Source organism: Pipra filicauda, unplaced genomic scaffold, assembly GCF_003945595.2.
Source record: "Pipra filicauda isolate LSUMZ 115617 unplaced genomic scaffold, ASM394559v2 scaffold80_size11013439_pilon, whole genome shotgun sequence".
Taxonomy (NCBI): Eukaryota; Metazoa; Chordata; class Aves; order Passeriformes; family Pipridae; genus Pipra; species Pipra filicauda.
Genome location: NW_024104987.1, coordinates 3,463,474 through 3,730,597, shown reverse-complemented (window position 1 = coordinate 3,730,597; position 267,124 = coordinate 3,463,474). Strand labels below are relative to the sequence as shown.

The following is a 267,124-nucleotide window of genomic DNA, read 5'->3' as shown; positions in this document are numbered from 1 at the left end:
AGGAGCCTGGGCTTTTAACTAATAACTGATACTTCATGTTAGATAAGCCACACGCCCACCTGTGACTTTTGCCCTTGGAAGGACTCAGATGTGCAGATCTTCACCATGGCGAGTTGGACTCACAGTAACTGATCATTAAATGCTTCCTAGTTCTTTTAGGCTGTTACCCGTTGCTGTTTATAAATGTTACATATACGTGTCTGTAAACAGTTACCACAGTGTTATCTTTTCGAATTCCAAGCAGGGCCAGTAACCCGACTCAAAGGTCACTCGGGGTGCTGCGCTGAGGGGAGGCTGTGCTGGGCAGAGGGCAGATAAAAACATCCAATACCCCCAGTGGACACTGAGTTTTTCACCTGCCCAGCTTTGCCAGGTGAGGAACAACCTCAATGTCCGGGTACCTCAGGCTTTACACACACAGAAGTTGAAGTATAAACACCAGCAGCCACCTGTTCCAGGCAGAGAGGGATGAAAACCAAAACAACATAAGGAAGAACTGCCATAACAACACTCTCCGTTTATATCCTCCCACCTTCTAGCAATCCGTGATATAAGGCTTTTCTGAGACAGAAATAACTGCATTCGATGGCCATTTCTTCACATTTTGGTTCTATTTATGCCCTTAGCTTCTAAGATACCATGACAATGTGTTTCACAGTTTGACTGTACGCAACCTGAAAAACATTTACTTTCATTTTCAACATATTGCCACGTAAGAAAAAAGGACACAAATCAAAATGAGTTATTAGAAATGGTAATAATTTTCTATTTATTTATACCCTTTGTGAACATTAATATCTTGCAAGTCACCTTCTCTACAGACCAAAGCTGTAGTCTAATTTTTCCTCCTTTTAAAGCAATTCCACACTTCTAAGTATCCTTGCCATTTTCTATTTATTGACAAGAAATTCACAGTATTTATGGTCTGGACCCCATATAGATTTACATAATGAAAGTATAAAGATATTTTTGATCTGTTCTGTATTATTTTCTAACAATTTTTTCTTTTTTTTTTTTTTGATTGTTGCTGAGAATAGAGCAAGGTTTGCAAAGACTAGACGTTTCCACGACATCTTCCTCGAACATAACACTTCAGTCAGGCTTATCTTTGTTTATGAATAGCCACAGCTGTTCACCCTTCAGTAATCTGGAATTCCACCTCTTTTTCTTGTAATTAACTTTTTCTCTTAGTAGCACTCCAATTTGACCAGTTTTGTTAATACTATCCTTGCAAATTTCTAATAGAGAAACCTCTCCAGTTTTTTTCAGTATGGACTTACTTATTTAATATGGCTTTTGAAAGATTTTTTCCCCAAAATGCTTCTTTTAACACTCTATGCCTACTGACCCTACAGACTTCCTGTTTCTGAGGAGTCTGAAAAAGGTTTTTGCAAAGGCTGCAAAAATAACAAATTATCTGAGTTTTTCTTGTTCTATTACATTTATTTTAACACAGCTAATTTGATTTTTTTGTTTGTGTATAATGGTGGCTCCTGTTTCTATGCTCTTTAATCTTTCTAAGGTTTTAAAGAATTGAAAAGACTAAACAAAAGCCTCGCCTCTGCCTTGCCTGCAAGCATTTACTCTGCAAGGAACTCCTTTCGATTTCCTTTGTGAAAAACTTCCTCATTTTTCTGTTCCACCCAAGTTAAACACCATCGATTTTCCTGTTTTCTCTTCCTAATTTGAGCCAATATATGGAAACAAAACAGAGCTTTACAGAGCTGTGCGTGTATCAAACTGCAATCCATGTTTAGTTTAGCGTCATAGCACTGATGTGTTTGCTTACCTGCACAAAAGCTCTTTTGTGTTCCTAAGATGATGTGTGGATTTGGATTTATATCTACACACGACACCCGGGGGCTGCTGGAGCTCACATCGCTGAGGTTTATTTGCTGCCGGTCATTGTTCTCACAGCCATAATTGGCATCTCAGCTGCTTCTCTCATGCTCCAGGACTTTAAGGACAAAGGGCACCGTTTTATCCTAGCTTTGCGTGACTTGATGCAACACGGAAATTCCAGAATTCTTAAGAAGCATGTGGAATACTGTTGTTCAGTGAGGAAGATAACACATTTTCACCATCCGGCCTTCCCAAAAACCTGTATGCTAACAGCTAATAAAGTAAGTTTCACTAGGCAAACCGTTCTAAATCTTGTTTTTAATAAAGGTTTTAACACTCTTTCCATGCACAGAAGCCATGAAAACCTGGATCACCTGGCAATTAACACCAAACCCCCGGTAATAGACACACCGGCCGGTAAACGCCCCAGGCCAGGGCCGCAAGGTCAAGTACTGAAACCTTCGCCAGGCCTCTCCCCACCTATTTTCACCGAGAAAACGCCCACAGCCGCCTCGGTTCAGGTGACGGAGGCGGAACCGCCCGGGCACCCCCCACACGCACCGCCGCCATTTTACAGCGGCAGCGCCCTTGGAAGCCAGGGGCGCTCCTGGGGCTGATTGGTCCTGCGCAGAGCGCTCAGGGGGCTGCGGCACCGGCCGGAGGGGATCGGGGGGAGCCGTGAGGAGACTGAAAACACCGCCCGCAGAGCGGGACCGGGACAGGGACAGGAACAGGAACCGGGACCACCCCAGGGACCGGCACAGGGACAGGCACAGGGACAGCTCCCTCCCTTGGCGTACGTGGCGGGTGGCCCCGCCCCTTCCTGCGCCGCCCTCCCAATCAGCGCGCGGGACGCGGTTTAAATGGCGGGGGCGGGGGCCGATGGCCGTTGGTGCCGCCATGGGCAGCGCTGAGGGTACAGGTAGGGCCGCGCTCCGTCGGGACTCCTCGGGGCACTGACCACCGCTCCCCGAGGGTTCCTGAGGGCACCGACTGCCGCTCCCCGGGGCTTGCCGTGTCCCTGTTCGGTCCCTCGCTGCGCGGCCTTGCGGTGGGGCGGGTCCCGGTCCCGCGGCGCCGGGGAGCCGCCTCCTCTCTACCTCGTCGCCCCCCAGCTCCTCGCATCACTGGCACTGTTTTATTCAGTCCCTTGCAGCTGTCTTTTCCTTGTGTTGTGGTTTTTAAAGCTCTTTATGTTAACCTCCCCGTCCTCTCCCCGGTGGCACTTTCAAATTAATAAAGCTGGAGATGAACAATAAGTGGAGTCTTCCAAGACATCAGCCTGAAGTGTAGGGGACGCTACTTTAACCTTTCATGCACCTGAAATTATTAAAATGCTTAAATAAAGTGATGTCTGGAACTGATGGAAGAGTAAATGGATGGAAAAGTAACACTCTCTATGTAAAGAAGAGAAAAAACTATACAAGCTAGTCTCTGTTGTAGTAACTGTAAACTTTTTCCTTCCAAAGATGACTGATCCCTTCTCCAACAATTAAAGTCCTTAATACTTGCTAAAATACCACACTGATTTGCAAAAGCAGCATTGGGGGGGCGGGAATCCAACTCTAAGAGATCACAGGCTAAGGGAGATGGAAGAACTAAAATCTTTAAGTTGATGTTTGAACTGGGTGACAAGGAAGAAAGAAGAGCATACATGTACCTCAAAGCACTTTGAATCCAGGACTCAAAGTTTTGGGAAAATCAGGCTGTTAATGCACATCTCATTGTACTCCTCAGAGCGTGAAGTTGGTGGGACCAGCTCCGTGTTCTTGTAATCCCTAAAAAACTAATAAAAGTAATCCTAGAATCTAGCTTTCCTGGGGAATATTTACATTCGCAGTGATATCATTGCCTAAGAGTATTAGAGAACCTGGGCTTGTAAGAGAAGCTCCTGCTTTTCAAGAGAGTACATGTCATTTCTGATTATTGATAAACAGCATATCAAAGCTTCATAAATTCTTCAAGGATTGGAATTCCTGGCTATGAGGCCACATCCAAATTTGTTTTCCATTATATGAAAGAAAAAAGTAACCTGCCCAGCCTGTGCTACTTTAGTGCCCTTCAGCTCCCAAGTCCAGTTGTGCTGTGACTGTACTTGTACAATATGTTCAATATTTTGGATGATTGGAATGGCCTGGCTGAGTTTGACCACCTCTGGTGGAGTCAAAGACATTTACAGGGGCTCCATCTTTAACTAACCATGTCCTTATTTCTGTGTCTTTCAGTTCTGACATTGATATGTTTTACTTCTTAATAGATTGGGTTGATGTTGCCAATGATCTTTTAAGGAGCTGTCACATAAACCTGCACATAAAGCATCTCTCAGAATGTGGTGCTGATGTGTTTGTTCGTCTTTACGAGTCAATCTTAGGAGAAAAAGTACCAGGTAGGAATGATAATTTTAAAATCTTTTTATTTTTGTCGCTGTGTATTCTGTAATGAAAAAAAAAAAAGTTTGTGTTTCGTATTTATGAAAGATTTCATGTAACCATATGATATTTGGGCTTTTCACCAAGTACAAGGTCCTGAAAAAAATACTAATTTGTAAGCAGAAGTTAGAGTAGTTTAATTAAAGTACCTGCAATAAGCTGGCCATTTGGATAGCCTAAAATCTATTATTTCTTTTAAATAGATTTCATAGCTACTCCCAGGAGCCAAGAGGATGATGCACATAATGTACAAGCAGTAATAGATTCCCTGGCACTGGACTATTTGCAGGTCAGCTTGTCTCACATCACTGGTAAGTATTTGTTTTAATGAGACAAACACCAGCTGAGTATCTGTGTGATTTAATTGGAATAATTTACAAGAACCACGCGTTATACAGCATGCTTTCATACTTGCATGAAGGTCTTTGTCCCATAGTGAATGTCATCAGAACACTGAACCCTTGCCTTGGACATCAGGTTATAAACTGAAACAGCAAGCAGAGAATAAATAAGAGGAAAATATCCCTGAATATTTTTCTTGTGCATGGAAGCAGTTATTGCATCAATAAACTTTCACGTAATAGAACTGAAAATATGCAAATTTAGGATGCTAAAAGATACCTTAAGCTTACGTGTGTAGCCATAAACAAGTGATCAGTTGTCTTCTGAGCTGACACCTTCACAAGAATTCCCAAGCACTCTCCTCCAGAAAACTTGGAGAATTTTTCTTTTGTGAAGTACTAATTATTAATATGTGGCATTACCTTCTCTTCAGGTGAGAACATTGTGAAAGGAGAGAGGGAATCTATCAAAAACCTCCTTGAAATATTTGATGGTTTGTTAGAGTATCTGACAGAAGCCAGTGAATCTTCTTCTGGCACTGGAGGTGAGCAGACATGTAAACCCAAGGTGTTTCCAATGTAGCAAAGATTTATTTGGTGTTTTTCCCTTATTTATAACCTTGACAATGCAGAAAAGGAGAAAGACAAACTGACTATGAGGGAGGAAATTTCAGTGGCCAAACTGAGTGTTTGCATTCCTTATTTTCGTAAACAATAACAAAATAATTTCCCCCAAAACTTGTTAAAAGGCAAGAATTGGAGTACATTATCTTTCTGCTTCATTCTTGTGGCAGAAACCTACTCTAGACAATTCATCCTCTGTTAGCTCCTTTTCAGCCTGTCAGTCAAATGATTTAGGATTAGGATTCAGGGAGGGAAATGTTGGCTTTAATTGGAACAACGAGCAAATGTCCCTTTTACTTACTGGCAGACAAGTGAGGTGGGTCTTGGGAGTAAACCCAGAGCAGGGGTTATTTTGAGGAAAATTCTAAATGGGAAGAGAAGCTGTTCAGCCCTGCAGAGGCATCTTAGTGCAGCCTGAGCACTGGTCTCCCTATCTTAGGGCTGATAAGAACTGTCACCACTGCCTGTTGCACCCTGTGAGAAAAGGGGAGAGCCCTTGGTGGCTGAGACAATTCCCTCCTGTCCTGTTCCACAGTGGATGGCAGGAAAAGGACAGTAGCAATTTTCAGTGCCTGTACTTCTGCTTTTCCCTTCCCTCAGACTGCCACTGCTGTTCCCTGTTAGTGGCTCCAATTTTCTAGCTGTAAGTACAGGACTTAATTCTTTTGAGGAAGAAGGAAGATTTATTTATAATGGGAACAACAGGATATGTGACAGTGCTATAATTTTTCAAAACTCACCATGCAAGTTGTGCCCCTTCCAAGAGGGAGCATTACGTGGCAATTTAGATATTGCCATTGTAATGCTTCATTACTTTAAATTGTTTTGGTGATGTTGGAACTAATAGCTCTTAGTTTATAGGTGGAAGTAGTTTTCCTGAAAATAATCACCTCTTGGTTATTAACAGCTGAGGCAAATGTGCTGTCCAGTAATGAAACTCAAACTGCATCTCAAGAGCAGCTGGAAAGCAATGCTGGTCAACTTACAGAACATTCAATACTCTCATCAGCTGAAGGGTAAGAACACTTCTGAATATTTGCATTGACATAGAGATTGACCATCTCTGTGTACCTGTAGAGAAACTAGTAAGTTTTTAGTAGCGTGGAAACACACTGATTACATATATCAAATGGAATGTGAGGTAACTCCCCTTTGGTCAGGCAACAAGAGGGCTAAAATTAGATCCAGAACTTTTCTTGGAAGAGTGCTGATGGCATTTTGTTTCCCTTAAGTTTACTTTACAAACTTTAATCAGTTCTAAACAATTGTATTTTAGTGACACTGAATTTGGTTTGTCTTGGGCACTCCTACCTTGGTTTGTCCTGTGGAAGGAGGGCTCGTGTCCCACACTGTCACAGCCACTGTCTGGTGTCACAGCTCTTCTGCAGCTCCATCTCGTGGGCTGAAGGGGCAGAGACTTTGAGAGTAAATATTTCATGGCTTTATGTTCCCCTTAGGTCCCAGTCAGAATATTTCATTCTAACCTGTGATACAGATGGCTCAGAATCTACTGGTGAATTGATTAGACTTGGAGACACTGCTCATTCATTTGCCAGGAGAGAGGAAGGTGAGTTTGGGTGAAAAAACATTTAAGACCACTCTCTAGTAACACTTACAGGCTTTTTTTGTTGTTTCTTTTTTTCAAAGTTATTTCTTTCAGGCAAATACTGTTTTAAATTCTTATTTTACCAACACACAATAAACATATACCTGTAGCTGATCTTGCTGAAGTTAAAATTTCTGAAAGTAAGTATTCCACACACTATTTTTCATGACTCCTGAGCTACATTATTTGGATAAAGGTTTGTTGTTTGATTTCTAGTTCAGTTCTGCTCCAAAGGCATTTTGTCTTGTTCAGTAGAATAGGAGAATTCTGAAGACTTGATGTTATTTGATTTATTGCAGTATAAGATTATTTAGGACTTAAAAAGACTTACTAAAGTTCATTCTCAAAGAAGACTTGTTAGGAGTGTGGGTGCCACTTCAAAGCACTATGGGTGGCTCTGAAACAAAAAATATGCAGACAACTTGAAGGGAGGTCATTCTTATTTCCTATTTTCCTGTAACAATATTCCTATTCTTATTGGTGGTTAATCTCTTCAAGTAGAAGCATAAAGGAATATTATGAACTGTGAACATTTCATTGACTGGAATTACAAGTAAGAATTTAACAGACTTATTTTGATCACAGTATGGATTGCTGACACCAAGTAATTAATGTAGCAGACAAGAAAATTGCCCATCTCAAGATGCTTTATAGATCTTAATTTAATCTTTTTCAACATCCACTTCTAGAATTTCAGTTTCCTATACTGTTACTGGCAGAAAAGGACAAGGGGGTGGAAGAATCTAAAAGCTCAGAGGCTTTTGCAACATTGCCCAGGCAGTTCTCTGAAGGTGAGGTTGGAAAGGAAGATGGTGAGTATTGATTGTTCTGACAGCTCATACACCTGATTTTGACTTAGAGGTGTAGGAAACTAAGGTAGTGCAGAGGAGAACTTTAGTAATGGATAGAAACACTTAAAATAAATTCTTCTCAGAAAAATATTTTAGTGTCCCAGAGCATGCAAAGTTTCATTATCCTGGGGTATTTCTGCTTAGCTGGGACTTGGCTTCAGCCAGGATTTTTTTAATTTTGGCTTGTGGTGGTTTTTTTTTCTTTTGTGGTTCAGTAAGAAAAATACTGAAAGTAAAAAGTCCTATGGAATATCCTCACATCCAAAATCATGTTCTTGAGGCATAGAAATGTTACAGTACTGTCCTATGCCATCTAAGATGGCAGCTAACATTACCTATTTAGATACTTCCCCTTAAAATTTATAGACAATACACAAAAGCATGTTCTGCTTTCACAGATAACACCTCAAGTTCTTTGTATGTGTCTCTTCAGGATGGATGGAGTCTGTTCATGCTGCCGAGCCTCACAAAGAGGGTTTGAGTGCCAGTGCTACAAAGCTGGGGGAGCCCATCCAGCAAGCCATTCCTCTGCTCCCCCCCTTCCAGCCTTCACATCCTGGATGGAGAGATTACCACAGCTCAGACAGACAGGCAGCAGCTTTGGCAAGCAGTCAGGGAGTGAAAATTCCTACTGTAAGGAAAAACCTATCCTTTGATTATTTTTTTTATTATTTTTTTTAGTAACCAATACTGCTTTCATTTTAAAACCTAGTTCACTTGCAGAATGGGAGTAGTTGGTCTCTGAAGAACACTTCTGAATGTGTCAGAGTTTATCTCAGTTCAAAGAATTTTGGATTGTGGATTCATTCTTCACTAAGTGTCCAGAGAGGAATTTAATTTGAGGGGTGTGCTTATTTTATACACATATACATACACATCCCCATAATCAATGTAACTGCACAGTTGACAGTATAGCAAACAAAATAATTATGGTGATTTTTATCTACTATAAAGTCAGCATTGGTTTCCATTTGCAGACAAACCTAATGTATGACCTTCCTGTCAGCACTCTCCTGTGAATTTATAGAACACATGTTGCTTTTTATTTCAGCTTGAAAAGTCACCTACTGAAAAATCTGATGATGTTTCTGGTAGTCCCCTTCTATCAAGAAAGACCCCTGGTGAGAGAAAATTTTGCTTCCTATAGGGGAACTCTTAAGTATCAAACATTGCATTTATTTTTACTGGCACTACAAGAAACATGGTTTTGAAACTACTAGTGCATTGCAGCCACAAGTTCATATTTCTATCTCTGTTTTATAGAGAAACAAAAATAGGTTACTTTTAATCTTTTCCCTGTGCTGGAAAAAAGTAATCCATGTCCTCAGTTCAACTCCTTTCTTAGTTAATCCCATTAAGATGGGCCTGCACTACAGAAATCTCTTCCAGCAGATAACTCCCATGGCTGAGCTTATTCTGAGCACAGAAACATGGACCAAACAAGCCAGTTTCAACTCTAAGCAAAAAAACCCCATGAACTGCTATTGTAGAAAAGCTTTAGAAGCTGTTTTTTTTCAGGACTCATTTTCTCTGTTGCCTGGGAAACACTGCTTACCTTTCCAGTTTCCATAGCACTGCCATGACACCGAGCACTGAGGACTCGAGAGATTACCAAAAGGAATGTCACAACTGTGTCACCACCGTTGCTCAGTCATTCTCTTCTCTTTGAGTATCTCTTTGAATATCTCTTTGGATGCAAAAGCCGTGGCTCACACCTTGTTTTACCTTGTTCCCCACATCAGAAGGCACAGGGCAGCCTGAAGCATCACCTCACACTCACCTGTCATCTGCTGCAGTGGGATCAGGTGATGCTGAGGACAATGGGATAAAGGTACATGTTGCATCTTTAGTTATGGAAGTTCATTCAATATTTTTGGATTTCTGCTTAATTCTCCTGGTATCTTGTGGCACTTCTAGGCTTGTTTCAAACCTGCTTTAGTCTTGCTTTCCTCAATATACAATCAGGGTTGATAGACTATGACTATGTGCAGTTTGTAAGTCACATCAGTTCTTAGTTCTTTCTGGAGCTGTTTGCTCCAAAAAGTGCATGAGCCAACACCCAGAGAGTTCTAATTTAACACAACCACTAGTTATCTTGCCTTTTAATCAAAAATACACAAAACACAAGAGTATAGTCACATCCTTTCTCTGAAGTGTATCAGCATTCTAAATTAGTAAGAATTTTAGGATTTTGGGGTTGTTCAACCTCCAATAAAACTTAGCTTTATTTATTCCCTTATAAAGATCATTGTACTGCCTGGTTATATTGTTTCATTTTATTTTATTGCTTTGTCCTTTGCTTTTCAAAAACTGAATAATGCAAAGCCCACAAATGGATCAGCAGATGCCATTCTGTGCCCATAGAAATGTGTCTGCATAGGAAATTTCTTGCTCTGGAAACACTATTTTTGCCTTCTGCAACCACAAGAGGTACTCACAGACTCCACTTGTTCCTGCAGTTTCAACAGCTTTTACTTCTGCATTGTCTGTTTAAAACATTGTCTCTGTTTGAAACTCGTTTTCCATTGGTGCCTGTGCAAGTCCATGCATGGCAACCCCAAATTACTCCTGCTTGAACAGAGAAGTTACCAGGCAGTACCAAACCAGTGTAACTAAGTGGCACAAGGACACAAATGTTCTCTTTTGGCTCTCTGTGAGTTGCAGCTCAGTCTGTACTCAGTGAAATTCAGCTTATTTCCATTGCCTGGCATCAGTCCCAGGCTAATGAGGGGTACTCACCACTTAACCTAGACCTTGTTCTGGTCCACTGGCTGAGCTGTAGATGATCCTTGAACTGATAGTTTACATTTTTGCTGCTCTATTGCTTTAAACATTATTTCTCTAAAGCACACTATCTTCAGTCAGGGACCTGGAAATATAGCTATTTTTATATGTCTGTATCCACAGGGTTTGAGATGATTCTATAAAAGCTGTTGTATCATCTCTCTACTTATGTGATCTATAAGATTTTAATAAAATATCAATTTACTACTTTTCCTAGGTTCCTCTAGTACCTGAGCCTTCTACATCTGTGTCCTCTTTAGATGAAAAATTCTCACTACATGTTGAACAATTAACACAAATTCCAAGACCTGAATCCAGGTACCTGCCTAGAACATCAAGGCAAGTTCAATTTTTTGGTCTTGAACCACACTAGTTCTTTAATTTCCATGGCCATCCAGCCCCACTCTCCTTTTTAAATAAGATCTCTTCTTCCTTGGCTGTGTGACAGTGAAAGATTAATGTTAATAGAAAGATTTCCTGTTTCTCTTGACATATATTCATGTTCTTAAATATAGTTATAGGCACTTACACATTCAGCTTCTACTTAATCCTATAAAAATGTGCTTATGCAAAAAGTGAATGGGAATTGGGTGAGATAATGCTTATCTTCAAGTTTTTAGTATAGAAATGAAATCTGGTTTGGTTTTTTTTTTAGCAGATACAAAAATTCTACCACAGATTCATTTGAAGATTCCCTTTCCCAGGGACCAGCACAGAAGAAGCTTCCTGAGCAAGAGCTTCATGAAGCATCAGAAAAACTGTCTCGCAGGCTCAACGAACTGGATTTAGTAAGTGAAATCTCTTTGTTGGGCTGAGCAGCCTGGCTTTAGTCATGACAGGGGAGAGAAGAATATAAATTTAACATGGATGAAATGAAAATCCACAGCTAACTCTGGCTTTAGTTCATTCAAAATTTAGAACTGTCTGTTGAACCTGACCCCCCTCAAAAAAACGTGTATCCCTTAGATGTTAAAGAGAGCTTTGGGTGAGTGCAGCAGAGAAGAGCTGACAGATGAAGACAACCTGTCCCAGCACAGTGACAGTGTCATGGACTATGGCCACAGGACAGCTGGGAGAGGTAACCATTCTGATGCCAGTTAAGTATTGGGGTGGAAAAGAATATAAAAAACCCCTTTCCATGTAAAGCTGATACACTGAATTACTCAGAGTTAATTACTAAGTTTTGTATTGTTTGTTCACTTATATTTTGTCTCTGATCCAAACCCGAGCAACAGTAACAGAATTACAACCAAGTTCCTATTTAACACTTAAATAGCTATGGTAAAACTGTACCAAAAATACAAGGCAAACACAGCTGCAGTAAAAAACGTACACCAAGTGGGGGGAGGGACAGAAAACAAGCTCCCAGGACTGTGGTTCTGAAATGAGGGCCTGGTCACAATTACACCTCACTGGTTTTTTTGTCTCAAATTAGCTCCAAGGTACCCAAACAGGCCTCGATCCCTTTCTCCACCCTCACATTTATATCAGCACCAGGAAGATAAACTTTGTGGAAATGAACATATAAAGACAATCCGCTGCCAGCTGCAAAAAGAAAGGGACGAAAGAACAAGGAAAGCAAAGGTAATTTTTAGGTTAGACTTTGTGGTAATTCTTACCAACGGTTATGCTAAACCCATGAAAAATGCTCTTACCTGATGGAGAATCTGGCCCCTTTAGTAATCATGTGCTGTTGTATCTGTACCTGCTGAGGAAGAGACTTTAAACCCCAAATTTTGCAAAAAAAGAGAGTTTAAAGTGGAAGAAGCTCCTTTGACCCACGCAGCACACAAGTTAATGAGCTGGTTGTATGGACTGATTATTTCCTCTGACAAGTCCTTCTGTTTTTATTTTCTAGGTGGTCAATAAAGCTTATGAAGATGAACTAAGGATTTATGAAGCCAAGGAGAGGCTTAAACTTTGCAAGCTCAGAGAAGTCCTCAGGGAAATTGTAGGTGATGCACTGTGGGGATTGTTGGTTGTGTTTTGTTTGGTTGGTTTTTTCCCTTTCAAATCTGCCTGGATGATCTGTGCAGGCATTTTGGGTAGAAAAACCCCTTGTAACTTGTCACAGTTACAGCACTGTGTACTACTGAAGTAGTGACTTAGTAGTGTTAAGTGCTGCAGAAGAGCTGAGGTTATGCAACAATGATATTTAACCTTTATTTGAACCCTGACCTGCATTTGGTGAATTCTGGCCTTCTGGAGAACCCAGTGCAATATGTCCAAGTTCTCACTCTAAAGTTTCAAAGACATTTAAGCTCTGATGGCCAAACTGTGTTCTATCAGTCTTTCCCTTCTCATACCTGTTCTCCATCTGTTTTACATCTGCTCCTAAGGAACAAGAATACAAAGAAAACATCTTTAAAGAACCTCCAAAAGTGTCTCAGCCAGTGAAAGTTTATTCTAGAAAAACCACACCTCGGATTCCCAAATACAGCCAGTGGATTCCAAAACGAGGGGCCATGAAGCCAAAGCAAGCAGATCCAAGTAAGAACTGCAAAACTATACTTGGTGGAAAACTGGCATCTTTTGAAAGCATGTGTTGAACTCCAAGAATAAAGGCACCAGTCCAACATATACCAGGCAGCTGCAGCATTTTCCCCTTCTTCTGACCTCTATATGTCTGGATTTTTGTTAGGGAAGATAATGCTCTAAGTAAATGTAAGCCCTCAATGCCCAATCAAACTGTGACCCATTTGCTACTTCCTTAAAATCCTTTGGATTATTTTCAGGGCTTGTTTCCATTACTGCTACTCCTGTGCTTGTTCCACTACAGTCTGAGCTCTCCTTCTGTTCTTTTTCTGAGCATGTATCAGATTTAAAATTGGGCCTCAGATTTAAATTTGAGCCGAGCCACGTGCAGGTAACAGGGGAGGATCTGTCAGGACCATGCCATTGTGCTGTTAATGCTGCCACTGGGTTTGCTGGGCAGGTGATGCTCCAAGAACAGCCAGGATGCAAATCCCAGGCTCAGTTTTGGTAACCAGCACTGTGTGTGCTTATGGATCCTCTACATGCCTGAGTGTTGCTCAGCTACACTGCCTGATTTTTTTTCTAGTTTTTAAAGGGCATGTACTTGGTAAATACCCTTTTGTTTCATCTCCCCATCATCTTTTCCTGCCAGAAAGATCAAAGATGTACTGGGAATGAGCTGGTTGCAAACCAGTTTATTTTGCACTTGTTTACTTGACCTGGATCTGTCATTACTCCTGTGGTGTTGGCATTATTTTAAGTTGCTGCAACCAGAGAGAGAGGGACAGCTAAAGAAATCACTGATTAGTAATGGTCAGAACCAGATGAAGAAAGAGGGGGATACATGTCTTAAATGTATGTGGTGGTGGGAGGGAAATAATTGCTCTAAAAGCAATTCTTCAGAAAAAAACAACAAAAGGTTGGGATTAGTCTCTGCTGCTGGACTGGCAGGATGATGTTATGTCCTGCTGGGTTCAGCCTGACACTGTAACAGCAGGATGGTATTTTATAGAGAATTGAATATAAAATATTTCATAACTTAGTCTGGACAAATTTACCACTAAATGTATTCTGCAGGAATTTATTGCTTGCATCTGTCTTTACCTTACAGTGATGATAAGGGACAATGACCTCCTGGTGAAGCTGCTGGAAGAGTTTCCCTCCCTGCACATTTCCCACCGCACCCTGAATAAAATGTGGGAGCGGCAGCTCGCACAGACAGAGCACCTGCAGGCAGCTCCTGGCAGACCTAGACCCAAACTCCTAAATGAAGTGAGTGTTCTCCTTTTACCTGCTGAGTGTCAGCAGAGAAATCCTGACACAACATCAGCAGCCATGTGCAGCACAGACGGGGCACCTGCACACCGTGAAAGGCTGGATGTCTGAGCTGGGTTAAACAGGGATGTACAAATTCAGAGACATGGATTCAACTTATCAGCCACTGGAATATAATGGTCCTTTTTTATCCTTGTTTCTCTAGCCTGGGGTTGCTATTGCCTTTCTAAAAGCACTTTGTGGTTTCAAGTGCTAGTTCTGAACAATCTTAGTTTAAAGGTTAGTTGTGAGATACAAAAGTTGATTTACTTCTACAAGGTAACTCTCAGCATAAAGACCAAAACAGAGCAGAGGGGCAATGTTTAAACCTCCAATATACAACAGCTTGTCCTGCAGAATGATGGAAGTAATCAGCTTTTTTTTAAACCTCCAGGTTCAACAAGCCCTGAGGAAGCAACAGCTTCTTGCTGCAATTATTAAAAAAGATCAAGAGCACAGCAAGAGACTGGTATGTTCTTTGGAGGGTATTTGTTACATAATACATTCATGGTGAGCTACCTAGAATGCATATTCCTTGGTCAGGAAAGTGGCTTTTTATCTTATGACAGTTTTATGCCTTTTGAGTAGCTGTGGTCTCAAATGCCATGTGATGTTTGTTGTGTGGCTACTGGGGTCATGGGAATGGATTTTTATTTTTATTACAGTGCATTGTTGCTTTAAAAGGTCAAATTCTAGAACTGCAAGGAAGAGAACCTTCAGGCTCTGGGTGTTGCAGCTCCCACGGCAGCACTGACTCCAAAATTCTGTAGTGCCTCTACTGTGCTACACCAGTGGTGACTAAAGCTTTAAACCACAACTGCAGTGTAAAACTGGGGTGTGGGGAAGAACCCTAATTAATTAGCAATGATTAACAAAGCAATACCTGTTGGCAGTTTGGTCTTACAGCTGCTTGTTCTCCTTTTAGCACGAATTCAAGACCCGCATCTCCCGCCAGATCTGGGCTCAGAACAAAGTGACAGAGAAACGGCAGCAAGTGGCTCGAGCCAGGAGGTACTATGAGGATTACAGGGTGCAGCTGAGGGCCAAGCTGATGAGAGCCAGGACACGGGAGGAGAAGGTGAGGACAACATTCCTGCTCTGCAATTCCTTTGTGTTTGCACCCCAGTGCTGAGCACCCTTCATCCGGTAGCTCAACTAATCCTACAAGTAGAGAGCAAGTGAAGTGACCAGAGCAGAGCCAGGATTAAGTGGTTGGTCAGTCACTGATGACACAGTTCCTTCTCTGGAAACATGGATACAGTGTAGGGCAAATCCCTGTGGAACAAGAAAAGCTTCTTCAGGTTAAAAGGAGAGGAAGGTGAAGTATTAGTATGGAAAAACAGGGCTGGTAACGTGAGAAATTGGGGAAATGAGTTTTCAGAAATAGTAGGATTAAGAAGTTGTTCCTATAGTTACTATCCAAAGAAAACAATCTAAATCTTGAGTTAAGATGATGATCAAACAGCAACTTTGTTATTCAGCTGTGTTTGTTAAACAAAGTGGACCTTGTGACAGATATGATCTCTAATTAGGGCTGGACATCAGGGACAAGGAAAGCAAGGAGAGCTGTTAGACTTTGCAAGAGCAGATACAAAACTGTCACCTTTTAAAATAAAAGAAGTTTAGTGCATCACTGTTAGTGATTTGGGAACTGTTTGCCTCAAGCTGTGAGCTACAGCTGGTAAGTGTTCTTGTGTGGAAATGGAAAGCCTGAGTCCAGACTGGATTTCCTGCTGCTGGAAATCTGGATGAAGGTCCTGAAATTAGACTCAGAATGCAGGGTGGGCTGTAAATCACAGTGCATGTTCAAAGGCCCTGGTTTGTGCTGTCGGGTCATATGACTAACCTGACATGAAAAAATGATTTTATCTCCCAGAATTTCAGCTAAATGAGTAATACAAACCCAGCTCAGCTGTATCTGCACCACCATTCCTAGCTGCACAACTGGACTTTTTCCTGGGCAGTGGCCTGTCCTCCTGTGATCACCATTCCAGCAGGAGATGCAGCAGCTGAAAAATGTAACCGTATACTTACAGGTTTCTGGGAAAGTTTCAGGTTTGCTTTTCTTAATTGCTGGCAGATATTTAAAAACTTGTTTGAAGAAGGCTTAGAAATTCAGAAGCAAAGACTGAGGGACCTGAGAGCATACGCTCAGGAGAAGCGTGATGAGCAACGGAGGGAACACCAGAATGAGCTGGAGTCCATGGAGAACTACTACAAGGGTCAGGTAAAGCTTGATCTGCCTCAGGCAGCTCATATTTTTACATTAGAAGTCTTTCTTTTCTTTAATTGGTTCAACTCACACATGTGTTATGCTTAGTTTGCCATGCTAGCAGAAGCTATATCTCAAGAATTCCAAAAAATCCAAACCAGGGAGAAAGCACAAGCACAGGTAAGTCTTCTCAATTTTGTCTCGTTGTGTTTTCTTTTTACATGCTGTGGCTAATGTCAGGGTTTTTTTTTTATAGATGCTACAGAAATCAAAAAGAGAACTAAGATCAAAGATGGAAAAGGAAATACAGCAACTGCAAGCAGCAATCATGCACAATGATGATGACACCTTTTTTCAAGAACTAGAAGCAGACAGACTGAGGTCTAGACTTCAGATGGCTTCCTTCCAGTACAGCCAAGGCCATTTCTTTTAAGACTTAGGTAAATGTCACTGGCTAAGGTGATGAAACTCTTTGAGAGCTGCTGTAATGGGAAGATGATGTGTGGCTGTTTTTTTCTCCAGAACATTTGGTCTGTCATTTTGACCTGTCGGGGGTGTAGCTGCTGGGAACTGGGATCCCCACAGCACTTTTATGGTCACCAATAAAGTTTTTGAAGTACTTTCTACCTTCTTAGCAAGGCTGGGATAATGTTGAGCTCTACCCAAAGGCAGAGGGATGGAGTCAGAGTGCTTTATCCTGGTGGAACAGTTGGATGCTGAGCCTCCTCTGCACCTGTGCTGGGGCTGTTGTTGCTAAGCCACACTAACACCATTAGCCAGAAGTTACTGGATTGGAAAGCTCACAAAGAACAAGAATCTTTAAAAGAACATTAGAGGTTCAAGTTTCCTGTGAAAGGCCAAGTTAGAGAATGGCTGCAGTAAACCTGACATAAAAAAATCAGGAATTCAGATAAACTAAGCGAGGGGGGACTGACTACTTATTCCATTACTTCTTCCATTCAATACTATGTTTGCAGTGTTGGTGTTGCTGGCCTGCACAAAATAAAGGCACATAAAATACTCCCCCCATGCTACAAATGCATTGGGAAAAGCAGTTTGAAATAGAAAACAATGAAGATTCTTCTAAAGCAGTAAAAGATGAGCTTCTGCAAGAGCTGAACCCTGGAAAGGAGCTGTGGCCATTACTGATACAGTCTCCTCTGCCTACTTTTAAGTAGTTTATCTTGGTAATGAGGATGTACTAAAGTTTAATTTTAAACACGAGAGTTCTTGCTTAAAACTGCTGTGTGAGAAGTGACAGAGATATAGTTATTAATTGCATTATACTCACAATATTTGAAGGTTGCCATGAGGTGGTGTCTGATGGAACTGACAACACACTCAGGGAATTCAGACTCATGCACTGAAAGGAAAAATAACTAAACAGGAAAAAAAAAGACCTCAGCAGCTGGAGAAGCTTCTTTTACAGATTAAACACACCAGCCAGCAGTTAGAGCATGAGATACTTCAACTCAAAAATACAGACCCAAAAAACACACAACAAAACCCAGAAACACAAACCCTGCCTTTTACAACCCTTTCCAGGGAGTTGCTTTAAGCCTGGCTGACTTGAAGTCTCTAAGGGACAACACTTACCAGCTAAGCTGATGAAATTTAACAAGTATTTACCAAATTTACCTTTTTTTTCCCCTGAAGGAAGGTGGTTTAGCTTTGCTGAGTTTTGAGAGGAGCCATCTGTTCACCAATGCCAAGATAATGCCAGGACATGAGAGCCAGAAGTGAGACCTCTTGTGCTTGACTAGAACGTTCTTGTTCTAGTCTAGAACATTCTTGTTCTTGAAGAGAGTCCTTTCTGTAGGTACCAGCACACAGAAAGACACCAAGTTTTACATGTTTTCTCCTGAAACAAAGTCGAGTTACTTAAAAATGACATTTTACATTTTAAAGATTTAATTAATAAAAACTTCAAACTTTTAAAACCATTGATGCTGTGACAGTGCAAACAGCATACAATTTATTGCTCAACTTCTGCATGGGTACATACATTAAGTACTTAAAAACCATTTTATACAGATTTTGTTTGTTGTTGTTGTTAAAGCTCATGTAACAGCTGGGTGAAAATACAATGATACCAACGCTAAAACACTCGGTAATAAATACAATGGAAATGATAAACTAAGAACTGTCAGTTTGTGGAGGAGTAATTACACTTGGATAAACTAATTACAACTACAGACAAAGCTCTGAGGATGTGGTAGAGCCAGGACTTACTACATAGTGTAAAGTACAACCAGTGGCACCTGGTAATGGTGTGGTGCTGTTTCAAACCCAAAGCCATCAGAACATGCTACATCCAGCTGGAGGATGACAGAGAAGCAAAGCTTTGACTTCCATCAATGCAGCCAGTTCAAATGCACCAGAAGTTCAATACAGATGTAGTGTTGGAGACCAGCAATTTAAAAAAAAAAAAAAAGTGTGCTCTGGACTTTAGTACAACACAAAAAATTTTGGTACAAATAAATCAGTTTAGGGAAACTGAAACTATGTGCAAAAAAAAAAAAATTAGAATACATACTGTACAAAGCACCATTACAAAACTCTTTACACCGAGAAATTAAATCCTCTGAAACTCAACTGTGTATATTTGAAATCTACAAAAGTCACTGTTCATAATTAAACATTCATCATGAAAAGCAACAGCATAAAACCATGATGTGACATCTCTCTAAAACAACTAAGACTGGATAAAGTAAAACCCAGTAAGAGGGACACATTGAAATAAATATTCACATTAATCATGGGGTGAAAGTCCAAGGTTAAAATGCAATATTAGGCTTAGCACCTTTTTTGAGGGGAAAGTAGCTGACATGATCTTAAAACAAAATTTTGCAAAGGAATCAACCCTTTACCATTTTCAGATGAACATCTGACTGGGTGATGAGGTGCTTTAGTTAAAGCTCTCAGACTTTATGAAGGTAGAAAGGCACTCAAAATACTTGGTATATTCATCCTCATCTGTCAGCTATGGAAAGTCCAATGTAGATTTGTCTAGCTTTGCCTATAATATATTAAATTTAAAATATTTATCTGTGGCAGTTAAAAAAACTCTCTGTGCCATAAGAAAACGTTTGGTAGAAAAACAGATGTACTGCTAAGGCTGCTGTGAGAATGAACGTAACCATCGGCTGGTCTCGGGTCTGTGTTCTGCAGAGCTCATCTCCTCCCTCCTCAAAAATGCTTTCATGACATCAGGGTGGCCATAACTGTGTCCAATAAACCCACCAGGCTCGGGGAGCAGGATCCCGGGAGGGGTCAGGAGACAGGGCAGGGACAGAGCAGGGCTGAGCTGTCTGGCACAAATCCCCTGAGTCACCTCACAGGGCCCCGACTTCTCCCAAAAGCTGGAGCAAACCAGATCTTACATCTGCCATAATGTCTCTCCTGACCAGGGAGCAGCAAGAGCAGGGGAAAATAAAAACAAAACTCACTTCTACAACACTGGAGTGTCCTGTGAAGGCTGGTCACAGGAACCTGTGTCTGTAAAATGCCTGTGAATCCATCGCACCCCAGCACGTGCAGGGGGTGAGCAGAGGCTCTGGGAGGGTCTGGAGCTTGTTCCCAACCACAGGCAGAGTTGTGAGTGAGGAACACACTGGGCAACAACCACCTGCTTTGCTCTCCCAGGCCCCTGGACTGACACAGCAGCAGCTTCTCTGGTACCAGAATTACCTGGAAGTTGTGAATTAGGGAGCCCAACGTGGATGCAAAAACACCACCAGCCCTTCAACAGGAGTGCAAGAGTCCCTTGACATTAAAAAAAAGGTTCTGATCTACCTCAAACCTGGCTGTCAAACCAAGTCTCTTGGCTTTCTGTTCACAGCCCTAAGTAGCCTCACCCTGCAGCCAGCCCGGAATGGGAAACAAGTCCCTCAGAACAACCCTGCCAGCAACAGCCGTACAAAAAAAATAATCCAATGAACATGTGGCTTTGGCTCACCAGATTCTCACCACAAGTCTACAAAAGCAGTCCCTTGCCCACTATTCTAATACACAACATCCAGCAGTAGTGCACTCACTGTGGCAGTCAGACTTGGCAGAACAAAACTGAGCTCAAGCTCCACAGAACAAACAGAAAATGAGCTGGTTCACTGTGACTTCCACTGCAAACATGGAACAGTTGCTTCCATCCCATCCCTTCAGCATTTCCAACACCTCTGACTTTCTTCTCATTGGCCGTGTAAAAATAGTGCAGGTTTGGTGATGAATTGTAACCTGAGTTACGAAACCACAACGCTGATTGGGAAAAAACCCTCTACTTATCCCAAATATCCTCATGGCTGAGAGGAGAATGGCACCGTCTCTTGAGCAGCCTCCTTTATCCACACACCACGAGCAGGTCAGACAGATCTTAACTGAGAATTTCCAAACTAACATCAAAGTTCAGTTCCCTCTACTGGTAGTGCATTTTATTCCCCTTTGAAGAGATCAACCCATGTTATAATTCATATATATACTTACTTCCATCCCTACAATCAATAAATTATGTGCTCTTACAACCCCATTTCCAAAGCACATTACACGTATTTCAGTCAATACACCATTTTTCCTTAGTTGTAACTTAAACCCACATGTCATGAGCAGCTGGACAAAGATTACAACGTGTTTTACCTGATAAATCTTTAGCATCAACAAATACAGAACATGATTTGGCTGCATTCAAACAAACTTTGGTTGACTGGACAGGGTGGGTTCTGAAAGGAACTGCCCAGAGGCTTCTGCTGGCAAAGCCCAGCAGCTCTTCAAGAGCTGAAAAATGCAGTGTTTCAATTTAAAGTCAAAAGCAACGAAAAATACTCTTGACAGACTCGTTAGAAAAAAGGCTGGTTTTAAAAAAAATCCAAACATCTACTGTTCATTAAAAAAGGTTATTCCACATGTTAACACCAGGACTGTACAAACACAGTCTGCGTCACTCCCACTAGAAATTCTGCTGGAGGAATCTGACAAGTGATATAAATAGGACCCCAAAACGTTCAGAATTCATGCTTGAAAAATATAAAAAACCCCCTTGTGGCAACATTTACCTTGAATTTACATTGCAGAATATAATGTTTTACTATAAGAAAATGCAGTTAACATGTAAGTGGCTTTAATTAAAAAGGTTAATGATTCTTTCAGCCAATTTTATGCAAAGTTAGAATAATCCAAAATATTTTTTTTTTCAAAAATAGCAGGTATAGATGCTGTTCAGTATCATACATTTAAAACAGGCTGAAACGTGACTTGTACCGACTGCTGAAGTTGTGTCTTGGTATCTGAGAATAGAAATCAGGTAGGCAAATATAATAGATTACCTCTTACAAAAATAGTAGTAGTCTTTAAGTATAGAATACTGCTTAACTGTTGAAATGTAGGAAAAGTCAGCATTCTGTATGTTCAAGATATTAGTTTTTAATAGCAGCTGAATGATCCTATGGCAGGAACCACAGAACCCATTTTCTTGAAATAAAAAATAATAATAAAAAAAATTAAAAAAAAAAAAAAATCCAAGGTTGTCCTTTCCCTCCCAGTGTCCTAGTGTAGAAAAGGGAAAGTTTCCTGTATTTCAAGCATTTCTTGAGTCTTGGCTGAGGGAAGGAAGGGCTGTCTGGCTGACAGGAGTATAAATAGAGTCTGGGAGAGGCTGGGAAGGGTCATTCCACAGCGAAGCCACAGGTCTCCTCGATGGCCGTGAGCAGCTTCTCGTAGAGCTTCTCGTAGCTCTCGTACGGGGGAATGTCGATCCTGTTGAAGCTGAGGGGGGAACAGAGAGGATTCAGCTGCCTGAGCTCCAAAAACCACCTGCAAAGGTCTGTCCCACCTCATCTAACTGCAAACAGGGGCAGCAGGGCCGAGCGAGGCCAACGCACCTCCAGCTCAACGCCAGCAAGTCGAGTTTTCTCTGCTGCCTAAGGGACAGTTTATGTCACAAAAGGAGGGGATGACAAAGGGAAAAAGAACTAAGACTGCTCAAAATAAACAGACAGCAGATTGGTCTGAATCTACTGATCACAAGAGAGACCTGACAAAGCCTTACCAGGTATGAGCTTTCGGCAAATTGTTAGTGCTGGCATCGATCTGGTGGATTGTGAAGAGTCGTGGGCCTGCAGCACCTGGAATGCAGGAGAGGAGATCTCACTACTGGGAGGCACAACATGAAATGTCTTTGTGGCACTGCAGCAATAAGAAAGGAACTAGAACACTGAGAGAAGCTCTGCACAAAGAAAGGTGAAACCATAAACAGGCAGGAAAACTCCAAACAAACTCCCTCAGTGGTGTGGGACACTCTCCCCTCTGCCCAGACAGACAGCCCTGCAGTTATTTAAACCATGGAAAGATAAAGAACAAAGCACTGATAAGAAGAATAAATCAAATGTTTCACACTGTGCAATGCACAATTCTAAGTTTTTAATTTAACTTCTCTCACTCTTTGTAGACAACAAAACTTGCACAGCTCTACCTGTCCCTGTTTTACAAGAGGTCTTGAATATCACCCAATTCCACTGAAATTCCATAGAGGAGCCACAACACCAATTCCTCATAATTTTGTTAAATTTATCTGACCATTAGAGATCTCTTTAATCTCTCTGCTAAAGAAAGAAGACTGCAGCACAGCAATCCTTCACACTTGGTGTGCACTGGAGATGCCACAAAGGACAGGAGAGGTTACAAATGCCCCAACCTGAGCAGAACAGGAATCCTGGCCCGAGCAGACAGACATTAAAAATACAATTCACAGGGTCTGTGTTTCTCATGGGGACTGCTGTTAAATAAGAGGCTGAGCTTGCGCTGTGTGACTGCATTTCAGCCTAAAAGAAGACTGGTGGTATTATCTGGTCTGTTAGAAGCAGGAGGTGTTATCTGGTCCCAGAGCTGTGCAGGTGATGAGGGCTTGTAGAAGTCAGGAATTAAAAACCAGGCTTGTGGAACAAACCCAAGGAGAACCCCTGTAAGATCTCAGCTGCTCAGAACTCCTGCCAGAGAAGGAAGCACAGAACTGAAACAAAAGAGCCATTTACACCTGAATAACAAGGTAACAGAAAGACACCCAAAAAAGGACTGTTTGTGATTGTAATCAGACCGTTAAAATCGCTCTGAAAAAGCGCCGTTGCAGCCCCCCAGCCCCGTTTCCAGCCGTGCCCGGTGTTACCTTGCAGTGCCTTGAAGCCCTGCAGGGGCACTCGGGAGGAGCCGGTCACGAACTGGAGCAGCCTCGCCCTCCTCTCCTCGTCGAAGAGCTCCACAGCTTTCCAGAACCATTTCACGATGTTGCTGTCTGGGGTACAGTGTTTTAACCTGGTATTTGCCTTCCAGTCATTAACATCAATTTTTCCCAGTCCGCAAATGATGAGCTGTAAATTTTAAAAGGGAATTATTAAGAGTATTTCATCACTGATCAGTATAAAAATGGGTTGGGAGGCAGCTAAATGATGAAGAACTGACTGGGAAAAGCTGGCAGATTTTATACCAAAGGCAAACCTCTCACTCATCTTAAGCAATGCAGAAATAAAACTTTTTTTTTTTTTTAATTTTACCTTTGTACATAAACTATTTTCAAATTAAAAAAATTAAAATTAAAAAAAACCAAACAACCCAAACAGCCATTTCAAGCTTAAACAGAAGTGCCTTGGCCTGTCAGTTTAATAACAGAAGCACAGATTCTACCCCTGAATGAAAATGCAGGAATAATTCATATTTGAACTCAGTATTTCTTTCTGGAGTGTAGCTCAGGGTGTAGTTTGGCTGGTGCCACTCTGGATCCCCAAAGGAATCTTGTTCCTGTGACAGCACACACGTGACATGGATCAGCCTTTCCTGACAGAGCCTTCAGTGCTCCTGGAGATCCACAGTGGATCAGGTTAAACTCAGCAGGGATGTGATTATAATTCTGTAGACATTTGCTTGTGACTAAGGACATTGGCCCTTCCCCTTTCTTATTCTGCAGCTGCAAAATGATTCTGGGTTAGGGGCATGGCTGGCTCACTGCTGGGAATGAGAATATTTGGGATAAAGGAGGAGCAATCACCGACATCCAGGGAACAGAAGCGTAAGTGAATAATTTACCTGTGGCCACTTTACGTGGCAAAACCCTCAGCTCCACAGCTGGCAGACTGTAATGAGATTCCAGTTTAAAGCAAGCTTGGGATCTGTGGATTTGCCTTCAGAAGACATTGTTTAGATGCCAATCCTGACGTTTTGAAGCACATTTGTCTGTGACAGCACCTTCCTTCTGCTGGATTTACAGGGCCAAACCTCAGCTCTGCCAACCCCCCATGTGCCTGGCAGCAGTGAGGGCAGTGCAGGAAGGGCTGGGAGCGAGTGCTGGGAGGGGGGAGGCAGAGACAGACTGTTTTCCTGGCAGCACTGAATTAAATATCCCAAAACTGCACCGTGAGAACTCTGCACCAGAACTCTGCTGCAGCAGCAGAGTCCAAACAACCCGAGGTCACTGCAGGGATCTGCACCTTCAGGAACACCCCACGGCTCTCAGGGAAGGAGACACAGCCTCAGTGGCTGCCTGACCTGGTCACCCTTACACTGCCCCTGTTCCCTGTGGGAGCACACCTGGAGCACTGGGATCACAGCTCTGGGTTCCTCAGGCTCCAAGTGCCTCAGGCTCTCACTTGTTACACTTGACGACACGAGACAACATCGTGCACTGACCTCCAACTCCTTCTCATCAAATGTCTTCAGCAGATGTTGTGGGATTACTTCATTAAATCCCTTCTGGAGTGCCAGGAACTGAGCTTCAATTCCTCGTAAAAACCTCCAGTTCACATAAAGTCTGTGAAAAAGTGCAAATTGGGTTTGGGGAAGATGTTTCACATACAATAAACCTGCAACTTATCCAGCCCCAAAAAACCTGGCCTCGCTGACAGGATCACACACTCCAGCACTGCCCAACCCCTCAGGAAAAACCAACCCCACCAACAATTACTGCAACAAGTAAAATTCCTCCCCACCGCAGGAAATATAAAAAAAAAAAAACAAAACAGGAGAAAGCCCCTGCTGTACCTAACATATTCCTTTTTGTTCTCCTCTGTCACGGGGATGCTCTTCCCGTTGGGTTTGAGCTCGTGCTGGATGATCTCCCCGTACGCGTTGTGCTCCACACAGAACGTGTGGTCCAGCACTCCCGTGATGTCGTTCTCACTGGGGGGAAGGAACGAGCACAGCACTGAGTGAACACACGTTCTGCAAATATATCACAGCCAAATCCACCTGACAGAAGCACAGTCTCATTTTTCAATGGCATTTCAAAGCTCTGCATGGAAGCAAAAGGGGAACGTGCAGTTTTCCTCTGTTGTATTTTAAAACTGTTATCAGAGTTTCAATGTTATATTTTAATAACATGTTATTCAGTGTTATATTTTAATAACATGTTACTGTTATTAAAATATAACATATTTTATAATGGCAAAATTAATAATAGGTAACATTAATAAATTAAAATTTATCAGCTCCCCTCCTGTCCCCCGAATTTGAATGCCTTGATCATTTTTAGCCTTAAAGAAGCTGAATTGTGCAAGAAAGATATTTCTTAAGTCTGCCTGAGCAAGATATTAAAACACACTTCATTTCCACTGGATTTAAGACCATGATCACATAACTGAGAAAGCATTCCAACATCCTGAGGGTCACTACAGAGTACATACAGTATCCAGACTAAGCTGTTGTGAAGATCAGGATCAACCAATTCCATGTCATCCAAAGTGATTGGCTTCCCAAGCAACTGCTTGTAGAAAGGCAAGGTGAAGCCCCCGTCGATGTAGTGCCCGTGGAACACAGCCATGCCCATGATCCGGCCCACGAAGTGGAAATAGGACAAGTGCTCCTGGAAGGGACAGGAGGGACAAAGTCAGACCTCCAGCTCATGGCTGCTGAGCAGGAGAGAAAATTTCAATACAAAGAAAAGAAAAAAAAAAAACAAACCAACTCCAAACCCAACCCAGAGCGTTTGGTTTTGTTTTCACACACATCCTGCTCCCAGCCCAGAAGTCAGACCAGCAAGAATCAAAACAGACTTCATTTCTCCCAAAGGAAACATAAATCGACATCTTACGGAAAATTAAGAACAGATTTGAGAAGTGTCTTTGATCACTACTGAATTATCATGTAATTGTACAAATCCAGTGTCCAGCAACACCAGTGTCAGAATTTGGCTCCTGAGCCTGGAAGCCTCTGCAGATGTGTTTAATTCAGTCCCAAAGCCCTCATCCCCAGGACAGGCACCGCCATACCGGGTTGACGGCGGAGTCGGGGTTGATTTGCAGGGTATAAATATCATCTCGGGAATACTGGAAGAGCCCATAATATGGATTCAACATCTCATGGGACAACAGGTAGAGCCACTCCCTGGAGAAAAGAAAACAATTTATTGGTACTTTGTAGACAAATGCATTCCTACACTGAGAATCTCTGCAACAGAGTTTGATTCTTTTCATCTTAAACATAAATGTGCAGGAAGTTATCTCTGAACACGCTGAGATTAGGCTGAAATCAGAATTATTTTTACTGGCTCAGTAACCACACAGCACCTGACAGCTGATGGATTTGCCAGCTTTCCAAGATTTTTCTCCAGGTTACTTATTTCCCAGAGTTTCCGGCTGTGATTCTCCTTCATCCACTACACACCAAGACAAGACATCACATATTCACTTGACCATATTACACAGAATTTTAGAATCAAACCTTTTAATATAAACCACCTTTAGGTAATGAACATATTTAGTTCAAGTTTTTGTTACATAATCACAAATCAATAAATAATGGTCTGAGAATTGGGAATGTCACTTTTTTTAAGTGAAAAGTAACCTCAGACCATTGACAGACTATCACCCACCAACTGCTGGTTTTTAACATCTTGCTTCAAACTGCAGCGACGATTTGCAAGAAAACGTATTTTTTGGTTAAATTTGTTCCACAAACCTGAACATTTAGTGGTATAAATTCTCAGGCACCCAAACTTTACTAACCAAAGACAGTCATTTCAACAGATACCAAAACCTGTGTCACAGATGTCTGATGTGATCTGTAACTTGTGTTTTGATTTATTTCCAATAAATCAGTGCTTTTTTGATGCAGTTTTTCTTTTAAAAGACTATCTAAAGCTATATATTCCTTTGAAATACAATCTGTTGCAGAAATAAATATAAATAAGGATAATGTCAAAGAACCAGGGCTGACAGCAGGCTGGTTTAGGGTTCAAAGCACAGGGGTTGGCAGCGGGGTTGGGGTGCAGGGAAGAGACAGAGGAGTGACTTTACCTGGCAACTCCTCCATAATCAAGGCCTTCCTCCCCACGGAATTTGATCATTAATCGTTTCCACAGGTCTTTTGGCCTCATCTTCATGACTTGCCTGTAGGACTCCTGTAAACACACAACACTTCCTTTCATTAAACTGCTCCTTACAGGCTGGAAGCTACTGCTGTGTATTGGAAGTGAAGGGAGTCTCAGGATCAGAGTCTGAAAGGGATACTGTTAAAGGGGACACTGTTTTCCTAAATACCAACCAGTTTCTCAAATCACAGATTGTTACTTCATTTTCTAAAAATGTGATAACATTGGACAGTGTAATTTTCAAATAAAACAGAGAGATGAGAAGATCCACCCCCTGTTCAGTATCCAGAGGTGAACAGTGGGCAGAACATTCCCTCTCTCATTCTCATGGAACTTATAAAAAAATTAAAATCTGTGTCAGTAAACTCCTTTTGTTTTGGATAAAGGCTTGTAATATTTGCAGTCTGAAAAGCAACAGAGGAGCTTCTACTCTGGGCATAACACACGTGCCAACCATCAGGAAGCACCTTAAGAACAGCAATGCCATCCCAGTAAATACACAATTACTCCTCTATCAGTAAGAGCTCACCAAGAAAACACAGAAACAAAGCTGAAAGGCAGAACAAATGCTCATTTTTAAAAAGGAATTAAACAATAAAAAAGCTGAGTTCTTATTTATATCCAGTATCAGCTCCAACCTCTGGCTCTGCAGGACAGGAGAGGCAGGTGGGTGTGCTGGGACCCAACACACTGGACTGAGCAAGAACACAAAATTCCCAGCGCTGTCCCCTTCCCTCCCTTGCTTTTTCAGTTGCTTATGAACTGGTCTGACTGTCTCCAAAGGGAAGACCAACACAAATCCTTCTTGGCTGTGAAAAACTGTGACAACACAGAGGGGTGATCAAGTCTGTGGGTGGGGTAAAAATGCAACAGGGATGGGTGGGATGGGTGAAAGTTCTCAAAAGGACAAACTGTTCTCCAGGAAAGGCCAATGAATTATAACTGTGTTTAATCAAGATAACAGAATGATCCTGCTGAATAATGCTCCAAACCCAGAATGCAGATATCCCACAGTGGGCACCTCTGGCCATTCAGATGCCCATACAGTTCATATAATTAGTCTGATTCTGGAGAAAACAACAAAAAGGAAAAAAAAAATCAACTAGAATTGAGATTGATACTAAGTAATCCAAAGGCTGAAGAGGAATCCTATTAAACAGTAATTTTACCTCAGTTACCATATATCACAGAGCACTAATAACTGTTTGGTGTTCAATTTGTAACATCCCCTCTGGAACAGACGTACATCCAAGGAAGAAGTGAGGCAGGATCTTCAGATCCATGAAGTGCCTGAACTCCTTCCTCAGTCCCTGCCACAGGCCCTACATCTCCAGCCACAGAGAAAGCACTCCTTGATTTTATTCTTCTCCATAGGGTAAATACATACTTTGTAGACCAATGCATTCCTACACTGAGAATCTCTGCAATGGAGTCTCATTTTTTTAATCTTAAACACAAGTGTGAAGGAAGTTATCTCTAAACATGCTGAGATAAGGCTGAAATCAGAGTAGTTTTTTACTGGCTCAGTAACCACACACAGCACCTGACAGCTGACAGATTTCCCAGATTTCCAAGATTTTTCTCCAGGTTCCTTATTTAATCTTAAATTTACTTTAATTACACAGCCAACATCCCCTAGAAATGCTTCCTCTTCCATAAAATTCCAGCTTCAGCTGCAGCCTTCGAGATTCCACTCAAGCGAACGCTATGAACAACCCTCCTGCCCTTCCCTCAGCGGTAAGAAAGGGGCCAAAAACCTCCAGTTACCTCAAAAATCTCCTCCCTGGAGACCTCGATGCGACAGTGCCCGGCCTGGGGCTGCTGCTGGGACAGCTCCTGCCTCAGGATCTTCAGCTTCTGCACCAGGTCCCGCTTGTAGCGCGGCACCGTCAGGCACTCGGCCTCGTCCGGGAGCTGGCACAGGGACACCACCTGCTGCTGCTGCTGGTGCTGCTGGTCCTTCAGCTGGTTCTGCCGGCTGCAAACACACACACACTGGCTGCACACACTCAGCTCATACCCCTCTCCTCTCCGAGGGCAAGCTTTGTATCTGAACACTTTCAATTTACTGCGATTATTACGGTGATTGCACTAAAAACGTCCGTCCAGGCCAGTAAAGGATCAATTCAGAGAGATTTTATCCTGACTGAAGACGTGTAGTTCTGTCTTTCTTGGCAAGTATCTGTTGTTTTTAGGGCTTGTTATTTCTCTTAGTGCTACTCTGCAAAGTATGTAAAAGGTTACAGCCCAGACAATAAGGTATTATCCATACAATTTTACTACTGAGCTGCTGACACTGAATTTCTCAGATACCATTTCCATATTTCCTTTGCGTGTTTTCCCTCCCTCCATTTTAAAATTCAGGGATCTGCCAAACACTCTGCCTCTAATCTCCAGTCAATACCATAGTCTGTTTTACATGGCTTGTCTGGAAAAGAGTAAGCTTACAAAAAGATGTTTGTACTGGCAGCTTGGCAAGGACCTTGTCCCTTGTACCTGGCCTAGTCTGGACCACAGGAATGTGGGAGTTCACATGGAACTAATTGGCACAGATAAACAAGTATTTTTACCAGCAATTCGAAGAGATTTTGTAAATCTGTCTTCTTACTAGGAAAAGTAAATGGATCATGTTGCAGAGATGTGCTCTCTGTGTCTTGCACACAGTGAGTGGATATTTTTACAGTTTTTAGTATGGCATTCATAAACAACACAGGATAAAAACTCTATTCTCCTTAAACCACGAGAAGAATATCTCTGCGTGGAGCACATTAGAATATCCTAAATTTACTGCATAAATAAGAAATGCTACAATTCAGAATGCTCTCCGGTGGAACTTCTTTTTTTTTCAACAGAGACTAAAAAATATTAGAGGGAATCAAACAGTTTGAATCTATTTTATAATTTCAGCCTATTGTCTGTTTTGAAACAAGGCTTAGCTGAAAACTCTCCTGGCCAACCAAAAATCACCTCCATCTTAGCAATAATAACACCTCTTTAATCCTGGGCTCTAAGGAGGGAACAATACACTGAAATCCTACTTTGTTCCCATGTCCTGGGATGCAGAACTTCCGAAGTCAGCTCAGTGTTGTTATTTTCAGTGTTCTGTTTGCCTCTGGTGTTGTTTCTTTACATAAGGCTACCTCAACTTTATTTGCAAGCTGAACACATTGGTCTTAACAATGAACTACACTTCTTTTAAATTTTATTTCCTGAAAAACCAAGTCATTACAATAATTTAGAGACACACACTTGCTGTGGTTCCAGACTGTGGCTCTGTGTCATTTGTGCATGGCAATGTTCACTTGGAATTAGGTTTAAATATGAATCTCATTTAAACTGTATTTACTTGATAGACAAATTAAAGCCAAATCTTTATTCTCTGTTCTGAACTTTCTAATTCCATAGGGAGGAATATGGGAAAATATTCCTTGGATATGGCTACCAGAGAAGGTCATATTTCTATCCTAAAGTGAGCATCATCCCTGCTGCCTTTAAGAGTAAAAAGACACAGTCCCCCAAGTACAAAGCCAGTCAGTCTTAAAGGAAATCTAATCTCTGAAATGAGCATAAATTTAGGATTTATGCATCAAATTAAATCATTATGTTTCTCCTCCTAGTACTTCCCAAAATAAGGAAATACAAGGAGTTGAAAAATAAAATGCCATCCTCCATATTAGACTACAAATAATCAGTGCAGTATTAGCTAAACAATCTGCAGTGCTTAAAGTCGTTAAACCTCATTTCTCAGTTTGTTTGCACAGCTGAATGACTTTGCTTGATTCCACACAGTGCTTTAAGGATACAACTAAATACTTTTCAGGTGCTACAACTATCAAAATCTATCACAAACTCTCTCGGTCCATATTTTAAAACAGAACTGGTAAAACAGAACAAGTTTGATTGTTTTCATAACTTACAATGTCATCACTGGAGGAACAAAGGGCTTTACTCAGCTCAGTAGAAAAGTCGGTATCACTGAGGGTAAACTTTTTCTCATGCCTTTGAACCTAAAACACCATCCCACCCAAGTACTACATTATTTCTTAAAAAATTTAAAAAAAATGTCAGGCCCAAGGCAAATTCCTTTTGTTGTTGTTGTTTTTTTTTTGAAGAACAAACAAGGAGGTGGGCTTAAGGCAGGGGAAGCTTTCACATATCCTGTTTGGTGCAATAAAAGAATAAACACCCGAGATGATTTATCAGGCAGCAACTTTGCTGATGACACCGATGGGTGAGTTTCTGAAATCCTCCTCTAATGAAAGACAGATGGACAAATGAAAAAACTTCAGCACACTGCAGGAGCACTTAAAGTTTAAATAAATGCAAAATGGTTCTGTGAGTCTGGAAATCAGAAGTCAAATTGGATTTTCCAGATGACAAAGGCAGCTCTGTGTCTGTCCTCCACAATCCAGGTACAACTGGGCACTGTGACCCTTCTGCCATTTCCCAATGAACCTGCCTGTGAAGTTTGTCAAAGACAGCCCAGCTGGCTGAATTTTCTGCAGTTTAAGAAGAGCACTGCTGTAGCTAAGAGGGTCTGAAGATTTCTTCAAGTAAAATATCTAAATCCGAATTGATTTAAGGAACTTTTCTACGTTTCAAACATGAACATGCTCCTCCAGTGGTAAGTTTTTTTTCAAGATAACCTTCATTTCAAACCACCAGTCCGGATTAAGCTTAAATTAGTAGTGATTTCTTTGTTTTCAATTAAAAAAAAATTGCCAGAGTGGCTGGATGATGGAAGCTTACTGAAGTCCTGTAACATACACATATATAACCACTGGTTTTTCTAAACAAAAATACGTATTTGTCAATATTTAGACTCTTCTCCCTCTTGGGGTGGGGAGTCCAAGTGTATACTGGGCAAAGGCCAGACAGGTTTTGTGTAATGCATAAAGGACATGTTGACTCCTGGATATTACTTTCCATTCCTCGGTTTTGTCTTTTCAGTGCCTGTTGCCATTATTCTTTCCTTCAGCTTTTCTTGCCAATGATTCACTTCCTTAAAGGACTATTCCTCCTACTTACTCCTTGCCCAGGGCTTTCCCTGTAACCAGCTCTTCATTGTTTCTTCCACTTAACACCCACTCAACACTTTACAGGTGTTTCCCAGGAGTATTAAAAGGTGTCAGCAGGAGAAACAAAAGAGTCAAACTCCCAAATAGCTTGGCCAAGCCGATAGTCACGTCTGGGCAAAAAGAGAAGTGTTTGTTTCTTTTTGGTTTCCATTTTTAGTAGAAAATCCCCACTGTGTAACGAGTGCCGAGGGAATAAAACAAGAGCCAGAATTCTTTTTGAGTTTCCCCTTCTCTTTTGAAAACTGAGATATGAAAACGTGATATCGAACCACTAAGGCAGAAAAAATGCAGTGCCTATTCTATTTTATTCTTTTTGTTAAAAAACCGATTTAAATTGTTGGGGTTTTATTTTGAGAGCATCTCAACTAGGCCTGCTCTGAATCTGAAGGGAGGAGCTGAATTATTTATTCCTCCTTTATTCCAGGAGGATGGTTGGGCAGTTGTGCACCAAGTCATCAGTATTTCACACCACCGGCTCCCACGCAACTTCATATTTTAAAACAAGTTCTCCACAACTGAAATAGAATGAAGAATAAAGAAAACAAAGTGTCCCGCTTGCTGGTAGGAAAAAAAGAAATCCACGGGCCAATGTTTCCAATGGGACAGCACTTGCTTCCCTCCCCCTCTGCATCACACCAGCCACATTCCTGCCTAAATGCTCCTTGAGATTTGTTTTCAAGAGCGACCAAACTGGTCTTTGCTGTGGAAGAACACTCCTTAAATCGCCCTGAATGGCAGAATGAATCCTGATATAAACCCGGCACCCCTCAGTGTCACCTTCTCTCCATTGCACTCAACACGTGCAGAGACTTTAGACTGAGTTTAAGACCTGAGACTCACTTTAAGACTAAGTGCAGGTTCGCAGAGAGCCGCGGGTCTGTGAACTGCGTCGTCCTGTTGTTATGGTCAACAAAATAAACTCTGCCTGTGGCTGTATTTCGGATCTCCCATCCAGGAGGCAGTGGACCAAGCTCCTCACAATTGATGTTGCTAAGATCCCTGTGAAAACAAATATAAAATGAAAAATACCTCAGCAATTGGCCTCCGAGCCAAACAAGCGTAAATGTAACAGAACAATTCCATGAAGTCTGAGAAAATGTATTGTTTCAGAAACTTGAGCTGTTCAGCTGGAATCTCTACTCCCAAGGTGCAAGCCCACCACAGCAAAAACACACACCCCAGAACACATGCCGCGGGGAAAAAAGTCCTTATCAAATAACCCTCATTTTTACAAACCAACTTCAGCTGTTAAATTAATACAGGCTTCAAACAAAAATAAAGACCATTGCCATATTTGTCAAAATGGAATTGCAGTTCTGCACCAGTTCTGACAAGAAAGCATTTTTAAAACAACATTAGTCACGTAAGGAACTGTGAATCACACTTTATAATAAACTCCTACAAAACAAAACTATATTTCTGTAGAGTTACAGTTTCCATGAAGAATTACACATGGGATGGGTGTCTATGGCACTGGCAATTTTGCCCCCAGACCCCAAGTGCTGGTGGGAAGCAAAGAGCTCTCTAACAAAGTATTTCAAACCAAGTATTATCTGAACAATGACTCAGCTCTGCCCCAAGCAATGCAGAGGTGGCTCAGTAGGTCTCAAGAAAAATTCTGCTGAAATTGGAAAGATGCAGATTCATTCCAGAGCTTCACTGAAAATAAATACTGGTCTCCAAAAATGTCCACTCACTGATTATTCATGGACATAATTCACACCTCAGATCCCTCACACTGTCCAGGGCAGCTCTTTCTAAAGGTTCAGCTCTCCCAGTGTCCTGGGAGTTGAGGGAGCAAACAGCCAAGGGACAGAATGGCTAAAAAGGTGCCACCTGCAGGGATTCCAGAGACTGGAAAGTCACTGATGGAAACACGAAGCTCTGGGACTGAACTCCTGCTGCTATTCCCCATAAACACACTGCTGCTGGACCACAGGGCTCATTTTTGTTGACTACATGACTGTGGCTATTAGCATAAAAATACAATATTCCCCAGAAATGACATCAATTCCACCCTCATGCAAACAGCCAAATTTTGTTCTCAGACACGCTCACGCAGTTTGTGCTGCCACACCTCAGGGCAGAGCTAACTTAGACTGCACACAGAACTATCACACCCCAGACTTAAGGATTACTCTTCAAATATTTTTTTCCAGCGCCTGGTTTTGGATAATACACAAGCCATGGGCTTCCTAAGGCACAACTGCAGCCTCAGGTCTGCAGGTAACACATCAAAGCAAGGGGATAGTCATGTAACACAGAAACAGGAACAAAAGACTAATTCCAAACACAATGAAGTTGTGGCCATGAGGCATTTCATCCTTCCTGGGACACCCATTTCCATGGGAAGGAACATCAGCAATTGTCAAAGTTACTGCAGTTCTCACAGATGCCAGCACTGGCTGCAAGTTTTAAACCACACACATCTCACACCACCATCCACAGGCTTTAAGAGCCAAGTGTTTTCAACAGGATTTCTTGGTTATATAAAGAACAATCAGAAGCTATCAATAATTTCCATTATTATCCTTTCAAACATGAGAAATAATCCCGTGCACAGTAATGACCAATATGTACATGTGTATCATGTAAATAAGGACATTAAATAAAAAAGACTTCATATTTATCTTCTCCCAAGTGTTGAGAGAATTGCAACAGGAATAGCAGTTTGACTGTTCCAATCCAACCCAGTTTTCACTGAAGTATCTCAATAAAACTTCTTTTGGAAGTGTTCAGATTCTACCTATTGTTTCATTATTTTGCAGAGTATTAAAATCTGGACTTGGCTCTAATTCACATGCAATATCTAGAATCAGTGAACTATACCTGTTTTCAAAACACCACTGTAATTTCTTTCTTCATTTTCCATCTTTCATTAAAATAACAACTTGAAGAACACCAAGGAAGAGACATTAACTGATTTTGATGAATGACTTGTTAAAATGACATATTAAGGGCCAAGAATCAGAAATATAATATTAGACAGAGGAGAGCAGTGCTTAAATGATTTTTATGTGAAACCTTAGGGGTACTTCTATCATTTCTTACCTGGGTACTCTTGGATCGTGCCACGTGCTGACACCAGTCTGAGTATGCAGAAAATAGACCTGACCTTGCTGAGTCGTCCTTTGTTCTGTGAAGTCAAGACAAATTAATAAATGTAAGAACAAAAATACAACATAAAAACTAATGAATTAATCAATGCAAGAACAAAAAAATGCAATATGAAAGCTCACAAAGACCAATTTCCCTAAACTGAGGAATCAAAAGGATCTCGCGTATGAGGAGAAGACTCGCCCCATTTTCCCAGTTTCTGGAGACCCCCCCACATCAAAGAATTCTGATTTTCATACCATATCCTTCAGGTAGATCAGGAGGAGTGTGCAAGTGTGTCCTGCTCATGTAGTTCCTGTGCCTCTGGGACCGGACCCTCCTCTCAGCCAGCCGCGGGTCTGCCGCCTGCCCGCAGGTCGCGCCGTTGGTGCCCGTGATCGGAGTGTTCTCGTCCACAAAGCAGCTCAGTGGCCTGCCCGGGCTGGAGTACTCGGATGCTGGCCTGGGGAAAAGGGGAACATTGCACCCTGACTGGATGTGGGCCACGGGACAAACCTGGTGGGAGCTTCACCTCAAGGCTCTTTGGAAAGCTCTGCGGGAGCCGCTGCCTCGCCGAGCAGGACACCTGGGTTGGAGCAAAGCTGCTGTTCTGGGCTCACCAGAGGAATCACTGAGAATCACAGAATGTGCTGAGCTGGAAGGACCCACAAAGACCATCCAGTCCAACTCCTGGCCCTGCACAGGCCCATCCCCAGGAGTCACATCCTGTGTCCCAGAGGTTCATTCAAACCCTTCTGGAGCTCTGGCAGCCTCAGTGCTGTGCCCACTGCCCTGGGGAGCCTGGTCAGTGCCCAAACAACTCTGGGGGAAGAACCTCTGCCTGAGATCCAACCTGACCCTGTGCCCTGACACAGCTCCAGCCATTCCCTGGGGTCCTGTCCCTGTCCCCACAGAGCAGAGCTCAGGGCCTGCCCTTCCTCTTCCCTCACAAGGAAGCTGGAACTGCAATGAGGTCTCCCCTCAATCTCCTCTTCACCCCCAAACTTTCTCACCTTGCCTTCATATGCCTCAGGAAGTGACCAGGCCTTGTTATTCCTTCTAGTTTTTAAGGAAGGTTATTAGAAGAGGATGCTGAAAAAGGGCTAAGCAAGAGAAAAAGCTGCTGCTCTTGAGAGCTCGACTGCAAGAGGGAACATTGAACTGTGTGATTTCATCTCTCAGTGCTGCTCCCAAAAGGATTTAAAATGGGTTAAAGGGGGATTGACAAGGTCACCTGAAATCCCCAAAACAAATTATACATTTTACATTTACAGTTTCTCCACTGTTAATGTGTCTGGAGCTTAGAGCAGGTATTTTAACATACCAGGAAAAATAAAAATAGGTAAATTAAAAGGCTGTTCAATCCCTTCACTCCAAAACTGCATGAGAGCTGGCAGTGCTAACAGTACAGATTATTTTAAGTCAAATATATCCATGCAGAGACCAGAATAACACTGAGAATGGAAAAGACACTGCAGGCAACAGAGAGTCTGCAGAAGAGTCTGAAAAATCTGCAATGACACTGCCTGCAATTCAGGTAACAACACAAGTGGTTTGAGGAACAGCTTCACAACACACATCTACAGTTATCAGAAAAGGTGACTGAAATGATTTTGAAACATGCTCTGTAACAATCAGCTCTACTAACTATTCTACGTTACATGGTCATGGCATGGACAGAGGCAAATGTCTCACAGCCACTCATGATCTCATTTCTTCAAGAAAACCAAAATTAGAGGAGGAAAAAAATCAACTCTGAATGATCTTGTGAGTTAAATATTAGGCAGACTGAAGGAGTAGGATGCTAAAGAAGGAAAGCACAACCTTGTGCAGAGTGACTTGGAGGAATGGCCAATACCCCTGTTAGAGCCACCTGGAATCACCAGTGCCCAGCAAGCAAAACTCATCCCAGCCTCAGCCTCCCAAAAAATCCCTCACCGTGTCGGTCGCTCCCACTGAGTTGTCCGTGTGATGTGATTTAAGTACTGGATCCTTCCAGAAGCAGTTCTCCGCTCCTCCCACCTGCAATCCAGGCACGGAGAGATAAGGCAATGAGTGGTATTTCCAGGAAACCAGGGCACAAAATGTTTCCAACATAAATGCCAACTCAGGAAGACTTGCACCGTTATGAATCACGGTGGCTGAACAAGGTAACAGGAAACAACTGAAAGCTGAACTCAGAAATGATTTAACATATTCTTCCCTTGGAACCAGGCACATCATTAACAATATCACACCTTCATGTTCCATAACTGCTTGAGTTCTAATTAAATCCAAATAGCCACATAAAGAAACTTCTTGAAAACAGCATGTTTAATAATGCATTTAAGTTGTTTTGACCACTGACTCTAACAAGTGCTTTCACAGCATCTTCACGCACCACTTGCTTTCATTAAAAGGTCAGCTTCAAATAATGTGACTTTTTAATTATTATTAATTTTGCACTCCAAAACACATGAGACTGTACAGGAAGCTTTGCAGTCACACAATTAAGTGAGCAATATTTATGCAAGGAACATTTTGAAGTGAAAATTTAGAAGCATTTTCAAAAATGTTTTTGACTTATCTGGACTCCAAATTAACAAAAGAATGCTGTTTAGGGCTCAGATGCTAATTTGCATTTCAAAATTCATCATCTGAAAACTCCATTTCTCCTGTCTTTACCTGCCAAGAATCACATTTAGAAGGCCTGTGTTTGCTCTGAAGAAGTTGCTGACAGCACCAGAACCTAAACCAGAGCATTTTCCCGCGTTCTCAAAACTGTTTTAGGTGATAATGATGTCATTAACTCTCACAGGGACAAACCAGAACCCCAAACCCAGCCTTTGGCAGGTAAACACAGTGAGAACTCAGGCTGAGTGCAGACCTTTTCTAATCATGTTTTCTTCACTGTGATACCCATGGAATAAAATGTGATCCATGTTTATCACAGTGTATATATGATAAACAGAAGGCAGCCAGGCCCTGTGGTCACTTCCTCGCTAGAAAACTAATATATGGAGAAGTCAATTCTCTGCCTGTGATCTAACATTATATTAATTTATCAATTTTAAAACTTGAAAAACATGTTTTCTTAGCTGAGTGTGTCTTTCAATGCATTTATTCATACAAGCCACGTTCCTATTAACTGATAACTGTTCCGTGTGTCCCAGCTGGCTTAGCTCCTGCTCCTGAATGCAAAACTGCAGAACTCTCAGGGCAAGAACAAAAGCAAAGTGATTTATTTGTACACTGACTTCTCCTTAGTGCAGCAGTGTGTTGGATGAGCTGTATTTGTGTTCACATCACAGTGATCTCTGCTTACCCATCTGGCAAATCATTGTCGAATAACCGACTGCAATCCACAACTTGTCCCCCTGTGCCTATTCGGTCCCTGGACTGGAGACTTACTATTAAGATAACAAAAGAATTATTAAAGATATGACATCTGAATGCAAATGACAGTTTACATTTGAAAGAGAATCGGTACAACTCGGGAGGACTGAGCTGAGCCATGCTCTGGATGGTTTTTTTCCTTTCACAGAAATCAAAGATGGTCATACAGAAACAATGGAGAGGATTCCATGCATGAGAACATACATCTCACTTCCAAAAAAAAGTTAGAATATTAAAAATGAAAGAATATGAATGCAAGTTAAGGCAGAAAAAGAAGTGAAATGTGAAGCTGTCATTAACTTTTCTCCATATGAGGTGGACTCTGACACCTGACCGGTGGCAGGAGAGGGTTCACCTCACGCACGGCTGGGACAGGGCCAACAGGAGAACTGCTAAAATAAGGAATTCTCTCTGTTTTTGGCTCCTCCTTACGTATTTTGTTGCCACATCCACACAAACACAAGAACCAGGCAAAATGTAACTGCTAGAAGCACTGCATGTCTGGTTTATTATTTCTAACACCAGCGGTAAGAAGTCAAATGCAACCCACACAAAGTACCCTGAAAAGCCCTCCCTGCCCTCAGCAAAACTGCTTCAACTGGGGTTTTAATTTAATTTTTATTTTTTTTTTACATGATTCATTGTAATGGATATTTATGCCTGAAGCTTTTGTACTGCAATTATGAAAACAAAGATTTTTATTTTTTTTTAGGCTGCTTTTGTTCCCAATATCACAATTTGCAAGTGTCCAATCTGATAATTTATGACACTCGTGTTCCTGCAGGGTTGGGGTGGTTTTTTGATGTTTTGTTATGCCTTTAACAATAAAACAATTGCTTACAAAGCTCAATACGTGCTGTGGCCCACATTTCTTGAGGTGGCACTAATGTACCTCTGGACAACTGTCTTCAAGTCCTGTTTATAAATGCAGTGAAATGACCTTACAGGCCTTAACCTGGATGCAACCGAACCTTGGTCAAGATCACAAAGTTTCAAAAGTTGGAGCAGAACTGGCAGCTTTTGCCTGAGTCTCCAAATTTTCAACAACAACATGTTTTGAAGCTTAGAATTCAAGAGACCAACCCAGGGAGCCCTGCAGTACCTGCTGCATTCCTAATCCAAATTAACTCTTAGTCTTCCATGTATACTAATGTTATAAAACGGAGAGAAAGACAATTTAATTTCAACCAAATCAAAATTTTAGATGATGTATTTATTCTGCAAGAACCCCACACATTACAAGTTCACATGGTTGCATGTAGGCAAGCACTTGATTTGCAAGGTTATCATCTGCCGAATGTATCAATTACAGTATTGGTTTCAAATCTTGCACAATCACTTAATTTAAGACAGTTTATCCTTTGAAGAACTGAGAGTATTATTTACAACTTATTCTATCTTTTTACTTATTTTTAACCTAGATTTCTCCACCATCTAACAACTGCAGTGGAATTATCTAGTTTTACTCAGGCTCAATTCACCCATTCAACAAACTGCATCCATGAAGAAAGATTAAAATATAAGAAGATTAATAATGACAACTTAAATAAAACAAGACAGGAGTCCCTGGAATCTTACCAAGGATGCATTAAATTAAACCAGAGCCATGACTGAGCAAACCTGACCTTTCTGACGAGAACAGCAGGAAGCAGAACACACAGATTTGCTCTGGGTCTCTGCTGTAACCTGACAAGGTGCTTTTTCCTGGGTTCAGTGCCTGATCGAGCAGCTCCTGCTGCTCAGGGATTTCCTACAGAGCCAGTGCTGCTCTGGCCACACCACTTTGTGTGGGCACAGCAGGTTAAGCCAACCCATCAGTCCAGCCCATGCCCACACTGCTGACTAGCTGTCCCTCCCCAGTTCTCTCTGAAGTCTCTTGGCCATTGCACACTGCAATGCATTTGCCCCAGGCTTCCCATCTGGCATCCCAGTAGCCTTGAGACCTTTCTGCTTTGGGGTGGGGGTTTTGGTTTGGTTTTTTTCTTTCCTTTAATGAATGCCAGCATTCCCAAGCGATGATGATCAGGATGTGTGTTCCATACTCTGGAGGGCAGCATGGGAGCACAGTCCCTGCTCTGTGGTGTGGGCAGAGCAGTTCCCTGCTCCCAGCACACCCTGGACCAGCTCTCCTGTCAGCTGGGCTCAGTCCCCTCTCAAAAGCAACCCCACAACCAAAACCTCATCCACCCACCCTGGCTGCTCAGGGGACCAGAACACTGGAGCAAACCCAAAAAGCAAACCAAACTCACAACACAACACACCCTACAAAAGAGGCTGGTTTATCCTTTACTCTTCTGTGCAAGTTCACATGGAAAATTTAACACTCAAGAACAGCCTGAAGTGTCAGCAATGCACTGACAATTCCACATTTCTACCACCATTTCACTCTCCTGTGCCATCACACTCTTATCTTAGTGCTGTGCAAGCCCTGGCAGATCAGATGAGAGAGATGGATAAAGCAACATAAAGCTGGAAAGTCAGAGGTATTATTCAATAGAGCACGCTGAGGAAAGCAAACAAACATGCTGAAGCCCCTGTTTGCTGGCTGATGTTTCAATGTTTTTACCTGGCTGACGAAAGTGCTGCTTGGACATCATTTGAATTATGAATTGAACATAAAACTGAGCATGAAAATTCACTTTCCTTTGCCCCATGTCTGAACATTCTCATTAGCACCTTGCTTTATGAAAATAAAGACCTTCCTTATCCTGACCAACTTATGTGGCCTGTTAGAAACACTGCCTTCACAAAACTGAGAATGCACCAGAATGTCTCTGAAGTTTTTTGTGGATACCTGTTTTCCAATTTGCCACCCTCTTTTTAATTCTTAAGTTATGAGTTCACAGAATGACAAAGCCCAGCTACTGAGGTTGGTGACAGACTTGTTAATAAGCCGTGAAAACACAAAATGAATTGACCAAGTCACCCCAGACAGCAATTCCCTCCTGTCACAGCAAGATGCTTCACCCTTTTCCAAGAAGCACAGATTTCTGAAGCTCTCAGTGGCCAAGGATTTTGCAGTCAGTTTTCCACAGGGAGTTCAGGCTCAAAATGTTACCACTCTTTACAGTGAAATTAAAAACTTTCAATAATTTTTTTATCATCTATGGTCTTATTTGCCCCAACACTTATTAAAATATTTTTGTTTTGGTTTTTTTTTCTGTGTGTGGTTTGAGCATTTTGGTTTGGATTTTGTTTGTGCTTTTTTTTTTTTAAATTCTGTTCATACATACTTTCAGCCTGAGGTCCAAATGGCTCTGGCAGTGGACACTGAAGAATTCAATACAGAGAAGTGACATCTAGGAAGGGTTATTTCTACAGCTACTATTAAGCTCCAAGAGAATTAAAAGATAAAAACCTCTACTTACCTACTATCTGTCCTCTAACAGTATCATTGTCATTTGGCCCAAGCTTGCACAGATCCAACCTCTGATCTACAAAAGGAGGACACGAAATGTAAATTATACAATAAAACACCACCACAAACTACCAAACCAGCTGGAACACAAAATCCAGCAAAAACTGTCACTCTTCAAAAGTCTGTACATGCAAGTCTGGTCTGAAAGAGAAGAAACAAGTCTTCAGCTTACTTACAACCAGTGTCTTTAAGGCGGTTGATGGCGTTTGAAAGAAGCCTCACACAGCCCAGAAAACCAGCTCCCTGCTTTTTATGGATTTTCTTGTGATTCCACACACTGATTGTTATTGAATCCGACTTTCCAATATACCTGAAAAACGTGGAAAAACAGCCCTGTGAATGGCACTCACTGAATACTTGGACAAGGCTCCAGAAATCACCTTTGGGGGGGTGGGGGAATTATCAACCACTCCATTAAAAATGTCACACAGGGCAAGAGAGAGCAAGTCATCTGCAGGTAAGATGTACACTTCATACTTGGATGGAAGCATGTCTTATGAAGGAGCTCACTGGAATACAGACTGGTCTGAAAGCCTGACTCTGGGAGGAGGCATTCAGGTGACCCAAAGTCTGTGAAATCTGGCTAACACAGCAACACAGCAGGCTGAGGGCTGGCCCTGACACAGCTCTCCAAGCAGCTACAAACATGCTCAGCCTCATGCCCCTGCTCAGCCCGAGCCCAGGGGATGGAATGCTCGTGGCAGCAGGGTCTGGGAGCAGTGGGAGCAGGGACAGCAGCCCAAACACGGGGACAGCAGCTCAGCATCCTCCTGCAGCACTTCAGGGGCTGCTCTTCCAACCCCCAGGGAAGCACCACCCTCTGTCAGAGCCCTTCTGAGCACCAGGAGAAACACAGGGCAAACCTGGGGCCACACCTGCAGCTCCCACAGCTCTGGGGGGGCTGATTTACTGTGAGTAATGTATGCTTGTGACATACATCACATATTAGGACCATGTCAAAAGGTTTTAGCTGACATGTGCCACATTTCCCCCTTGTCTCTGCTCACATGGGACTGACTCCTCACAGCATTCCCACGGCAAAACCTGGATCTGCATCCCACTGGCCTGGGAAAACCTGGACACTGCAGGCTGTTTTATTTGTGCTTTTTTTTTTTTTGTTTGAAGCTTTGTTCTTCAGAGGCAATTACGTTTGTGAGCTAGTTTTTGTTTTCAAAACTTCCAGAGGACAATTTCAAAACACTCCAGATAAATCAGCAATTGCCAATACTGAATTATTACAGTTGTTTCAAGTTGAGGGAAATGAATTTGTAATTGTGGCTTAGATCCCAAGAACTGCTTGTAGTTCTCCCTTCCCAGACCACTAATTCTGGCCTTAGTTTAGTTCCAAGTGCTTTTTTTTTTTGTTTGTTTTTAGATGAAAAGTGATCAAACTCACTCATCAACCCATGTCTAAATACATCTCCCCATTGACTGTGGCTTTACTGGCTTGAAAGCATCTTAATGTTTTCAGAAAGACAGAAATGATACTGTCAAGGTTGGCAAACCAAATAATTGAACTAACTGTCATGGCTTAAAATTCCAGCTGTGATCAGGTTAACACTTCTCCCATTTTTCCTTTTCCAAAAAGCAGAACTTTGACAACTTTTTCCCCCACCTGCAGAGACGGACCAACCCAAGGAGACAGAAAAGCCTGAAGGTTTCAAATAACCACTGCACATTTAAACAACAGCAACAAGAAAAAAAAAACCCAGCACCCAAACAAAACACAAGCTTCATATTAAAAAAAAAAACAACAAGTTTTTTGAATGGTAAACTGATTGTACAATATAGGTCAGATTTTTGGCCTCACAACCTTGACAATGCCAATTTTGCATAAAGAAACGAGATGAGGATGGGGGTTCACGTGCACAGTTGCAGTCTACAATGTTTTATGTACTTAAAATAAATTCTTATGAGAACAAATTAGGTGCACTTAAAAATAGAGACTTATCATCATGACCTGTCTTGAATTTTCCAGTTTTCCTTGTTGCTTTAAGAAAGTCAAAGGTAGATGGTTAAACACAATTTCATAACAGAGCAGTTTGAATAATACGTAGAACAGCTGAATACACAACACAGTTTCCAAGAATTGCTGTTTCAGGGTGAGGTTCCCATGGTTGGGATGCAGAAAATTGCCATCCACACCAAATAGGTGAGGGTTCCATATCCTACTATAACCTACTCTGATTTTTGCATCCTAAAATTTGGCTAGTTCACATATTTAAAAGGAAATAAGCAACACAAGCTGTCTTTTCCAAATAAAAATGCTTTTATATATATATATATTTATATATATATATATAAAGGAAGAAAGAAATAGTTAAGTAACTTCTAGTTGGCTTTATAGCAAAATAATCTACATTTCTGCATAATTTCAGGCATGAAAACCCATGGTTGCATTTAGAGAGTGACAGTAGGACAAGCTGACACTTCCAATTCATTTGGTGGATAAGTTACATTTGTTTTACATCATCTGGCAATAAAGTTCCAACATAAAAGCCTCAGCTAGGAATTTTATTTTTGATTAAAAAAGAATGTTCCAAAAAATAAAAGTGCAACAAACCAAACCAGAAACAAAAACCACACCCCCCTGCTTGGTTGGATGACTCTCTCTTCCTCCTCATAATTAAAGTTTTTGGAGCTTATTTTTCTTTTTTTTTGTCCTCTGTCCTATCAGCAATTTCTATTTCACAGCTTGAGTGCTTCAATAGAGATAACAGCATTAGTATTAATGAAGTGGAAACACAGACATTCAATTTCCATAGACGTTTTCTTAACTTCCATACTTTCTGAATCTGTAAAATATCTGGCTCTGGATAAGAACTGCATGTTCAGAAATTTCAATTTCCCTACTCTTAGCACTTCCACTTCTAAAAAAAAAAAATATCAAGTACATGCCATACTGGAAACCTCTAAAATGTTTTAATAAAATTTAAAACACAGGGGCAATTGTTATTTTTCCTAAACAAGATTCTCTTTGCCGGAGAGATCAGGCTATCACTGAACAGAAGGGGAAGGAAGAGAAAAAGGGGATTTGTTCAGTTGCTGACCTGCTGGTTTTGGTAGTTTAGCTCTGAATGCAAGAAAGTCTGTAAATGTGTTAAACCTGGTTATTTCAAAGCTTTGAGGAAAGGCCTGAACACAATAGGGAAAACACAAACAAGACTGAAAATAAGGAAAGGGAATACATCCAGGGCAAGCATGGTATTTTCCTGACATTAAACTACATCCAGACAGCAACTATTTGGCAATTTCTTTCTGGAAAGCCTCCCAGATTCCCCCCCTCCACACATACCCATCGAGGCTGGAGGATCCAAGCAACTAATCCAACCACTTCCTTTCACACCAAGATCTGAATTAAGAACCACGTCAGGCAAAAGCCAACCCTTTTTTTCTCTTTACAACACCGCAGAAGTGTTTAAAAAAAATTTCTCATACAACAGAACACCTACTCTGCTGAATCAGGTCAGCCAGTCACAAAATTCCATGGGAATTAGCAACTTAACTCAGACATTATTGCATAAATATATCCCAGCAGCTCCACCTGACTGTGCCCTTTGCATCTGCCACCACATGACAGATGAGACTGTTAATTAGCAGCATGTTAACCTGCTAAAAATTCCAGGCTGGGGACACTTCAATCAGCCCAACACAGTGGCAGAGACTGGTGTTCCCATGCAATGCTGTGTTGTGAGGGAAAACATTAAGACATTTAAAATCCCTGTTATTTTCAAAGAATAAGAAGAAGACTTAAGTCCTGTGGTCCCTGAGGTTTGTCATCAGGTGCTTTGCAGTAGGATGGTTACTATCCCTTTTTTTCCCCCCAGAATAAAAGTTAATTATCTTAATATCTGGTGCAGATGGGAAGCTGAGATCTTACACTGGGTATATCACACTAAAAGTTACCTTAAGATAAAAGCCAGGCAGTGAGTTGTTGTACCAAAGAGATCTCAACTTTTACTGCTGTTTTAATTGGAATAACAGGCAAGACTACAGAAAGGGTTAAATGATTATGAAGAAAATTTGGAGAGGGAAAGCATTATTTTCAAATTACAAGGCCTGACATAACTTTTACTTTGGATTAGAAATGTTGGATATACTTCTGTCACCAGGGAATTCAACAGTCAGAATCAAGCAAAGTAGTTTTCCCCTACATGACAAGTAATTTATATTGGAAATAATACACTGATTAAACAAAATCTAATTTTTAAGGGATGTTCTTCCCCAAACAAGAAAAAAAACCATCACCCACAAAAAAATATTTCATGCAGGTCTAAATTCCTTCAGACAATCCAGCAAGAGATGTCCCAAATCTGCTTGAGGAAAACATTCTGCCAGAAACCCCATTGCTATCTCTGCTTTTTATAATGCAATCACAGTCTCACTTCAATGCTGAGACAACTACAGGATCCAGATACAACCACGGCTTGTTCTGTAAAACAACCCAAAAATACCTTCTGTTCATCCTTCCTTAAAAATCATAACCAGAAAGGAATTTTTTTCTAAAGTTTTTACCATTCTTTTCCATTCCTCTGGTTGCACATCAACATCCTCCCTCATTTCCCACGTCCTCTGCTCCTTAGTTTCTCCAGGAGGGAATCAAATCACTGGCCCATGGAGCACCGAGCATCCCTTACAACCCATCCCAGTCAAATCCACTGTCCCACAGCACTGCAAACCCCCAGACAGGACTGGCAGATCCTTGGGAAGACACAGGGAATCGCTGACATTCCCAACACAGAGTTCTGGAGCAGATTAACTCCAAACCATGCCCATCATTCCTTGGGCAGGAGTATCCCTTCCCAGCTGGACAAAGGTTACACAGGGATTTACACTCAGCCACCTTTTATCCCTGTAAAGCTGGGCATTAATGCTCATTAATGGACCCACCTAACTAAAAACCAATCAAAGCCTCTGCTCCCATTTCAGGGCTTTTTCCTTAGCTCTGGACCGACCTTTGGAGAGGACATGGAAGGGCAGAGGTCTGAAATCTCTATTCTATACCAATTAACATTTTGATAGGTTTAATAACATTAAAAAAATCAAAATAACTTAGAATTTTTTAAATATAAAGATCCATTCCTTATACATGAACTTAAAACTTGGTTTATATCCATTTTTCTAATGAATATGAATTACAGTCTCACATGCAGAACCTAAACCTGCACTGAGTTTGGATAATAAAACTATAATTCTATTATTTCACTAAACTGCCACGATATTTTGTTAAGCAGTAATGAAAATGTTCTGTATCCTGCACATTATGAACAATGACTTCACATATTTAGTCTTGGATATTCAGATAAAGAGTAGATCAAGACATGACTTTAAACCAGGCCTTCCACGTTCTGCTGAGAGACCTATCGAGCTGCTTTTCTTCACTTGGAAAAGGAGGGATAAGAAATTCTCTGTGCACAAATAACTGATCTGCTGTAAGTCTGGTGATGGCCAAAGCTCACATAAATATGCTCAAACAGTTTCTAATAACACAGGGTAGGGAATGGAGCCAGGGGAATAAAGTCAGAGATCAGAACAGGAGAATATAATGAATTAAACCAGTTGACTTCTCTTCCTCATCTTCCACCCCAAGAAAAAAGATAAAGAATAAAAGACTAAAAGACAGAGGAAATAAAGCATCCACAAAGAGACCTACATAAAAATAAAAGCTTTAATAAGTTGTATTATACAGAATATTCTATGCTTTAGAAAGACAGAGGAAAACCAGGACATGTACATGCCATACTGATTATATTGCTCAAAAGCACCCAAAGGTGCTCAAGTGATGGTAACAACAATTCCTGGTGAGAAGAACATTTGGGACAGAAAATGATAGAAGAGGAAACTGATACACAGAGAAAAAGACACTGTAGCATCACAACAGACAAAAACAGCACCAAGAGAAGAGGGAAATATTGTCAATTCTTTGCTTCATTTTACAGAAGGGTTAACATGAAAATATTACAATGAAATAACGCTGTGGTACACGTGAAGCACGCTGCAGAAATCACCACTAGGAAAACAAATGTAGGGTTCAGATTTTGAAATGAGAAAGTAGAATTTTGATACATATATTTTTCACTCCAACTAATAAACTCTGGGATCCTTCCCAGAGACACAGGACAGTTCTATGAACATCTGACAGTGCCTGGGTACTTTAGAGGATTTCACTTCAAACCTTTGGTTATCACTGTTACCACCTACAGGTCATAATGCTGATTCCATTTGGGATCAAGTGTATTCTTCACAGTATCTGTAGAATGGCATTGGCCAGATCCATCCACCACAACCTTGGCAAAGGGATCGGGAAGTCCTGAGGGGAGGAAAAGAAAAAAAAAACTCAGGCTCAGGATGCTTTGAAGACCTGCATCATTGCACAATTCAATTTTTAATCTCTTATTTCAAGTTGCCTTTTATTAATAAATGAGCACCATATTTAATGGATGGGAACAACATGACATATTAGGTACAGGGAATGGTAAATTAGCAGATTATTTCACTGATATGGACCAGTAAAAAGTTGTCTGAGTAAAACACACTGGGGAAAAAAAAATCTGAACATCTTAAATCTTCCTAATTCAGGGGTGAGTAAAATCTCAGTATACAAAGAAGTCAGCCAAAGGCAGAGAAAACAGATTTACATTCTTCCTATGTTTAAGATTAATCACAACTACGGTTTTGGCTGATATTGGTATCACAGAAAATTGCCTGTAACAGGTTATTGTTGCTTTTGAGGTGCACTTGGTTTCCTGCTAAGCTTTCTGCTTCACTGTCTGCCAGCTCTGCACCTCAGAAACACTGAACACAGGACCAGGTGAACAACAAAAATCAGTGCTAAGATGGTGCTGGACTGCCCAGCTGGGCATGGAAAAGCAGCAGGAGCAGCCCAGAATCAGCACAACCAACTGATGGATTCCACCCAGGGATTCACTGCCCCCAAGGATGGTCCCACCACTGCTGCCCCCAGGTCAGCCCATCCTGTCCCTTTTCCCCCTCATCCTAATTCCTGCCCTCACCCCAGTGCTCAGTGACTCAGTGGGGGAACTGAGGAGGGAAAACATTAATCCCATTTGCTGTAGAGCAATTTAGGCCCAGTTCCACTTCCTCAGGTGACTCAGGTGGAGCTGGGCAGGACAAGGGCCAGGGAAAGCACGTGGGATAACGACAAGGCACGGGGGGAAGGGGAGGAACAGGACCTTGGGATCTGTGTTTCAGCACTCAGGAGCATCACAGAGCTCAAATCTTGAGTTGGTTTGGGTTTATTTTCAGGCACCATTAAACTGTCAAACACCCAATACAATCAATACAGAAATCTAGATCAAAGACAAGTATCACAAATCACTGTATCATCCCCTCTCCAAGTTGCTTCCCAAGCTCAGGTCTGATATTTGGAATTCCTCCTGCTCCCAGGTGATCTGTGTGAGCAGACACAGAAAATAACATTCCTTTCTGCCTCCTTCATCTACTTCTTAGCACTTCTTTCAAAACATTATTAAAATTAATTAAAATATAATTTCAGAGTAGCTTGGTATTATGAGGTGATTATTAATAATTAAGAAGCACATCTGTTTGCCTGACAAAAAGTTCTTACATGAAAAACATTTTAATAAATATATGACACTAATTGAAAAACATGTCATTTGCCTGAGTGGGTACATTTGTTTCCCACTCCCATAAAACCAGAGAGAGTGTGTCAGTGTTTTAATTATTATTATGAATCTGGTGAGTGTCACTTTAGAAAAAATTAGAAGCCCTGAAATAAAACAGTGTGAAAACATCAAAGCCCTCGCCTCCCTTATTGTAAAATTATCTTAATACAATGATCATGTGCAAACATTGGGCTACAGCACCTGCATAATATTTATCCCATCTATAAATAAATGTATAAAACTTTAACAGCTACTTACGGAAAAAATCCTTTTTCACCAGGTTTTTTGCACACAGTACTGCAAGAAAAACAGAAATACAAAATTAAGTTACTGGTTGCCAACTTGAAAAGAAGAAGTTACTTCACCTGTCCAGCATTCCAGAAAATCCTGCTCAAAATAAAATGAATATAAATGAAAACTGTGCTCCTTCATCATTTATATTGTTCTACAGCCCAGCAAAAGCTTCCCTGGTCATTAAAAGGAGAGTATTAGGCAGCCAAGGCTTTTCTGTTATCCTGCATGGTAATAAATAAAAGGTTTTACCTGAAAAACATCTGGGTGGAGCAGACTAACTTCTAAGGCCAGAATTTTGATGGTTCCAAAGATATCTTTTATTTGTAGAAGTTGATAATTGTTTCAGGCTTTTTTTTTTTTTTGGGTTTGTTTTGCTTTAAAAGGGGAGGAACATTTGCATTTGTCAACCAAAAATACCAAGGGGAAAACAATCTCCTATGAGAATAAATTTAAATAAACAAATAAATAAATAAAAGGTCAAAGGGGACAACTTTCATATGAAGATGCCAAGGCACACAATGAAGGCTTCTCCTCACAAACTGCAATACTCAAGGCTTATCTATTATCACAGGTTTAATAAGCAGGAAATATTAGATTCCCCTGTGAAACATTAAAATATTTACTGATAACACAAAAGGATTCTTGGGGATTGAGTAAAAGCACAAATTCCCACAGCCAGTACAAAAAAAAATTAAAAACAGGGGAGGGGGGAGAGATATTTGGTTGGAACTGATACTGCAGGAGGCTCCTCGCTGTTCAATTCCCTGGGATGCTTTTCCAATGAGGTCGCCAATATTTATTACTGCCAGGAAATGCAAAGACAGAAAAGTGCATCCAATAATCCCATCCCAAAGACATCACCTAAAACCAAACGGAATTGGCCCTGCTTTCCCCTCCAGAGTATCCCCACATCGATCCTGAAGGGCTCCCGATTCCCTAATTTCTTTTGCAGCATCCGAGTGAAAGCAGGCAGAGGTCCATGAACATCCTCGTGGGGATTTCCATGGTCAGGGCACAGAATCACCCCCCTGAAGAGTCTGAATCAATGGAATTCATGTTTTCCCCATTTTTACGTCCATAAAGATGTAGATTTTAATGGAACTTTTTTCCATGGGAACTCAGCACTGTAAAATCCAGCTCAGGTCTAAGGAGTTTGGATCCTCCAGTCAAAACAGAAGGTGACACCTATCAATGGCTGCAGGTAGTCACAGAACAATCCTCTCACTTTGACATATTCCACAGGAAAGGCACACACAAGTTCCCAGGAACTTTGATTCAAGGGGCTGCTAACAATAATACCAGGAAAAAAACTGCCTGGTTCCAGGTTGTCAGCTGTTGGGTTGCTTTAAAGACGATAAAAGTAATAAATAGAATTTCTCTCCATTCAGCAGCAGGGCTCCATTTAAAGGATTTCCACCCAATAATTCCAAACAGTCAACAGCAGTAAAATACTAATGGAGAGCCAAATGTTTTAGGTATTTCTGATACCTGGAGTTCAAGCACATGTAGAAAAGACTGTCACACCACCATCTACTCCACAGAACATTCCAATGAAGTCCTTAGGATGATGTAATAAAAACCCACAGTTACTAAAGAATTCCATGTGTCCAGCAATTTAAAGTCTACTCTATTCATACCATTGAGAACAACTTAAATGTATTTGAAGAAACAGATAAGACAAACCTTGCTTTTGCAGCTCCTGAAGATTTAATTACAAGAATATTCTCAGCCTGAGAATCACCTGCCCAAGAACTGCAAGAGGTTATAGCTCACCAGCAACCTTTCAGGTAGTGGTAAAAAACTTCAAGCAAAATAGATGCTTATATAAATGGCCCCTTTTTTTAAACATCTAAAAAAGATATAATTACTGTCACAATTTCAACCATTACAAGTAATGGGAAGTGTCACACGAAGGTGAAGGCTTTAAATCCAATAGTTAAGTCAAAATTCATCCATAGCACAGTGAGCCATACAGGGTGCTCCTGGGACTGTATAATGTCCAAGACAAAAGAGGTTTGACTAATCTTTTGAGAGACAAATTGCAAGGTTAACTAATTACAACACTCCTTTTCAAAAGTACAGCAAGCCTGCCAGTGTAGTTTAACCCAAGTCCCATTTTTATAAGATCAGGCACATGCACAGCACACAGACTAATAACTGCTCCCCCAGCAATTAGCCAGGAGTGAACAAACTAATATTTTTGGCTCAAGATTTCCCTCTCTAGTAACCACATTTAAGGAAAGTCAGATGTCAACCCACTCTGGCTTTGTCAGGTTAACAAAACAGGAGAGATGCTGAGAAGCCTTCCATTAACAACACCCTCTGTGCCAGGTATTTTAGGTGAAAAAGCCCAGGTCCCAGCTCAGTTTTAAGTGAAACAATCTCCTTCCACACACAGAGCTCTAATCTAGCTCAGGACTTTTTTGCACAACGCTGGTGGGAAAAGCACCAGAGTTTATGCTCCACTTTTCTAACAGTTTCAACACCGTATTTCAACCTATTCTGAATATTCTGATAACCAACTGATTAATAGTTCCTTGAGAATAAAAACTAAGGAAGTTTGGCTTCCTATGGATTTATGTTTTGTGGTTGACTGAGAGCTATAGCTGAGGCTTTTCCCAGCGGTCAGACAGACACTCTCCCACACAGACCCTCCCGTGCTCCGGCAACTCAGGATCTCCTGCTGCAGCTTTTTCCTCTCCCTCCAGGTCACTGCCTGGGTCTCCTCTTTATCCAGGCAATGATTCTCAGAAAACTCATGGGACTTCATTATCTCTGAGTCCTCCATCCTATGTTCCATTTGAGCTAAAGATTCAAAAACCAGAAAGAACCACAAGGAGATTTATTTCCCTGGACAAAGCCAAGTTAAAACGCTGATGATTCTGGACCCAACCCACGTCATTATCAGATCTACCACGAACGGCTCCTCCAGAGGCACAAGGGCACAGGAGGGGGTTATTTGTTATTTGTACGTGCTTGTTTTAAGGCACTTTTTATTGAAATTATTTTAAAACAAGAAGTTAAGCTGTTTAAACTCGCACTGGAACTAGAACACGAACCAATGGCTGGATACACTGACACTGGCTCGGGAAAAAAAGGGGGAGTGTTGTGTTGTAAGTGCATCATCAAATGACATTAATGCCTTCTAGCACACATCTGTAGATAAAGTATTTATTACAGGGTATCAGTGAGTCAGTGGATAGTTATGTTTTGTGTTTATTACAGACTTCCTGGGTAGTCTACAGACAGGAGAACATTAATATTCCAATATGAAGGAACAATACATACGTGCCAAGATAAACAGCACATCAATTGTACATACTATACATACATTAAATATCTTTTTATCGTGCTTTATGATCTCGTTCTAACATATGCTACTCAGGTCAGCTCACAGAAACTTGAAAAGAGCATTATATTATAAGCTACCCAGTCTCCTTCTGTGACAGCTTTGCTACAAAACACTCAAAAATAGGAATTAAGTGAATCACGTTTGCCAACTTCCTTTTTCTGATTTATTATTCCAGTGACTGACAAAGAATGGTTTACTGAAAAGTTATTTAACTATTGCGAATAAATGTAAAATATTTAACATCCCCAAATTCCTGCAATCTGTGTGTTAGCTATCAAAATTTACATGCAATTACAGAGGGGGGTGTGAATAACTAGTTAAACCCACATAAAAATTGACAGGAACTATGAATATTCAAAAGGTGAATTTTACAGGAAGATAAATATTTGTCTCATTTTCTGAACTCTTCTTACTCTTTTTGAAGAACTCTTGTTACAACTGTTTTCTACTTTGGAATCATTTTTAGAGAAAAATCAAATTTTTAACGACATCAAGCTGTTGTTGTGGAAGGCATCCTATGTTATACATTACCACTATTTTATGTCAGTATTAAAAAGTATGCTTATTGCAGAGTAGTAAGTATATCAATAACACCATGTCTCTTGATTTATGACAAATGACCAGGTTTAAATGTGCTTGAGGTAGGAGTACCTCAGGGCTACAGCTGTAGCCAAGCACAATAGAAATATACTGAGTTTAAAATTTCTATGTTAAAAAATAACATTGCTTGAACTATCTTAAGTAAATAATTTTTAAATGTGTGTATATTTGAGACATGATCGGTGAAAGGTAACGAGAAGACAGGTAAGAAAATAAAAAGCAATCAGAAATGTCCATGGAAGCGAGCACAGAAGGAAACCCATAATCAAGACATTTAAAATTGCACAACTTAGTAGGAAACCCCCCATCCCATGTCAGCCATCCATGAGAACCACCACTGTGTCAACAGCCAGCCCTGAGGTTCCAGAGAAGGAAAGGACTCGCTCCAAAGCTAAGATTATGTTTACTAATCTTCTGGCTTTCCACGTGTCATCACCACAGAAGAACAAGCTCAGCCTTCCCAACCCAACCAACAGTTTTGACGTTTTAATTCCTGTTGCTTTTTTTCTTTCCCCAAGGGTTTTTCTCCCAGAAGAAGTGCTTGTTCCAGAACATATGTAACACGTGGGAGAGCGAGCAGAAGGACAGGCTGCCTATCAGTTTTTACCACAAGAGCTCACTTGGAAGACAAGTCTTTCTCCCCCTACAGAAAGAGCATCTTTTAAGGAAAGCCATTAGTGCTGGGTTTGTGATCAGATCCCAGTTGTTTGCATGTTCTGTGCAGTGCAATACAATCACTGAAATCGGTCCCAGCTGTAGAAACACAATGCTGGGCTGTTGCTAATGTGTGTTGTACTGATAATGAATGGTCGTCTATGCTTTAATCTGAATAAAGCTCCCAACTGCTCTGCCTCTCCTTGCCAAAAATTCCCCTTCCTCCTCCAGACTGTGGTTGCATTCCAATTACACTGCTGATTGGAATGAGCCTGCTTGGGGGAGGGAGAGGGAGGGAGGCAAATGAAGGCACACACACACACCCCTCCTGCCTTCGGAGGGTGCCCCTGGGACCCAGAAACCGCCTGGGTGTTTGAACCTATGGCTGACACAACGGACTTTTCCCCACATTGTGCAAAACTCTTTGTAAATTCACTTACTTCTCACAGAATAGCATTTTTGACAGGCACAGGTTCCAGCAGGATGGCTCAATATTTGAACCGTTTCAAACAAATTCCTACTGGTTTCTTCCATTGTTGGCACGCTCCAGAGAAACTTATATTTTTCTGCTTGCATTCCCTCCTTGGACCTGCCTGAATTCCCACATGGGAAGATATAAAACAGGAGGTCTTCAACTGTTCATCGAACAAAGAGCTGTAAATAACACCACACGGATTTGCAAATCCAGCTGTTGAAGTAATAACTTCCTCTATTAAGGTTTTGAAACAAAAATGTTTATCCCAACTATTCACGTTAAGTTTTATTTTACAATTAATCTCTCTGAGCATTTTTTTTAAGGTTTCATTTCCTTAGAAAGGTGCTTTTTCTGCAGAATGAACAGAATAAGCAACAGGACGCGATCGTAAACTAAAGTTTACTTTCACTTAATGAAATTCCTGCATTTTGGAAGATTGCAATGGATTATCGTCAAGAAGGGGCACACAAAGACAGGTAAACCTAACAAATATGTGTTTTACAGGTGTGCAGGGGTTGGAGTAAAGAAGGGTTTGCAGCATGAAACGGGTCAGAACGCAGCAGCTGAGCGTTATTCCAACCAGGATGGGTTTCATATTGCACCCCCCAGGAACGGGGCCGCAGCTGTTCCTCCCTCCAAGCAGGTCCACAATCCCAGGGATGCCAAGGTAGAGCAGGAAGCTGAACTGGCTTAACAGAAAATTAACCTTCTGGGGAGATGGATTAGTTGGCCATTGGCTCCAAGAGCTGCCTGACTTCCCCTGCAGTCACACCATCCCTAAACCTGTGCAGCTGCAGAGGAGGGAGGATCAGCCACTCTGCCCTTCTGATGGCAACACACAGTTGGAGAGGTGCACCCCATACCTTTACATTGTTTTTCAGCTCTAAAAACAAAGTACACCCCCCAATATTTTAATTTTAATATAGACCGATAGTTTTTCCTCTTGCCTCTGTTTTGATTTTGCCCCCAGGACACCAAAATAACCAGCTAACACCCCTCAGGTTTTCAGAGACATCTCTAATTTCTAATCCTCTTTCAGAGACACAATCTTCACCTTAAACATTCGGGTTTTCTATTTCCCAAAGAGCAGAGTTAAACCACAAAAAAGCATTTCTCTTGCAAGTGTACATACAACTGCTGCCAGGCTGCTCTGTTTTAGGGACAGCTGCTCTTCCCCAGGCTCCCAAAGCACCAGAAATTCAGAATAACCCAACGAGCTCTAAACCAGAGTCAGTACAAAACACATGCACAGAGGCTGGATGTGAATTAGGAACCTCACAACATGATCCTTTCTGTCCCTGTGCTGTGGGAGTCAGGACAACTTGGAAGGGATGGCAACTTCTCCAACAGGCACAGCCACCTTACAGGTACATTTAGGCCTCTCAGTGGTAGGAAACAAATTTCTAATTCTCTTTCCGAATTATACACCCCATTTAAACCTAATGCAAATTTACAATCGTGTACTAATTCTACTAAGAATATGTGTTAGAACAATTCAAAAGCACTAATGGATTTTTAAAGGGCTATTTAATACGAACACGTCAGGTTGAAAAAAATTATTCAAACACTAGTTCTAAGTGACATATAAAAGCATCACTGCTAGGCTTATGTCCAAACACAAGGTAGACAGCTTTAAAATAAACTCTATTAAGATATGCATTAGGATAAACATAGTACTAGAAAAGAACTTTTAACAAGAATTTCCTTTAATAATTGTTAAAATTCTAAATTGTCCCATAAACACATTTCTGTAAGTTCAACTTCCAACACAAGCCAGACACTAAATCCTTAATATACTGCATGTAAAATGAAACCCATTTCCAAGGATCACATGCACCTGCTTATAAGCATTGTCAGCTAGAAATCTGTGTCTCAACAACCCAAGATTATTCCTCTGGGACTAAACAAACAAAACCACAATAACCTGCATTCAAACAGCAACACGGATATCCAGAAGTGACAAATGCCTTAATAACACAATATCATTTAAACCACTGCAAAATATGCCAGAAACTAACATAGTAACAGCACATTTTTTCTTTCCAACAGATTCACTCCATTAAATTCCACCTATAAGAACAGGTTGTGCTTTGAGCAGATTTAGAATTCTAGACCCTTATCACTCGCATGGGATACAACTCACAGAGATTAAAATTCCAAACGAAAACACCACACATTTCTCAGGTTCACAAAGATGCATTGCACCACTGAACAGAAACGGTTAAGCCAATAAATCATTCATCTCATGCAATAATAAAATTCTGGGGCAGAGTCTCCAAGGCTATTTTACATTCCCGTAAGGAAGGACGACACGGCAGCGACTCCAGACTCCAACAGTCTGTGCCGGGGACGTCTCGGGGACTCGTGGCCGGGGCCAGCTGGAGCCTGCCTGGATTTGCCATGTTTAGACTCCTGCTTTTACATCACCATGTCTACTTCACAGTATTGTTTTACTGTAAACAAAAGGCTTCCTTTTCCACTTCTCCTCCCTTACTCCACTCCAAGCCAAAAGTAAAACAAAACCCCCAGCTCCCCCCACGCCATTGAATTCCTCCTCCCAGCCACTCGTGCATTCCCATTTCCCAGGTTCACCCAGCGATGGGCTCGGTGCCACACACGTCACCCTCCCTATTCATGTGGCCAGGGTGTCTGACACGCCTGGCAAGAGGTAAAGGCAAGAAATTATGCTGCCACTTCAGCAGTGAAGGTAGCAAATCCTCCCAGGAAGGCCTGCAAGTCTCTTTTCTGGAGATTCACGTTTGAAGCAGTTAAATTGAATAAGGAGGTGCAAAAATAGCTGGGTTTGGTTGGAGGTTTTTTTAGCTATATTATGTTCACATTACAGGTGAATGATACAGGATGAACCATCCCCACCAGGGCTCTGTGTAAATCAGGGTTTCAGCCACAGCTCAGTGAGAAAGGAGCAGAAGTAACACGTGGGAAACTTAAAGAAAACAAAGGCTATTGGGAATATTTGCATTTCCTGGTTCAGCGTGGATGGAGCCTCTCAGACCAGCCAGGATGTTTCTAATGCATAACTTTCATGCACTAGAAATTCCATTTCATTTCTCCACCCTACTCCAAAAGGGCCTAACCCTCCCATCTCGCCCATTTTTCAACATCTGAAAAACCACTGCTGTGCCATGAAGTCATCACCAGACACCACTCACAGAGACCAGGCTGGTCAACTGGGCTGGGGGGAACAACACAATTTTAAATCAACAGCCATTAGAAGACTTTCAAAGCAAGAGTCAGCAGTCAAGGATCAATTTTCAGACCAATTTCAAATATATCCCTTCTGTTTCTCACATTGATAGCAAGCATAAAATTGTATTCCAGTAAACAAAATCAGGATGGGAAACACCAGCTTTGCTGTTGTATTTGCTGTACCATTCTCAATATTTTTACCCTCCTGCAGTATTAAATACATAGTCCGTTAAAAAAGCTTTAATTTAAAGTAACATTACCAAGATTAACTAATCTCAAACCTGCAGAGGTGGTTATTATATTCAAGTGTGAGTAAAGTAAACTCCAATACAAGCATTAACTCGATTATCCAAGAAATACAGGAATAAAATAATTTTGAAGAGCTCAGGCAAAGAAAAGGGGGTTATTCATCTCAAACCCTTAGAATCATTGTTCTTAAAATCTTACCTCAGTCCTTAAAGACTTGTTTGCAATCCCAGCAGTCAGATTTTAACCACAACAGAAGCGACCAATCCAGAATTACCAACTTGCAAAATACTTAAGAGAGCACAGGATCCTTCCTCTGATGGGTAAAAAATAAGCTAACATGGAAATCTGCCCTTGTATTTCTTAGTTTCTTTTGATAGGAACAGGAGTTGAGGGGGAGAAGCTGAGAGGAGAAACAAATTCTATCTCTGCCTGATGTGTTTTGTGCACCTCTGGAAAGGTGCCGGGGGAAAACATGGCAACAGGGAGCAGAGCCCTCGGATTTGTTTCACTGCAGTAAAACTCTCCACCCTCTGAACGAGCCGGAGTAGAGACACCAACAAAAGAAAGCCATGATCTAATTACCAACCAGACAAAAATGCCCCGGATTTCCAAAAGGGCTCAGACAAGAGGCACCTGCAGCTCAGTGGGACTCCTGGGTGCCGGGATTGTGGATCCCAGCAGCGTCCCAGGAGCGCTGCCATCCCTGGCAGGACTCAGCCACACGCCTCATTTACACCAGCAAGTCTCCCAGCTCTGCCTCTGCTGCAGACATGATCCTTGGGGAACGCCACTGCTTTTCTGGGAAGAGGCAGAAGGAAAAGAACCAGGAAAAAAAAAAAAGCCCCCAAAAGCACGAGCATCATTTATTTACCCTCCCTGAGTAATTCCCACTCCTCAGCAAAATGTTGTAAATATTCGTTTTGTCAACACTAACAAAAGGATCGTCAGCTGCTTTGTAAGGAAGACACAACGACAGCTAACGGGAGAACTTCTGTTAGAGGGAAAAAAAATTAATTCTGGCGTTTCAAATCTGTAACTTGAATTATTTCAGTAATTTAAAAAAAAAATAGTTCCTTAATAAATAAAACTTAAAGAGTTCAGGAGGATCATGATTTTGATAGTATCACTAGTAAAAATCACTAATTCAGCATCTGCCCTTAATCTAAACTCCCAGTTCAGCACGATTTACACACCTGATGTACTCAAATCATGTTCTGTGGGGCAATACAGATGAGTGATGGACTCTTACATCCTCCTGCAGGAGCACCAACATCCCCAACCTCAGACATTCTGTCTCCTCGCTAATATGCGGATCCTGCCTTTTTCTCATTTAGTACAGTTGAAACATTCAAACACAATGTCCCTAGATTTACTTTTTTGGGGAAAAATTTTGTTAGAGTGGAATGCTTTCAATTCTGGAAGCTGCCTCTCTCTGGAACTTGGCTTTGGCTTCTGCCAAAAATCCAGCAGGGTCAGCAGGGAGATGTGTGGATTCTGTACACACCTTTCCTGGTTACTAAGCCCCTGATCATGGAATTCTGTCTGTACCTGCAGAAATGCAACACCACGTCAGGGAGGAAAACTCTGGCTGTTTAAAAGCAGCATACATGGAAAATGAAGGCAATGTCACCACTCAAACATCACTCTCATGTCCACTCTTATTCCCCATCAGACACCCCTGAAGCCTCATCTCCAGGAGATTATTGTATCAATAGACGACACAACTTATAAACTGATTTGGCTAAGTTATTGTACTCCTTTAATATGTGTAATATCTGTGTAAACAGATGTGTCCTACAGAACAAATCCTAACAGTTTGAGAAGCTGCTGCTGTTGAACAGAGATGAGATAATTGGATGAACAATCCTATTTATTTCAACTTATAGGAAAGCCTTGTTTTTCTTGTGTTACTTTGGTCTTACACAAGTTGCTTAAATTATTTGGTCAAATCAGTACAATTTATATTGTACTGTAAGAAATAATATAACAGGGATTTTAAAGAAACAGAACACCAAGAGATTCAGATGAAATAGCCCATAGATACGTGAAAATAAAGGATCTTGTGCAACAATTTAAATTAAATTTTAAATTTAATTTAAATTTTACATTTACCATGTAATTTAAACTGCAACTTCAGAAATCTTTTGGGGAGATGCAAAGCTCAAGCAGGGAAAATACAAGAATTTTGTCGAGAAAGAGGAGCACAGAGTAGCAGATATTAAGCAGCAGAGAGTGAAGACTAAGCAAGATAATGGGAAGGAGATGAGACAGGAGGAGTCTAAAAGCTGAGTACATGAATGTAAGAAGTGTAACACTGTGAATCAACACTCCCAGCAGTACAGCAAGTGGGTGAAAATCCAGGGGAATATTCCCAACAAGTTAGAGAACATTGTATTACCAGGCTCCTCCAAAGGCAGAATGGGTGTTGAGCACAAGGAGCACAGAAGTATTTCCACTGACCTCAAACACCAGGTCTGAACTTCAGACAGTCCATGGGGACACGAGGGGGATTTTGGGGGGACACACAAATGGAAAGCCCTCATTTCCCTGGAGCCTTTCACTCTGGAAACCCTCAGCCTCTTGCAGTTCTGCTCACAAAGTGTTACACTAAATATCACTTGTAATTTCTACCATTTCTTACATGGCTGCACATGGAAGATAAGAGCAGGCAGAGTTTTCCAGAGGAATCTTTACATTCATTCCCTAGACACACTGCTCCTTGGATATCTCAAGTGCTAACTGAGTGCTATGCAAGGGCACCCAAATATAATATATTGTTTAGTAAATAATTAACTTACCAAGTACAATATTTTTTCCTCTCACAACTACCTCCTATAACTGTAAAACAATCTCAATTACTTAATACTAAACACCTCCCAATGACTTAATTCCTTTATTGTCTCTATAATCTGTGTACCTTAGACCCAAGAGGACAATTTATACTGAAATAAGATCACAGACACGCTAAAACTCTGATACTATATGAAGAGACAAACATGGTACAAACTTTTTCCTCTTTACATTCCCTCATTTGGCTTTGTAAACTGTACCTCCTTTCTGCATTAACTCAATTTAAGAATTCACAAATATATTTCCTGTTTATCTTTCAGCTGTTTATCATTTGTAAACTACAAATGGCATTACCAAAGTTAAAGTGGTATAAGTTTTTTAAATACTAAAAATCAGAATGCAGCGAGCGCCTTGGAATTGGCATCCTGTGTTAATTTAAATTTTACATTTACCATGTAATTTAAACTGCAACTTCAGAAATCTTTTGGGGAGATGCAAAGCTCAAGCAGGGAAAATACAAGAATTTTGTCGAGAAAGAGGAGCACAGAGTAGCAGATATTAAGCAGCAGAGAGTGAAGACTAAGCAAGATAATGGGAAGGAGATGAGACAGAAAGGAGGAGTCTAAAAGCTGAGTACATGAATGCAAGAAGTGCATCCATCTCCAGCTAATCATGGATTTGCACTAAATATAAGCAAATAAACTATACTAAGCCAGCTCAGGAAGTTGTGCCTGCACCCCTGACAAGAAACAACCCTCACTAAAAGGTGCTATTCCCAAAGGGTCACAGGATGGGAATGTTTTTAGGATGCAAAGTCAAAAAAAACCACCTAAACACGTCCAAACATACAAAAGAGAGATTAGACCAAACAAGTCTCACTGATTTTGACCCTAAACACAGACTTAGGAGACAAGGAAACCCACGGGATTGGGGAAGATAAAGTGTTAATCACATATTTGGTGGTTTATGAGCCAAAGCAGTCTGAGGTTTAAACTGCTTCTGCTCAGTGCTCATCCCATTCAGAGACGATGAATCATTTCCCATTTGGCAACACTTCTGCCTACAAGGCTTGTCTTCTGTGAGATTTCTCCTGGTGCCTTGTAATAGCTTTGCTAATTTAGTACACCTGACTCGAGCAGGGGCTATTGTTGCCAGCTGTCAGACTAGACCTCGTCCTGTTTATCAGACACATCTCGGCCCTCTGTGCTGCCCCACTCGCACAAACACAACACTCTGCTGTTAATCCCGCTGCAGTAAATTACTTTCTAATACCCTTGTTTTTCTTACTCCGCCAAAATACCAACACATCGCGGATTTAAAGCAACAGCAAAAGCAATTTATCCACCGCAGCTGGACTCGGACCAGTTCGTCCAATAACCACATTTTTTTGAAGTCATATTTGCTGTTCTAGTCATTCTGTCCATGGGTTCTCCCGAGTTCCAGCAGCAGAGGTTTGACTGTTTCAAACAAAGGTAATAGAAGCTCCCAGGGAGTGTATTCTAGTTTTTCAGGCAGGCTCCCCAGCACTTTGAAAGATAAAGCAGAGCAAAGCAAAGTATTGAACGCCTCACACATATTAAAACATTTCCTCATTTTCCCCAGGGCTCTGTGCATGCAAAAGAAACTGCATTGCTGGCTGTTTATAAATACTTGTGTGGACAGCAGCTCTGTGCAGGGGCAACAGAGAAAATACGGGGTAGTTGGGCAGATTTGGGTTTTTTTGGTGTTATTTCCGTCGGTTTTGCCTTTTTTTTAAACCTACCTGCAGCGAATCTGGGAAGCATATGAAAAAACAATTTGTGTATGACCAAACAAAATCCACCAGAATTAAGTCTTTACATTCCAGATGCCGTGACTCAGTTACACAGATGCACAAAACCAGACTCCCTCTTTCCAGGTTTCACACACGCTGTGCTCACAGAAACACACGCCCACGGATTAGATGCTCTTGTGATACTTTTATGCTTCTAAAGATTTTAAAACTCAGTATAATGAACGAATTTAGGTGAATGCACACGGCTAACAAAAATAGAGAGTGTTGACACCCCTCTCTTCCATTCTCAGGGGGATGTGGGGCCACTTACTCATCCCTATCACTCAGATCTGGGCGTTTAACTCATGCTGAGCAGCCCAAAAGTACACCTGGACTCTCCCACCTGGGACTGGCCCGGGAGGCCAGACAGAAACTGGGATTCAACAGAAACTGGGATTCAACAGGCAAAGGCCATTTACCATGAGCAGGTTCCACACCACCCTGTGGTTATTTCCTGCTCTGTTCGTTGCCAAAATTAAATTTAACTATATTTGGCTACTTTTAGACTGGCAGAGGATCCCCTCTAACACGTTTTCATGACAATATCCACACAACATTCCACTGAAAACACCCTGTCCTTGCAAAGGGAGCACAGATCTGGACCCTGCTGCAGGGCCAGCACCTGTTCTTCCAGGTGGGACAGAGGAGAGAAACCTGGGAAATAGAACAAGATTTTAGGAAATGGAGATGCACTCAGAGCAAACAGAACTGAGGAAGGACTATATCTTTGCCCTACAACAGCTACACAGCCAGCATATCCCCTTTAAGGGTGCTGTTCCAGCAAGTAAAGAGACCTATATATATAATTTCACAAGGTTTTTCATTGTAACATTATGAATGATGAATCAGATATTGCATTTCAAGTATTATTCATCTGTATAATTTAAGCAAGCCCTGAGTAACCATTAAAGAAAAATATCTGCCAGGAAAAAATAACCCAGAATATATGATTCATTCACTTCTGAAACAATAAAAGGGTTCACTATAACAAAAATAACGATATTGTAAATGCTTCAATTAAAAAGTTAAAAAAACAGCCAAACACAATGAAGAAAGCATGCCCTCCAAATAAAAACAAACCACCAAATGTGTGTATGTGTGCAAACAGCAAAACATCTCGCTAGAAAGAGGTAATTCCATGAAATACAGTAACACCGTATCTGATGGAAATTGTACTCTATTCTTTAGCTATTTAATAGTGTTAGAACAACAAAGATACACCAACCTCTGAAACTCTGACAACTCATTAATAAGCTGATAAACTCATCCTTATTTCAGCACAGAGGTGATGTGTGTAGTGTGTACCTGAAAACCAAACTGATCCTGACCAACCCCCCGGGAAGCAATCAAGGCTCTCACAGACCTTAAATCATGATAAAGGGGATCAGCTGAACAAAATCAACTATTTAACAGCTTTATAATTGCCAAAAGCTTTTTGGAAAACAAGTCCCACAGGGGCAGACTTTTCTTCAGCCTTGTACCAACCACTGGGGAGAAAGAGAAGCAGTTAGGTAGCAACAAATAACACTGTACAAATGTGAAAACGGTTTTAAAAGCTCTTTTTTCCCCACAGTTAGACAATACTAAGTTTATTTAAAATGAAACTTGCAGTTTCACGTTGTTCATTTATTTTTAGTTTACTGAAAAAGAAATCATCCATCTGAATGCACCAGTAACTTCTCCTCACTCTGTCCATACACAGAGATTTTCTGCACAGGCCTCTACAAGAAACTCCACTTAAAATACCTGCCTGTCTCCTGCTGGAGCTACACCTGCCCAGTACAGGGAATTTCTGATTTGTTCTTCACTGTTTAAACTCTTTTGCAGCTCCTGGGTGTGTGTTTAATATACACAGAGAGTGAAGATCAAAGTTTTTCCCTCCACTGGCAACTCAGCGTAAACAAAGGACAGTGTGTTATATCCACCCCCCGACACAGGAAGGTGTAAATCCAGTGGGGACAAACTGTAAAATTACAGAAATCTTCACACAGATCCATCAGAGAACACAAATTGTGCCTGCCACAGCTCGTAGCTTTCTCTGTCCACTCGATACTTAACATATTAACATTGAATAAAAAAAGGTCAAATCTTTCACGCAATGAACTCATCAATAGCAGGCAACACTTCTCTGGAAAATAAAATTATTTGTAATGCCCAGACCTGTGTGAAAAGATGACATATAAATTAGCCAAGGAAACTTAACAACTGCATAATTCAATTATCATAATGAAGAACCAGTTTTCTGAAGAAAATATTAACATTAATGAAGTGATCAAGATATCACATAATTTCTTAGACTCGAGGGTTTTTATAGAAAAAAATTCTCAGGTTTGTTAAAAGCTGAAGAATTCCTTTTGTTCTACACATAAGGAGTAACCCTGATCTTATCTGAGAGCCTTTTCAGAATTCTGCTATGAATCATGGCCACTTAGAAGCCAGTCCTCAATTCCCTATTTCTTCTCTATAGGATCAAGGTGATGAACATGGGGAGCAAAGGAACAGATGGTAGAAGTTCTGGGGAGGGTGTTTTCTCCTGTTTGTTTTTAAACTTGTAGCCTCTCTCCAACTGTGACCACTTACATTCTTTGCATTTATTATGCATCTTTAGTTCTTACAAAGCACCTCTGCTGTCCTGACCCTCCTTCCAAGCAATCCACGCAGTTCACTAATGAAACATCTCATGTGCATCAGCAACATTCCCTGGTTACAAATCCAAGTGTTAAAAAGCCTGGAAGAGGAGAATCCAGGCTGCCTCCGTGACCCTGTGTCATGTTCAGTGCTGCAGCACCACAGCCCAGCACCAACAGATCCCCAGCACCTTGTCCTGCCAAAAAATGTTCTCCACCAGCCGCCCATTTGCCCCAGACAGTTCCTTGTTCCAGGTCACTCCCTTCTCCTCCACCCTCATCCAGCTTTTGAGCCCTCTGCATTCCAGTTAATGCCTCTCTTCACACCGGGAGCACACTGAGCTCAGCATTAACAGGATGAAATCACCTCCTATTTACTAAACCTGCCCCAATCCTTACCTGGCAGACACAGCCACACCTGCCCATTACCGTGTCGCTGCTTGAGCTGCTGCCCAAGAGAAAGGATTCACAAGACCCAAGGATTTCTAAAAGATGTCTAATGTATTTTTAATCCCCTTCTTGAAATTGGTTGAATTTGAACAGAATGTTCCCAAAATAAATTCGGTCTGATTTAGCTCCTCAGCATGAAAACTGTGTTAGGCTGTTACAGCACGGAACAGCGTGTTAGGATGGGAAGTGCTAACTAGAGCTGGCATTGTGAGCTCCAGCTTGGTATTCCAAGTTCAGCTAGAGTTATAAATTCCACTGGTGGCAAATAAAAGGCAAAGATGTTCAGACAAAGCAATTCAAAATTGTGTTCAAACGACACGAAGCAGGAGCAAGTGCAGGACCCAGCACTCCCACAGCACTGAAGGGCCAAAGGGACACTCAAGGGTCAGGGGGACCAGGGACAGTTTTCCTGTGCATTCACTGCCACTCCATCACAGTGACACGAGGGGGTGGAGAACAAGTGCATCTCCAGGCATGGACCACACTGGGAAGAACTGTTGAAATGTTGAGACTTAAGTTCCTAAATTTCCATAAACTTACCAAAAATATAAAGCTTTTGACTGGGTCCAAAGCCCTCTGAGTGCAGATGAAGTTACATTATGCTGATGCACAGGAAATAGCTGACTTATTCTACAGGATGAACAATCCACCAGAGGAAAGGAACTTTCAGGAAAAATGATAAATATTGTAATGAGGAAATCCGAGGCACGTATTCACAATGCCACATTCACATCTCACACATGAACTGAAATCTCTTCATCATCTCTTGGCCTCACGAGCAAGCGAGACACGGACAAATATAAATATATAGTACTACTCCCAGGCAGAATAACTTGCTGTTGGGAGGGGAACCAAGAACTTTACTGTCTGTCCTTGTAGATGGGGCTACAGAACTTTTAACCTCCTTTTACCACCCCCTGTAAGAGCTACTGAGGGAACATTATGAACTGTGGGAACTGCTCAAGGAAGGGAGAGGAGAATCACACAAATATTTTATGACAGGCCAGGCACGACGCACGTACTCCTGAAAAGTACTCCAAGTCACTTTTTCCTTGCAGGCCTTCTCTTTTCCTGCTGCAGGAGGAGGCAGAAGCCAACAGCATTTTAAATCATCTTTCAACACAGTTTTAAAGCAGAAATCCCAAATAGGGAAGATGTTCATGAAAGGGCCACAGTGTTACAGCTTCAGGGTAAGTCTCGCCCTCCTTGTCCCCCTCATTAGGACCATCACAAAGATTTAACCCCTCTGACTTTTAAACAAAAAGCTGATACCCAACTATTTAAGGCAAAACTGGAATTATTGCATAGAATTTACAGCATTTGCTTCTATAAGGAAGCAGGGGCACTTCCTCTGGGCAGCAGCATAAATGAGCTTGAACAGAAGTTTCTTCCTATTCAAACATCCATCCTTGACCATCAATTTATTATAACAGTGTATATATATAAATACACACACACATTTGAAGATTCTGTTCACCAACACCTTGTGCTTCACCAAACACCCAGAATTACTAGTTAGACATTCAGAAATGCCACATACACAACCTGCCTGAAACTATGAAAGATGGCACAACTTCTTAGGGTTGTTCACAAGCTTTAATTACCAAGAAGCTCCACCCTACAAAGTTTCTTATATCATATCTGATACCATCTTTTATAAATTCAGACAGAAGTACTTATTCTGCTGCTAAACAAAGAAGAGGACACCTTAGTATTACTACACTTAAGCACAATTCTATTACTCATTTAGTCCTGCACACAGTCTTCTGTACAGAGCTATAAACTATTATTTTAATAAATCCATCAGGGAACACAGTGAGAGCTTTTTTCTGAAAATAAATAATTCTACGTATCATAAATTAATAATTTCAGAACAATATATAGTGAACATTTTCTGTTAAGAGTTAAACTGAAGAACTCTTTGTCATAAGGACACCTAAATGCTTGGTACAATTAATGCCATGAATTTCTAATCCCAGACAGTTAAGCATGAATGTAATTCTATGAATTTTATTCAGACATGTTTCATTCCTTTTCATTTTTATTTTAATTTTTTTTAATCAGCCATGTCCATAAGTACTCTAACCCAGATACATCTTTCCTCCCCCACCAGTAATAAAAGTGGATTAATTTTAGTACATTTACATATTTTTCATGAAAAATACTTGCATCTGGTAGATTGCATTTCACTAAAATGAAACAGTAAATTACTAAGTACACTCCATCTACTTTCCTCATGTCCTGTGATACACACAAAGCAGTTTTGCCACATGTAATTTCACAAGTGCACAGCCTGGTCTTTATCTGCATTAGAAAGAAATCCCCAAATTGGCTCAAGTTTTCAGCAAATGCCCCTAATATTACCAATGCAGATTCCCACCTTCAATTCAGTTCAACTGCATCTCTAATTGAATTTATGTACTACCTATACATAAACTCCAAATCAAATGGTTAAGCATGTTAAAAAGAAGCATCATGACAGATATAATTAGTTATGACTCCATTTAACTCCATTGGTAATATTAAAATCTGGGTCAAGGCAGAAGGAAAATGAGTATATGTCACTTGTTTCAAACTATTCCACGTGACCAGCCAAGGGCCCTCTGTTGTGCACACACCTGAAAAAGGGGGATGAGAGGAAGAGGTGGATTTTTAACTTGGATATATCGCTCAGCCCACCCCATGGGACAGCACAGGATGGAGCAGAGGGACATGTCCATCCCTAACAACGGTGCTGTGGGTTGGAAAGCTTTCCCATGGCATTGTCACTCCAGTGTTTGTGGCAAGATGGCATCACACACACTAATTTAAGCATGAATGGTAGAATCTGGGTGCATAGTTTTGCTGTGACCTGGAAATTACATAGTCTGGACATTCTCTGCATATTTGAAAGAACTCAAATGAGTGTGTTGCAGAAAGGACCCACTGAACCCGTTACACTGACAATGCCATGGCTGGAGTCACTCTCCCTTCCTGCAAGAAAACAAGCCCTGGAAGTTGGGTTAAATATGTGCTGTCCAAGACTCATCCCAGAAAATTACCACCAGGATACAGCCACATAAACTCCCTGACTGCTGCTTTTTCTTTCACTTTCAGAATTTTGAAAATGTGAGTAACACTTCAACTAAGCAATACTTTATACTCATTTGGGGGGGTATCAGTCCTCCTGCTCTGCTCTGCCCCAGCAACAACAAAACCAGTATTCTGAGGTAGAAAAAAGGTAATTGTCAAAAGTCTGCAGGATGCTGAAGCACAGCTGATAGTGCAAATCTGGCACGTAAGAGATAACTGAACCCAAATCACCTCAAATGCGGTCTCAGAAGGCCCAAAACAGATCCATGTTTTCTGTGGGTTTAAACTCAAGGGAAACAACGTCCACGGGCAGAAAGTCAAAAGGTAGTGGCACTAAATCCCAGCTTTACTTGGTTTATCCTTTTTATGATCTTGAGCATGTCTATTCTCCATCCTGTGTCAGCCTCCCCCTTAACCTCAGAGGATAATGCTCAGCCAGTTTTGTCCTGAGCTTTGTTACCTACCCATGAAGATTTCTTTAAAGTTACAAGCAATCTTATCTATGCTTTCATTGAAAGTATTTAAAGATTAAGCAGCAAGAAAAAGTCAACAGTTTGCTTCCTTGAATATGTTACTGACAAATGTCCCTCGGGATTCTGATCCTCTTTCCCAACCAGGAACATGCTTTGCTAATAGCAGACACACACAGGAGCTGCTTTTATAAGCATTGTCTGACATCACTGAGATGAATCTTTCCCACCTCTGAGAAGCCACCAGAATGATGTCAGACACTGCACGTGCTGTGGGCATTTACACTCTGTACATTAAACCTGCACGTAACAGCTGGGTAGTAACTGTGTAGTAACCTACTCGTGCCATTCAGCAGAGTCAGAATCCAGGGAATGGCTCTGTTGTGAGGAGAGAAAACACCCAAAGAAATCACCCACCTTTCTAAACACTGCAAGGAAACTCTGGCCCAGTGGTGAGATGTCATTTTAAAGTGATATGGCAAAGCAAGGAAACACTTCAAAGGCCATGAGACAAACCAGAACAAAACATTAAAAGCTTTCTTCTGTCAGGCATCAACCCATTCACCTTATGGGCATAAAGGCAAAATGTCTTCATCTGGGGCCTGATCAGATTTTTCAGTGTGATTAACAAAGAAAACAGAAAATAATTTGTCCCCACTAGCTGAGTTTCTCAGACAGACCTTCTGGGGCAGCTTAAACTCTTTAAACGCGACTGAAAAGAACAATTCTAAATATCACTCCTTATTTTTCCTCCCCTGGGATTTCTCTTATTTTTTTCGCCCAAGAGCTTTATTTTTTTAAACACTACCATTAGGACTGCCTGTAGATTTCCCATATGTTTCCTTCATATGCCCCACATGTTCCCTACACATGTAAAACCTCCACTCTCTCCTATGTGATGCTCTACTGATTGTACAGCCAAAGGTGAAGATTTTTTAAATTGAATTTGAATCTTTCCATTGAAGGCCCCACAGAACTGTTTTCCCACTATGACTCCCTCTCCCAAATCCTCTCTGACATTCGTTTCCCTTGCCATGATACCCCATTACGTACCCTTGAACACACATACTTAATTTTATACCCAGATGAATAAAACTTTGTCACATAAGCTGATTTCATAGAAACAAACAGCTGAAAGTGCTCCATGCAGCTGCTCAGATGTTTATTACAATTCTTTGGCATCTGTATGCTCCACAACTGATTTATATGTATATAAATATCTATAACTATATACTATGTACATAAAAAGCATATATTTACACGCACACACTGCATACTTTGATGAAAATATTGAGGGCCAAGCAGCCATCAATCAATCCCTGCACCTCTGATCAGAGACATCTATTGACTTTGTTATGACTGCACCAGTTTAATCCACCTACTATGTAATTTATTGATTGGGACTTCTTAATGACACATGGCTCACTAAAAACCAGCACTTAAGTCAAATATACCTTACATGAAGGAACCCCATTGTTTTATTGTTGACCAAAGCCTATCTAAGTACAGGCTGCTGGTAAAAGAGGCAGTCCTGCCCTCTTTTCAGCTTCTTGTCTGCATCCCTCTTCTCCAATACAAAAAACCATTTTTATTCCTGGTAGGATTAGCTTTCAGCTCATCCCAGAGTTGCTGGAGTCAACACAAGGGAGGGCCCAGAAAGTGAAGCCAGGGACTACAAAGAGAAAGAAGAAACAGCAGATTTTAAGATCAGATTTTAAGCTGACCTAAAATGGCACTAAGATTTCAGTCAACTATAAAAACACTGCCTTGCTCCTTAAAAATACAGGGATCTACTTTATCAATCAATCAGACTGCTGTTCCTACTATGAGGCTCTGCTATCCATGAACTTCAGTCCTGCTTCCTGATGAAAATTTTTCATCCTACAACTGATGAAAATTTAGGATTCAGGTTAACTGCTGTCTTCAATTCTATTAATTTAGCAGGCAGACTCACCCACTGCAAAAAAACAGGTCTGAGGATTCCACACTGTTTTGCAAAACTCAAGAATATTCTGGCTTTTTCCAAACAATACGTATGTTTCTCAAGAAGTATTATTTGCATCCCAACAAGAGCTTCTATGGACTGACAAAACAGCAGCACTTTCTTCCTTCGACACTGTAACTTTACTGGAAAGTCCCACCTTGGCAGAGTGAGGGCTGAAGAAACAGCAAACCAGCAAGACAGAGGGACAGCAGAGGAGATGCTGATCCATTTTCTACACCACAACACCCAGTGCTTTTATTTCCCTGAGCAGCAAACCCTGCAGGAAAGCTGCAATCCTATAGTAAGGAGGAGGAAAAACAAATGTAACACCACTTCGGTCCTACCTCTCATTCTGCACCAGCAAAACTCTTCCAGTTCATTCCAGTTTTATCCCTGGGATATTTGTTACCACTTTTTCCAGCCCAGTGTGACTGTGCTTTGTGGCTGTGGAAGTATCTTTCCTTGTTAACTGTTCTCACACAAACACTACCTGGAACTAAATAAACTGCACTTTTTACCCAACTCTGTATGTTGTAGCACTCACACCTTTGCAGACTTCAAACTGATTTTAAAAACTATCTCCTTGATAAAAACAACTTCATGGGCTTCATTCAGACACCTGCCATTGATCTCCTAAGTGAAAGCAATAAAATGCAGCTCTTTTAACATTAGATAATTCACAAATTAGGACTTAAAATATTCACTGAAAGCAATACTCCTCAATTTTTTTAAGAATACGAGATCAACATAATATAACATTTTGAGAGAAAATGTGGAAGAAATAATGGCATGTTCTGTCTGACAGGGTATTGACAAATCCACAAATTCAACGTAAGACTGAGAAAAATCACAAGTAAGAATGAAAGGAGGTGACAGCACTTGCAGCTTTTGGAGAACTCAGATGTACTCAGGACTAGATCAAGTGGGGGTAAATATGTGAGAGCTGAAGAATTTTCCTTACACTACAGCTTCCCTGGATATTGTTATTACAAGCTGCTAAGAAGACTGGTGCAATACCAGACTTCAGCTAATTTAACTTACATTGCCTATATTTTAATCAGAAACAATGATTTACACCTTCTGCTAGAAGGATCATCAGAAACCATAACATCTGGATTTTAACAATTATGCAGTGATTTTCCAGCTCGAGATAAGGCAAATGTATTGACCTGTGTATCCCTAAAGAGTCAGGTGACATTTGCAACAGACAACTGAACCTCAGAGCAGAAGAATAACCTTTCAGAAGAAATGTATAACACAGATGCACCGCAAACTAAATAAAAACTTACTCGAAGTGTGCCACCGCTGTGGTTTGTGTCTGTTATGGAACCCAGACCTAAATAAACTGTTAAACACTTAGTGTAAAGGTATGCCAAACATTTCTCAGAACTTTCTTAAGGTCCCAACAAAGAATCAACCTTTTTTGCAAAATGAGGCCTAGGTTAAATATTTTATTTGGCTCCTCAAGATGGACTGAGAAGTTGGGCACCAGCTCCAGATCAGTTCTTGGACTCACATCAAACATTACCCTGTCATTTATCCAGTCAGTCAAAACAATGTTTTCCATCTAAACCTTTAATGTTTATGTCCTGAAAAACTGCTAATTGAATCCAGTTCTTGAAATCCATTTTTTAATCTATACCATCTAATTTAGAGATAATGAACAGAAAAGATAAGCATTAAAACAATGATTGCAGAATTAATCCTATAAACATTCGAGCCAAAACAGAAGACTGCTGGTTTCATAGAGCCAAAGAAAATTAAGATTAAATAGCATTTGTCAGTTCGAGAATAAACTTTTAAAAACACTGGATATACAGATTCTTCTAATTCCAAACAGTTTCAGAATTCAAGAGCCCTCAAACTGCTTTTCCAATCAAAAAGGGTAATCAAAACCACACAGAACACTTAAAACTATTCCTAGGCAAGAAGTGACAACATGTAAGCTGAATTAATAAGATTCAGTGTTTTCCTTAAACATGTAAAGCTTCCTTACAACAAATGACCTTATGTGAAACAACTCACAATTACCTACAGCAGAAAACACCTCAAGCTGTTCAGCTCCAGAAACAGGCCAATGTTTCCTATAAACTTCCAATAACAGAACCGGTCCTCAGCGACTGCAAGAGCTGCTGACCCTGGAACAGCCCCTAGAAAGACCATTTTATCTTCATCCTGAGCTCAAGATGCCAAAAACCTCAAAAACATTCCTTAGGATTGTACCTGCCTGCTTTGGGGACCGACCACAGAGTGAAACTCAGTGTCTAAAACTCAGTTCTGGTACAATCCCACTCCCCACAGCACACTGATATTGCCACAGGCACGATTTCATTAGATGCTTAATCCTCAATAAAAATGAAATATGAAACAAATTTGAACACAAAACACAGAGGTGAGAAAGACAACTCCCCAGACAGTATTTTCCATGCTCTTAAATAAGGCTACAGACCATGTTTAATGTTCCAAAGATAAGCAAGTCTGAGCACTCACTGCTCAGGGAAGAAAAGTATTAAAGCACTGCATCAATACAGCAATAACCTGAGGAGAAGGCTACAAAACACTCTGTAAAAACAAGGCACCACTGTTCATGCAGCAGCTCATTTTAAGAGTTTTATTTCCAACTGTAATATATAGACACTCACAAATCTCTCTGAAAACTGGATTACAAATCTAGTCCAAGTATTTCCAAAGTTAAGCATAAGCAGACACATTTTACTTTCCCTGTAAAAACAACACACTTGGAAAAATCAGTATGAAAACACCTCTCTTTATTAGGCATTAAACTGGAGATATTTCTCATTCACCTAAAGTAAATGTATCAACTCTTTTAGTATTTTTAAAAACATTTGCTTTGCAAGCTGGTTAAATGCCCTGTATGTAGAGATAAGTATTTACAGTGTTATCTATTCTTTCCTAATTCCTTACCTTCATGTACTGATGCTTCAAAACACAAAATATCGCTTATCTGCTGCAGGACTTACAATACTTTAAAGAAAAGAGCTAGTTCAAAGTGTCCTGTATTTTTAATATAGAAAGCTCTAGCAGGACTTCTAATATTTGTTTTTCGTCTAAACCCATTTCCCTGGGTTCTTATCCGGGAAAGGATATAGTTTCAAGTATTTAAAACCAGACTGTTTTCCTCCCCAGCAAGCAGGTGAAGCGTTTTTATGGTATTTTGAAATATCAGGGGTCAAGTGGTCTTGTGGAAGAGGGCAGCACAAGGCACTGCGAACCACCACAGGACCGGGGAATACGCTGAGCTGGAAGGGACCCACCAGGATCATCCATCCCAAGTCCTGGCCCTGCCCAGGACACCCCAAAACCCCTCCATGTGCGTTGCCCAAACTCCCCGAGCTCCGGCAGGGCCGGGGCCGTGCCCGCTGCCCTGGGGAGCCTCTTCGGTGCCCGGCGACCTCAGCCCAGCAAGTCGGTTAAAAATCCCCAACGGCACAACAACAACAACAACAAAGAGACCAAAACAAAGACCGTGACAGTTTCTCCCGAGTTCACGCCGCGCAGAGGAGGCAGAATGACCCCCGAGTTGGGGTGCGGTGCCCGAAGTTCGCCCAGGCGGCGGCGGGGCCGGGCCCGGGCGGGCGGCGGAGCCCGGACACGCCGAGCCCGGGCCGAGCGAGGGAGCCTCGCCCTGCCCTTCCCTCCCCTTCCCCCCGAGGCCCGGGGGCCGCTCCGGCCCCAGGTTCAACCTCAACGCCACCCGGAGCCGCCGCTGCCGCCCCAGCCCCGGCCCCGGCCCGGCCTCACCTGTCAGCCGCAGCTTGACGGGCCCGTTCCGCCGGGCCCCCGGGTTGGACATGGCCCCGGCCGGGGCTCCCCCGCCGCTGCTCCGCCAAGGGCTCGGGGGAGGCGCGAATGGAGCCGGGCCGGGCGCTCAGGGCAGCGGCGGCCGCCGGAGGAGGAGGAGGAGGATGAGGAGAGGCCCGGATGTGCCCAGCGTCGCCATGAGCGGGGCCGGGGCCGCGGAGGAGGAGCGGAGCCTTCCCCGCTTCCCTCCGCTCCCCTGCGCTTCCCGGCGCTTCCCCGCCCCCGAGCGCAACAAAGCCGGGACGGGGCCGCACGGACGGACGGCGGGATGGGATGGGACCGGCGCGGCTCCCGGCCCTCCCTCCGGCCCCGGGGACGCCCTGCCCGCCCCCCGCCCCGCCTCGGGCCGGCCCGGCGGGATGGAGGGGGAACCGCGGCAGGTGGCGGCGGGGATTGGGGCGATCCAGGGCAGGGATGGGGACGGGCAGGATCGGGGGAATGGCCGTGAGCTGGGAGAGCTGGAGGTCGGGAAGGATGGGGGGGAACGGCCATGAACTGGAGTTCGGGAAGGATGGGGGGAACGGCCATGTCCTGGGGGGGAGCTGGAGGTTGGGAAGGAGTGGGGGGAATGACCATGTCCTGGGGGGGAGCTGGAGGTTGGGAAGGAGTGGGGGGAATGACCATGTCCTGGGGTTCAGGAAGGGCAGAGGGAATGGCCATGTCCTGGGGGAGAGAGCTGGGGGTCGGGAAGGACGGGGAGAATGGCCGTGGTGGAGAGGAGGGAGTGGGAAAGGGGGGCGACAATGAAGTTGTGTGGGGAGTTGGGACAAGGAGAATCAAGGGTACAGACGTGGGGGCAGAATTCGAAGCCAGGCTGAAATGCGTGGTCACACTCAGGGGTGCTGTGAGCCGGGGCAGTATTCCACATGGGCAGGGTGTGACAGACCAGCCCTGGAAGCTGTTAAACTTTGGACCAATGTAGTTCTTATCTGCACTGTGTAGAAATCAGCAGCCCGGTTCTGTGAACTGCCGTTCTCAGAATAATAATAAAAAGTACAAAAATGCCTTGTATCCATGTGGCCTAGTTTAACTCCCATCCTGCAGGAAAGGGACTCTTTCCAGAGTTTTCCCAGCACTGCAACACACTTCCCATGAGGGGAGCTCCACGCTGCAGCAGAGTCATGGACAGCTTTCTGCAGGGCCAAAGGGGCCTCAAGGGTGGGAAAAGCTCCTGGAAAAGCTGGGAAGGTTGGCACAGTAAAGGTTCCCTTAGGAGTCTGAGCTAATACACCTCTCACCTTTCCTTACGAACAACCCCACTAATATCTGTACTCGTTCAGATGTGTCACTGCTCTGGCACCTTCCTGCTGAGGTCACCTCTAAGGTATTATCACATGGGCAGTCAGAGATTAGGATCCACCCTATGGATCAGGATCCACATGTGGGATGAGATGACCTGTGCTTCACGCAGCTCGTGATGTGGCTTCCACACAGCCCAGGAGGTTTCCTTCCTGCAGTGACACAAAGCTGAGCTGTAACATGTCTGGGGTTATCCCATCCTGACAGAGCTCAGAGTTGGGCCTTGTTAGTTCAAACCTGCAGTGAGGAACTGGTTTTTTCCCTCTGAAGGCCTTCGAAGTGGGATGTGGTTCTTAAAGCTTTCCCTCCACAGAATGGGACACCTCCCCACAGTGGGTACCTGTAGACTCACATCCCTTTCCCCCCAAAGTGTCTGCAGTGCCAGGTTCTTCCAGGTGGAAATTTCCAAAGCTTCCTGCTGTGGTGCCAGTGTCTGGGAAGCAAAATAGTCCTGGGATCAGCACCTGGGATCCTTTCCTTACCCAGGCCTATGTCTGTTGCCTTTGCCATCACCTGTTTAACACAAAACTAGCAAATATTAGACACCAACCTCCTTCACAGCACAGACAGAGCACAAGAGAAAACAGTGATTCGTTGCTTCTCCACTATTTCAAAAAAAGAGAATTTGAAACCACGTCTAAACTTCATTTAGTATGAAACACAGGCACAATATGTCTACTGATTTTATGGCTTTATGTTGCACTGAAACAGTTAAAAAGTTACTTTGTCGTCACACACACCTCAAAGACATTCCAGGTGTCCTGATTCCTGCACTGAAAAAAAAAATCAGAAGAAAAATCAGCCTTTGTAATTGAAGGTCATACTATTAAATTCCAATCTGTTACAAATTCACATAGACAGGTCATTATCCTTTCCTCAAAGCAAGTATATAAAGCAAGTGGCTGATGGTTTGCAAATATTGCAACATTACCTGGCCACTGCTGAACTGAATAGAAAAACAAAATATAAAGCTACTTTTCACATACTTCACATATTTCTAGGTTATTCTAGATTTTTCCTAACATGTGATGATTATTCATTTCTGAGGTCTTGCAGTGCTCTCTGGACCCAGCATTCAATAATTCTGACATAATTTGACAAAAGTATTTAATGTTATGTTAAACACAGAACTCTTACTAATGATTTCTTTCTAATGGATAACTAGTGTGTCAGACATTAATTGCAATGCCAATATTAAAAAAAAAAAACTTTGGGATTAAGTACAGTATTTCATTGTTCAGTAGTTTTATGAACATTTAATGCTTTCATTAAAAGCGGGTTTTAGAGGTCATGAAGCACACTTAGTTTCATACTGCTTTTCAGAGAACTATAAATTTTTCTGAGATTTTGGGACACGCTGCTCACCTTTGAGTGAAAACACTGTGATTTATTGCAAGTGTGAGAGCATTAACTGACAGTCCCTGCATTTGGGTCACTGTATAAAATGTGCTGCCTGCAAGATTGCTGCTACTGCTGGGCTCTTTTTTTTTTAAGAGATAGGATATTTGATTTTATTTATTTATTTATTTATTTTTAAACAGCCAACGTGACTTGAGGGTTTTTACTGATACATCCAGGATGTATCAGTGACAGTCCTGACAGTAGGTGTGTATTTAACAAGGTGAGAGAAGAGGGGTTCCAGCTCTCATCAGCCCAGCAGGCAGGTCTGTGTCCCAGTTAGGTCAGGACTGGGTCCTAACAGGGGTAGAACCACCTAGGTTAGGCTGCACTTGGACACACAGAGGCACCAGAAGAGTTCACTTTTCCCTTCTCTATATCAGCATTACAATGACAGTGCCTTGGGTGTCCCACAGATGTTTGTGTCCCAATCCTGTTGGGAAACGAGGATTTTTACCCATTGCTCCCCTTCCCTTAGTAGAAGTGCCAAGCAGGATTTGAGATGAGCAGCTCCATGAGGGATTCAGTGCAAGATCTGCAGTGAGCAGAGGTCAGGAAGCCTCTCAAAGCACCAGGAACTGCAGCAAATGTGGGGGACCAAACATGCTGACAGCAGCTGATGGTTCAAAGCGCTGCTTTCCCAAGGGAATTCTACAGGAATGTCATGATCCACAGGTTCTTGTGCCAGTGCTGTCCCCCAAGTTCTCAAAATACTCTCAAATTAACCAATATGTTGCTGATCCTGCTTTAGGTTTCAGAAGCCAAGAGCTTAAGGTGAATTTTGTGTTTATGCAGTTCCATTCTAGGGGTGAGAGGAGGTTTCATCCTGTGAGATCCTATGAGAGGGACAAGCAAAAACCATCATTAGCTGCTGACAAGTGCTCCAGGTTTCACTCCAGGCTGATATCACTGAACAACAAATCTTTTCAAGCTGAGGTAGCCAGCTGGGATCCAGAGGGATGGGAGTGCCTTGCATCACCCCACAGCTCACTGTTGGATAACAGCCTTGCTGCTGGGCTCAGGAGGGAGTTCCATCCAGCCTTCCTCAGCCAGGAGTTCACAGCTGAGGCTCCATCTAAAGGATTGGAGGAAACACAGAGAAGGGGCAGGTGGAGGCATCTTTAGGACACCAACAGGGCTGTTGAGGAGTCCATGAGGACAAAGTAAAGCGATAGTTGGTGTCCCATGAGTGAAACTTCTGAAGAAGTGTTTAGAAATACAAAAATTTCTTCTATGGCTGCACAAAAAAAAGGGCTTTGATTTCTTGAATTTCCCAAGAGGAAGAAAAAGAAGGTTTTGCACTCACAGATAGTCCTCAAAGGATTCAGTGGGTTTGGACACTGGGAAATGTGAATAAACACCTTCAACCAGGTAGCGTTCATTTCCAGAAGAGGAATTTTTTGGAGAAGTTAATTTTTTGGAGATGAGGTCCTCCCCATCTTTAGAAACTGAAAGAATATACTGGAAACTCGTTGCTCAGCATGTGGTATGTGTTCAAAGCAAATCAACGTTTAAGAATTACATTCCATTTCTTTCTGTATAGAGGTTTAATCACAGCACATTCCTTCAGCAGTAACGAGAGCTGGCTGGTGTTATGTCACATTCTTCCCCAGCTTCTGTAATGTTATCAAGAGAGCAAGAGAGTTCTGCCCCTATTATTAAGCTTTTGTGAGTAAATTGAAAGATTAAAACTATTTTCCTGAGGCAGTTTTTAAAAATAAAGATATTTAAAATTACCTGGATTGTATTTCATTCTACTTGTCTTCATTTACTAAAATTTCCCAGAGCCTGTCATGGTTGAAATTATATAGACACCACCCCTAGAGATCATGGAGCTAAAGATTAATTGATCAGAAGAGAATTACACTTCCATTTTCTTTTTCTCTACAAGGTCTTTCCATTGTATGTGCAACCGTCAATGCTAAATGCCTATTTTGCCACCTAATGGTGTAGTTCTGAGAAGTGTTACAGCAGAATACACCTAAGCAGCCCCACGAAGATTTATATATCTAACAGGTTCAATTTAATTTAAAAATAAATACATTTGAAATGTTTACAAAATTATTTCCCCTTTCTTATCATATTTTTTGTAAAGCTTTGTTAATGTGGCAAAAACAAGATATAAATTCTTTAAAAAATTGTGAAGAATGAGGAACATTTTTACCACCAGTGTTCCCTGCCTCTTTCTTAATTTGCCTGATTAACTCATTCCCTTTCAAGGCATTCCTGCTCCATCAACACCTTTACTTGCAATGGGCATTGTTCTCCCAGTCTGCCTCTTTGGCACAGGTTTTCATTCTAAGCCTTCTCTGAGCCAATCATAACTTCTCACCATCGCTAAAGTACTTCCTAAACTCATTGCAGATCCATCACATTTTTGTCCTGTTCCCGAATGGAATTCTGTCCTCTGTGGGGATGCCTTTTCTGCTGCCTTCCCTGTACAAAAGGATCAAACCCCACTGCGGTCACGTATAAAGTGCTCCTGCATTTCGGGAATAAAGACTGGGAACAGAAAGTTTCCCTTTGTACAAGATTCCTTTTTTCCCCTTTGCAGATTATGAAAATTGTCAGACTGGAGCATTGTCTGCACTGCTGGTGAACAGGACAAACTGCACTAAAGCACTGAGGTGCACATGTTTAAAAGTCTGCTTTTACTCCGTCCCTGTGGCTGCTCTGAGACCAGGAGAGTTAACCCGCAGTGGAAGACATACCTACCGGAGTGCTGGGATGAAGAAACATGTCTAGACAGGGGCTCTGGTTCTCACTAAGGCTCCCTTTGGCACGCAGAGACAATGTTTATGCAAGAGGTCAAGATTCAATCCATTCCTCAAGCTGGAGCTGGAGATGAAGCTTTTCAGGAGAAGAAACTAGGAAGGAAATCTCCACCCATACTCTGGCTCCTGCGACAGGGGACAGAGCTTGGAGCAGAGACACCGTGGCCCTCTGAGACAGGATGTGTCTTGGGGAAATGATGTGTCTCTGAAGGGAAATGACTGCAGCTGTGGCTACAGAAAAATGCATGAGCTCCCATATCACAGGATTTTCCAGTGGTTAGTCACTAAGATAACTTCTAAGTCCATCCATCCAGAACGGATTAGTAACTGATGCACAGATATTCCATGCAGTCCCTTTAGCCACGTTGTTTCCTCATCACGTCCTGCAGGACAGTGCTATCCCAGTGCAATTTTAGAAAGAAGAAAAGGCAGATTTTAGAGACAGGCATTGAACACAACATGAATAGACTTTGTCAAGTGCTTTGAGAACAACATGCTAAATATTCCAACTGAAATTGCCAAGGTTTCCTGAGGAACCACACGTTCCCTCGTGTGATTGCTCTGCAGGACTTTCTCATGTTGCTTTGTGACTGAAGCAACTGGAGAATCTCATCCTTAGGTTTACTGGGCTGCTACAAGGAGGTTCCTAGAAGACTTTATAGGACAAGACAGTTGGAGGCAGTCTCCTCTGAGTGACATGTACCAAGAATTTGCTTCGCTGCTGTACTACAACATCTGTCTGCAGAAAGTGCCTGATTCAACTGGTCACGGTGTGTGTTGTCCCAGTGGAACACAGCTCAGACAAATGAAGTGTTATTGGGAAGACTCTCAGCCCAAACAAGTATTTAGAAGAGGCAACAGCACTGTTTTTGACCAAGCCATATTATTTAGCCACTAAAGGAATATCAAACCTTCTCTAATCTTTCTTATCCCCCATGGCCCAGCATCAGTTTGAAATTATGACTTTATAGTCTGCCAGAGATGAGCTGTAAAATGTCCTATACTATCTCTCTGAGTTTTAATTATGGTGGTGATGCAGAGAGCAAGGGGTGCCAGGAGCTGACTCAGTCCTGCTGCTGTAAACTCACCCCTCAGGTACCTGATCAACAGTGATACTCTGGAATTAGCTGCCTTCTTAAAGCAGCCTCTTGTCCAGTTAACACCCTGCTTGGGCCACAGCCACTATTTAATGCTTTGGAAGAAGTAAAAAATGTTCTGTGATGCACCTTCCATCCATGCAGCCATGGAAAGCAGAGATGCTTTCCTGGCTCCCCAAAAACCCTAGAGCATTATCTGATAAGCCTTAATACTTTGGCACAATTAGCTGGTTCTCATTGGCCATCGTTACTTATCTAAATATTCAGGGATTAACATTTCCAGCTTTACAGAATTCCACATGTCAGGGGTTATGATGAGGTTTAAGAGGACTAAATTATCTCATTCCAATCTGTTGCAGGGACTGTGGCTGTCAGAGATAAATACAAATATAGATAAGCAGCAGGCTCCTCTGGCCATATAATGTTTGCAGAGAAAGCACCTTGGGGCAGCACAAGTCACTTGAAACAGCCCTCACCTGGTAATGCTGATTTTCTCTGTTTTTTCAAGCAAGTGGAAGTTTTTCCATGTGTCTCATACAAGTTGCTTCCAAAGGTTTCCATTCAAGAGGCAAGATTAATTCCAGGAAACTTATCAAATTATGGCAATATCGTGTACTTCTACAGGTAGCTGAATCTGCAAGGTTCAAAGACAAAAATAGCTCACAAAGCCTTAACCCCATGGGATGGTTATTTTCTGCCAGGGGGAAGCAGCCACTCAGAGTCAGATGAGCTGTCCCAGACTGTGCAAACCACATCTCCCCACAGTTCTGGGAATTGCTGAAAGGAGCCCAGGCTATCTGGCTTTGGAAACACTCTGCTTTGTCTTACATGAGTTCTGGAGACATTTATAAACATGCTACGTGAAAACTAAGTCCATAAATAAGCTCAATCACAACACAAAAGCGTTTGCAGGTTCAATAAACGCAGCAATCTCTCTTTAAAAAACCCCACTAATTCCTAATACTTTCTGAAGTGCAGAAATATTTAACCTGTCCACAGGCTGTACTGGCTTTTTTTGTGCTTTCTTTTAACAGTCACCAACGAGTCCACTGTGAAATCAATGTGGGAGGATTTAAGATAAAGTTTTCTCTAAAAATACCTCTGAAATATTTCATTCTAGAAATTACAAAGCAGTGTTTCATGGCAGATAAGAACAGCACAGGTATTTAAGTAGGTTAGCGGGTCTAGCGAAGTGCTAAAAGTAACCTAAAGCAAAATCTGTCACCATGTGTCTTGAATCAGTCTTTTATTCTACACTTGAAACCCTTTAAAAGAGAACTGGAGGAAAGATGGATTTCTCCTTTTCTTTTTAGCAGTAGAATTGAGGGACAACATGTCTAATTAGGCAATGTGTCTAATGAAAGATGTGATATAATCAAATATAATCATCCTGCAAGCAGACACATCCAGCCCCTCTGTGCACACGTAACTTATTCACTGAGGGCAAAATTTAGGGTTTCTTTGAGTAAATGTCATCTCTCATTTGTTCTGCAAAGCTCATTGCACACTTTGGCTGCTACAAATTTAACAAACATTTGGATTATGTTGCTAGAAAGACATTATGTTCCAATTTGGGTCTAATACACAGTGGGCTGGCTACGAGGAAGTAAGCTTTCCATTTAGTTAAAATGGGTTTTCTTGGGGTTTTTTCCTGTCATGTTTGTTCCTGGTGTATTTTTTTCTGTCTGTAACTACAGCACACTGAACTCTGTTGACAGCTGCAAATCCACTGTGCAACCCAGCAGATCGAGTTTTGTGTTCTGCAGCACTGTGGGATACCTGCAGATGCTCTTGGTTGCACCAAATAGAAAAGTTTTTAAAGGTAGTCTGGACAAAAGCTGGTTGCAGGACTGAGCTAAGCTGATTTTTTTTAAGTAATTCTTATGATAATTTGCTGTTAAAATTGGGGTTTTTTTAGAAATTATTAGATCCCCATTGTTAGGTTTCCTCAATTCCCTCTGTTTTTCCTTTCTGACTTCATTTACATCTTGTAAAGTTGTTACCATTCCCCCTCTACTTATGTTTTCCTTCCCTAATCCATGTCTGGCCCCAGACTGCAGGTGTTGATATACTCTTAGGTACAGATGGGTAATAGCTTCAGTTTTAGGAACTACATAAAACAATATTTCTACAAGGAAGAAAAATTCCTGCTCAGTTCAAGTCCAACTTTCCAAAGCAGTTCTTCAGAAGTGGAATGTGGATGTCCTGTCTGCCCCATCCCCCTGCCCTGATTTCCCTGTATTGGGAATGTTCTCTCTATTGTAAGTTATACTGCAGCAATGGGGTTTTTTTTTTAGCCATTAGGGGAAAGGAAATGACATATGGAGAGAATTCAAGTCCCTCCTCATTCCTAGAGAGTCTATCCAGAAAGTCAGAGTGCTGAGCTCCATCCAAGTGTCGTTTCCTGCTCAGAATTGGGAAGGGGAGCTGGGGGTGGGAGGAGAGACGGATACGTAACATTAAATTGCTGCTTCTGATTAACAGCACATTCTGCAAATGATTTCACAGCGTTGCTTTGAACAGAACTGAGCCTCTGCAGCCCAAATATGTGTAGCAATCCACTGATGAAAGAGCTATTTTTACATCTGTTTCATATAGTGGGTAAAAATGAAGTGATTGGGACGGTGGAAATGTGCTTTGGAGATTTCTCAAGATTTTCTGATAACTTTGTACCTCCAGTCTTCCACATGCCCACAGAGCACTGTTACACACTCCTACTGGTACAGCTATTTCACCACTGTGAACCTGCACACAAAGTAACCTGGAACAGAGAACAAATTAGGCAGCTTTCCACTCTTTTATATGTATTTATGTGTATGACCCCACAACTTATAAATATATAAAAGTATATAAACACCACCTTTGAAAGATGACCCCATGATTTCCATTTCACATTGCTATGCAAATTAGAGAAAGATAGGAAATAAAGGAGAACAATTCCTCACTACACTGCACCTCTTTTGTTGAGCTCATAAGTTGCTCCAACCTCCTCCCCAGTGAAACCAGTGCCATTGATTTTGCTTTCAGCGTGTCAGTCCCTCCCTGATCCGTGATTTACACATCACTTCTGGAGCTGGCTCATTGTTTTATTTAGATGATCAGCACAACATTTTAATGTGGTCAAGCAAGTGTCAAACCTTCGTAAGGATTGACAGGATTTTTCTCCATCCTGCTGTCATTTTTCTTTCCTCTCCTCATGCCTTTAAATCCCAACTCCACTTCCCTCCCACTAATGACACTCCCCAGGGCAGTGGGTGAACTGCAACCTGGAAACAGGCCACGGCTCTTCCACGAAATCTTCTGGCTTCTGCGGAATAGCATCCATTTCCTGGAGCCAGTCTGAGACAGACAGTGCTCTGCAGTCAGAAACAGGAATCCAGTGACCCCTAATCCAGAGGAAGTGCTACGAAACTCCCAGCAAATCAATTCTCTCTTAGCTGTGTCCACACAGGAGTTTCTACCTAACTCATGTCAGTGCCATTCCCTGAATCAATGAGGTTTTCCAAACACACAGTGAACAACTTTGCACACCTGTAGCTGAAATTCTGAAGTTTTCTGAAATTTCCAATTGCCTGGAGTACACCACTCCCAACCTGAGGAGGGGTCCCCTAATTCCCTGTTAGACTTTTCTCCTATTGTGTTCCTCTGAAGGCCAAAGGGTTAATGAAAGTCCCAACATTTTCCATTATAGGTCAAGTATCACCAGACACAATTAACCTTCATTAATTACTTCTGTTTTGACTAACAGTGCTTCTTCTCCAAATTGCACGCTCTTCCAAAGTTTAGACTGTACTTAAGTCTATATCATACCTTTTCATAGAAGAGCTTCAATACTCCTGGGATAATCCTATAGTCAGGAAAAGGATAACTGTGACCAGAGGTGCTGTGGGTTAACTGGAGGAACGGACATCAGGATTCCCAGGCTCCAGGTGAATTCTGCCAGCTGCTTTCTGAACGCCTGTGGATAACTTTATGTCTCAGTTTGCTCTGCTGTAAAATAAATTTAGGAACAGGAGAGAGCTGTGAAATGTTGTTGGCTAGTGAATTCCTCCTCCTGCAGACTTACAGCTGTTCCTTTTTGCTGGTATTCCCGTAGTTCTGTGCAATTTATATCATTCTGGATAGAATAGCAGGAAGCAGCTTTGCTTAAGAGAATATTTCAGTCTAATTTCTGCTAATTTAACCACTTCTGGCTTAAACAGTTTAACTGTTTAAACTGCTCTTCCTCTAGTGGACGAACAGACTTGCTACTGAACGACAGGACTGCAAAGCCTCTGCCCTTCTTCCAAAGCCTGGCACCTCTGGGAACAGCAAGTGGAAGCAACCACCCAGAAGCATCTGCTGGCATCAGAGTTTCAGAGGTGGTTACGTTTGAGATCTCAGACTAAAATCTTGCCATCCCTGCACAGATAAAGCAGCATTAGCAACAACTGCATTCCAAGGCAGTTGATGTCAGCAGGGGTCTGTTACTGTTGCTCTCAGCACAGAGGAGTTGGCAGACTGACACACAGGCCCCCAGACATTTATTTCAGCCCTTGTCCTGAATTAGATATTTGACAAATGAAGAGGACACAAGTTCTTAAATCTGACCAAAAAAAACCCCAAACCCAACAAACTAAGAACCAGGAGCTACAATAATTCTCCTCTCCCTTTTTTGCTCCTACCACTTTTTTAAAGCTCGAGATGCAGCCTCATGGGTGACTGTGATCCCAACCTCAGAAATAGTTTGCATTTTCTTAGAATAAGGAGTGACTCACCCCAGTCACTTACTCATAATCACTGTAGATTGATGCTTGTGGAAATTGGTGCTGCCAACAGGGCTCATTGGTGGACAGGCTGAACACATTTTTCTTGGATAAAAACAGTGTCTCAGTCCCCAGAAAGTTAATTATTAAGCCACTGAGCTGTCAGGCATCTGGAGAAGAATTTGCAATGTTCTATTCTTAACTCAATATACTAGATAAATCTGAAACAATTAATTCAGAGGGAAAAAAAAAAAAAGAGATAATACTATTGAACAAGTGTCCTGCACTCTCAGATATATACACACAGAGACAGAAAAGCCAAAGTTACTGCACATATGCTAAAGAGCAATTAAATCAAGGATTGGGGTTTTAAAGTAACAGTACCCTGACTTTAAAGGGGTTTTTAAAAGGTTATATCTTATATTCAATATTTAATCTGTTTAAATATTTGGAAGTTAGCACATTGTAGTCACACAAACATCTAAGATTTTATCTCTGTGTTTTTAACAGGAAAAGGGAGCAGATCCCACCTGAGTATTCCAGGCGGGATTATCCCACCTCATGCAGCAGCAAACGGGACTGGGAGGCGCCGGCACCGCCCTCTGCCGGCACAGGCCGTGTTTTACAGCTGCAAAAATTCGGAATTCCGAATTCGCAAGCCATTATGTCATTGCCCGTATAAACCCACAAACATGAAGCGTGGGGAAGGAATGATTCACTGATTAAAGCTGACTTTGCAAAATTTGTTTTCTATAGGTTAATTCTTTCCGTTCCCTACAGTTACACAGAACATCATGATTTTACAACTGATGATTTTAGGTCAGGGCTGGAGGTTTGACAACAAAGCAAAGGACAGAGGAGGCTTCATGGCAGATGTGTAGATGCCCTATTTGATTTCCTTGTGGATTTTCCTCTCAGAACATCAAAGGATTAAGCATTGCAAGGAAGGTGGATCTTTCCCCTTAGCAGTACTTGTGTAAATACCAAACCCTAGTTCCAAAGATGCTGCAGTATCTGTGGTGTCAGACCATTCTCCTCATTTTGGCACTGTCCAGCTGCTTCCAGAGGTTCTGGGTGCCACCGGCAGCTCATCCCTCAGTACAGGGGTCAGGCAGGGTTGGGAACACCCCACAGCCACAGTTCCATCTCTTTAGAGACAGCTGCAGCTTTTTTTGGGTGTAAAGAAAAACATGGTTAACATGGTACAGTCCAAAGTACAAAGATCACTATTAATCAGCCCAGGATAGTGGGGTTTTTGCAAGGCAGTCTCCTTTGTGACAGGTAAAATCTGCAACCCCTGTGTGTCACCAAGGCCACCCTCTGAGCTGGATGGAGGATCACACCTTAAATAGCCCAGCAGAACTATCATTAGGGCAGTGACTCAGGAGTGATGGCCCTGCACAAAACCCTACCTTGCTAACAAAGAGATCTATATGACTGTAGATGCAGACAAATTATCTGCTGCCCTTTGTAACATTGTCACAGTCCAACAATAGCCAAGATCCACAGAGGGCACATGGTCCAGATGTCATCACCAGCCTCCAGTTAGGGAGGGGGTCATTTGCCAGCAAGTGTGGGATAGGGAGCAAGTTGTGGGAGAGGATAGATCTGCCCCACACTAATGAAAGCAGGAGTGACACCATCCACAGTAACTCAAAAGAAATCTTTGTTAGCAATACACAGGAATTAATCCTTCATGAAGCACACCTGATCCTACATGGATTGCCAAAGAGTTACACCCAGATCCACTTTTCTATGCTTGTGCACTTCAAAACAGACTTGGAAGCACTCAACAGGTGACTAACGCACAAGACAAAACCAGATTTTTTCATCAGGTTCATTTAGGAGAATAAAAGAGGGTTTTATTTTGTATTTGGGGTTTTTATTCCCCTCCTGCATCAAGGCAGAAGCCAATGGGAATTCTGGGAGAAGTGTCTACATATTAGGTTTTTCCCCCTCTACATTTTAATAATAAAACTGCATGCTATGGTCCAATTAAGTCATGCCTATAAAACATCTACCCCAAACTCTGACCTCTCCTGCACCATCATTGGAGCTAAAGAAGCTCAGAGAGCTGAGACAATACAGTTATTCTAATGCATTTGACTCCTGGGAGATTCCAGTTAAATAGCTCAATCCAAGTTTTTCCAAAAAGCTGGAAAACAGAACTACAGTTCTTCCTCTCCACTCACCACCCACCCTGCACAACCACCTCTAGAGAGAGAATGGGTTCCTGTGAGTAATGATTTTAGAAATGAAAGGACAACAAATTCCAAGAAAATACCATCATTTTTGCCCTCTAGAGCAGGAAACAGCTTCAAAGCCCTTCCTAAGCTCTATCCTGAACATCTGTACAGTTGGTTAAACTGCTGTACTTACCCCTCCTCCACACTATTACCTGCAGTTAAGTAGCACTTCTGGTCTTTAAATATTTCTCCAAAAGGCAGGAGCTAATTTAGCTCAATTATGAACAGGGTAAGATGAATCAGATTTCTATAGGAAATATCTAGAGAGAAGTAGCAATTCCTTGGTCCTGCAATAATAGAAGGCAGGTGTATGTAGAAGTCAGAGCTTGGAGTGCCCAGGCTGTTCTAAACTCACCATCTTCAGCATTGAATCTCTCACAATTTAGACTTGCCTTCATGCCATTATCTACTTTTGACCAATTCTACTTACCCTATCAAAATCAGCCCTTGAAAGAGCAAGTGACACAGCTGAATTGGATGTACTGATAACACTTTATTGAACTTCAAGTAAAATCCTCTTTAAAAGCCTGTTGTGTGTTGTACAGCAACAGGTCAGGTAGAAGGTTAGAGGCCTGCAGAGTGGTGGCTCATGCTCTGTGAGAGGCCTGTATTGCTCCACTTGCATTCTTACCCCTGACAAGGACAGAAAGAGGAAGTATTTACAAGCAGACCTCAGAGAAGGACATTTACAGTTGGGAATTCACAGATATATATAGTTTGAACTGTTCAAGTATGTTTCAGTTGGATAAAGTGCTACAGGACACAGAAAAGGCAGTAAAAACAAGAGGAATTATTAAGACAAAGAGGTGGCAGTCATTTATGTGCTAAAACCACTTCTAGGTGGCTGCAGTATCTACAAGATCTAGAAGTTGAAAGAATTGGGGGTGTTGCCCTGGATTTGGAAAGTGTAGCTGTCAGCAGTAGAGTCTGGTACAACATTCTGGTCTTCCTCCTCCTAGAAGGAAAAGAAGAGAGTGTTGAAATAGCAGTAGCATTTTAACCTAGTAGCCAGTGCTAGAATAGAAAATGAAAGTGGAAAAAAACCAACCCTGCAGCCACTTACTTCTGCTGAGAAATATTTCTCAATGATGGTGGATGAGGCTCTGTACACTTGTTCATTTTCATGTGATTGAAGAGCTTCAATTTTGTCTAGACCCCCACACTCCTCAATCATGAGGCAAAGCTTTTCAGTCTCATTAATCTTCTCAGCAGCCTGTGAGAGAAAAGCGTGGAATCACCTCGGGAAGGATCTGTGGCAGCAGTACTGGAGAGCCAATAGCAACAGCTTGGACAACAATCAAGTAAACTGCACCCACATACCAGGAAGATATTGGAAACAGCATCCAGGATAACCAGCACAGTTTTGCTGTCCTTAGTCGTGAGAAGATTCAGTAGTGGTTCAAGAACACCAGCCTGAACAAGATACACGATCTGGTCAATTGTCCCACCGCTCGTGTAGTTTGTCACAGCCCACGCGGCTTCCTTCTGAGACTTGAAATCCCCCTGCAGAGGTAAAAGCAGAGTGTTTGAACATGGTAATAAGAAGAAAAGCTTCAACATGGTAAATATAGGTTTTGCTTACCTTCCTCAGAATGCCAATGAGATAAGGCACCAGGCCATGGTCCACCACTCGCTGGATCTGATCCTGACGCCCGGCAGTGATGTTGGACATGGTCCAGGCTGCTTCTTTCTGAATGTTGTTTTTATGGTGGGAAAGGAGACTTGGAAAGACAGCAAGTGCTCCTGAGTCAATAACAAGCTGTGTCTGCTCATCAGTACCAGTGACAATATTTCCTATGGCTCTTAATGAAGGAGTCTGAAACAAAGACAAAAGTAGTACTTAGGAAACTCATTCAAAACTAGATTATATTATACCAGATACAGCCATACTTGTTGCCCATCCACTCTAACCTTCCTAGTTAACAGATGATATGCTCTGTACAAGGGGTTCCAGGTTCCTACTCAGCATTACACAGGCAGACATTAACAATGCTAAGACTGCACACCTTCCAAGGCCCATCTGCAAACAACCACCCAGGACAGAGCTCAGGAAAACTACCTGCTAAGTACTAATGCAGCTTTATTATACTGTAATTACAAGTGGGCGCTGTGCACACTGTAAACACTGTCCCTAGAAGTTGGATTTGCAACAGCAGTTTAAAGGCAAGCTTTAAAGAATGTTGACTGCTGTGCTGGGCTGTGAGTTGAATCCATGATTACAGAAAGCAGTTTAATAGTCACCACCACAAAGCTGGCTGCCCTGTGTGGAGCAGTCTCTACACAAGGCAGAACTCAAGTCTCACCAATGCAAAACCTAGAACAAGGATCTGACTTATGTATGAAAGGAATCATTCAGTTATGTGGATGCTACTTGTTTTATCCATGATTCAAAGAAAGCAACAGCAACCTGCACATCCAATAACTTACCATTATTGGCAGTTCACTACACCCCAGGAGTCTCACAAGTTGTGGCACCAACCCGGTTTTCACAACAACTTCTATCCTGTCATTGGAACCGTCTGTTAGGTAGGAAATGGCCCAGCAGGTGTCTGCCAGCACCTCGGGGTCGTCGTGGTGCAGGAGGCGGACCAGGGTGGGCAGGATCTGCTGGATGGCTTCGATGGGAGGGGCAGGGTTCTTGTTGCGACACAGGTTTGAGAGGGTCCAGGTAACGTTGCGCAGATATCCCGACTGCAGGGGTTGAAATAAAGGGTTAGAAATGGTTTAATTTGCTTTTACTGACTTAAGTCGTTGTAATGTGAATCCCACTGCACACTTACAGCCAGGGAGGAGAGGTCAGGAACAGCGAGGAGACTCAGCAGCGGCTCAATTGCACCGTATTTAATAACCAGATCTCTGTAGGCAGAGCCATCCCCTGGGAAAACACAAAAAACAGCCAAGTGAAGACCAGAACAGAGGGACATGTGCACACAATCATTATGTGTTAGAGGATTAGTTCTTCTCCTGCTTCAGAAAGGCTAGAAGAAATAAGATGACAAAGGGACTGCTGCCATGGTTAAATCACATGACAAGCATGTGTTTTTCTAATCAAGCCACTGAGCTTGATTTTTTTCTGTAGGAAGAAGAGGTAAATGTTTTCTATACATCTTTTCTTAGGAGTTCATAAACATGTACATCTCTGTTTAGTTATTTGGAAACATACCTCAGCCCTACCGCTAGATCAGTGCTTCCCCCACAATATGGGACTTGAAATGCATTATAATCCTCTGTTGCATGATTGCCTGCTGCAGTATAATGCTGATGCAATGTCAGTTTGACTGAAAGGTCAGTATTGCAAGGTATAAAAAATACTTCACAATTGAGTTTAAAGCTTTAAGGACAAGTTTTAAGAAAACTCCAATCAAACGTGGCTTTTAATCAAGCTCATTTTCTCTGTGTGAGGATTCACTGTTGTCTCTAAGGCTCAGCTGTTGGACCACAATACAGCAAATACAATATTTAACTACATTATTTATTTTGACTATGTTTTTGAAGAATAGATCCAACACTAGCAGATCAAGTAATCTTGAAAGGAGCACGAGAAACTTCAGGATATAAATACTTTCCCCACCAGCAAGCAGCTGTTTCAAAGCAGGGAATATTGGCCATTACATACACAATTATGAGTCACCTGGTTCCTCCCTTCCCCCTTCCAGTCAACACACAGAGCACAGCTCATTGATAAATCACAAAAACATTAAGTGAGAGACACGAAAAAGGCTTGTGTTGTAGCACATTTAAAGATCTCTCAAACCTGGACTGAAATCTGGAAGCAATGCCCACAGTACCACCCACAGGTTGCCAGGCATTGCATGAGCCACCTCACACCAGGTCTGAAGACAAAGAGGTGCTCTGAAGAGCAGAGCATGTCATTACTTGAACACCACTGGGGCAGAGCTCCCAAGCAGCTCAGCCCTGCACAGCAGGGGTGATGAATCAGAGCTGTGCAGCACGTGGACATACCTGCGATGTTCCCCAGTGCCCACACAGCCTGCTCACTGATGTGGGTGTGGGGGGAGGCCAGCAGGGAAATGAAGGCTGGAATGGCCCCTCCATCCACCACTGCCTTGGTTTGCTCCGAGGTGCCGGATGCGATGTTGGTGAGAGCCCAGGCAGACTCAAACTGGATGGGGCTGCACTCTGCTCTGCCCAGGAAGGACACGAGCTTGGGAATCAAACCAGCTCGGATTATGTTGTCTATTGGGGGCTGCTTCTCTCTTGAGAGGAGTTTCCTAGGGAGGAAGGCAAACAGAAAACATTATTTTACCTTGCTGTTCAGATCTCTGCTAGCAAAACAGTCTTAAAACAAGCATATTTAAAAAAAAAAGTTTAGCATTGTCTTAACATTCAGAGAAGGCAACACAACACAGCATAAAGGACAAATGCAGAGAAGCTGAACACCAGCTTCCTAAGACTCTGCTAACATAGAATTTGGCATGTCTTTACTACTTGAGAGGTTCTGTTCAGACTCTGAAATAAAGCAGACCTGCAAGAGTCATAATACATCTGAATTGCTGAAGGTTTCTCAGCAGAGGTTAATGACTGCCAGAAGCAGCACTGCAGCAATACTCAAGCTTGCTAAAGGATATTTTAGATCTGGAAAGAGAAATGAAACTTGGTATACTTCAAGTCCCAGTCATCTTACAGTTCACAGTATTCTAAGGTGGAATATGCATATGCAGCCACTTAATCAATGCTCTCCCCTTGCCTAGTTACTGGCATGCACAGCTGAGTTAGGTCCCTCTTAACTACTTACCTGGCAGCTTGAGTAGCCTGTAGCTGCAGCTCCATATTATTACTATTAACTCCTTTGACTATTTCTTCAACTGACCAGTGTGCCAAAACCTGTACAATAAAATAATAATAAATTTAATAATAATAATAATAATAATAAAAAGTTAATGCTTTGTTGGGAGAGAAATGTGTATTCCCAATCACAGAGGGCTTTTACACAATGGCACGAATGTGCCCCAGTTTGCAACCAATTTGCTTATTATCACCACCATGTGATACTCCAAAAGCCTGTTAGCTACAGCTTTACCTGCAGTTATCTGAACTGCTGAAAGCTTTCTTAATCAAGTGTTTCACACCAGTTACACTGAGCTTAAAGTGTAGCTTCAGCCAGTTGTGTTTGAGTGCTTTCCATCAGAGTTGATAGTACAGACACTTCAGTAGTTAGTACACATGTAGTAGTGCTGTCCCCTCCAAGAAGGGATTCACACTGGCCTGGCTGCAGGAGCTCCTATTGAAAGACTCCAAGTGTGTCCATTCCAAGTACCTGCTTACCTGATTGCCCTTGTTTTCCTGAAGGGGAGAAGTGGCATCGTCTGGTAAAGTGCTCACATTTCTTCTTTTAAGCATCTGGTCGTCTTTCTTAGCTTTCCTCAGCTCCACATTGACTTCAATACGCCGCCTTCTCATTTCCTGGAGGACACACATTGAGTAAGTTCTTGGCTTTTGCAATTCATGTTTAAAGAGATAATGGCTGGCTAAAGCACTAATTGCACCAGAATACTCACTGTGCTGTCCTTTCCTTTGTTCTTGAACCTGTTCAGTCGAGCAGGTGTATTGGCATTCTCATTAGTAGACATCTTGCTTGCTAGATTTTTGAGAGGAGCAGATAAAGACAAGCCTGAAAACAGAGCAAATAAACAGCAAGTTTACTCCACGAAAGTAAATTAAAAATTTAGATCAATACTCGAGAATGAGAGGCACTTGTTTGTATTAGATACAATAGCAGCCTCTGACTTGGACAACAGCTGCCTCTTTAAACAGCCCGATGTTACAGAAAAGCTTTAGCATCAACACAGAAGCAGAAGACACACTTACATTGTTAAGACAATTTCAACCACAAATATTATCAGAGTCGTTATTTTTGGGAGCAAGATAGATCTTCCATCCCTCGGAGAGCACACACACATTTAAATGCTATTTGAACGCTTTTTTCGCTGTGTCACGTACTCGTGCCGCACAGGATCCCACCCAGCCCCACCCCGACCCTTCTGGGAGAGAACAGCGAGCGTTCGGGCGAGCACAGGGAGCACAGGGGCGTTTGTAAGCCGGTGCAGCCAGCAGCAAACAGCAACGGCTACACGGGTAACGAGGCAAACCCCTGCCCCTCGGCCAGCCCCAGCCTGACCCACTGCGGCCACAACCCCGCTGGAGCAACAGCCCGCACAAGGATACAGCAAGATACACCGGCTCTGTCAGCATAGCAGAGACACGAGAGGCTCCGGAGGGAGCCCCGGCAGGGATTGCCGGCGGAGCACGGCTCTTCCTGACAGAGCAGCGCACGGCCCGCGCCCCCCCGACCCACACCCGTGTCCCGGTGTCCAGCCCAGGCCCGCACCTGTCCCGCGGTGCCGCCGGTCCCGCTGCCTGAGCCGCACGCCGCTGGCACTGCCCCGGCCGCCCCACGCGGCGTTTAAATTTCCCGCGGCCGCGCGCCGCCATTGGCCAGTTCGAGCCAAAGCAGCGCTCTGATTGGCCGGTTTGAAAGCAGCTCGCCTCGCGTAGACGGGGCGGGCCCGGCCGGATGTCACGTGGTCACACGTCCCGGTGCCGCTGCGTGAGGGCGCGGGGCACGCCGGGAGTTGTAGTGCCGGGGCCCGGCCCGGCGGGAGCGGGATGGGGAGGGGCGGTGTTTGTACCCCTGAAGGGGTTTGGGGCAGAAACACCCACCCACTGCCTCGCGCAAGGCCCAGGTTCTGCCTCAGTGACCGACAGGCACCACAGGCTGCTCCTGAGACAAGGGCATGGAGTGGCGGGATGGGGGGAATGGCTTCCCACTGACAGAGGCTAGGGTTGGATGGGATATTGGGAAGGAATTCTTCCCTATGAGGGTGGGGAGACCCTGGCACAGGTTGCCCAGAGAAGCTGTGGCTGCCCCATCCCTGCAAGTGTCCAAGGCCAGGTTGGAGCAACCTGGGCTAGTGGAAGGTGTCCCTGCCCATGGCAGGACGTGGACTTGAATCATCCTTAAGGTCCCCTCTCAATCCACTCTGTGATTCCACGATTCCATGACCCCCTGTGTCTCCTGGAAGCACAGCGCATAGAAATTTAGGTGTGAGGCTGCAGCTGAGGGCAATTCCACAGCCATCAAGGTAGATAAAACTAAATCAGACAGAATAACAAAAGGATTCCTGCCCTTGTGGCTTGGCCTGAAAAGGAACAGGTCTGGGATTGTTTCCCATGGGTTTGGCCTGCTCATGAGGGATGGAATACAAAAGAATACTCTGTTTCGCAGGAGATGTATTTCAAATCATAAAACCTGGGGAAAAATCTGACTCTGACAGCAACTCCATCATCTCAATATACCTGTAAAGTACAACTCAGATAGAGAAGTGTCAGGGATGTACATCGATACATCTGTGTGCTAAACCATTACATTATACCACTTTATACTGGTCTGTAGGTGCACACAGTGGAGGATTTATGCAGAGGAGGGGGAATTACCAGTGACACCTCACACAGTGTTTTGGTTTTGGGCCTTACATTTCTGAGCTTTGTAAAGAAAATCACAAAAAACAGTTAAGTAAGAGCAGGGAGTCAAGAGAGGAGAAAGCACGTTACTCAGAAAGGGAGATATTTAAAAGGACTATTTTGACAGAAAAAAAGGTAGTTCAAAAATAGAAATCGAGGTAAAACACCTGCTCTCCTGAAGGATCGGAGGGTTGGCATGAAGGAATCCCACTGGGTCATGGATCGCTGGCAGTGCAGGGTCCGGAGCAGTGAAACCTGGGCACAGGGATGGGTGTTGAGGGCAGGGAGAGAGCCGGGAGTGCCTGGGACACTGAGGGGGCTGTGTGAGGTGCTGCAGGCGGTATGGGGGTGTGAGGGAGGTGTCCCAGCTCCAAGGGCTGTTACTGGCACAGCCAAGCCATGGAGAGGCGGAGGGAGGCCAGAGAGAGGTCAAGGTGGGACTGAGGTAATGGGGCTGCAGAGGGTGTGAGGTGAGAAAAAGGGCTGTGAGGGGAGACTGAGCTGTGAGGGGTGAGAGCTGTGAGGGGAGAAGGGTCCCTGAGTAAAGAAGAAGGCCGAGTAGTAGTAGAGAAGATCGCCTGCACGGGATGCAGCCAACAGCCACAACACAGGAACCACGGCCGGGACGGGACAGTGTCAGGAAACCGAACGTCGGGAGCCCGTGAGGGGAAGAGTTTCGGGACAAGGATAACGGGGGTAACGCGCTCCCGCCGGGGGCTCGAACGGGCTCTGAGGCGCGGGCGGGGCCTCGGGGGCGGGGCCTCGAGGGCACCGCGGCCAATGGCGTGCGAGAAGGGCGGGGCGGGAGAGCGGCAGGGCCCGCGGGGGGCGGGGCCAGCGGCGCCGGGCGGGGCTCTTATTGGGCGGCGCGCGCAGGCTCCAGCGGGTGACCCAGTGGCCTAATGGATAAGGCATCAGCCTCCGGAGCTGGGGATTGTGGGTTCGAGTCCCATCTGGGTCGGGCCGTTACTATTTTGTGTCTCCGTGGCGGGTCCATCGCCCACCCGGGACCTTCCGACTCTTTTACCGCCCCCAGGGCCCCTTCCCGCTCTTCCTGCAGCCGCCTCCATCCCGCCGGGGTCCCGCGGCCGCCCCCCTCCCTGCCGGGATGTGGCCCCGGCGCTGCAGATCCCTGTTTTCCTCAGCCCCGCTGGAAAAGCTTTCCCATGTTTGCTGCTCGGGCGTCCTGGAACGGTGGGAATGCTCCAAGCGTTACTGGAGCTGCTGGAATGGTGGGAATACTCCAAACGCCACTCCTTCTAATGGGGGTCCTGTCCAGGTAAAGAGGCCGGAGGAACTCAACACCAGCACAGGCACAGTAAGGGTTGAGTGACAGCACCGCCTAATTCAGCAGGAAAATCCCTGGAGCACAGGGCTGTGGGATGCTCCCGTGTCCATCCATCCATCCAAGTGTTCACACTCCTGCTTCTCTCGGTCGGTCGCTGCAGGTACGAGCAGGACACGAGGTACAACAGGAATGCAGGAGCTCTCCTCTCCCTCATCCTTAGTTTACATTCCTATTCCCACACTAGCTCTCTTGGGATATTTCTGGACTTAAAATGGTAAAAGTAACAAAGGAAATTAAGGATTAATAAATGCTGCAGTAGAAATGTAACTCACTGTGTTAAAATGTCCTTTATTTTGCACATTATTTTAGTTAATTTTCTGTATCTTCAGCCATTGCTGCTCGAGGTAAAGCCCTGAGCTTTTAAGAATCTTATTGAACTGCTTAATTAAGGCAGGACAAAACAGACTGCTTAAACTGGACAACCATCCATGCCCCAGGCACTGCCAAAGGGGAGATTTTCTGTCAGAGGTGGGTTCCAGGAGCCTTTATGGGGTTTATAAGTTGTTTGTTGCACCTTGAGCGAGTTCACAGACTTCCACAACACCCGGGAGAAGCCGGTGAGAGACGCTGTCACAATGGAAATGTTGTGTGGCAATAAGGTCACATAGAAATAAGCCCCCTTAATTCAGTAATCCAAATCAGGGCTGGCTTGGTGTGTGAAAACTTGCAGAGTTCTTCTTGTTAGCAAAGGGAGATTTCAAAATAAAGCTGTGTCGGATCAGCAGAGCTTTGCCTTGGGCTGGACAGTCACTACTGCGTTTTTCAGTCTGAAGAGAATCACTGGAACTGGTTCCTTAAACTGAAAGAGGAGATTACCAGCTGTGTAAGTGGAGGTGGCCAGAAATCCCCAAATATGTTCCACTGCAATGCACATCCTTCACAGATGCAGTGAGGCTGTTCCAGCACCTTCCAATTCCAATATGAATTCTCCATATCCAATAAACCCTGACCTGTTCTGTATGGTTTTTCTCTACAAAGTGCCATAAGAGGCAAGACTGTCCCCCAAATAAAAAATCTGTTGCTAAAAACATATCATTCCCAGCACACAGGGGACAGCAGCAGCGCAGAGTTATTCCCGATGGGAAGAGGTGCTGGAGCACATCCCTCCTGGGCAGGGGTGGTGGAGGGACGGCAGCAGCTTGGTCTTGCTCCAGTGGGTTGTCCAGTGAGTGATTCCCGTTTCCCCTAAGGCTGCCTCTCATTAGCATGAAACGGGGGAAGGGCATAAAAGACTCCAGTTCATTTTGAGTCTGGAAAAATACTTCAAAATGACAACCCAAGTGTTCTGGCTCCTCTGCTTTGCCATTAGATCATCCTCTGGTAAGTCTGTTGCATTCGGAGCGGGGCTGGGGCAGCTTTGCCTTTGGAATCAGGGGAGGCTGAAGACATTCCTGCAAGTCCTTGCCCTCCAGGCTGTAGCCTTTTCAGCAAGTTATATGTAAGGGCTCAGGAAAGAAACATTTCAACCTGTTTGTGGGATGGGAATGCAAATTGTAATATTTGATTTGTCAGATTTGGAGGAACTGAGAGCACCTGGCAGGAGCAGGCAGGGAGCTGGTGCCATGAGCTCTCAGTGGCAGGTGAGGTTTGACTTGCTTCTGCATATGGGATTTTTATAACTTATATCTCTTTTAGTCCCCTTCACCTGTAAATACCATGTTTCTGACTGACTGCAGCTCTGTGCTGCCATGAGTGCCTGCAGCAAGCTGTCCTGAACTGATTTATTTGGAGTTTAGTACATCACTCACAGAAAATAAATAAGATTTACATCTGTTCCATTGGGAATTAGTTATGTTGCAGTCATATGTCTTATGCTGCAACAGCCAGACAGGAATATGCTGGTACAGGAGCAGGAACCTCAAGGTCCTGAATGGATTGAGTAGAGAAAAATGAACTATTTCTTGTTGCACTCCGTGACTGAGAGAGCGTGATGAACTGGCAGGAGAGTGTTCTTACACACCCAAGTGTGAAACACCTGTTCAGAGTGCACAGCTCATATTGAACCATCTCCAAAACACCCTTCCCTGCTGCTCCCTTCAGCTTGGACTCCTTCCACCCCGCTCTCCATGGACATTCTTTTGACTTTACGTGTGGCCAGCCCGAATATCAGGGAATCTTTCCCATGACAGCAGCTGGTGAGAGCAAAGGGGGAGAAGTGGCAAGGTCAGCAGTTGAGTCAGTCAGAGGAGATAAACCAGGACGTTGTTCATCTGTGGATGTCAAACCTCTCTTTTCACACAGGGATTGGGATCTGCCTCCTACACAGAGTAACCACAGCCACGAACACCCCGACGGCGGCTGTGTGGGGGTGAGCTGTGTGAAAACTCTGCTGGCTCACTCAGGGCATGCACTGAGGGGCTAAAGGAACAGGAAAATGGACTGCAAGGGGAAATTTCTCTCTTCCCAGGCTAAACAGAAGGCCATTTTGCTTTTTGAGGTCCAAGTGATTGAGGTGAAGGTATAAACAAAAGCGTAGGTGACTGCCCAGCTTGTGTGAACAGTGTCAGTAAGTCATTTCTCACTGTATTCCCAGACATTTCCTCTCTTTCTCAACCCTTGTCCTCTCAAATTAAGAAAAGCCTTGAAATAACTGTTTCTCAGCAGCAATAACCTAATTACCAGTTAGAAATCCAAAAGTGTGGATAAAGATCTTTCCAGTAATGTCCACAGCCCAAAGCTGCTGAAAAGTCCGGATGACACTGTCAATAAGGCATCCCATGGATGGGAAAACCAAATAGTTCTGCTGTCATGGTCTTTTAAACAAGCATCCCAAATGGCAACGTGAACCTTGTTTCCTCAGATGCTCCCCGGAGACTCAGGGGTTTGAGAAAAGGGTTTGTTTTTAATTTGCAACAATAATAAAGTAAAAATGCGAACCTCCCGTTCTGCTCACACAGCTGCATTCCCTGTGCTGGGCCTGCCACGTCTGAGCACAGAGGAATGAGCTGCTCTACTGTATTTCATCTGTTCAGCTATTTATCAGTTATATATTTATCAGTTATTAGTATATCAGTTATACATTGTTGAGGGACTTATGGGCTAGAACCTCAAATCCTCCCATTGAGAAGAACATATAAAATAACTATGTAATAACATATAAAAAACTGAAAGTGCTGATTTTCTCTCTCCTTTTGATGTAGGATCCCTGCCCTATGCTGAGAAAGCTGGCCAGGCTCTCAGCAAAGATGCTTTTAGTTCAGCAGCTGCTGCACCTGGGCAGGTGAAGCTGCCAGCCCGTGGCACCAGCAGTGCCAGTGGGAATTCCAGGGAACACTGGATCCTGCCTCCCACCCACCTGCAGCTGCCAAAGCCTCCTGAAATCACCTCCCTGCCCTGGGACAAGAAGAAACGCACCAAACCTTCCCTGGAGAACAGCACAGGGCTGAGGAAACACCTCTGGCAGCCTCTGGAGAGCCCGGCTGAGGGGCCTTTTCCCAGCTCCCCCGACTCCAGCCAGGCCAACAGGAAGCACACGGACCGGCGCCGGGCCGGCGCTGCCAACAGCGTGTCCGCCCGCTCCCACCACGGCACAGCCTCCCAGCAACAGGGGACACCCACCCGGGGAGCTCGTCCTCCCCCAGACTCAGGGGAGTCAGGGGATCCCAACACGCTGCACTTGAACCGCCCGGGCCAGACAATCCCCTACAAACACCCCGATCCCATCACGAGGATCCCCAAACCCTCCTGGGTCACCAACCGCTGGTCCCTCGGCCCCCCCAACCCCCTGGGAGTGCTGAGGAAAGGTAAGGACAGGCTGCTCTGGAAAGGGGAACCCAGAAATTCCAAAGGCTGGGCGGCATAACTGGGATGAAAAATATCCCCAAAGGCCCATTTCTGTCCCTCAGTGTGTGTTCCCGTTCCAGATGGTGACAAGGACAAGGAGTGTCTGGCCCAGTGCAGGGGAGAGCGGGATGAAGTGGAGGCCTTTTGTGCCAGTGAATTTGGTAGGTTGTGTCCTCCCCAACCCACACAGAGCACAGGCCCTGCTGTTCACCTGCTGCACTTCCAAAATACTGTTAAAAGATACCATAAGTATGTTAAATAATTACCAAGTACACTAAGAGTCCCCATCACAGCTCCTTATAAATGTACTTATGTTGCGCTTTCCCTACCTTGGGCTAGTATTGATCTTTTTTTCTGTTCCCTCTACTTTCCACTCCTGGCAGGAAAAGTGTCCTTGGGACTGGTCAACGGAACTGAAAAGACCAATTGTTTTAGATAGTCTCAGATTAAACACTGTAGCTGGGTTACTTACCTCCTACTACTTGGAGCGAGTTTGATTTTGGGGGCTGAAGTTTGAAATGAAAATATAATGGTGAACCAAACAGAACTAAAACTGTGATCCTCTCTCTAGAGAGGATTCTTCCTGAAGTTCCTTAGGATTCAGTGTCTTTAGTCCTTGTGTCCACACTGATGTGACTAAAGATGGCAGGAAACAGGCTGGCATTTCTGTAGGGACTGTTTAAGGACAAGCATTTTCTGACTGAAATCCTGCCTTGTGCTCACGAAGTTGTGAAACAGATACCAACTTTTTCTCACAGTATTTTAAGAGATAAGGAAAATACAACCCCAGTGGTAACAGATGTTTCCATTTGTAGAACATAAACACGTTAGGAGACATCTGTTTTCTCTAAATGGAGAAGTCAGGAAGTGCTTTCTGCAAATGCTGCCTGTTTTGGTTTTTACCACTCTCACGCATTCCTGTGCAACGGGGGCTTTACAGTGTGTGCTTTAGCCTTTAACCAACAGCAGCCTCACTCTTCTCTCAAATCAAAAAGACAGGTAGGAAAAAGGAAAAAGTCTGAGCAACAGCTGAGCCAAGGTTCCATTGCAGTGATCAGAGAGCTTCCCATTTCTTTACATTTCCAGTGCTGAGCAGAGCTCTCCCCACCAAGGCAGGTGTAACACCAGCTGTAACAGCCCCCTTTGCCTTTCCCACCTGACACGGTGCTGTTTTCCCATTCCTGGAGTCAGCTCAGCACTTGTCAGAACCAGGAACTGGGAGCACAGCAAGAAGTGATTGTCTGAACACACAACACAGCCTACTTGGTGCCTTTTCTTCCAAGTGTTTCATTTCCAGCTCACCTTTGTACTTCAGTGGGAAGTTTTACATTTGACCATTTGACTTTGTTAGACAAACACATCCACTTTTTATGTATTGGGATAGAAAATGGTACTAAACCCATCCCTGTCTTTTGGAACATTCTATAAACGCCACTAAGAAACATCTCAGGCCTGTAAAGCACAAGGTTAGTAAGGCAGCAGAAACTCAGGCAATGACCTCACCAAAGGTGACTTGAAACAACTCCCACTGCCCACCGAATCCAAGGATTTCTGCTGACACTTCCTTTGAGCATTTTAAATAAGAGCCTTCACGCATACCCTGAGCTGCCACCATATATACAATCTGATCCTTGCTTTTTTTCCCCCCTCTCTCCCTTAAAACAGCAGTGAATGGAATTGTTTATAACATGGAAAGCCTGGGGAATGGAGTCCACTGGATTACCCTCCTGGTGAACGGTGATGGATTGTACAAGATGAGTCGCCTGTACGTCGTTCCCGATGCCGCCTTCTTCCGAGTCCACATCCTACTTGTGGATACTTTGAACTGCAGTAAACCCTGTCCAGACTTTAAACTTGGTAAATAATTCCAGCTAAATCCATTCTGCTATTCCTCTGCATGCAGTGCCGTCTTAGTCTGCCCTAGTTTAATAGGCTTACCCTGGTTTGTCAGGAAAATCTGGAAAAAAAGCATTTCCTCAAAGTGAAGGGCTTTTTCCATCCCAGTTTCTTGAAACTTCCAGAAGAGAAGCTGGAAGAAGTCAGGTATCAGTATAGTCCTTTCTTAACTTTATCCGGTTCCAAAATGATTGCAAGCTTTCAGGATTGCCAAAGCAGTTTGAGCAGGAGCTTAAGCTGCTGTCTTTATCAGCAGTCCAGTTTTCCTTCTAAATGCAAGTTAACCAAACCACTATTTGCCCCAGCAGTAAATCATCATGTCTGTGCAAGAACCACCCACAGGTCCCAGGGGAGCTCCGGGTGCCGTGGTACGTTCGGGATGTTTCCAAAGGGCACAACTTCCCACCTGTTCCCACCCCCCTGGGAGCGCAGGGAGTGATCCCACATTCCCTCGTTTGCTTTGCAGGGAGCAGGTACATCGTGATGGGGCGGATCTTCCACAAGCGCCGGGAGCTGCCGGCGGAGCTGCTGCCGGCCCTGCGCGGGCGGCTCCGGCCGGGCGACGGCTGGATCGGGAGCAGCAGCAGCTACGTGAGGAGGTTCAACAGGAAAAGGGATCACAAGGTGCAGGCGGCGCGTTCCAAGTGTCCGTAAGGTCCGGTGGCTCCGTCCGGGACACGGGGAGCAGTGGGAGTCACCCCCCAGGGCACACCTGGCCAGGGCACCTCACGCCGGGCACCGGCTGCGATCGGACACTGCTTTGTGCTTCAGCAAACACGGAATGCCCTCACCAGGCACCTCGGGTGGGGTTTAGCACAGAAGTCAGGCTAGGGAATGTTAACTGGTCATGGATTTGCTCCAGCTTTTTCAGAGCCACAGGTTATTGTAGCCTCCCCTGCTGCAGTGCACCCCTAATAATCTGTAGTAAATGTACAGTTCTGGAGGCTTCATCCTCAGTGCTCAGCAACTGCACTTTAGAACCTCTCACCTTGAACACGTTAGATCTGTACACAGCTTTGTCTGCCCAGGATGTCACACAGTTCTGCCTGAAGTATCACATGCATTTGATTCAAGAGAAACCAACAGCACTAAGTATCACTTGTATTGTTTTGGTCTCCTCAAATGTGTCTTTCGTGCTACTTCTAAAAATCACATCATTCCTCAACCAGAGCTGGATGTTCACAGGAAGCACACGGAATGGAGGATAACTATTTGAGTGTATGAACACACTGACTGAAAGCACATCAAGAACTGCACAACACAAATGCCCAATTTGGCTCATGAGTAATGGCACAAGTTCATTCCAAGGAATGCAGAATGAGCATGGACTGCACAGTGTGTGCCTGGTTACACGGGCAGTTCCTCCTGAATGCCATTCCCCTTCAGAAATATCACCCAGCTTGTACTTGCACATCAGTAAAGTTACTTTTAAAATCAAAGATACAATCTTTTAGTACCTTTAATGTGGTGGGACGGAAGAACCTGTGAAAGGGCTGCAGAGGGAATCAAATGTTTGCTGTTCCCAGTCAGTCTTTGCAGGTCTTAAGTCTGTAAAAGAAACTAATAAAATGTTCGTGAGGTTCTGGTTTCACCATCTCCTGGGTTCTGGAAGACCCAAAAAGCTTATGTTATCATAACAAACAAAGGCATCTCCTTGTTTGACAAGTTGGGGATTTGACAATACATATTTATATTAAGAAATGGAAAAAAGCAGCGGAGCTTAAAAAAAAATACATATACAGTGGTATGACGTGACCTGCAACAGGAAGTAGTGGTTTCTCTAAGCACTTTCTGTCTTGAAACAAAGGTAGTTCTGGCACATTCTACCTGTCACACACCTCTGCAGCTTCATTTAGTGTCACTGAAAAGTCACAGAGCAAGGGATGGGTGACAGGTCACACTGCATCAAGCATGTCTTGATATGGAGCCAAGTACCAAGAGCAAACATCACACATTTGGGACCCAAAGGCTGAGAAATTTACTCATAGTGTGGGTCTACCTAAAAAGTAAATTGTCTCACTTCTGCTCTGTGAAAGCCTTTGCATGGAGCACACCATGGATAGATGGAATTTTCCTGAGAGACTCTGAGGGGGCTTTGATTTGGCAGCAGGAGTGTTCTGGCAGCAAATTCGAGCACTGGAGTGACTGGGAGGGACAGGAGGAAGGAGGAGGAAGGGTTACATGAGCATCTCAAATTTCTGTTTCTATTTCCAGCCAAGTCCAGGGACCAACCAGCAACTCCTCCAGGCATCCCCCCTCCCAGAGCAGCATCCAAGCCCTGTTCCCACTACTGTAACCTAACCCAGGGAAGTGTGGGTACAAACCCAACACTGTGACTGTCCCTGGGAAGGGATAAGCACAGGACACCAGTGCTAAGCCCGAGTTCCATGCCAATAACTGACACAAAACACTCTTGGATAGAGCTGCTGCTCTGGGAGCCCGAAGAACAATTTATCCTGTGTTCCCTTTTTTTGTCCTCTTACCTTTCCCTTCTTTCTTGGAAGATCCCTCCTTAAAATGTTCCCACACCAGCTGAGCAAGAAGCCACTGCATGTCCCAGCCCAGCTGAGATAGAGCTGGAGCAGGACTGTTGATACCAGGCTCATCACACACCAAAGGTACATACTCAATAAAAAGATTTCTTAGGTCAAAAGTCTTTCACTCACTATTCCAAAACCCTCACAGCAATAACCACAATGAGAAGACAGAACTCAAAGTCCAGCAGCTGCCACAGTAATTTTGGTACCTTACAGTTGATAGTTTTCTCCCCAGCAGGATCAGCAGGAGAATTCTGCAGCCAACACACAGAAATCCAGGTGTACAGGAATGTTGTCATCTTCTTGTCTTTCTGGGGTTTACTTGAGGCTTTTGGCTCAGCTCAACTTTTCACTCTAAACCTCCATTAACTTCTGCATGAACTAAACCAGGACCGAGGGTAATGGCTTCAAATTTGAGGAGACAGAAAGGAAAATCAGGCTGGTACAGCTCACATTATCAGTGTTACAACACAGGCCATTTCAAAACAACTGTTGCAATAATTTATAAAATACAAAGAGGAGGAAGACTGACCAGAGACCACAAACCTTATGAACTTTATGCTTTAAGGCAGGTGGGGATTAATCACGAGTGATTTATTTCCAATAACACCCTTTAACTGTAAAAGTTCACCACTAATAAATTGTGAGAAGTATCTTGACCTACACTCCATGGCAATTGAAGACACTAAAACAGGATCATATGGAATCACAATGGTTTGGGTTGGACAATTAATCAGCAGGATTAAACTGCATGTATTGATTATATATGATCTGGCAATGCCAAGACCTATATCCCATAACATCATCAAATGTTTCATTAGAAACACCACCAAATCCATGTCAAACACATTACTTTATTTTGTCTAGGATGATGTGTCCTATAAGGTACAAAAAGGTACTGTTCAGTTTGCCACAATTTGTTAAAAACAGCAATCTATTGCCTACAGGTAGGAAAGGTTTAAACCATGTCATATGGATTTAAGTATGAATAAATAGTCCAGAAATACTGAGGAGTTTGGATGAGATGCAGGATATTCCCAGTGCTGTGAACGGGGAGGTTTTTCCTTGTTGCATTATAACACAATGCTTACAATATGCAGCATTTTTTAAAAAAACTTCAAAGGACAACATAACCTAAATGCAACTACTCTTCTTTGACTTTCAGAAGCATAAACGGATTATTGTTTCCACACTGAACAATTAGTAATTTTCACATATAGGTTAAATGACAACATTTGTATGTACAAAAACACACGAGTTTTTAGTAGATAAAATCCCCCCAGAAGAACCTGAACACCTGAGCTGAAGTGTAAGAAAGGGTGGTGAGCAGCAACACCTTTGTAAGAAAAATAACAGACGAGGTTCTTGCATAGCAAGGTGTGAGGTGAAACCCAAAAGGAGCTTATCCATGAATCAGGTAAATCCCAGACCACTGTGGAACAAAAGTTGACTGTGAATTAGTGCAAAAGGTGGTCGAGGAGCTGCAGAGAAACCAGGGCTGGGAACTACAGACAGGTACCATGAGCAGGTCACTTGCAGGGGGGAGATGGGAAAGAAAACCTCCTCATCTGCAATTTGCATCTTCTTGGACTCCAGTTTATCCCACAGGAAACACGGAGGCAGCCCAGGACGCCTCCCAGGGATACAGTTACACGTGGTACTGCACATTCCCAGAGCACTTGGCAAACACCCCTGAATTCAGCAGTGGGCAGGGACACTTCACAAGATACTTCCTTACCCCGTTCCATCTGTTACAGTCATTCTGGCACCACTGGAGTGATGTTACAATGGGATAACAGGTGCTTAGGAATGAACCGTGGTATCCACAACCTTGGGAGCAGTGGGATCCGACCTCCCTGGCCATTCCCACCCCTGTTCCCTGCAATACCTGCAGTCCTGCACAGAGCCCACGTGTCAGCGCACACTCAGACACACCTCCGGCTGTGGGGAGAACAATGATCTCCATTTATTTTGTTTCATATACATCCATATTTTGAATTTTAATACAAAAGAAAAAAAAAATTAGAATCTGACAAATGTTTACAAACAAGATACCTTCAAATAGATTTTACTCAGTTCAGTCTGGTGCAGAGTAAATGACAAATTGTACTGTTATATTCAAGGCAACAGAGTCTGTAGTCCATGACCACTCAGCCCAACTTCTATGCAAGCTTGTTTTTATCTACCATGAATGATAAACTCCTTGTTGATTCCCAGTCCTGTGTGTGTGCACATGTGTACATAGCAGCTCCTTTCATAGAAAGAAAAGACATCTAGAGGTCTTCTTGTACTTTTACCTACAGGAATCATGTTAAGATACAGAATGGATTACATGGAACCGGGGCTGGATTTTATAAGAAAAAATAATTAGCTGACAAATGAGGGCAGCAATAAAAAAGCGTCTTTTTTGCAACAATAAATAAATACAGTCAAAGTTTTCTGTGTGGACTTTAAACCAGCTTCTTCACTGAAGAACAGACGTGGCATTTCCATGGAGTTAAACGTGACCCCATTTACTGTATCTTTTTTTCTTGCTCTCTTTCTCTCTCTCCTCCACCAAAACAAAGTTTTCCCGCTTCTGCCACAATAGTACAACAATTTGATCTTGACAAGAAAGTGGTGCTGCTGATTTTTTTATTTCTTTGTCCTTTGGACAAAATAAGCCAAGAATATAATTTGACTGTTGTGACCAATAAAAACGCAGTTTACATCAAGTCTTGTCAGGACAACCTGACTAAAAACATCTGGCTCCTTAATTAAAAATTGTCAGACAACCAGATCCTTGCTCGTGTGTTTGGTAACACGCTGAACTCTAAGAAGCTGTAGACTGCAGTTTGTTGTTATGGGACCTGCAGAATACAGAAGAAAGTGAACAATTAAGCACCCTTCAGTTTGGAGAACACAAAGTGTTGCCAAGGGTAAACCACAATAAAGGAATTACCACCACGTTGCTTCCATTTAGTTTTTTCCCCTTCAGAAAAAAAAAAAAAAAAAAGAACACTTAAAATAATTCTCTCTGAATATTAAGCACGTTTTCTCCTACAGAATAAAAATATTTCAGTACTTGGAAAATGCAGTGTGTCTCTGGAATATTCCAAAATGCCTGCCATCAGTTTTACTCACATATTTACATAATAGTAGTCCATCAAAAGGAAAGCAAAAAAGACATTTTTAGTTCTGAATATTTAAAATAAGATCTACTCTGCTTAAATTTATTCAAGAAGTCTTTGGATTAACTTAATAGAAAAAACTGAACAGGCATGTTAAAATCACATTTTTGCTAAGCAGAGTTCAGCAAAACTCCTCTTTGACATTCACAGTTTTATTAGTGACTTAAAATAAAACAATAAAATACAAGGTTTCCAAGATGAATTTTTCATTTTTCTCCATACAGTATTTGAGGAACGGGACAATTGGTGTTAATACAGTTACTTTCACCAGTGTGACTGCTGGCAACAAAAACAACAGTTACTGTTTAGACAAGTGAGCTGGATTTTTAGGGCAGTTTAATGTCATTGAATTGTACAAGAAAAGAAAGTGACCCCAACATCCAGTTCTGATTCCAGTTAAAAAGGTCAGACTAAAGATATCACAATCTGCAAGAAAAGAAAGAACATGGATGGTATAAATGAAAAACAATAACAAATAAGATGCAGCAATGAAATCAGTGTGCAAGTGCTGGGTACCAGCTATGACAGTGACAGAAACATGGGCTGAAAACTACCTGACAAAAATCACTAATATGGTATTAAACTGAAAAGAAAAATGCTGGACCAGATCATTTGACTCTTCCCTTCTTATCAATCCTACTCTCATTCCATGTGAAAATCAGCTTCCACAGGAATGGAGAGAAAGTGAAGCTTTCCAAGAGATGTAACTCCCATGGATGTGCTATTGGGTAGGACAGGCAAGCAACAGCAATGTGTGGTAAGGCTGCATGGTTTTTTTAGGAATGTTTGTGTAAGGGAAATGCTCTACAGTGGCCCTTCTACAGAAAAAAAAAGAAAGGTAAGTTTAATTTTGAAAGGTAAATTTTGAATTAGGTTCATTTTTCGTCTACTACTTTAAACTGCACTTATTCCCTCTGTTTCAAAGGTGGTGAGTTGTAAAAAGATGAGAGAAGGAGTAAAACTGAAGTATTTTAATTTCTTCCATTGGATTTTAAGCTTCACAGCAGGATTGTCTCTTATTAGCATGAGAAGTATTTGCTGCAGAGTAGAACATCATCAGAACTCAGACACAGCATTTGTCCTGATCAGAAATCATTAAGTTTTCTGCAGGAATGAGTTAAAGTGTCATTCAAATTTTGTACATTTCTGATACTGCCCTAATTTCTATGTCACAACTCCTTTTGAACAAACATTCCAAAGTAACCTCCCCAAAATCATCTTTAAACCTTAATTTTAACCAAAAAAATGACAGCTGGCTATTATAGATTGATTTCCCTTTAAAAGCAAGTTGTCCAGGAAAGTGCAGGGGGCAGCAGATCCCTGTATAAACGTGAGCTTAGAAAGGAGATTTTAGGGGAGAACACCCAAACTTACCTGCTTGCCTTAAATCCTTTTAGTTTCTGTACAAAGAAAGACTCGAGAACTTCTGCACACTGGTAGAAAGGGGAGTCACTGGGATTGTAGTAACGGCAGTTATCAAAAATTTTGGTCATATCTGCCACAAACTCCGTGACCTTTTTGTAGTAGCGTTTCAGGATCCGTTCCTCCATGGTGGCCAGGTCTTTAAAGAAACCAAAGATTGCTTAAATGAGACATTTTCATCCTAAACAGAAGTCTACACTGTCAAGGCTGTGGGAGACAAAGCCTTATCCAGGTTAGTTGCTGTCCCAGGGGTGCTGGTTGTGATGGTGGCACCAGGAGATCTCCCTCATAATAAACACTTGTGCATGAATGTGTTGTGTGCAGCTGAATTAAATCAAATGCAAGTATCAGAATGACCTTGGAAAACCTGGGTCTCTTGCAGGAAGCTCCCTGCTTTTTCTGAAGAAATTAAGGGGGGAAAAAAAAAGGTCAGATAATCTGGATTCAGTTTCTGGTCCTGTACCTTCTGATTATTTTTTTAATTGCCGACTTGCTCTGAATGAACTATCAATTCTCGTGGGCATGTGCACATTACACATGGCACAGAGGAAAGATTTCAAGTGCAGGATCATGCAAAATACCAGAGCTCTCATCCTTCCTGACCAGACACTTTAAAGAGCCAGGAATGGTGAAGTGAGCAGTAACTGTCCTATTTTAATGCAAATATCCATTAAAAGAGGGAGAAGAATGAGAACTGCCAAATATAAATATAACTATGTAAATGTCTAGTGGCACTTTTAGGCAGAAAAACAACTTATCTACCCTTGGGAAAAGCCCTTGAAGTGCTTATTTTTAAATGCCAGTAACGCCAGAAAGTGTGAAAGCAATTGCAGATGGGCCTGGATTACCTGGTGCATTTTACTCAGATTTATACTTACAAGTGTCTTTTCCTCCTAGTTAAGTCAGAAAGAGCTAAATGCACTTTTTATTTCATTCAATCATCATATGCTTAATGATATTGTTATTTGAGCTTTCCTTATAAACTTTAACCCATCAACTATGAAACATGTTAAGCATTTTCCTAACAGCACAATCCAAAAGCAGAAAAGGAGATAATTTCTAAACAAAAATATTATTTTCAGTCAACATACTACAATTTTGCCAAGATAGTAATTTACCTTTCCTATTTCTAGGGTGAGTAAGGAGTAGGTGGGAAAGCTCAAATGATGCCCTGGCTCTCATTTAGAGATATGAAAAGTTACTGGTCCCATAATGGAAGGAAAGGAATAACATTCCCAACAGCATTTCCCTCAGGAGGTGGATCTTCCCAGGTTTCACATTCAAGTGCTTATCCAGATTATTCCCAACTACCTGCTAAACTCTAATGAGAAAAGAGTAAAGCACCATAAAGTTGCAGCATCTCCCTCTCCTCTTGCCCCACATGCACAACATCTGAATCCATTTTGTTCCTACAGACAAATTACGTGGAATACAAAATTTAGTGCTCTATCAAGTCAGATGAAGATGATTTTAAACTCCATCTTAAGCTGCATGTCACACTTCCCTGTGTTAGCACCACCTTCTCCTCAGCCTCTGGAGTAATATCCCAAACTTTGTAGGAGCTGATGCACAAAGACATAAAAAACCCAGCAAAAAGAAAACATAACAAAATTGTCCTCTTTAAATAAAGCAACTTAAAAACAAGAATTCTGTTCCATTGCTGCACTGACTTCCACATTTCATCTGTTAGACTGACAGGCTGAAGGAGACAGCCAGAAGTAGGTATCTTAACCCCCATGAACTTCTAAATACATCAGTGGGAAATCACATTGTTTCACCTGCCTCACTGCAAAAACTGGGTATTTTACAACACATGGCCAGAACTGGTCAGCAGGGAATTAATTTGATATCCAAAAGCCCGAATCCCCTCACTCAGGCTCTTCTCACCAACACTTACCCATTGGTTCTTTAATGACACCATAATAATCTGGTGCATCGTTGGGATCTACTGGTTCTAGGAAGGGCCATGCCATCTTGTGAGCCTGGCAGGGAAACAGGAGAGAATTAAAAACAAAATTAAATTAGCACTATTAATAGCTAAATATTTTCATCATCCTTTTATCTGTTGGGGTCTAGAGTTGAATTTAAGGAAGAAGTGCAGCATTATATGAAAAAGTGACTAGTTGTCATCTGATGTTTTAAATGTCAATGACCGAGTAGTTGGGCTTCAAAACAGGAAACAATGTGAAATTCAGACATAACAGGATATTGTGCTGAACAGGCTGCATGGAAAAGTATGGAATGAATTTACTGAGAGTGCTTTCAAGTACTCAAAAAATTAATTTGTTTCCATAAATGTATGTAAAATATAGGACAACAAAAATATTACTTACAGGATTTCTGTTACCATAATTTTAAGAATTTTAAGAATTCTTAAAAATTCTTTACAGCTGTAGCAGAAAAAGCCTATTTGGGAGTGACAGACAAACCAGAAATATACTGTATCAGACAGTGATGTTATTCTTATTATCAGGATGCCATCATTTACATGCTGATAACGACCCCCTGTAGAACGCTGCTGAAATCTGGTAACTCTGAATTACAGTACAGAAATATAGAATAGAAACCACAGAAAAGTGATCTGAGAACAGAGCAATGCACCTTGTACAGAAGAGAACACTGCACCTTCTACACCCTGTGCAGTTGGGCTTCCACTCTGCTCTTTGGGATTCTGAACCTGCTTCCTCTAAAAGCCTCTCAGTGAAGACATTGCTTGGTTTCACCCACTCAGAAGCACTGATATAGTAATTCTTGTAAATATTCTTCAGCACAGTAAGGTCAAGCAAGTTTGCAGCTGACACAGTGGCATTTCTCACCAAAGAGCAAAGCTTTGCTACTCCCTCTTCATGAAGAGTTACTACAGAGAAATCAAACCCTCCTCCAAGGCTCACGAGGGAGTGAAGCGCTCCAAGGTGCTGCCATGCACTCCAAGGTGCTGCCACCCTTCTCCTCACCTGCAAGGAGCGCAGGACTCTCCTTAACCCTTCATAGTCCTTGTCAGTGAGGGGGCTGAGCACAGTCATGGCATCCTCTGTGGACTGGCACTGGGGACACACGTACTCGTCGATGAGATCGGCCTCGCTCTGCAAAATGCCAACGCAGCGCCCGTGATACCAGTTCTGACACCGGTCACAGCCAATGTAGAATCTGCAAGAGCCAAACCAAGTGTCAGTGCCTTCACCTCTTCAATATCAACTTTGCATTTAACACATAAACCTGCAATCCCCAAGCAGATAACTTGGCTCGATTCGATACAACAGTGCAATGTGATATTTCAGAGTGACAAATTCTAACGACACTATTCCGGCTGCTCTCGTGTTTACAAACAGGCTAAATTACAGACCATTGCAAAACAAGCTCCTCAATTTTATAATAGGCACTTTCAAGCAATTGAGATTGCAAAAATCATTCTTCTGCTTTAGAGATGAAAGGAACAGTGGAAAGCCAGAAGTCTCACCCAGCCAGTATCCAAACCAATTCAAGATGCATTTTGCACAAACTGGACTAAAACTAGGGCTTGGTTCACTCCATACAAGCATTTTTCATATGGGAGCTTCAGTCTTGTAATTGAATACAGGAGGGGTATTCTATGACACAAAGCCTTACAGTAAAAGATGTATATTTATACATACATATATCATATACCAACCATACACCCCCATACTAAAATTATGTTTTCTAGCCAGATCAAAGCACAAAAAAATCCACTCAATACAGCATTTGTCATTTAATCTAACCATCCCTTGTTTAAAAAAAAAAAAAAAAAAGTAAAATAAATCCCAATTTAAATTCACGGTGTTTTGGCATAAAAACTACAACACATTTTGACCACCCTGAAAACTCCACTTTTCCTAAACATTTACCGAACAGAAACATTTGGGGGACCGGGGAGGGGAGGGGAAGACAATTACCAGAGAGCAATTTTGTATTACGAATGAATACAATATATGCAGAATAACCGGTTGGATTTTTTTTTTATGCTTGGCAAGGAACAGGAAAGCACAGTCAGAGCAGTTTGCTACCTAAACATGGAATAAGAGGTTCTGATCCGAACTCACTGCGACTCATCATAAGGTGTTCTGCAGATACAGTACAACTCCTCACTGCTGCCCTCTTGTGCCCGTTTACACTCATTACAGATGTACACATCCATTTTCTTAGCCTCCTTTTCTGTGATTCCAACACATTCTCCATGATACCAGTTAGTACAAAGATCACAGCCAATATAGAACCTAAAAGTGTTCACAATGAAAATGACAATGTAATTGTCATTTCAAATGGCATGGCACTTTTCCCTGCACTTCTCTCTGATGTACTTGCTGCTGGCCTGCTTTCTGTCTCAGTTTCCCTGCTCCCTGCCCTTACAAAATATCTCATGCTGCAGCTAGACTGGCAGTAAGGTCACTTGGGTCAATTTTAAATTCAAATGCACATGTATTAATATGTACATATTAATACGTAACCAGAATGGGCTAAAAATCTCCTGTCTTCAGTGTGCGTGTGGAAAAACTACCAAAGGCACAAAAAGACAAGGCCAAAGAAAAAGGTTTACATTTTCAAAATTGCAGCTCAAAAGCCACTGAAACGTTTCCTTAAGGTTTGAAAATGTAGGTCTCAGTTAATTTAAAAAAACAAAAGCAAAGCGCAAACACCAACTAGGAGTTACAAGTACACTACAAGAACATGCAACCAGCCATGTGTAGGTACTACTGGTACAACATGATACGAAAGAAAATGGGGTCAGGGCATGGTTGTCAATTTTAAATCTTGGTGGGGTACTTTTTGGGGAGGAATGTGCACTGAAAAACTGATAATAAAGTACTTAAAATTGCGACAAAGTGGAATGTGGACCGTTCTCGAGTGAATAATGTCTCCTCTCAGACACAGCTGTGTGACAGAACCAGGTATGGTATGACACAAAGTGAAGGGAACCAGGGACAGAACCATGGGGATGGGACCTTGCACAGAATGATGTGACAAAACTGTAAAATATTATGCAAGGATGTTTGTAACTCGTGTATGGACATCTCAGGACACACCTGTGACTCGTGACAACCAGATGGGGACGGTGCACATCCATTCTCTCTGCCTAAGCAAAAGCAAGCGGACTGGGAACCTCCATCTTCCTGGATTTTGGAGAACACAACCCCCTGCCACGTGCTGCTGGAGGAATTCCTGCCATCCTGTCAGTCTGCAACACCCCTGGGACACCACACCAGCACCAGGGCAGTGCCTACCCCATGTTCCACAAAACAATCTCTAATTCCCTGGGCCTCTGCACACACCCTGGACACCCAGATCCTGCCTTTTCTCTTATATTTAACAGTCAGGAAAATCCTAAAAGCAATATCACAAAACCCAACTTCCATAAAGAACGGGCAGACAGAGGTTCTGACAACTCTCAACAACTCAGCCTGTGTTCCCTTCCCAAGAGGGGCTGTGGCTGCTCCTGGTGATGTGGAAGCACATTTACATCCAGGTGTGGATGCCAAACCTTGCACTGGACTGTGGAACAGGTGTCACACTGTGCTTTAACAAATAACTTGGAATCTAAACAGGAATCTTAGAAAGATATCCTTACTGACCATCCTCAAAAACAATACCAGCAAATCCCTATAGCCCTGGAGTATCACAAATGAGAGCTAAACATAAGAAATGTGCAGTAAAATAAGCAGCAGAATTTACTGCACATCGAAAAAAATGCACAGGGTATTCATAAAATACCACAAATTTGCTCTTCAAGTAGCACATGTATCTTTTCTGAAGTAGAAAAGAGACACCAGCACAAAGAGGAAGATCTGATGCCTACGTATAGATGAAAACAAAAAAAAATGTTTCCCACAAAATTGTTTTAAAACTTGACTAATTCCTTTCCGAATAGGGAAAGGATTAAGGAGTTCAACGGTACAGCCATCATTTGTAAGAACATCAAATTTAAAACTCACAAAAAGCAGAGCAGCAGAGCTGAATCATATTGGTGAGGATACTACTGAGTTATTAACCTTTCATTTTCTTCAAGTTTTATTCAGTGCACTGAAGCACATGATCCAGGCTATCAAAATTCAGTCTATGACCATAGAGTTAGTCTGACAATCAAATCCCTTTGCTCATAGAATTTATTCCTCTCATTTTTGTGCCAGTTGTACCCCTCACTAACTGGAGGTAGTAACACATCTCTGTTCAGGATCACACCAAAGAACAGGGTCCCCTAAATGCACTGGGTGACAAAGCCTGACACAGACAACATTCCTTAAGTGATATTCCTTAGAAATCACAGTGAATTCACAGCCAGGGCATCCCTCTGCCCTTCCTGCAGGACTGGCAGCACGGGGAGCAGCCCCATTCCCCCCGCTGAAGGACTGGTGGAATGGGCAGAGCCACTCAACAACCAAGATGAAAATAATCCCTAAGACTTCAACTTCTTTTAAAAAATAATTAAAATCCACAAAAGGCTAGAGGGAACCTCAAGAGATCCCCTAGTCCTGGCCCTAAACTTGGAAGGAAGAACCACTTCTGGAGTGAAAGCACCACTCCAGCTCTATGGTTTTCTCTCTGTTATCAGCATTTGATCCACCACCAAATGGCACCAATTCATACCACTGGGTGTGAATCTGCTCACTTGTTGAGCAGATAAATACTCACTTGGAATTGTCTGAAGTCAGATTTATTTTACACACATCTCTACACAGCTCTCAGAAATCAACCATTACTAACTGCTGCTGTTAAGCAGGAATCCATAACACTATTCCCTGGAATCCATTGGATCTCCCACTCCACCACTTACAACATTTCTTCACAAACTCTGTACGTAGCATAAATATTTGTCCTCATTCACAATCAGAATCAAACTACAGAGAACTGCAGTTTTCACTTTGTCAAATGCTTAAATGTTCATTTTATTTTTATCAACCCTGGGATGCAAATTCTAATACATGGAAACCATTTCTACCCGAAACATTGTCCAAAGTGAACTGCAGTCCAGTGGCTCAGAGCCCCCTTTACTGGCTATTGACTTACAAAAAAAAGTCTTTTATACTGGAAGACGGTACCAAAGCTACTTATCCACAAGAAACTGCCCAAACCAAGTTGTCACTTGCTTCTGAGGCAGAGGCAAAACAGCAAAAGAAAGAGTAACAGAGTGGAGGGAAAAAAAGAAAAGAGTATGTGCATGTGAAACAGGAAGGTCACACAATGGAGACATGCAAACGAGGAAATATAAACCACGAACAGTAACAGCATAACTCAGGTATGTTAATATTTGTAACTGCTAGTGGAAAATAGAGACTTTATTCTCTATGCTTCAGTGATCACTGCAACGACCTGCCACTATCTCCAGCTCTAGCACTGCCTGGCACTAACACTGACACTAAGCCTACACTAAGAACATGCAGGAGGGGGCTGTGGCACCTCTACTCACTTGGACTCGTCGTAAGGCGTTTTACAGATGCAGTAAAGCTTTGTGTCCTTCTTCGTTTCCTTTGAGGTAGTAGAAATCATTTTCTTTTTCTTGGACTTGGAAGCCGAGGAATCCTTCTCCTCCTCTCGTTTCCTCTTCTGGGAGGACACTGGCACTGGGACAGTGGTGGAGGAGCAGGAGGTGACGCTGGCTGCCTGCTGTGGTGGTGGCACTGGTGGCACTGGTGGTGGTGGTGGTGGGGCAGCGGCTGCGGCTGCGGCGGCTGCGGCTGCTGCTGCAGCAGCTGCTGCCTGGGCCTTTTCCTTTTCTTTCTTAATTTTAGTCAAGTCTCTCTTTAGCTCCTCCTGAAGTGTATTAAATGAATAAATAGAGAGGGAGGCACTTCATATGATTATTTCAAGACAGCACGACAGTCTAGGCAAAAATCCCCACACTTAAAGAAAACAATTAAATCCATTTAAATATGCATTTTTTTCATGTTCTTAAACTATAATTCACACAACATTAAGGGATGATACTCTTGGGCTACTCTGGCCCACTGGCTGTAAAAACAAGGTGACTTCAGTCCACAAGAAAACCAAGAAGCATCCAAAGGACATAAAGTAGGTCGGCAGAGGATCCATAACCAGAGCTTCTTCCTGCAAGTATCCTTAAAATCTCACTGAGCAAACAAAGGTTAACACACAAATGTTCTCCCCAGCTTAAAATCAAATTAGTCTTTGAGACTCTGCCCTTACCTGCACTTCAATCTGTAGATCTTTGTCCAGAAGTGCTCTTTTCTTCAGTATTTCAGCTTTCAGCTGTTCTTTGTGCTTGAAGAGCAGAGCTGAGAGCTTGGTGGCGTTCTGTTTGCTGCGCTTCTGCTCCACGCTCTCCTCTCGCTTCCGCTTCTTAGCTGCCTGTTTTTCTTCCTTGTCTATCTTATCCAGAATATATTTCATCACTTGGTTGCACACAATCATCCTGGGGAAGGAATAAAGAAAAGGGACATTGTGCTGAGCTGCCTGTTAACTCCCAGTTGAGAAAGCAGGATCAGGTCTCCAGTCACTGCAAGCTAAATTATTGTATTTCTTAAGATGCACAAGGTAAATTTAGTAACACACAGTGCTCCCACTCCTGCTTATTTACTACAACACTGCTGGGAGAGATCCAGACCCTTGTTAGGCTCAAGAGGGCCTTAACTGATCTGAGTACTAATTGCTCCACAACTCCCTGCAAAGCTTTGGCTTTAATATAATTAAAGACATTTTCACTCAATCCAGTTTCCACAACCTTCTTTGAAAGAGCTGGATGTTTATTCTGATTCAGGATGAAAGTGAGTTGGAAGCCTGTAACTCCTAAAGCAGACATTTCCTCACTCCAGTGACCACCAAATCCTACCAGGATTTTGTGTTTTGGCACAAGGACTGACAAATAGTTTTCACTGTATAAAATTCACAATAAAACAGTTCCCAATTTCTTCACTAATGACAGCTCAGGATTAATTTTTCATCTGCTTGCTGTACACTCAACTGTAAATCTATTTTCCTGCTCACTTGTTCTGCAATTTTTATTTATTTTTGGAGAAGAATAAATCAGTGAGATGGAAAGACAGCTGCACCATGAACCAGGCTAGTTAGAGCCCTTTTCTCCCCCCTTGTTTTAAATTGGACTTCTATCAGTCGAAATACCACTGTGGCTGTCTGACACCATTAAATGAGGAGAATATCCAACACACCTTATTCCTTATGCAATTGTCCACACTAAATAAGTAGCAGCCAGTGATAGTGTTGTAATCACCTGAGCTTGTGATTTGATGATTAAAATCTTATAAAACACACTATTCTTTTTCTTAGTATCTGACACACACACTTGTGATTATCTAATTGAAGCAACTGCAGGAGTGAAAAGGAGTCCCAAGACAAATGACACACACTTCAAATTTCTGTTTAGCAGCTTCCAGCATAAAATCTCACAGTTTGTCAAACTGTCTCCCAACTCTTCAGCTCCTTCTGTAGAGTGGGATGTGCAGAGGACAAGAATGGAAACAAATGGCCACGATAAAGGACAAACAAAAACCAGGCTTTTTTTTTTTGCAGCAGAACCATTAACTTCCATTCCGTGCTCGTTCAAGGATGGGTTTTACCTTGAGTTTAAAAACTGTGGCCAGCTCCAAACACATGATACATAACATCACTTAAATAACATATAATCAAAATAAAATTGAGATTACCCAGGATTCAACCAAAGTTAAGATCATTATAAGTGTTACTTGAAGCAATTTTGAACCAGCAACATTTCTTTAAGCAGGTTTTTACAAACCAGTGTTTTGTTATGCCACCATTAAAAGATGTTATAAATGTAAAGCTTTCACATCTAGAGATTCACTGTGTTCTACATTCACCTCTGATTTTCTTCCCTCTCAGCTGGAGTAAGCATCTTCTTCTGTTTCAGGTGTTCTATGACAGCATTCTGCTTCATAACCACCTGCAGGATGATACAGAATCCAAAATAAAAGATGAACACTTTAGCCAGTATTTCACAGTATTACTGGGAGAACCAGGACATTTCCTAAGTTAAAGAAAAGGAGTGTTATTTATTTCACTCAGTGACAAAATAAAGCTGATTTTATCAGGGGAGCAGTGCTAGTTTAAAACAGTTATTTGAAACTTGAAAAAGAAATAGAAAATTAACATCCCACCCCCAGAGTAGGATATTTTGCTTATGTCAACTTTAAACCCAGGGTCTAAATGTAAATTGACTGTATTTCCTCAGTGACTGGTTGTTTCATTTTAAAAATGGTAAGAGCCTGATATTTCTATTTTTTTGGTTTTAAGCCCTGCAGCCATCCAACAGCTTTACATCTCAGATACCTCTTCGGAACCTCAGTTTTCAGGTAATGAAAGTACTGCACATGTGTTCTGACCATCAGCTCTCCTGGCTATGACCTGCCTTCCCTGAACTGAGAATAAAGATGGATTGTCCCAGCAGCCAGTGGTAAGTTGAATCCAGGTGACAGAGGAATGCAAACATGGTACAAGTGACTTGATGCGCTGAATTAACTCAGAATATTTAATTAAATGGCCAAAAGCAATCCTGCACTAACTTTGAAAGAATCAAATTAACTGCCTATCAAATGTATTAACATTGTTAACAAGAACAGGCATTTAAAATGAGCTTTGTTTCATTCATTAAGGTTCAATTTCCTTCTGTTAACTTTACCTGTTTCTGGATAATGTCACTTTGATTAGAAGCCTGAAGGGTGTGCTCACGTTTAATTTCTATCTGTTGCTGCTTTTTCTTCTGTTGCTGCTCCCTGAGCTGCTGAACTCTGTGCAGCTGCTCCTGAACACTAGCTGCTTGCACTGTCACCACATTCTGAATCTGGTGAGCCTGCCCTGGGCTGCTTTGGTGGATGTGAAGGGGTAACTGCAGCTTGATCTGCTGGGGCAAACTGCCTTGTATCTGAGCCACCACCTGGGACTGCAGCTGGGAGAGAACTTGCACTCGCTGCTGAAGCTGAGGCACTGCAATAACTTTTGTTGGAGGCTGCTGAAGTTGCAGCTGAGGACGAGCTGGGGATTGCACAGGAACCTGATTTAAACTCGGAAGGGTTGAGACCTGCTGCAGCTGAGCTGGAATTTGGATGGGAGCAGGGGGCTGCATCGGGCTCGGTTGGTGGGTTGGAGTCTGCACCTGAGCTGGTTGCTGAGCCTGGGCTTGGGACTGGCCTTGGGGCAGGACCGCGGGCTGTGGCTGGATCGGGACTGGCGCTGGAGAGAGCCCTGGAGCCTGGGCTGGAGACTGAGCCGGAGATTTGGATGGTTGTGCTTCAGGAGGGACTGGAGAGTCACCAGGAGCTGGAGTCTGAGCCTCGGGCTGGCCCTGAGCCTCGGGCTGGGGCAAAGGCGGGATCTGCGCCGGAGCCTGGGACTGCTGCTGGCTCTGAGGCTGTCCCTGAACTGGTGGCAGTGCTGATGCTGGCTGGGCCTGCAGAGCCTGCTTCTGCTCCCCTGTACCTGGCAACGAGGAAAACAAGCATTCCATTAACTTCAAATGGCACATCTATGAGCCTGACACATTCAAACCTCTCAGAACTACTGTAAAGCTCCATGCAGAAATCCAACAGACTTTGCAATACACTTCCAACGAATTTACTGTAATAACAGACCCTCTCCAACTGCATGAAAACTCCCATACAACTGTAACTGAAGCTTTTTTCTGCTGAGCAGAGCGATGCTTACCCGAGGTCGAAGTAGAAACCGTGGTTGTAGTTGTGCTGGCTGTAGTAGCAGCTGCTGGGAGTGGGGTGAAAAGGAACCTCTGAATTGTACCATTTGGCATAGCTGCTTGCATTAGCTGCTGTCCTGGGCCAGGTATTACAGTCACACCCTGAGGGATTAATTGTAGCTGACCAGTAGTTTGACCTTGTCCCTGAATTACCACAGTTAAGCCTTGACTGCCACCCTGGAAAAAAAGTTAATATTGATGTATTAGTGACAGAATTCTAAAACAGACTTTGCTGGAAATCAGAACAATTAGGCCTTTGGATTTCAGAATTCAATACTTTTACCACATAGCATATTCCTAAAACCCAAAACTAGCATTTGAGATCATGAAATACTAAAATACACTTTCAACAATTCTATCATCAACAGATGACTGGGGTGGAGTTAGTTACACATTTTGTGAACCTATAGTAGAGAGTAAGGTCCCTACAAAAATTCTTCTATGTCTTTAGTGTAGAAACTCACAGAATCCCAGAATGGTTTGGGTTGGAAGGGACCTTAAAGATCATCTTCTTCCACCCCCTGCCATGGGCAGGGACACCTTCCACTAGCCCAGGTTGCTCCAAGCCCTGTCCAGCCTGGCCTTGGACACTTCCAGGGATGGGGCAGCCACAGCTTCTCTGGGTAACCTGTGCCAGGGCCTCCCCACCCTCCCAGGGAAGGATTTCTTCCTAATGTCTAATCTAAACCTGCCCTCCTTCAGCTCAGAGTCTTGCTCCACATAAAAAAAAAATGTTACCTAGCAACCAGCAGCCTGTACATTACAATCATTCATACACATTATTTATAATTTGTGGAACAGGTATTGTGATAACTCAATGAAGTCTATTTTTAGCCTATGCTCAATTCTCAACTTATTTTTTGCTGACAGATCCTCATGATCTCAGCAAAAGCTTAAAGAACCTTTTCCTCCTTCACTTCCAGCTACTGTAATTTTTCCTCTGAGACTCTGAATAACACGAATGGAAACCAAATCTTCACATAAAATCAGAAGACAAGGAACGAACATTCTGATCTGAAGGTCTAGGAAACAGGTCATCTGGAATAATTATGTCCCTTACTGCTATTAAACACTTTTTTCCACACTGCTAAACAATCCTGATGCCAGTCACCTTACTGGGGAACCCCACAGGAAGCAACAGTTAAAACTTTCCAGACACTATTCAAGCTTCTTTCAGTCTGTAATTATGCCAATGGTCACCCCAAATGAAGGTGACCCACAGATTTAAGAGCAGATGCACTGCACTGCTGGAATCCAAAGGCTTGGGAGGTGTTGGCACAGTTGCACAGCCAGGGCTGGACAATGTTTTACCTGTCCTTGGGTGAGCTGGGTGAGCTGGGCCATGGTGAGCTTCACCTGCCCCTGCTGAGGGCGAGGGGGCTGCGAGGGGGTCTGTGGCTGCACTGGCTGAGGGGGAGTTCCAGAACTTGTGACTGTTTTCTGCCCAGCACTGGAAGAAGCTGTGCTGGTACTGGAAACTGCTGTTGAGACAGGCTGCCCCCTGATTATCTGAGTCACCACTTGCTGTGTCTGACCTGTAAGGGAATAATTTGAGATAAGAAACATGTTTCCAGCATTTGAATCATAAGCACAGCAAACCTCCCAGGCCCAACCTGCAACGGGGTGTGATGGTGATCAGACAGGTGAAGCAGACACTGCAGTTTGCACATAAATTTTCTTCACAAACTATTTGTCTGGGTGACTGACTGAAAAAAGTCTGCAAAATGTTTTCTATTTTATTCAAATTTGCATACATAGGGAGCACTTCAGACACTTAGCTTCTTTTTTTTTTTTTCTTAAAGGCAAGCTTTCTCAATGCAGAATTACCCTAAATGTTTTTAGCTTTTTTCAGTTGTTTTTTTCTTTTTCCCCCAAATGAATAGACTTATAAGTACTAGATTTCCCAGTGTCAATGATGAAACACAGTGACAAAGCCTGCAACCAACACATTGAAAAGCCAAAAAAAAAAAAGGCATGAGTTAAAAGTCAAGAATCAAAATGAGGGACATAATGATACAGAAGGAGTTTATGAAGAAACAAACCATGGATTTGACACTGGAAATTTAAATATTAAAGTGAACCTACTGGCTGGAAGAATACCTTGTTGCACCACTACAGGTGTTCTGATGATGGTCTTCCCAAGGGTTGACTGCTGGAGTGGTGTCCGGATCACTGTCATTCCAGGGCGGAGCGGTGTCCCTGGCACTACCTACGGACACCAGAGTGGAGACCACGTGTAAACTTGGGAAAAAAAACCCTGGGATGTGCCCTGCATCTTTTTTTGTGTGTGGGTTGTTTTTGTTTTGTTTTGGTTTTTTTTTAAATATAGTAAGAAATAATAAGATAGAAGCAGATCCAATATTTTGTCACCTATGCCCACACTGGTTTACCAAGCTCAATTAGTTTTTCCAACTGGAGAGAACTGTTGTACCTCCTTGGAAAAAACATTGAAAAGCGATTAGACAGAACTTTTGATATCTGCCAATAACTTAAAAAATCTCGGCACCCACATTTTTTTGGAGTTAAATAATCAGAAGGACATCTTACTTGTGAAGTGCTTGTTGTTCCTAATGTCCCTGTGGTGTTTGGCCTAATGGTTACAGTTGCTGTCCTTGGCTGGAATGAAGTAAAGGTTTGACTTGCACCTGTAGTTGATGGAATGATACCCAATACCTTTTGCTGAACTTGAACCACACCTAATTAAAGAAAAATTGAGAAGTCATTAATGACAGAATGGCCAGCAAAGGAAGTCAATGCAACTCCAGGGTGGCATTTAGAACTCAGTCTGCAGGTTTCTAGAACACCTTTGAGCATTCCCTGGGAGAGACTTTGTCATATCGTAAAAAGAAGCAGCATGATACTTTGTCAACAGTCCAACTACATTTTAAGTTAAGAAACAGATATTTTAGATAAGATTAAGGAAAGTGTGAATCTTCACAAAGATCAGTTTGATGGTAACTGCAAAGAAGCCCTTGCATTGACAGGGTGCCACAAATTAGTGTTATACAACCATTAAAAGCTATAATCTGATTAATTTCAAATGCAGGAGACCAGTTTAAACACCTTCCATCTACAAACTTGTGGTGTTGAAGAAAATGGGCAGTTTTTCTCCTGTCACCTAAGAAATTTCAATACAAAACCAGCAGCCTTCATGATTTGCTCAGATATAAAGTATAATGGAGACAGAGAATTGAGCTTTTCTGTCCAATACACATACACAAATATCAAAATATTAAGTCCTCTTCTTGAGCTAAGATGAAAAAATGCTAATCTTAGTCTGGATCCAAACTCCTGCTCATCAGTGAAGAGCAGCTGTAAGCATTAATAACTAAAAACAGCAGGGTTTTCTTATGAAGAAAGTTGTTTCGTTGATTTAGATAACAAAAAAAAAAAGCATGCTTCATTCCACATTTCAAAATAAAGCTCTTAATTTTGCACTAAGAAATGCAGAATAATTTACAGGCAAAAAACCTTGCATTTTTCCCCTTACAGACACAAATATGCAACATGGCGGGGGGGGGGGTGGGAACAAGCTCTAGAAACTTGTAATTATCTACATAATTTTTCCCCCTTCAAGTCACAGTTGGGAAAATAGTGTCAATGGAGAATTAATCAGCAAGCTGGAATACATTTGAATTCAGTTCCCTTTCCCTACCTCCTTGAGTTGATGGCACATTGACGGCAACAATCTTGCTGTTTGCAGGGAGTGGCAGCTTAGTTATCACTTTCCCTGCCATCGTTACTGGGCTGCCTGAGAGCTGGAAGGTCTGCCCTGTGCTGGCAATGGTTGTGGCTGAGGTGGCAGCTGTGCTAGTGGCTAGTGAGGCACACAGAACAGGCAGGTTTAGAGCAGAACAATTAGTCAGTGAAATGACTGGTTTTTTTTCAAGTATGAAACAGCAAACTACAGGATGGTTGTTACTGTATTTATTTACTGTATTTATTTTTTTTTTTGAATGTGTCATGCTTTCTTTGGTAAAGATTCTGTTTAGGAAACAGTATGGTACACCACAGAATGATTGCATTAATGGTTACTAGGACAACTGTTGGGAGTTAATGAGACAGGTCAGAAATAAGACTACCTAGCAAAGAAAAATGAGACAGGTATAATCTCAGAAATGTTCTTGTGGCATAGCAAGAGTTAAGAGCAAAGATAACCAGAAATGTAATAATGCTGTGTACTTTGGAGGAGATGTGGAGTTTATAGGATGAGATGTTATAGGATGAACTCCAGCACATGTTCTTCCCATGCTAAATGGCCACTTACCTGTTGAAGATTGGCCTTGTTTAACCCAAGTAGCAAAAGTCTGATGGAAGTTCTTGTTCTGTTGGAATGTTACTGTAGCTGGAGAACCCACTTTAGTAGTCAGCACTACTTTGGTTCCCGTGGGGACTGGGCCTGCCAAGGGGCCCACCACGACTTTCTGAGGAGTGGACACAGTGGTGGCAGTGCTGCTGGACGTGGTGGCTGCAGCCACCACCCCTCCTGCAGGGATCTGCTTCTGCTGCTCCAGCCGTTTCTGTGGGATTTAGAAAGAAAATTGAATAAAGGCATAATTAGCATCTTTGGATTTTGCAACATAAACGCTGTCTCTACCCAGTATTGAAAAACAAAGGGCTCTGGTAGGATTTTAGTTCAAACTGTAGAGGATTGAAGAACAGGCTCCCTGCAGAACTCCAGCTCTGCTCAGAATACACAGCCAGAAACTTTCCTTACAGCACCTTTAAAATCCTTGCCTTATGCTAATTCCACTGGACATTTTACTTAAAAGAAAACCCAAAATATTAGTCTCAAATTAATCAGAAAGGTCAAAACTTTGAAAAAATATCCATTTATATTTGACTTTGACCATGTGTGTACATCTATGTCAGTAAGTGGTACCTCATCATCAACACAGAGTTTACCATTTACATTCCTGAATTTAGAGCTTCCTGCACTTTACAGGAAAACACGGATTGTATCATTCTACCTCACCATTAAGAATGCAATTTTAAAAAATATTCTTTTAAATGTAAATCCACTTTGCAGCCTGCTCAAAAAAATTAGGTTCAAAATCCCTTACCTTACCCAGACACCTTGTGTGCTGTAACTGTTGAGAATTTACATTTAATTCAGAGAGTCCCTTTGTGAAGGGATTGTATCAGTAAACTCTTCTAAAATTTCAACTAATCTCACATTTTCCCCTTTGTTACTGGAATTATCTCTGTATTTATTAATTTAAATTCCAGTGTTCGGTTAGTAGTGCAGTAATGCCCATTAATTTCTTCAGGAAGATGAAATGAAAAGGAGTGAGTTGGAAAAAAGCACAGTTCTTAATAATGTATGTGAAATACCAACATGGGGTTGGGTTCTCTAATTTTAATTGCACACATTTATATATAAATACATATACATATCCCCATATATTTAAATAAAATTATCAAGGGGCTTCATCCAGCCAACTTAAGACAGAATAAAATCAAAGGATTCAATTTGACTGAAGCATGAAATGCAGTTGTATTCCCAAGCCAGCTGTATTCCAAGGCAGCTTTCCATTGCACACTGATGACCTTACCTGGAGACTGGTGCTTCTCAGCCTTCTTTAAAATGGAAACAAACTAAACCTTTTTAAAGCGTTATAAATTAGGCAGGGAAAAAAAAAAAGGCAATCCAAGACAAATCTTTGCTTTAAACCTGTTTCAAAATAACAAATGTACAGCGGGAGCAGCATTGTTTGATGTTAGTTTGCAGTTTGCACTATGTGAAAAATGGTGTAAGGTAAGGGTAAAGTTAATTCCCCGTTTGTAACACATGTGGTGACCAGTTGCTGACAGGTGGAACACCAACAGCTCCCCACCTGCTGGGCAGCCAAACGTTGGTGTTTTAGCTGAGCCTCCAATTGGGCCTTGAATTCCTCTGCCTTCTTCTGTTCACTAACCTTAGCCTGTTGTTCGACTGCCTGTGCCTTTTCCTTCTCCACCCTGCCAAAGACACAACCAAAAGTAAGTTATACCACCACAGAAAATCCCACCATCAAACTGGATTTTGTTTCATCCAGCTTAATTCTCTTAAAAGCAGAACTGTCAAGACTGAAGAGTACTGACAAACTAGTCATGGCTTCAAAACTGGCTTTTATAATTGCATCTGAGACTGCACACAACCCATGTAATACCATTCATTTAAAATTACTCTTTTCCAAGAGACTCAAAAAGGTTATTCCAACTCTTAGTACAAAATACTTAAAATATCTTATAACTTGTATATTCTCAGGCTGAATTTACCTTCACTTTACTTGTACATATTCATTTTCTTTGGATTATGGAAGTATTTAACATGTATGTAAAAAGTCATGCCAAAAGCAGCCTAATGCCTTTCCAGGCATTACAGTAAAAACCCTTTAGCATAAACAGTGATGAGTTCATAAGCATGGGAAAATTAAGGTAATATTACTTCTAACAAATCTGTAATATCTGCATAAATTAGTTTTAGTACCAGCAAACAGTTCAGCTTTACAACTTAAAGCCTGACTATCAAAAGGCACAGTAAAAATACAACAGAGATGTGCTTTTACTGATCACAGTGACCAAGTTCGTGTTCTCTAGTGGGAACTTTGATTTAACAATCACACAAATTAAAACTGCTTTCTCTAAAAGCTCACTTGAGTTCATTTACCTTTCAGCAAATGCCCTGATCTCCCACAGCTCCAACTCCTCCTCTGCTACCCAAGTTTCCATTATTACAGGGCCTGTTTGCTTGGGTGTTTCTGGCCTTTTTGGCCTGAGGGCACTTGATCGAAGTCCCTTCCTCTGGGGTGTTGGAGTTTCTTTAGAGAACAGTCAAAACACACACATTAAGCTCAATGGTAAAACCAAATAAAAGTGTAAACCAAGATTTAGTGTCTTTTTCAGTCCCATTTTATGAACAGGGAGGCCTTTCAGCTTCAGATAAATCACATCCCTTTGTTAAAGGCATCATTTGTTTCCCACAGGTGAATGAATAGCTCATGTCAAGCTGTGTTTGCTCCCTGGATGGTCTGAATTAACATAAAGATCCAGTTACCTTAATTTCTGTGGGAGATTACAGGGAAAGGGAAAATGTCTAAACAAACATACCTTTTGGAGCCTCTGGGACACCAATGGGACAAATAATTTTTCTTATACAGTACTCTGACCGGATTCCATAGGGACCAACGTCTCTCCTCTTGATTATTTCTGTCGTCGTAATTTCAGTTTCAGTTGTTTCTACAACACATTAGTAACAGCAACAAATAAAGCTAAATCTCCAATCAACCCAATCAACCCAAGGTAAAGAAACAGAAACTAGTAAGAACTGTTGACTAAAGAAATTCAAATGCCACAGCTGACTTTGAGCCCTTACAGAAATACTCCAAATTAACAGCAAGAGCTTTACAGAAATACTCAAAATTATGAGCTGCATTAAGAAACCCAGAAATTTAAAGTAATAATACCTGTCCTTGTGGTTCCTCCTCCAGGTGGAGCTTTTGCTGCCATATCATCCCACTTGAGACATGCCCAGAGCAATCTCAACATCAGGCTCACCCCAGCCAAAGATTTGACAGTTTGGAGTCGGTACCTAAAAGACAGAGTATGAATTATATCTTAAAATCAAAATGTATTTAAAAACACCCACCCAAACTAAAGGGACAAAGGTTTTCCATTGTACTTTTAGTGAACAATATAGGAAATTACTAAATAACAAAATTTGCGTGTCTTGGACACAAACACGTATTTCACTCGTATTTTAAAATTCAATTAATTTCATCGCGTCCTTAACTTTTCCTCAAAACTGTAAAGTATGTACCTCCAAGTGATCCCAAAAGTTGGTCTTGGGGATGGATATGGCCAGATATCCAAGGCAGGCTTTGCATTGTAATTGAAATAGGGAACCTCTCTGATCCCCCCTCTCCTGGCCAGCTTTTTTAAGTCATCATTGGGTAAAACAAATATGCTTTTTTTACTGCTTTTGGTAACAAATTTTCTATAGGATGGTAAGGCAGTTCCAGAACGAGTTTTTTTGGGTCTTGCAAACTTCATTAGCTTCACTTTGTCTTTTGTGGAATATTCCTTGCTGACAGTCATGGAAGTCACCAGTGTGCCCTCCGGGGTGGTCAGGGAGTCGGTGACTGTTGTTGTCACCACTGTTTTACTGTGCTCCTGGACAGAAATGACATCAGTGTTGCTGTCTGTGGCTGGAGTGGTGAGCTTGGTTACAGTGGTGGTGGTGGTTACAGTGGATATGGCACAATTTTCTGTAGATGAAACTACCGTGGTTTTCTCCTCACTGGCAGCTCCGGTCTCTGCCACCTTAAACACCGTTTTGGATTCCGTGGACACAGTTGAAGTCGTGGTAGTCACCTCAGTAATAACAGTTTTTACTTTACTTTCCCCATTCATGTTTTCCATCTGATATGCCTGGACACCGTTCCGGGCAGCGAAGGGACCGCCCAGGCTGGATTCCTCACATGGGGTTACAGGCGAGGGAGCGACTTTGTTCTCCTCAGTGACCTCAGTTTCCATGGATTCTGTCTCACTGCTCAGGGTGTTTTCTTTACAGACAGTCTGTGTTGGTGGGGAAGCAGAGCCAACACTGGCAGATCTCTCAGGAGAAAGCTGGTTTTCTTCAGTTTTCTGCACATACTTGGGAACTTCATCTGGTGGCTGAAGACTCTCTCCAGACTCAGACTCAGGTGAACTCTGTAGACGTGACTTTGAGTCCACATTATTTTTGTCCTTTGAGTCCTCTACCATGATGTCACCATTCATGAATGGTTTCACTGAAGATTCCTTAAAAGTCAATGGTTTTATTTCATGTTCTGGAATGGATTTATTAATATTATTAACTTTTGGTTCAATATCACCCCCTGCCTTAGCTTCACAGGTATCTTTCACTGAGCACTCATCATTTGATAAACCTTTAATGTCACTGTCTTTTCCATTCATTTGAAATGATGATTTTTCTTTTTCTACATTTGCCTCAGTTTCATCACCATTATTATTCTTTTTGTCAGTATTTACATTTGTCTGATCATGATATTTGTTTATGGTACTTGTTTCCACTTTCAGTTCCTGCCCTTTCTTTTGACCATTAGCCTCAGTTAGTTTGGAGCTCAGTAAATCCTCATTAACATCTACCCCATCCATGTGCTCCACAGTTTGACTTTCCAGGTTTCTTTCAGAAATCAGCCCTGATTTAAGTGGTTCTAGGTCTTTATTAGCTGATTTTTGGTGAAATACGATCTTCTTTTCAGATTTACTTTCAGTCTTTACAGGAGGAATTTCTTCCTCCATTTCACTTTCTTGAGAGGACGTCGTTTCCACATGGCTTTTTGTCATACAATTGTTTTCTGGATCTTTGCTCTGCTGCTCAGAATTCCCTTCTGAATCTGGTTTTTCAGGAGTGGCCACAGTATCTCTTCGACAGCCACTTTCAGGTACTACTGGCCCTAAGTTTTCAAGTTCTCGCTGAGATACTCTGGTAACAGGTAGTTTTTGTTCCAAAGGTTCTTCATTTGTTTCTGAAATGTCCCATTTGATTTTGCCTTCTGCACTGGTTTGCTTCAAACCATCCACTAAAGAACTCTCAGACTCTCCAAGAGCCTCTTGTCTTTGACACTTATCAGCAGTTGTAGGTTCAGGGTTGTTTTCTTTACCATCATTGTGAATGGAGCTTTCTCCTTCAGAGGACTGAGGTGAGTCTTCATCCAGTAGCTGCCCTTCTCCTTTTGACAGCCTGTTTGTCAAAGGTTCCTCCTCCTCACCAGTTTTGGTAGAGCAGATGCTGCTGATGGGCAAAGAGTCCTGTTCTGCATCTTCAGGCTGGGTCTTATCTGACATGTAGGTCTGATCTTGGGAGGAAATGTCAAACTGGCCTCCTTCTTTTCCTTTCCTCTGTAGCTCATCTGTGTTTTTCTGGGGGCTCACAGATCGAATGCCCCCAGTTTTAGCACCAGCCTCCAGCTTCATCTTCTCCAGGCGCTGTTTTTCCTCCAGCGTGAACTGTTTTATTCTCCGCTCCAGAAGTCCGTCTAATTTGGATGATTTTACTTTCCTTTTGTAGCAAGTCCTTAAATGAAAGCCCTCGCTGACATTGATTATATCCAGCTTACAGTGACTGTCCTCATCTTTCAGGGAGGATTCAATTTTCACATCATCTACATCCATAGGTTCTTCCTTGATGACTTTATCATTTTCACCATCGATTTCCTTCTCCGCTGTGAAGAAGAAACAACTCCAAGTCAGTGAGTCCCCAACAACAGACACCAAACTCTATTTTTACATAAAGTACTAAGAAATAAACAGAACTTTGAGCATATTAATAGATTTCGAGGAAAAAAAGAACAAAAACTTCAGACACCATTACAATGGATAATAAGCACTGAGACACTTTGATGTCTTGACAAAACGTGTTACACAGATTTTCAACAGTTATTTCTGAGGTTCTGGGCTTTCAGTTGTGTAATGATCAGGTAGTTTTACAATAACAAAAGATTATCACCTGTGTCTTTTGTCTGATCCAAGTTTTCAGAAATTGTATCAACTTCTACTTTTTCTTCAGGCAACTTTTCTTCTTTCACTTTCTCCAAGGTTTCTGAAACATCTGCTTTGTCTTTTGCTTGCACATCACGAGAGTCCTTTGCTCTGTCTTTCTCTGTTTTTACCTTAGTGGGCCCTTTTCGTTTGTCCAAGTTGCATTTTTCATCTTCGCTCTTTGCTATTAACAAATTCATTAAATTATTTCAATCATTCAGAATATTTTTTTGTACTCTGCCACATTGTCATGTATGTTAATTTAACCTCTCAAATCATTTGCACATCATTAGTGAAACTCAGAAAGAGAATTAAGCATGCAGTGGTAACACCACAGGTTAAACTTAGTGCAATACTGAATATATATACACACCCCAACACTTTAGATGGTACTTTTTGGTTTTGATTATCTACACAATTTTTATCTACCTTTAATTTGGATAAGCCTATACAAAGCTGTACAAATATTACACACAACTTTATAATTGAAACAATTTAATGTAGCTGAAAATATCTGTGACAACTGAATGTGTTACACTGACAAAGATTAGCAAATATCCACTAAAACTTCCCTGGAACATTATTCCTAAAGTCTGCACAAGAAATATCACATACAGATAATTAACTGTAAATAAAAAAAATGTGTAAGCAATGCAAACACTTACTTGATAGCAATTTTCTGTAATTTGCATTAGTATTTCCTGGCAGTTTGGGCATAAACCTGTGCACATGGGTTTTACTAATCCAGCTCCAGCCACCATATCCTGTTACTCTGTATTCCTCTCCTTTTTGCTTCCAAACCTGTCAATATTTTTAAAATAGTAGCATTAATGATGCTATTTGCTGCATTATTTACATTTAAAAACCAAAGATGAATAAAAAAAAACAAACCAAAAACTTTATTTTACAGACTTTTGAAGTACACTTGTGAAATAATGTACTATCTAAAATTAAAGATATATCTGCTGATAATTCAATTGATTGAATTTTCCTTGTTCTTCCCAGAAGAAAACCTCACCTGGTGTTTGACAGGAAATGTGTACTTCACCCACGTAGCTTGCTGCATGGTTTCTTCTTCCTCTTGTTTCCTCTCTTTTTTTTTCACTTTCTCCTTTTCTTCTCTTTCTATTGCTGTCATTCTGCGTAATCTAACCCACACAGATTTCAGTGCATTTAAGTACAGGATCTTGTAAGCAAATATAAGAATCCAACAGCACATAGTGCCCCTTTAAGTAACTTTAAATATCTGAAGTTAAGAGGAATGCCCAGAATCAGGTTTTATGTATTACTTGCAACAGTGACACCACTTTTTTTGGCTATTCCAGTAAAGCAAACACAGCTGCCTGCAACTGTGTCTAACATCAGACACATCCATTTTCTGCTCCTATGACACCAATGAGAGACAAAAACCAGACTCCACTGAACTTAAGAGTGTTGAAATTTGCTTTTCTACTGCCCCAAAGTTTTGGCACTTTCAGACTGTGGCTCAGATAAAACAAACACAGGAGCAATGACACTATAAAAATGCTGTCATGCTTGTCAGTGTTTCTGGTTGAGAAAAAGCACTTCAAGGGCTGAATGACGACTCAATTTAAACATAATTCTTACAGGCTTAGAGGAACTAGTAATTGTAAACCAAAGGAAGTTCTCATATTCAAAAATATTTTAATACGTATTAATTTTACCTTGTGTGCCCCAAGGATTCCCTCCAGATGGGCAGCATGACAACTGGTTTAATTGCACACTCCAATATAGCCAGTGCTAGTGCAAATTCTCTGGGCTTGCTGCACATCTGAACAGCCTTAATCCAGTTAGACCTAAAGTGGAAAACAGAGCAAAACCTGAAACATATACATCACTAATACAGTATACTGTGTCAATAGGTTTAATGGTAGGATAAAGACTCCTATACTTCAATATTTTAGTCAAATGTACAATTCTTTTAGCCATCTACCATAAACTCACATTATCTTATATTTCAATATACTGAAGCACTGACTTGAAAAAACAAAGATCATTGCTTATTAACACTGTCAGCAAAAATGCAAGTAAAATAAGAGAATATGTATTCTCATGTCTTAATTTACCTGTGGGAAGCCCAGTTAGGGTGAAGGAATGATGCTGGGATGTTGTTTTCCAGCTGAATAATAGTGAGCCTCAAGGTGGAGATGGTCAGGACTTTGGAGCCATGCACAGACCCGTTCCACTTGAACTCCCCAGCTGGGGTCAGGCAGAATTTATGGGAGAGGTGTCGTCTCTTGTCGTGGTCCTCCCTGTGCTGGTGCTTGTTCAATGCAAAGGAATTGGTGGCATATTGGTTGTGATAAACCCTGTACTTCCCCTCCTGCCCCAACTTGAAATAATTGTTCATATTTCCTTTAATCACAACGTCCTTCTTGGTGTTCACTCGGGAGACTTCGCCTTGAGAGTTCACCACCAGAACCTTATGGAAGAAACAATGATTTTAAAGATGCACATTTAAGTTTCCAATATTTCTATTTGCTTATTTATGATTATTTACTTATGATTTAGGCTTCAATTGTCTATCTGTAAAAGAATAAAAATATCCTGCCTCAGTTTGTAGAAGCAAATAACTGTTTATCCAACATATGTACTCCATCACTGATTGTAAACAGAGTTAGGATATTCCCAGGATCAACTTTAACATTAAAAAAGAGCACTATCCAGGCTCCACAGTCCAAACAGGAACCTGGTTTTCTGCTCTGAATTATGCCTATGGAGGGAGAGAGAGCTTTGGGAAAACAGCTTCACTAAACTCACTCAAGCTTTCTGTGAACCCCCTCCTTGGTACATCACACAATTCAGACACAGAGCAAAGCAAACAATTATCTTGGACTTTGAAAACATGGCATGGATAAAGTCACTGGTCCAATTTGTTTCTCAACAAATACACTAAATGCTAACTTCCTTTGGAAAATCAGTTAACAAAAATAAAATTAATACACCAAACAATATGCAACGAACTGCAACAAACTCCCAACAGTCAAACACTTCCTTCCTGGACAAACTGGGCTACTTGAAAAAACCAGAACCAAAACAAACCACCAAAACCCCAACAAACAGTGATACAAAACATTTATACCAGTGCATTGGGTCACTGTCAGATCACTCTGTAGAGAGCAACCAAGAGAGCACAGACAAAGGACAAGGAGAAATAAAAGCTTGCTGTGACAGTACAATCTCACCATTTGCTAAATCTATTATTACTGCTTTTTAGGTACCTCCACTGCCTGCCAAAATCACTTTTTTATTTTTAAATAAAAGTTTATTCTTATTTAAATAAATTAGCATTTCTTAGAACATTTTTTTGTACTCCTTTGAGTTTTCCAAGATGTGCACAAACCTCTCTGGCTTCTTTATATAACTTATTTGCTTCCTGTGCTGCAGCAGCAACCTGCTGGTTTTTCATCTGGCTCAGTTTGCTGTCTGGATTCCTCAACCTGGTGAGCATTCGTGTCGAGCCTGGTGTGCCTCTTCCTGCTCCTGGAGAATCACTTCTTTCACCATTAGATTTCTCTCCTGCCCAAGAAAAAAAAAGAAGGCTTTTAAAACAAACTTAAAAACTGGGAGTTTTCTGTTGATGTACAGAAGTTACGACATGAAGGAAAAGAAGTACAGTGAAAAGATGCATAAAATGAAAGTTGGGAGACATTATTATTATTATTATTATTATTACCTATGTCCTCTGAAGTCTGGGATCCCCTCTCTGCATTTTCAGCATCATCCAGAGTCCTGATGGAGTCATTCTGCTCACTGCCACTGCTGTTTTCAACATCTGGCTGTGGAGGTGCAGCAGACCCACTGCTGCTGTTGCTGGGGATCATCTGACCAGTTTCTTCTACAAAAGAACAACTTCCTTTTTAGTTTGGGGTTTTTTTCCTTTTAAATTAGATCAATGCAATTTTTTTAAGCTTTAAAGTTTTCACCAGAAAAAGTCAGATGAACATGTTTTGCTGGATTGGAGGGAAACACTCATAAAATATTCATTCCCTTCAGAGCACTGTATCCTGAAAGTACTTTTTGTTCTGTTTTGAGCAGTTTCAACTTTTACAGCTCTGAAGAACTGAAATTCATACTGGTGTTTAAGACACATTCATATTTCATCCAAGACAATTTTTTTCCTACAGATGCACACACAGAGAATCCTCTACTGAGGCTTTGTTTTGCATTTAGAATTCAGATTTCATAAAATCTGGTCTTCCTGCAGCTCCTATGATTTTCCCTCTTTTGGCTTTCTTGTGTGTTACCTGTCCCTCAAAGCACAGACCTTTCAGTTCCCCTTGTTTACCACAGAGTCTTTGATTGTCTCGTCTTCAGCTCATTAATTCTGAGGAATCCCCCAGATTTCGGTTCAATTGGCACCACTGGAAATATCAGCCCACTTCAAATATCAGCCCCTTCCTCACAGTCTGATGGGTCTCCAGGTGGGTTCCTGCTCCCCAGTTGTCCTTGTTAGTGTGTCTTGACACTGGGGGATTATTGTCACCTCACCTGTTGTGCTGCCCCAGTAGGACCTTTGGACTAAACATCAGTGACTTGCAGCTACCTCCAAATAAACCACATTCCCAGCAGGAACAACCCCCTGTCCCTCAAACCAGCCATTTCTTCTGGATTTTGTGCTAAAGAGGCACAGTTCAGCTGGTTAAAAACTACAAGACTTTCTGTTTCCAGAATCCTCCCAAAACATCAGGAATTCTGCTGTTGTTAAGAAAGGTGAGAGAATAAAAACCTGCTTTTTGTGCAATATTCACTCCTAGCAGCAAGATTAATATTCTGGGATTCTTAGAGGATCCTTAACCTGAAAGCATCTTCAATTCTGGCTTTGCCCAGTGGGTGACCACCCCTGTTTGACCCACTTCCCTTTCTACTATGAGAAAAGATGGAACTGTTTTCATGCCTGTTTATAGAATGGAAGCACCCAAACCAGACCTTAATTAATAAAGACTAATATCCAAATTACATTTAACAAGGATGGTGACAGACATTCTTGTCTAACTTTGCATTTTACTCTTATTTTCCTCCTCTTTGGGGGGAACTGCCTCACTGATCCTAGTTCAGTATCCTTCCCTCCCTCTGAAAGGACAGTCTCAATCTGGAATTTCATAGTAGGAATACAAGCATCATGGTGAATATAGTAAATTAGACACAAGGAAAAACTCTCTCCACACACACTTTCCTACAAAAAAATAACCCACTAATTTAACTTCCAGAAGCTCTGGAAGGAGAAAAGTACTTGTGAAAGTATAATAAATAATGATAAATACATAAGCGAATCTTTAAAATAAAATACAAACCCAGAAATGTGTCTGAAACAAAATTATAGGATATGTATCTTTCCAATTAAACCTCAATTTAACAACTTTAAAAGGGAATAAAAAATATGAGAACAGGTAAAAATATTTGGCCAAGTATCTAAAATATATGGTGTTTGTCTCATGCACTAAGACATTTTCTGTACTAAAAGGGTATTATGAGGCTTCCAGATTACAGATTAATCTTAATTTTCATTTTGTCCTCCTGTTAAGAAAGTCTATTACAAGGTTTGGATGCACTGACTTCCACAAGTTCAAGGACTACAATCTGTCCCTGCTTGGAAAACTATTTCTGTAGGAAGGAAAACATTTACCATCACTTTTTAAAACATAACACACTGAGTATGGCTACAACACAGATTAGACATGTTTAGATTTTGAAGAACTAAAAATAAAATCCTCATCATTTGAACAGTAATCAGCTGTTTAGAACAACACTTGGTTATTTGGTAAACCTTGTACAGAATATAATTCTAAATGTAATAGAAAATAATTCTGAAATAGTGCACTGATAATTTAAGTTACGTTCAGTCAAGTCCCGTTTATTCCTAAAGCAAAAGTTTGGTTAGGTTTTTTTAATTCAATAATATATATTATGTCATTTGAATCATGACATGGCAGAAGAAAACACATTAAAACACAAGAGCCCCTGTGCTTATAACTCTTCAATCTGTTTAAAATTCCTACCGTGACAATTTTAACCTTGAATGAAACTGCTTTCACACTGAATGAAAATGCTTTGTTTGTTAGTCATTTATACAGTAAATGAGAGGTTAAAATAAAAACGAGCCAGCAGCAAATTAGAATTTGAAATAAACTCTGAGAGGACGCTAACAATCATCATGGATCACTATGGAAAAAATAAAATATAAGGAAAATAGAAAATAAAAAGCTTAGCCATAGTCATCTTCAGAAGGCATGGAAACAATGCTCTTGTCACAGAGGATCACGGATTTCAAGCACCAGTTGCAAGAAAATTAACTCTGAAATGTTAATAATGACAACGTAGCAGTAAGGATGGCACTGCAAGCAAACAGCATGAGTGATATACACTGGGAATGGTTTTAGTGGACAAATCAGAGAGAAAAACTTCACAGATTCCCCAAATTACAGAGGCATCGGTAACAGTGCCCTCTGTACCTGAGAGTTCCAGGGGGAGCTCTGGTGCCACCTTCTTCTCTGCCACGTTGTTGCTATCAAGGGTTTCTGACTGACACCCCACGTTCTTCCCTTCAGGGCAACTACTGTCTCCTGCAGAAGGATTTGTGGTGTTGTCATCAGTGCTTGGTGTCACAGAGTTACTTTTATCCCCAACGACTGTTGCCTCTACAGTAAAACCACAACAAAACTTTAGGGATATTCTTTATTATGCCTTAGGATGTCATTTGGCATCATCCACAGAAAGCAACTGCAGCAGCTTTTTGGTTGGTTGATAATGCTGAAAAATATTGAGCTTTTTCCTTTTCTTTCCTTTTGCTATGAGACAGTATTGTCTCAGAATCAGAGAACAAACCCCCTGTGATGAGGAAAAAGTTAAAAATGATGTAATATGGCTTACTATAAACCTGTTGATCACAACCTGTAAGTGCCTCCTGTACCTCAAGGCAGGGGATCTAGAAGCTGTATAGGAGTAGGAAAATTGGTGCAATTACTTAACAAGAAAAACAACTACAACATGCAAGCACAAAGGAACTGTCAAATATCACCTATTACAAAAATATCTTAGAGAATCATACCAAAAAAAGGCATCACATTAACACTTAAAGAAAAGTGAAGCTCTTAACTAAAGATTCACTTCACTGAAATGGAGCTGTTAAAGCACAGTCAAATTTGTTTTACCTTCTGTTTTCTCTTTTTCCACATCTTGCTCATTCTGTGTTTCCTCAATTTTATCTTGGTCTCCAGATTCTTCCTTGTCTCTCTCAGCATCTGTCTGGTCATTATCACCATCACTTTTGGCCTTTTCTCCTTCATCATCTCCTGTGTTTTTATCTTCCACTATTTCTCCTTTTCTTGCTCTGATGATGTCCAAAATTTCATCTACAACAGAAAGTATGTTGTCATCAATAAATAAACAACCACCTGCAGAGCCACAGAGCACAAATAACACAACATAAATCCTGCTTCTGATATAAAATAAATTCAAAGTGTAGCATTTATTCCCACTAAAGAAAATATTCTTACCATTTGCTGCAGAAAGGAAAGACTTGTTGTTGCCCCTTGCTTTGTTTGTGAGGTCTTCTGTCACATCCATGTGCCGATGAACCTCCTCACGCATTTCATCCAGGGTTTTGCATAGGTCAGCTTCCCAGTAATCTTTGTCCAGGCATTCAATCAACTCTGCCAGCTGGATCTTTGTGCTGTAGTACCAGATTTTCTTATCCTTCTCACTTTCTGAATCTTCCTCTCTGTAGGAGTATTTAAAAAAAATATTCATTTTAAAATATCTAGATAAATGACAAGGATTAGTATCAGTCTGCTTTCTGCAGGGAACTATTAAATGCCAATACCTGATTGTGAACAAACATGTGGACACTTGTATGCACCCAGTTTAATACTCAGTATTCATTTTTGCTTCCCTCCCTGTCTTCATTCCCTCAGTTCTCCTGACAGCTTCCTTGGGAAAGCTTCTGAAGAGTCTCCTCAAAACCTGTTAGTCCAATCTGACAACAAGATTTATTCTCATTATATTTAGTATTACTGTAACCAGTAATTTACTACTAAGTCTCAAACAGTTTGCAATGAAAGAGGGTATGGGTTCAGAATCCCTAATAGGTGGTTTTGTAACTGCATGTTCAGGAAAGAGCACAGTTAGAAAATTCAAAGAGTAGAATGTCACATCCATAAAATATTTTATATTGGCATCTCTACAACATCCACCTGTGAAGCACCAGGAAGGGACAAGAGTCATAATACTCTCCTTTGAAAAGATCATAGGATTTCCACTGTTTTTATCTGGGTTATTCCATGACCCCACAAGCCCAAACAGAACTACTGGAGGTCCACAGTGCCAAAAGCACCTCAGCAGGGCCACCAGATCTGAGGGAGCTCCATAAATATCTCAGGTAACAGGCTCTCCTGGAGCACCTGAGAGCACGAGGAGAACACTCTGGACTTCAGCCTGGCTTGTTCCGCCCTGTTGAGCAGCAGCAGCAGCTCCAGGCTGGCCCTGAGCCCAACCATTCACCTCCACACCACATCCCAGTGCTCCCAACACCGAGGGGGTGACGCTCATTTACCCCCCGGCCTTCACTGTGCAAAGGAATTAAACTCCTGCTGCACCTGCACCACCTGTCAGAGCACTGCAGGCCTGTGGCTCATGGATAATCCTAATCCAAAGTGTCCAAAGGAATGGAAAGCTGAGGGCAGTTTGAGAGACTGATCCTTGTGAGAATCATTGCAGGTTCCTCTCTCCTGGCTGCCTCCCTGTGGCTTATAAAGATGGTAAAAATTGGCCTCAGGGACTCAGAAACACAAACAACCCTAAGGCAACTTCCACAAGGTATTTCTGAAACAACGAATATTTGCAACCCAATCAGGATACTACTGAAATAAGGTGGTTATCAAGCTAATAATGGCAATACTGCTCAAAATTCAACTACTCACTTGTCACAACCATTACTACAAAACAGACTTTTGGTTTTGATGAAAAAAACTGGTTTATTGCAAAGAAATACTCTCATCTCTCTCATAAAGGCATTTGCTCATGAAAAGCAACTCATTCTACTTTACCCATTCATTCCTCTAAACTGCCAATATTCCCTTTGTTTTAACCACACCAACCTGTTACACTTGACAAGTTTTGTCAGAAAACAGCTCATTTCAAGAAGACTGTCCACATACAACACCAAAAAGTAACAGTTGAACACTGACAATCTTTTGACTCTATGGAATATTCTGGGCCTGTGAACTTCCATGTTAAAGAAAAATTACTGTTTAAACCATGTTTCCTCTAAACCAAGAGTTATTTACTAACAACAATAGGAATGACAGCACTTTTATTATTGGTGGTGAACAAAAGCCACAGCAAAGGAAGATAAAGGCAAACACCCAAAAACCGAGATGGAAGGGGGGATGAGAATGCAAGAATAGAGCTTTATACAGCCAGAGAAAATAAAAGGATGAAACAAAATGGGAATGTATCCCTTCTGAGCTTTCCCTGGCAAATTTCCAAGGGAAGTGGCAAGTGCAAGACCCTGGTTGAGTGGGGATTGTAAGGCTGCCCTGCTCCTGACAAAGGGGACTGCAGAATATGAGGCTGTTTATTTCTTAACTCACCAAAAGGGGAACTTTAACCTTTCATTTTGAACGCCTACAGGATTATTTGCTAGAGAAATAATGCCATTTATGCATCTTCTTATATGACCTAGATATGCAACAATGTGAATGCTTTATATGGAATCACAGAGTCACTCGAGTTGGAAAAAAACATATAAGATTAAATCTGACCGTATATTCCCATCACTCCATGAGGGCAGGCTGTGCCTAGACCCATTTCCCAGACAAGCAGCTCAGGCACAGAGGCTCGTACACCTTGCCTCAATTTTGATGGGGATCATCCAGGTGTTTTCTGATTTTCATCCTTCTCCCCCCGTCCAGCAAACCCATGCTAATGCATCCAGGATGTGTGTTTGTGTCACCTGAACAGCCCAAGCAGCATCTGGCTTTTCCTGTTCCTTCAGACCTCTCTATTCTAGTGTTGCAAGGTTCCATTGGATTGCAAAGCAATTAGCTGCTGTCTTCAGTTTCCCTGGATAACTCAAGAGAAAGCCTTCAGCACCAGGAAAGGTTTGCAGGCCAATAAACCCCGGGGCTCATGAGAAGAGCAGAGACACCAGAGCACCAAGAGTGTCCTGCAGAAAGCACCTGGAGCCAATCCTTCCATGTGTGATTCCAGTCCTGCCCTTAAAGAACTACTCAGACAACGTTCTAGAAACAGACAATGAGGTTACCCAAGAGTATTTTAATACCCTTCTGCTTCATTTATCTCGGGGTTTGAGCAGAGAGTTTGTTTTGAACTGAAGGCTCTCACAATCTTAGCAGGAGAATTTCAGGAATTAGTTTTCTCTTGAAAAAGCACAGGCAGAAAATGAAATGGCACAAGCTGGCTGGTCTGTGCTTCCACCAAACTCATCTCTGGCCAGACGTCTTGTCAAGACTCAGATGCCTGCCAGGGGAAGCCTTGGAGGATGCAGCAGAAATCATTCCACGCAATCCATTCTGGCCGAGGTAGTTAAGATTTAAATTAACAATTAAATGATTTATGCTAACTTTCCCTGACCATCTTGCTGCATTTGCTAAAGGGACACTACTTTTGCCCCCGGAGGAAATCAGAGGGGCTGTCACAAAGAGAAGCTGGAAAGATCCAGGGCTGCACAAGGACCGATTCCCACTGTTTTTCTCGGACGAGCCAGACGGTGCTGCACAGGTCCAGTGAGTCTCCAGGGGACTCAGCTGAGTCACATACAATGTGTGAGGCCAAGGAGGGAGAAAAGGATCACATGAGCATTTCCTACCTCTTTCAGCCTCCTTGGCTGCCAGGAACTATTCCCCAGCAGGCTGCAGAGACTGATAAAAACAACACCACAGAAGATGCTCGGACTTTCAAGTAATAATGAAACATTATTATTAGTAGTAGATACAGCCCTTCCTAAACTCCATGCTGATACAATTAGAAACTGAGGAATTCAGTTAATTGTTTAAAGCAATCTATTCAAATGAAGACCCGAACCCTTGTAATTAACTGGAAAAAACAGAGGAGGACCCACTAAGAACATAAACAGCATGACAAATCTTGCTGCAAAAACGCTGAAGCTGCTTTTGACTGTCGAGGAAGATCCACACAACTCAGGAATAACAATGTGTGCCCTATTTCTGCTATCAAAATGAAAGCCACACACTGTTTCATTATCTTCTTTCACAGACACTTGATAAATCCAAAGCATCTCAATATTTATAGAAAGATAACTGGTTAAAACGCTGCAGGAGTTTACTGGGACAATGCAAGTCCAAGTCCTAAATTTCCAGAGCTGTTAACTTGCAGAAATAATCTTCACAAGTAAAACAAATACAATTGACCCAGAGGCATCAGCCTTAATTTGTAAACAGCTTGAAACAAAAACCTCAGGAATTTTCTCTTGCCCTTTTTTTTTTGGTTTGTTTTAATCTTGTTGATATTTGTTCATGGGCATTTATGAGGAGAACCCCCTCAATGGGCACTTCTCCATCTTTGCAAAAGAGAAGAGGTGGAAAAGAGAAACAAAAACACAATGAAGGGCTTAAACAAGGCTTATTACCCTCAGCAAGTAATAGAAATAAATGTATCAGGGAACAAGTCTACAAAACCCTTTAAAAGGTGACAAAACCAGTGGTATGATGGATCTATGATATTTATAGGGGGAGAGGGGAGAAGAAGTAAAAAGCCCTAAAAACCCTACTGAAAAACAAGCCCACCAAGAATTTAGGATTTCAGCTCTTTAATCCCCCTGGGCAAGATATCAAATGGGTATTTGTGCAGATTATTTTTAGATCTATTAGTTTCCCCTGATATATTTGATCACATGGCACTGGGGAATACATTCTATTCATTTTAATAAAGTTGATATGATAATATTACTTCATGAATCTCAGGTTTTAGCATTTGGCAGTCATCCTTTAAGTTATTCTTCAGTTATCCAAGACATCAGGGGTGGTTTGATCTTTTTCAGTGTGTAACTATATATATATATGTGTCTATATGTGCAAAATACAAAGTGCTTACTGAATTTAAAGGGTATTAAAAACTGCAAGTACAGAGTTTAATATCCATATGAGTTACTAATGTTGAATTTCCCTGGAAATTAGTTGTGTAGTACACACTTTTGTCCCCCAAGAACTGGTTTTAGTACAGTTTTAAGGCACATTGTCCATTAATTTAATTCTGTCAAAGTTCCCTGAGAAGTCCAGAGGAATTGGCTGATTCTGTTCATCCCACACTGCCCTGTTCAAGCACTGCTGCTGCACATCTGTCAGAACCAGCTTCATCAAACCTGACTTATTATTTCTGAAACAAATAACTCCTAACAGGAATGCCAAAATGCTGTTTTTTTAAAAACTCAATACATTTAACCTTTGAAGATGCCTCTTCTAGTGCAGTTAAAATTACTACCAATGTGAGAAACAACCCTCACATGTGCAAATATCAAAGGATCACGAAGCACCTGCAAGATTTATTTTAGTTTAAAACATGTTCAGGTATTGCCTGTATCAAAATCCTCTGAATATCAAACACTCCACTTCACTGGGAAAAAAAAATATTGTTTCACAGATCAAGTTTAGTTAAAAATAATTACCAATCTGCTACATATAGGGAGGAAACAAAGTCTGCCTATTTATCTTAAAATCACCTCCTGAGTGACTCTGGATTTTTTTATGTGAATTCCCAGACCTCTGCCAGCACAGTAGAGTAGTGAAGGCAAACCCATCTTTAGAACAGCTTTGCCCTCAAGAGTTTGAGAGGAGAGACACAAAAAACATACACAGAGGAGACCATAAGTTATTAAAGCACAAGTAAGTAGAGCAAAAATAATCCCAGCTCTGTGTCCTTCACAACCAGGCTTTTTGTGGGGAAAAAAAAAAATAAAAAAAATCAAACTTTCAACACATTTTCTGGAAACAGAAGGTAGAAAATTCTGTCTGAGGCAAAGAATTGGGATCTCAACAGCTCCAGGCTGCCCATCACATCCTGGGGAACCATGTGAATGATCCACCACTTACTGCAGAGCAGGTGACTGAGTACAAACATGAAGTGTAGAGATAAAAATAAGGTAAGAGTATAAAAGATGCCTTGCCTCCTTCAAAAGATCACTTGAAACTACTGTGGCATTTATAGCCCAGAGAAACTAAAAATGATCAAACGTTCACTCTTTTTGTACAAGTGTGAAAGGAGAACACAGGGAACAAAGAGCAGCAATAATTAATACTTAAAGCATCAGAGCCCCACATTTTGAAGGACTACCATGAGACCCTTAGAAGTGTCTTCTTTGCAAGATGTAACACCATCAACAGTCCCTTTTAAAGACACTGGCTACTGTCTTAACATTCCCTGTGACCTGTTTGGTATGAAATTCTGTCAAGGTACCCAGTTGTGGCTTATTTTCTGCACACTGAATGGAAAGCTTTTAAGAAATCTAGTAAAATCTCTATTTCTCATGAAGTAACAATACCAGTGATTTCACTTAAACATTATTTCTCCCCTGTTATGAGAACAATTAGATAATAACTGTCTTTTATTAAAAAAAACCCCAATCTTCAGCTATTTTCTTGTGAAACTCCAGAAGTGCTTTTATAATTTCAGATTCAACTTTTTGGGTAAAAAATAACAGGGCACAATGCCCTCACTAAGAAGGGTTTGATTACTCATAATGTTTTGAGATACATTTGTATATGAAGATAAACCAATAAGAGTAAAGTGTGTGAAACACAGGAAGCAGTTCCCTTGAAGACAGGTATGTCTTGCTATTTTGACTTTGTTTACACTGCAGAAGTGTTCAGTGCAGCATTTCCTGCATTTCTTTGGTGAATATCTTGGAGTGCCTCTAAAAAATTCAGGTTCAAAAGCATCAAACCAGTAGCTGGCAGCCAAACACCACCCAAGCAGTGATACACCACAACTTGTCATAGAAAGGGTTCAACTTCTCTCCAGTAACTTCTGCAAGAAACTGGAGGGTTCTCATGAAAATTCCCTTCCTTTTCCTCACATTCATGTGTTTTAAGCACATTAATATTAAGCATGAGGCCTTGGTTTTTCTTCCTTTTGATATATGGATTATGAGAATATTAATTTTGGATAAATATGGATTAATTACACAGTCTTTAGCAACCTGCTAACAGAACAGCAAGCAATGGATTTACCTAAAGAAAGAACAGCTTTAAGATGGCAATAGCAACCTACAGTATATATTGAAACACATCCAACACAATATGACTGTTCAGAAATTACTAGTTTACTCACATGATGATCCTCCTGTTCAGGAACCAGTATTTCCTCCTGTGCCTGTCGTATCCAATGGGTTCATGTCGGATGTAGGGCTTGTTTTTTTGGATTTCAGCAACACAGTCAGTCACTCCAGGCACCTTGTGTGCCACACAGACCTCACACTGCCACTCGTCCTCGGGCACCTCCTCCAGAGGGGGTTTCACACACTCCAGGTGATACACGGCCGAGCAGGTCTCACAGCACAGCAAATCCCCGAGCTTGTGACAGACCCTACAATGATCATCGTACTGAATGACACCTTCTGACATTAACTCCTCCCGGGCAATGTTTGTGGTAAGGAACTGATCCACTAAGAACTGCAGGACTTTGATTTTATTCTCTACTGGTCCATAAGGATAGTCCTCTGTCTCTTGGTAAGGAAGAACATGATGGTATTCCTTGTCACTCTCACAATAAACCCGCAGGACCTCTGGCCACGTCATTCCATCTATGAAATACAAAGTGGAATTAACGCTATCTTTGAGGTCAGCAGGTCCAAAGGTAGTATTTGAAGTGTCTTCTTCACGTAAAACTGCTTTTAAAAGCACTATGTGCATCTCTGCCATAAGTGTGCACTGCTCTTGACTTACCAGAGCAGCACAGAAGTCCTCAAAACGAAAAGGAGAGAGGCGTAAAACAGTGCCAAAGTTCCTTAGTACCTCATAGATGGCAATAACATTCATTATATGCTCACTAGGCACCATTAAGTCCTCTGAGGATTTAGGAAACTCCAAGGGTGGGATATCTTTTTCTTCCAGTATCGGAGAGCGAGGACGATGTGCTCTTTGTCTTCTCCTACCTGGAAAAGAAACCAAACCAACAGTCAGGATTTTGCTCTTCACAGGTCAACATGCTTAAACATCAGTGACTGTCTCACACTGTAAGCTATTGCAAATTAAGGATTCACAATCTTCACAGTTACATAAGTGTGACAACCAGCCAATAATCTCATATGGAAATAAAATCCCAGATATCTGAAGTTTTGCCTTAGACACCAAGAGCAGTTGCATTTCCTTTACAATATACATCTACTAAATCTTTAACATGACACCTAGAAATTTAATTGTTGGAATTACTTAGAACGATTCTGGCCAACAACTGAACTTCAGAATTACCCCCATAAATACAGGAAATAAGTCTAATGAGGGGAGAAGACCTGCTAAGGCAGATCCTGCTGAACCTTAAACACCTTAAACTTTAATGCATTGAAAAAGGGAAAAAAAAAGTTACCAGAAAGAAAAGCTACCTTTAAGAAACACCTTGATGCATAACAAATGATTCCAGAAGAAAAATAAATTAATTCCTGAGCTGATATGGCAAAAGGATCCCAGATAAACTCTCCCTTTCCAATTTTAAAGAATTAAATCTTATGCAACAAGTTACACACTATGGATGAATTGCCAGATGTTTCCACTGCAGAAGTAATGGGTCAACATCATCTGAGGGTAAAAATAACTTTCCAAGTTTAGTGAAGTTGGAGTTGTGACTGTGGAAAATGAAAGAATGCTTCTATGACTGTCTTCCAACATGCATTAATCAGTGGAAAATGTTTAATCATGGCAAACGCACCAAGACACAGGAGTTTCACAGCCAGCCCCAAAGCAAGAGTTCTCCAGATGAAACTCAGCTTTTCTATCACCAAGATCCAAAATCACAGATTAATTAAACCAGCTGTGGTTTGTGCAAAGACCACAAAGCAAAAATCACACACACACACACAAAACTCCTTCAGGGCCCTGAACTTTCCTTCAGTATTGTGTGGGACCAGCCCCAGCTGGCCATGCAGGACATCAACAACACAGAGCAGATACTCTGAGATCACTGATGGTCCTCACAGAGTCCAAATATCACAAAGCCAGCAGAGTTATCAACTAGGATTCTTTCCAGTGTTTGCAACTGTAGCAGAAAAATGTATCTGTCACACAGCAAAGCCACAAAACGGCCCTTCAAGAGCAACAAGGACCTTCCCCCTGCTTTATCCAAATTCATCAAGAGTGACAAATCCCCGTAATTTCAGACAAACTGCAATGAAGGACCACTGCTGAAAGAACCAAAGGCTCCTGATTTCTTCTCATGGGTTGAGATTTTTCCCCTCCAACAAAATTCTGCTTGTTCTATGCACGGTTTTTTCCCCCTCATTAAAGAACCAGACTCCCAACACACCCCCTTTGCTGATGTCTCTGCCAAGAGATAACCACAGGTATGGAATCACAGAATAACTGAGGTTGGAAAAGACCTTTAAGATCATCAAGTGCAACTGTCAACCCATCCATGTTCACCACTAAACCACGTCCTCAAGTGCCACATCCTCTGAACACTTCCAGGGGTGGCGACTCCACCACTTCCCTGGGCAGCTGTTCCAGTGCTTTACAACCCTTGCAGTGAAAAAAAATGTCTTACTAACTAATCTGAACATCCCCTGTTGCAAATTAAGGCCACTGTATTTGTCACATCAAAAAAGAACCCTAAAACAAGGCATTCCTGGTATGTTCTGAAAAAACTAATCCCTAACACTTCCTCTGTTGCAATCAGTTTATGTGTTTGCACAGAAATTTTAAAAGTAATAAGAAAACTAATAGTTGGGACAGTAAGAAACACACAGTGCATTATAAAACATGTGCTTCCTTTGTCCACTACTTTGTGTTACACCTCACAGTTGCAGCACATTAAGATACTCCCCATCCACACTGTAAATCACACACCACAGCTCAAGAGCTCCAATCATTTCTCTTTTCAGACACTGAACTGCCTTGAAGAATTCTGAACTGCATATGAACTGGTTTCCAGAGCTAAAAAAGGAAAGTATTCAGAGATGTAGAATGTCTTAGAAAGAAACTGTATTTTTCTTGAATGAGTTGGTGGCACAGTATTTCAGATCTTTCTGTGCCGGCTTTTTTTCTTTCTAATTTCACTTTCCATTTGTTATTAACATTTGGTGTACCCAGGCTGAACAGAATTTGAAGTTCAGAAGGGAATCACAAAGTGTGATTTGGAAATTCAGAAGTTCCAAGCAATTTGTGCTTATACTTATTACTGATCAGTGCATCAACTGTGAGCTCAAGGAACACTCCAGACACCTCCAAAAAACCAACAAAAACCTGCCCAAAACCCCAACCCAACCAACCCAAGCAGTCTAATAATCTCCAGTGAAAAGGATGGACATTCTCTGCCAAGGTGCTCAGAAATCTTGAAGCATCTCTAAGTGGCCACTGAACTGAAATTAAAAGTGCAGGTCACTGGAATATCAGATAATGATGTCAAAGTGCTACAGCCTCTTTTTTTGAGTTGAAATGTTTGTGTTCTACTGGTTGGGTGGACAACCTTCTTTCTTCACTGCTGACTATCTGCATGTGCTCACACCCCACCCAGCTCACCCCGCTTTGCAGCAGTTTCATTTCTGTGAAGGTTTTTGAAGATCACAGTCCATGTTTATCCAACTGTGCCTCAGAAACACATAAAAAAAAAAATCCCTCAAACCTTGAAAAATGCTTTCCTACCATAAACACACCCAACTTTTCAAGCTCTTCACTTTCAAGGACAATTTTCTTTTCCACAAAGCAAATTGTCCAGTGTTGGAATTTGACATTCACTGGCAGACACAGCCCAGCAGAAAACTTGGGTCTCTTCATTTTGACTTTAAATTACTTTACAGATTCTAGGAGTTGACAACTTTCTTTTTTTACTTGTCATTTGTCAAAGATTTTGGCCTCCACAGGGAATGTTTGTTTCAAGGAAAAATTGCAGTTTGTACTGTTTTGCCTGAAAGAAAAACCACCAAGAGGATTCCAGAGCAGGTGCATGAGCAGGTTCCTTCTGCTTTGAGCACCACCTGACTGAGCAGATTTTAAACTGAATCCACATGAATTTACTCTCAATTAAAGACTCTCCATTTACACACACTGCAGTCTCCCAAAACGTACTCAAGTTTTATTACATGCAAATTGGATACTTTTAAGATGGTTTTTGCATATTAACTAAGTCTCTGAATCAAATTTCACCTCCAAGTTTGAGGCAGCACAAAGGGAGAAAACATCCACTTCTGCACCACTCAAATTCCACAGCTTTATTTGGAAGGACAAATGGATTTGCCAATAGTCTCCTGCTGCCACAACTGGGCTATTGACAGGATCCAGATCACCTTTAGTGTCTCAGCATTATATTTTTATCCAGCACAAATTTCTTTTAAATGGCATTCCTTCACTAGTTGTCTCCCAAAGTGCCCAAGCAGCCTGCACTGGTTACCTGTCCCTACTTTGAATTCTCTAGTTGAAGATCAAACTAAATCTGTAATTAAGATTAAAGAGTAAACAATTTTATTCCCATGGCAAATTTAATTATAGATATTGATAATTACAGCCTACACTTACAATGATCTACTAAAATAATTTATATTACAAATATTTAAACAAACACCCTAATGATATTTGAAATAAAATGAAGTTACTGAACTAACAGTCTGAACACCCAGAACCAGAATTTACTTAAAAAACCCAAACACTTGCTTTATTTTTTTTTCCATCTATTCAACTTATTTGGTTCAAATGCTGACCTTTCCAAAATTTAGAAATGAAAAGGAGCTTGAAAGGACCAAAAAGCTTGACTCTACTTTCATTCACAGACTGAGAGAAGAAAAGGGAAAGTCACATCTATTCTTAACCACAGAAGAATATAGAACTTAAAACTACTTTAACCATCTTTAACGTCATCTTATGTAGAATTTTAAAACAGAGTATCTCAATGAACTATTGACAGTGTCCAGAATACAGAAAGGTTGGATCAGGACTAAATATGACTTTCATGCACTTCAGTTATTCCAATCACATGCAGCCTAAAAAAAAAATCCCAAAAATCCACTTTTGCCTTGTCTCAGTGATGTTACACATCCCTCCTCTCCAGATGTACAGGACCAGTAAAGAGCCTTCCAGCCCAACATATTCCAAGTACTGGACTGGTGGATGGGATCCTACAGGACAAATGCTCTGCCAGAACCACTGTGTTGTTAGAACAGGGACAGAGTGGTGGCTGCACTGGGATGACCTGAAAAATACACACTTGGCCCACCCTTTCTTGGTCTGAAAAGACTTTCAATTCTCCCCCAAGAAGAGATTATGAGTTTTTGGCTTCAAGTTCCACGAGTCAAGTCAAACCTCACCACTCTCACATAAAAGTCCATCTTCAGTAAAGCAGAACTGGGTTGGTTTTGTTTTCCAGATCATGAGTCACTGAAAAAACTTCTCAGCATAAAGACCAACTGGCAGTTCTATATGATGCCCTGGAAGCAGAGTGCTCCTTAGAGAAGACGCCCTCTCCTACGTTTTCCTTCCTCCTGCAAACTCCTGAACTCCCTGTTTTGGTTTGGTTTTAATAAACACACACTTCTTGTTACTGCTTTGCACCAGCCACATTTCAAACGGGACTGAACAGCAACACAGCTCCTGCTGGATATCACTGAGAAAACTGGGAACAGTCGATGAAAATGCATAAGAAAAGGTTTTTTGGGGTTTTTCTTTCCTTTCACAGCAGAATGCAGAAACTGGAGAGAGCTGCATGTTTGTCACAGCAATATCCAAGCTGGTTCCTTAATTAAAAGTCAACCCCTTGGGAGAACATTTGCTCAACTTACACCAAAGAAGAAAAAGCAGTAAAATGAATGAGTTTAACATAAAATAAGAATATATTATGAAAAGCAGCACTGAAATAGAAGAATCTAAATCTTTTTCTTGGGATGGGCCAAAATTAAAGGCTTTGACTTCTACAAAACACTTTTTTTTCCCTTTAAAAATGCCAACCTGATAATCAACATGTTTCTAATATTCACAAGTTGAACAGTCTCTTCCAGAAAAAAATTTTGAAAGAATAAGATGTGTTTGTAACTACTCGTAGGTGCAGCTCCAATTTGAGCATTGTTCTGCAATAATCACACCTAACCCAATTTATTTCTTTTGCCTGGAAAAAAGAAAAGTAAACAACACCAAACATAAACCAGATTAAACTTAATCTAAACCAACATTAAAAATGAGACATTTCAAGCACCACAAAAGCTTTGGAAGTTGAAACACAAATGGAAAAATAACTAGTTATGGGACTACATCCTGAGTGGACCCCTGTCACACAAATTCTCACATGTTAAGTCTGACTCCTGCCTTGCCCTGTACAAAAATAGGTCTTGATGTTCTTTTAAAACCTTAAAACTTTTGGTTGCTTTTTCTCAGTTTGTACACCTGTCAGCAGTGCATTTTTAAATTAAACTAGGGTTCTCTACAGATTTTATATTAGGAATTTAATTTCCCACCTTTATGGCCATCAGCAGTCTCCCAGCAGGAGCCAGGAATACAAACCCACTGAGTTCTGTGGCATCACTTGAACATTTGGAGAACTAATGCAAGACAAGTAACAGATGAGGTCCCACACTGTCATCCTGAGAAGGACTCAGAGGCACAACCCTTTCATGCCTTGAACCCAGGCAAAAAAACCTACCCAAAAATACAGGTAGCGCTGACTTAATGATTGTCAGGAACAATTTGACAGTTTCTTAGGAACCACACTGGGGATGAGCTGTAACTCATTTCAGAAGTTAGAGAGAGCCCTGAGAGCCAGCCCCAGTCTAAAATCCACCTTTATTCACCTTCCACCAGTCCTACGCAAAACAACGATCAATTACGGGATTTTACTGCAGATCTACACAAAAAAGTTTGCACAATAAACTCATCAGCAGCCCATCAAACTATCCTCCCTTTTACAACACACATATTTGACAAGGGTGAGGCACCTGCAGCACAGAGCTCCGACCCAAGTGACAAACACCCTCTTCAGATAAACTGCCAATTTACGAGTCAATACAGGAGGATCAGCCCCAGATTTACTCCTCTGGCCTTCACAGTTTCTTTGTTGGGACTCTCTCCTACGTTTTCCATGACTGGCACGATGAACTAGTGATCATTCCCTCTAGAGCACAAATCAAAGTGCAGATCACTAAGTGGTAAAATAAGAGCATGCCAGGTTTAATTTAGAGAAGAGGGTACCCCAGGTAAGGTGTCTGGGAGGCTGGTAAATCTTCTCTCCCGGCACACAAAAGAGGCTGCATATCTTACTGTCCTATCTCAATGTCTCCACTTAAACAACTCCTCAAGAGCAGAAAAACGTTAAGATAAAAAAATCACTACAGACACACCGAATGCTGCTTTCCAGCTACCTTCTTTCACTCTGAAGAAAAAGGAGAAGTAACCGGATAACAGAAGCAATGGTCAAGTCCTGCAAGTGCTCAGACTAACAAAATCCACCTAAAAGTATTATTTAATGTATTCTAGGACAAATATTTTGGCTCCCAACTCGAGCTTGTTCAACAGATTGATGATGATGATCTCAGCCAAAATCTAGACGTACAGCTCTTCCTAAAGGTAGTTTTTCTAGGTTTTGAGGAAGAAAAATCAAAAAACAAAAAATGAAGGAGTTCCAGGCACCTTGATTAACCCCTTCTCTTAAAAGTCTGCAACATATGGAAAATACTTGGTAACTATAATGCAAGGGTGACAAGCCTAAAGTAGAATTTTTAGTGGACAGGGAATGGCAAAAATGTTTAGTGATCCAAGATACACAGGATACCTGTCCTAAGAGTACATCCACCTGCTGGGAATGCCAAGGGGTAAGAGACATCACACACACAAAATCTGTGTGAAATTATAAGTGTCATATGCTTTTACTGTACCATTATTAAGTAGTATATTAAAGGCATTTTACCTTTCCCAAGATTTTGCTTCTTTAAATACTTATAATAACAACAACGTAGTAAAAAGGTATCCTTACATCCAAGCTCAAGATAAATCAAACTCCCCATCAGAGCATAAAAACTGAGCCTTTCTTGGCTTGAGACATTGCTCTGTGATCTTTTAATTCATTGTTCAATGAAGTTTGAAAAGACTGTAGAAAGAGTCACCCGTTTAACTGGGATGTGATTTATGTGTAAAAGCTTGGTTGGCAGGGGAGTTTGACTGGGAGGGCAATTTTTTAATATCCCGCTCTCAAAAAATAAACTCCTCAGCCCCTAAGACTATATCCTGAGAGTGGCTGTAATTCAGGTTGCAAATGACTGAGGGAAGATAAAAGGAGAAGGATTGTTCATCATCTCCTCTGGTAAAAAACTGCAGGATTCTGTCAGGAGAGAGTTTAAACCAAGGGAAGAGACACTCCTTCAAGGCCTCCAGTACACCAGGAACCCTGTCACTGTCTTACAATTTGTCTGGTTTGAAGACAAAGATCTGAAAGGAAAAACCCCATATCTAAACACAGCTACAGACCAGCTCTGGCTCAGGGTGCACCTGAGTCAAACAGCTCTGGAGCCCCTGAAGGAACATTTAATTCAGACACATCTGTGCTTTAACTCCCCTCTGCACTGGCCACTGTCAGACACAGGTCCTGATGTTGGATGAACCTTTTCCTTGCCTATTAATGCTGGATCTCCATCTCCCCCTGGATTATGACAAGACTGGGATCTCCATCAGTGCCACCACAGCACAGCCGTGCTCCCCACACAGAGATATGTCCCGGAGAGGAACAGACTGAGCTGAGTGAATGAAAAGTTTATATTTTCTTTGCAAAAGGGCAACAGAATGTCTGGGAGAGAGGGGAGGAGGCAGGGAGACCTTTAGGCAAATACTGAACTAATGGGAACCACCAGAAAATCACCAAAACAACAACATAGATGTTTCAACTCTCGAAAACTCGGCATAAAAAAAAAAACACCTAAGAGTGAAAATGCTTACACTTGCACTTGTCCGAAAGAAGTTAACTGAAGTCATCCTGACCAGGTGAGGAATAAACATATAAATGATCAAAATGGTTTCTGATACACCTCAATACCACATAAAACCTGTCTCTGCTTGTACAACAATGCACACAGAGCTGTCCTGGGATTTGCCAAAACACTGAGCACATTTCAAAAACTGCATCCACCCATTCTCTGCACAACTCACTTGAAACCTGGATGTTCATGTGAAAAATATTTTCCTGACCTAGCCAGTTACAATCATAAATATATTACTTTCCTGACATAAGCACACCCAAAAAGTAATAAAAACTAAAGTTACCACAACTAAGCAGAAAATGAAGAGTTAAAAGTCAAGAGAGTGCTTTAAAGCTTTTTTCTTCTGCGAAGGCAGATCTCAACCTTTAAAGTAAAAAATATTCCAAAAATTTCAATTTGATTGCAGGACACCCCTGCAACAGGTAAACTAACTTCTTAAAAATTATCTCCAAATTAATTTAATTCAGCAATGCATGTATTTAGTTCGATTCGTTTACATTTTTGAGCATATGGATATAGGTTAAAAAATATATAGACAAACACATAAAGTCTTTTAAAGGACTATTATGAAGTCACAGAATGAGCTGATACCCTGAACTCACCAAAATAAAAACAAATGACACATTTAGCAGCCAGTACTTCCCCCTTTCAAGAAGTCATCAGATAATTACTCGAAACTTACTACTTAACTTTCAGTTTAGATGCAATGCATTTACACCAACAACCTGTTCCTTCCCTCTTACAAAGTGGCCAAACACTTGTACACCAGCAGTGTCTGCTATTCTGGAGCCCAAATCACCAGAGGTGCTTAACTACTCTCCTGGTTCAGACACTTTAAAAAAAATTTCAAAAATAAAATATTCTAAGCTTGGACTCCATTCTAGAATGAGTTCAAAAAAATCCAAAGTGCTTAAGTTTAAATAAAAGAATTTTTGAAGGTTGAAACCCACATGGTTAATGAACCAATTAAGGACACACGGAAGAGTAGGCCTTAAAAAATTGTGCCCAAATTTGCCACTAGAATTAAAAAAAAAATAACCACAATGATGTTTAACGAGTTGTAATCCCAGCACAAGTTTTAAAGGTTGCTATATCTTAAGATAAACGCAGCATTTAAACCCAAGACTTTTGACTCGACCTCCACCTTTTAATCTTCGAGCTTAACTAAAACAAGGTTTACACCCTTGCAATGAGGCCCTGTGCACTTTTCCCTAAACTATAACAATGCAATCTCCATTTTGAACAATGCACCTCATTTCCCTCCTTGGAAAGCTACTTTTGTCTTAAAGCCAGTAAATGCTGGATCCAGTTATAGCTCTGATTTCAAGAGCCTGAAAATTTTCAGTGTTTCTGGGGTTTTCGGGTTTTTTTAAGGCCACTTCCAAGTTGCATGTGCCTCCTTTCCTTTCAACATCAAGTTACATTTGCAAGCACAAGCCATCTCTTCCTGTGTTTAATTGAAAGGACCTCTTTGCAAGGCGTGCCTGTCGCTTCCCTTGTTTTTAAATTTAAAGAGAAATGCTCCACGCACTTTTGACATCGTTTGCAACACGTTCAGGTGGATCATTTCTGCAGGCACCACAATCCACGCGCATATTTGCAAAGCATCCCCTTGTTACAGCCGGTCCTGCCCGCCCTCCTCCCTCCTCTCGGTGCATGTGTTTGGGAGCATCTTCCAATGCTCCCGCATCCGTGGGGTTGCCACCGGTTATTTGCAACCCCCTGTCCCCGGGAGCGCTCGCAGAAATCCCTCACACCGCGCCTGGGAGCGCGGACTGGATCTGCAAACCTAGAGGGAGCGTGTGGGGGACCCCTCGACTTGTTTGAGTTCGCCCACGGGCTCTCTACCTGGGGTGCTGCTGTAGGTGCTGTGGCTCCTGAAGCTGCTCTCAGTGCAATAACTGGCGTCGTCCTCATCCTCCATCTCCTCGGGGTAGTCGGAGTCGTCGTCGTCCTCCTCCTCCATTATCTCCTCCTCCTCTTCCTCCTCGGAGTTCTGGTTATCCTCGGGGTCTCCCTCCTCCTCCTCCTCGGACACCATGCTCTCCTCCTCCTCCTCGCTCTCATGATCGTCGTACACCACTTTGCTGATGCTCCTCCTGGACGAGGCAGCCCTGCCTTGGCTGTTGCAGCTGCCTCCTGCGCCTCCTCCTCCTCCCCCTGCTCCTGCCGCCCCGGCCCTGCCCCTGCCCTTACCGCCGCTGCCTCCCCCACCGGGGGTGCCGCCGCCGCCGCCCGCCTTCCTCTTGCCGCCCCCCCTGGGCGAGGCGGCGGCGGGCGGCGAGGCCTGGGCAGCGCCGGCTCCCTTCTGCTTGGGCCCCGCCGTCTCCGGCTGGGCCGCGGCCGCCCACCTGCCGCGGCTGCTGCCGCGCTGCCGGGAGCGCAGCCCGCCGATGGGGCCCGCCGGGGCCGGGGCGCTCGCCGGAGCGGCGGCCGCCGCCGGCTGCTGCTGCTTGGGCGGCCTCCCGCGCCGGCCCCGCATCGCTGGGCGCTGGCCGAGGGAAGGGGGAAGGGAGGCGGGGGGGGGTGGTGGAAAGGGCGGCTCGGGAGGGCGCTCGGAAGTCCGGACAGGCGGCTACGGGGAGGCTCCGCGCCCCGCTCGGGCGCGGGGCCGGGCCGGGGGGGGCCGGGCCGGGAGGGCCGCGGCTCAGCGCGAATCGCCGGCGCCCCGCTCCGGATCGCCGCCGGCCGCCATCTTGTTTCCCCGCCTGCGCCTCGGCCGCTCGCGCTGACTGGGGGAAGCGGCACCAGGCCCTGAGCGCGCTCACGTGACCGCCCGCGCGCGCTGCGCGCCGCCGCCGCCAGGGGGCGCTCCCGGCGCGGCTGAGGGGGAACCGCCGAGGGACGGGGCGAGAGCCGGGACCCACCGGGACACACCGGGATACACCGGGACACACCGAGATACACCGGGACACACCGGGACCGGCACTGACACTGACACACGGCACTGACCCCCGGCACTGACACAGACCCCCAGCAGCGCCACCGACCGCTGGCACTGCCACCGAACCCCGACCCCGATCCCCGACTCGCGCTGCCTCTGGTACCGACCCCCGGCACCGACTGCCCCTGACACTGCCCCGGGCACCGCCGCCGGCCCCAGCTGCCCCCGGCTCCGACCCCGCTCGGCTCGCCCCTGTCCCCCCGCTGGCCCCAGCCGCCCCCGCGGGGCTCCCTCAGCCGGGCGGCCCCGCTGTGCCCCCACGGCCGGACCTGCCCCGGGCTCACCGTGTGCCCACCCCCGACCCGCGGTGCCCGAGCCCAGCGTGTCCCTCTCCCGAGGGACCCCCGGGCTGTGCCCGCCCTCAGCCCCGAATCCCCCGGGCACAGCCGTGAGCGAAGTGGGCCCCGGGCAGGGGCTCCACACAAGGCACTTCACCCCCCACCAAGACCAGAGCCCGTGGATGTTCCCTCGGGAGAGGTTTCCCTCCTCCGCCACCCGCACTAAGCAGCTCCCCTGTCGTACTTTAAATCCTCACCCACTAAACCCCTCTTACAGCTCACCTTTACACAGCCAGTCACTGTAAAGCACAGACTGAGATCACATATGGACCCACCATTAGCATTTTCATCCATCTACTCTGTGTCCACAGTTCACTGGATCACTACATCATCTATTTTGTGCTCCCTCTGGTTTTCCCATTTGCCAGAGCCCCCAAAGGGCTAAAAAATCGACAGTTGCACTGTTGGGTTTCCAACAGCATCGCTTGAATTCAAGGTATCAGTTTCAGTACAAACAGAGCTGGCCCAAGGCACACAAACATCTTGCATTTCTGACAACCAGCCTTCTTGTCATTGCTAAATCGACACAGCTCTGGGATTCCAGAGAGCCTGAAGCTTTATCATTAGCAAATCAATCCACTCACATGTTAATTTTCTCTCAGTCCCTTGCTTATGGTTCTGAGCAAGGTAAACCCCAACCCTGGCCATGCCACAAGCGTGGCAGCTCCATGTCCAATGTGTCATTTCATTTCCGTCCTTCCAGAGTAATTTTTTGAAGTGCCTTTTGTTCATTAACCTGTTGCTCAAGCCAAGCACCTCATTAAACCCACAAACCTGCAAGTATGCAACAATGGCAGCAGGGTTTAGCCCAGTTTGCACTCTTACATCCAGCTTTTTATCTGCACCTCTCTTACATAGTGTTGCAGCTGCACAGGCTGAACCTTGGTCTAAGCACAGTATGATACACACAGCAACAGCAATATTGTTGCCCAACCCCATTTACACCTTTAGACTCAATTTGCATTCCAAACCTTCCAAATTACTTTTAGATTGCTTATGTCAGGCTAATTTTTGCAACCTCTTACAAGATTGCAAAGGATTGTGGTAACTCTTCAAAAACATGAATACACAGATACACATTTTGAGGGAGGTTATTTCACTGTCTCCCTTTGTGATCTTGGAAAAACCATCTGTGCATTCTGCCCTCTATACACTGAGAATCCAGCAAGGGTATGTAGTGCATCTACTGCACTAACCACACAGCCTGCAGCACTATGAGAGCATTATTATCTCTGAAATTCTGTGTATTTTGTGTACCTGGAGGAGATCAAAGGTGCTAAGAAACATTTGCTTCTGAACTATGAATCCGAATACCTTGTCTCTCAATCCCATCTCTTATTTAGCAGTTGGTGACGTAGAAGTGCTTACTGAACAGGACATAATTTTATAGGTGGAGCAATGGATGCATAGAGAGGTACATTAACTTTCAGGGTCAGGACTATAAATCAGTCCTTTCCAACACACAGCTCAGTGCAGAGAAATCAACCCTGACCCCTTAACCCACTCACATCCACTCAGAATAGAACATATTGATTAGGAACTTGAAGTTCCTTTTTGCTAGTATGGTTAAATGAGCATATTTATTACTGAATTGAATATAGCAGGAAGAGGAATTTTTGGTTGGAGGCCCTACCCTGCCTCCCTGCTCAGGACAGATGGAGAAAAAGCCTCCTTTCACAAGGCACTTTGGAGAAGATGAATAGCCCAGTTGTTCCAAGCTGTTGTCTGGATGGGTTCCTCTCTCCAAGGATAAGGGAAAGAACCTACAGCTGGATGGCATTCAGAACAAACAGCAAATGCTCTTGCTTAAATTATTGAGACACTTTTGTCCAGTCCTTCCCTCCAGTTATTTCATAACTTGTATTAGGAATTGAATTTAGGTGTTCACCTCTCAAATCAGTTCCATGTACATTTTTCTAAGACACCAGGGTGTTGCTCAGTAACGTTACACCAGAGCTCAGCTGCAGACTAAAAGTCAGTCCTAAGAAGCAAGGGCTTGCATGACTTTTGCTGGGGTAATTCAATGTATTTCCAATTGCCATTTTCATCAAGAGTATAATTCAACAGATGCTTATACCTGTAAAAACCTTCATCAAATGTTGTTTTCATAAAACTTCATCACTTTTTATTTTAAAGAGAGTCAAACCCAATCTAAAACTATGATATACTTTGAAATGCAAGAATTGAAGCAGTATAGATGAGGTTAACTAATTGAGGTGTTCACTAGTTGAAAAAGTACTTGGAGAAAACAGATTGATGTAGTTAAGAATGTTATTTTAAATTCTGAGTTTTCTTATTCAGAAAATGGAAAACAACTGCTACCAGTGCCAACAAGTCCCCCTCTATATGAATCTTCAGCTGCCATTGCAGTGGGTTTTTTTAAAAATTTTACTTTTATATACATTTGGTACTGACAAACAGTGTATAAACACAACTGGAACAGGTCAACTTCCAAAGTGTCTTAAGGCTTTCAACTGTGGGAGCAGCTCTTTCAAAGTTCCACAGCCCAAGTCCAGCAAGTGCCCTCAGCATTTCTGCCACAACCATCTTGTGTTTGGCCAAGAATCATGGGGGATTTTAGGATGTTCTTATGATTGAGTATCAAAATGCGACATGAAAATACAATCAAGCATCCAGCTTCTCATCCAGTCTAAAAGAGAGCTTTTAATACATGAGTTTCAAACTTACAACCCCCATGTAGCTACAGAGTAACCGGGCTCCTCCTATGTAGAAAACAACTTTTCACATCCCCAATATGGAGTGCTAATACATCCCTGTCATAAAAGGAATCAATAAAAAATAAATGTGTTAATAGTGAATTTCCAATTCAAATGATTTCCAGCACTTCAATAGAATAGGTCTGAGAGTCTCTCAGGTGGTTAAGTCTTTGTAATTCCCTCAAACTTCCTTCAATCTTGTTGAGTTCAGAGTAGAACCTCACCTAAAAAACAGAAAACATAGATATTTAAAGTAAAATACATTTTAATTCTTTTCATACATCGTTATCCTGTGGAACTATCTGTGGTTCTGCACAGTTTCACATATTTAAACCAAACAAACACAGCAGCTTTTGAAATCACAATGAGACAGAAGCAACTGCCATTTCCTGCTCAGGAAGGAGCACACAGAGGAGGACAGACATTGTTTAATTCACTATATAATTTGCTGCTGTCTGCTTTCACCCTCCTCAGTGATTCCAAACCCAATTGAAAATTAAATAATCATCCCAGAAGATGCAACTTACTTGGGCTCTCACAAACTTATGCAGGTTTGAAAGCAACTCTCTTGCTTCTGGCAGTATCACCATGACTGTGAAATGAGCATCAAGTAACAGGCACATCCAATCCATGATCTGAAGATAAACCAAGAAAAGAACACTTACACCTCACAATCTGCAAATGACACAGATTTTGCTTTAAAAGCTCAACTCTGAAACATTAATTTCTAATGCAAAATGCAGGGGCTCATATTGTAAGGCAATATATTTGGGTTTTCATTGTTTCAAGCGTTACATCTGACAATACAGGTTGTATTAATACTTTCTAAAATGAATGTAGATGTCAGTTGATTTCAGATATTCACAACTACTCACAAATTTACACACCACAGAAAGAGAAGGAAATACAAGTCTTAGAATGAATTTCTCACCTGATTTATAGTGGGAGAGCGAACTCCAGGAAGAGTGGTATTCACTTTTTCACTGCATTTCACATACAGGTAATACAAATACCTGAGAAACAGCTAAAAGTAGAAAAGTCAGAGCATTTTTAAAGGGCAAACATTTAACAGACTGAGGCGTTTTGTCCTGCTCACAGTAATACTCATGAAGGTTTTTTTAATTTGTTTGTTAAAGCAACATAGATATCTGTATACTACACATTAAAAACAAGTTTTATGGTTCTCTTACACCACCCACAGCTGGATGCTTGAAAATTCTCAGCAATATTCACTGTAAATTACAGCCAGGGGTAATCATTGTTCCAGTGATCGTGCCAGTGCAATGTAATTCAGACAAAGACCCTTCTAGGAACTTTCCTAAAACCTGTATTGACATTAATAACCTTAGTCCCATTTTCACTTTCAGTACCCCAAAATAAATTGCTACTGGTCAGAATAAGGTCAATGAGGAGATGTGTCAGTTCTGAGATGGTTTTTCTGAAATCACTGGAAAGCCACATATACACTCAGGTACATGCAGTTCTTGAAGTTAAATTTCAGGTTTTGAGGAACAGGGGAGTTTAGTGGGTTTTTCCTTCAACAGAGATGTTTTGAGAAGATCTTGATTTGTATTACATTTGACATTACACAGAGTGTACAGTTTGTTTCTTATATTTTCTAAATTTCTGTTGCTGATGGAACTGACTAAATCAACGTGTCTTGTTCCTTTTTTAAGAAGCATCTAAATCAAGCAAAAGCACCATTACTTTCTAACAAAATATAAACAACATTTTCCAAGTAGGCTGGGTCATAAAGAGGGTTTCTTACTTATGTTCTAAAATAAGCAAGGACTACAAAAATTAGTAAAATTTCCATACATATGTGGAAAACTGTGACATTCCTTAACATTAAATCTTATGAGGCACCTCAATTTAATTTTGATGCATTAATTTGTTATTCAGACTCCACTAAGAGTGGTGAGTTTCTCACATAGAATTGAAAAACTCTCTCTTTTCTTTCTCTCCCCACAAAATAACAAGGGTTTTTACACTTTTCAAAGTCAACATACTTACAATAACTTGTTGAGCTGGGAGGTTTTTCAGGTGAGGCAAAAGAAACGTTTCACTGTAAGCTGAATGGAGAACAGCATTTCTGGGCAGTGCTATTAAGGGAATAAAACTGCAGGAAAAATACCAGTTTCTACAAACCAGAGTGAATTCTAAATATAATATTTCTCCACGTTCTTTTGAGACAAGTCCTACTTGAATCATCCTTATTTCTATCATGAAATACTGACAGCAACTAAACCATCACAAAACAGTTACCTTGAACAGTTGTGTTCACTGCAAGGATGTAACTGCCTCGTGTTTCAACAGGCAAACATCCAAATCACTGATACCATTTTCTCTTGAATAGAGAACAGTTTTGCAATAATGTAAGTTTAAATCGGTGTAGATGCTTTCTAAAAGTTATATGTTTCTATACCTGTAGCTTGTTAAAAATTTTCTAGTTCCTATACATTTTCTATTTATATAACTCAAACTGAAAGAGGGGAAATTCAGGTTAGATGTTAGGAAGGAATTTTCCTCTGTGAGGGTGGGGAGGCCCTGGCACAGGTTGCCCAGAGAAGCTGTGCCTGCCCCATCTCTGGAAGTGTCCCAGGCCAGGTTGGACAGGGCTTGGAGCAACCTGGGCTGGTGGAAGGTGTCCCTGCCCATGGCACGGGGTGGGACTGGATGAGCTTTAAGATCCCTTCCAACCCAAACCATTGTATGATTCCATATCCTAAACCATTTTTCTACTGAGTAAGAACTTCTCTTATCCAAAATTTTCAGCAATAATAGAAGATGTGTCAAATAAAAGCATCCACAGCACATACAGTGCACTGGCTTCCCTTCACTGCCCAGAGGATACAACAGTGCTGCCCTGTGAGGTCCAATGGGGCAGGATTCACCATCGCTCTTGGAATGGGTTTGCCTTGGGATTTTGGTATCACACGTGTCCTGGTCCAGCTCTGCATTGAAACCATTTTCTACAATTTCAGTCTTAACTCCCTTATTGTTGAATTCAACATCAATGTAACAGATGACAGAGTCCAGATCCACATCTGTCATTCGAAGATAGGCATCACTAATGCTGCAGGAGAAAATGCCACACGTTTAAGACTTTTAATCATTAGCTTTAAAAATCAGCAATGCCATCAACCCACCGGCAGTACACACTCTTTGAAGCTTACTATGAAAGTAAAAACATATACTAAAAGTTGGTGAAGAAAAAAAGAAGTGATTTCAAGTTACCTTAAAAATGTTTTCAAGCAAGCATAGGTCATTTGTTCAGGAATATCTGGAAACCGTTGTAGGCAGATTTGTAAGAGATAGAAATCTCTTTTTTCCAAAGCAATGGGCATTAAATCTGGACATAAACTGTAAAAATAAGCAATTAATAGGTTGCACAGTTCACACCCACTGAGAACTACATTTACAACTAAGGCAGTGGTACTAATCTTGCTCCCCCAGCTGGATTTTTACATAAAACATCAGCTTCATCAGAAAATAAGCACTTTTGACAGTAAATTCTGATAATTCAAGAGTGCTTTATGAAGAAAGGGATTTCCACTTTTTTAATTTTATAGTTAAAGACTACTCCCCACAGTTTAAAAAGAGCAGAGTCATTCATTACCTGTAGGACAAGTCTCTGGTTTCCACTATCTGCAGCAGGAAACTTTGAGGGTAGTACCTTGGGTTTGCTTTACATCTGTTTGTCAGGGCAGTGACCACACTCCCAATGGCAGCTTGTAAATCTGGTGTCTGTGTTTTTGACATCAGTTGTTTCAGTTCCTTTTCTAACACGTTTGTAGGAGCATCCTGGAAAAGACAAATATTGCACAACTCAGAAACACAAGGCACAGGTTGGAGAACTGTCCTGGTACTCATTAGACCAAGTAGAAACAGCCTTAGTTTTGATCTCAAGCTAAAAATATTTACAGAAAAATCCCTGGCCACTCTGTGTTTTGATAATCAATCAAGCATGAAAGAGCCAAATGAGGTAATTACTGTCTTTGAACTCAGGTAACTGTATCTTTCAGCTACTCATGGATTAATCACCTTTTACTTCAGGAACATTCCCAAGGTGTTCAGCCACAGGTGAAATACAGGTACATTCACAGGAGAGTGGAAACTTAACCTCCCACAACACTGGCAGCCAGTTCCAGAAAGGAACTGAACAGCTTATTCCTGCATTTGCAGTGGATTTCCCAGCATTCAGACTTCATAGAGCCAAACTGCCTTCAACAAAATTAAACCCATAAATAAGAACGTAAAAAAGCAGAGTTCAGGTAAAATATCCTCCCACCTTATTTACTGTAAGAGGTTGTCATCAAAAATGAACAAATTTGTGCAAGTTTTCAGAACTCAGCTGTTATAAGCACTGCACTGTACAGTTCTCAAACACCCTCCTATGACAAAACTGAATTTCATCAAGCCCAAATTCTGTTCTTGCACAATTAATAACATCCTTCAACTCACCTGTTCAAGGCAGCCTTGTCAACCTGATGTGTGCAAGAGGACACAGAAAAAGATAACAGCTTAAGAGACACCTGGAATACTCTCAGTGTCTAAACACTGCTTGAGGATATTTGGTTTACTTACTTTGAGATTTAGTAAGAGCTGCCCAACTGAGAAGTTCTCTGGCTGTACTTTGGCAACATTGCTCCTTCTTGATCTTAACTATGGCAAAGAAAAACAGTTACTATTCAGTGACTGTTCACTTAAGGATTTCAGGCAAGACAACCAGGAACTTCATGTGTCAAATTACTGCACAGATTACAACCAGTAACCCAAATTCCAGGAACAGTGTTAGAAACAATGAGCAACACAACGTGAAATTTCCTTCTGCTACAACAGCTAAAAGGGATTAGCAGCATGGGGAAGAGACAAGACAAACAAAAACCTCACATGACCCTGATGCCAACTTACATTCATTCTGGACTCAGATTTTAGAGCTACAGACTCCTGGGACTGGAAGGAAACCACCAGGTCCTCACCTTCCAGGGTGTCCCAGTTTACAAAGGAAGACACACCTGTGAACACACCAATGAAACGATATGAAGGTAACACTTAAAGCACGTTTATTAAAGTATCAATATTGCAGTAACTTCTTATGCTAGTAGATAACTTTCTGAAATATAACCTAAGTGATTTTATGCCAAGGAAGTTGCCAGTTTTATCTCAGCAGCATACTTTTTTCTCATCCTGTTTCTTCATTCTGCCTCTGGGAGGAAAAGAAGTTATTACACAATTTATTCTGAGCACTACTTGCAAGAACATTTTCCCAATGCAATGTTCAATGAAAACCACTATGACAGAACAATTTTAAACTGCAGTTCACATACTAAGGTTTGACATTGCTCTATCTAATCACAAAAACCTTGAAAATATATTTTAGGAAAGAGCACTTCCTTTTGTTTTCAGTATTCAGCACCAGCATTCCAATATTTTCAGTAATTTTCCAGTACCTGAATGACAACCCAGGTTAAGTGAAGTCACAAAAATTCAAACATTTGTGTGCTTTGGCATTCCCAGCAGCAGTAAATTTAACAGCCAGGAACACAATACAGGGTTAGGTAACTTCAAGCTGTTCAGAATCAACTGATTTTTATAGGACTGCATTAAAATAACTTTTACACAAATTCAGAAGTCTTTCTTTTACAAGAGTTTTCCCCTGTAATTATAAAAAGATCTTACCAGGGGTTTGACTGTCCTTGAGCTTTCCCACAGCAGCTGCCAGGGATGATGTTTCACACTTGTACATAATCACAGTCAGCACTTTGCCATGAGTTAAAAAAAACTTTTCCTCATAACACCACAACTGCAAAATATTAAAATGTACCATTAATGAGGTGAGCAGAGAAGTCCGTTCTGCACAAGCTGACAGGGAACTCCTTACTATAAAATTCAGATAAAAGGCAGTGATCAGATTATATTAAACTACTTTCAGTAGGTTTAACACTTGTTAGCAGATCTTCATTACCTGCTGATTTTAAATACAGAAATTAGAAGTTTTCTGTTGGGTATTTTTATAGAGATGTTTTAAAGCACAGTGGCTGCTCTGAGGCATTAAGTCCACTGATAGTTTTTCTTTTTAGGTTCCCTCTTGTTCAATATTAAGACAAAACCAGTCAGCTGTTCCAGTTCACTGGTGCATTTATTACTTAGGTGTTGTTTTAATTGACACTTGAAATTACCTTGAAATACTGTTCAGGGAGATCATAGAATCATTTAGGCCATCAAATGCAAATTGTCTGAACAGAACAATTGGCTGGGTTTTGTATTTAATTAGTGATTTCGTTTGCACCAAACAATCAAGACCATCAGAAGTGAGAAGGTACTAAATTAATCAAAGAAATTGCCAAAAGCCACTCCTCTCCTGCTAAATATTCCAACAGAAACAACCCATTGACTGGTCAATATTAATTTTGCTTCAGGAGTTGGCCCCCACTGCTCCTCAGCAGAGCTCTGCAGCCCCACACTCCCTTCCCTGCTGTCAAACACACAAAGCCTGGGGACAAATCCAGACTGAACTTACCTGGCCACTGGTCCCCAGGGGCAGCTCCTTCGAGGTTTGCAACGTCTGAAATTTTGTATTCCATATGGTCAAGCACTCTAAGGAAAAGGACAGGAGTTACAAACCCAAAAAGCAACACAAATGCTACACTTGCCTTTGCTACTTTCCGTTACAAGCATTTGTGGAAACAGAAATAACTGTTTCCAAACCAAGTATCCAGCATTGGGAATTATGTCACTGAGGTCAGAGCTCAAGGTTCAAAGGTGAGCTGGTTTTCCAGTGAAGAGCTTTAAACAAGAGGGGCAGCACAATTTCCCTGCTTAGTGCTTTGCTTAAGAAAATTTTAGATCTCATGACATCTTACTGTGATTTTTCAAGTTACCTTTGGGTTCTCTGTCAGGTGCAGCCAGACTGCCCAGCACTGCCACGTGGTCTTTATCCAGGACTACCAAAGATGCTCCTTTCAGAACACTTCCAGACACTGAAAGGTTTAGTAGCAGTGACTTGGGCAAAATTTGTTCTTCCTCTTCAGTATCTTGCTGCAGAGGTATCAGAACCTGGTACACAGAGTCATTGGAATCTGTCCAAAAAAAGTGATTACTCTTTTTTATCATCTGCTCTCGTGGAAAAATTATTTGATACAATATGGCAAAGGTACATCTAAAAAGAACAAAATCCAGTGAATGCTCAAGGAAGAAATCACACAGGATATTAAAAGGACACATTGTGATGCAAAGCAGCAAAATAAAGGTACAGCAGGAGATCTACAAAGTACAAGTGATAACAGGTAGGAACAGTTAAAGTAGTAGGAAGGTTTAATTACCACTTCTAGCTGGTTTAGAAAGTTTAAAGAGCTAAAAATATTAAACAACTATTCATAAATATCAACATTTCATGTCCTTTCATATAAGTCTTTGCTTCATTATTACATCCTGCTAGAAAAGGTAACTTACACAAACACAGAAGTGTGACAGTTTGGTTTTTTAGATATGCTGTGAAATTCAGTGGTTTAGATGATTCCTCTGGTTCCAGCCTGTACTTGTGGACACTGTCCAGCTTGGGTTTCTGCACATAGACAAAAAAGTCCCCATCCTAAAACAAAAAAAGAAAATAACGTGTTCCTTTAATTTACACAAAGAAGACAGAACAGAAATTCAGATATTAGTACTGCTTAACTTTGAATGTTATGCAAAATTAGGAATTTGTGGCACGTAAAGAAAATTCTAATTTGATGTAACAAATGGATTCACAGAAAGAAGCATTTGAATAAAGACAGATTCATGTATAATTCCTTTACAAAAAATATAATTCCTACTAAATAGGATCTTCACAATGAGCAATGAAGTGTCTCACAATGTCTGCTGCGTTTCATCTTAATTGTTCTCTGAAGTTCTAAGAGCCCAGCCCTAAAAGCAACACAACTTCCATTTAACCGCTGCATTGATTAAATCAGGATAATGATTTCACTAAAAGTTCTTAAAATCAAATGAAACAAGTGATGGATTTTGTAGAAAGCACTAAGATCTGCTGCTATGGAAGTTTTTAAAAGGGAAAAGTATTTGACTCACTTTCTCAGTAGCGAAAACTACGACAGGTTGTTGACTTTCCATAAAAGCTCCACTCCACCTAAAACCAGAAAACTGCATGAGCATGTTCCAAATTCTAGGTTTATACCTAAAGTCAGAGCACTATTCTTTAGGCAGCTTCTTATTTTTAGGATACTTATATACATGATTCTAAGATTTGAAAACCGATGTGCCCCGAGATCTTGGTCCTTGATTTCTCCCCATCCCCTCCAAAAGGGAACAACTTCCATCCTCGTGGGCAAGTTCCTCCAAGTGAGAATTGCCATAAAATTCATCACTCACCTGATGGCTTCATCTGAGATAATGTTTTCAATCTCTTGTTGTGGGGCTTCCAAAAGCACGTCCAGAGTTCGGACACCCCCTCCCTTGAACAGCACCACGGGCCCTCCCTGGGGCAGGGAATGTATCCTGTGCACATCTGCTGAGAGCTGCAGAGAACCAAAATAAATCAGGGGTCTTCAGTCCATCACCTTGAAAGGCAAATGCTTTATTCGTTTTTTTTTTTTTTAAAGTTCTTCCAATAAACTTTTAACAGAGGAATGATGAAACTTTAAGATTCCTAACAATGTAGATCTACTATAAGTAATGCAAGTCACTGCCCAGCAAAAAGCCAGGATGAGCATCACATCCCTGAATCACATCAGAAAAACCATAACTGAGGGTCAGGAGTTCACACAAAGTGCTGTTTAACACATCAATCAGCAGAAGACAAAGATCTACATTTGAATACAATTCACCATCTTTAAAGAAAGTCCTCAGAAACTTTGGCCTTGGAATACGAATCGTTTTAAGAGCAATATTTTGATGATAAAGTCAGTCCAAGGGGATTCCTGCAATACTCCACAACATCCTGGAGCACAAATTAAAACATTGGTCAGCTAAATATGATCAATACTATGAAAATTAGAGCATCTCTTCCCTCCAAAACATTCCCATAAGAGCAAACACAAGGAAGAGACTTACTGTTGCTTTAAAGGCCTTGTCCAAGTTAATATCTTCATTCTTCCATATTCTTAAAACCTTTAAGAAAAGCATCATTTTTAAGCCCAATAAAACAGTAGCAAACAGACTTCTCAGCACCCAAAATATCAGCAAATTGCACCAGGAGGAAAATACACAGGAAGTAGTCACGGGGATCTGAGTGGGAACTGCCCCAGGGGGGTGGTTTGTGTGAGAAGAAGCTGAAGCAGAGACAACTGGAATAGAAACCAAGCTCAGAAATCCTGAACTGGAAAGAAAAGATGGGAAAGAATAAGGAAAAAGATAAAGCAGAACTCTAAACTCTAAATCTGGAGACAGATTAAGACAGAGAAAAGAATGTTGCAGGTAAAATGAAAGGTCAGGAAAGATATTTCCTCAACAACAACAAGGAAAAGCCAAAGGCTCAGCACGATCTAAGCCAATGCTATGTGTGCACAGAGAAATGTTTAACTGTGAAACAAGAGCAGAAAAATAATGCTGGAGGTCTGAACTGTTACAACCATTTCAGTACAATGGTCATGCAGCTGTAACTGGAGACACAAGAGGAGAAATAACTCCTCCTGAGGGAATGAATGCATCAGGCACTGAGAATGCTTTAGAGGGCCACCAGATTGCTGCTCAGGACAATGACCCTCATGTCACTGCTGTGCTGTGAGGGCTCCACACCTTTACATTCCACCAAAAACTGCCAGTTTCCTCCCCACACTCCCTCAGAGGACCCACCATATCCTCTTTTCCCCCACAGAAGGATAAAGGCTCTCACCCTGTCGTCATGAACAGCGATGTACTCGTGAGTCTCAAAGTTGCACACGACAGGACAGGTGAGAACCTGCCCATGTTTCACTGACCAACAGCCCAGAGGCTTCTGATCTGAGATCTGGAAGAGTCAGAACAAAGGCACTGTCACTAAAATATAACATATAACAGATGACTCTGGGGACTTTTCTCATCCCAGAAAGGAAATGCAAGGCAGCAACATCTGATCTGAATGAGAATAGCAAAATATGGAAACTGCTACACTCCAATTCCTCTGGAGCATTCCTGTTCTGACTTTAACACCAGCGATTGCAGAATAACAGGAAAGAACTCTACATCAATTAGAATTCTTTCTTTTCACATAAGAAAGAACTTTGACCTGTAACAGTCTGAAGGGTTCATCCCATGAGCACAGGTGTGAGGAAGAGCTGTTCCAAAGGGCAGGTACTAATTTTAATCACTAGTGAATGTGGTTTTCCTCACTAATACAATCATGTGGGTTTTCTCTTCCTATTTCAAGGTGAGTTAGTGAGACCAAGAGCAATGGATGGTACTGTCTGAGCTCCTGTTCTGTGTGATTTACAGACTGTTGTGAGGGCACTCAACCCCCTCTCCTCGCTCCAGAGCTACACAGGGTGTATTTATAACATAGTTCTGTTCTTACATTTAGTCTTGGCAGTGGGAATAAACAACTCAAAGGGAGTTGTATCATCAATCCACTCAGATCATGGAATGGTTTGGAAGGTATCTTAAAGCTGATCTCATTCCACCCCCTGCCATGGGCAGGGACACCTTCCACTGGCCCAGGTTGCTCCAAGCCCTGTCCAATGTGGTCTTGAACACTTCCAGGGATGGGGCAGCCACAGCTTCTCTGGGCAACCTGTGCCAGGGCCTCACCAACCTCACAGTCAACATTTTCTTCCCAATATCTTATCTAAATCTACTGCCTCTCAGTTTAAACCCATTCTCCTTTATCCCGTCACTACAACCCCCAAACCCATGGATGTGAAAGCCACTTACAGAAAGAGACTCAAATATTTGCCTCGTTTTCTTATTACGGTCACCGAAATAATCAACATAGACCAGGACATACTTTCAGTTCCAAGCGCTGCAAACTAAACCCTTTCCTCCTCCAGCCGCCAGCCCCGCACCTGACACAGCGCCGAGCCCGGAGCTCCGCGGGCTCCGGGAGGGAGGTGATTATTGCGATGGGGAATGGGGAGAGAACATCGGCAAAGGGAGAAATAACCTGAACAATCGGGCAGAGGGACGGGGGTGGCGCGTCAGGCCTGGAGGGAATGAAGGGGGGAATGAGGGAGGGAGGGAGCGCGGCCCGTGCCCCGCGCGGGGTCCTCGCAGGCCGGGGCCGCCCCCCGAGGAGGCGCGGGCGGTACCTTGAAGAGCGTGGCGGCTCGGCCGCGCTCGGTGAGCAGCACGAGGTCGGGGCCCGGGCCCGGCTCGAGGCTCATCCCGGGGCCGCCGCCCGGGCCGGGCCCGCGCAGCGTGAAGCTCTCGCACAGCGCCGCCATCTTGGCTGGGCCCGCCTCTCGCGAGACCCGGCGCGGCGCGCGCGTCCGGGCGTGACCCGGCGGGGGCGGGGCCGGTGGGAGGGGCCGCGAGCGTCGCGACAGGGACGGCGAATGTCGCGACCGGAGCGCGGCTGTGGCCCGGCCCGGCCCGGCCGGCACTGCCCGCCTGCCCCTGCCCTGAGCGGCGGGGAGGCTCTGCAGCCGCCTCCGGCACAGGGTGTACGGGCACGGTGCTGTCCCAACGTGTAAATATTGTAAATGCCGTAAAATCAATGACTGTTCTCAGAACAGTCGGGATCAGTCAGGATTCAGCGCCTTATTCACTTGTCCCCAGTGGGCATCCCGCACGGCATCGGCCATTCCCACGGCCATTCCCACGGGAGCGTCCCGGCGTGCCGCGCTGTCACGTGTACGCTAATGAGGGAGGGCACGTGTACGCTAATGAGGAGTGATGCATATGCTAATTGGGTCACGTGTATGCTAATAAAGGGTCACGTATATGCTAATGAGATGGGCTTCTTGTATATGTATGTTAATGAGAGGGGTCCTTGTATGTTAATGAGAAGTGTCATGCCTACGTTAATGGAGGGGTTAATTGTATGTTAATGAGAGGGGTTAATTGTATGTTAATGAGAGAGGTCACGTGTGTGCCAATTAGCATGGCATCAGGTAAAAGGCTTCGCTGGGGTTTGATCTCCGCAATAAAAATCGCTGGGTTCCGGACAATGCAATGAACTCCTGCCCCTGCGGTGTCCCCTATGCGGGTGGGACTGTCCCCTCTGCGGGTGGGATTGTCCCCTATGCAGGTGGGACTGTCCCCGCTGCACCCGCCCAGCCCGGCCCCGAGGGCTGCGGGGGCCGCGGTCCGGTGTGTCACCGCTCTGGGAGGCGTTTGCAGGTGTAGGATTCTGAGTGTGTTCATATTCCACCGCAGCCCCGCCCAAACTGTAAAACACACCCGATCAACCCAATGCCCGCCAGGTCAGCTCTGGGCACTGGGGATCACTGGGGATCAGTGGGGATCACTGGGGGTCCAGTCCTCTCCTTGTTCCCACTGTCCTGTCCCAGCTGCTCTGAAGCGTTTCCCTCCTGACCCTGCACTGCCGTTCCTCTGGAGCAGGGAAAGCTGCGTTTCTATGGAGAAAGACTCTCCTGAAATGCTCCAAGAGCCGCTGTACGGAGAAAATGTTTTTGACTAAAATGAACTGACTTGGAGATAAGTTTGAGAGTGGTCTCTTTTCCAGTATTTTCCAGTTGTTTGGTACGACACTGGGCTGCCAAAATCTTGCATAGGGAATTAGATTCCTCACTGCAAAAACTTCCTTGTCAACCCAATGGTCATTTACAAGTGAATGGACCAATGCCAGACTGGTGGGGCACCTGCCCTGGTAAAATCCTTACAGAGCTGAGGTACAACAGGACCAAGGAGAGGTTGGAAGTGCTTTAAATTTTCCTTTCAAAGCCAATTCTTTGTGCTATTTAATTCTGAGGAAGTGGCTTGCAGAGCTGGGGGTAGAAATGTTAATGGGTAAATGTTAATGAGGAGGTTCCTGCCCAGAGGAGACCCAGTAAGAGAAAACAGTCCCCATTGTAAAGAATAGTTGTTGGTAGTTTATTTACAACAAAATGCAAGGGAAAATACAATATTAAAAATAATAAATAACTCGGAAAAAACCAGAAACTAAGTGATATGAATGAGAAAAATGACAGTCAAATTCTCCCGCTGAGCCTTGCACTCTTTAACATGCAGAGCAAATCAAGACTTGGTCCTTCTTGGATGGTGGTGATGCATTGCCTGATGTTGCCATCAGCACTCTAAATTAAAGAAATGGATTACTGGACATACAGAAATTATCACAGAAATGAAATAAACCAATGAAAACCTGTTTTAGTGACACCACAAAACTACAGGAGATCGTAATTCAATGACCATGCTGTTCATTTAAAGCAAAACATTGTTAGACTTATTTAGCAATTTTAACTTACACATAGAAAACCAAGTCCAAACAATGGCAACAGAAAATCTCCTATCGACAAGATCATGAATTCTCTCTTACTGCACTCACTATTTGATAAAAAGCATATACATTTGGCTTATTTCAAAGGATAACACATCAGTTTGAAGTTATAGTGCAGCAAGCTTCAAAGCAGTTTTAACAAAGTACAGCGGTCTTGTTACAAACTGAAATTCAAGGAACAAATATTTCAGTTTCAAAGTCTCTACAGCAGCAATTAATGCAAATTGGCTACTAGATGTCACAAAATCACCTTCCAGAATAATCAAAAAAAGCCAAAGAATAAGGTCAAATAGTTTCTTTCCATAGGATTTATCCAGTCATTTACAAAATTGACCATTACATTCATAAGAAGTCCCATTAAGTACGTGTTTCAGGAACGTGCTGCTCCTCACAGCCTTTCTGGGTCCCTCCCTTTTTGATTTATTAGGAGATCAACCCTTCTGAAGCTGCACTGAATTGCCAGTTGTTTTGCCACGATTGTTCTATCCCAAATACACAAAGCACAAGCAGAGCTGGGAGCAGGTTTTCATAGAAACCCGAACAAACTAAGCACATTTTTTCCTCTGAACTGTATCCTTGATAAAAAATTCCTTGCCAAGTCCTAGCAGAGCTGTATCCTGGAATTCCTGTCCCCGTGGCAGAGAACAGGAACACGGCTGTGGTGCCTGGCACCATGCTCTGAAGATGTACTCAGAAAATAATCACAGCTTGTACTTTTGCAAAAGAAGTGAGGAACACCTGCAAAACTCTCTCTATTTTAATCCTAATAAACATGTTGGAAAATACAACAGAAAGCTGAGAAAAGTCAGTATTGAAAACAACCCCTTTGCCTCAAGGTGTTGCACTGAAGTACTCAGACCTTCCTCCTCATTTCAATGTTCCAATCGTGATATTAATTAATAATGATAAAAACAGGATTAGAGCAGTTATAATCATGATTGTATAATCTGCACCCTTGTTAAAGTGAAATCATAAACCAAAGCAGGAAAGTTTTGTTTGCATCATTACAGCAGCTGCTTTTTAAACAAACCAACCATCACCCATCAGGTACCAATCCCTCAGAATTCCCAGCTTTGGGAAGAAAAGCAAAGCCGAGCATGGACAGGACTGGGAGAACACAGGAAGTCAAACCCACAGAGAGCTCCTGGATTTTGCTGGCTACAGGATTGTCACTATCAGACAAACATACACCTGTTTGCAGTGCAAGTTGGCAATGGAATTACTTCTCCTGCTACTAAAACTACCCCCTAAATGCCACACATTCCACGTAACTTGGACTGCAGCTGCATCTATCCAGGAGTTCTTGCATTCCAGCCACTGTGACCTCCTGCCCAGGTGAGGGGCCCCCCCCAAACTGATTGTTCAATATTCAGTGACAGCTCAGCTCTGCAGGACTCTCTTGTTTCAATGCCCCAGGTCAGCAGTGGTACAAAACATCCCCTGCTCTGGCCATGATCCAGGTGGGAGCTGTCATTCCCTGGGGATTGAACAGCAGCTTGTTGAACAGCTACCAGGAGACAGGTCCTGCCAGCAGCCACCAAACAGCAACTTGTGTGGGAGAGAGCAAAGTGCCCCAAATCAGGGTCAGCAGGGAAAGGGTCTCACCGAGTTCACACTTTGAATTGGAAGGAAGGAAGAGAACCCTCCTGCCACTCCTTTTACTCCTCCTTTCACAACCTACACTTCCCTCTGGGAAACATCCTTGTCTACATTTGAATTCCTGAGATTGAAGAATGATTGCACAGCCAGACCAAGAGGAACACTCCTGATTCCTCAAGGTCACCCATGGTTCGTTTGCTTCTTAAAGTGACTGATTTTGTCCCCCCCTTCCCCAGATGATCCAGGAGATTGTGCTGTTTAGGAAAGATGTGAGGCAGGAAAGAAAACAGAGCCTCATATTTTCTTTCCTTTACATCCAAGGTTTCACAGCCTGACTACTACTCTTCTTCCAGCAAGGAAAAGACAGAATTCATTGGTTTGGCTTCTCAACTGGCACATTTTAGCTGCTCTTTGTCAACCTCAAGCACAGAACACCATTGATGAACACCACACGGACTCTGAGCTCACAAAGGGACAGGGCAGAGCTAGTAAAATACATTATCTACAAGAAATAGGTGGTTTCTTTTACAAATTCTGTGCAAGATAGAAATAGTTCAATGGCCTCAAAGTCAGTATAATTAATTACAATTGGGGCTTTGATACAGTGATACTTTAGGTTTGAAAAGATTTGTGTTTTGTGTTTTAGGCCCCAAATCCTGAGTCATATTGAGAGAAATGTGAATCTGTTGGTGTTCCAGTACAATGAGTTACAGGTCAAAGGTTTATAAACACACAGGAGAAGCCTGAGAGTAGGAAGGATTTTAAAATCAGCTATAAAAGAAGAAAATGGGAAGGTTTTTTTTTCCTGTTAACCCTGCGTTTGAGTTGGCACTAATTTGCCTCAGAAGTCCTTGGCAGCTTTACTAAATACCTACTCCTAATTATAAATGCTGTGACCTAGATGAGGGTTTGCAGGCAGGACTCTGCTACAGGAGGATTGATTTTCATTTAGAGCATCCCCTCAGACTTTTCCATGGATGTCAGTAAGATGCACCATATGGCTTGAAACACTACTTTAGGAATATATAAACTATGTTCTCTTGCATGCACTTCTCAGAAGGTTTTAAGGATCGAGTCTGAGGAAAGAAGTCACCTTTCCACACCGGGAAGATTATTTTAAGCAAGAAAAAAAAAAAAAAAACAACCAACAAATCACCACGACCTTTGTAGCAATTGAGTTATGTCACTCTTGCTGTGGCAGACATGGCTTATCAGGAGGAAACATGCAGGGTTAATTTAAAAGGTTTTTTTGGATGGATCTGGAAGGGTGAGAGTTTCTGGAGCAGACTTTTTCCGAGGCCGGTCTTTGGGAACTGTTAGGAAGTCAGGAGCATCTGTGGAGAGAGGAGTTGATGGAGCACTAGATGGAGCACTGCGGGTTGAGGAAGGCATGGAAATGTTAGAGATAGATATTGCCGGTGGGAAAATCCCGATCTTCTTGTTGGTGGCTTCCTGAGTGGCTCGTTCAAACTCTCGGACTTCATCCATTGTCATGTCTTCAGCGAGAGGGAATGAAATACAAAGGCACGTTAGAATAATTTCAAATGATCGTTTCACTAGCTCAGTTAAACTACTTCCATCCAAATTCTAAATCAGAGAATGATTGCTTATCATGCATCTCATTAAGTGATTCTCCACATGAATGCCTCCCCATTGTAATGCACTGACTGGAGCACGATAAGCACAACTAAAGGAAACAAAGTTTTAAGTCCATTAATCACATCCTAATGGTTCTTCTGCGTGGGTCTGAGCTGAATAAAGATTGCTGCCTCTGGAATCGCTGGGAAAATCCAGCTATTGCACAGTGGGTAAACAGTCAGCAGGTAGAATTTTTCAGAACTTCAAGCAAAATAAAACTGAAAGGGGTTTTGAGGTTTTCATTTAGGTTATGAACCCAAATGGGTAAAGGGTTCTCATGAGTTTGTTCATCTGCTTTAATTATCAAGGGATGAAAAATCCTCTCTCCTTCCACTGACTTGTAGCTGCAGCTTCATGCACAGAACTGAGCCCCTTTTGCTTTTCCACTATTAAAGCCTGAAGAATTCCCTCTCACTTGACAAAGCCACAACGTGCCTTCCAACTTTCCATCCAGAAACTGCACTTAAACCCCGATGGCCGAGTGACAAATCCACTGCTCCATTCCCTGCAAAACGGAGGCGAAAGGAGCTGAGAGATTAAAGCCAGTGTGCAATGGATAATGGGATCCCAGGAATTCTCGTCCTGCAGGTGCCAGAGGTGTCCCGGTGCCGTCGAACCCCACAAGAGGGCAGAGCGACCCCAGCATGGACGGGCTCTGCCTGAGCCCAGCCCTGCAAAACTTTCCCGATGCGATCCCAAAGGAGTGACATCTGCTACAAACTGGGAAGTTGAACAGAAAATCAGGAAGGCTCTTCTGGAACCTGCTGCTCCACGCCTGCAGTGCCTGCAAGACGCCCACCGAGCCAACTGAAGGTTTGCACTGAATGTCACATTAAATTCGTGAATTCGAAATATTTCATTAAACCATTTATAGATCGAGCCCTGAAAGCTCAAAAAACCCCAGAAATAAACTAGGCTTTTAATCAATTTAGAATTCTTGCCCATTTGGGTGTCTGAGGCACTGGACTGGCAGTGGTGATGACCAAATGTGACAAAACCCTGGACTACCAGGGCATCCACACTTTTTAACAGCACCCAGCTGCAGGCACGTGTAACCTTGGCTGCAAATGTTATGTAAAAGCAGCTTTATGCTGTATTACAAATAAACAAAAGCATGCACGTTGCCAGCTGCCTTCCCTCTCCCCTGCACCGACATTCCAGGGAGCTCTCCAGCCACAGTCATTAGGAGTGAGATCGAAGCTGTTTTCAGACCTGAGAAGTGGTGGCAATAAACAGATGGTCTCAGAGGGGCTGTACCTGCTCGTGCTGGAGAGAGATCTGAACGTTTTGCTGGTCTACATTTCATTTCACACCCTGTAACAGTGTGGGAGTGTTCCTGCACTCAAGGGGTCCCAAATCCCCCCCGGCAGGGAGCCGGTGCAGGCACGGCAGCGATTCCGATGGAGGAATTCTGGACAAGGGGAACCAAAAGCTGCCTTGGAAACACGGGAGGGGACAAGGCAGGTTTCTCAGAGCACTGACCATTTAAGTGCAATCTTGTTGAGTGGAGCCTCCAAGACTCTTCATTTCCAATGCAGACATGAACAACCTGATGCCCCCTCAGTTGACTTCTGCTTTTTGGCTCCTACTTGCTTTAACTCCCCTCTGCTCTGACCCACAGTCCAGTAAAACAGCCCTTCCCCTGAGCTAAGGAGGCTCAGATCCTTTTTTATAAATTCCATTAATGACAACTTCTGTTCTGACCTCAGTGACAATTATTCCACAGGGGAACTACGGATGGCAGACGTTGCTCAGAGCCAAATCCTGAAGTGTGGAGCCAAAATCCAAACTAATTCTCAACTACGGAGGGTAACCTTGATGTCAGTGGAGCTGCTGCATTACAAACACAAGAATTACCTTCCTGGTGACTACTCAGACAACACCTTTCTCAGGCTGGTGACAACTGGCACTGAGTAAAAACCAAGGAAAGACTTGGAGCCCTTCAGACCTTGCCCCAATTCGTTACACGAGTAAAACCATCACTGAGTTTGACAGAGCAGTGAGTAGAAATAAAGGAATAATGACATTCAAAAGCAAAGACCACTGCATCTTTTCTATCTGCAGGGAGTAACAATCTCTAATTTTAGACCTCTGCATGTGGTGCTCAAGTTAGCAAATAAAATACTTCATGAAATTTCCAGAATTTCAATCAAAGAACATACACAGAAACCTGCCCTTCTCCACAAACTGCTGTTAAATACTTCTGAAAATACTTCCCACCTTGTTGGTAGTCAATCAATGACAACATTAAAATTACTTAGAAAAGAGTGAATAATTCATTGGATTCTTTTTTTCCTGGTGAAACAAAGAATTTTAGCAGTCCCATAGCAATTTTCCACTCCCCCCATTCCTGGCTTTTTGACTGAAGCACTGTGAACTCCTGCATTTTTTAACTATTTAAAGACTAGGAGTAAAACTCCTCTTTAACTTCCTCTTTATGCATCCAACTGAAATTTGAGCATTGTGTTTTCCTGGAGGACAGGGAGCCCAACCCCACCCTTCCTTACACCAGTGGCAGGTTTAAAGTGCAAACCAAGGGGAGGATTGCACTTCATGGAGAAAGATTCTGTTCCTGCTGAAGCAAAACCTCCCCAAAACTCCACTGGCTGGTCAGCAAGATCAGCTGGTTGCTCTCCTATGGTCTGTGTATATGGATGTTTTAAAAATTGACCTACTCTGGCTTTGGCATGGCTCTCTATTTCATCCACAGTAGATGAATGTTGGTTGCAAACTTTAATGTTGGTTTTTTCATGCATATTTTTCTCGTATTCTCGAACATCATCCATAGTCATATCTGTAAAAAGTTCAAAATTGTTGGCATTTTCCATTGATTCAGGGCAAACTTAATTTTTTTTAATTAATTTTTTTTTTTAAGGAGAAGGTTCTAGGAACACAAAGTCTTTCAGCGGAAGCCAACAAAGGGTTTTTTTAAAAAGCAAGGAGCAACTAGCTTTATGAAAATTGCCTCATAAAGGTAGTTGTGTCAGCCAAGGAAGGTGCAAGGAGGTTAAGTCAAAGGGAGCCAGAGAACAGGAAGGAGTGGAAATTGTTTAGGAGTGTCTGTGTAATGTAAGGTAGGCAGGAAGCACTGAAGAGCAGGCCTTGCCAAAGGCCAAGATCTTCTAAGCAGATTTTAGAAGATCCCTTGGAAAAAAGGATAGAAAACATTATAAACACTATAAATATTTACTTACCTTTCCAGCACTGGCAAAAAGATTTCATGTTATCTTTGCACTGTACAGCTCATAACCAGCAAATTAAGTGCTAGAACCCCCCCAGCTTAGATTGCAGCAACTAACATTTACTTACATAGGGAAGTAAATTAATAGTGACTACATTAGTGACTACAAGTTGTGGAGCCTGAAGCAATTTATAAGAATTAGAAATATCCTACAAATCAGGTTGATCCCCCCAGCAGGATCATTTCCCACTGCCCTGGCCTGGCTCTGGTGTCCAACCAGCTCAGTCTGTCTCGTAACACCAGGCAATAATTACAGATTTAACAGGATTTGTCATCAACCACAACTCCAGTAAAAACATAAAGAATCCAATAATTGACTTGTGACCTTACTCTTCTGAGTATTCCCATGATCTCAATAAATCCACTTGGGAGTCAGGAGTCAGAACAGGAATGGTGTCAGGATTTTGGTCTGTTCTTTACAAGGGTTTGGTAACTTTGGAGCCTCATAAAAACAGCCATCAACTTTTTACTCCTGACACTTAAAAGAGCATTTTATTGGCACAGTCAACTTGCAAATGGGTGCCCCTTTGGTCCTGCACAGTGTGATCTACTCTTGAGGCTCCCATTTTTCTCAGGTTTATTATGTGCCACCAGGACTTGCAAATTCTTGTATCACACCACTCCTTGTTCCGTGCCAGGAGGCTCCTGCTGCATTTTATGAGGCAGCTTTTAAGGAAAGACACAACCTCACCCATTGTATTTGCAGCACAGTGTCAGAATTCATCAGTAAAAAGAAATGCAGTCTAAAATTCTGATCAAAAGGAAACCTGGAATACCACTAACTCCTGCTTTTTCAGTCTTTTAGTGTTATCTGGAAAGAAAAACAAGCTCAGAAGCTGTGTCAGTAACATGCTGGGATGCACTTTGCCAAGCAGAGAACATGCTCTTTATTAGTAAACAACACTGAGAGAATAGAATTTCTTCATAATAAAGCTAAATATAGTTCAGTAAATTTAATGACAAGACATTCATACTTACAGTGTCAGTAACAGCAACCAGCCACTAATATCCACAACAGAACACATTGTTTATCACACTGATTATTTCATTCACTTCAGCTTTATGCAAACCTGAAGGAGGTTCTTCTGGCAGGGGCAGCTCCTCCCTGCCTGCAGTGCAGGGAGAGGGCACTGGGGCAGGTACATTCAGATTTTGGGATGGAAAGGCATCCCTGGATGCTGCTTCCTGGCTGCCTAAATCCAGCCTGCTCTGGTTAAAGAGAACCTGCAGCAAATGAGGTCCAAGAGGATCAGAGAAACTGCACAGAGTTCCACCTCCTGGAACTGTGAACATCTCATAGTTCATTGTTCATGAACAACTTACAGGAGGACCTGATGACCACAGAATCATGGAATGGTTTGGATTGGAAGGGACCTTAAAGACCATCTCATTCCAACCCCCTGCCATGGGCTGGGACACCTTCCACTAGACCAGGTTGCTCCAAGCCCCGTCCAACCTGGCCTGGAACATTTCCAGGGATGGGAGTCCACAACCTTTCTGGACATGATGGTCCAGGAAATCAAATGGAAATCTGCTGTTAATTGTCCTGAGCTTTGCATGAGCCCTTAGAAATGGGCCAAGCTTGGAGCACACTCACCATACCACTCATCCACCCAGGCAAACGCCTGCCGGTGACCGATCAACAGGATGTCTCTGACCACCTGCAAACAGGGAAAGGGTTAAATAGCAACAAAACACCTCAGAAAAGTAACACCCTTGTCTTTCAACACCACTGAAAGTGAAAATCACTGTGACAGTTTTGGGTCTAAGAGGTCATGCCCTGCAGAGTCAGAGGTGCTGGCTCAGAAGGGCTCAAAGTCCAGTCTCCCACTAGAAATGGATCTGTTGCCAACACTGGATCACTTCAGCATGGCCTTGACTAGCATGTAATCCATTGGGAATGTGCATATAATCCATTAATCTTTGGGCAGTTAGACATTCTGCATCAGTTCTTTTTCCTTCTTAGTTTTTTTAAACACGTGGAAGGTCAATACTTTGAAAAATCTTATCATTTGGCTGTTATGCCATTCATTAATTCATTGTTTAATAGACTGGAAAACTTTCCCACTACCTGTTGTAAGGAATTCTGCACCTCACTGCTACATGTCCAGCGCTCATATATACTCACAAATACTTTAGCTCACATATTTGTCCCAGTACTGAGAATGTTATGGATAGTTGTTCTCATCCTTAGCCCTGAGCAGCTCCAGGCTTTCTCAAGTCTGTACCCAGAGATGAACTCCCTGGCTCTGCTCCAGATCTTTCAGACCTTGAGAGAGGTCTGAAGTGGACTCAGCTGAGCTCCCAGGCCTCTCCAAAACCAGAGCCACATTCCTGTGTGTGCTCAAGTTCTGCTTATGTGAAGGGTAAGAAACAGCTCCCATTTCACTGACCTTGTGTACGAATTGCTCTACTCTGGTTTGAAGTCCCCAGACTTCAAATTTCACAGTCACAAGTTTGTAGGAGCACATAATTGGCTGGTGGGTCTCTCTCCAGCCTTCTTTCAATTGGCCTCTCCCAGTCTTCTGTGACTTGAAATATTTGGGATCCTGCAAAACAAAGAAAACAAACAGGGAAATGCAGGCGGGGAAGTCGTGTTTGTCAGCTTGCTAAAGTAAATGTTTTGGTAAGACATAAAATATTAAACCATGCTAACAAACATCTTGAAAAATGAACAGGGAATTGAGTTAAACAAGCACTAGGATATCCTGTAATCCAACCCTGGCAGTGAGTTGATGGCAGAGTATTCCTGGAGGTGCACTGACAGTGGTATCAGCTGGGACGTTTTCTGCTATAGGAAAATCTGTTTTTGCAAGTCATTACAATGCAGTGCTCTCCAAGGGTTATTTATGGCCTTTGGAAACAAAAAGTGGCTTCTTCAGAGCTTGCTTTTCCACTCTCCCTCAGTGTGAGTGACTCTTTACTTTCCACCCGCTCCCATCTTCCTGAAATCGTGGCCAACTGGGGCTTTGACACCTCAGCACTGATGTGACCCTGACAATGTCATTCCCCATTTGAAGGGAATTTGTACAGCCACGTGGGCACCTCAGTAGGAAAGTCCTCCAGTTTAGCCTTCTCTGGTTATGGGCCAACACTAATTCCAACTCTGCCTCTCTTTCACAACCCAAAAAATCAAAGAAATTGGTGTTGAAATCACAACATAATTTCATAAAACCATTAAAGACATTAGTTCATCTTTAAAGTTTACTTTTATCTGTAGAAGATGCAGTTTTATCTATCAAAGTGTTATTTTCCATATTGGTATAATCCCATTTCCCTTTATGTCCAATCCTGCTAATTATATCTTGTAAATAGAAATAATTTACAGTTAAGCACTGCTTTTCAGAACTTGAAAATAATGTCATTTTAGAAAATTCACAGTGGAGTTTCTAAAATCTCTTCTCAAGAATAACCACCAGTGCTCAGCTGTGTTCCTTCCCCAAAGCTGAGGTCTGGGAAGATCCTTTGCTATAAAAGCAGTTAAACATGTATTTAAATATCTGCTTTAATTATGTGCTATATTGAAGATAATCAGGACAAAAACTAACAAAAAATTGATAAGACTACTCTGACCTTAATTTTCTTTCATCCAGTGTGAGTTTATGTATCATTCAGCATTCCTGTTCCCTGATGTTCATCTCCTGACTTGGCTTCTGGTTTTACCCATAAACTGAAGCTCTGCCATTAAAGCTCCTCTACAAACCCCTAATGAGGTGAAGAGTCTTTCCCCTCTGTGAAAGTCATTCCTTTTATTGCTGACACAGGCTTTGCTAAGTGGAGACTTGAGGCTCACAGTCTAATAAGGTTTCAATGTTAAATCACCATAAAAACTATTCAGTGTCATCGTATTACAGAGCAACACCCCCCTGTGCAGCACAGCTCATGGTCACATCATGCTGCCAATCTTCTCACCCAACACAGCTCGACCTCAGATGGATATGGATATTTTCTGGCTGAAAGAGTTGTTTTCTAATTGATCTGAAGCAATCAACAGAAAAATAATACGAATAGAAAAGAAAAAAAAAGGGAAGAAGTAAGACATGATATTCAGAAAGATGTAACATTCTAGTAGGTGGTTCCTTGAATAAAGAAATAATTACAGAAAATATGATTTCAAACAGCCCTGTAAAATATTCCAAGTGTAAAATAAGTATTTCTGAAAGGGAAAATAGTTTCCTACAAGGCAGGGTCTGCTGTTCCTTACACACACACAGTGCCTTGATTCAGCATTTCAGACACACTCTTTAATAATTCTGAGTGTTGTACTTTATATCCTTTCAGAGGTAACCAGATCTGTAATGGAATAACTTCAGTGCAGTCCAAAGGGATATAATGTAATCAACTTGAGTCAGGATCAAGGATTGAGACTTTATAAATAAAAATGAAATCAGGAGGAACTGCCCTGTCCCACTGCTCAGTCACAGCTTTTGTACCTCGGGGCTGGTTTGCTTTGCTGAGTTTAACCCAGACAAGGGGACACATGGGGGGGATCACCCTCAACTTGGTGGCCCACAAGTCAGTGCAGCTCATCCCTGACATCACTCTCCTGTCACAGCACCCAGAGATGGCACCTTTGTGTCCCTTCATCACGTCCCTTTCTCTTGAAGGACACGAAGATTAGTCACAAATTGGCTGCACAGCTCCAAGCCAAGAGCCAGGCGATGACGGACCGTCCGGGCAACTCACATCCCAGAGCTTTTAGGGAAATTCCTGCCTCTCTGAAAGCATTAACATATTGGTACTGTGGAACTGCAGACTGATGAATGGAAGCCAGGACTCGGGGGGGCAGATTTCCAGATCTGCTGTGGGAAAGATCAAGGTGTTTATAATTTTTTACTGAGCTCAGGGGGCTGAGGCTCAAAGGCTGCACAGAAGCCAAGCAGTGGGACAAGAGGCATGAGGCAAAGTGAACTTGAGGGTTCAACCTCTAGGCCATCAATTTGAAGGGCACAAATGTTTGACAGAGGGGAGATATTATTGTTATCATCGCTAAAGCGAACATCACTGGGCTCATCTACCCAGATGCTGAAAAATTAGGTGTTTAAAAACATCTTGGACTGGTTCAGAAAGACACAAATTCTGTCTCAACAATTGCTTCAGCTACAGTTCATACCAGGAAGTGTTTAGGAGAAGAATCTCTACATTCTTCTCTATATTTTGCATGTATTTCCACTTTTCCCAGGCCTGTGCTGTTGGTCACAGCCATGGAGAACATGCCATGCCAGAGGGACATGCTGGGACCAGGACTGCTCATCTTCTGCTCTTCAGATGATGCTGTTCCAAAGCCCCCTGAAATCAGTGAAAACTCAGACATGAATGATTTTTTGTGCCTAACTTGTGGGGTCAAATTACCACAGTAGGATTACAGCCTGGAATCCTTTCTGCAATTAGGCCTGTAAGGTCCTTCTAAACCAAAAACATGAAGCAATAAAGCAGGGCTGAACATTAAAACCAAGCAGAAATGATATTGGTACCCAGCACTGCTTCTCTAGGCAGGACTCGTGACACAGTGTTTGAAACAATTCTGTCCATGACTAGAAACTGGGCAAGCTGAGCTTTGCTCTGGCCCCAGTTTTATGTTATTCTTTAGATAATTAATTTTGTGTGTGCCTTATTTTTGCTTTTAGCCACCCATGCCTTCCTTCCTAGAGAAGCCATCATCCAAAGAATACTGAGTCTATCCACTATTTTCCCCTTAATTTATCTACTGGCAAAATCCTCAATCTGTTTCAAATGTAATGGCATAGCTAAAATCTTTTTGTTTAAATAACCTTCTCGTCCTTTTATCAGACACAATTTATTAGGAAAGCCCATCTGGCAAATCCTTTTGCTAGAGGAGCAAAACCTACTCTGTATTTGCAATACATTATTGCCAGGTGCAGAGTGATTTAAAAATAGCACTTCTGCCAACAGAGCAGAAACATCATAACCCACGAGCTGGGCTTAGCTGAGAATAAAATGTAAAATTACAATGAAATAAAAGCCCCAATGTGCTGGATATGGTTTCAAACCTAGCACTCTCATTATTTAAGGGTTTATTACTTAGACCACAAGTCCTGGCTCAACATGGTCTTTGTTGGAGTGTCTATTATTTAACATTTAGCATTTATTTACTTCACTTTCCTCGTGGACTGTGGACGTCACGGGCATCAGACATGGAATCCTCACCCCCCTTTCCAGGAAGCAAACACCAACACTGGGTTGTTGCAATGACTTTTCAGTATTAATTCTGTTAAATGTCACTTTGTACTTCAAGTTAAACAATGAACTACATTTGTTGTTCACAGAAAACCTCCAAACCTGCAGGGGCACCTTTGCCCCTGGCTCTGTCCCGCTCTCAGACATGATGTGAAGATGCAGCTGATAACACCCCTCTGTCCACACCCTGGAAGCCTCTGTGGGACACCTTGGGAGCCTTGTCACCCACTTGCCTCGACAGCCCCTTGGTGCTTGGGTGGCCATTTCAGCCTGGGCAAAGGTCCCCAAGCTGAACATGCTGCTCATGCCATGCATCCTGTTTTCTCACTGGAAGTACCCAGATGTCCCTGAAAGAGATCCTTCCTTCCTTCCTTTTAATGCCTGGGTTAATTTTTTCAGACTCCTATTGCAATATCACGGTGCTTTTGAAGTGCAGTCAATTTTTTCCCCCCTTTAAGCTGAAGACCATTTTGTTTGATCTTGAATTTCAGCACCAACCTTTCATGGGTTTAATACCTGTGATCTGGCATTTCAGCATCAGCTGGAGTTGTTAGGTTTTGGATTTCAGCTTTTATAGCCAGGGCTCAGGAAAGATTTGTTGATGTAAAGATGTTACTACAGACATTTATGGAGAGTCATTTTTTTAAGGGCTCCTTTAAAAATTTCCATTAAAATGTATTTTCTGGAAGAGCCAGCTAAATACTTCAGAATTGTAAATATTGGGACAGTTCTGAGGCATTAAAATATGATAATCCAGCCAGGTTTATATAAACTCAGAACTGAAGAGAGTAAGGAAAAGGAAATGTTCATGTTTTTGCAACATCCTGCACTGAACTCCTGTGCTGACACGGTGCCCACACTCACTGGGGGGCTGAGGCAGCTGGATTACTTCAGCTACTGTCACTCTGTGATGTGACAGAGGTTGTGTCACTCTGAAAGCACCTGGACTGTGCTAAGCTGGACAGTGCTGCTGTGCTAGAGGAAAAAAAGCCAGCAATGGCAGAAGAAAACTGCAGCAGCTGCACGAAATCCCTGTGTTTGGAGGTAGCCTGAAAAAGTTTATTCCATTTGTCCAGCTCTCCGTTGCTTTGTTATAAACAGGAAATGAAACATTGTTAATTCTGAGAACTGGAATATGTTTGCACAGAACATTTCGCTCAGTGGCTCCCAGCTCCGGTCAATGTTTCATTGCAGGAATGATTCACTGGAGGCTCTCGCTCCTCAGCTCAGCTCAGCTCCATTCTTCTCTGTAATTCAGATAAATATGTCTGTCTATATGGGGAACACAGGATGGCTGGTGATACATATTCATGGACGGTAAAGCCACAAGGAAATGACTTTACAAAATGTACAACTACTCTCACCTGCAGGCTCTGTAGAGAAACACAAAATTCTGTATTCAGTGCAGTAAGTACATTCAGATTTGGGAACACACGTGGCTCCTTACAAACAGGCGAACCTGTCAGCTTGGATCCACACTCGAGCTTGCTCCATTTGGAACCTCCAATTTAAACTTCTTCAAAGTTTAAGGATTTTTAGCACCGTGCTTGTAAAAAACACATCTTGTATTTCAGACGTGGCTGCTTCACGGTGGAGTCCGTAGATGGTCATGAAGTTAAAATGAAGTCGTGCTTTGGGACCCATGAATTGCTGCCTTCTACAGCCTTCTGCAAGGGCAGAAATGAGTCCTCCACAGAAGACAGAACTGGACTCTGTAAGTGTTTGTAATAGCTCACAAAACTGCCTTCTGATTCACTGTTGACTCGGTGATTTCGGTCCTTCTGTGCTCACGCTGCCAGATAAGCCCTCCATCCTTAAGGGAATTCCAATCACTTGGATGATTCTGTTCAAGAGATCCCTCGGTATCACTGGCAGAGGTTCCCTTAAAGTGTTCTTCAATGAAACAACAGCTCTCCTTAAGCCTCCAGCTAACTACATTCTTCACTTTTCAATTTTAGTTAATATTTAGAAGGAGAGAAAAGCAAATATGCACAAAGTCGAATTCAATCATTTCCCTTCAACAGCCAGGACATTTTCATGGAACACTTTTCCTCTCTCATCAGTACCAGCACCAGTCAAAATGAGCTGTGCAATTCAAATGGAATATTACATTTATGAGGGTGTTTTATACATTTTGTCTTTTTGGGTGTGAATCATTAAAATGGAAAGTGGTGACTGTCCCTTTACAATCAGGCTCATAAGCACCAACACAGAGCAAGCAGTGCAAGTAGTGTGGGAAGGGTTTAAATTATTTAAGCCACTCTCTAATATACAGTAATACAGCTAAATAATGACATTTGCTGTTAAAAACTGAAGTATATTTATAATTGAAGAGGGCTGAGCTTTCGTCAGGATGTAAAGCAATTTAAAGCTCATTTCTAGAAGCTGCCAAACACGCTGACCCTGATACAGAACTTGCTTTATTTTAAGCCTGTGAAAGAGCCCCTGAAATGGAGAGATTACTGCCATGCCTGAAGTTAAAATCATTCCCACTGGTCTTTCTGGGCGGGAGTCAGGACATTTATCCTGTTGGATCTAATTGGTAAATCCTGAGGATTGCACTTTGCCTTTAATCTTTAAACTTAGTATCAGTTCAGATTACATGACCTAAAAGCAGCCAAATTGTTGTTATTAGTGCAACTAAAATACATTTCAAAAGCTTGCACTAACTGGTTTTAGTTATCTCTGAAGCTGCTACTTGGGAAACACAAACCCTTTCTCATTTGCATGGAATTACTTTTTCATGCTGTTCTGATTGAAAACAGCCGGAAATTACATTTACAAACATTAAAAACCTTTTTACAGTGCCTAAATTATGTAAGAGGCCTCATCAGAAATGGGGATTTGGCTTCATGTTCATCATAGGGTAGGATAAAACCCCATAGTTGGTAAACTTTGGAAGAGACACTATTTTCAAGTATTATTAACTCACTCTCAATTACAGCATGTGCACAGTTAAATGCTAAAGGTGTTCTTACTGTTCTGTATGAATTCTGAAACAGAATTTGGTAGTCAACAGACAAATCATCCATCAGTACAGAAAAAACAACAGATGCTGGGCTATTTTTGTTGTTTCAACCCATATAAAATTCCATTTTGCTTGGAATCAGGTCTCTAGATTTGTCTTCGAAATAACAACACAAAGACACTGAAATTCTTTTCTCCCTCAAGCTGAGGCTGGTTTTCTATACCATGAGATTAATCATATGGAAATTATGCTTAATAGATGGCTATCAAAAACGGGCAGGAAAGTTGCAAAACTGGATGTTACCTTTGTGTTTATAATTTCTGGATTTGCACAGGCTGAGATGAAAACTCTCACATAAAGTTCTTTAAAGCACAGCCAAATGCTGACCCATTGCATAGCAGCTCATTCCTAAATGGAGCGAGAATCCTTGGAGTTCTGATAAGATGATGGGACCAATAAGCTGTTTGATGAGGTGTTATATAATTTTTGGTACTAAACAGATGGGTTTCATTATCTAAGGAAACTAATAGAACTACTTTTCATTCTACTGGAGACCCAATTTTGGTTTATGACCTGTACATAACATTTGAAATAGGATCTATAAATGGAAGATAACAAGTACTCGACTTTTTTAGTCTGAAAATCGTGTCTCCTACAGTATAGAAATACATTTATTGGCAAGTCTTCACTTTTTATCCTAAAAATGATTCTGTAGTCTCGTTTTATATAGTCAAACAGCTGCCATACTCACTGCCAGCTATGAATATAGACTTGGCTCCAGAGACAAATCATATCTCCAAAATTAAATGTGAGCACAGATCCCATCACTCCTCTCGAGCTGCTTGTTGTGAACCATCATTTTTCAACCCTGAGATTAAAACACTGAGAGACCTCATCTTCATCTGCATGGTGGCTGCTGATTCCAAACAGTGAAGTGCATTGACCCAGAAGAAACGGGCTCTTCAAAGATGGGCTCCATCAAATATACATGGGAGCAACTTCCAAGGGAATTTTCGGAGAGTGGCTTTGCCTGCTGCCATTGATGCTTTTTGGCAGATCTGCTGCAGTCTGCAGTTTGCTTCAGTCCCTCTTGGTCTTGTGTCATCACTGTGCACCAGCCCCGTTGTCACTGCAGCACATCTGCCCTTTGCTGGGCTTGGGCACTTGGCAGGACTTAACAGTTGGGGTGGGATGCAAATAAGGCCAACAGGGAAGTTTCAAACTGCTCAGACCTGCAAACTTCTCCCTGAGCCTCACAATTCAGAGAAAAGGCCTTTTCTATTTTGGATTAATTCAACTGAATATCAAAGGTCTGGCACAGGATGTTTCCTGATAATGGCAGGGAAGCATTTCAAAAGGAATCATCTGCAAAGGAACGTGTCAGGCAATCCAGACAGAGAGGCTGCTGCTGCTTCCCCTCTGCTGGATAGCTTTTGGAATACTACTGACCAGCAAGATTTCAGACCAAAATAAAAATAGTTCTGATTCCTAGCCAGGCTTTTCTGCAGCCTCTTACACTCCCTTCCTCACCACTTCACAACCAGGCTGTCTCTTACCTCTGATTCCTTGTAGTAGCGCTCGGGAATTTCGTCGCTGGCAATGTCAATAAAGCAAACCTCTCGCTCCAGGTCTTTCGCTTCTTTGTCAAAAATCTGCAAGAGTTAAAGAAATTCAAGGCTGTGACAGAACAACACCCTCACAAAATCCACCTGGAGTCGTGGTTACAAGCAGTTTCAATGACCTGCAACAGAATGTATTTTAGGCTTGTGCCTGAACAGCTTCGTGTAAGACACTCAGGGTTTTGCAGGGACACGGTCACGTTCTCCAGCCTCCTGCACACACTGTGTTCAGCACCTCCTGCTCCCACTGCTGTTCTTCCCTGGGCTTTCTGGATGGAGACTTTGGCTCCAAACAGTAAAGTCACCAGCTCAGATTGGTTTTACCATGTTCTCCAATGTTTGCCCTAGAGCCCATCACTGTGTAAAACCCCAGCTCTCTGCACTCGGGGTGTTTCTGACCTTCTCACTCTGAGGACAGCAAGGTGCAGGTGTTTGCTGTGAACACTCAGCCTAAGCTGCTGTTATACCGAGACTCCAAATGTTGGTTGAACTGCCTCAGTGGAAGCTGCAAGCTCCTCCTATCCATCTGTGCACACACAGAGCCCATCTTCATTTCAATCCTTCAGGACCTGCTTCGGAACCCCAAGTCTCTTGTTCTATGCCAGGCAAACGATGGGGATATTTTGAAAATCCAGGTCATTTGCAGCTGCAGCACAGTCTCCTTCTGTGCCTCTGTCCATAATTTAATTATTTAGGCATCTCAGTGACCCATGTGACTTACACTGTGTCTGCAATATGTTTCTCTCATAATTCTGAGGCGTGGAAATAGTGCTGAGTTAAAGGCTGCCGTGAATTAGTGCCATGAAATTCAGGGAAGTTGTGCAGCCACTGTCAGGATCAGTAACAAGCTCATGATGTGCTTTTTCCTTTGGGGCACAATGTTCTATAGCTGACATTTCCAGGAAGCATAAATATTTTTGTTTTCCTTTTTTTTTTCCCCCCTCTTTAAATAAATGCAGCGAACGCTCTGCTGATTTAATTTCATTTAATTTCATCCTGGAGGAACAGTTAAAAATACAAAATGCCAGCAACTCTTTAGGAACAAGAATGCTACTTTATTATTTCTGAAAGCAAAGCAGCTGCCCATTTAAAGAATTTGAAGTGAGCAATGGACTCCAGTGAACACAGGAACCAGCTGATAAGAAGAACATTGCTCAGGAAATCATAATTCAAATAGAGGAAAAGCTGAAGTTTTGACTCTAAAATTTTAACTTGTCTTGGTAGTGAATGAAATAGGCAGCACTGCATGTTCATTGAGCTGGATGTTAACATGTTCACACATCTGACACTGCAGAAAAACTGAAAAAGAGAAACTACAGCCTAGTTTTATTTGTGTGCCTGTCCTCCTTCTCCAATCGCTGCTTTGCAAAAAATTGTGCTGATTATTTGAACAAACTGGAGCTGGGAGGTCCTTCCCCTGTAGTGCTCCTTCCCTGAATTGGGCACACTGATGTAAATCACTGCTGGCTTTATATATATAATATAGGTCGCTTTTCCTAAGCTTCTTCCCTTGCTTTTTTTCCTAAACAAATTCAGAAATACAGAGCAGCTCACAACGAAATAAGTTGGACTATTTCTGGAACAAGATCCTTTCCACCATAATCTCTACAAAATAATGGAGATTGCTCTTAAATGGACATTACCAGGTCAGCTGAGGCTCTGAATCTGTCCATGGTTTAGGTACAAGCCTCATAAATTTAAGCACATGCAAATCTCTGCACATTTGCAAGGCTCTAAATGGGGATTATTACCCAGTATCTTACCCAAAGAAATGTGCCCTGCTCTGTCCCAGGCTTGATCCATGTATTTCACCTCATTTAGAATATAGCTCTAAATTCCTTTCCTCTCTTTAAAGTGCTGTGATGGAAGTGGGGATGACAGATGCCTTTGCCAATCTGTCAAAACCAGGAGGAATTTTTCAACCATTTCAATGATGCCTCATTTGCTGCCCAGGCTGTCTCTGACCATTCCCTCTACTCCAGAGCTTTGCTGAATGACATTTTCACTTCCCTTTGCCAGCAGAACTTGTTGTCTAATCATTTATGCTTCTCCCCTTCTCAGATTGTCCTCCCAAGATTTGCAGTTTGAGATTTAATCTTCTCATTCTATCAGCAGTGGAAAATAAGAAGTCATTAGAGAACAAGACTGATTTCTTTCTTAGCTCTAATTCTCTTATTGCCTCTCGTAGCCACAGAATGTGGGATTGCCTGAAACCCTGTAGGGAGGATGGGTTTATTGTGGTTGTGATCAAAGAGACTGGAGAAATTTAAAAGTTTTAAGGGAAAAGATTAAAGGCCACAAAAAGAAGCAGAAGGCTCCCAATCTGTGCAACTGTCTTTGCAAATGTGCAGAAACTGAACGGTGAGAACAATCTGTATCCTTAAGGAGATGATGTAGAAAGGCAGAATATTAAATATTATATTGGAAAGAACTGGACAGGCTTTACATTTGGAAGCCAAGTAATTAACTGAGATTGAAATACACAATCAAATGGAAAACAAAGAGCAACATTCAGGCTGAAGTGTCCTTTTTGCTGTGGGTTTTGGGTTTATTTGGGAGGGGGGGGAGGAATGTGACAGCTTTTCTAAAACAAACATTTATACACTTCCTCTTCCTAAGAGGAATGGATCTCAGCACGTCACAGAGTGATAGAAAGTGGAAGAAAGGTTTCAACTGGGTCTTTATGATCGTCAGTAGTTTCTCCTGGTGAAAATAAAAAAAAAACAACAACAAAACCAACCAACCAAAGCACACAAAAAACCCCTGTGGCAGATGATGCTGGCACCTCAGGAAAGAGAGCTCACACAGGACACTGCAGAAACTGTAAAACCTGAGGTATTTAAATTTCTCTCATGCCCTTCAATAACATATCCTGGCACACCCTTGGCTAGTGACTCTCTTTCCCAGGTGGCCACAGCCAGAATAAAAACTCAGGTTAGGAGATGACGGGAAGTAAGAGCAAATCTAACATCATCTTTGCTACAAGCTTCTCTCCCATTTTGCTTCTTTTTCCTATTTTTTCAGGCTAAGTTGCTGGCTTCGATTCCACTCAGATGTAGTCAATCCAAAATTTAACTTTCATGGCCAATCCCCAAAGCTAACCTGGGTTGGATATAAACAGTATAAAGGCAGATCCTGCTGAATCCATCGATTCCACCCACTCTGGCAAACTCCTCGCTCCTCTGCACTACCAGGAGGGTCACATCCCTGCCTCTGGCTGGGCTTTATTTCATAATACATGATCCTCTCTTGTGATGTTGGTTTTTGTGCCCTCAAGAGCAGAAGAGCCATCCAAGGATTACCAGCTGGAAAAGGTGTTCAGCTCTGTTCATTACCACAAAATGGTTTCTTTTTTTACCAGCCCAGACACAAGGAGTTTGTGGTCAGAAGCCTGTAATGAGGCAGCTAATTCGTGTTAGGGGTGTAATTGCAGCAAGGACTGCAAGAATAATCCTTTTTTTTCTACCAAAAAAAAGGCACAAAATATACTCTCCACCTTGAAATTCTGATCTCCTCAGATTGCCAGGGCCAGAACCCCTGAGCAGGTTGTGTCACCTGGGGCACTGCAGCTCTCGTTTTTCTGAAGGAAAATTTGCTCTAAGCCAAAAGAACTTCCACTCAGAACTTTATCCATGGAGTTTATTGTGTAACTTTTCAGTAAGTCATGCCCCAACCTCTTTTACCTCCAAAGTCCCTTAATTTGCTTTTTTTTTGGGCAAAGATTACAGGAATTGACCAATTTCAGACCTGTTTGCTGGCTAAAACTATTTCTGTGGACACACATAATTGGGAGCAATTCTTCTATGGGAAAAGGCTGAATCCCTCTGTGAGAGCAGAAAATTTGGCTCCCTGAACTGCAAGGGAATATCCCTGTCTGCTGCAGAGAGGGAGAGGCACTCACATATTTATCTGCAGCCTTGCTCCCTGCTCCTTTTGATCTCCATGTCACGACTCCCCTCTTATTCCATCTCCTACAAAATATCTCATTTAGATTTGTACTTTCCGGACACAGAAATGGATTTTTATGCCCTTATGTCAAAGTAGCTATGCTTCCAAGACCATGATACACTATCTATAATATTTACTGGGATTAGGTTTTTTTAAGTCACATCTAGTTCAAGTGCCAGATTTACTAACTCACTTCGGCAGTTCATTTAGAAAAATCAAAATGTAGAGGCACAACCACAGCACTTGTTCACACTCCCTGTCAGTGTGGGCCCTGTCATATGTTCTGTGAGAGCCATATGTGCTTGGGACACACGATCTGGAGTTCAACAAAGAGACAGCTCTTCACACAGGAGGAATTTCAGGCTAACCTCTCCTCTGGTTGGCTTGTATTTTTTGAGAATTATTAGAGGGGGGAAAGCTTTAAAAAATCAGGATTTTTCACTGCAAATTACACAGGAGACGATGGATATTTAATACCAAAATACAGGGAAAGTCCAGGTGCAAATAAAAGCACCCTCAGAGTGCCCCTGGCTTTGACTTTGCCATGTTTTGAGTGATGCCCAGCAATCCTTTTGACAGTCTCCAGAATGAGATCCTGCTGTGCAGTGAGGCTAAACCAGGGCACAGCTGAATCCTTTTCAGCTTAAATCAGTGTTTCATGGCAGTTGCTTTAAATAGTGAATTTACATTTAATTTCCATGTGCTATATTCAAGTTTGTTACAACCTACTTCCATGTTACTAAGACAGGAGATAAAACTATGGAAAAAAAACCCACCCTAAATCAAGCCAAACTAGAAATGGATTTTCTTGTGAGCTGCCATACCTAAAATTTATTTTACTTCAGTTTAATAATCAAGACCCAGCCATGGAGCTTTCCAGAGAAAAATGTTATGCTACAAAGAGCAAGGCACTGGAAGTTTTATATACAGTGAATTTCCATTATTGACAACTTTTGGATTATTTTACAAGCTGTACTTTTTTGCTTTCCTTAGACACTGTCAGATGGCAAAGATTCACTGCCCAAATATCAGCAGCAATTAATTCTGTGACTAAAAAACAAATCAAAACAAACCAACAGCAATCAGTCAAACATAATGACCCTTCTGCAACAAACAGGAAAATTGAGTGTCTCTGTGATTCAGTGATTTGTTTGAACAGTGTCTGTCCTCACTCTGCCTTTCTCTACCTTCAGCTACAAACTGCTTTTCAAACCTTTTCCCCATGACTAGAGTGTGGCATCCAAGGAAAACAGGGAGCTGTGTGAGATCACTGTGCATTGATTACAGCATCCACTGGAGCCATATGGTGGATCCTTTGGAATCAACACAGCTCATTGTCATGCACAGTTGGTGCATTCCTCCCTAAAACTAAAAAACCCAAAATGTGTGTCTGTAGTGTACATGGAAATAGTGAGAACAGGAGATGGGGGAAAGTGAGAGCAAGATACCAATTAGATTAAAATGAGCCCTGTGTGACACAAATACTGACCATGCAATGGACTGGGTAAAGAAAAGACCTGGCCAAATAAAAGCACAGATTAAGGAAGTCTGTTCCTAGGAAGCACACACCCCAGTCACTCCCAAACGAGCAGCAACTCACACCCCTCCTGCCCGGATTTGGGACCATTTCAATCCTTGGGCAACCTCAGGGATTCTCCTGGATGTGCCCTACGGTTTTAATATTCAAAACACAGACTTTCTGTCTCTACATTCCGATTCCCAAAGTGCTGATTTTTCCTTATGGTAAGAGAAGTGTGTGATTACTCTGCACTTTCCCCCTGGTCTGTGCTCACTGAGGCTCTGCTGCTGCACCTGCAGCTCCCTCTGCGGCCCCGACCGACGTCACGGGCTGGGGATGCAAGGGGAAGCAATATTTTCATGTGCCCTGCAGATCCCACCTCCTGTGGCATTTACATGACAGAAAACATTCTAATTTTTTAGATATTCCATTTTGTAATTTCGAACAAAAGTCAAATAAAAAAATAAAATTTCTCTTTAAATCAAGAACTCGGCTTTTTAAAAGGAAAAAGAGGAAACACTGCCTGACTCCTTGGTCCAGTTTCTCACAGTTACCAAAGCTATAAACTGCAAGGTAGCAGGGACAATATTTGATGTACTAACGTGTTCATCCAGCACTGGCTCTGTTTTTCCAAGGAGAGAGTTGCCATGGAACATCTCGTGTGATAAAGCAAAATCAGCTGCACTGGGCACTGAAATCACAGCTGGATGGATTTATGGTTCTGCACCACTACACAAGGTTTTACCTCAATAAAGGACTTTATTATTGTCCACTGTTCTTTCTGTCAGTGTTTATATTTGTGCAAATCAAGTTCAAACTTTAACAGATCAGAACAATAGTGCTTTAACACATTTAAAATAGGTTAAGATGATAACAAAGTTAAAGACATAAAAAAATCAAGTTCTGGAGGAGTGATCATTATGGATCACCAGTATCTTCTGTCAGGACAATTAGGAAGGAAAATCAGGAGGAATTTTGCATCAAGATATACTGCAGTAATTTGGTAGAATTATACCAGACAATGCCACATGTTAAATAAAATAATTCCAATAACATACCAGCCTGCTAAATGACACCAGGAACCTGAGAGCATTTATATTGCTTTCTTCCATTCATCAGTGGAATTAGTTTTAGAGTTTTAGTATCCTTATATCTAATTATTGCTTTTCACAATCAATATCTACTTTACCAGACAGAATGGAAATGAAGAAGAGATAAAAGATTTCAAAAAACCTGTATGATCTCAAAAAAAAGAGAAATAGCTGAGTTAAAATCAGACATGCATTATTACCCTCATTACCATAACATTAATATTCATTCAGTCTATTTTGCACTACAACTGCAAAATTTACAGAAGTATTTTTTGGATTAATTATTTCTTCATCAGCCAAGGTTGATAGTTGCAATGAAGGAATATATAGTGTATCTAAGGAGATCTATAGGAATGGATGCTGCTTCCTTTTGTTTTCTAGCCAGACAAACATTGTGAAATTTAATCTAAACTTGTCTGACACGAAGGACAAATACACTTTGTGTGCTCTTAAGAGAAGTTTAAGCCTGTTCAGTGAGTAATGGAAACAAAATGGACCCCAGTTCCAAGGTTTGGATTAACGGAAGTCTCTCCATATTTATGAACCTTTCAGCATTTCAGGGCTGTACCAGCCATGTCTGTGTCACCAGATCAAGGGCATTGGATCAACAGCACAAAAATGTAGATATTCCACTGGTTTACTGTGTCCACACCCATGAATAGCACAGCTCACAGAATTACAAAACCAGGGAAATTAGGGCTGCAGTGCAACTCTCTAATTCAGTTTCTCTTTCTCCTCCTCAGTTCAAGTAAGGGTCAATGAAATCTCTTAATCTAGGTAAACACTTGCCTAGTCTGTGACTCAGGTGCTGCAATATAAAGGTAATATGATATTACCCCCCTGGCACTCCGGGAAAAATGACATTGGGAGAGCTGGATTCAAGCAGAGTAGAGACTCTTTGATTTACATCACCCGAGTATCCCACCTCTGTGTCCCTTTCATCTTAAATTCCCTGGCTGGGAACTGTTCAGGGCTCGATTTACAGGGGTTCAGCCACAAGCTGACACCCTGAAAACTCACTGATTCAACAGCTTCAGTTTTCCCTCTGTCAGGCAGCAGCACAGAACGTGTCTGCTCACTGCTGACATTATGATGTACCAGAAGACAAGTCTGCACCCTCCCAAAGCCAAAGGTGTGGGCTTGCTCTGAATGAAAGTGCTGCCAAAAAGCAGAAGGTGAACATTAAACAGTGCATAAATTACATAATGCTCACATAGCTGGTAATGGAACACACTTCTTTCTGACTCGCTCACTGCACTGGCTCAGAGCAGCACTGACTGAGGGCTGTGGGTATCTGGTGGGTAATAGATGATCCCTGTCATGTTCCCAGTGGGAAAGTGTCTGTATGCCAAAAGCATTATTCCAAATGATACCTTGTTCTTGTACATGTAATTACCCTGCCATGAGCAGCCCAGCAGCTGTCAGCCTCCTTAACAGCAAGGCTGAGGGAAATGTGCCTCCCACCTGCAGAACAGAAAACACCTTCCCCTCACCAAGGCTGCAGGAGGGACACCTCCAGGACACTGGAAGGCTGTGTCTCAGAACCCTTAAAACCTGCTTTACTGCCTTCTTCCTTCTCAAGAACGGGTTCAAACACTCCTTCATTGGGATCTCTGTATTACAGATCACTTTTCCGGACACTGTAACTTGTATTTCATGCCTACAAGAAACTTCTTCCCCTAAGTCTGCAGCCAATGGCTGTTTAAAGCAAACCAAAATGAAACACAGAGGAACGTGTTTGTGTGTGAATCCAAGGGCTGCAACTTTAAATGTTGGGCTTTATTGGAAGTTACTCTTTTTTGGCAAGGTGTAGGACTCTGCTTTGCTCCCTGAGCAACAAAGCCCCACTGAGCTCCTGCCCTCTGCTCCTGAGCCCCCCGGATCAGCAGCTGCTGGATATCCCATCCCTCCCTAGAGAGGATTTAAAATAGTTAGTTGTCCTCTCATTTTTAAGCTGTAACTCCGAAACCTTTTTAATTTTGGCTAAATGACTGCGAAAAGCATCACCTCGGTCCCCACCCACTGTTCCCCTGAAGCTGTTTACTGAGATCTCTGACCATTGTTTAGTTTCCTGTTTGCTCTTCCTGACACCTCCTTGGAATTCGACCCCCTTTACCCACAGAGAATTACGTGAAACTGGAATACAATTACACCAAAAAAAAAGTAATCTTTTCTTTACTCTGCATAAAGGTTCACCATGTGTAACTTGTGTTCAGAGAAGTAACAAGTAGAAGGGGACAGGCAGAAGGGACAGTGTGTACACGGATCTTTCATCTCCTGCTGGTTTAGAGGCAACTCCTGCAAACTTAGAAGCTCCTCATGACCAGGTCACCCGGGGGGGGGGCAAAGGCACAAACTGATGGGGCTTTTCCCCAAACTGAGACCCACAACCCCCAGACACAGACCAGGGTAACTAAGAGGATTAAATCTAATGTTGCACAAGCCATTGTACTTACACTGTCGTTGCTTCCTTTGTTGTCCTCGTACTTCGTCTCTATATGAATGGAGAATTTAGGCAAAAAGGAACACTGCAACAGAAGAAAGATATGTTTAACATAAAAAAATGCACCTTGTTTCATCAGCTGACATATTCAGTACAACCCTTTCGGTATCAGCTTTCTTATTTTTTGCAGGTGACTTCAAGAAAAAAATGTGAAAGTTCACAGAACATAAAAGCAAAGGGTTTTATGATACTGGAGGGATGTAGAGATTTTACCTAAAAGCTGAATACTATAATGAAGGTATAAATAAATTAGTAAAGGCACTCTGGAATTACTAGATACAATTGTTTCCATGCTCACTATGCCAAAGAGTTTGAATGTACTGAATGCCTTGTTATAAATTTAATTCACTAAGATCTTGAGAGCAATTTGATATTCCTCATCATGGATCAGTCTATCCCTCCTATAAAATAAGCCAAGGACACTTCACTACCTGCAGGTCCTGACCAAACAGACAGCAATGCTTTCATGTGTGAGGGCTTTTTACAATTTTCAGTGAGAAACGAATTTTAGTGTAATTTCCTATTCATGAAATTAAGATGGATTATGAGCTGCTGGGGAAATTCCTTTACACTAAACCCAAATAAATTTTCAATAACGCAAAAAAATTAAGAATACAAAAATGGTTTTTCTATTAAAGATAGTATTTCTGTATTTACATGGGAATAAATTTATTTTTCTGAGGATTGCTTAGCTTAGCTGTCTTACGAAGACTAGAATTTATAACAGTAGGCAACATAATTCGAGTGGAAAAAATACTTCAAGTATCTTTTATTTAGCATTTCACAGTTTTTCTTTCAAAGCAACTTTGCAGGCAGGCAGACAGAGCAGCTGTGTAACCAACCCTGAGGGACTCCAGTTCAGCATCTTTACCATTAGTCACCGAGTCTTTTCTTGCATTAACTGCCAGTTCCTCGTGTGATGCAGCACAAATCCCCTACAGCAAATGGCTCTTTAAGGTGCTGGACATACAGGTTATACAATGAGGACACGGTGCCTCAGTGGCCACGGTGCTGTTGGCCCAAGTTTGGGCTTGATAACAGCGGGAGAGCTCTGAGGGAGGGGCTGATGACTAAGGGAGAGGTGATTTAGGAGGCCAGGTGGAGTTGCAGCACAACTGAAATGAGGAGCCAGCTCCCCGCAGGCTGCGGAAAATATGTCCCTTCTTCCACGGATATCACCCAACAAGTCATTGCTCAACCTTCTTCTGAGCACAGGATATCCAGGACTCAACCAGCACATCCACAGTCAATCCTTAAAAAACAAGGGAGAGAGTTTTCCCAAAATGAGGTGCCGTGAAAGGCAACCCCCTCCCTTTGTGCCGTTGATCTGAGGCGTGGCTGCAGTTGCAGATGAAATTATGAATAAAGCCAAATGCCAGATTTCCCTTTCCCCTTGCTACTAAAAAAACCCCTGCTGTTTTCAGTCACTGCCTGGAGGTCACCAGCCATGAGTCAGGTCATGACACTGAAATGGTGCTGTCCCAAATATTAACTGTAGCAGTTCACCAAGACACTGCTTGAATCTAGTTGTTGATTCCTGTGACCCAGGATCTCAACTCTAATTAAAAGATGAGATCTTCTAACCTTGTATTTAAAAAAAAAAAAAATCACTAAGGATAAAGACCAAGGATCCTTAGAGTAGTACAGAAGAATCATAAGTGCCTTTTACCTCAAGCCACCTCATTAGAGAGCAGAGTCACCCTGTGTAAACCCACCCACAGTCAGCCTCCCTTGTGTTAGGCATGGAGGACTGTAACAACCTAATTTGAGATTATAAATGGTAACATGGGTTTACCCCAAGTGAAAAATTCACCCAAAAGTAACTGCACTGCAAATATATCTCCCAGAAACTCAAGTGACTGGCAGCCACTGCTCCAGCAGCCGTGGGGGGTCTCGCTGGCTTTCAGGAACACGCTTAAGCAGGGCCCAAATTTTTGAACATTTCACAGAATGTGTCTCATGATTCATCAGCTGTGCTCTGACTAATTGGCAGAGGGCTCTGGCAGAACCAGAACACTGTTTATGCATCATTCAAAAGACTATTATTCATCATGCAAAAAGTTGTTGGGTTTTTTCCCCCCTCCTAAAGTGGCCTCGTATTTACTTAGCCGGGGATTAAAATTGTTATGCAACAGTCAGAATCAAACTGGGGAGTGAATAATAGGTAATAAACCCTTGAGCAGATTTTTTTTCTTCCAAGCACTACTCCCTTCCTGCTCTGCCTCTCCTGGGGCCCATGTTCTTCTAGCACAGACCTGGAGGTCATCAATCCCCAGCACACTCAGGAATGCACAAGGTACTGTTTTCAGCTCTCCATCTCACTGTATCTACAGCTTGCAAGGTTCCTCTTTGGAATAAAATAGTGGCAAATTCAATCTTTAACTTGAAATTAGACTTAAGTTCTACGAAATAGTACAAAATCTTCAGTGTCTTCAATGGTAAGGTGTAAAGCTCTCAAAGCAAGTGTCTTCTATATTGTCACCTCCAGGCTTTCTAGATGTCTTATAAACCCCTTAAAAATTGTTATACCCCAGTATACCTGTGACACTCAAAAACAAACAAGGGGAATATTCTCAGGGGTTTATTTGCTTGTTTTCTTAAACTTTCTATATTTGGCACCTCAATTTTGGATGAGCTGAGAGAGGTTTAAGGCTCGTGAGAGCACTCAGTGCAATAACCGGCCTGTAACAGTAATTACCACACACGAGAAGGGGCATTTCCTCATGAAAATGAAGGGAATGAATGCAGGATACAGGGGCATTTCCTCATGAAAATGAAGGGAATGAATGCAGGATACTGGGGCATTTCCTCATGAAAATGAAGGGAATGAATGCAGGATAGAGGGGCATTTCCTCATGAAAATGAAGGGAATGAATGCAGCACATGGAAAGCACAGCCTGCACTTGCATTTGCAATTCCCCACATATAACCTCTTGAAAAACGAAAAGGCCTATTTTTAGCACGGTGATTGATTAGCGTTGCCATGGCAATAAGCAACACTTACAAGAACAGGGTAGAACCCAAGTGTGCCAAAACACTGCCAAAGTCTTAAAGAGACAGTCAAACACACGGTGTGTGACAATGGTTTTATGGACAGGGCTGTCAGATTAACCTTTGCATGGTAATTACACCCGAGGTGGCTGCAGGAATTACTGGAGTTGTCAGTAAATATGTTCGTCTGAGAGAGGTTTCTTTACCCTCTGGAACCTGCTTTGTGTGAGTGATGCCAGTTCATCAGTGCCATTGCAGCTGACATTTTCCACATTTCATTTTCCACATGTTTCTGTCTGCAGAGTGTTCAAAGACCTGCTAGAGACCTCACCCTTGCACTTCACTTCTCCTGCTCCTTGGGAATATTAATCCACAATCCTTGGCAGTTATTTTTGTACAGTAAGAATTAATCCCACTTTTTATTTAAGCAGCAGAAGCACATTCCCCTAAATCTTAACATAAAAGCCTAGCCAGGCAGACATTTCATATAAATGTCTTCTCAGACACTTCTCAGCACTTCTTGGACTGATGATTTTTTCTATATGGTCACATATACATTATACTGGCAACACAGGTGGAACTGGATCCTTTACAGAGCAATCTCCATGGAACCTCCAGGTAAAGAACCCAGTGACTGCTACAGTGAGGTGAGACTGGCCAAGCCAAATTAAATCTTTTTTAACAGGGTCATTTCCAGATACCACACCCTTTGAATTAAAAAATTTTGGGCACTATTTTGGTACTCAGTGGGTGACAACAGCATTTCTTTGCGGAAGATCAAAAAACTGGGAAAGGCAAATGGAGTCCCTGCTTCTCTATAACAGACAAAGGGGATGTGACGTTAGGGGGTAGTGGAAGGTGGAATATCCAAAGTTCCTTGGAAAATGGCCATCATGTTACTGAGTAGCCTCAGACTGCTCCAGACAGCACTGCCTGTGACCCCCCAGGGCTGCTGAGGGATACAGGTCACCCAGGGCACAGACCAGCAGCCATCAGGATGACAAGGGTGGAAGAGAACGGACGGAAAGGGCTGGGCAGGGGGATGGCAGGAGCGGGGAGATGTGACTCCACGAGAGGGAGGAGAATTTGGACAGCAAGATAAACACAGGAAGGTGGCAAACAGCAAAACAAAAGTGCTGTTGAGCGGAAAGGGTAGAGAACAATATAAAAGCAGGGCTTGAAAATAAACCAGGGAGCAAAACTCATAAACAAGCTGAGAAAGAAACCCACTGTTTGTATTACATACAATAACTTGGAGATGAAACAGTGACTAACAAGATGCCTCCAACCACTGTGAAACTCTCCTCTCTGGCTTTGCCTTCCCTTAGGATCTCTCTCTTTGATGCATGGGAGCAGTAACCTGCTTATTGAGGAGGAACAGCAGGGAGGAGCTGCGTGCACAAGTGGAAATGACAGTCCCATCAATCAGGGGGGTTTGGATTGCTTCACAATCAGCCAGTGCTGGAAAAAGGGAATTCTCTAAGCAGTTTTGATTTACTTGTTTCAATGGGATTAAGCTATTAGATGAGAACACAGGTTTGAAGCTTTCTAAAAATATGTTATTTGGGTTTTATAAATACTACAGAGGTCCTTCCTGTTGCTGGAACCTCTAAGGGACACAAATCCGTGTTTTTTTAGAGCAGTGGCACCAGCCTGTCTTCTGAGTTGGAGGTGAGAGGGGAGGAATTCTGGTAGTGACTTTGCATTAGGGTCTAATCCTTCAGTAAGAGTCTATTACACTTTTCATGCAGGCTCTTTATCTACTCAAACTGGAGAAAAGTTTATGCACTGAAGAGTGATGGGTTACATCCAAATCTCAAGGGCTGGTAATCAGACCAAGCGAACACAGGAAAAAACTCTACAGCCATGTTTATCTGAAACAACTATTTTCCTTCTCAAGTCATCTCATTATAAAAATAACAGTTACAAAACCCTTCCTTCCAGATAATTTACTTCACAGATAAACCAGCAGCAAAGTGAAGCACAAAACATGCCTATTCTCAAAAGTAATCAGAAACCAGCAGGTCAGTAATGGACCATTTAGCAACTCTCACTCTGGGGCCTTGACACATACCAGATGACATAATTTTATTTTCCTCAGTCATTTGCTGTGGAAGAATTAATGTCATTGTGATAAATCATCAAAGGAATTGTTGTCTCCTGCTTTCTGTTCCATAACTGTTTTTCATAAACATTCTGAATTTATATCCCATTCCTAAGTTAATTTGAGACATTGGCATCTTGAAGGAATCCTCCTCCTCACAGGGAGTAAACCATGTCATTTCAGTGTTTATTTTGCTTTACATAATTATGAAACCAACAACTGGCCATAAATTATGCACAAAAAAAAATTTGTCCAGCTGTTTTTTTTTTAATTACAGCCCCAGAAGTGAAATATTGCTAACAACACTGAAGCTGTTCGGGTCAGGCAGCAAATCTATTTGAAATGCTCCCTGGTAAACACTTGAACTGCTCCTTCAAACTCAAAAGAGTTTGCTTCAATTCTGTTTGTACTTTTCCAAAGCTCTTTGTGCTCCAACTTGAGAGCTAAACTTTGTTTGGCTCATTCTCACTGCACTTCGATCATATGAAGTTTTTGTACCACGGTTTAGTCACCAAACATTCGTGATCTGATTATTTGTTTGCTTGAGGGCTCCTCTCTTTTTTTTTTTGTCCAGAATCTCCACTGTCACTTGAGCAGCTCAAATGGATATTTGCTCTGTGCTGTTTATTTTCCAACAATATCCCAGTGCAGGCAAAGAAACTCAGTTCTACACAATTCCTTTTCGTTTGGTTTGCAAGAGACACAGGTTTGCTTTCTAGTTAATTATTTCTAATCCAGAAAGAAAAATAACAAAGCCTCCTGCAAGTTCCCTCGTTCTTGCCCCCCAAGAATAGCATAAATATTTTCCACTCAAGAGATGTATTTGCCAAGGCTGTGATAAGCTGGCACATAAGGGGTTGTTGAGAGCTGCAAGGCATCTTTCCTCCATCCTCCAAGGGACAAAGGGCCCAGCCTGTGACTAGCAAAGGAATTCTTTCCCAAGACAGCAGCTTTCCCCCTGGGAATGCAGGTGTAGCTGGGCAGGAGGCACTTGCTGATTCCCAAGTCCTGGAATCCCTTATGGAATGGAATCCATAGGGCTCCCTTTCTGCTGTGCCCCAGATACAGTATCCCAACTTTATCATCTTAATATCAACCTAATCACAACATTAAATGAACTCCTAGATAAAAATTAATCACGTATTTTGGCAAGGTATCTTGTCAGGTTTCTAATGACAAGATCAAAATCAAAGCAGCTCCTGAATAACCTGAAAGACTTTCTCACACAGCCACCTAAACTGAACTTTACAGGGACATCTTACTCCCAAAATAGCACCCCCAAATCTGCCTGACTTCCTTTGGCTTCAGCTCCCAAAGTATTTTTTTCGACTTCCTTCTCCCTCTCAATGTCAGCGGGAAGCTTTCAAGGATTATCTCCAGCTCTGAGACAGCATTTCTTGGGACAGTAGCCATGTGTCATCTTCCTGGTAGGAAGCCTTTTGTGTGGCAGCTTTAACGAGGTACATCTGCAGATGCTCCCCTGACACGCCACGATTTCACATCTTACACACCACAAAGGCATTGCTTGTGCAATAGTTCTGCTCAGCTCATTATCTCAAGTGTGTCAGCTGCTTTCCATACTTTTAATATGGCTGTCAGGACTTGGGAGCAGACAAGCTGTTTGCTGTCAAATTTATCCATAACTGGCCCCAGATTATTAAGGACTAACATCATGACAGTAGAATTTCCATTCCTGTTTTCATGCATCCAATCACTCTTGGCTTTTTATACAGCCATTGCAGAGAGCAATATTCTGAAAATTATTTTCAATGCCCAGCGAGCCTTTTTTTTCTTAGGTGTCCTAATTTCAGGCCCCTAAGAAGGTCATATTTATGAATTCCATAATATTCCACAGAAGAACCAGGTTGAGAGAATATGGGCTTGAATGTTTCTCACCAGCCTTCGTATTTTACAAATGAAAAAGCCTTCAGACCATCAGCAAGATTCAGTCTGTTGTTCATCCTCTTCCAAATCACTGACAGACACTGAAATAACATCCTAAACCTTTAAGGTCCTTCCCTCTGTTTAGAGTGGAACTTGAAGGTTAATAAGGTGTGAACACACCACAGAGCAGTATGTACTTGATAAGATTATGCTTTATTTATCCAATTATTGGCCTGCCTTTAGAATCAGCTTTCCTTGAAGTGAGGCTCAATTTAACTCTTACCCCGGCCCACAGACCCTTTGGAGGGAATTTGCTGTCTCTAAGAAAAGGGTTTCCAAGCTATCTTACATATTTTGGGCAATGCCTGTGGGCTTATTCTTTCTTTCAGAATTCTCTAATGACTACGGAAGATCATAATTTAGAGAAATATTCCAGACAGGGATAGGAATTATTCCCAGTGGTACATTTAACATTTTTGTTCTAGATTCAACAGTTTGAGGCAAAGGCACTGTCTCTGTTTTCCGTGAAGATAAATTCACAGTCTATCAGCTGCATTAAAACATAGTTTAGATTTTTGTCTGCAGTAGTTTCCCTCATCTCATCCCAGTATTTCTAGTTCTGTTTCCTTGCACCATGGTGAGTAATTAGTCCCCAGCTCCCCCAGGCAGTTATACTGTCACTTGTGACTGCTCTGCCTACCTTCTACACTTGGAGACCAATTTAGTTTTACTTTACAAGTCTCTCCAGCCCTGCAATCATTTCTGCTGATGCTCCTGAACATCTCTGTAGCTGTTCACCTTCCACCAACCTGCACTGAAATGTGTCCCAGCTGTGGTTTCATGGGATTACACAGAGATCACCTCCTGGTTCAGGTTCTTTGAGCACAGCATTGCTGTTTGGTTTTGAGAATGTGTTGCATTTCAAATTCAGACATATATATTTCTGTCTGCTACCATCCCTTTTCACTCGTCTCTTTCAGTTAAAGAAAAAAAAAGATTCACATAAAAAAATTCAGATTTACTTTCAAATATCCAATGGAGAGACATCAGTGCAACACAGCAAATGTCACCTTCCCAGCCTAAAACTAAATGTGCTCTCAAAGGTAAACCCTTAATTAATGTGAACTGAAAACATCTTCAGGCAAAAAGCTGAGAATTTGTCCCTCATTACTACTGTCCCTTTTGGGGCATTTGTGTTTCCTCTGACAATCAAATGAACTTTAAACATGAAATAAAGCAGAAAAAGAAAGAAATATCTACAGCACATATTGAAAAGCACAGTTTGGTGCTTTGGGTTTTCAAATCTGGTCATTACAGTTTCAGCTCTTGGTCTCCACCTTTCAGATCTGAGCCTTTAAATCCCTTTATGTTCCCTCTTCCACATTTATCACCCTGAAATCTCTTTCCTCTCTTTATGCTTTATGAGGTTTTTAAAAAATCTGCACAAACATTTTGAGCACTGCAGAGTTAAGAAAAACAAGTGGATTATGTTTTATCCACCACTCAGAAGTTCAGACTAAATCAAAGCAGGAGTTTCCAGAAGGTCCCTTCACCTGGAATTTCCTCACCATCTCCTCCTCATCTTCCAAAGGCTGCTGAAAACTTACTGTACATTATTGAGGCCAGCACATTTAAAACAATTTTTCTCATGATTTATGTGCTATATTTTGCCTTAGCTCTGCTAGAGAGAATAGCTGATTTTTCTGGGCACTGTGCCCAGATTATGTTTAATTTTGTCTACAGATTGTACAGTTTCCCAGATACTATACCAGAGACGAGCATTTTATAAGTTAATAAAACAATAAATAAAATAAAATCTGTTCTCATGTCTCCACGTAATAACAGGAACCTTAAAAGCCTTGCCCTGTTTTACAGAAGCTTCTCTTTGTTACAGTCAGTAACTACAAATATATCAAATTATTTCGAAGTGATAAAAAAATAAGGTAAATAATTTATAGGATCTCCATAGAAACACTTCAAATTTCCCCTTAAATTTCTTAAACAAATAGCTGAAATAAAGTTACACTACTGAATCCATTATGAATTAGTTATATTAGAAAGGAATCAGTTTGGATTCTACTACTATATTTTACATATTTTTTCTATTTTTAGAATAAAAAGAGGAAGAAAAACTTACTGTGTATTCTGATTTCCAGTTGTCCATTTGTAAAAAAAAGAACGATGAAGGAAAAGAAAAAAAAAGAAGAAATGTGAAATAAAACAATGATGCAAGATCCTTACAGTAAACATACATTAATAATAAAGATTATCGGGTCAGATAGTCTGCTGATTTATTTGACTCAAGTCTATGGGACAATAAATTTAGGACACAAGTCACACAGAACTCAAGCACCTGATGTTTTCTTTGCAAGGATGAAACTGCATAGATACAACTCTCCAGTTTTTACCTGTCCTTATAGACATATAATAAATAATCTTTATTTTCTGATATTAGTAAATATAAGGTGGAAAAATATATGCAGTTCAACAGGAGTTATTACAGAAACTTGGCATCTATTGCTCAGGATGTAACTTGGAGCTTCTGAAGATAAACTCAACTATCCCAAAATCACAACCCACTCATCATTTCTGCTTTAATCCTTACCTGTGATTGTGTAAGGATAATAATTCCAGGCCTTCTCTGTAACATAAAATATTTTGGGAACGACTGCTCTAGCCCAGCTAGGCAGCTTGCTGAAAGGAAGAAGAAAACATAAAATTAGAAGAATTTATGACTTCTGAGCCTTGCAGAAAAGAAGGTGCTCGTTTCCTGGCAGGTGTTTTAGGGGCCACAGCAATGGCTGGACTTCACGGGAGTATTTTCATTTTTCATGCCTCAGCTTTCCCCACAGCACAGGTGAAAGCAAGGCTGGCTGCCCTCCCCGGGGGAGCAGGTCGGTGCCAGTGCAATGATCCCTGAGCAGATTGAACCCAGGCTGCAGATTTGGGGAATTCCTGGCAGATTTGGGGAATTCCTGGCAGATTTGGGGAATTGTTGGCCCCAGCCCTTTGGCCATGGCTGGACTCAACAGGTTGGTCCACCCCAGGTGTAACCAGGGCACCACACCCTTAACCACAGGGAGGCACCCTCCGACAAGAGCTCGTGAGGAAACACGGATTTCAGTCCACTTCCATCCCAAATCCACGATTTCTTCTCCGTAGAGGCTGTTTTTTCTCCCTCCATATTCTCTGCCAGCGCTCCAACCCTCATGTTCAGCTCACCTGGCACGCAGCTGTTCCCACACTACCAACACCAACTCCCAGGTGGGAGGGTTTTCTATTAAAATTAACAAATCACTCAAAACACCTCGTGAGGCTGGCAGGCAGCGTTTGCCCCTCTCTGCTGATGGGAAAAGTAAATAACAAAAGGGAAGGGAATTAATGGAACTGATGTCACAGCTCAGAGCTCACTCTGTCAACAGAACTCACCAGCATGGTGGTACAACAGCAGCAGGACCAGAAATTAATGGATACAGCATCATTAAAGGATAATTAAATAATACTATGGCAGAGGGGGAGCATCCTTTTACCACGGCTCTTGGGTCTCTTATTTCCGGCACTCTGGTCACAAAAACTGATGAGCAAAGAAACATTTTAAAAAGGCAAGTTCACTGTAATTCCTCTTTCAAGCCTTTCTTAATGACTTCAGCTATAAGCACTGAGGCTGCCAGGACTGGTCACTCCAAGGCACCTTGGAGACCACAAATATCCTTGTTCTTGAGGGACTCAGTTCCAATTGTTGGTCTGGCCAAGCCTTGAGAAAGTCACCTGGACCAAGACTGAATCTTTACTGAACTGGAGGCTTTCAAACCTCCATTTTCCAAGTGGAAATGTTTGAAACAGTTCTGTTTGGATAACTGTGTGCAGAAAGTAAATTAACTTTCCACGTTAGCAAATTTCTGAAGAAAATACAGTTCGGATCATTAGGGTTTATTTAACTACGGTCTAGCTACACATAAATATTTTATCTGTCCAGAGGCAAAATGCAGAGTTAGTACATTATCTACAGATCCAAAGCCAAGTGCATTGACTTTTGCTCTTTGATGACATTGCTCAAAACTCGATTCTTTTCTTTACATAAACCTTTCTTGTGTACAGACTTTTAAGCAGCATTTTACATCCTGCATAATAGACTTCCCTGTATCAGATCTGTTTATTTTGTCAGCCTCTGTCAGTGTTTTTATGACTGCCTCCCTTACCCCTGCTAAACTTTACTCTGATGCCTAAATTATAAATACCAGAGGATGCAGAGACTTTCAGCTTCTGAAAACATTGTTCCAGCAGGAGAGAAGAGGCAGTAAACAATTCTAAATATAACTAAGGTTACACTGACACTCGAAAACATACATCTGCTCATTTTGCAGGTTTTTTGGTTATTGTTTTTAGCATATTTGCCTGTCTACCTATCCTCACTGGTACAGCACATCTTGTAAAAAATAATTTTATGAGCAAAACACATATTATACTCAGAATTGCCAGTAAGTCCCAGTCACAGGCACACATGAATTGTTCCAAGGGTCCACTCAGAGAATGAAAGGATAATATTTCTATTTCAGCAGCACAGGTATCTGTGGATCACATTATCTCTTTTATTTTTCTTATTTTTATTCTTATTATTATTCCCCAGGTGAAGTTGAGTCTCTCAGCACACAGGGAGAATGTGTTTCTTAAAGGCAGTGCAGCTGAAACCACTGGTGAGCAAGAAGACCCTCTGCAAGAATTAAAGGATTGGCAGGTAAGAGAAGACAACACAAAAAATGCACAAGTATTTGCAAGAAACCATCCCTGAAATACAGAAGCTCAAATTTCTTCAAGAGAGATCAGTCCAGAAGAAAACAGAGTGAAGCAAAGTTTATTAGGGCAGTGGGCCCTGGAAGGAGAAAAGCTGAGGCAGAGAAAAGCTGGTGTGGGGAGTCCTGTTCCTCAAGGAAGGCAGGCAGAGCAGTTTGCAGCACATCTTGTACTGAAGCACATCTCCTGGAGTGAAGCTTTCCAGGGATATTTTGGCCTCCAGGCACAATCCACAGTGGCCTGAAAACCTGCTGATCCCTCCCACAAATAGCACTGCAATATCTGGTGGCACTGTGACACCAAACCCAGATTAAAATGGCAAATCTAGAGATGGAGGATTCACAGTTATTATCAAACTTGGTCAGCCTGATTTCAAACACCCACCACAGCTGGAGGTTGTGGATGTTCTGAAAAGATTTGAGTGGGCACTCAGATCTTCTTTGTCAGTCTTTGTACCCATCTTTGGCTGAAAGATCCTTTGTCCCACTGCCTGCACTACCAGGAACCACTTCCCAAGTATGGTTTGTACATGTTTTCTAGGTCCTCGTGGTCGTTCTGAATCACCCTCAAGTGGCAATTCTGAAATGCTCTTCAGTGCTTAAAGCCTTATTGCTGTTTAACATGCTGGAAAGAAATATCCAGAAACATTTAAAAAACCACACAAATTCTGGGAGCTCTACAGTGGGAACACATTTATTGATTTTTTTCCAAGTCCTGTATCTAGCCTGTGAGAGAACAGTTACAATTACAATAATATTAAATGTTGGCAAGATATATATTATTGGACTCCTATGTTATGTGTGTGTGTGTGCAACATCACTGGTGATTGAATTTGGCCTGAGTTAAGGTCAGAGATGTCAGAGGTTTGCAGTGCAGGAGTCACCTGCAATGTAAAAACAATAGCTGGAGTGTTTCTATGCCCACTCCAAAAATGCTGCAGAGCAAAAGTTTAATAAAATGAAACAGGCCCAGGGGAAAAGAAGAACTTCAAAAAAGCAGGGATATTCAATTAGATCAGCAGTAGTGCAAACGGGAACAGATTGAGCAATATATTTCACAGGACACAAATCTATATATAAACATCTCTGGCCTGGGAGTGTGGAGGAATCGATGCCTCAGCAGCATCATTTCACCACAGGTCTAAGAAATGATGGAACTTCGGGGGGAACAAAAGCAAATTGTCCACCAGGTCTTTAAGCCTGATGGTCCAGAAGGTTGTCATTGTAGGAGCCCAACGATCATTTATAATGCAAATTAACTTCGCCGAGGCAAACTCCAGCACCAAAAATGTTGGCTTTGGGACACGATTATGAGGTGAGAAAAACTTAAAAAAAATATTTTAATGGTTTGGTTTTGGTTTTCTTGGAGGGGTGGGGCGTTTGTGGGTTTTGGTTTTTAGTTTTGGCTCCCCCTCCCCAACAATTTTAGAAAACGAAATGACAAACAGTTCAGTGTAAAAGAAAACAAACGTTCTGAGTTTCAGGACATCCTTAACTTCAAGTTATAATTCCTTCTCTTGGAAGAGATTCTCTAGAAGGAGTAGCAATAACCCCTCTATTTCAAGCCACTGAACTATCCCATCTTCCTCTGGCTCTCAGGAAGCAGCAGGTATTCCTGGGAACACGTTCCACTGAAACGAAAGGCTCTCTCTTTGCCTGCAAGGGGCATTCCTTGCAAATTTTTATTGCAGCCCACGCTGGGAGAAAACAGTTTTATTGCACTTGCCTGTTGAGATAGACACGTTTCTCTGTCAGCTGCCCATTGCCATGGTTGGGGTCTTCAAAGGGCTCGTTCTGCACCACTTCCACCCCCTCCCCTCGGTCACTCTGCTCATGGCTGTGCTTGCTGATCATGTACAGCTGGCCAATCCTGTACTGCAGAGCAAAACCAAGACAAAAAGATTAGTTTGATGTAATGATGTAATTTTATGTGCAAATAAAAGGTAGTTTAAAGGCAAAACACGCTATTTTTGGGGTCCTCCCGTTGTCTTATTAAGTCCAGGGCACCACTTGAGAAAAAAAAAAACAAAATCTGTGTGCATGCACATGTAAAGAATTATGCTGTAAGTATATAAAGGAAGAATAAATAAACAATTAATCTAGTGCTTCTATGTGCTGACAAGGGATTTTAACCAGCAGCTGAACTCTAAAAGTTCTGTGGGACAGGATTCTCCTGTCCTGCCCTGCAAAAAGATTCTGGGTAACTATTGCTGGTGCACAGAAACAGAAAAAAAAAACAAACCACGAGACTCTAAGCCCTTTGAAAAAAGAAGTTTGAGATGAGTGATTTGGCAATATTATTAAAATTAATTTAAGCACTTCAATGATTCTTTTTCTATAGGCTCTTGAGTTACTCAGGAAGCCAAACCACAGGAGGATTGGCCCAACTTTGCTATTACAGAAAAATAAATTGTTGCACCAGCAATTGATTTTTTTCTCACTATGTCTTGCATGTACACCAGGGCTTTTGTCTTCAGAGAAATATAACAAAAAGTACATCCTTGAACCTTCGTTAACAAAGATTTTGGAATAAAACTGTACTTTCCCATTCATTTTCTGGTCTGAAATTTTATTCTCTAGTCCTTTACACATTCTTGAACGTACCAGGGTTCTTATAACAAACTGTCTTTGGACCTGTCCAGTTTGCTCCACTTGGATCCCTCTCTCTCCCCCAGAACAATTTGTTTGGGCATATACATGCCAATAACTTCAATCACATCAATCCCTTCCAATACAAAGAACAACCTGTTAATTTAGGGACTGGCTGAGCTGCCACACAGGCTGCCAAGGACCAGCTCAGCATAAGCAAACAAAAGCACAGTGACAGTCTGACCTCGGAAAACTCCATGAGATTCTTGTGGTTATTGCATCTTATAAACAGCAATCCTATCACATACTTGAAAAAGCCCAAATCAAAAGAGCAATTAGCCTGGGAAAAAAAAAACCCAAACCATCACAGACTTTATTAGCAACTGGTAACAGGACAGTCTTAATAAACACAATGACAAGGAATAGGATGATGGAGGAATAACTCCAGTTTATTCCTCTGCAGCAGGCAGGCCACAAGAAGGTAAGAAATTTAGAACTTGCATCTTGCAGGATCATTAAATCCTAACATTTTTTACTTGCTAATCCAGTTATCTACCTTTGTCTCTACTGAATCTTTCCCCCCCCCATCTCATCATATTTGAACATTTTGCCCTAACCTCCAAAGCTCTGAAGAGCTGCAGACCTCACACGTACCCTTTAACAAGATCCATGACAAATTGTCTTCTCTTTTTCACTAACAATAAATGAATGCACTGGTGCACAGGCAAGGCAGAGTTTGTACACAGAGGTTGTGTATTTGATCTGATCAACAAGTACAGTTGGAAAAAGAGTAACTTTCAGGCACATGAAGCTGTTCTTCAGGTCTGAAATCAAAGCACCACACTTCAAAGCCGAATGCAAGTTGAGAAAAACTGCTTTGCCTTTAATTAGATATGTATCAATTAGACCCCCTGAGAACAAAGATGAGTGCCTGGGGAGTGACAAGGATGGCAGAAGAGAGGAAAGGTGATAAGGTTCTTATCTTCTAATGGAAAGGAAGAGGTCAGTAATTTATATCCTGTGCCATATGAAAAGGTCGGGTGAGCAGAGGGCAGATAAATTACAGTTTGCCATAAAGTCAATATTTCGATTGAGATCTCTCTTGGGATTTTTGTTACCCCATAAAGTCATGACTTTTAGTTGCCATGGACACTTCTGGAAAGTGTTTCATAATTGCACATATCAATTTCCTATTTCCATGTAGTCCTTTGTAATTCTGCTCCCAGCTTGAATGGTCAAACACAAACACCTCAGTTTCTGCTGGAAATTCTGTCTCAGAAACATCCAGATGAAGGTACATTCACACTGACAGCTAACAGTGGGCTTGTACTAAAGCCTTCATTTGCTCCAGCATCATGAATCAGAGATACCCACAGAGGTGGTTGTTCTTTCAAGGACCTACACTACCATAAAACGCTTGCAAAATATCAAACCCCAAAGCCTGCAAATCAATCTGAGCAAACTCTGCACTCTGTACACCAGGAGCAGGGCTGTCAAGGAGCAGCTGCTTTACAGGTGCTGCCCAGTCAGTGCTTAAAGGAAGGTTCTCCTTCTCCCATGAGGCTCAAAATCCCCCCCATTCCAATGACACCCCAGATCTCCCAGAAGGGACCCAAGGCAGCTCAGCAGGTGCCTCTCACTTGGAAGATGCTGAAGGGAACAGAAGGCACCAGGAGCAGTGCTGGACAGCTCTCCTGCAGGAATCCCTCTGCTCCTGCCTCTCCACAGGCCATGGCTTTCCAGACCTATGGATCTGACACCAGGCAAGGAGAAATATCCCCCTCCAAAGCCAGGTTGGATGGGGCCCTGAGCAACCTGATCCAGTGAGTGGCATCCCTGTCCCTGGCAGGGGGTTGGAATGAGGTGAGCATTAAGGTCCTTTCCAACCAAACCATTCTATGACCTTTCCCAGCTGGAATTCTACAAAACATACTTTAAAGTAGCTAACTTAGCTCTTTTGTGTGCTATTCGTTTGTTTTTATCTGCTTCATAATATTTCAAAATCGTTCTGGAGCAGGATGGAAAATGTTAACTTCCAAAATAATAGTACTTCACCAAACCAGAGAGTACAAAACTATTATTTCAGATAAAATAACATGTTTTAAAGCAACTGTTTCTATTTACATGAATAAAATCCAAAGCAAAGATGTGTCTTTTAGAACTTGCTGGAATTCAAATGCCTGAATAAAAAGTCACAGCTTTTTCAAAGTTCCTACTGATATTGTGGAGAAACAGCACTTAAGGACCATTTTACAGCAGCAAATGATACTCATTATTCCTGCAAGGGTAAACTGATGTACCACTATTATTTATGTTGCTCTATCACAGGCTGAATTTACATGTTCTTAGCTGTAAGATAATTTGCCACGACCATCTACTGTTCCAAGGAATTCAGTAAAAGTTCACATGGTGGCACCTGACCTGAATTTGGATCTGGACAAAAGGTCTTTGTTCGAAAATTCTTCTGTTTAACAGAGGAAAATTTATTCAATCTCAGAGGAAGAACTTCAAAAAACAAGTGCACAGAACATGGATTTCGAGGGTTTCTAAGGGTATTGCTATGTAGTTTTTGTAGCAGACTTGATGTTTTCCAACCCCAACGAGTGAGACATTGTCTGGGTGGTGACTCCTCTTCTCCTTCAACAGGCAGATGGTGTTTGCTGTTGGGAGTTTAGTCAGACAAGAAACAAGGCTTCTGTTAGCAACAGCATGATGGTGGTCAATCTGATTTTGTTTAAAATTATAAGTGAAACCAGAAGCTTTCTCATCCTCCAGATAGGAGGGGGAAAAAAAAAAGAAAAAAGAAAAAATGAAAAAAGGGGTCCACCCTCCCCATCTCTCATTTGTCGAGCTCCCACTGTCTTTAGCAGAAGCTGCACAAGAAATCTTTGCACAAACATGTCTGAATTTTTTTCAGCCTGACTGACTGTCGCTCAGGGTTTCATCTAATACAAGTCTCAGAGTGCAAACTTTCCAACTTCGTGTGGAATGTAAAAAAGAAACTCTCTCAAAGGAGAAATTATGCCCCAAACTATCTCTTATCTGAAATTTTCATACCACTCCTTGAAGCTCTTATCTGAATGCTCACAGAAAATGTAACAGATTTATCACTGGCTTCGTCTTACGAGTCAATTCTCACATTCAAAAGAATGGTTGAACCCTTTCATCTGCATTTACTTTTCTATAACTAAACTAAACCATTGGGGATGGTGCTGCCTTTTCAATTCCTGCAATTTTTTGTTCTAAGCCAGCAGTGAGATCCCTCCCTGCAGACAAAAGCTGGAGGCCAGAAGACACTGAGTGTCTTTTCTACCTATTCAAGGTAAGGATTGTTCAGCTGCATTTCCACAATGGAAAGTATTTCTCACGCAGTGATTCATGCTAAAACACGCCAGTGGCTTCTACTCCCATTCCCAGAAAACTGCAGTGGTAAAACAGAAAAAAAATGAAGAAAACCAGCACCCACCGAACTGCAACAGATCTGAACTTGTGCACGAGGGCAGCTCGAAAGGGCACAGTCCTGCCTCCACTGATGGCAGGAGTTGTTTTGTCATTGATCTCAATTTAGTAAAGATTTATTTGCAGCAAGAAAATACCATGAATCAGCTTCACCTTTAGTTCCAGCTGCCCAGCTACACTGAACCCAAGGGCACTGGTTATGGCAAAACAGTAGCAATTTGATTATGGAATTCTGATTTACAGAATGCTGTCTCGTTCATAGAAAACAATCTTAAAACTGACACATTTCTGATCTATTTTCAAGTCACAGTCTTTGAAGACTCTTTGTGTGCTCCTTGTGAACGTGTTCCAGAACTTCAGATTTTTTTTTAATTAAAAATATTAATAGGAATATTATTCATCGCTTGTCCGTGTTTAGAATGATTTAAAACAATTTCTGATTATTCCTCAAAGGACCACCACGAGACAAGCACGGTGATCCCAGGGAAGTTCCCTGTCCAAACATGCACAGCCTTGTCACTCTGAGCAACCTCTTCCCAGCAGCTTCCCAGAGATATTTTACCTCTGGAATAACTTGTTTGGAAATGTACTTGCTTGAGTAAATATTTTTGTTTAGGAGGATACACTGAGGTTTCCTATTCTGTTTGTTTTGATGTTGAAGGCATTGTTTTCAGGTCTGGATGAAGACCTAAGCCTGCTATAAACACGAAAAGCTTGCAGTTAAGATATTGAAGACAGGCAAAGAAAGCATCATCCTTACTTTATACTTGATTAATTGGAACAGAAATTAATATCTCAACCTGAAAAGAGATGTCTGTGGTAGGACAGGGAATTTAGCCTCAATCTAGTGATTTCCAGCTCAGTGCTGTTACCACAACACACACCTGTAATTTCTTTTTAATTCTAAGCGGTAATTACTGAAACAGAAGTGGTTCCTCTTATCTCACTCACTAACCATAAATCCTTCATGTTAACACTGTTAGACATCATTTTAATCTGCCTTCTGAGGTGGGTGAAGCCTGATGCATCCTCATGCTCATCTGGAGGTTGGAGCAGAGCCCTCACATGTGGGCAATTCCAGCCCTGGCTGATGGAGCTCCCAGGCTGTGCCCTCTGATCCCCAAACTCCTGCACATGATGATTCACAGCTATGAACAATCATTTCAGAAAATCTTGTCCTGACACAAGCCCCAGGTTCTGACAAGGTGATTTGTTTCCCCCTGTTATTAACATTCCTACATGGGTTTTAACAAGAACGGAGGAATGTGCAATGTGCTGGTGTTTGAGGGGTTTGTGTTGGCTCCTCCTTGGCTGCTTTTTGCAGTTGGGTTTTGGTTTGGTTTCCTTTCAGTTTGGTTTTGGTTTCCTTTCTACTCTGCAAGCAGTGGAGGTGAGGATGTCTTGACAAACACCACCCTCAAGGTTTTTACTGCAGGACATTGCTATGGAGGGAAACTAGTCAAACTGAGAACCACTGCAGAGTTAGAAAACGTCTTGCCACTGAAATGATCCTTGTTTTTTACATGCAGGAAGAAAACAAACTCAAACTTGGAAGTCTCTGTTATGTAGCAGAACTTACCAGTGTGAAGTAGTGGTTTGTATTTCTAAAATAGTGATTTTCCTGGTGAAATAACTACACTGTGGGTTAGGGGCCTGTGAAAAGAGTACTGCTGGGTTTGACTGCTTGGGAAATTCTGCAAGGAAAGCATGAATAATAAACAGAGAAGGCAGAAGGGAGGGGTTCTTCCAGTTCTGTGCAGAGATCCCAGACTACCCCTGAACTGACAGTAAATCTCCTTTAGCCTGGCCAAACAGCAGTGTGGACTCTACACTAATCCACCATTTGACTTCTTGTTTCCAAGCTAAGCTGTCAAGAGCAAACCAGGCACCTCTGCACTGCACTCCCTTTGTCAGGCAGAAATATCCTTGGTGCAAAGAAGTTTCTCTGAACTGGTGTTTCACGTGTTCCTGAGGCACAAACGGGAGAGAGCAGCTCCAGAAGCAGAGGCAGCTTTCTAAACTACCCTCTTCAAAAGCAAATCTGTTTTTATCTACACAAAAGATCAATCAACTCTCCGAAAAACCCAGAAGGAATAACCCCAAACATCTGGATCCATATGATGCACTGTTGGGATTCGAGGCCCTAGAAAGTCATTTAGAGGTATAAATGTCACTTCCCCCAGTGATACATAAAGAATCCGACCAGTCAGAGTTTAGAGTTGAGCTTGAAATTTTTCTTTCAGCTAATTCCTGCACGCATCTGTGAGTCACAAAGCACCACACATCTGCTGACTTGCATCAGCAGTATTCTTTGCTGCTGCCCAAATTCATGGGAACAAGCTTTTGTAGCCTCACAAACAAACAGTTGCAGCAGGAACAGTTGACTTTTGCACGCTGTGAAGTGCCATTCTTACTGCTTTCATGCTGCTTTGCCTTTTCAGGGAAGAAATTACATCCTTTAGATACTTTATCTGTCTAAATTCCCGTGAATGACAGTTCAGCAACAACACACTGGATGTTCAGAAAGTCACTATCCTCTGGTACTTCCAGCTAAAAAACCACGGCCTACCCTAAATCTCCAGTATCCTGGCACATCGTGGCTTACAACCAAACAAGTGAGACTGAAATCAATGGCAGCAGGTCCAGATCTGTGGTTAACAGGTGTACAATGAAACCCAAAATTAAAATAAATGAAAATTAAGTTGCAAATGTTCTGCTTGCATGCAAATGGTTTGCCAAATATAGCTCATGTCCTGTTCAAATTGTAGTCATTTTATGCTTCTACACCAGCTGTGCTATTGAAAACAGCCAGCTGTTTATCTGCAGTGTACGAGCTCATAGATTTTTAAGAATGAGTTTTCATTAACAATATTTTACAGTGAGTCAGCTGGTTACATTTTTTCCACCATTTACACTATGTTCTTTGGACATAAATACCAATAATGTTCTATTATGTAGATTTACACATGTATTTCCAGCAAAGGATGCAGACACATTTTCCAGCGTCTCCAATGTCCTCTGTCCACATGGAGAACAGCTAAAAGGGACTTACTGTGTCTCTGGACCATTGATAACCAGTTTGTCCTGCATACTGGGACACTCTTCACTTCTCCTCAGCTCTGTTTATCAGGACCTGTCTCTGATTATCTGCAAACATGCCATGTCTTAATTACACCTTATTGCTTTTCATGCCCAGTTCACTCTGCCTTACAGTGCACAACTGCTTTGATAATTAACACTTTTTCCAAGTCACTACAAAAGCACATTTTATTTGTTAGCCACAATTCATTCATGAGATTGTAGTTAATTTAAAGGCTGAAGTTCAAGGAGCTGTTCAGTAAATATCTTATAATTTTAACTTAGAATGCAGTAAAATGAAGTAAAATGACAACATCATATTTGTAGAGGTTACTAAAGGGTTTTTAGTAACGTAAACTCTTCTCCTGGTATTCCAGGAAAATGCTATTTCCATTTCAGACATTCCAAGAAAAGTCAGACTGGACAAGCGCAGCTTCCTTCTCCATCCCTGTCACTGATCTTTTTCCAGCAGCTCACAGGGGGTGACACACACAGGAATTTGTTTGAATCCCAGTGAAAAGGAACATCCTCCATGGACTGGGGATGGGGATGGAGGAGTTTGCTCTATTAAACCGGGCAGCAAAAGCTCTTATCTATTTTTTTATTAATATAAACAGGATCTGAGGTGGGGGGGGGAGATAAGAAACCACCTCGTGTGCCTTGTGTATTAAACACAGTTTTGTTGGCCAGGCAGGTAATGCAGCAAAGGGTTGGGCTGCAAAGCTGGGTTTGAACATGAAGGTTCACTCCTGTAAGTGCAGGATTTTTAAAAATGTATTTATTTGAATTCAGCTCAGTTTAAGCTGGGAGTATTCTAAGTTGCAGACAGCCCCTGAGCCTCTCAAAATTCAACAGACTGGGGAGCTGGGTTTATCTTTAACTCTAAATGGACCAAACACGTGTGCATCTATTCATGCTTTCAGAAATTATTTTCTCTTTTTTTGCATGGCTAATGGTGTTTGCTTAATGTTTAAGTAGAACTTCTTTCCCCTCAGGCTTCTTTTCTCTAATTACTCTTCTTCAGTAATTACTCATTTTTATGACTTACAAGGATCTCTCTCACACCAACACCATCAACTTTCAACTACGGAGAATTCAGTGCTTTCAGAAAGAAATATTTGCCTGTAAACTTTCAGTTTAGAAGCACCAAAGAGACTACAAAGGATTCCATAAACTTTGTCAGAATCACAGAAGGGAATAGTTCTGCTATTAGATTTTTTAGCAAGCAAGTTTCTTACAATGCATTTCAAGCAATATAACTCTGCTCATAAATATGAAAAAAGGAAAACTTCCTTAGGATACACAATCTAAAATGAATAAAACAGCATCAGAATTTAGTACTTAGTACTTACAAGCAGAACAAGACAAATCCAATCTGCCTTCTGATAACTTATTCAGAACAAAGTGCAATTTTGCTTGCTACTTACAATGAAACAAAAATACACCCACGGTCCAGAATGTTTCATTTGATTATTACAAATACTTCATCCTACTTTCTGATCTTCGAAAATAAAACTGACTTCAATTTAATTTTTCAAATGCACATGTTTTATGCCTGCATCCCGTAGATAAAAATAATGTTATATACAATCTAATGTCTGTAAATAGTTGAGGTCACTCCTGTGTCTCTCCATCTAACCCAGAGCTCAGGGTGATGAAGATTTTAATGTTATCTAAAGTCATCTGATGAAAGGAAGCACGAGAGCAAGACTTGAGTTGCATAAGAAGGAAATGAAGACATAACTTTCCTCGCCACTCCCTGATTTTTAAGATACACTGAAATCTCAAAATTAATACGAAAAGAAGATATAATTTTTTTCCATTTTACTTCATTAGAACAACCCTTTGCAATTTAATACCTACTCTGTAAATCTGTGACAGAATCCCCCCACGTTGCAATGAGTCACTGCTGGGGCACCTTTGCCTTCATTACACGCAATGTCCTAATAAATGTCCTGAGCGTAGTTAGGGAAGAAATCTCTTTTCCTGACACTTATGGAAAACCCAAACTGCAGCCAAATAAACTCCTGGGCAGGAACCCCCCAAGTTTGCTGCAGAAGGCAGTGCAGGGTGACACCTTTGGGTGCACACCGGGAGAATGAGGGTGCTGGGGACAGAATGTGCTGCCACCTCATGTCTCTGTCCAGAGCAATTCCAGGCTACACAACCTTTCCTTTCAAACTTTCCACCTTGAGGGTGCAAGTTCTGTGACAATGTACAGATGGGTGGAATTGCAGCTTTCCAGCACAACACAGAACAGAAGCTCTTACGTAAGTACAAGCAAAATTTCCAGGAAGGACCACATTCCTGACTGACTGACAGGCTACAAAGCTTCCAGAGCAGACATTCCTACAATACCACATGTAGAATGAAAGGAAGATGAAGGCAAAGAATTCCTGCCAAGGAACTCTATGGGCTTAATTCAATTTTATCATAATCCAGAAATGTGAAGCTATATGGTCTCCAGATGTTTTGGAGAGGTGGTGTTCCAGCAATTAGGCATTCCAGCAGTGCTTATCTGTTCTTAGTGTCCTGTAAGGGGAGTGTAGAACATGATACAAACACAACCTGGAAACAGTACAGAGGGAGGTACAGAAAACTGCCACAAATGTGCAGATTTTAACCAATAAAGAAAAATTACACTGATTCATCATACTTAGGAAGATTAGAGAAAGTGATAATGTTTGGGTTGAATGGGATTTCATTTCTTGAGCTTATACAGCAAATAAATATCTTCATATTCCACAGGGATAACAACAGTTACCCAGGGGCTGTAAGTCATAGCTGGCAATTTCTCAGTGCAGATATGCAACATGTCAGAGCATCCAATGATACAAATGGAGCCTTGACCATACACCAGAGAACTAAAAAACTCTTCTGGGACTTCCAGGTACAGAGAAGTTTCCAAAAGGCCACTTGAGCTGGAACAGCCCCTGTTGAGCTCCATGGAAAGACTCTCCTGTTGACTTTGGAGAGCTTTGTCTGTAAGTGAGCAAACAGCTTCCCTGCACTCCCCACTCCCAAGTTAACCACTTCCTCATTAGCTGGAGCGGCTGCGTCACTTGGAAGGGATCCTTTGGGGATAAGAGTTCAGGGTGTACAGTAGCACCAGGGAATAGAGCTGAAAACCATAACAACCAAATGTATAAATAGATAAGAATTCTTTATAGAGAACCTGGTTTTCCTCCTCCAGCCCCTCAGACCAGCACAGTGCACTGAGACAGCTGTGAGAGCACCATTTCTCCGAGGCTGGAATCTGCTGTCTAAGACACATGTTTGAAATGGAAAACATGTAGCTCGAAGACCTTAAATGCACACACCCTGCAAAAGGCTGGGTTTGGAAAAAGTCAAGAGAATTAACACGAAAACATTCTGCTGCAGACCTCAATAATTGAAAAAAACCCCCCACAAAAACCACAGGCACAGAAGCTGAACAAAAAAACCCTCCTCGCCATAGTCTAAAAATACAGTTAAAAAGAGATCCTCGCTTCCCTCCCTGCCACCCCAGGGCCTTGTGCTGCCCAAACGACAAGCACTGAAGTCAGGGCTTCAAACTCAGGGAGGAAGTGGTTGCTGCAGCAATGGCAACCCAAAGAAAGCTCTTTATCTCCTACATCTTTGATTTTTTTATAGCATGCAGAAAGTGCAGACAGCAAGAACAGAAACTTGTTGCGTGGCAACACGGCTTGACCTTCCTCTAGTTCGTCGTCTTGATAAACTTATTACTTTTCATAAAACTAAAGAATTCAGACAAGTTTATAGAATTCTTTCACATGTAAATTATTCCTTGGGAAATGCAAAAAGGTGTAATTAAGGAAAAAGATGGAAGAAAATGTTAAAACATGAATGAAACTCACTAAAAAGGTCTATGGCCCAACAGGCTGGTGGGTAATCAAATTTTAGTCTAACATACTTTTAAGTGCATGTGCTTCAGTCAAATATTTATAAGATATCTCTATATCATATTTATAAGATATGTTCTATACTCAACCATACTAAACCTGTTGTGTGCCCATTCTTTTGTCATGACTCTGAATTAACAGCCACCTGATATAACTGGATCTCCAGCTACTCACACCAAATAAACGACTAACACACATAAATGAAGTTACTTCAGAAAAGAGGAAGCACCCCAGTGTTACAATAAAATAGAACAGATAATGCAGCGGTCTCAAAAATAGTATTTAATGTCAAAAAGAGGGGTGGGGAAATGAAAAATCAAACCAAACTTTAGATTCCAACTTGGTTTTCTAAATTTAAATTGCAAAATCAGTACACACTACTGAAAAATATTTAAGATGTTTAAAGTGAGGCCTAAACACAGAAGAGGAGTGAGCGTTGTAAACAAAGCTCTTTTGGGGAAAGGAAAGCTGCAGGGCTGCATTCAGGGCTCTGGATGACAAGTGTTTTCATGTCATTTTCCCATGGCACTTAGTGTCATTAAAACTACAGAGTCTGGGAAGCATGACTGATTATTGCTTTATTTTCTCATTCTTCCAATAATTTCTAACACACAAACACATAATGACCATCAACAGAGAACACAAAAGCTCAGATCCCACAGCCAAACAGGCCTTTCAAAAGGGCAAACAGTGTGTTTGACTCAACTGGAGTTAGTGACGGGTCAGAGCTCTTCTTTCACAACTCAGAGGATTCCTATTGCCCAGTTCTTCCTGAGTTACTGAGGACAAATAAAAGATTTGCATTACAGTACCTGAATTACAAAGTGTGGAAGGGAGAAAATGAAGTCAGAGTTTCAACCCTGGCTGCCTTTGCTAGGTTCTCCCATATTACCCAGCACTGCTGCCTGTCTCTTTGCTTAAAAAAGACCTTGTGCTTCTCCTCCCAGCCCTGATGTGCCACAGACAGACACACAACATGCTCTTCCATAGCCAGGAGGTTTGAATTTGAGGCTTGCTATTAATATAGTCATTCTAGTCCTCTGCTCTGCCACAGAGCCCTGACAGCCCCAATTATTCAACAACTGACTTCCCTGTCACAAAGACAGCCAGAATGACTAAGGATTCATTCATATGAATAAATGCCTATGAGGCATCAAGTTTCCCAATTTTATTTATTTTTTTTTTTGACCTGTGGACATGAAAGGATAATTCAGTAATTTCATTACATCAGGAGGATAAAACTAGCATTGGTTTTCCACTTACTATTAAAGGCAATCCTGCAGGGTTGGAACACTACACTATTCTTTGCCATTCCATTTTTAGTTCCTTTTCTTTCCCCTTCCATTGGGGAGATTCATATCACAAAACTCTCCACCTTTACAAAATGGATGCTTTTATCTTTGCAGCTGAGGTGCTTGTGAAGTCAGTATGATGCAAAAGGGTTTTTGCATTATAATCCCTTTGCCATGTGATTAACTAGAAGATGTCACTGTGGTGTCACTGTGAAGAGCTTTTGGGCAATGACAGAGCACAAGATGTACTTTTTCAAGCCTAGAAATGCAATCCCAGAGGGAAACTTGCAGAGACACATCTGCCTCTCCTCCTCATACCAAACATTTCATTAGGGCCATCTGACATTTCTTCTTCCAATGACATCAGAGGGAAGAAGTGACATTAAATGAATCCTCAGGTTACCACAGGATATTGGCCTCAAAACCATTTTCTTCACGTCACAACAACTTCATGGAAATTCCTAAAATTGCAATTGCCCCTGCAACAACAGAAATCCATGGACAAAAATGTAACATTTTACCTTTTCAGAAATACATTAAAACATAGAAGAAATTCATCTTAGCTTCTCAGAGAACACCACCAGCTTTAAGATTTGTATGAATAGCTACTGAGAAGCTCAAAGAGGTGGAACTACTTTAAATTTTCTTGAAATGACAGCTGAGAGATGGTTTAGAAGGTTACATGCAGAGGATGCTGAAAGAAGATAAGTTTTAAGGGCTAGGAGATAATTAATCTGTGAAACAAGATGAAAATAACACAGAATAAAACAGACATGTCCTGCAGTGCAGGCTCAGCAAGGGCTAATTTGTTTGGCTGAACTGCTCTGTGCTCCCATGGACAGACTGTTGCCAACACCCAGGCCAACATGTGCAGGTAACCCAGGTGTATATGTATATATATATGTAACCCAGCTGCAATATTGCCCTCAGGAGTGTCCCTGTACTCTTTAGCTCCTTCTTCATTTTTGCTGACTTTGACTTTTGGTTTATCACCATTTTTTTGGAAGAAAAGATAAAGGAGCTTAAAACTGAAGCCAAATAACCCTTCTCATCTCCTGCTGATCTGTATTTGACTTGAGGACGGCCACTGTCTTGCTGAATCTGGCCTCAAATATCATAAGCAGCTGGAAATTTCACTTAATCCAGCCTTGCTCTGAGGATAATTCCAATGAAGCACTTTAGTGCAATGTGTTGTGTATTTACCAGCTGTCTGTCTATATTACTCCCAATGATGCTGATACTGCAGCAGGTCATTGCCAGGTAAGTAAAACACCAGTTTATGTTACCATCAGCTATTTATTTTAACACTGACATAAGCACAATATTGTGTAAATATGTAGAGGTATTTTTCTCTTAACGGAATTGTATTTAAAATTTATGCCATCAGTAACAGTAAAACGAAAATGAACCACTTACATTGAAGAGATTTGTATCTAAAGTATGAGCTGAGAAAGTAAGAGATCACCTGTCATTAAGCTTGCTAACAAATTCCATTAGAGATTGTTCTCTTCTTGGTAACAACTCTGCCGAATTTTAGTTCCACGGATGTTTTACTGTGTCTACTTTGGGCTCAGAAAGCCACAATCAAAATGGCTCAGGAATGTTTCAGTTGCTGCTAAGAATAATAGCAATTATTAAATAAAAATGAGTCATTGTATTGGAAATAAATGTCAGATTTTTTTTCCTTTGGAAGGCTCTTATGCCTACAGCAAACTAGGGAAGGGACTTGAAATTCAACAGACATGTAGTCTTTGCATAAATACTCATCTTGTGCATGAAAATCCCCTGGCTAAATATAAACCTTTAAATTTAAGTCTTTGCAAATACAGCTCCATATTCTCAACAGAAGCTTTATAGGGCTTTTCAGAGGAATTATCAAAATACTGTGTTCTTCCTGCACGCTCTCAAGCCTCTCGCTATATTTAGGATATATGATTTTCATGTACTTTATCACACATTTTTCTCTATGGCTTATTCCCTTCTCTCATATGTCATTGTGTACATTTCCAATGCTCATTTTATCCATTCCCCTCCATTATCTCCAGTGCAGCAGCCTGTGCAGAGCATCCCAAGGTTCCAGCACTGGTGATAAGAGCCCGTGGCTCACATGAGTGATCACACATCATGTGATGTCCCTGCCCACGGCAAGGGGTGGCACCAGATGACCTTTAAAGGTCCTTTCCAACCCAAACCATTCCATGATTCTATGAGAGTCAAGCTTTTTTTTTTTTTTCCCCCTCTGAAGTTTTCCAAAGCCCCCAAAATAATTACAACCAAAAGCTGTGCTTAAGGAAATGGAATCCAGGCTGGAAAGGCAGGCACTGAGGAGCTCCAGAAAGGATGGCTGGTGATTGGATATTAATGCACTTGGGGACCTAAAGGCTGTGGCACAATTAAATAATCACGTAGCACTTTTTCTCCCTGTTGGAGGCAGTTGCATACTAATGGGGATGATTTTACGTAGGGCTTCTGCTCTGTTTGCTGGAGTGCTGAAAAACACGCTGGGAAGGGCAAACAGAGCCAGCTCAAGGTCACAGAACTGAAGATCCACAGCGTGTCCTCTGGACATCACCAGCACAACACGATGGAAGGATGAGGAATCACAAAACTGCAGCAATGTAGGGGCACAAAGCAAATCACTTCATCCTAAATCTTCCCAAGAAATCGCTATTCCCTTGTTCCTCGTCATCTGGGTGCTCCACTCGACACGAGAGATCTGATTCAGAGAAATGCTCAATATTTACCACGTTGCTAAAGTCAATGAGAACTGTGTTTTCAATGGGCTATGGAATTCCACTCTGAAAAAGCAGGTTCCAAGTGTTAAATATTCCAAAAAGTGACTATTTTCAACTATTATGCCCCAAATACAGACGTTTGTCATCTGTAAAATTAGAAAATTTGTCCATTTTACGAAAGTGTAATGAGAATAAATTGATTAATGTTGCCTAATATTTAGTAAACATTCAGAAACTTTAGTGATAAGCACCACTGAAAACCATGATAGACATTGCTTCCAACTTCAGGGATAGGTAATAAGCTACTGGAAAAAGACCAAAAAATTATATAATGAAAAAATGGTGTTCACTTGAGCCTCACCCAGCCCTTCCAGGGACCAGTTTTGTGGCAAACACATTCAAAAAGCAGGCAAACCAAAACTGTATGGGCAACAATAATTTTGTCACCTCCTAATTCTAAGTGTCCTTGAACTCTTAAATAATGATTTTTAAATCAGTCTGCGTTGCTAAAACACAAAATTATATCTTCCTTGCTGTTTTGGAATCTGTGCAAAAGGACACAGGTGCTGAAACCTTTGCAGACAGGTTACAGATGAGGGGAGGTGGGGACGAGCTCAGAGTGGCACCTTGCAGATGTACTTTTTCCTGCTTTTACTGCTTTTTTTTTTCTTTTTGGAAAAGAAAAACCGGTTAAATAGAAGCATTCAGCTCTCAGTTCTTATCTTTTCGATGTGTTACATTCACACTCCAGGAAACAAAGAGCAGTATTTTGACCCTGTGGGGTTTTTCTCTGCAAACAAGACATTAATACCGGGCGGAGCAAGCAAGAGCAAAACTTTGGTTTTTTAAATCAGAGAAGCAGCAAAATTAATTTTGAAAGCTTCTTCGTTCACAGCTGAAAGGCTCTGTACAAAACTTCATCCTGGAGTGATATTTCCAGCTGTAATATAGGGGTTAGGAATGGAAATGCTGACAGGCCCATAATTATGGAAGTGCAGCGGGCACCACTATCCCAGTATATCAGATAGGGAACTGCTTGAATTCAGTACAAGGTATCAAAAGATGTTCCTGTCTGTCCTCATTAGAGCAGCTCTTGAAATTCCTTTTAACCTCTGTGACTCAAACTATTAATTTGATGTTCAGAAAGACAGATACACCAGGGTAATACTTGCATGAGTACACCCCATTTTGTGCTTCCAACCAAACTGGAGAATCATCCTAAATGTTTAAGCTCATAAGAAACTGAAAAAAGTAAGTGGTCAGGATCAGAACCTTTTATTTTACAGGACACAAAGTGGAGCCATGTAAAGTAACATCACAATGCCACACTGTTTCCTGGGTTCTACGAGATTTTAAAGCTTTTCTTTATATCCAAATATTCTGTGATGTATCTGTGATGCAATTACACTGCTGGATACCGAGGGGGGGAAGTTTTATCACCTCTCTTCACTGCATCTTGCTTGACATCAGTTCATAGATTAGTGTGAAATTCTTGATGCCTGCACAAACTCCATGCATGCAGAGAAAAGAAGATCATGCCTGAAGATCCAGGAGGGCAACTGGGTGAATAATATGTTTATAGCCTATATAGATTTTAATTTTATGCTGTTAATCCCATAAAAAACCCATTCAATAAATTGGTAGCATGATTATAATATGCACAGTATATTCTACTTCTGTGATACATCAATTATGAAATTTCACCTGAGGCTTGTGTGCCATAATAATGTTCTTCTTTTCAACAGAGCAATACTAGTGGGAGGTTACTTTTGAATTATTTCTAACCATATACTCTATTTCATGACTGCAACCAACCTATTTCCTTCCCTGCATTAAGGTGCTTGAAAACCAAAGAGAGAGTGAATTTACCTTTCCTGCATATAGCCAAAAAATCAATTTTTTGGGGGAGCAACTTTTCCTGGATGAGTCCTTTTTCAAGCATTAAAAAAAAAAAATTAAATTAAAAAGAAAAGTATGTGTTGCATTCTGAACAAATCTAGGTCTACACTCTTATCAGGTAAGGGAAATAACAAATGTCACATTCCACAGAAGCTTGCCTCACTGGAAATGGGATTGATGGTGTTTTTGATGACTAGGTAGAGAAAGAAAACATCTCACTGAACAGAAAGTACTTTCCCATGGAAAGCTGGAATAGTACTATTTTGAGTAATGCCCTACTTAAGCACAGGGACACCCTCACTGTGTCACTCACACAAACGTGATTTGCATGTTTTGATGGCTTGTAACTCTGCCTCAGATCCAGCAGTGCCTTACAGAGATGATTCACAAGATTATTCTATTTGCATATTTCCCCCATTCCCGGCGGCCAAAGCTTCCACGGGCCAGCAATCCCAGGGCTGCAGCCATCCCAGGGCTGCAGCAATCCCAGGGCTGCAGCCATCCCGGGGCTGCAGCAATCCCAGGGCTGCAGCAATCCCAGGGCTGCAGCAATCCCGGGGCTGCAGCCATCCCGGGGCTGCAGCAATCCCGGGGCAGCAGCCACTCCAGGAGAGCAGGAGCAGCGAAACAAAGAGGGCCCAACCATCCACTGATGTCATTCCTAATTGGAAGTGGAGCACAACTAAGACTGCCAGGATTCCTGCACTTGTGGTCATGGGATGCTTCAGGTTTTCTGAGGAGCAAAACACGTTTTCTGCTGAAGAGGACAGGTTTTCATGTATCAACAGCAGACAATTAAACTGTTGAAGTTCCAGAACAAAGGAGAACACATGAAGAACTTTTTTCACTATTAAGTCACTTGCTGAGGATGCTGAGGCAGTAAAGCAACAAGTGCCAGAACAGAAAAATGTACTGGCTTACCAAGCCAGGCTTATCCCTCCCAGAAATCCACTGGCCAGACAAAAAAACTTGCTTCTTCCTCTGCCATTTTATCCATATTATGCATCGTTTATCAAATTATCAGTTTCACAATTTTATTAGAAGTCTCTCAGAAACAGTTTGAATTTTCCAACGTAATTTGGTCCTCTGACAGCACAGAGTTAAAGAAAACATAAATGTGAACGTCACATGCAAAAATGACCTGTAGTAACTTCGTGGGAGAGGAAGACAAAGAGCACTTGACCTGAAGTGACAGAGTTCTAGAGTGCAGCTCAGGACAGAACTGTCTTGTATGTCATACACAGCTCCTCATTCAATGAATTCCCTCTCAGGTTCATATTTTTCCATTCTTAATGCAAAAGGAGAGAAATTCCCACTGACTTCCCATGTAAAGGTGGGCCTGGGAAGAGCATTAATCCTGCCTAGCAGCACATACAGGAACGCTGTCAATTAATTACAACCATATCAAATGCTTGACTGCAGCTCATGGACGTGGTGTGCTTTTCCCTTACTGATTTACAGTCAGGGGGAGGAGGTCAGAGCCAAAGTGTAACAACAAATCAAAGTTAAACACGGCCATGGAAGTTTATCTCCGTTTCCCAGACGGACAGCTGGGTGTGCACTGGGCAGGAACGGTGGGGATGACACAGCAGCACAGCAGAGTTTGCTCCTGGCAGTGCCAAAGCAAGGAACAGGATCTGTTAGTTTGGATGCTGTGCATCCTGCAAGAGCTGAGATCTAAAAGAAAGCAAATGTTAACTCCTTTCAGAGATAAAATGACCAGAAGAGTTCTCAGCTCCAAATGGAATCCAAGGAACATGACATACTGCCAAGCAGCACTTGGCAAAACAACTTCTACTGTAAGATGGAAACACTGGTGCACAGCACTGACAAATATTACTTGCCAAACATATCAATAAAGTGCCTGAAATCCTTATTGTTTGCATTATTGCTACCTCTGTGGTTCTCAGCAGTCCCCAAAGAGTCAATGATTTAAATGAATAAGAATTAAAAAACAGTCATCAAAAATCTTCTACTGAGGTTTCATTCTTAAATGCAGTAAAGCAGACAGTTATGGTAAAAACAAAATATTAGTTGGTACTCTAATTGAAATTTGGTATCTTTGCACTTACAGTTCATTCAGTATATTGTGCTGGCATGAAATTAAAATTCTATACTTTCACCAACTAGGACAGGAGTTGTATTGATTTGCTTTTCATATGCTTTTCATTTGCTATCATCCATTCAATGTATTGAACAGAAAACTGAGAAAGAGTGCATGAGGGTGGTTCCTATTACTCAAGAAAAATAAAAAAAAGTGTGTGAATAGCACAGCTTGGATTCATAAATATAGAGGGAAAGTTAACACAGCTTTAGTGAGGAAAATCATGTCTTAGTTTGTCTCTGAAGAGGTCACAGGTGAAGCAGCCAGAGCAGACCCAGCTGATATGAAGCAATTCAATACCAAAACCCCATTTTGCTGAGGTCATTGCCCAGATGTTCTAAAAGAAACAAATTTGCCATAAGAAAGGTCCTTATATGGACAAATCAGTGTTTAAAAGATGCAATAAAAAAGTAAAATAAATAGATAAGTTTTAACACTGGAGAGAGGACAGTGAAACCCAGAGGAATCTGAGCTGGGTCTGAGAAAGTGTCCGACTCGCTCATTAACAATGGTTGTGGCAACTTATTAAAAAAAATCCCCAATGAACAATATATAAAAAGAACAAATGATAACTAGAAGCCAACAAGGATGGAAAGCTACATTTTTGTAATTAACCTCCTACAAAAAGGATTTAAAAGAGGGAGTGGGAGGCGTATATTACTGAGAGTACAAAGAGAAAAAAGGAGAGAACAGAGGATACAGTTACAGTGATCACTGGCAGCCTGCAAGGCTCAGAGAGCAACTCTTGATTAGATGGAAAGCAGAGTAACTTTATCTCCTTGACCTTAGTGGCAGTGAACACCTGGAACACCAGCTTAAAATTCTTTAGCCCAAATTCCCCACGGGGTCACCTCGGAAGAATTCAGGGATGAAAAACTGAGGCTCCACCACCCGGAGGAACAGAGCAGCCCCAGGTTCCTGCTAGTCAGGCTGTACCACAGAGCTGCTGGTCCTGCTGCCACTGAGGAACACAGGGACAGTGGGGACACAGGGCTGAGCAGTGTGACAGTGCAGAGAACACCTCGGAGGGGCACGGAGAGGAAACCAGAGCTCCCCTGAGAGCAGGGCACGGTCCCTCGGGAATGCAGGACACGACGACGAGTTATTTCTCATCCTTGTGAAAACACTGCACATCCCAGTGCATCCCACCTCCAGGGAATGGTCAGTTTGTAAAGTTGTTGGGAGTGTGCTCAGGATGTCACCTTTTCTGTCACCCACAGGTCTCTGCATTTTCACGACAGAGACTCCCCAGTGGGAACCTGCTCAGCATTTCATTAGACAGACACGCTGAGACGCTGCTTTCTGTCAAGAAATGCTTCACAGGAGAGCTTGTATATTTTTTGAGCTTATAAAAAATGCTAAAGATTTAACAGGAGCAAAGCCAGCAACTCTTTACCTCATCGGCATAAATGCAAACTAGGAAGAAATGTTTGATATAAGGAAAATACTTTTAAGTTGGTATCAATGTGCAGGTATGGGAAATGGTAAAAAAATACCTACTGATGCTCCACATATTTTAAAGTTTGATCATATAATTTTTCTTTCCATGCTGTCTTGAATATCATAAGCAGATGCAATGCATTAATTTACTACAAAAAGGACACAAGGGACCAAATCTTCAGTAGGATTTACCGAGGTGAACTTTATATGTCAACTTGCAAAGTTTACTGCGCCTCCAAAACAGTATATGTTTCAATCTGACATACACAAACAATCTGCACACATAAATCAGTGGGGTGTTGAACTGTTGATGGAGTGAAAAATCCTTTCTCTTTCAAACTCTTGACTGGAAAGGGTCAAAAGTGCAAAAGAAAAATCAGGGTTTGCAAGATAAGAAAGGCAAAAATGTACCCCAACAGCTCTGTCATTATTTTTATGTCAGTGATTACACAACAAAATATTTAAAGAATGACAAAGCTTTCATTAATCAGCAAGTGTATTTCTTTTCCTACATGGCTTCCTTATATTTCCAGTTGCTAAAAAATGGAAAATGCTTTTAAATGTCACCTGGCTGAGCAAGTGAATTCTCTCTATTGCTGTACAACCTGACTACTTATTAAATTCTTTCCCTGAAAAATGCCTTCTGTACAGTTCCTTCTTCTCTTATTTTTCACTTATTGTCACCTTTAACTGGGTAAAAATCCTATTTTAGACCAGGAATCAAGGAGCATTTGCACTGCAGTGTAACCTGGAGTTATGAAACAAGACACCAGAGAAATGAATACTCGGGGCAGGAGGGGGGAGTATCAGGAACCACCTATCAACACTCAGAGAAAAATTCACGCTACAATTTCACACAGAGAATCGTGACTGTTCAGGATGAATATTCATAGAGAACTGTTTAAGAGAAGTGTGGAATAACCCGATATAAACTCAACAAAATGAAGCCTGGGAGAGCACAATGGCAAATCTCTCCCAAACAGCAAGACTGGTTTGGGATTGATGAAGACTTTGCTAGACCAGCAGCCCGACTCAAGACTCTCACTCTTGCACCCACATGGGCTGCTCTGGTTAGAAAGGCCAGTTAGTTATTTCCCAGGTCAATGGTCTACTTTAGAGGAGATTTAGGCAGCTCCAGGACACCACAGGTTCACACAAGGGCTCTGGGACTTTCAGACTTTGAACAGCACTGAAATGAAGCAGAGATCCTACCCCTCCAAAAAGCCCAGGCTGAGCAGGGATATCTCAGCAAGGCCATCCAAACCCCAAGTTGGAGAGTGAATTTCCATTGGATGGGTGAATTTATGACATGGGATGTATTAATCTACATCAATCACCTTCAGCAATGCGTTTTTTAATTCATTTGATCAAAACCGTCTTGCAAACTCAATTTTTTTTCCATAACTCATTGTTCTTATCAAAGGTTCAGATTGGCTGCAATGCTGAGTTCTTCCCTCACCATTAAATATGCATGAATACTTCAAAGCCTAATGCTTTCCTGCACACTTACTCTGACATGGAAGTTTGGTAGTGGCCCCAGGGAATGTCCTCAGCCTTTCTGTAACAATAAACTCAATCAAGTGCTACCTATAACATAAGCCTAGAGAGCCAAAGTAGCTCACTTAATTTGCAAGTCTAACTTCCAAAATTGTGGAAAAGGCCTGCAAACAAAGATATTAAACAGAACAACCTGTGGAAAGGAATGCAATTGCCAGAAGCTTGGAAAAGGCCTTAAGGACCTCCTTGCAAAGCTTTAAGATGCAAACTCCGGCTCTCTTGGTCTTGTGTACAAAGGAAGTGATATTGGTTTCAATAGCATGAACCTTTCCAGCCAATGTAAACCAGGTTAAAACTAAAATATGACAAATCCTACCATCTATGAACCACTGTTTAGTTTGGCTTTGCTTTACAAAATGGCAAAATGTGAAAGGAAAACTGAGGAACAACCTCGAACAGAGTTCAAGAGAAAACTCTGTGTGTGCACACAACATCTCCTGCTGCTGAGAATTCATTTGACATCCTATAGCTGTAGGAAAAATTGGAGGACCCAATTAGGCTTTGGTTGATACAAGCTTAATAAAGACCAAAGTCTGACAGCTGCTTCTAAAAAAGGTCCAGAAATCCTCCCCAGGAGAACTGCTGTGCAGAACTCAGGCAACGGGCTCCTCTCTGCCCTTCACTGCTCACACAACTGCACCAAGGAGGTACCTTTGCTCTGGTTCTATGAACAGGGATTTTACAAATGCCTCTGACAATAACCACACCATCCTGGCTGAAGTGTTTGCACCTGGTTACTTAATCCTCCTGGGCATCTTAACTTTTTGCAGTATACAGAGAGTGCGAGACAATCTTGCTATGTTTGAGTTATTTCATTTTCACATTTTAGAATATCTTTGAGAGAAAAAATCTACAACACTTTTCCCCCCACCACCTAAATATTAATGAGAATTTAGGATAATATCCATATGTTTCTGTCCTTCTACTCTGAAAAATGGAAAAAAAATATACATATATTTATGTATTATATGATTCATGTTTTATAGAGATAATATTTAACTGATGTTATGGGAGTTGACAAAACTTAATCAAAAGCTATTTCTTATGGTTGTGAGAGGGGGATGCTTTGAATAGGTTTGCTAGGAGGATGTGCCCACATGGAAAAACTGGAAAACTTCAGTGGAAAACTGAAGGAAATGAAGAGGTGAGATGGGGTTAGAGGGCTAACATGAGGAAACACAAGGAAACAGTAATTGCTGTTGCTCAGATGCTCATAAGGAATTAGGGCTTTGCCCAGACTGTGGTCCCCAGAAGGATACAGAGCTCCCCACACACATCAGAGCAGCTCCTTTTCTCCTGGATAAGAACATTTGCTTCCTGAAGTCTGAAGTGGAGGATGCTCCTTGATTGCCACTGACATTCCTTGGCCTGTCACAAGGCAAATCACTCACGTTGTTTACTCCAGTCCTGGCCACTGAAGACAAACTGGCATGTCTGAAAATGTCTTGGCAGAGAGGCAGGGGTAGAGGTATCCACATTTAACTTGTAATATGCTTTCAGCATGATTAAATAAAAACATAACCACCTGTTACCCTTAATTCAGTGGGAGTATCTATTTTCAATTATAGCATTTACTATCCACCCTCAAGTATGGCAAGGAACACCATGGCAACATAAACACAGTCGTGGCTGCTTGAGAAAGTTAAATTATAAATAGCAATGTATAGCCCATGAAGTCCTGGAAATAAACTAACTAATCCATAGGCATTTGTTACTATGACATAACATTTCCACTCAAAGGCTGTTTGCCTCATCTCAAACCCCCTCAGAACACATTTAGAAGTTCACCATCACTTGACTCTAAGAGAGTTCAAGTTCAGACATGAAAGAAAGCAGAGACAGTGGAGAAAATAAGTATAGCAAAACACTGGAGAACAAATGAATAAAAAAAAAAGTCCCCATTGTAGGCTTTATTCTGTTTTCACTGAAGTTAATATGGAAAAAAACACACCAACATATCCTAAATGTATAACAGAGTCCCCTCAATATACACAAACATGTTTTTATACTGAATCGTCCCTGGGGGGGGGGGGAGAAAAAAAGCAAAAAAAAAAAGAAAGCAAAAAAACCTGGGCTTCACTGAGTAGCAAACAGTTTGGAAATGCAAATAAACTCAGCAACCCTGGAAGACACTGAAGAGATTTCAGAACTCGGTGCTCTCTTCAGCTTCAGCCTGGGAGAAAGATCCATGGTAACTGAGGGAATACAGGGATTCAAGCCCGAGCTGAGCACTCAAGAGGGAGCTGAATTATCAATTGTTCTGCTCTGCTGTGCAGTTCCTTATTCCCTGCAAGCCCCAGGCCCAGCAAGAGCAGCAGCTTTTTGCCAGCTGGCCACAGGCCTGCTGGGCTTGGAGAGGCTCCTTCCTTGGGAGCATGACCAAGGACTCCAGCATGGGAGAAGGGAAAGGGAATCAAAGCCTCTGTAAAGCCAGGACTGAAAACTGACAGCAGAGAGGTGACTGACAAGTTTGGGGGATGAGGACAGCAATAACTTCATTCCACGTGGAACGACAGATTCCAGAAATTTATATTTTCTTTTAGTTTATGGCCATTGGTTCAAGTCAACTTTTGTTCAGACTGAGAGAAATCTGCAATGGATCTCCTGAGGGCAGGGGAATTATTTCACATTTGCACCATGCAACTGGATTGGAATTTAAATTCCCAACATTTCTGTTCTATAAATATGCTGTGTTTTATGACACATATTTGGTGAAATCTTGGCCTCTTTAGCACCAGTGACAGAACTCATTGGTATCACTACGGTGGAAATGTCACTGAATGATTTTCCTTTCACACAGAGAGAAGCAAAATAAAAACTGATCCACTGAAGGAAGACTTACATCAATTTTATATCAAGCCTATGTAATAACAGAAGCAGGCAGGCTACTTAAGAGTGTAATTATGTGTAAAGGTCAGGTGTTTCATTTGGCTTATTGCAGTCATTGTACAATTACTTTATTAAATGGAAATATTACTTAAAGGTCAGCTAAGCTGCACTTTCAAAGAAAACCTGACCAAAAAAACCCCCAAAACACAAAAAAACCAACTATCTCTGTATGGCCAGGACTAATACAAGCTTGGCCTGTGTAAGAACTTAATGCTTCTCAATAGAATTATCATTGTCTTTATCCTTCTGGTAAACACAATTTTTTGGTTCACAGTGAACTTCTGTATTTAGGGAACCTTTCAAGTAACGTGGTGACACAAGCACAAATGGTTATTTTTATACTTTTAATGGCTTTTACAGAAAATGAGAGCAAAAAGCTGAAAATATATTCAACAATTAGTTGTGTTTGTCATCAGTGACTGATTGTTAATCAAGCAATCGAGCAACAGTGTGTGTCACACTGGAGTGTCATTATCACACAATTACTTTGTCATGCATTGTAATAATATTTTTACTGAAAGAAACCCTGAACATAGTCATTAATTGGTGAACACATTAAACCCAAGATGACATTTAGTGTGATGAAATGGAAAATAAGGCATACTCAGCATGCCCACAGAAAACAATTCCCACAGAGCTTAAGTATTCCTAAATCACTTGGGCAAGACTAATCTTAGAACAGACACGTAAAAACTCCTAAATTAAGACCATGGTTTTTCTGGAGAGCAGATGAACCAGTCTTTTCCTAAATCCAGGAAGAGACTGGTTCATCCCCAAACGTTCCTGTGTGTGACTCACATGACTCCTCGTGCTTTAAATTAAGGACGTGCCCAAGCTCAGGATGTGCCAGAGCTCAGAGTGTGCAAAACCAGCTTTGGAACTGCAAAAGTACAAAACTAACGGAGCCCAAAACCGCCTCAGAGTTTTCTGACCACAAACAAAGAAAAAAGATGGAAGATGCATATTTTTTTTATGCCAAGAAGAGCCATTAAAATGTCATTCCTGCAATTTAGCACCCTGCGTTATGCTTTATAAAAACGGTATTTTGATACATATCCAAGCATTCAAAATTGGCTGATCATTTATAGCCAAAATTGGGAAGAAATGGTGAACTGAGAAGGAGATAAACAAGATTAAGACTAGACTAAAAGCATTATATATAAACACAGGTGAAGTTCAAGTCTGGTTTCCACCACCTACAGACTGCAAACCCATCTGTTAACACAACTTGAAATCTATATTACCTTTTCTTGGCTCCTTTTTAAACACAGTCAATAATCCTGGGGAGCACCTTTCCTTGCTTTCTAGATGCCTGCAGACATCGATAATTACACTTGAATATGTGCACAATATGCCCACACAGAGCTCTTCAGGCTGCACTGGAGGGCTCTCAGAGCAAATCTGCATGAAATGTCACTATTGGCTTTATTTTGGTAGAAAATCTTACAAAATATACTGCTGGTCACAAGAGATGCTCTAGGAAAAAAGAAGGTAAAGAACAGAATATAAGGAAAATTATAACTATTTGAAAAAAAATATATTTAAATTACAAGTAAGTTTTCCATGAGTAAGGATACAAAGGGTTACTCCTCACCCACAATGACTATTTCAAGGGGTTTCATGTGTGTACCATCCATCTCCATCCTTAGAGTGTCTAATGGTTGCCTCTGTGGTAGGTTGGACAGTAAGATGGAAAGCCTGCATGGATTTTAGCATCCACAACTGCCTCAGCTCTGTAAGGACAGCCTGGGGAACGTATTTGTCAGCTCACCACTCACAAAGAAGGATACAGTGAATGAATCATTGTTATATACTATGGGTTTTCCATTATCTGCCTAGGCAGCCTTTTGTACCCAAGAACAGGATCTCTAATAGATTTTAACAATACAAATGTCTATCAGAATAAAATGAATACTCATAAAGGAAAATATAATTTGTAATCTTTCCTAGTTATTACAGAAATCTTTCTCTTCCTCTAATCTAAAGGGCTTTATAGACTTTAAGGGCCATAAATCACCTAAATTTTTTTGGCAGTCAGGCAAAAATCACATAAAAATAGATATAACTATATTATTTCTAACCTTAAAAGAAGACAGATGAAGAAATTAAACAGACTGGACTAAGGGAAAATGTATTTGACATATCAGAGCTATCAAACTTCAAGCTGCCAATACAGACATCTACATTCATTATTAGGTACATAAACAGAAGTGGTCTCAATTTCTAAAGAGCTGATCACTCAGCTTTCACATCAACTCTTACGAGAACCTCGTGTTCTCAGCAAGTCAAAGTTCATCCCAAAATACCAAAGAAATAATTAAAGCGCTGAGTTTTAAAAGCCAGTACTGACATTCCGTGTGTTTCTTTCCCAGTTCTTTTCTTTCCAAGCCTGCATTATGCTTCAAAGACAAAGAGAGCTCAAGGAGTCCTTGATGGCATCAAAGCTCTGTAGAGTGCCTTAGCTCAAAAATGTCCTAAAACACTGACAAGCTGCATTTTCTTTTACGGGAAATGCAAAACTGGGCCCTGCATTTTGCTAAAAAAGTCCTCAAATCAACTGTGTGGTATTATTTGATATATATATATACACCTTGGGGAAAACAAGTGTTGACAGGGAGAGACAGAGCAAGGGAGATAAAGAGAGATGTATGTCAGAGCCTGGTGTTCCTTGGGTAATATCTAATCCTTTCCACTGCCAGATTTTTTTAATGATTTACACTGAAACTTGGAGAGCAAAGGTTGTCTTGTTCCCTTCACAGGGTTTTATTGAAAAGTGCAAACAGGAGTAAGGGAGAAAATTGGGTATTTTTGGTCTTCTCTTTGCAGTGGGGTTCAGTAAAGATTTGACATGTGCTCTGCATTGCTGTGCTTTGGAGCTGACCACACCTAGCACGGGAAGGCCAAGCTAAAAAAGGGGTTTATTTTTCCCCGGGGTAAAACACAGCTCTCACTTTTCATCCAGTCATTCTCACAGCTGGACAGTGCACCAAAAGAAAACGTAATAGGTGATTTTTGGGTATAATAGTTAACTTGTGGTGCTTTCCCTCACCTGTTTTACCTGTCACAGTGACTCTCCCCAGGCCAGAAGCTCTCAGGTCAATGTGAGGTCACGCTGTGTGAGCCAAGGCCTTGTGATGTGAGCAGACATGATTGCCCACCAAAGGCCAGATCCCTCTGCTAACAAGAGACTTACACAAGGATTTCTTTTGAAGGGTAAAAAAATGGTGTAAAGAGGCTTCCTAGATCAATAATTAACTCTGAATGCCCCTCAGACAAACGTGGCAGTGCCCCTGCGGTGCTGAATGCAGAAGGCAGGTATGGCTGATGTTCTCTAAGGCACATCCAGACACAATGATTAACTACTGCAAAAGGTCCTTTATGTCTCACAGCAGTTTAGTGCCTTGTAAAGGAATTGGTGCAAGATGCATTTACAGCTGTTGATAGTTTCAATTAAAATTGCACAGCAAGGCTCCATTTTTGCTGGACAACTTCAGCTCCAAACTGCCAGAGAAACTTTTTCGCCATTACCGGGTGCAGCTATTATTTCATTTACAAGTAATAAACTGAATTAAATTTGAAAACTTGACTTCACCTTCTGTTTGCTTATAGTCCTCTTGCTTACAACCAACATACTGCTTTTACAAATGTTTCATACATTAAGGTACTTCTGAAAACATGTTCTGTGGCTACAGCTGGGAAATGAAAGCAGCACACACAGTTGATCATTATTTATTCTATCTGTATTAACTGGAGGACAAGTTGGTGTAGTTTGTCCTGCAGTAGATCACTGTACTTATGAAAAAAAATTTTTTTACACTTTATACCCTACTAAAGGCTTTGTTGTACTACAGACACATAGTTATGTCTAAATATCATAACACCTGCTGACTCTCAGGGCATAACACCACCTTCTCAAATGCTTTCAATGAGCTTGAAATCTGTCTGAATAAAACATGTTATAACAAGTACCCTCTGTGCACAAAACAGAAGACTATGAAACCTGTTAAAGAAGAAATGTACCCAAGATTCAGAGAATACAAATACTGTTTACACAGATGTTGTTGAAATAATTTTACGTAAATAATCCACACTGGGAGAATTCATAATGTTTGAAACAAGAGCTAAACGATGGGTATTTTTATAAAGGGGTAAGGATAACACTTCTAAACCCAGAATTTGGGAATGCTGAGAGGACTTTTTGTTGAAAAACCATGATCTCCATTTATGGACATTTTGCAGGTCTCTGCTTGTTTGTATTCATGACAATACAGCTGTTCCTCCACACCTCATGCAGGCAGAGCTCCCCACAGATCCAACCTGGCTTTTATTTAAAGCACAGAGTGGGAGCAATTCCACCAGGCTCAGCAGAGATAATCTTGGTTGAAATAAAGAAACAAAGCAAAGGAAAACCTGTTAGGAATTCAGGGATTGGCCGTGCACGTAGAGTTCAGAACTAACAGAAATGCTAATGGGCATCCCTGTTTCCGAGGAAAGAACCCTGTGATTCCTGTACTTTATTTGATGTTTAGCTTTCAAACATACACAGCCCAGCTTCACATCTTTCACAGCATTTTACAGCAGTAACAACTCCATTTTCAACAGGATCCAGCAAAAATGTCTTTTGGCCTCTTCCCTTAAAGAAGAATCGGTTTCCACACAAATCAGGAACTTCACTGGACTTTGCCTCTCCCCAAAGAGTTCAGTACCATGCTAACCTGTCACATTTGGTTTACATTTTCAGATAAAGGCATCTCAAAAGCACAAAGCCATGTAATCTTTCCTGTGACAAATTGTGGAATTGTGATTTGCAACGAGACCCAAGTCTGAGAATTTTTTAGCATCTCTGCTCTTTTCCATTGCTTGGTGCTCTTTTCACTTGCTTAGGAATGTGCTTTTTTAACTGATGATATTTAAAAACCCACAATGCAGCCTATTATAATATTCTCCCATATGATGTAACAAGCTATTTGTAAGAATGAACTAACACATGAAAATGCAAGGGGAAAAATAACTGAGGCAGGCTCGTTTATTAATTGCAGCTGGGATGAGGATTGGTAACATATCTTATGCAATTACTGAACAGATTTTACTTGCTTTATATATTAATGCTAAGAAACGGCTTTTTTTCCTAATTTTTAAGATCTTGGTGTTAACAAAAGCATTGAATTTGCATGGGTCCCTCCCAAAAGTACCACGAATGAGGTAAAGAATGACTTCTAATTGGCAATCATATTGGCTTTGTCAACCAACAGCTCTATTCTGACCTAGTTTACAAAGTTCTTACAGCAGTTGTTATTACTTTGCTTAGAAATTAAATTTAATTTCCTAAATTATTTTAAAGCTGATCAGGCAGCTTGTGACCATACATATGTAACAGACCTAAACAGCTGCCAATGAAAATTCAGTTTATTGACTTAGGCTCAGCTTTAAATAAGAACTGTAGTGTGGTGCCACAGCATCCCAGCAAGGACTCTTGGAACAACCTGTCTTTCCTGGTGTTTATGGCCAAGACACAAAGATGCATGTCCAGCTCCTCTATCCCAGCTCAAAATACACCAGAGCAGCTCAGTTTGGAGCAAACAGCGTTTCTCAGGAAATGTTTTCTTTGCAAGAAAGCATTTGGCCTTCAAGCTGACAGGTAGGTAAACAAAACTCCTATAAATATTTGGGTATCTTATCTAATAAGGGCATCAAGGAAAGCACGACTCAGGAACAGGATCTACAGTAGCTCATGAAGGCTTTCCTACCCACAACAATGCCAGAAACTCTTCCAACCTGGAGACAGCGCTGCTGTTACACTGATGTATCAGTTCTTTACTCTTCTCTAGAGATAAATTTAGTTCATAACAGTCATCCAGAGCAGCACTAACTGCTCCCTGCTGCGTGCATAGGAATTTACACACAAGGTAATGACTTGCCTGGACATTACACAACATTTTACAGCACATTTTTTCACATTACACACAAAATCCGACTCCAGAAGATTGGGTACAGGTGCTTGGCCGGCAGACTTAACACTCCATTTTGCTCCCTGTGCCAGATTATCCTCCCAGGAATGACATGGGAACCACTGTGGTGTTGGTGACAACACACCACCACAGACTAAAGAGACAGTTCTTTCTCATTCACGCTGTGAGACTTCTGTGGAAGGGTAACTGGCAGGGCAGTGCTAAAAAAGGAAAACTGCTCAAGGAGATACTTTTGGATTTATGTCTAAAGTGCACAGGCCAAAAGCCAGAGCATCAACCATGGAAAAGCAGCATTGTAAAGTCTAAGTAAGAAAAACAGCACAAAAGGGGGAGCCAGGCTGTTGCATAAGAACTGCATTTTTCCCATACCTGTTGAAACACAGAACCTCAAAAACCCTTCTTGGATGCTTAAGTGCCAGCAGTGTCCATGTGAGTCAGGATCCCAAGTGCCACTGCAGACCAGGGCCCAACATCCCAGCCCCCTGGGAAATTGGTTCTGAGAGGCCCAAACTGCCTCCTGCAAGGTGCAAAGTCACTCTGAACCTCAGTGGGCTTTGAGGGAAAGGTAGTTTCCAAAGGATGTCCAAAGTGCTCCTGGTATTTGAAGGGTGAGCATCGCCCCAGGATGTTCTCCTGCTGACTGAACCAACCCATCACCTTGTGGCAAAAACCATCACATGTTGTTGGCAGTTAATGTGCAACTGAGGGTATAAAAGTAGGATAACACCACTTCATAAGACTGTAGGAATGTCACAAGGATGAACCACTACGAGAAACACAGTGTGGGACTTTTTTAGTATGTAAATACTGTAACAAAAATAAGATATCTGCTAATTTTACAATTTTGTCCCAGTTCATTTTATAATTAGTAATTAAATTGATGCTAAATATCAGACATGTTCTAGGTTCCTCATTAAGGCATCTCAGCTGCAGCACTTGGATTAAATAATGGATGATTCAACATAAGAGAAACTACAAGATAGAGTATCTGTACTAATTCTGATAACATTCTAGAGAAAAAAAATGACATCCAACATTTTCTTCTGCCTCATCATGAATCGACCGTTCCTGTTTGGGGAGATTTTTGAACTTTTCTGCGTCTGGAAGTCTTGTTTAATAACAATGTTTCAAAATAAATTAGATCTGCTCCCTTCTGATGATGTAGTGAACTGTCATTAACTAAGTGTAGTAGTCTGAGGGCATCAGGAACTGGCTTGGATAAAATGTTGTCTACAGTAGGGTAATGCAATAAACAAAGAAAATTATGTATTAAAAGAATAATGCCATCCAATATGCATAGTAGAATAATGCAAAATATTCTATATTTGCATAATAGAATATGCAAAAGAATAATGCCAGGATACGATATAACTTGGATGGAAAAGGGCTAGAATTAAACCTATACCTGTTTAACTATATGTATGTGGTGGCTTTGGGTCCTGCTCCCTGCAGAAGGAATTTCCTGAGCAGCCCGAAGTAAATATTTGGCAGTTCCAATCCTCAGTTTCAGAAAACTGTTTAATTTGCCAGAACTGAAGACACGGACAAAAAGACCATTGAAATGACCACCCTGCCGTACTCCTGAAGACTCCTCCACGCATATATTGCAGAAAATAAAAGTGTGCAGCAAAACACCGTCCTGGACGGACTCAAAGAACAAACGTGTAACTCAATTAGCGAGTTAATTATCCATTAATTAGCGAATTAAGCCCCTCCTGAGGGACCCTGGGCCAGGGCGCCCCCTGGCGGCGCCGCCGGCGGCACAGGCGGAACTTTGGGCGCAGCTCAAGCGCAAGATCCGCGCCCAGCGCGGGCTCAGCCCCGTCCGCGCCACAAGTGGCTCCATAAAACAGCATCTTTGCACACTTGCAGGGCACCGAACCATAAAACAGCGCCTCTGTTTCGTATTCCAGCAGGCCTTTAGGCACCTACTGCACCCGCAAACACTTCCCAAGTAACTCCAGAGCACGTGTGCTCCGTGGGGGTGTTACGGTCCTACTGAAAACTGTCCGCACACAAATAAAACCAATGGTCCTAACACGGAGTTGAGAGCACTCGACAAAGAGCAGTTTGACTTTCAGTCGTTTCTTTAAATGACAACAAAGTTTTACTAATAAATGATCGCCTCTTTTCCCTACCTGTGCAGGAGGGAGTTTCAGGCCATGTTCAGCTACGAGGGTATTTTAAGCAAAGGTGAAATATATTTAGAAACTGGGTTTTGGACAAACGCTTTATCAGATAGAAATTTCAGCACAAAAGCAATGCCTTGCAAACATGCATAAGATTCCTCCGAAAAGTCTAGTTGGAAAACCTTTATAAGCAATATTTTGACGACACAGTGCTTTTGATACACTTAAGTTACCTTCGTTCCTGCAGGATTCCTTTATTTTCCAATAAAAACATTCCTCTCTAACCAATCATCTCCGACTAAGTTCATTACACGAAGAAGAAATATTCAGTAAAACAAATACAACCTCAAGACGCCTGGCAAGAGAAAACCCTGGGTAAGGAAGAGCGTCTCCGGTACGAGCGCGGATCTTACCTCTTCAACTGTCAGAGGCATGCAGATCCGGTACTCCTTCATGAGCATATTCCTGCTGCTCAGTGCGGACCGGCGAACTGGGAGAAAAGTGCGGATTTCTGCACAGAGATCACGACGAAAACCAAACACGGGGGGAAATAATCAAGCCTCTTTCTCTGTGCGCGCTTGACAATGTGTCCACAAGACAGTAGTGCAACCATCCAGGAAGGCTGACCCAGCAAGAAGAGAAACCAACACAACCGCTTCTTTCTTCCCGTCCTTCCTCCTTCACACCGCGATCATGGGAATCTCACGGACGCTCGCACCCAGATACGCTACCAAGTCTCAAACCCCCACCGCTCTCGCCCCAGCCGAAGACATCCGTCGGAAGTGCACGGAAACGCCGGGCTCTCTCGCGGCTGTGTCAAGACATGCCTGGGGCGGCGAAAAGAACAAACGAGCCGAAAATGTGGCTCTCGCCCCCGCCGGCAGCACGTCGGGCGGCAGGAGAGAGATGCGATGCTGAGTCCCGAGACAAAGGCTTTTTATAACGTTCCCTCTCCCGGCTGCCAAGCGCGGCTCCCACCTCCCCGCCGCAACGCGGCTGCGGCCGCCGCGGCTCCCGCTGCGCTCGGGGCGGGGGCACGGGGGGGCAGCGGCGGACGGGCGGCCGCGGGTCCCCGCGCAGCCGCGGGCGGGCGGTGGTCACGGGCGGGCGGTATCGGCGGCGGCCCCGGCGGGGCTGGGCTGACATCAGCGGGGCGGCAGGAAGGACGGAGGGAGGGAGGGAGGGAGGGAGCGAAGGAGGGGGGGGGGACCGGGCGGGCTCAGCGGGGCCGGGCCGCGGGGGCTCCGCGCTGCGCCCGCCGGAGCCTCCCGGGAGGGGGAACGGGCAGCGCCGAGCACGGAGAAACGGCGATTTTGGTTTATTCTTCCGCGAGGAGCTGTCGGGTTTTGGAAGTTTATTGCCCTGCGTGTGACCAGGCACCTTGCGAAGCGTTTGCGCCCCGTGAGCCCCGGGCTCGCAGCCGCCCCCCGGTACAAAGGAAAGGACAAGCGTGCGCTCGGTGCGGACACAGCACAGGATGTGGAGGCCTCACCCATTTCCCTTCTGGTCAGCCCTTTCGTTATCAGCCAGCACATTTTGCAGCACAAATAAAACCGCCCTTTTTTTTTTTTTCGGTATCGGGTTTTTTACTTTTAGATGCCACGCAGAAAGTTCAGTGAGAAAGCGCCTCCTTCCCAGTTGGACAATAAAGCCAGAGCCGTTTCAGGAGGGCTCCCCCCCTCCGTTAGTGTCAATTTGTTGTTGAAATCGGCTTTTAATGTGCTTGGGGGTTGTGTTTTTCAGAGACATTTACCTGTCATTAAGTTACACTTGAAATGCACTGGAACCTAATTCTGAAACTAGCTGAGAACCCCGAACTGTTACACAACCTCAGCATTTTATGCTTAAAATGCTCATCCTGCTGTTTCTCCTGTGCTCCCAGTGGCTCTAAAGCCATTCTCTGGATTGCAGAGAAGCGCTGTGACAGTAAGAGGAAAATACAAGGCACTGCACAGATAGTGGTAAAATATCCATCTGCATTTATGTATCAATTATTTGCAAAAAAAAAAAAAAAGTGATGAAATGCCGTATTTGGGACAGCTAAAGATGAATTTATGTCTACAGTGAAATGTGTGTTTCATAACAAGAAAGAGCAAAAACCCCTCAGAATTTTACTGGTTCTGGATGTACATTTCGGAGCTGTGGGTATAATTCTTAGCCCAGAGGACACAGTGCCATCTCCTGGAGCCAACTATGTCGCTTTGCCAGCCCCTTGCAATAATGGCACAATATTTCACATCCCTGCTTTCCCAGGGAAGTGCAAACACCTACACAAAGAAATAAAAAATCTGGGAGCTCTATTAACAGTCTGCATTTTCAACTGAGGTATGAACAATGTGTTTAATGAGACTTCTGTCTCAAATGTGACACAGCCATTTATAAATATGGAAACTGTGGCTATAATTGATAATGTTGGTACTGTATGTTCCTGAAATTCCAGGCAAAATAGCCAAGACAAGGCAATACCTTGTGATTCTCACTGCGAGAAGGACGTCGAGCTGCTGGAGTGAGTCCAGAGAAAGGAATGGAGCTGGGAAAAGGTCTGGAGCACAAGTCTTGTGAGGAGCTGGCAGGGTTCAGCCTGGAGAAAAGGAGGCTCAGGGGGAACCTTCTCACTCTCTATACCTCCCTGACAGGAGGCTGTGGCCACGTGAGGGTCAGGCTCTGCTCCCAGGGAACAAGGGCCAGGATGAGAGGAAATGGCCTCAGGCTGCCAGGGGAGGTTTAGATTGGACACTGGGAAAAATCTCTTCACAGCAGTGGAACAAGCTGTCCAGGGAAGTGGGGGAGTCACCATCCCTGGAAGCGTTAAAAAAGTGTGTGGATGTGGCACTTGAGGACATTGTGGTGCTGCTGGGTTGACAGTTGGACTTGATGATCTCAAAGGTCTTTTACAACCTTAACGATTGTGTGATTCTGTGATATTACCCAGAGAGGAGAGTTAATCCAAATTCAGATCTAAAACACCCACTTCAGTTTTAAGTGATTTGCTGGTGGCTTCATACATTGGGAACAATATTTCTGTGTTTCTGCTGAAAAGCAGCATAAAAACCTGAACTTCTTTACATGGGGCCTTGATGCTACCCAGTTACAGGCAGGGACACTGATTTCAATAAAACCTTGAGAAAGACTTAAACCAGTTTATCACCTATTACGTGCTTTCAACGTAAACCAAACCTTATAGCTCTGTGTACAATAACAAAGTCTGCAGATCTGTGGAAAGCAGTGTATCAAATCCAGAAGCTGCTTAAAAAGGAAAACAAAACTACTTCCTATACCTGCAGTCACCCCAAACTTACTGCCAGAGGCACAGCTCAGTCTTGTGCTGGCTGCACATGCACATTGGATAAAAGCAGTGACCTAAGGATGTCCCTTACCACTCCCCACTGTGATGACTGTCCCCAGCCTCTCTACATGCACCATTTCCCAGGAGATATGCTAAGACAGAAAACTTCCAGCTCCCACTGGCCAGGCAGTGCCTGCCTCAATTTTGGGTCTTTGATTTCCACGAACTGGCAGAAATTACTACTCTTAACACCCTCTCTACGCTCAGTTGTGAAAATGAGACATTTTTCACTCATCTTTCATTTCTGCCCTGAGGGGAAAAAGCCCATATGTTAAATCATGCTGAGTATGAACTCCAGATGGACTCGTGTCAGCAAAGTGTTGCTTCAGAATAAGAGACAGCAAAAGCCGAGCTGTTTTTTGCGTGTTTTGCTAAGGACTTTTGAATAAAAATTTAGAGGATTTTTTAGCCGTCCAGGAAGTCTGCATTGGAGGCAAAAGCTGCCTCCTTGTCCCCCAGCAAACCCATATAGGTAAAGGAAAACAACAGTTGCAGTATGGATTCATTCTCTTCCTCTTTCACTCGCTGTCTGAACCAAATTACAGTGTATGGGACTACGCTCAATTAGATTAGTGTGTGACTTTCAACTTCCCTGGAAGGCATAGCTCACAATCCGTGAGCTGTAAAATTATACTAATATTACAGTGAGCTAAAGGAATGAGATTTTAAAAATCAAAAGCTCTGTAAAAATTTGTAAATGGCCAGTTAAGAAAGAACAACTGATACACTCCGAGTGACACGTGCATGTATTTTCAGTACTTAGGTCAATTAAAATCAGCTAACAATGATTAAAGATAATGGATAAATTGTGTTAGGGGACTTTTAAAATCAAGTTTGAGTTCAAACAGAAAGTGATTCATGGCCCACGGTCTGTGCTGTGCTAATTGGAAGGCATGCATCAGACACAGTTGCAAAATACAATATTAGAGCTCTGAATCCATTTAATTGAATTACTCTGAATTTACAACAGTTCAGCAGATGTAGGAACTCAGTCTTAATTCTGTCAACTAAAGATTCAAAACAGTTATGTCAAACACCCCTTTGGCACATTGTATTGGTCCATGTGCAGCATAGTCTCAAAGTAACACAATGCAAAATGTAATTTTGTGGTAACTTATTCTTTCTGGGAATCTTAAATAACATCCAAAGATTCCCATGGTAGGGGGTCGGAACAAGATGATTTTAAGGTCCCTTCCAACCCAACCCTTTCTGTGATTCTGATTCAGGGCATTCACTGCTCAGTGTTTCTTTCTGAGTTGTTTGCTTGCAAACACGAGGGAGTTTTTCTGAATTTCTTCAGGGAATGAAACTTCTGTAGTGTGTGACAGTGCGTTGGGAGCTGATGGCAACCTACCTGCACAGGCATGGCTTCAACATCTCACAGACGGGTGCGGGGGGTTTCAGATCCCCTCAGAGGGGTGGATTGAGCGGGGAATCCCCTCAGAGGGGAGTGCTTATAGGGGCAGATTCCCTCAGAGAGTAGGGGGTTTTAGATCGGCTCGGGTGGATCTCAGATCCCCTCAGAGGTGGGTGGCGATCCGTGTCCCTTCAGAGGGTTGGGGGGGTCTCCGATCCCCTCAGGGGCTCGGGAGGTCTCGGATTCCCTCAGGGGGTCTCAGGTCCCCTCAGGGGGTCTCCGATCCCCCACAGGCTCGTGAGGGGCGGTTCCCTCAGCTGTGGCTCCGCCCCCTCAGCTGTGGCTCCTCCCCCTCCGCGGGTCCTGGTGCGCCCGGGGGTGTCCTCGGCAGCGCCTGCCTGGCGCGGCGCGGGGCCCTTGTTGGGGCTGCCCCCGGCGCGCCTGCGCGCGGGCCCGGCCGGTTCCGGTGGGCGCTGAGGCGGCGGAGCGCGGCCATGGCGGAGGGCGGCGCGGAGCGGGCCGACGGCCGCATCGTCAAGATGGAGGTGGATTACAGCGCCACCGTGGACCAGCGCCTGCCCGAGTGCGAGCGGCTGGCGCAGGTGAGGCGGGAGGCGAGCCCGGCGCGGCGGACGGGCTGAGTCATGGCGCGCTAGGCCGCGCGGGGCAGAGCTGCGGCCGCGTCCTGCCCCCCCGGAGCGGTGCTGAGGGGGCCCAGAGAGGGACCTCCGTGCCGGGCTGGGGAAGGGGAGGAGAGGGACGGCTCCGCTGTTTCAGGGCTCTGTGGGAGGTTGGTGCCCAGCAGAGGGTGGTGGGGCACTGAACAGGCTCCCCAGGGCAGTGGTCACGGCCCCAAGGCTGCCAGAGCTCAGGGAATGTTTGGACAACGCTGTGAGGCACAGAGTGGGCTTGTTGGGGTGACCTGTGCAGGGCCAGGAGTTGGACTTCGATGGTCCTTTGGGTCCCTTCCAACTCGGGATATTCTGTGATTCTCAGGCGGGAGGAGCTGTCGGGTGAGGGGAGGGCCTGAGTCCCTCACAAGGGGTACAGCCCTTCCCTCTGCCCCTGCCCGGGCACACGCGGGCTTGGTTGCTCATCCTGCGCCACCGCTGCCTTCCTGTGACTGGTCCCGGGTCAGGCTGGCCAGGCAGCGCTTGGCATCCCTAAACTCGGGGATGTGCGAGCCCTGAAAGGCTGGAATGCAGGGGCAGGGCCAGGGCAGGCTCTGGGGTGCCTCGCTCGGCTCAGCAGCCGTGTCTGTGCCCCCGCCTGTGACCGCAGGGTGTGTTACCGGTGGGGTCGTAGCGGTGATCGTGCACACGGTGTGTCTTAAGGACTTTTTTATAAAGGACTTGTTCTGTAGCTTGGAGATTCCTGTGCATCTCAGACCTCAGAACAGACAGAGTCACAGAATCAGAATGGATTGGGTTAGAAGGGGCCTTCAAGACCATCCCGTTCCACCCCCTGCTGTGAGCAGGGACACCTTCCACTAGACCAGGTTGCTCAGAGCTCGATCCAGCCTGGCCTTGGACACTTCCAGGGATGGGGCAGCCACAGCTTCCCTGGTGTTGCAGTTTGCTGTCCCAGTAGGATGGATCTGACTCTTTATGTGCTGCAAATGCTCCACTCCATCCCTGCATCTTGTGAAAGCTGCTGTCCTGTGCAGCAGTTGTACTTATCTTAAGGCTTAGACTGTCCTGAGACCACTGTGTGGAGAGCAGGCACAGGGGTTTTGTGCCACGGGCCCAGCTCTGTGTAGGAATGGACTCCATGGCCATGTTTCATCCTGCACAACAGGTAAATTCCGTGGCAGTAAGAGCACATCCCTCACAAACATTGTGTGTAAAAAGATTTCAGTAGGGTAGCTACATTTCAGAAACAAATATGATTTTCTCTGGTTTTTTACTCATTTTCTACTTCTAACCTTTTTGAGTTTTTTGCAGCCCCGCCATTGCCATGGACTGATACAAAGTCAGCCATACTAAAATTTTTGCAAGATGTTCTCTAGGAATTACAATTTAGGACTAAAAGTACACTCTGATATCTTTAACTCCCCTAAGCAAAGGCATATATAGTTCTCAACCCCCTGCCAAAAAGGCAGGACTACTGTAATTCCATGTAGTTTATGCTTTGTGTAATACTCTGTAATTAAGATATGATGGATGTGGATGAAAGTAATAGTAGAACAATTTTTTTGGTCGAGGTGTTTAATTGCATTTCTGTTCTCACTTAAAGCTCCGTTTTGGCCAGGGAAGAAATGAGTGAATGTGAGCTCACCAAACCTGTCTGGAACCTGCCAGGTTTCTCTCTCAAGGCAGACAACTCAGAGCATGTGTTGTGCAAAAATGAAACTGTTATTATTTATTCTTTGTGTAGAACCCTGGATTTAAAGTTGGTGCTGTGTGTGTTTCCTGAGAAATGAAAAATGAACGTACAGGCTGGTCTGTTGTTTTTACTTAGATGAGAATTAGAGCTGCTCTCAGTTTAAACTGAATTATGTTCTTCATTCGTGGCGTTGATTCTTTGCCTGTCTTATTAGGAAGGAAGATTGCAAGAAGTCATTGAAAACCTTCTCTCCTTGGAAAAGCAAACACGGACGGTGAGTAGGACGTGGTGATTCTGGGATGTCCTACACAGCCCTTGTTCCTGTGTTAAAGTCAGGAGGGGACTTGGAGTCTCAGTCTTGCATTTCTTTAGAAAGCAAATCACTGAGGCCAGACACAGTGATTATTGCCTTTGTGTGGCAGAAGTGCAGGTGCTGGAGGGGCTGCAGGTCCACCCCACCTCTGACGTGCTCTTGGTTTGTTCCAGGCGTCTGACATGGTCTCCACATCCCGCATCCTGGTTGCCATAGTGAAAATGTGTTACGAAGCAAAAGACTGGGATGCTCTTAATGAAAATATTATTCTTCTATCAAAGAGGAGAAGTCAGTTAAAACAGGTGAGTTTAATCCTTTGAGACAAAGAATAAAACTCCGTTTGGAGCTGTATTATGTATCTGATTCCCCCTGTGTGTAGGGACTTTGTGTTTAAAGATGATGATTCATCTTTATACTCTTCTACACTCTTATTTTTTCATGTTCAGATGTACATTAAACAGAATTACTGCAGTTTGTTGTGATCAGATAAGGTGTGTGCTTCACATGCTTCCTTTTGTAACTGTCATACTTTGGCATTCAGTCCTGTGTGAGAAATCAGCTGTCAGGATGGCTGAAAGCACTTGCATTTAGAAAAGTGCAAAGTTTATTGCACTCTGTGTTTAGAGTGGCTCAATTAGAAGTCAGCAACAGGCAATTTTAATGGCATTGTTTAGGAAGAAAAAGGTTACTTATCAATGTGCAGAAACATTAGGAGTGTATATAAAAGCATCAGTGAGAAATAATCACCCCTCTTCCTTCCCTTCCTGAGGAATCTGCAGGTGCCCTAAGGAGAAGGGTTGGTGTACACAGTTAAGAGAAGATACATCTCTCAGCCATGCAGGTCTTAGGGCGAACAGAAGTTCTGCCAGTGCATGTGAGAATTGTGTGGATTTGGCAGAGGAGGAGGAGCTGCTTTTCAGGAGAGAACTGAATGCAGTGGATTATTTTGAATATCATTGGAAAAACTGAGATGAAGGAGATGACAGAACAGCATCACATTTGACCTGTAGCATCAGTCACTGGTGTCATTTAACAGCTCTTTGTGAACCAAAGGCAGGAGATGGATCTTGGGTGCTTTTTGTTGAAATGAGTCTCCTCAGTTCGAAATGACATTATTACTTACCTGAGTGTTACAGTTTGACTCCATTTGGGAAATCTAAAACCACAGTGTGTTTTTCCTTTCTCTTTTCATACCAGGCAGTTGCTAAAATGGTCCAGCAGTGCTGCACTTACGTCGAAGAAATCACAGACTTGCCAGTCAAACTGCGCTTAATCGACACGTTGCGAATGGTGACAGAAGGAAAAGTAAGAGTTTGTTTTAAGACTGCATGTCTGAAAGGTAGAATAAAAATGTTCACCTTCTTTAAAAGCGTAGCTCCTTAACATTATTTGGTCCAAATATCAACTATGCATAGTATTTTTTCAGTGTGTATTGTGGATAATGCCAGTGTGGAGTATGGATACACAACAAATTAATTGGTTGTGTGACACATCAAATACATTTCTTGGTGGGGCTGCAGGCTTAGAGTTTGCACTCTGCTTTAGAGAATTCCAGTAAAGTTTAAACTTTATTTATGATGTCAGATCTACGTGGAGATTGAACGCGCTCGCCTGACAAAGACTCTGGCAACAATAAAGGAGCAGAACGGGGAAGTGAAAGAAGCTGCCTCCATTCTGCAAGAACTGCAGGTAATACCTTGGAACTTAAAATTGCATCAGCACCAGCAATTAATTCTGACTGTTCTGAGATGAGTGTTTAGAAACTGCATCAGGTACGTCTGCAGAAGTGCCTGGAATGAGATGAACTGTTATTGGTGAAGGTGTAATTCAGCTGTAACTGCTTTTGTTACTCTCATGGGTTGAGTTCCATAGAGTATTTTCTACTTGGAAAGTAGAGTTCAGTTCTCTAGCTAGTGCATTGAGTTTAGCCTTAGTGGATTCTTTGGTATAAATGGGGCCCATAATTAAAATGAAATAACATTTATTCCATTTTCACCTGCTCTATAATAGCTTTTTTCTGTTGTTTTCTTTTGGTGTGTCCCCCCTCCAAACAACTCCCACCCTTCTGGCACAGCTAAGACTTGATTTGACTTTGAGTGTTAAATAGTTACATTTTCATTTCAGGTGGAAACCTATGGTTCAATGGAAAAGAAAGAACGTGTAGAATTTATCTTGGAGCAGATGAGACTCTGTCTAGCTGTAAAAGACTATATTCGGACTCAAATTATCAGCAAAAAAATTAATACAAAGTTTTTCCAAGAAGAAAACACAGAAGTAAGTCATGGGAGGATTTCTTTTTCTCCCTCCCCAACTCCAATTTTTATCTGACTTACCTCTCTTCAGGACCAAGTGTATTTCTGGGATCCAGTTGAATTTCCTTTACGTGTATTAATTTGACTCTTTGATACTGTTTCAGAAACTAAAGTTGAAATACTACAACCTAATGATCCAGCTGGATCAACATGAAGGCTCCTACCTCTCCATCTGCAAGCACTACAGAGCCATTTATGACACTCCCTGTATCCAGGCTGAAAGTGAAAAGTGGCAACAGGTAAAAAACTTCACATACCAAATATCTGTATTTCCATGTGGCAAATCCTCATTTCTTACCAGATCAATGTGCAGCAGATGAAATAACTCCCCAGTCTGTTCTGAGTTTGGTTTTCTTTAATGGCTGTACTAACAAATTGGCTAGTTGAAAACAGATATGATAAAGTTGATTTCAAAAGAATATTTATGACCAGCATCTTCATTATATTGTCTTTGAAATCTCCAGAAAGTCTTGTGTGTTTTATAGAAGTGCAGAGATTATATAAAACTGTGCTAGTGTGGTCTGAATGGTACAGTTGTGTGTGCAGTACAGATATCACATGTTTGAAAAGGGTTTTTTTTTCATATATTAAATACTAGAATTTTAGTTGACCTGTATCAATTAAAATGCATCACTGTGAGTAAGGATTTGTTTCTGCAGATGGCATCACTTTCCTCTTAACTTAATGGGCAAAACCCACTTTTTTCTCTTAAACAGGCACTGAAGAGTGTTGTTCTTTATGTTATTCTTTCACCTTATGACAATGAACAATCTGATCTGGTGCACAGAATTAGTAGTGACAAAAAGCTAGAAGAAATCCCCAAGTATAAGTAAGTGTTTCTAATAAACAATTCTTAGATGAAAGAAAAATGTCTCTCTCTAACAGTGCAAGTGAAATCTCTTTAAGCAACTCAGAATTTAAGGGTGCGTGAAAAATACTGTAAAAATGTCATGATTGTGCAACTTGTACATGAACATAGATATCTCTTTATAAGAGATTTTTTTTTATTAGAAATACAGTCTGATTTGAGCTGTCTCCTGACAGCATGAAGTATCAGAGAACATTCAAGAACAATGAATATTCATGTTAATAAAAATAAAACATTTCAAATCATGCCTTTGATCTATTGTAAGTATGAACTAAGCCTTATTAATACAGGATTGTAATCCAACTTTACTAAACCCTTTAGAGACCTCCTAAAACTGTTTACCACCATGGAGCTGATGCGGTGGAGTGCCCTAGTTGAAGAATATGGGAAAGAGTTGAGAGAAGGATCCCTTGACAGTCCTGCAACAGATGTTTTTGGGTGTACAGAGGAAGGTGAAAAGAGATGGAAAGATTTAAAGAACAGAGTTGTGGAACATGTAAGTCTGACTGTAGCTGTGTACTCAGTGCCTTGGCTAAAACTGCTTTTTGCTTCCTGTATTTTAATAACAAAGAAAATCAAAAAAGTAGGGAGTGAAGCAGCAGATAAGGTGCCTTTTCTTTGTGTTGTGGTTCAACACTTTATTTGCTTGTATATCTTTCTGGCACAGTTGCCAGAAAAAAGAGCATATTGCACTCATATAGCATTCACATTTCAATAGAACAGAAACTTTAAAGTCTTGCTTTGTTTTAAATTCATAATTGGTTGATTTCTTTTCTTAAGAATTTGTCACATAGGGATTTTCATACCTTTTATTACAAAAGAGCTGTTTGTTCACAACTCCCTCACACACCCCATGCTGGACTGCAGTTAGAGCACTACAGTTCCTAATCTGCTTTTAACGTGGACTTTTATATTTTGCAGCCTGCTTCAATTATTTTTTGCACATAACCCTCTACTCTGAACACTTTTATTCCAGAATATTAGAATAATGGCTAAATATTATACCAGAATTACAATGAAGAGAATGGCACAGCTCTTGGATCTGTCCGTTGATGTAAGTGTTGCTTTGCTTCTCCTTCTTTCCTAAGGGGTATGGAATTGTGTGTGTGGCTGTGTTTGTGGCAAAAATGTGAGTATTCAACAGAGGAATATTCTTGTTGATTTGATTTTGTGCCTTTATGGGAGGTAGAAAGGTGTTCTTTACTCCAGGCAGAGCTCTGTTTCGTGATACCAGTGCCCATAAGGCAAAAGCTGCTCTTAAAAACTCGTTTATATTCAAGGTCTTGTTTAAATGCTGGAGTTTCTTGTGTTTCAGTGTTAAAAAGTTCTTGTCAATTGGTGATTAAAACCAACTGAAGACACAGAAAGGTTCCTCACCTTTCAATGTCCCTGGTCAGAGGTGGAGGTACTTTGGGAACACAGGGTGGAGTGGTCTCCCTGCCATCCCCCTTTGTGCTTGCAAGAGCTTTTTAAAGAGAATGACACATCGTGGCATATTGGTATTTTGACTGCCCTGCTGCCTTTTCATTAAATCTGCTTTTCCACAAACTCATAATAACCCTTTTTTTTTCCAGTGGTCAGTAGTTCACAGAGACTTTCCTCTCCCTTGCTTGTCACGTGGCTCGCTTTCATATCTGTGCAGCCAAGTACTCCAAAGTGTAGAAGTCTGTATTAAATTTTTAATTTTTAATTTCATGGGAGATAATCAGATATAGGTCAAATGGAAAAAAAAAAGTTTTTAAAGTGCAATATTGTTACAACTATATTTCTGTTAGGTATAACAGAAGTCTTGTTCCTGGTGCTTTTGTGCTGTCTGGGAGAAATTCTGATGTTTTGTAGCTAAAAATGCTATTAATTTGACTCAGTGCTGTTTGTCTTTCCAGGAATCGGAGGAGTTCCTGTCTAACCTAGTAGTTAATAAGACCATCTTTGCTAAAGTAGACAGGCTGGCAGGAATTATCAATTTCCAGAGGCCTAAGGACCCCAACAATATTCTCAATGACTGGTCTCACAAGCTCAACTCCCTCATGGCCCTAGTTAACAAAACCACACATCTCATTGCCAAAGAAGAGATGATCCATAACCTGCAGTAAGGTGCCTCAATAATCTCAGTGCTTTTAAAGAAGGCATTAAATCTTCATAATAGAGACTATTATTACAAGTGTGTATATGGTTTGTTTTCTCCCTGTCAAGCCTTCCTGGTCTAAAATTTAGAACATAATTCTGAAATTCCCGTTGACAATTAAGTTCCCTTGATTATTCATTCAGTTGTTAAATGTTTTTGCTACAATTGGTGAAAGAACATAATAAAACTGTATTGCCTGTATAACAATAGTCTTGTGATTTCTTTTTTTCCACGTGTACCTTTACCTGTCTAACACATAATTCTGTGGTTATTTCATTACAGGACTGTTTTTGAGGCTGTGATTGAGAGGATTTACTGTAAATAATAAAATCTAGGGGTTTACAGTGAGGTAACTTATTGTAAAGTTAAGATACTGTTTGAACAAAATTCTGGATGTTTATGCTTAAGAATAATGCTATTTCTTGTGATTTGGTGCTACAGTTAGACTTTATTAATTAATTCTGAACTGACAGAGCAATCAATTCCTGAGTAAGTACCTAAATCTTGTCTGTTTGGTGCAAGTCACTAATTTTCCCTGTTTTGTTGTTATACTTTTTAATGGCTACAATAGCAATTAATCAGTTACTTTGAAGCTTCTGCTTCTCATCATAAATGTGATATGTTCAGAGAAGAAAATGCCCTATTTATTATTTGCTTTTACCCTCTGTAATGGAGGGAAGCTGTGGACTTTTCCCCATGTCCCTGATCTGTTTTTTTTAAGGAGGTAAAATAGCACAGATAGTATAGTAAGAATCAATGGAACTCTGCTTGAATTTGCTCTGGTTTTGAATGCTTTTTAATGCTAGCCATAACCACTCTGCTCATAATTAATTAGGTAGAGCCTCCAATTGTAAATGATGTATCGAGATGTGTTTAGATCCCATCTCTTCAGAAGGACACTGAACTTCATTCAGACCAACACTCTTATCATGTGAATACCCAGGAAGTCTGGAAACCAAGCAGGGATTTCGAGTGAGGGAGGTCTGTGAAGGCACAGGAAAAGATGGAAGCCTGTGAGCAGGTTTGCATTGGAAATGCAGACTTTGGACATACTTATGGGAGATTTGGGAATGTCATTTTGGAGGCTTGTAACTTTAAAAGCCCCACCAATCCAGCTCGCTGCACTTGAGCAACAAAAAAGCAGCTGAACTATCAGTGAGGGAAGGGAGAGAGAGGAGCAGCTGTTCAGAATGCACAGAATGCTCAGCATCTCACTTCCTAACTTGTATTATTGGAACAAGTTGTGTAAAACCTTGTCACAGCCCTGCCTGAGCGTGGGATGTTCTGGTTGTTGTGAGGCCTCAGTAACATAAGCAAACCTGGCTCCTGCCAGGATAAGGGACAGAGGAACTTAAACCCCAGCCAATGTGCTGGGAACAGGCAATAGCCATCAGAAAGGAGAACAATGGGTCATCAGGGGAAGTGGGAACTTGCCTCTCCCTGTTCTTATCATAAACATTTTCCTTCCATTTGCAATCTGGTCTGGAATCTTCAGCCCCAAGCTTTAAAGCTTATCCACTCTGATGCTTCTGCCAGATGAGATATGTTGGGCCTGTTTCCCCAGCCAGCCCTCTTGTCCTTTTTGTCCTGGAGTGGAATGGTTCAGTGTTCCTGGCCCTGCTTTCTGAGCTTCTTGCAGATTCTCCTTGCAAGAACTCCCTCTCTGGCCTGGCTCTATCCCTCTGTGCTGCTTTTGCTTGTATTTAGAGCATCAGTTTGTTGGGAGAAAGGAGGTGGTTTCTCCCCCCTCACAACTACTTTTTGCTGTCAGCACTGGAAAGAACTTACCTTTGGACAGTCCAGGTATCTCTTTAAAACTCGATTCAGAGGGACTGTGAAGGTTCACTTTCATGCTCTGTATTCATGCCAAAGATCCACAGTGATCAGGCTTTCTGCCTTTTGATCCAAAACAGAGTTTTGTTCTCACTTAAATCACCTTGGTCTTGTTTTGGAACATACTGCCCAAGGCAGGCTCCCTCCCTACCTCTGTCCTGAGTGAGACATTCCTGCTGTGTGCTGAGTGCTTGGTGCCAGAAGCAAGAATCCCTCAGGTTTCCCTCCCCACACATCACAGTTAGAAGTTTTAAAACAAGATTGTAGAATTATAGGCTGTAGGGTAAGTCCAACTGAGTGGAAAACAATCTATTTAGCCTGAAGTTTGGTTTTATTATTTCAGGGGGTTTTTGTTTGTTTGCAGACTACTGTGGATGAAAATGAAATGAGTATCTTGAGTCTCTCTGGACAAGGTTGCCATATTCAGATTCCTAAGAAAAAAGCTGTGAACTTTTGGTGCCAGGAAGGCAGATACATGTCAGCTAGAGCTCCTCCATGGGCAATTTAAAGGTCAGCATAAAGACATTCTGGCTTCTTTAAAAAAAAATGTACAGGGACCGAAGATCTTTGATCTTGATAGTGTGGGATCAAACCATCACATTACTCTGACCTTTGTAGTGTCTCTCTCCTCAGTGTACCCTCAACATCCCCTGATTGCTGGTTGCTTCTCAACACTCTCATTTTGTGGATCAAAGGAGAAATGCATTAGTTTGAGTATTACTTGCTCTAGAAATTGTATGTGTTTAAGGAGTTCACGTTGAAATATTACCCTTGGATAATTATGAAGTAAGATTAAAGTTGAGATCATCTGTTCATTAGAGGACTCTGGAGGAATTCCAGGGGAATTTTCCTGCTGGAAAATCAAAACTTGCTACTCTTCAGCCTAATAACCAGCCATTAATGGCAGCCTAGAAACAGTCTGCTTTATTGTTTAGTAAGGTTAAGAATTACTGTTGCTATCTAACCTCAGGTCTACCACTGCCTCGTTTGTGGCAGAGGGTAAACCACTTAACTTCTGTTCGTTTCCCATGACTGGTGCTTCTGAGGGAGTTCAAAAATTTATAGAGGTCCAGTGTGCTAAGACAATAAAAACATTGCTCCTCCTGTTGCAATCAGTCTGGCACTTCACTGAGAAGGGCCTCCTGTTGTTTTGTTCTCAGGGGTGAACGATCCGTTCAAGAAGCCTGGTGGGATGTTGGGCTGCAGGGTCAGGGAGGCAATTCCCTGCTGAACGTATCCTATTCTGTGCTTATTACTTTTACATGTTAATTGTAATGGGGTTTCCTGTATTAGACATCATGAGTGGGGCTGATTGAAAAATCAAGTTTTCTGTATTCAAGAAATGCCAGTTCCCAGAAACGGGAGGGAACTCGAGCAGAGAATGGAAATTGATTTTTCTGAATTTCCTGTGAAAACAGAAGTCTGAGGAGAAGGAAAAAAAAGCAGCAGTGTAAGTTTCAATTAAAACAGTTTTGTTTTGAAAATGCAGAAACCAAGCTGTAGCTGTGATTCCAAGCGTGCAGCCCATGGGTGAGCCAAGACTCCAGGGCTTTCTGGCTCCCAGCTCTCCATTAGCCCTGGAGCAAGTGAGGCTTTGAGTTCCCAACTCTTCCAGAATCTGTGCCACACCTTTCAGAGCTCTGCTCTGATCTTGGCCTCGTGGCAGGGAGCTGGGCAGTTCTGAGTGGCCCCAGCTTTTCAAACTCCTGCTTTTTGGCCAGGATCCTAAATTCTCCAAGGACCTGGGCATGGCTCCTTGCTCTGCAGAACAGGGAGAGGCCCTGTGAACCAGCATAATTTATGGAATCCTGACTAAAGAGTCAGGGACACAGGATCTGTTAGTGCTTCTGCACAGGCATTCCTTGCAGATCTGGTCCCTGGCAGGGTGGGCTTTCTAAACTTCCAGCAGGGAAGTGCAATTTGCAGATTGGAAAGATTTTGAAATCTTAAGAAGTGTAAAGTGGATCTGAGTTTGATATTGTTGGGGGTTTTTGTTTTTTAATTTTACTGTTATGACAAGTCCCTAGAAATATCACTGTTAGGCTTTTGAGGATCTGGCTCCTGTCAAGGCTCATGATGCTGAGTGGGAATTCCTTGGTTTTGTTCCTATCTCCTGCTTCCCCATTGTGCCTTTGGCATTCCTTACATTTCCAACATCCGCTCTTGCTTCTGTTCTGCTCCCTGACTCTGTGCCCAGCTGCTCCTGGTCTCCTTGGGCAGAGGTCTAGAACTGTGAGCTCTCCTCTTGTTCTGAAATCCCATGGGTGAGCAGAGCACATGGGGATTCCAGGAACTTGGGAAGTCTGGACAATTCTGGAAATGCAAGGCAGCACTCAGCACCCAACACATCTGGTTCTGTGCCTCGCCCAGTGCTGAGGGAACCTGGCTTGTCAACTCAGCCTGTGGAGTTGGGAATGATGTGTTGGATTGCAGAGGTTGGAAGCCAGAATTGCAGCTTCCACTGGGGTAAAACGGATCAAGGAGAGAGGAAGAGACATCTCATGGAGTTCCTCCCAGAGTAGCAGCTAATGGGATATACTTAGTTCCTTAAATTATCCTTTAATACTGTATTGAAACACATCACTGAAAGCCACACAAAGTCTCTTTCTTCCCATGTAGATGTGTAACCAGTTCCTGGGACATCCTGTTACAGCAGCACAGGAGGCAGAAAAGTGGCTCTGAAACCAAATTTAGTTTATTAAGGCCTTTTGGATTTGGGATCTCATCCCTCGAGCCAGTTGCTGTAGGATTCTCACTTTGAGCAGCATTTCCAAGGTTAACGAGCACTTGGAGCCCCAATTTGTTTTGGACTAACAGTCCTCATCTTTCTCTCTGGTAACAAAGACCTTGAAAGAGCTTGGAGGGGGCACCACATGGAAACAGGAGAGTTATTCCAACCTTGCAGGGCTTGGACAGAGCAGTGCTTGGCAGCCACTCTCTAGGAGCTGCTGGCTCCCTGTCCAGCCTCTGGCATGTCCACTGAGAGTTTATTCAATACCATTAACCAGTCCACAAAATAGGGTAAAACCTCCTTCATCAGGGGGCTGAGAGGGTTAATTTAAGTACCAAGATCATAAAAAGCAGTGGGTGCAAGGGCAGAGGCTCCACTTTATGTGTTACAGCACTTTTCCTGAGGTGGGGATTCCCTGTTCCCAGAGTCCTTCCCAGCTCCCTTCTGAGCTGTTCCTACAGGGCAGAGTTGCCACCTTTTTACAGCAGCCTTTGCCACTTGGTACTTTCAGCCTGGAACTTTAAATCACCAGAGACAAAGAGCAATAAAAACGGGGTC

General features: G+C 42.2%; 8 protein-coding genes, 1 long non-coding RNA gene and 1 other non-coding gene across 32 annotated transcripts; 5 read left to right on the top strand and 5 right to left on the bottom strand.

The window, feature by feature from the left end:
- The first annotated feature begins 2,611 nt into the window (after positions 1-2,611).
- CEP95 (centrosomal protein 95) lies at positions 2,612-18,421 on the top strand. Of its 4 annotated transcripts, XM_027749701.2 has the most exons (23): positions 2,612-2,764; positions 4,100-4,228; positions 4,475-4,582; positions 5,047-5,157; positions 6,144-6,252; positions 6,694-6,803; positions 7,532-7,654; positions 8,127-8,326; positions 8,745-8,814; positions 9,436-9,524; positions 10,695-10,816; positions 11,133-11,265; positions 11,444-11,555; positions 11,913-12,061; positions 12,336-12,428; positions 12,817-12,967; positions 14,064-14,224; positions 14,661-14,735; positions 15,192-15,344; positions 16,347-16,493; positions 16,587-16,658; positions 16,735-16,918; positions 18,135-18,421. In XM_027749701.2, the coding sequence occupies exons 1-22, from the start codon at positions 2,725-2,727 to the stop codon at positions 16,909-16,911; spliced, it is 2,634 nt and encodes an 877-aa protein (XP_027605502.2). In that variant the 5' UTR covers positions 2,612-2,724; the 3' UTR covers positions 16,912-16,918; positions 18,135-18,421. The 4 variants fall into 4 exon arrangements, with proteins under 4 accessions (XP_027605502.2, XP_027605504.2, XP_027605505.2 ...); XM_027749703.2 differs by having other exon boundaries at positions 11,136-11,265; positions 16,735-18,418; XM_027749704.2 differs by having other exon boundaries at positions 2,613-2,764; positions 7,532-7,633; positions 16,735-18,418.
- On the bottom strand, positions 18,411-76,632 carry SMURF2 (SMAD specific E3 ubiquitin protein ligase 2). 4 transcript variants are annotated; one of them, XM_039390170.1, is made up of 20 exons: positions 76,232-76,632; positions 50,691-50,729; positions 48,988-49,096; positions 44,747-44,776; positions 42,963-43,096; positions 42,737-42,802; positions 39,298-39,382; positions 37,932-38,015; positions 36,254-36,456; positions 35,949-36,033; positions 33,738-33,896; positions 29,587-29,797; positions 27,746-27,849; positions 26,720-26,834; positions 26,135-26,313; positions 25,494-25,631; positions 25,143-25,263; positions 23,629-23,830; positions 22,516-22,591; positions 18,411-22,232 (listed from the first exon to the last, which is right to left on the bottom strand). In XM_039390170.1, the coding sequence occupies exons 1-20, from the start codon at positions 76,281-76,283 to the stop codon at positions 22,133-22,135; spliced, it is 2,292 nt and encodes a 763-aa protein (XP_039246104.1). In that variant the 5' UTR covers positions 76,284-76,632; the 3' UTR covers positions 18,411-22,132. The 4 variants fall into 4 exon arrangements, with proteins under 4 accessions (XP_039246104.1, XP_027605507.1, XP_039246105.1 ...); XM_027749706.2 differs by lacking the exon at positions 44,747-44,776 and having other exon boundaries at positions 76,232-76,628; XM_039390171.1 differs by lacking the exons at positions 44,747-44,776; positions 76,232-76,632 and adding an exon at positions 58,119-58,464.
- A 13,691-nt stretch (positions 76,633-90,323) lies between these two features.
- On the bottom strand, positions 90,324-97,949 carry KPNA2 (karyopherin subunit alpha 2). 3 transcript variants are annotated; one of them, XM_027749713.2, is made up of 11 exons: positions 97,500-97,949; positions 95,370-95,482; positions 95,137-95,274; positions 94,607-94,695; positions 93,814-94,082; positions 92,631-92,725; positions 92,278-92,541; positions 91,433-91,666; positions 91,171-91,353; positions 90,914-91,063; positions 90,324-90,805 (listed from the first exon to the last, which is right to left on the bottom strand). In XM_027749713.2, exons 1-11 carry the CDS (start codon positions 97,549-97,551, stop codon positions 90,713-90,715), a joined length of 1,680 nt encoding a protein of 559 aa, XP_027605514.1. In that variant the 5' UTR covers positions 97,552-97,949; the 3' UTR covers positions 90,324-90,712. The 3 variants fall into 3 exon arrangements, with proteins under 3 accessions (XP_027605514.1, XP_027605517.1, XP_027605515.1); XM_027749716.2 differs by lacking the exon at positions 97,500-97,949 and adding an exon at positions 96,200-96,302; XM_027749714.2 differs by lacking the exon at positions 97,500-97,949 and adding an exon at positions 95,680-95,809.
- Positions 97,950-98,220: 271 nt separating this feature from the next.
- TRNAR-CCG lies at positions 98,221-98,293 on the top strand. The gene has a single exon. It is a non-coding gene; the product is annotated as a tRNA-Arg (tRNA).
- Positions 98,294-99,885: 1,592 nt separating this feature from the next.
- Positions 99,886-105,800, top strand: CUNH17orf58 (chromosome unknown C17orf58 homolog). 3 transcript variants are annotated; one of them, XM_039390173.1, is made up of 6 exons: positions 99,886-100,000; positions 101,821-102,423; positions 102,544-102,624; positions 104,129-104,320; positions 104,668-104,727; positions 104,826-105,800. In XM_039390173.1, the coding sequence occupies exons 1-6, from the start codon at positions 99,949-99,951 to the stop codon at positions 105,011-105,013; spliced, it is 1,176 nt and encodes a 391-aa protein (XP_039246107.1). In that variant the 5' UTR covers positions 99,886-99,948; the 3' UTR covers positions 105,014-105,800. The 3 variants fall into 3 exon arrangements, with proteins under 3 accessions (XP_039246107.1, XP_039246106.1, XP_027605520.2); XM_039390172.1 differs by having other exon boundaries at positions 104,665-104,727; XM_027749719.2 differs by lacking the exon at positions 104,668-104,727.
- A 1,932-nt stretch (positions 105,801-107,732) lies between these two features.
- Positions 107,733-159,533, bottom strand: BPTF (bromodomain PHD finger transcription factor). Of its 12 annotated transcripts, none has more exons than XM_027749682.2 (32): positions 158,699-159,533; positions 148,027-148,849; positions 141,219-141,442; positions 140,874-141,074; positions 140,175-140,360; positions 137,399-137,560; positions 137,066-137,241; positions 135,789-136,144; positions 135,387-135,518; positions 134,720-134,849; positions 134,367-134,502; positions 133,670-133,885; positions 130,976-133,385; positions 130,623-130,747; positions 130,267-130,395; positions 129,827-129,977; positions 129,012-129,135; positions 127,442-127,694; positions 126,830-126,991; positions 125,722-125,870; positions 125,260-125,383; positions 124,486-124,709; positions 123,129-123,351; positions 122,107-122,903; positions 121,289-121,371; positions 119,643-119,868; positions 118,906-119,249; positions 115,547-115,720; positions 114,443-114,635; positions 113,386-113,470; positions 111,441-111,627; positions 107,733-109,745 (listed from the first exon to the last, which is right to left on the bottom strand). In XM_027749682.2, exons 1-32 carry the CDS (start codon positions 159,330-159,332, stop codon positions 109,709-109,711), a joined length of 9,576 nt encoding a protein of 3,191 aa, XP_027605483.2. In that variant the 5' UTR covers positions 159,333-159,533; the 3' UTR covers positions 107,733-109,708. The 12 variants fall into 12 exon arrangements, with proteins under 12 accessions (XP_027605483.2, XP_027605479.1, XP_027605493.1 ...); XM_027749678.2 differs by having other exon boundaries at positions 129,093-129,135; positions 158,699-159,332; XM_027749692.2 differs by having other exon boundaries at positions 122,581-122,903; positions 158,699-158,891.
- Positions 159,534-162,391: 2,858 nt separating this feature from the next.
- NOL11 (nucleolar protein 11) lies at positions 162,392-174,207 on the bottom strand. The gene is made up of 18 exons (XM_027749707.2): positions 174,069-174,207; positions 172,682-172,795; positions 171,901-171,957; positions 171,220-171,365; positions 170,920-170,977; positions 170,305-170,443; positions 169,734-169,931; positions 169,373-169,449; positions 168,532-168,655; positions 167,764-167,867; positions 167,437-167,514; positions 166,469-166,653; positions 166,087-166,212; positions 165,704-165,925; positions 164,863-164,941; positions 163,781-163,873; positions 163,377-163,484; positions 162,392-163,073 (listed from the first exon to the last, which is right to left on the bottom strand). Exons 1-18 carry the CDS (start codon positions 174,201-174,203, stop codon positions 162,960-162,962), a joined length of 2,157 nt encoding a protein of 718 aa, XP_027605508.1. The 5' UTR covers positions 174,204-174,207; the 3' UTR covers positions 162,392-162,959.
- A 1,584-nt stretch (positions 174,208-175,791) lies between these two features.
- PITPNC1 (phosphatidylinositol transfer protein cytoplasmic 1) lies at positions 175,792-250,439 on the bottom strand. 2 transcript variants are annotated; one of them, XM_027749722.2, is made up of 10 exons: positions 249,770-250,439; positions 216,041-216,189; positions 212,130-212,218; positions 211,662-211,669; positions 202,499-202,570; positions 193,422-193,517; positions 185,093-185,248; positions 184,297-184,360; positions 182,134-182,252; positions 178,877-179,316 (listed from the first exon to the last, which is right to left on the bottom strand). In XM_027749722.2, exons 1-10 carry the CDS (start codon positions 249,815-249,817, stop codon positions 179,311-179,313), a joined length of 807 nt encoding a protein of 268 aa, XP_027605523.1. In that variant the 5' UTR covers positions 249,818-250,439; the 3' UTR covers positions 178,877-179,310. The 2 variants fall into 2 exon arrangements, with proteins under 2 accessions (XP_027605522.1, XP_027605523.1); XM_027749721.2 differs by lacking the exon at positions 182,134-182,252 and having other exon boundaries at positions 175,792-179,316; positions 249,770-250,437.
- LOC120325038 lies at positions 214,209-215,093 on the top strand. The gene is made up of 2 exons (XR_005566818.1): positions 214,209-214,259; positions 214,856-215,093. It is a non-coding gene; the product is annotated as an uncharacterized LOC120325038 (long non-coding RNA).
- A 4,073-nt stretch (positions 250,440-254,512) lies between the features above and the next one.
- PSMD12 (proteasome 26S subunit, non-ATPase 12) lies at positions 254,513-262,209 on the top strand. The gene is made up of 11 exons (XM_027749718.2): positions 254,513-254,661; positions 256,599-256,658; positions 256,871-256,999; positions 257,895-258,002; positions 258,282-258,386; positions 258,822-258,971; positions 259,114-259,248; positions 259,726-259,838; positions 260,199-260,373; positions 260,854-260,931; positions 261,761-262,209. The coding sequence occupies exons 1-11, from the start codon at positions 254,554-254,556 to the stop codon at positions 261,968-261,970; spliced, it is 1,371 nt and encodes a 456-aa protein (XP_027605519.1). The 5' UTR covers positions 254,513-254,553; the 3' UTR covers positions 261,971-262,209.
- Positions 262,210-267,124: the final 4,915 nt, after the last annotated feature.

What these genes read in the sequence shown, in the direction of transcription:
- CEP95 (XM_027749701.2), top strand. Translation starts at nt 2,725, where the DNA reads ATGGCCGTTGGTGCCGCCATGGGCAGCGCTGAGGGTACAG. An exon ending in GAGAAGTCCTCAGGGAAATT is followed by an intron (nt 12,429 to 12,816) that starts GTAGGTGATGCA and finishes TCTGCTCCTAAG; the next exon opens with GAACAAGAATACAAAGAAAA. An exon ending in GGGAGAAAGCACAAGCACAG is followed by an intron (nt 16,659 to 16,734) that starts GTAAGTCTTCTC and finishes TTTTTTTTATAG; the next exon opens with ATGCTACAGAAATCAAAAAG.
- NOL11 (XM_027749707.2), bottom strand. Translation starts at nt 174,203, where the DNA reads ATGGCGGCGCTGTGCGAGAGCTTCACGCTGCGCGGGCCCGGCCCGGGC. An exon ending in ACAAGGCCTTTAAAGCAACA is followed by an intron (nt 171,366 to 171,900) that starts GTAAGTCTCTTC and finishes GGTTCTCTGCAG; the next exon opens with CTCTCAGCAGATGTGCACAG. An exon ending in ATCTCAGATGAAGCCATCAG is followed by an intron (nt 170,978 to 171,219) that starts GTGAGTGATGAA and finishes TTCTGGTTTTAG; the next exon opens with GTGGAGTGGAGCTTTTATGG.
- BPTF (XM_027749682.2), bottom strand. Translation starts at nt 159,332, where the DNA reads ATGCGGGGCCGGCGCGGGAGGCCGCCCAAGCAGCAGCAGCCGGCGGCG. An exon ending in TTACAGAAAATTGCTATCAA is followed by an intron (nt 133,886 to 134,366) that starts GTAAGTGTTTGC and finishes ATTTGTTAATAG; the next exon opens with CAAAGAGCGAAGATGAAAAA. An exon ending in ACAAGGCCAATCTTCAACAG is followed by an intron (nt 126,992 to 127,441) that starts GTAAGTGGCCAT and finishes GTGCCTCACTAG; the next exon opens with CCACTAGCACAGCTGCCACC.
- SMURF2 (XM_027749705.2), bottom strand. Translation starts at nt 55,908, where the DNA reads ATGCAAGCAGAAAAATATAAGTTTCTCTGGAGCGTGCCAACAATGGAA. An exon ending in GACAATGATTTGCCAGATGG is followed by an intron (nt 38,016 to 39,297) that starts GTAAGCAGAGAT and finishes CCTGGATTGCAG; the next exon opens with GTGGGAGGAGCGGAGAACTG. An exon ending in AACCTGCACTTAGTCTTAAA is followed by an intron (nt 29,798 to 33,737) that starts GTGAGTCTCAGG and finishes GTGTGTTTGCAG; the next exon opens with CCGGCAGAACCAGCTGAAGG.
- KPNA2 (XM_027749713.2), bottom strand. Translation starts at nt 97,551, where the DNA reads ATGACCCAGTGGGATTCCTTCATGCCAACCCTCCGATCCTTCAGGAGA. An exon ending in ACAAAGGAAAGGACAGCACA is followed by an intron (nt 95,275 to 95,369) that starts GTGAGTATTCTG and finishes TGTGTCCTCCAG; the next exon opens with GAAATGAGAAGGCGGCGTAT. An exon ending in CTGTTTCCAATATCTTCCTG is followed by an intron (nt 91,064 to 91,170) that starts GTATGTGGGTGC and finishes TTTCTCTCACAG; the next exon opens with GCTGCTGAGAAGATTAATGA.
- PSMD12 (XM_027749718.2), top strand. Translation starts at nt 254,554, where the DNA reads ATGGCGGAGGGCGGCGCGGAGCGGGCCGACGGCCGCATCGTCAAGATG. An exon ending in AGTGCGAGCGGCTGGCGCAG is followed by an intron (nt 254,662 to 256,598) that starts GTGAGGCGGGAG and finishes CTGTCTTATTAG; the next exon opens with GAAGGAAGATTGCAAGAAGT. An exon ending in TCCAAGAAGAAAACACAGAA is followed by an intron (nt 258,972 to 259,113) that starts GTAAGTCATGGG and finishes ATACTGTTTCAG; the next exon opens with AAACTAAAGTTGAAATACTA.
- CUNH17orf58 (XM_039390172.1), top strand. Translation starts at nt 99,949, where the DNA reads ATGACAACCCAAGTGTTCTGGCTCCTCTGCTTTGCCATTAGATCATCC. An exon ending in TGCCATTAGATCATCCTCTG is followed by an intron (nt 100,001 to 101,820) that starts GTAAGTCTGTTG and finishes CTTTTGATGTAG; the next exon opens with GATCCCTGCCCTATGCTGAG. An exon ending in CTGTCCAGACTTTAAACTTG is followed by an intron (nt 104,321 to 104,664) that starts GTAAATAATTCC and finishes TATTTGCCCCAG; the next exon opens with CAGTAAATCATCATGTCTGT.
- PITPNC1 (XM_027749721.2), bottom strand. Translation starts at nt 249,817, where the DNA reads ATGCTCATGAAGGAGTACCGGATCTGCATGCCTCTGACAGTTGAAGAG. An exon ending in GCTACTACAAGGAATCAGAG is followed by an intron (nt 185,249 to 193,421) that starts GTAAGAGACAGC and finishes TTTGTTTTGCAG; the next exon opens with GATCCCAAATATTTCAAGTC. An exon ending in TAGAGCAATTCGTACACAAG is followed by an intron (nt 184,361 to 185,092) that starts GTCAGTGAAATG and finishes CCCTGTTTGCAG; the next exon opens with GTGGTCAGAGACATCCTGTT.